Here is a 214582-nt window from a genome sequence, read left to right as displayed (position 1 = left end):
CGGGATTCCCCCACGGGAAAAGTGGGAAAGGCGAAGTACAAACCGGACGTTTCATAACGCCATGTTCAACTGTCCCTTAGCCGGGCAACCCAGTACTGCGCAATGACATTTCAAGTTGCATTCTAATTGCGCGTTGTATTTCCCAGGTCACAATTTGATGAGGCCGCCACGTAGCATAAAATGTTTTCCGAGATTAAAAAATCGTGAGGGCGCTGATCATTTGATCGTTTGGCAAAGTTCGTCATTATAAATGGCTTTGTTAATTAAAAGCACCGTAAGTGGAAAAACTGCAGCATCGAAGCTGGACACCTCTCAAATGACATGAGTTTTGAAGAAACTGTAATCATTGTACTTGTGTGTACGTCGTTACAGTCACATTCGACAGGGCCCTTTTCCAATACTCAACTCCGGCTAGGCTCCGTCTCAGACTTGAACTGTTTTTTTACTACCTGACTTTGAAGCTATAAGCGCAGTCACTAGTCTAATAGTGGAACCAAACACCAAATGAGATGCTAGAGAGCCAAAAAGTACAGTAGTCCAATTTAATTTAAACGCTTCAGGCCCACACTCGGGGATTGGTTTCGGGGACGAAACCTGAGGCAGAGACGACGTTTGTTATTGGAAAACGGCGCAGGATTCGTTGGCGCATCGGATCGGAGGAGAGGTGGTTGCCCCATGGGCTTCCGTCTCCTCTCCTGCTCGTTAACGATCAAGGACGCGGCGGGGGCTAATCCGATCTTAATTAACCCTAATCCGAACTTAACCAAACTTTGCAGGTTTTCATTTTAGACCCTAATCTACCGTCTCTCAAAATTTTGACATTAAAATTCGGCCTCCTTTTGGTAGTTCGAGCATTAGGGAGACATTGAATTGTCTCCCTAATGACCGATGTCTCCCTAAGGTCGAAAAATTTACCACAAAGTGTCTCCCAAATGACCTATTTGTGATAATAGTGATAATCCTGGCTAATGTCACTTTTCACTTACTTTCCGTCAATCCAACAAGTTGGAAGAGAGCACATTTAATAAGAGAAGTGCAGCCTCCCTCAAGCCATGCAAGAGAATGTGTCATTTTCTCCTCTGAAGTTTGATCGAGTGTGCTCTCAAAATTTCAATATTTATTGGGATTGCAATTTGGCATTGAGTTTAGCCTAACTCAAGACTGAGGTCTAGTTATATAAGCACACACACCATTTCAATAAGACCAGTCTTCCGACTTTTTTTCTTTCTTTCTATGTTTTATTGATAAAAAAACGCAAAACATACATTAGAAAGAAAAAGCACGAATTATACACAGTTAGGGAGATTGAGAAAAAAGGTGGGGGCCATGAAGAGATGTAGAAAGATGGTCATTGTACATGTCCATTTGAAATAATAGCATAGGGTTTACAGAATTAGAATCGAAATTTCCATTTTTATAATTAAGACTAAGGGTTTGATTTTTGATAGCAATCTTATATTCTATATGATATTGATTTTGTAAAAATAGTCTTAACCCACAGTCTTCTTCAGACTTTTTATTGCTTGGTTAACCTGCAGCAGATTTAAAATACTCGACATCGTCATGATTTTTGTATTACTCTGCGCTGTTCTCTTTCATTAGGGAAAACAAACTCTCCAAAATATTTTCGAATATCCTTGTAAAGTTGACAGACGGTTTTATACTAGGCTTCCATTTTCAAAATCGAATATTGGACTGTTTGACTAATTTCTCAACAAATCCCGACAATATGTTCATTACTAACGCCTCACCCAGAGACTCTGTATTTTGATTGGCCGAGAGCCAAAAGACTATAGAGGCTTTGCATGACTGCCATCATGCAGGGCAGTTCTTTTGTTCCACAGGGAAATCTCCTTTAGTGCATACCCCGTGTAACAAAAGAACTGCAGGATAGCTACCGCGCAAAGCCTCAATGTAGCGAAGTGTTGTACCAACAGCAACAGCGCACGCGCTTTACGGAGCTGGGTCCAAACATTTCTTGAAGAGATAGTCTTGAAATGTTGCTACACTGTAATAAAGTTTTCAACAAAAAATCTTAGTCCGATACCTGCTCTATGTATGTAAATCAAACTGAAATCTTTCAGGCTTAAAGCAATCATACTCTGAGGGAGAGGCGTTATAAAACAAGCTGTTTTGAGTGGTGTCGTAAAACTAACTTCCATCCCGAGGGGAAGTTTTAAAACACCACTCGAAGCAGACAATGTTAAACAGTTGTGGTGCAAGTAGGCTACGTCACCGTGGCACTAGTTCAGAGTTCGCCTTGCATGTGTATACTTGCTGCTTGCGTCTCGTATCAGGTTTGTGCACTGAAAAGAGTGGAAGTTCCTTCACAGGGAAAACACGAAGTTGACTTGAAAACATTCAAAAAGTACAATGTAAAAATTCTTCGAAACTCTTTTCCGATTTTATTTTTTACTGGTGACAAACCTTAGGCCTTGATCGGAATCATCAGTTAGCTCTTTATGTCACAAGTTTCTACTGAGTAACAAATTGAATAAATGCCTCCTCTAACATTGGAGCTCACTTTCATGATATGCATTCATATCGAAGAGCTATCCCGTCTATGGATTATTGAATCAGTAATTGCACTGTTTATTGTCCTATGATGACTGAAGTGTGTTGCCCCAACATACTAGTCCAAAACCTAACAATTGGGTACCAAAAAAAACCGCTCTTCCCCACATCTTGACGCTGAAAATCACGTCATTATTGCCGTGTCCATTTTGAACATTTTGACATGAACCCAGACTACAGAAGATGTATCCCTTGCAAAAAAAATCATTTACACCCGGTGTCATTAAAAGCAATTTTTTTTAAAAATCGAGACGTGTGAAGTGATTCGAAGATACTCTGTAGACTTTAAAGATTTCCCTCTGCTTAATCTGGGCCGTTTCTTGATTTGTATAAGCCCTAAGCTGGACCAAGAGAGGGCGTAATGTATCAGCAACGCAGGCTCCTTTGGTCGGAACTGCACTTCGCTGGCTCACAAACGATATATGAAATTTGCACGAGTTACAGTAGCGTCGCTACGAGCAAAATGAATGCTCCCGACCAAGCTGGCACTTTTCAATCGATGAGGGGTGTCTTTGCTCAAGACGGCATTGGATCAGGAGTCACTAGCTATAAGCGACTGAAGCCATTTCCCTAAGACGTGCGGGTTATTGCCGGCCGTAGCTAAGTTCGAACACAGCAACATTAGTAATTTCCTGTATACGCCTAATAGATGCCCACAAGTCTAGTACTCTCATCATGTCGTGGCTGTTGTTTGTGCTGGACTTGGTGCAGAAAACAGTTTTCCAGTTTGTCCCACAGTGCGCTGTCCTCTTCTTCCTAGAGCTTGATACACGACTGTCGACTAAACAAGCCTTGTGTGTTGCTTTCTCGCTCATGCCATTCCCTGCATGAAATGGAATGATTACAGAATGTCTATCTGAATCAAGGGTTAGCAAATAAAGCTCATCAGATTGCGAGAAGTTTGAATCATTGCATTGCTGGTAATGCTTCAGACTAATTTCCCCCTTTTTCCATGTGGCACATGCACACACAAACATCTTTCCACCACATTCGACATCTTGTGGTTTTTCTGAACTCTCACCTCTGATGTAGATCTCCATAGATCTTGTCATAAGACAGCTTTCACCATTTTGGTTTCACCTCTAGCATGGCCTTACCAGTGCAAATCTGCAAAATAAAAACTCAAACAGAAAGGTGACGCCACGCGCTCCCTGCTCTACACGACACGCGCTTGCGCAGACGCAGCGGCGTTATGCTCTGTGAGATGTTTTGACCTCGACTGTCCCTGAGCAAACCCAGGCCATCGGCGGGGTACGGGTACTCACGGTCGGAGATGAAGCACTCCAACTTGCCCAGCGTGAAGTAACCTTCCTCGCTGCCAGCTCCGCCAGCGGTGTCGCCGAAGCGCAGCTGCACCACGGGGAGAGCTTCGTCCCTGAAGTCGACCAGGTAGCCGCTGTCCTGCAGCCAAGAAGCTTGCTCTGCGTCACAGTTGCACTTCTCGCTAGCATCTATAGCAGAGAAACATTCAGAACTGTGATCAAGAACCTCCTTCTGATAATGAACCCAATATTACACACAGTTTCGACAAAATATGCATCAGTATAAACTATTTTTTTTTTAAATATTTGAATATATACATATTCATACACATATTTTAACCAGGTCGCATGTTGTTCTTCGGAGCGCATGTCTTTGCGACTTACCCTGACATGTGCCGTCCAAACCACAAGCGCAGTATCCATCCTGACCACTGGCCCCGCCCCAATAGGTCTTGGTTGCACCGCTAAAAGACACCCACCAACTGGTCCCACTCTTCAAAAGCTTCGCATCTGATGAGGAATTATTGCCAAGTGCAGTGTCACGTTAAAGCAAAAACGGAAGCTCGAAATACCTGGGTAATACTACTCGTCACCAGACGGCCTCTGAGCGCATGTGAGGAGGGTTGTTTGACGCAAGCTCTGGGTTGGAATTGCCATATGCTTACACAGTTTTTATCACTCAGCAATGGATCTTGCAAAGTTGCAAGGAATCACTAGTTGAAGACTTTAACCTGTCTGCCTTGCGGAGCTGCTGTAGCTAAAAATCGTGTATATCCATGTGCTGGGTTCATTTGATAGGCTTGTTGAGAATTCTAGAACGACTGATCGGCGTAAAAAACACATCGCAAGACACTTGGCACAGGTCGTTTTTTTACAGCAATGCAAAGATTTTTGTCTTCGAGCTCTTACTCCCAGCCTGCTCATGGCTTGATTTGGATACTTGGTTAAAATGAAGAACCTTAACTCGAAGGCAGACAGGACCTTGCGCACCTCTTACGACCGACCTCTTGTCGGTATTCAGGATCAGAGATCATTTGGTCGACGCAGGATCGACATTGAAATAATGTAGGAATCTTCCAGCATGAAGCGGCCGACTACGGACTTACCGAAGCACTCGTAGGAAATATGCTGCAAGCACGTCTGAGAGTAGTCGGTGGAAGGAAGAGTGAACTGTGCCGCGAGCTGGTCCACGTCCATGTTTTCGTAAACGATGGATTGAATGAAGGAGCCCGCCGATCCCGCGCCGGCGACGTGCGTGCGGGACTCGCTGTCGTGATTGAAGATGACGCTGGCGTGTGTCGAGTTATAGGTCACGTTACACTCAGCTAGAAAGAACCAGAGGTGTATTGGGTCGTGGTTAGCACGAGCATTTGGAGAAACTGGTCTCTTTTGGATTTGGAAAGAGCTCTTCAGTTATCGGAAAATGATACTCTCTGTTTTGTTACCTACAGAATAGAAGAAACGACCTTAGAGATTTTGAAAGGTCCAATCACACGGGCCATCTTTCTCAAAGCACAGAGTCAAGAAGATAGCTAGGTATGTAGCCAGAAGTTTTATTTTACTTCCAGTCTTCAAATCACTAACTACAAGGCTTTGCATCTGTTTCGTTGCATATTTCCGAGCATATTTTTCTGATCAGACTCACCGATGAATGCGTTTGCGGAGCCACTCGCGTCTGCATCAAGGAGGTAGTAACCGTCATCGGTGGCTCCGCCCTGCTTGGCATCATAACACGTCTTCACTTGCGTCCCAACTGTGGGGAAGAACGGAGAAAGGAAGTTTTAATTGTGGTGCCGAAGCTCGCGGATAGTGCAATGGCCATAAGTTTAATCGAAAACTCGTCAAAATAAGGCAGAGAGTTGCACCTCTTTCGTGGCACTTCAATTTGCCCAGCGTAATGATAGCCCTCTGGCTGCTGGAGGTTCTACCAACTCTGATTTGGCTGACCGGGAGTGCACTCGGGTCAGTGATGTAACCCTTGTCCTCCAGCCAAGTGGACGAAGAGGTCGCACAGTTGCAGTCCTCTGAGGTGGAGTAACAGGAGCCGGTCACACCGCAAGAGCACTTGCCCGCCGTTGTGGTACCGGACCAGTTGTTCATGTCCGTGCCGTCTTGGGCCACCCACCAAGCATTCCAGTTGTTGCTGCTCTGATAAATGTCAAAACCTGAAAAAACAAATTGACTAATTGAGATTCTTATTGATACGCCAACTTTTGACAAGGACACATTTTGGATGAATCTCAATCACTGGTCGTTTCATTTCACTTCTGACTAAAACTTCAATATTTCTCCTGGAATCATGAGTTGCTTTGTTAGAGATAATGAATACAATTCCAGAAACTAAACAGAAATAGGATTTCCATTTGCGGACCAATAACAGGAAATCCACCGGTCGCTTTGGAAAGCGTTCATCATCAGCCTTCCAAATAATTTGCGGTCATCCTCGGTGTAAGCTGTGAAAGTCCCGGGTTTATCTTGATTTTTTTTTGTTTGTTTGTTTGTTTGTTTGTTTGTTTGACCACCTTGCCTTCCTAAGTTCTTATTTACCGTTATTTACCATTGCATTGGAGTCCCAAGTACTGCGTGCAGGCCGTTGCGCTCCCGACTAGACTGGTAAGCGTGGCGACGCTGGCACCGTCCGAGTAGGCGATGTCTTTGGAGAAACCTCCGCTCTGGGAATACTCTGCGATCTCATTGTCACCTTCAAAGTTGTGCCCAACCTCCATAGTGGGGGCGTTTTTGACCGTGCTGAAATCACATCGAACTGAAAGTAAAAAAAAAAAAAACCACTGTCCTCGCTCACTTTTTTTCCCTACTTTTTCTCATACTGAGTGTTCACGTTGTTTCTTATCCTGCGTAGACCATTGCCTTTCCAATCAGGTCTATGTCCGGTTTTTACACCCCCACTTTCCTGAATACCCTGCAAGTACACCTGGCAGGTACTTCGCCAAGAGATTCTAAAAAGCGCATTTTGGTTGACTCTTCAGCCAGAAAATAGAGAGGAGAGGAAACGGGACAAAACCTTCTCACACTTAGTTGTTTTCCACAATTTGGTGGTATACTTTGTAGAAAGTCGTCTGACTTTTAGGGGGATAGCTGTCGAATATTACCTAGCACAGGTTGTAGGGACCCGCTGCTTCCATCGGGATCTAACAGGTAGTACCCATCGGTTGTGTAGCCGGCTGTTTGGGCATTTCGGCAAGATGTGGGCAGCGTAGTGGCTGTCGGAGTTACATAAACAAGACTCGCACGATTACACAAAAATATCGTCGACAGCAAATCAATTTAATAGCAGTGGTCGATACTGCTAAATCGGATCTGCAGTTCGTCCACACAGGGAACACTGACAATCGGAACAACGAAAAGAAGTTCATGAGATCAAAAGCATTAGGCTGCTGCTTGTACTTACAAGAATCCATGCACACCAGGTTGCCTAATGTGTAAGAGGCTGACTCTGAGGTACTGATTCCGCCGATCTTCAGCGTTTTCACTGGTAGTTTGCTGCAGGAAAACAAGAAGGTGCGATGCACATGGACTTCTAAAGCATACGTTTTAGACGCATTGTGATGCGTCGTCAGAAAGTTCTAAAATTAGATAGGCCTACAACAGGTGTACCTTATCTGCAAGGTGCTTTTAAAATGTGACGTTAAGTTCGTAACAAAAATAGTACAGGTGCTTGTGGAGAACCTTACCTTTTGTCGGTGATGAATCCTCCATCGTACGTACTCTCCCCTGATTTCCCATTGCTGTCAGCGTTACACTTGTCTTTGTTTGAAAGGCAATTCCCCAGCTGACCACACAGACAGCCACTTGCACCAGCCGGGTCAGCCCCGGCCCAGTACGTCATCTGCTCGTCACTGTTGGATTCCCACCAGACCAGCTGCTGGCCGTTGCTGGCCCAGATCTTTGCGCCCGTGCTGACGTAGTAGAGTGACTGGTGGCAGAAGTGTGACGCGGCAGCGACAGTGGCGATCTCGGCTGAGAGCAGACGGAATCAGTAATTCAAAATCTGTTATCACTGCATGATCTCTTGTCTTGACTACTACTCCAAGATAGCGTACAAATTATTTGGTGGATCCTTTATCTGCTTCTCGGTGCGTTGTTGATCAACAAAAGCAAGTTTTACATAGGCATACTTTCTTACACTGGTTTTCTTCAAAAGCACCCACATTGTTCCCTGCAAAAGGAGTCTGTTGGTATGATAAAATTTATCCCGGTCTGGACATCAGAAACCCACTTGGTTTTAATTTAAAAGCAAGTGGTGAGTGGACCTTTCAGAGGACTGGTGTTCAGGCCCAGATTTTCGTCTCGCTCATAACCGAAGCGGGCTACCCAGTTATCAGTTTTCCCTTGGCTTATGATCATAACTTCGTCAAGCGACACTTACCAATGTCAACGTTGTTTGAGTAAGTAAAGGAATGGACATTTGATCCAGCACTTGAGTAGGGCTGAGACAGAGTGGCAGTACTCAAGATCACTTCCTCTTGGGTGTCGTGAGATATCTGCAATGACGACAGAGTTAGTAACAGTCATAGTTATGGTTATAGTGGTAGCTCGTGATATTTGTTGTTAATGTCATAGTTATAACAGTTATTCTTATTATCGGAGGTTATCATTATAATCATTGTCACGGTCATGTATAGTTACCACGGTGTATGCGCCATCATTCTGAATCATGCTGAAGTAACAATACACGGGAAATCCGTTACCAGCTCCTCCTGCGTAGATCCAATGGTAACCATCCACCGTGTTGCCTGCTGTCTTATAATCTAAGCAACTGGTGTACGCTGTGTGACAAAAGCATTACGGAAATCAAAGTCCGTCGAAAGACAGAAACGCAGCAAAGTCCACCAAAACACTTGAACCCCAGTATCATTGCAATAGATCGATTTTTTTTCTGAGTGGGAGCGATCTTTGTTTGAATTTTACATCACAGACCGTTAGAAAGACACCAAAGGCAATATGTGGAAATAACGAAGACACAACAGGTCACTAGTTTCACCTGTTTTATCCTGAGAAGTTGATTGGAAAGTTTTTACCACGAAACAGCGGAAACGTGATGAAAAAGATTTGTTTACCGTTGCTGAAACCACAGTAGACACCATCGTACGTGACTGGATTGGATGTAACGTTAACTACGTAAAACGCTGGCGTGGTTTTACCAACGTTGTACCAGAAGTCACAGTTGTCACCGACTGTAATTAACATTAAAACAATAAAATGCATCTCTTTTGATATCTTACTGAGGTCTGAATCTTGTCTTGCTTTGCTTTGTTTACTAGTGAAAAATACCTTAAAATTTGGGAACCATGAATTAAGATCATCGGGATCGAGTCACAGTTGATCACCCGTTCAAACTTTTTATGGGTTAACCTCTGTAAATACAGATTACATAAATGGTTACCTTGGCGATATTTCATATCAACGTTTAATCTATCAACACTTTCGTCCTAGCGGATTACTATTTCGGCAGGGCGGATAACTGTCAAATATAAGTGTAATCCTACTAATCCACCCAGGCGAAATAGTAATCCGCCTGAAATAGTAATCCACCGTGGCAAAAACTAATTCGCCCGGGCGAAAGTCAAATTTGTTCAGTCATGTCTTCAATACGCTTCCGTAAGTAATATAATTATGATGAAATTCGTGTCATCCATGCGACTGAATCTTGAAATGAGACCTGCCTATTCTCTCTCCGTAAAGCTCAACACGCAGTGAGGGTTTGGAACCAGTCCAGGTCTGCGGATTGATCTTGAGGAAACGCGTGAAGAGGGCAACGGGGAGAAATTCCGTCACACCGGTATTGCCGTCTCCGCTATTACCGGTAAACACCTAGGGAGAAAGTAAAGAAATAAGAATTGGGTCATATGGGATACTATTAAATTGTCCAAATTTGACTAGAAATATGCACCCAGATTCCAGTGAAAAAACTAACGATAAATGAACAAGAATCTTGTTTTGTAAATGTGCACTAACTTCTGCCTTTAGTTTTTTTTTTTTTTTTTTGCCCAAAGCAGTCAATTATGATGTCTATATTTCATTTCGACCTCATACCTTCTGTGAACTCTCATAGTTATAGGCAGTGTAAGTCAAACCGTCCGGACTGCTCTCCAGATAGTAAGTCTCCGTAAACGAGGATGATGATGCCCCTTGAACTTGAATCTATGGGATTGCAAACATTAAGAAGGTGACACGACGGTCGATTCGAGTGGGAGTTGAAGCTTACTGTAGGAGTGCGTTCATTACTTAAGTAGGTATTTTTAGGTAAATACATTATATCTAACCAACCCAGAGGATTTTGTGAGGGTTTTCCTTGTAGGGGGAAAGCGGACACTCGATAATTTACAGAAAGTGCAGAAAATTTCATACGATCAAAATTCAAGAAAACACTGGCGATTCACAATAGTGCGCCTCCAAGAGTTTGCAACGCGTTGGCCAATCACATCCCGCAAAATCTGTCAAAACCCTTTCCAAACGCGGATTTCGCACCCTGTGATTGTTCAACGCGTTGCAAACTCTTGGAGGCGCACTATTGTGAAACGCACGTATCTGGGTGAACCTACCTTGGAGATGAAAGTGTTTCCTTTCAAATCAATGATGAGATACTGGTTCGTGTCGGCAGTGTCTGCTGTCCATCCACCTATAGCAACAAAAGGCGGGGCAAAATGTTCCGGATTTAGCATCAAAGCTTTCTTCTTTTTTGGATCGAGGGCGTGTGCGCCCGACTTTCTTTACCTTTTAAATTAATGCGAAGCTTTGTGGTCATGAGGGTTGCACATTGCAAGAGACTCACTTAAACCGTTCAGCCTCGCGTTGGTAGGATCTGAACCAGTCTCGGTGCTAGATGCAGTGATGTCACCGTCAGGTATGGTAGAATCCTCCATGCCCAGCGGAGACTCCAACACAATTCGATCACTGAAGACTGGAAGGCGACAGATAAATGACACACCGAATGTTTAGTCTTGTCATCATTGAAGAAACGGGACATATTGCTAGAGATGTAAAAACAAATATCTTACTTCATATAAAGTTCTAGTTATGCACTTCATAATTCGTCCGGTCGGTGCTAAAAAGTCATTACAGCAAAAATAAATTGTTGAAAGTCTGAGGGCCTTACTCTCAGCATGAAGACAGTTGTAAGGAAATGTTGAAACAGGCTACATTAATTTTATTTCTTAAACTCACTTTCTAGGGCCAACGTATCCAAATTTCAACCAATTATCTCTTGCCTGATTTCATTTTTAAAATGGAATTTTTCAGTAATGTTTTTGTTAGGACTGACACGACGAAGTTGTAAAGACCCAACTATGTTCTGAAGGGACAATTCAGGGATCCTTTGCTCTGTGACCACGCAGAAATTGTAATCCGAGATTCAGAAATGAAGTCTGGAAACATGGCATCCTAACCTGTCAGCTAGTGTGAATTCATTTGCTAACACTGCAACAACTTTAATAAGACTGTATTCATATGTCGGCCATCTTGAACTGAAAGTGAGCTAAAACTTTCATTCTGAGAACATGAGAAAGCAGTAATGAGATAAGTTCAACACAGATACATGCCAGTTTTGTTTAAAATAATGTAAATTACATTTAAATATTTTAAGTAACATTAAAATAGGTAAGTGAGGCATGGAGCCCAAAGTAGTCAAGCACCACCCTATTTGATAGGTCACACTGAACAAGATAGATGCAGGGAAAAATAAGAGAGTCCCTTCCTTACAAATAGGGTCAATTCTTCAACTTACTATCAACCATGTAACGGATGGTGGCGCTACCTCCGCTTGTATCGTAGTACCAACCCTCAACAAGATTGGCATCGAGGAGCGCTTGCTCATCGCTTGCAATAGCTTCAAGAGACAAGAAGAGTCATACGGCAAGGGTTAAAACTATAAGCGCCATCTATCGCCAGCTCTCGTCATCAATTGTCCAAAAAATGTCAGTGTCGTTGTCAGCATGGCTGCCGCATAAGATGGCATTGATTTGGTTTAACAGTTGCGCAAATTGCAAGATGTGAGGAGACTCTAAGAAAATTCAGCAAAAGGGAAATGATCTCAAAATTCATCTTTTTTTAAAAGAAACTTTTTTTAATGAGATGGTCCTTTCTCCCCAACCGATGTACTTGTGTATACTCACTGTGTTTACATCCATACAATTCTGCTCTCATCGCGATCTGAGCGTTCCACGTCTGTGGGAGAATCTTGATGTAACGAGCCAGAACAGGATTGCTCAAGTCGTTATGGATGACGCTGTAAGGAATGTCATTTGCGGCAAACGTCTGCAAAATACAGAAATGATGCAGTGCATCAACAAGAATATCAAAAATTTGTCACGAGGACGTTGGAAGGACGGATAGCAAAGAGTCAAAGCCCGATTAAATAATGGTGTTCGGTAATTAAGGCCTATTAATTGATTTCTTGATGGATCATCACACAAAATCAAAACAAGTTAAATAACACTATACAGTAACATTTTAATCTGAAAACTATGAAAATAGTGCCGCCTAAGCATTAGAATTCGAATGTGGGAAAGGGGCACCGTGTGTGCAGGGGCAAAATTTTGTCTCTAAATACTGAATAAGTACGACGAGTTGAAGAAAGATGCCTTCCTTACTGGCGAAGCCAGTATCAACCGGAGGTGGCATGTTGCAGATGAACCTGTTACATTTTGAGAGGAGCATAACTTTTTTCCCCTGTACTTGCATGGGTTATTATTTTTCCCTTTAAGGGTCTTTGAATTAGCCTTTAAAAGCAGAGGGCAAATAGAAATCGGGATAAAGTACATCTCCCTTAAAAAAAATAAGAAAGTATTAAAGAAAGGGGAAAGGAAGGAAAAAATAAAGGGAAGCTTGTTCAACCCCCCTCCTAATTGGCCATACCCGCTTTGAGTGGAAGCACACCCTCATCGTTTTAAAAGAGCCATGTTGGTGTGGAGTGCTTAGTTTGTTGGTAGAGATGCTTGCACTAGGCATGCATTTCAAAGACGTTTGTGAACCAGCAAAGTGCAGTTTCCCGCTACATGAGACTATGTTGTTAAGAAAATTGCGCCCTCTTGTAGGCCGGCTCTGGGCTCATATTGCACTTTTGGGGCATGTGGTGGGTCACAGTCAAACTCAAACTATCGTCTATGCAGTCAAGAAACTAAAGTTGTATACACAGTTAACACTAGCTACGCTGTGCTACTTTAATCACATTGCCGGACCAACCTTAGCAGTAAAAATGTACGTCTTTGGTTCAGGTTTGAACTCACCACTACAGAGCCACTTTCTTCATACGCAGTGTAGGTAACGTCGTCTATGCTGTATTCAACTGTATACGATGTAACATAATTAGTTTCTCCTCTCCATCCGCGAGTCTGCGTGGTAACCTGTCGGAAACGGCCAATAATCGATAGGAATGAAGCAAATAAATAATAATAAAGGTGATATCAAAGACATATAATAAATATGTCTTTGGCAGTGGCGTAACTAAGGGGGGTAGGCGTGCGTGGATACACCCCCTCGACTTCTCGGGAAAATGAGAGAAAAATATCTGCTTAATACGGTTATTGTTTTAATGATGACCGTGCCCCCTCCAGATAACGAGGTCTCCAAGATTTAGTGCTCCATATGATATAAAAATGTACCCGAGCCCCCATAATATCCGAGTGATTAGGAGTCAACGAATCGCCCTTTTAAAGTTTTGGGCATGGTCAGGGAAAATATGTTCGAGTTCTCGTCCAAAGCTTTGTTTTTCACTTTTGTTTATCAATTTATTCTACGAATCATCATGTCCAAAATGGTGGCCCTAATAACCCCCCCCCCCCAATAAAACGAATTTGCTGAATTACTTACCCGAGCGACAACACTGAGAAACCCGATGTCTATCTTAAACCATTGGTTAGTATCGCTGACACCGGCCACCCAGCCCGTTCCCGCCGTGCGAGCATCGCCGACGCGGCCGTACGCTGCTCCGTACTCTGGGTCGTTATTGTACATGCTGGACGCGCTGAGTTGATCGTCGGGGATTTCGCGGGACTGCATGCCTAGAGCATCAATGCAGTTCTCGTAGTCTGGAGACAAAAAACATGAGCGGCTAAAAACACTTTTAACTGTTCACACTCAGTCATATTAAATTAGCATCATGCATGGCGCAGTTAATTTTTAATTAATTTTTGGAATATAATGACAGGAGCATCTTTTATTTTCAAAAAATGAATGAAAATACTACATGTCCGGGGTTCAAAATCAACTCCCTCTTTTGCTTGAATAAATTCTTTTGACTAATTAAGACGGAGTGAATGTGATTTCACTCCCGATGCAGGTTTTTTAGACTCCTCATTTACGACAGATCATGTCTGATTTAAAAAAAAGAAGAGATTTTGACTTACTATTGAGAGGAACGCTGGGGGCACAGTAGTCACCGGAGCTCCATCCTGGCGTTCGGTCCACATATGGGTCCAGACTCGAACACGATTGCCTTGCTGTTGTTTCAAACATAATTATAGGCTACAAATGACATGTCGGCGGGGAAGGGGCGGAGCTTGGGCGAGAGGGTGCCCAGATAAAGATATATACCGGTGATGGGGTTTAGCGTTATAGACTGCATGTCTTTAAAAAAAAACGCTGTTGACGACATTTCTGTAGGGATGTTTTTATGAATCTAACGAGGCTCCTACATGCCCTTCAAGTGCTTGTGGATTCAGAGGAAACATTTTTAACAACTGAGGGATGAAAAGCATGAAGCACTGCAATGCATGATCGCCGAAACCCTCTCCCTCAAAACTCGTTTGGAAATACATGTAAATTGCGTTTACGGGAGGGTTTTATAACCACCAAGTTCAATTTTTGTCCTTGACGGTACATGTAAGCGTCCGATGATAGCATTTATTACCATAAGTAAAACCACCCACGTTTGAATATGTGTGATGATTACCGACTATAAAAATATATAGACTGCTGAGTGATTGTGCCTGTAACTCACCGAGTTGGATTGATTCTGCAAGCAACAGCAACGTTAGCCAACTTCGGAACTTCATGGTACCTGCAAGCGGAAACATCGACAAATGAAGGGTTTTCATTACGGTATGTAGTAAACTATACTGTATATATAATTATAGAAGAATTTGTAGAACTTAGAACAGTCAGACTTTTGTCGAAATTAGACTTTCAAAGTGTTAAGCATTATCATTGAAAAACGTGAATAATGTACCCCACAGTGAGGTTTTTTTTCCCAAGAAAAGGGTTAAACAGTGGAGACACTCGGCATCACATCCGGGAGCGGCTCCCACAGGTTTGTCTCCGGCTGACGTGCCCACAATGAATCCGTTGGCAGCGCAGCCACGCCCAGGGAATTGCTCAAATTGGACTTATCAGTGAAAACTAAAACTTCTTTTTTGCTCAGAATGTGTGAATCTTACCTCCTCGTCAAAGTGAGCTACGTGCGAATCAAGCCTTCCTCGGGAAAACAAGCATGATGTTGAAAAGAGAAAGTAAGCCCTTCACGGTTAAGGAGTAGTTCCGAACTCGGTTGCCTCTGGTGTAAGTGCTGACTGCGGTAGACGTTTGCAGCCTAAAGTTACAGCGTGGTACTTGCAGGCCTAATCGATTTGAAGTAAGCCTGGTAGTTCCCTTTGTTACAAAATTTCTTCGGCAACTTTTCTCATCCTTTATCGTCCTTTATCTCTCTGCTGCTTTGAAGCCCAGACTGATCGATACACTGAAGTCACAAAATCGATTAAATCGAAGAAAATCAACAGTGCCTGGGTTTCTAGTTCAACAAAAAATCCGATACTGTACAAAGCAACGTGTTGTTTCCAAGGAAACGGTCTTGGGCTAGCCCGCCAATGCGTTCAATGTACACATCACTTTGGAGTCGAGTTCCGCCTTATTCCCAGGGTAATAGTGACAGATTAGATGAAATGTACCAGAATGAATTCAGTCTCTTAAACCTTTTGGAAACTTAATCAGTGAAGATTATTATTTTGAAAAAGTATGCTATATTCAAGGAAGATTTTAATGATATTTTCCCCCAATTAAAACCTGAAATCAATGACCCCAGACACTTATTCCTAGAATGTATGATTCACAATGGATGGTGACAGTGACACTGAATTTTTGAGAATGCAGGAAAATGATTATTACTTTGCCTCAAAATTTGTCATTCATCACCAGCTTTGTCTGGGAGTGCCGTGGTTACACGAACCTGGGGTACCAGGTGCACACGCGGTTAGTACGTGGGACGGGCCTTAAGCCTCCTGGCGTCATCGCTGAGTGCTATTTATAGCCCTAAAAGTGACATCATTATGCCTTGTGACGATACGTCACTCTTACACTGGTACCTTGCCACCTTGTTCACACACACCTGCAAATAGGAAATTTGGATCTGTACACCAGTGAAGGAATTGGGTAGAAAATAAACACGTCGGATCGGATGGTACATTGCATATTGTTCAGAGTCACGGGACCAAACTTGATTTTGGAAAACTGCGAACTGGTTTATCATCTGTATTAGTAGTACTACTTGCATCGCTTGGTTAACTGTAGTCAGATTGACGGCTTGAAGATCTGTAAGTAGTAGAATTACTAAGTTTTTAAATAATTCTTGCCGTGCAGCGCGCATGAAACATGTGAAACACGTTTAATCATCATCCTTGTTAAGCATGTTAAGGATGTTCATGTTACGATGTTCATGTTAGGATGTTCGTGTTAGGATGTTCGTGTTCATGTTGTTATTATTGTTAATTTAATGGTTCAAGTTTACATCCAATTGCTTTATTTGATGCCACTTACCAACGTTATACTCGCCGTGAATTTGAAGCCTGTTGATGTCAAGCATCCGTATTCATGTACAAACGGTATGGAAATAATACATTTGTACAGCATTTGTAATCGTATACCTATGAACATGTATACGTAAGCCTATACTATAGCCTAGCATCTGTCATACATCATGTCAACCGACTTGCCTAAAACTAAAACGTACAGTCTTGACAATTTGTAACCCATACCTAAATGAGCATGATGACATGGATGAGTGTAAATTTAATGCCTGTTATGTTTTTCAGTCCATGCATGGTCCATGTAACCCTAAACATGTTAAGCAAATGCGTGCTCATAAATGTACCTGTATATTGTATGCATTGTAAATGAAATTTGGCGAGGCAGTTTTAGGAATTAGAAAAAAGTGTTATAGGCCTAGGCCTGTATTATTTGCATTTTTTATCTTTGTGCATGCATTTAGACTTGTCAGACATGTACTTGTGACATCATTCAGATTTTGATTCGTCTCATTTCATTAGGGGCCTATGTTTTACAAACACCTACATAAATTCCAATGTACCCAAGAGGTGTCGAAACTTCTCTGTGCCAGGCCTGCAACTTTTCCTGGATCATTTTTCACTTCACGCTCATGCTATTGAAAATTGAAACACACTGTACAAAGTCTTGCAAAGATTGGAATGTCCTCGTTTTATGTCAAAGTCCATGTTGTGTGCCTGTGTACAGGGAATGATGAGCTAGTGCCCAATTCCCCCCCCTCCCCCGACAGGTAAATATTGCTCTATGATCAGACGTTGGACTATCATGCATCAGCTTGGTATCACGATCACCATAATTTTTTTAATGTTGTGTGCGATACAACCCTAGCATTTTCAAAGGGGCAACCTGTTGATTTTTTATGTGATTGGGTGGTTGACAGGTAGTAAGGCACGGGCATTCATTAACTAGGAGGTAGAAGAGCTAGAAAAGTAAGGGCAACTTATGCATTTGTATAACACTAAAAAATTTGATGGTCCAGATGGTAAACCCAGTAAACGCAGTGTTACGCACGTATGCTTCACAACTTGAATCCTACTTGTGCTAAGATACCATTGAGAGTTGCCATTGCTTAGGTCGCTCAAGAATAAGATTTTTTGCAAAATCACTGGCTTAGCCAGTTTTTGTGATACGCAAAATGCCGAGGAAAGAATGGCTGCATTCAAAACAGGCCGAAGTCTTTCAACACTTGGCTGCTGGTTCAGCGCTTATCAGGGACATGTTCAGGTATAATGCGTATCCTACTTTTTCTTAGACCTGAATCATTTTCATGTGATATAAAAAATTGGGATGGCATTGATGCCCATAACTGTGGTACGCTGATGGCATCAATGCCCTCACGTTCGGCATTACTGCCCTTTATTTCAGCCAGTCCACCAATACCAAATGGCACTGCCCTAAAAAAAAAAGAAATTCAAGGCCTGTATTAGAACATTCAGTTTTTGAGATGTTCACAGCATCAACATTTCCCGTGTCACCGCGTGAAGTAAAATGTTCCAGAAGTTCTTTTGTGAAGTAACTTCATTACACACAAACTTGGAACCAATTTCTGTGTCTTTTTGTACAGGACTTGCCTGTGTGTTTGAGTTAAGAATTCTGTACGTTGTGAGAGTATATCCGTACATGTACATGCATGTGTTTTGATAGCCTTGTTCCTGTTTACATGTATATATTCAAGTGACATGTGATACTTTGGTGCATATGCAATCCTTGGTGCAGTTTTTCATGGGCTTTTAATCTATTCATTCTGTCTGTTGATCTTCCTTTGCTGGCAGGTTTTACGTTTTGAGGTGAAATTACAGCAACACAACCAACCAAAATGTCTCTCTACCCGTCCCTGGAAGACATGAAGGTGGATCAGATGGCCAAGGTACGTCGGTTGGTAATGTTTGTGAGTTAGTTAGGTTTGTGTTTGTGGAATGAAAGATGATATGATGTTGTCACATACATGTAGATTTCAGCATACTTTTATGTTTTGTTCTTAGCCTGTTGGGTTCCCGGAGTCAACGCTACACACTCGGGTAATTAACACTGGCTGCGCCTAATTTCACATCGCATTTTGTAGCCAGGCGCATGTGTCATGCTTGCATGTAGGCCTGTCAGAGATAAATCTAAGCTTTGGTTGACAGACCATTCTTGAGGTCGGCATGTCTGCACATCAGCCTAAGTAACTTACAGCCCTCTGACATGAAAGTTCAAGACCCCTTCATCCTGCATGCAGAAGTGTAGATAAGATCCTGAATGTCCAACCCCGAGAATGAAGTTTGGGCTTAATAGGCCACTCCATTGCACTAATCAGGTTTTGGGATTTTCTTTTCTCCTTATTGTCAGGCCCAGATCCAGCACCAACAAGTTGCCCAGCACCAGTACCCGCAGCCACCAGCAGCTGCGATAGCCCCCGCTGCCCCTGCAGCACCAGCACCAACACCAACCAGCTCTCTCTACCCATCTCTGGAGGAGTACATGGGGCTGAATCTCTCCCCCGAGGTGGTGGCAGCTCACATGCCTAATGTACAGCAGGTGAGTCCAGCAAGGGTTTCTGGTGAATCTTCCTGTCTGGCCTGTACGATTCCTGCTTCACTCATTCCTATTTTTTTTCATGAGGACAGACAAGATCAGGGTCTCTACTTAATGTGCATGGTGTATGCTTCAAAGAAAAACACCCAGAGACGTATATGTGTAGGCCTATATGATTCATATTTATATTGCCAAAAAAATCTAACTTTTACGTAGTCCGACCCTAATACTTAGTGCCACTTTCTGTATTTTTTGTCACATCTCATAGTCGCATTGGACCACTTTCTCAAGTGTTTTAGAACGACGACAAGGGAGTAGATGTAAATTTTCACTAACTGATTTTTCAGAAATATTAATATTTTGAACCATAATAGATGTCTCTGAGTATATTCCATTGAAGCACACACTATGAACCGTAATTTGCCCCAACTGTATGTATTCAAAGGTTACATGTTCTTGATGACATTGTACAAAACTTCTGTTCTTCAAACAGTTGTTTCAAAACTATAAAATTCTTTATCTGATCCACATTTTGTTCGTCCATTTTCTGGTTCGCATGTCTTGCTCCCCTAGATCTTTTTATTTCTCACGTCCCCTCCCAAGCCCACAAGAATAATGCCACTTCCTGCACCTTTTCGAAGACAGTTTGCCAACCCACTCATCAAGGTAGATTTGTGCCTCTTTCTCCCATACAGGCTATTGTTCCGAGACCAGCCGGAACCGTCGCCGTGGGAACAACCGACATGGTCGCCCCGGTCACAGGATCCCAGAATGTCGGTCTGAGGAGGGCCAATGTTACCAATGGCGTGCGGGAGGTGTTGTTGTGCAAGGACCAGAAGGGAAAGATTGGACTGCGGGTCCGAGCCATCAGCAAGGTCTGGTCGCCAGTTGTCTTTCGTTCTTCCGACTCACCTCAATAAAACACTCGGGCCAAATTGCCCGGCTGTGGCTAACAGTAATACACCTGTCTGTGGGAAGCCACAGCAGGAGCTGCTAGCCAGTAACTTCCCGTAGGCACAGTTGTAATTTTCAGCTGATTCAGACACGGCCTCGTATTCCTGGAGATTATGCCAGCATAGCCAGTGTCCACACCACAATACACCTGCCAGTGGTTAATAATTAGGGAAAGGTTACAAAAGACGTTGACCTGAATGGAACTCCAGACATGCTGATTGTGGGTGCATGACTTTTGCTGTTAAAACTGGCATGCTGTAAATCAGCTGTCTTTCAAATGCTCAACTATTGTGACCCAGCCTAACAAAATGAGTCCGAAGTGCCAGAGCCAATTTTGAGTGAAAGGCCTTGGAAAGAGTTATTAAGCCTTGAAAAGAGTCTAGCACAATGGAAATCACTAGCCACGGTGTCTGTTTTCATCAGGACACCAGACTGAGTGATACATCAAAAGAAAGAGCTTGGTTGACTCATTCACACTGGAATAAAATTAGCAGAACAATGGCCTTATGACTCATTTTGTCGAATTCAGTTACATTTTTTTACTGTGATATATGTCCATTGCTGGTAAATCTGTAACACTTTAAATGTTGCATTTCTAGGGGTGAAATTTGATTAAAAAGATGCAGAACAAGCAATGAAGTTGCAGTCAACTGTCCAAGTTAACGTCCTGAGGTACTTTTGCACACGTCACTTACATTGGTTCTCGTTGTAGGTGATCTGTTTACTGTTGTTTTGTTTCTGTTTGTGTTACAAAAGAAGTGTTGTTTATTTTATTGTTCAGGGTGTCTTTGTTTCCTTTGTCCACGATGGATCGCCAGCGGCCATGGGTGGTGTGAGGTTTGGCGACCAGGTCCTGCAGATCAATGGCGAGAATTGTGCGGGCATGACATCCGACAAGGCCATGAGTAAACTGCGGAAGGCAGCAGCCGAAAGGATTGTCCTGGCTCTCCGGGACAGGTGAGGGTGTTGAATGATAGAAAAGACTCCAATTTGAACCACTTCGCGCCGGGGGCATTTATGAATGTTGATGGTGCTGGGTTGGGATAATTATCTTTTTTTTTTCTGTTTTCAAGCATCTTTAATAATTCATATCTTCATTTACTGGACACTCACACCCACACAAAGGACTGCCTGGTTCCTACCTACTCTAATCTGACAGGCAACATCTATTGACACTGGAGTATTTCAGCCAGGCCTGCTGCCTTGTAAAAAGAGCCCAGATTGCGCGGTGTTACATAATTTTCTTTTGTTCACAAACCTTGCATAGTGGGCTGCTGACCTCTTTTAGGGACCAGATTAGCTTGTAGAGGTGGTGGAGCGTTTTTGTCCCCGGTGGTAATCCGCTCGTGCTAAAAATTAAATAGTTCCTACAATAAAATATTGCATGTTGCTTATGATTTTGACACTTTACCACAGGCCATTCGAGAGGACTATTACCCTGCAGAAGGACAGCACCAACCACGTTGGCTTTGTGTTCAAGAACGGCAAGGTCACAGCCATTGCCAAGGACACGTCGGCCGCCAGGAACGGCCTCCTGATTGACCACGCCCTGCTGGAGGTCCAGGGCCAGAACGTCATCGGCTTGAAGGTAGGCTGGTGCCCAGGTTCGCAGACACCCTGGCCTTGTTCGTGTTTGTGACGAATTGGGGGGGGGTCAGTCCATGTCCTTGAAGTTAACAGGAGATCAGATTGGGAGGTTTGCTGATGGAATGGTTTCATGGACACTCTCATACAGAAATTTACTCATCAAAACTATTTACTCTTCCCAAGCTGGTTACCGACCAATACATCATGTTCTTTGTGTGACTCGGGGGCTGGTTCCCTGCTCACATTTGCTTACCCCAGTAAATGGGCTAAGCATTGTGTCCTGCCTTAGGAGCCATGATTTCATCCCTTGGAGTCATGGTTGGCATGGCTTGGGATTCATGTGCTGGTCGTCATTGCTTATATCTCTGAAGTTTTGTGAGGTTGCCTGAGACACAGATCACAGGCTCAGGCTCTCTTCCAGGTGCTCCATAGTAAAAAAATTGGTCAGTTTACATCGGCAGGGGTCTGCGAAATTAGTATTACAAAAGATATAAATTCATTTGTTTGATTTCTCTTTTTGGCACCTTCGTTTTTTTTTTTCAGGACAAGGAAATCTTGGAGATCATGGCCCATGCAGGAAAGACAGTCACCCTGACCATCATGCCCAACTTCGTCTTTGATCACATGATGAAGAAGTAAGACATTGTAGTGCTTATCACCCTAATAACTGAGTCCATGGCCCAGACAGCAAGCTTTCGCTGGGAGTATTGCACATGTCTATGGAAACTAGCCGCAGCCACTAGCTACATTGTAGTGGCTTCCATAAGCATGCACGTTATATCTAGTGACAGCCCCAACACTAGACTCGGCCCAACTGTTGTTCTGAGACTTGTCTTGGAAGGAAGTAGTTATTGTGTCGTGATGTTGAATTGAAGGGGCCTTCACAAGGTACCTCTGGGCAGGACTTTGTTAATTTCCTCTTGAGCATTCAAGGGTCTATTTAGGTATTGTAACTACACTTCTCAAAACAGTGCATCACGTTTGTTTATTTCTCCTTTTGTCTTTCATTCCAGCATGGCCTCTTCTCTCGTAAAGGGATCAATGGACCACAGCATACCAGAAGTCTAAGCAGCTGCAGTCCATCGTGGGATTGGAATGGAGCATAAGATCCTTGGAAATCTTAGAAATACGAAATACGTTTGTCGTATCTGTATAGAACTGAATGCAAATTGACAGGAAGCCATCATATTAGGAAGTCAGTGATTATTCCAAAAATAACTTCCCACTCTAAACACTCTTAACCTCTCTGAAGGTGAATTTCTTATCTTACAAGTATGCCATTACAAGCAATTGTATGTTAATTGGTCAGTAGAAAGGAATGTATGTGTTTTATTTTTTGCTGCAGTTAAGATGATTTTTTTTTAAGCAGTCCTACAGTAAGTTACAGATTGTGTTTTAGCTTTTGGCTCCGCTAAAACGTTAAGTCCATTTCTAGAGCAAGAAACATGATCACGCTGTGCTATTGCCTTTTCTGCGAGAAAATATGCTATTTTGTAAACTGTGTAAACGTGTGGTTGGGATGAAGAGTAAAATGAGAAAGGAGGTTTTGTTTTAGGTGGGAGGGAATTTTGAAAAAAAAGGTATTTTGGAGAAGAAATGAGAATTTGAATGTACATTGAGATATGTAGATATTGAGTAAATAAAATATGCAGGGAAACTGGGCTGGGAGTTCACTGTCAAGAGTCACAACAAATTGATGTCACGTTTCTTCTGCCAGCTTTGGAAGCCTTGTAAAGGATGGAGTTTTTTTTTCAACTGATGTCACCAAATTTAAGATTTATTAACCAATGGATATTAACATTGTACGTGTACTAATAGAATGTGTGTGTCAGTGGCGCTTTAAGATTTGTATCAACTCGGAGTATTTTGATTAAGCTGGCATGCCTTAGAAAGTTGCTTGTAGTTTTGCATTGAAATAGTACAATGAAAAATTTGCCATATTTTAATATTTTATTAAGTGAAAGAGTGGTAAAGGCTTCTGCAAAACTCATTCTGCCTTGACGTTGGGCACCCTGAAGACGATAGATTTTCAAAACCGAAGTAGAAAGCTTTTGTTACAGTTGGTTAATACCTTTGTATGTGTAAAGTTTTCACCTATTTACCTCCCACAACATTTTTCCAGGATAGTATATCTTTAGAAGTGGTTGTCTTTGGTTGCATTTAATATCCAGAAATTTTTAAATTCATTTTATGGTATTGCTGTTGGATTCAGACTAGACTTGAAATAAATTAACCCTTAAAATCACTGTGGAATGTACATGTATAGGAACTTGGAAAAATGTACTTATTTTCTGATTGATCTTCCCTACAAAGAAAATGTGTCGATGGATTACATGAAAACGTTCAGGTTGTGTTATTTTTATTTGTCCTATCAAAGCAGGCGAACAACTTGTAAATATTTACAATATATAAAAATGAGAGATTGATGATCTATGACTTAAGTAATGCATTGAAAATAAAGGTACAAAAATACTACTCGAAAGATGTTGTCTCTTTGATGTTTACCAAGAAGAAACTTGCGCCCAAAATAAAATCTTCATACTTAAAATCAGGCACAAATATACGGCAAGCGCAAAAAAAATAGGTATTCAGAGTGTAACCAAATTTTTTTTTGGAGGGGAAAAAGCATTGTCTTGTAAGCCGTGTCAGTCTCGTGACAATTTGCATATTCAACTTGCTAAAAAAGGCTGGTATCCTGCGTGTAAGTGTAATTTAAATAGCGTTGAGGGAACCAAGTGAAAATACTATGCAGCCTTTGACCTCATCCATTGACGTCACATGTGTTTTGAGCTAGAAATTCACATCGCCAGCTGTGATTGTTTTTGAGCCATTTGTTGCAATTCCGCCACCAAATGAACGCCAAACTCTCCCAGTTTAGGTGACAGCAAACTGAAAAATGGAAGGCACCGAGATCCAGCCGCTTTTCGTCTACATTCCTGTCTGTGTCGTCGTCGTTTTCGTCGTTCTTGTCTTCACTTTTGGCTTCCGAAGTCCGACACAACCTCCAAGTTCGATGTTCGAAGATGAGAACGAAAGGCGAAATAGACGTGGCAAGCGCGTCAAGGTTGGTAAAATGCAAAAAATCTCGCTGTCTAAACAAGTCTAAAACGATGGAATATTCTTTGCTAGCTAAGTCAGTGTGCCCAATAACCTTCTGAACCTTACATTCCAGATGCTAAATACTAAAGCCGTCCATAAATGCTGAAAATTAAGTTTGTTTACGTCAGTGATAACGTTGAATTTAACACTAGTCTTTCGTTGGCCGCGGCATGGTACGCAGTGGTACATGTTCGTCGTTCATGTGCGATGTGTTATGTGGGCTGACACCGCGTCGTGCTGTCCGATTAGCGACTGGGCGTCTCGCATGGCGGTGCGTCGTGGCATAATTTTTCACGAACCATATGGTGGATGTCTGCAAGCAAATTATGACCTTCAGAAGGCCACTTTTACGCACGAATGATTTAGAACTAAGAAGTTGGCACATTTCAGAAGAGGCTCAAATTAAAGGACATGATGGTCGTAAAAGTGGATGTTTATTTTCATTTATAATTTATCCATAATAAAAAAAGGGCATGACTAGTTATTTTATTTTCAACATCATGACATATCATGAGATTATTTTGCATAAAGTGAACTAATTTTGAGATTCAGCTCTGTCTTATCATGGAGGAATGTGTTCTTATTCCTCCATGGTCTTATTGACATCATAAGCTACCCTTGTGTGATTTTTATCATTTGAGAAGCTAGGAAAGAGTTTCATACATGGACATCACTTCACACCCTGTGCACAAACCCTAAGCTTATGAGCCTGGTCTGAAAAATTTCTACGTATTTTCAAAGTAAAAGTTTTGATTGGACTCTTCTGGACGTGTTGTCTCTTCGGAAGGCTGACCTACATATGCCACTTCCCAAACTAAGGAAAGCAGTATTGTATTACATGCAGTCCTGGTAACTCAGTCCTAATAGGCAGCCCAGTTTAATGTAGATGAAATATATTTATGTATAGTAAGCATTCATTCTTTAGTACAGGCATCCTAATTATATGAGTCAATGGAGGACATTTATTTGAGTGATAGTTGGGTATTTTAACTTTTTGGGGGGCATCAATTATTGAAAAAATTTTTTCTCCTCTCATTTTGGATATTTTCTTTTGATGTATACTGGGACTTGTACCAGACTCAGTCCTTCCAAACTGAGGTGTATCTCAGCAATACTTTTCTCTTTTGAGGGGCAGGAATTTTAACCCCAACGGACTCTCCTTCCTTTGCACATTAAAGCCTGTTAAGCTAAGAATGTGGGTCTCAGGGTGCCGATGTCAAATATCAAAATACAGTAACCGATGAAAATTTTCAAGTTCAGAAATGAAAGTTTGTGTCTATTTGCGATGCTTTGGTGAGGTGCACATTTAGGATTTTGTTGTGTCTGCAGAAATTATCCGGGTCAGATTCCAAGCCCAGCACCAATGGCCACGCCAAACTGCTGTTGGACAGCCCTAGTGAGGACAAGCAGGTCAAAGGTCACAGGGTGGAAGAGGGGCCTGCCAAGGAAACCCCTCCCAAAGTCTCGCCCAAGAAGGACAAGCCAGTCAAGAATAAGGCCAGCGAAGGGAGCATTGAGAAGGGGGTTGAAGCTCCCAAGAAAGTGGCCGCCATCAAAGAGGATGAAGACAGTAGAGGTAAAGATGAAGGTGTGTTCATTTCTGTTTAGTGTTAATCCTTGCTGTGCTCGGCTGTGAATATATGATAAATGAAAAAGCCATTAAATATAAATTACAGCGTAAAAGTTATGATTTCACCTTTGTATAAGCTCTCACAAGCACACCACACAATGCCCATGACATTTTCACTTGAGCCCAATTAAAGTAAGTTGTCTCTTTCCTGACCAGGTGAGGCCTGGATCACAGTAACTGGCACATCGCGCAAAGAGAAGAAACAGAACAAGCAGGCCTCAGTGAAGAATGGCGAAGCACCGGCCAAGCCAGCCAGCAAGTCCCCCAGGGAGTCCCCCAGAGGAGCCAGGGATGACCAGAAGGGGTCCCAGAAGGGGCCGAGAGAGGGGGTTGGGAAGGAGGAAGGGGAACGGAAAACGGAGATATCGCAAAAGCCCAAAGGCTCTCCAAAAAAGGTAGTTAGGAACCCAGGCCTTGAATGAATCATGTTGTACTGTATAATCCAAAGGTGCATTTCAGGTAAAAATTGGTAGGTGACAAAATTTGAGTGCATGAAAATGGGGTTTGGTTATACGTGTGGTCTTTGAAAACTTCATTTACCTGTAATTCATTTTGTTTTGAACATGAGGTTGTTGAGAACCAAGTCAAGGCTTCCAGTGTCCAAACTACCCGGTCAGCCCCCATCCCAGAACCCTCCCCTGATCAAGGCAAGAAGAGAAAGAAGAAGGGGCAATCGGAGCAGCAGGAAACAGCCAATCAGACCACGGAGTCCACCAGCCTGACCAACGGGGTCGCAGCAGATGCTGACCCAACCAATCAGAAGGATGCCGGAGCCGACGAAGATGGTTTCACTCCCAGCAAGTCTCGTAGGAATCGCAAAAAGTTGAAAGTATGTTGTCAAAATGTTGCATCAAAGAAAACCATAGTGATTCAAAGATTTTCCTAAAGCATTGAGATGGATTTAAACACGAAGCTTTTTTGACAGATTTCATTGAATAAACTTTTTATTTTATCAGAAATAATCCTTGTTCTCATGTATTAGCTGAAATGCAGCCTTTTACTGTGTTAAGCCGGGTTGCCTGAAGCATTTGAGAAATTCTTGCTTCTTAGTTCTGCACAAATTAATATAAAGATTTATAATGAGAAAAAGACAAACCACCATTTTCATTTGTAAAAACAGACCACACAGGAAGACACCCCTAAACTGGTGCCGCCACCTGCTGACAACAAGCAGGAGTCTCCTCCTCCTTCGAGCCCTCAGCAGAGTCCAGCCAAGAAGTCCGGCAAGAAATCTGCTGATAAGATCTCCCCAGCCAAGGCTAAGCCAGATGCAGAGTCCTCAAAGGCCCCCACTGCGCCAACACCAGAGGGCTCCAAGAAACCAGAGGGGAAAGGGTCTTCGCCCTCCAAGAACAAGAAGACAGCAAAAACAGAGGAGACGAGTCCCATAAAACCTGGTAAGAATAACGTGAATCTCATATTCTGTGCCAAATGCTGGACAGCCGTTTTTTCTATCTCATAGTCTTGTGGCTGAATTTGCAAAAGGACTTATGAAGGGACCTATCATGGTCCACGGAAATACTGGTGACTGTAACTGAAAGAAATGTACAGTCTGGAAACATTCTCAGTAAGATTTGCCCGAGCTGGACCGTACTGCCGTTGACTGTTTTCTGCCGTTGACTGTTTTCTTGTTATAGAATGAATTGAATTATTAACTACCTTTTTTCAGCTATCTAACCGTTTGTTGTTTATTCACATTTTCTTTGTTAATGCCTTCTCTTGCTCAACTTCACCAGCTTCAATAGCCGACAGTGTGTCTTGCTATCCACGTTGGTTTAGAATATCTTAATTGAAGCAAATCAAGCTTGATGGCTATTTTTTTTTGTTCCTTTTCTCATCACCAGATGCCAAGCCGTCCAAGGAAAAGAAGTCCGGCCAGAAAGTTAACAACTCAGCCCCATCCAGTGCAGACGCCAGCCCAGCCAAGTCCAAGTCGTCCTCTGAAGGCAGCCCGGCCAAGTCTGGCAAGAAAGCCGGGGCTGGTAAACAGTCTCCGCAGACTAAGGACGAGAAACCACCCCAGGACACTCAAACCCAGTCAAGTACTTCCCCTGTGGCCAGTACCAAGAGTAAATCCAAGAAGGTAGGGCCTTAACTTGAGGTCATGGGGGGGGACCCACTGTCATTCTGCTCTCGTCCATCATTTTCTCATTTCAAGTTAAATGTCTGTTGCTTTCTTTGCTTCAGAAACCGAAAAAAGAATCTACTTCCCCGACACCGGAGCCGACTTCAAAGCAGTCAGCCTCCCCTAAAAGCGAAGTGGTTCAGTCCACTGAGCCCAAGGTTGACAGTGAAACCAGTAAGAGTAGCAGAAAGAAGAATAAAAGGAAAGAGGGGAACGAAAACAAAGGCAAGTCATCGGAGGGGATTAATGGCGGTGAGTTGACATGAATTCCCACAGGGACGTATACATATGACACCGCACGTGTTGTTCAAGGAAGGGATCATTTAACATTTGGAAGGAAAAGTATCGGGTTCTTTTCACTTTGATAGAATATGCAACTGTGCAGGTAATGTCAAAAAGTCTGCTGTGATGGGCATTTATTTCCTGTAATTTTCACATCATTGTTGACACTAGACATCACGGTCAACTACATGTAACTGAAACGTAGTTATACTGAGGTGTTTTGAATCCAGGAATGGTTTTCGTTCAGGGGTTCCCCTATGCTTTGTGTATTTTTGCTCATTTCCAAGTGAATCAGAGTTTCCACTCCATACTTTCGGTGCAGAATCTTCACATTCCTTGCCGCTCTTGAAGGCCGAAGGAGTTCCCAGTGCCAAATCCCCCGACACAAGCAGTGATAAACTGCCGTCAGGATCCCCAACGCCCAAGCCGACCCCGGTAACCCCAGTACAAGCAACAGTGCCTGAAGTCCCAGAAAACGGTGAGAAGGAAATGAATTACAAAGTCCCAATTTAAACGTCTCAGAGTTTCTTTTGTTCCTCTCTCATCAAAGTCAACATTTATGGAACACGTGGCAAAACGGGAAACCAGAGAGCTTTAAGTTGTTTCTTTTGAATCCCAACAGATAATTGGGTTGAAGCAAAACCAAAGAAGGTCCGCAAAAAGGTACGGCGGGACCTCTGATGGCTCCCTGCAAGCTGATTGGGCGTTTCTGTTAAGCTATCCAAGTCATGTGAGCTCCATCATTCCCCTGATTGGTGCTGGCTGACCACGGCAAGTGGAGGTCTAAGTTACACTGTGTTTCAGGTAACATTGTCATTTGCATCAAAGGGTCTCGTGTAAAGGTTTCACAGAATTTGATTGGATGGGACGGGTCGTAATGACTGTGATTTTTTCTGATTGGCACCCCAAAAGCAATAAATTGGCTATTGTTCTTTTGGGTGGATGTAGAAAAAAGGCTTGTTTGGTAAGCAAATATGACCAAAAATACAAAGTAATTGATTGGCTCCTTCTGATTGATGCCCTACGAGAGCTTCCTTGTGATTGGTGAGATAAATGTCAGGAGACATGCTGAAACGAATATCATCCACCTGATTGGCTGACTGGTGAGTCTGTCTCCTACTTGTGATGCAGACAACCTTTGATAGGTTGAATTGTGAAATGTTGATGGATGCAGAATGTTAGATTTGTTAGGGTTTCCTGTCATCTTCCAAAAAGGTTTCGGAAGAGAAATATAGCTCAGAGAAAGCAAACCGATATATTTGATAAGCTCATCGATGCCTTTTGTACAGTCAGTGTAAATAGCCATGGTGCTTTTTTTTTTGGACTTTGAAAATTCGATCGGGAATGAAAAAGAAACTTGTTATTTTGTGTAAAATATATTTCCGACAAACCCATGAAGACATTCCACTGTCAATCTTGTGCAGAAATCGTGACAAAAAAAAGAAGTTGTAGACTTTGCAGTAGAGATGTGTCAAACAACCTCCCACTAACCGGGGGGGGGGGGGATATTCAGGTTACTCAAAAGTTGATTTCTGAAAGACGTGCATTGACTTGAAAAGAAACGCAGATACGTGTAAGTGGGATTTTTGCAACTGGACGCTCCAAACACTTGTGCATTGGGAGATGGAATACCAGGATCCTGTCGATCAACTAAGAGAAATGAGAATCCAGTCTTTGCCAAATGTTCGTTGCTGTGAAGGGAGAAAAGGGGTGAAATAAATCTTTATTTTTGTATTTTCAGGTTTTTGGTGGGATCATTTAATAAGGGATTGGTTTGATCAATTGATGGCAAATGCCGAACCATGTACTTGTTTCCGTTTTTTTTGTTTTTTAAGAATTAAGCGCGTAGAACTGCTGATGGAGTTATAAAAAAACTGCTGTTGTATTGTTTACATTATGTATGTGATATTTTCACCATGAAATGAAAGTGAAACTTCAAAGAAAATGTAAGGCCAGAAATGACAAATCGCAAAAGTAAATTTAGTGGAAAAAAACAATTGGCCGTAATATTCCATTTTTTTTTTTATGGAGAGTTTGTGGTACTGCTTGATACTGCAGTTGTTTGTGAACAAATTCTTTGTGAAGTTTGTTGGAGTTGTGTGCAGTATTGTATATGTGAATTCTGTTGTAGCCAGTTGGCCCTGCTGGGCACGTGTAAAATTATTTTGCTGTTCTGGAGAAAAGCAGGAGGAAAAAAAATTGTCAATTTGTATTATTGACAAAAGAGCGAGCGTTGTCTTGAATACCGGAGGTGAAAAGAAATGATAGGTGCTGGCAGAAATTGTTAGACACCGTGAACATCTGCGAACAGGATCAATTGTTCTGACTGGCAAACTTCAGATTATGTTGACTGCAATAACGTCTGCCTGTATACCGCAGCTTGCCTGTATACATGTCAAAACAACATAGTATTGCTCATCTTTATCAACTTTGAAACTTTTAAGCTTCTCTTCTAAAAATGTTTTCAAAAATGTCATCATATGCTTTATTGCGACAGAATTGTTTATCTACATGTATGATGTTTTTTAATAGGCCGTGTTTAATAGTGAAAAACAGATGGAATCGTAAATTTGCTATAAATTTTGAATTTTTGCTCTTATTTTTCTTGCCTTGTTCTCTTGTAAAGACATTTTTGTCCTTTTAAAATTGGAAAAGGGTGGTAATTTGTTTTAATTAGAAATATGAAGACATTTTTTCAGCTTTATGGATTTGTAATTTTTCCTTTTTTTTTTTTCTGTGTACTGAGACTTTTTTTTTTATACAAATTCGCATTACTGTGAGAAGACTTTTGCAGTTATTTGCAGATGTCTTGTTTGAGAAGTGCACTGGCATTATTAGGGAATAACGACCCAAGTATTACTTTGAGCAAACTATACATAATGGATACTTTTTTTTTATCTGACTTAAAAATGTGAGAATTGTAAATGAGGTAACAAAAGTGGTTGACACAAGATAAAACAGTTTAGAAACCTTTAAATTAAAGACTACCACCAACTTTACAGAATTGTATATGTGTGTTTACCGGTCCTCCTTCATTGATTTCCTTTTTTCTGTTTTCTCCCAAGATCAAAGAGCAGTGCTACAGAGTCATGTAATCATGAATGGTTTGGCCTTCGTCACATGAAGATAGTTCATGTATTGTACGTACGTTCCCTTTTTTTTTTTTCAGAGAAGCAGGCACGAGCTTGAAGGTCACAGAACTGATTTGTTGTGTTTCAGGCAGTGAACACTTAACGACATCGGTTCTTATTTCTGTGAATTTGTTTTTGCTGTCATGTAGTTAGTGCCAGGCCTTTTGAGGCGAGGAATGGAAACGAAAGCTGAGGAGTCCTTTGCCTATTTTCTCTTTTAATGCGTGTACGCTTTTTAAAAGTCAAACTAATTTGATAAGTGGTCATTGTGTGAATTGAAGCCTTGGTATGTTCAGGGCATTAGCTTGTTTTTTTTTTTTTTGGTTTTTTTTTTCTCTCAAATGAGACCACAGTCTTGATGTGTTATAAAATGATTGAAAAAAAATTGTTCAGATTGGAAAAAAAAATGAATGAGCAACTCGCCCTCCACACAGCTTGTTACAATTTTCAGTTACAGATACTGTGCTCGACACTTTTGATAGCTGTGTGCTTATGTATGTAATACATGTACTTGTGGATGGAGTGTGGTTAGAATTTGGCTTCATGAAAGAAGCAATTAAAATGTAGGAACAATTCAAGAATGCTGGCAAATACCACTTAAGTAGCAAGAAATTTTTATTTTATCCACTACATTTAAGTTGACAAGCAAGGTATTTAAATAAAATGAAACAGGTTTTACTTCCATAAGCTTACCGATAATCATTGTCAATGAAATGTTGCCATAACATATATTTTTGAAAGATTTTGAGCTAATTCCACATGTATTCCATTAAACAAAAAGAAAAAAGGGACATCAGTTTAAAGCTTTATTTTTTCCTTTTGTTCACCTGAAAATTGTGCTTCTAGGTTGAGGGAAAATAAATTTATAATGATGTAATGAAAAATATGTGCTCTGGTACAAATTATTTCTGATGTGTTAGACCTACTGCTTCTGAGATCTGTCACCTGTTCTTCAACAGCATAAATTCTGTTAAAATGTCTTCATAATATGAATCTTAGAAACTGCTAGTACATGGCGTGAAATGGCACTTGTCATGCACAATTTCACATCCCGAGTAATAGGAAAAAAAGCCAAAGTCAGTCGTGGTCGCGCTAGCCTTGATTTCCTCGTAAAAAGGACAAGAGATTGACCACCGTGACCGCGATAACTCGCTAGCAGACGAACCGAGCGAGTGATAGGGTGCCCCCATCAGTGAGTGCAAAGCAAATACATGCAGCGCTTCAATTTCTGCTGAACATCCATTGTTTAGCTTGCTGGTCCTGTTCACGTTCTTTCCCACTTGGCAATCAGCCACTGGCTTCAGTTGGCCACTTGAGGCACCGCGGAGGGGTCCACCCCACGGCTGATGAAGCGCAGCCTCAGTTGCCACGCCGGTCGTAAACTCTTGATGACGCGGTCAGTGTCTGCCTTGATACCGTCGCCGGCAAACATGTACTTGATGTGGTAGCTGGCAGTGAGGAGTTAACGAACCATGATATTCATTTATACCCTGCAAATATATTTTTCACCAACGTTTTTCGTGGCTTATCAATTTTTGGCAAATCACTTACACTTGTGGTGCTTTTATTGTAAATAAAAAACCACTTTTTCAAACTTCCAAACTATCAATCCTTTTTTTTGCTAAACGACAGCAAAGTTGCAATCGACCCTCTGAGTCAGACCTCGACCATACATCGATGAACCTTTTGTGGCAATGAAGCTGATTATAATTCAGAAAGATACACCCAACTCCTGGCTTAACTCGGAAGTTTTACATCAAAAATGACAGCTTGATCTGATCAAGAGTTCAAGAGTGCATTTCTCGACTCAAAAAGGATACAGGAAGTCGCAGATGACATCCATGTGTATGATCTGGTTGCAATGCTGATCCACCACCAGTAGCATGTCATACAGATTCTTGGTAATCTGCAAACGGAATGAGACGGGGAACCAGACTAGTCCATGAAAGTCAACATTCACACCTGATTAAAATTATGGCATCATAAGTGTTAAGAATGAACACTTTGCAGTTGGAGAGAAATACCGCAAGTCTATGAGGTCACTGGTAAATGAAGCCAATATCTGGTACTCTCCATGCAACTCATGAGCAAAAACAAAATAAAAGGATATCAGATCAATGAGTTGTCATGAGTCAGTCATGAGTTGGAGGTTTGGATCTCTTGAGGAAAGAATTTCTTCCTCAATTTTATTCACCTATTTTCTACCTGTTTTTTTTTTCACCAGCAAAAAGGTTGTGTTTGAGCTTCAATTTGATTAACTGAATACATGTATTTGGTAAACGCTGACAGTGGATTCAGTTTAATGGTCTCAATAGCTAGACTAATAAAAGTCCTTTTACAAACCTCAAACAGCAGTCGTGTCCGCTCCTCGTGAAATCTCTGGAGGAAAGGGCCCACCAAGTGACAAACAAACAAATACTGCTCTTCAGTTTTCACTATTGGTTTGACCTGATCCCGAATAAACCTAATTGAAAAAAAAAGAAAACACATGAATGCATATTGCATCCACAGTATCAAACATTCATTTAAAATCTCAAAGCACCACTTTATTTTTTTTCAGACCCTGTTCATGAAAAAGGTATTGTACGGTCTCGCTGTATTTCTTGGGACATTTCTCAGAGGGATTTAAAACATTCCTGGATTTCCTCGTCTTTTATGTCAAAAATATCACAATGTCAGTTTTAACTATCGAACTCGCCGCATGTAGCCCAAAATTTACAGTCTAGAAGTTTCATCCACATTCAAGACTTACTGTTGCAATGGTGTCAGCTGCCCGATGTTGGAATGGTGCCAGACTGCGTGCGTCATGGCCAGCACGTAGGCACATATCATTTCGGTGTGCGACGAGTGGGTGCCGCGGAAGTCAAAGACGGCAAAGGCAATGTTCAGAATGCCAGCGCCCGGCGTGACACTCTTGCTGAGCAGCAGGTCGCTGCTGAGAACTTCCACGATGCGGTCTTGAATCACGTCACAATAGCAAGACTTGCCAATGGGACAGACATAAAAAAAAACATTAACTGACCTACTTCTGTTGGAGTCGTATGTTTGAAGTGTACACTTTGTTTCAAACATGTCCTTGCGTTAGCAAGCATGTTATGGTAAAGTTGACTTCAATTTCTTCACTATTTTTCTTGTAAACGGTACTTCAGGCAACGCTTGAAAAATTGCAAGACGAAATGGAAACTGATTGTGATTCATTATTGTCAAGCTTAAACCAGAATTTTGAATTCTGGAAGAAACTCACTTACAGGTAGAGAGGTCAACACCAGAGCAATGGTGTTAATCCAAGCCATGACATCATCTCTGGGGACACTAGAAGGGCTACAAACGAGGAAAAGAAAAGAAAACTGGAGTAAAAATGGTCCGAAGACAAAACCACTGATAGGTCGGGGAACCCAGCCCTATAAACTTCTCTATACGCTCTTCTTTTTATTTTGGAATTTTTCTTGAAGTGTCCATGACCAAAAAAGTTGATCCGGAAAACACAGATCTCTTGGATTACTTACAAACATGTATCTTGTTTTTCTGCTAATCAAGAACTAATCCATTAAATCAGTGTTTTATTCATGCAGTCTTGAATTTTGTATTATGCTATTTTATTGAAATAATTTTTCACCAATACAGTGAGAAGTTTGACAAAAATTAAAGGCTGGCTGAAGCAAAGTGTTTCCCCACTTCTTGAAGATGACTTCTAGCAGGGCATTCCCGACTTGCTTCCCTTGACCGGGTAACGCCATCAGTTCCACGCAGGTCACGTGAAGGGCATGGGCCGCCAGGTTGGGGAACTCGTTGAAGCGCCAGTCCATGTTCTGGAACAAGGGCTGGGTCTTGCCGGAGACAGGTGCTGGGGGAAAAGGTGAGTCAAGGAGCCCTGGAACGAGGTCATCTGGTTTGATCTAATTTGTGTAACAATTGGTCTTGTAGGCACATGGCATACTTTGACGACGGCTCTCCCTCTCCAAGGGGCATTCTGCTCTGATTGTCAGACAGTGAGTATCGGTGGCCATCAATCAAATCACCTAATGAGTTTTTATATACTAACCTCGACAGAACTCGCTGATATTTTTCTATACTTATCATATCTATTAAATGCTTACATCTGGCCTGACATAAATTGGCACGAAGCCAGGTATCGCACAACTATTATGTAAATGAAAGGATATTGTCCACCAATCGGCCAATCAGCTTGCAGTAGTAATCATGGTCGGGTTCCCATGTCACTTCTTCACCTGGTTTATTGATGTACTCCAGGTACTGAGGAGTCAAGCACCTGAGGGGGACAAGAAACAGTCTCATGAATATTCAATTATTTCTCGACTTCAAACTATCAAGGAATCAGTCATCTGTTCAAATAACTGGTATGCAATTATTCATGGAATAAATGAATATTTCATGCATGCATTGAAATATATCTTTGGCAGTAATATTCATTAGGAAAATTCAAATACAGACGTGTATTTCACAAAATTAACAATACTTGCTGTAAAGAAATACACTGCTATAAAAGAATACGACACTCTTTATGAAACTCTGGGTATTTATATCTGAACGTCAGACATAAAAAAACGACAATGCACTTTGTCATACCATCCAGCTGGCTTGACTGACTTCTGGGCCAAGATGATCGCGCCAACGAGTTTGCGCTTCAACAGAGGGCGGTCTCGCAACTTCTTCTCGTAGTAGTGGAGCGTGTTGAAAAGGTACGTGACAGGATGATCTGCAAGAAGGCAGGAACAAGACATGTATGGTAATTCGGATCCTATGTTCTAACGTTCTATGAACTAGAAGCGCCGTCGTATGTTGCTGGCCTCCCGAGCTGCTAATGTTGCTGTGGAATGACTTCACATTGCAAGCAATTTACTATTAGGAGCAGCATGGTACTTTGTGTCTTCGCTGCGCCCAGCAAGCTGCTTTCAGTCTCTTCAGTTGACATGGGTGTGGATCCTCACCATGGAATTTGTAGAGTCCTCCCAGGTGATCTAGGAGAACCTCCAAGGATTTGGAGGAGGGAGGCAGCTCGAGGAAACGATGGATGAGGATGTCAAACACCTAGAGAGGAAGAAATGTGATATAGATGTCATCCTATGGAATAGAATGATTTGAAAAGATAAATGAAATCACTGAAAACCACCATGAACTAGATTATCTGCTTCAAACAGGAGTAAATGAAGGAATCAATCGGCATAGCAACGACTGTCCACTGGTGAGAATGTATCACGAGCCCACGCAAATTAAAGCATATTTGGCACAGAACACACTGAGCATGCTCGACAAATCTTTGCAGGTTGAAAAACTTCCCACAAGCCAGTCTCTGTTTTTGCCAGTGAGGGTGCACTTCAACCCAGGACAGACACTGGAGTAAACTGCTTCACTACCTCCAACTAAAGACAGACTGGCATTACCGAATAACAAACCAGATTCGACTGGACCAAACCGGTTCTTACCGGTATAAAACGGAGGCATACATTGCTGAAGTAGACTGGCAGATTCTGGCAAGGTGAGCTCATGGTCGCACCAGTAAGTTCCAGCATGCCTTCGTAGTAATACATCTCGGGATACTTCTGTAGATCGCAAATGAGAAATTGAACGTTCAGCCTTCTTGATTCGTTTAATACGGGCGATTCACAATAGTGCGCCACCAAGAGTTTGCAACGCGTTGGCCAATCACAATGCTCGAAATCTGTTGACCCAGAAAGGGACAACAAATTTCATGCGTTGTGATTGGCCAACGTGTTGTAGACTCTTGGTGGCGCACTACTGTGCATTGCCCATATTGGTCGATCCAAGCTGTAAGCCAAAGGCTCGCCAATAAAAATCATTTGGCCCGGGCTGTAGGGTGAGTTTTGCAGTATGATCAGACTGGTGGCTTCGGGGTTCCTGACAAGGTTTCTTGACACCATACTATCACTCTCATGTTAACTGAATGGCGATAGATAGGCAGCGGATAGACGGGTACCCACCCTGTGGTAATTCATGTGCTTGGTGTGCCAGTCCGACTGCAGCCAGTGCTCCGGCGAGTTCTCCTTGATGAAGTCATTAACGCGGTTACGGAACTCGACAGGTTTGAGGAGGAGCAGCTGAATGATGAAGAAGCAAACCTGAGCCTCGCTTCCCTCGTGGTTACGAAGCGCCTGACAGAGACAAAGGAAAAACACAAGATGCTTGCCTTCATCTGTCAACTTTTAAAAAGTGGTCTTAGCAGAGCTTCCGTGTTAAATATTTAGATATAATCAGGGCTAGAAGTGAAGTGACGCAAAGAACAAAATGGTGCTTCTTACCAAGTTAAGTATGAGTCTGTCCAAGCTGACAATGTTGAGCTTCCACACCATGTCATTCAATGTCTCAACACACTGTGGATTGATCAGCAAGTCAACAGAGTATATCACAATGTCAACAAGGTATCCACCAACTGTATTTTATGATCTTAGCTGATGGGTTTTCATTAGCTGATGCGTGCACAAGTTCCAAGATGTTAACTTAAATACTTCACAAAGATGAAAGAGATTTTTGGTTCCACGAGAGGGGAAATCAAATTTTCATTGCTGACCTTGTTGACGTGTTGGCCGCCAGCTGAGGTTGAGAACTCAAACACCAGGAAATCTGCGAAGGTCCGGATGTGGCTGGAGAGCGCCCTCGGGCCAATGCGCTCGATGACCTTAACAGCGACGGGATTGATGTGGTTAGGCTCATTCTCCAGAAGCATCTTCCAGATCAAGCTGACAAGAGGTAAAATAAAAAAATAAAAGAAAATCCTCGGCGAGAACGTAACTCTGGTCACACCGAAATCTCCCATCTAGAACAACGGATATTACGAGAACTTCACTGGTCACAAATAAATTGACATTTGCTGACAAAAGACTTAGCAACAGCTCTGAAAGCCTGTTACAGAGCTGGTTTCACTCTTCTCAGCAAGTCTTTTTCCTGACGATCCTCCCAACTTTGCAAGTGATACCATATTTACTGGTCCATCTTACCACAGAAACAGATGCTGATTGCCTTGGCTAGGTCCCCGGGTCGACCCTCCGGGCTGGGTACCCTGCACCGCAAACCGATTCAGGATCTCAGCTTCGTTGGTCATGGCTATACGTCAAAAGAATGAAAGACGAAAACGAAATACACAATCGATCAAAAACAGTTCTACACTGTGGAGCATTCGGATATTATCTTCATTCCAGACTGTCCTCATCGGAAAGTTGTGAAAGTTTGTCCATCTGTGGAGATTACCTTTCCACTTGCGATGCTCTTCCTCTACAATCTTCTTGAGCAGGGAGCGGTCCTCCTGAGGGGCGGGGTTTGCCTCGAAGAACTCCTGCAGGGCGGTCGGGAAGCACTTGAGGGTGTGTGAAGCCCAGTTGTGAGGGGTGTTGGCAAACAGGGTGGCAAGAATATCCTTACACCAGGAACCGGACAACGTCTCTGATCCTTAAGATTTCGCACAAAAAAAGGATCATGATTAACAACATTGGACGGCACGGCAATTTTTTGCAGGCTGATCTGGCTCCTACATACAGAAGATGCTAGGTGTACAGTGAATGGTCTAGCGCTCACCGGTGACATGCATGGCCCTTGCTAACGTGAGCACCAGCGCTCGGTTCAGCTCCTCTGAGTCAGCAGACAATAGGTTGTTGGGCTCGTTTAGGAAGCGGGACAGTTGAGGTTGGACGTCGGCACTACCCAAGCCAGTGATGATGCGCAAGGCTGTACTCTCAATGCTGTGGGATAAGAAAAACTTGGAGATGTTTCCTATTTTCATGTTTTTCATCTCGTCAGTAGTGCATAGCTAATAAAGCTAGAGTCTACGGCAACATAGACTCTGACATGACCCAACCCCTTGAAGTATCTCTTTTCTGTGAACACTGACCTTTGACCTTTACCACAAGGAAAAATGGTCCCCTCGGACCAACTAAATACTACCCACTTCATGCGAAGCTGTTGCTGAACACCAACCTTTGACCTTAGCTATGGTTATATGCAATTCCGATTGGTTAACGCATACTTGCCAAAAGTGCCTTGCCAACACCGGGCTTCGGTACTGGATGGTGACCTTTGACCCTTACCATTGGTAAAGCTGATTCTGATTGGCCAGCGGGATCTTGCTGAGAGAGTGGAGATTACAGAGCAGCTGTACAATGTACTGGGGCTGGATGTGCTGGAGTCTGAAGCTAAACAACTCCAGGAGAGTGTGGAGCATACCCCAGGCGCTGGCCTCGCACACCGTCGGCAGGACCTTGGCTGATTTGAGAGGATGATTTGGGGGAGATAATGGCAGTTCTTATTTCTTTAAAGCTTACTTTCTGACTGTCTTTATGGGCAAAGATACCATCCAGTGTGTGCTGGAAGGTACACTTGTCAGAGGAAGTTCTGAAATGAAGTGAGTTGGGCAGGTCATCAAGTTGATATGAGGGGGCACTCCTCAGAGTGTGGTTACTGTCTTGGGCTCTTGTTGGAGTGCATCAGATCAACCGTGGAAGACTGTCGCAGATTCTGGTGGTCTATGCAATCGGCTAAAGTTATTCATTGATAATTCTCGGAGACCTTGGAATGTCTTCCTGTTGGGAAATTATCCCATTTGATATTCTAAATTTGAATTGGCCACTCAGGTCACTCGGGGCTGCACCTTTTTTTTTCCAGTATGTGGAAACTTTAAAGATTTTTTGGAAGGCCAAGTTGATGAACAGTTGCGCCGATGGTACTGTATCAGATTTGGGAGACAAGTTTTGTAGAGGGGTGTTCAGGCATGGGTTTAAGGAGGGATGTCACTTACTGATAAATCCCTTGATTCCTAGTGACTCAATCTCCATGTAGACCAGCAAACGACTGTAAGTCTCAATCAGAGCTGGCGACAGAGCAATGGACGACTGCTTGTGGTGAATGGCAGGGATGATGTTCTTGCCAACTATGTGATGTATTAAACTTTAAAGTAACCAACCAAAAGAAGAGAAGTGTTCAGGTTTATGCCGAAGAAATGTCTGTCTCATTGATCTGTGTTTATTGATCCGATGTTTTATATAGAAAACTTTACAACTCAACAACCGCACTGTCATCCTTACCTCATTTTGGCGTGGACAGTGAGCGAATCCAGCAGACTCATAGAAAGGGGAGTAGTAGGACCAGACGCCACGCAAATGTTGGGGCCAGGCATGGGGACGGTCGTCTGGCCAGAGCTGTAGATGCTGTCGACCAAGACGCCCATTGGCCAGGAGAACATGTCGGTGCTCGTGCTGTCTGTTTAGTAATGTGGACAAATAAAGCAATTTGAGAACATGCTGATAGCATTTTCTACTCGGTGAAACTTTCCGAGAGCAGTCAACAAGCTGGTCTTTTACTTCTAGTGGGATTATGGCATGGATACTTACAGGCGTTGCACAGCATAGCTATCCTGTAGTCTGTCAAAGGAAGATTGGAACAGTTGTAGCTCTGTTGCAAAAATCTACAAAGGAAAAAGCACAGCATGATAGAGAGATTTAGTGGTTAAGATGAGTGGTTAAGTAGTAGGCATGAGATCTGGATGTCCAACCAGCGCAATGAATCAATGACTTTTTTCTCACACACTATTTGTACAAGTACTGTCAAGCAGGACATATTCTTGACTGATTCACACTGACTGGCAATCAACGACGTGCTCCCATTTTATAAATCTCAGGTCCACCGGACGCAGCGAGTACTCACTCCAGGTGCAGCTTGAGTGAGGGCGGGGCAGGCCTCTGCAGAGAGACCTTGTCACTCTGTGCCTTGCGGCTCAGATGGATCCAGATGCAGGCCATGGCCAGTCGGTGGGTGCACTGGGGGTGGCTGACGTCTGGTACGGGCAGAGGCTGAGAGAAACAGAAGGGGGAAAAAAATGAGACCTTGGAAGAGAACCAGAGGTGAGATTTTACCTGAAGCAACATTTTGGGACAGGGGCCCAGGAAAGTTTTTTTAGCAATATTTGTGGGGTTGCTGGTAAACCAAATACCAGCCAATGTAATAATTTTTATATATTGCAGAATCTTTTAGCCAGTAATCTATTTTCTGTGTAAAAAGAAGCTTAAGAGCCGTGTGACATCCATGAGATGATGCTTAGATGAAAACTGAATCTGTGTGGCGCACTGGTAATCGAAGCAGGGTCACTGCTTAGCGGCATTATAACAACTATAATTAGACACTCTTGAGACTGTCAAATGTGCCAACATTCTCAATGCTATAGTTACAACAAATCTAGACCCTGAAGAACATCTCCGCACCTCTTTCTCAGGGAAGAAGATGTCAAACAGCTTCAAGATGGGGAAGAAGTCGCTGAGCGGATTCTTCTTGATGCTACCCGAGATGTACTGAAGCAAGACCCAACTCAGATGGTCTCGTCCCTTGGTAAGGCTGCGATTGCTCAGCTGTTACGAGCAGACAATTCAGGGACGAAAGTCAAATCGATGCACAAAAAGGAACAGTATCATGCTGCAATATTTGAAGTCCTATACTTACACAACGCGTGCAAGCAAGGATGCTTTCAGATGGTGAATGAGATTATTCACAAGTTAGAAAATATTATATTTTTGCAGTGGTACAGTTTGATATAACGTTACTCCGAAAACCAAATTCTGAATGCAATCACAAACTATCAGTCTGGTAAGAAAATGACTCCTGCCAAATAGACATGATACAGATTACGACAACTGTCCAAAAAAGGGATCTACCCAAAAAAGGGTTTTCTTCTTTGATGAATGTTACTTTTTTTCTGGAAGTATCTGAGACAAAAAAGGGTAAATCTCCACTTTACTGTTGCCAAATTAATGTGGATCTGGCTCTGCAAAAACTGGTTGATTTTACGTTACCTTTTTGTTGAGTGACATGACCATGTGGGGGAAGCTGGCAAAGTTGAAGAGCACAAAGAAGATGAGCTGGCTGGACAGGTGTTGCCACAGCGCGTCCGTGGGGCTGCCCAGCTCGATGGTCCCCTCCGTCTGCTCTGTGCGCTCCATGGCGACGGACACCAGGTCCACCAGCATCTCCTCCAGGACCAGACATCGCTGCTTTTGCTTGAACAGCATTACACAAGGGAAAAATGCCACGATAATTAGTGAACAGTAAACGGGAAACTGCCAACTTTTCCTCGTGTACTCAGAGAGACGGGTGGTAATTTGCAAGAGCCTCACTCACCTGAATGTTGAGTCCTAGTATGGTTCGCACCATGTCCCGCGAATAAGGCTGCTCAAGGACGTAGCGCAGCAAGTTGGTCTGTCGCTGTGTCTGCTCCTGTGGAAAGAAATAAGACAGAAAGATCTTTGATTACAACAGGTGACGAGTTGATCTCTGCCTTGTTGAAACTATATAAAGCACATAGGTGTAGGCTCTTAATGCCTTGTACCGATAGGTGTGCATCGCTGTAGAGATTTTTGGACAATCACAGGTAAGCAGACTGGCCAGCTGTCATAGCTTAACTTGAATTACACTCTGATGCAGTCGTTATCTTACTTTGTGGTGTAACTTTTGCAGGTGTTTGTTGGAAAGAGGTTTCAGGGTAGTCTGGTACCTTGTCATAGGGCAGCAATCCCTTCAAGGGAAACATGAGCGTGACGGGGTCCAGCTTCCAGGAGTTGTGAGTGGCGTTGAAGTGACCAACGACGGGAAGCAGGCTGGGCCGGCCCGTGATGGACACCATGCGGGCAGTAGGCCGGAACGTATCAATGAAGTTGGTCACTAGCTCTCCGACCGCCTGGAAAAAAAATTAAAAACAGAGAAAGGACATGCAATAACATTGTTTGCAGACTGCCACCTTGTCTTCAAAAGCTTCATCCAGTGGGAACAATCTGAAAAAACCTATCTTTGTGATGCCCGTTGATGTCTCCATACTTTGAAAGAGTCTGCAGCAACAAGTTTTCCTAAATTGGAATGTCTACACAAATGGGAATGTATTCCTGAATGGGAATGTATGCTAAGATGGGTGCAGTCCTAGTTGAGAATACAATTCTTCCCAAAAGGGAATAGGCCCTCCTCTCAATGGGACAGTTTGGGAAGAACAAAAACCCTTCCAGCCCAATAAGTGCTTTCAATATATTTGTGTGTAACAAAGTGTCGCTGTTGGGAAAGATGCAATTCTCCTAGCTATGGGAGGCCAAAAGAGAGATCCAGAGGTTATCATTTTACCCAGTGAGTGTTTGGCTTGTCGTCTGGGAACAGTTTCTTGAGTTCATTGACTGCGAAGTAGCTGGGGAGAAGACAGGTATTCCTGTCTAGGATCTTGGCCAGGACTCTGACCGCTGCATCCAGCTGCTTGCTGGCAGAGACGTTGACAGAGATCGGGATGAGCTCAATCTTCTCCAAGATGACCTTGAGAAGGTCCCGACATCCCTGTACCCAAAGAAAAAAAAAATTGTTTATTAAGAGACAAATCAGCAGACAGAAATCTTCGAATAAATACTCTATGAAGCCCCCTGATGGAAACTACAAACTTGATGGACTTCTCAGCCAAGCCAGGATTTCAACCCATGTCATGAACCAAACTGCAAGGTTTACATCACGTGTCATACCTTGTAGTCTACGTTGCCGATGATTCTGTCCACCATCTGAAACGTCTTACACCACAGCTCCGAGGACTTGTAGTCCAGACTCGGGGAGGATAAGAGAGCCTCGCAGAGAGATCTAAGGAGACAGACGAACAGGTGTGGATATGGTATGAAGATGAGATGCCAGTTACTTCCCATCTCGTTAAGTACTCAGATCTTTAGAACACAGTGTGCTTTCATATGAGCTTCACGGTTGAGGAAGGAGGTATTCTTGTCAAAAGATGTGATCTATCTTCAGCAAACACACTCTGTGTGAGGTACGAGGTTGGAGAGATGTTCAATGTTACCGGACATTCTCTCAACCAGTTAACGCACAGCACCTGTACGACTATGAGGATCGCGTATGAGGTTGACTCTAAGCTTTAGAGGTGAGGTTAAAATTTCGCACTGACCTGGCTGGGATGCCAACCTTCTCCGCTGCCATCAGCAGCATGTCACACAGAAGCTTAATCCTCTGGTAAGACTTCTGACGGTGAAGGTAGGCGACGTAAGACTCCAAGACATGCTCGTGCGATTCCTGCAACACGAGAGAATTGTAGCAAAGTATATTCCAAAAACATCTTAAAGAGGTTCTCAAATACTGAGACACTCTGTCAAAGTGAGGCTTCTAGGCTCTTCAAAAACACCAACACCGCATAACCCATGCTGCCTCCAGAGAAAGTGCTCCAAGCCAAATTTCTCAGGCGTTGCTTAGATTTTTGGCTCTTTCCAAATGGATCCACATTTAGGTAAAACAATGGCTTGCAGATGCAAGCATTTTGGAAAACAAACAAAACCTAGACTACTGGATGAGGATGTATTCATGTTGACCTTACCGAGGGCAGGGACTTCCAGAAGCGATTGAAGGAATCAATGCAGCAAAGGACTTTATTCCGGTCATCCTCCGGGGAATGCAGGATAAAACTTGAAAACAACAGTCGGAGACAAGAAGACAAGCGTTAATGAATACACAGTGTTTCGTTTGAAGTCTTTTTGTCATCAGATGTGAAATGCATTTGTGCGATAAGCTTGCAAGGAAAACAAGAATTTTTTCTTGATTGTTTTCCGATCAAAAATACTTAGAAATCAAAATCTGTCTTACCCACAGAAAGCTTCTTCAATTGATGTGGTTCTCTGAAAATGAAGAAAATAACCAGGTAAGTGTACATATCCACATGTTAATTGTGCAGCAGGTATGTTCTTCAGTTTGTCAGATCATTGAAGGTTAGAAAACTTGACAAAAATAAATTACAAATGTGGCAAACAATCGATCAAGCGATTAGCGAAACAAAACATGTACATACTTCCACTAGACACCACCAAATGATTAATTTTGCCAATTGAACATTATCTTACCAAAGCATCGTTGAGGATCTCCTGCACTTGATTCTCCAAGGTTGAGGTGGTCATTATTGTACAGGACATTGACCTGACACTCCGATCTCGGATGCAGAGGCACCACAGATAAGGGTCTCACATCACATTCAATGTACGGGCATTCACATTTATATCTAGGGGTGAAACAACGAGGCCATGAATTGGAAATAAGAAGGTCAACTTTGGACAAAATGAAATTGGGCTAGGCCCATGGGGAAACATATGGTCAATACATTTATTACAATCTTACTGCACAATTGTCAATAATTCCACCATCAGCCAACTGCCTTTTCTAATTCACCACTGTGAGAGATTGTGACATAAACAACTGACATAACTGATAAAGGGAAGTTTAAGTCAGAGATTTCTTGCAGAACTAACCAATAAATCAGAGCGATCGTGTAGATCGGCCGAATGCACCCAACAAATATTCTTAAAATGAATTTAGACTCACGAAAGTTACATCGCTCATCTTGTTCGGTGGCTATATTGGGGTTATTGCTGGCCCCCTCTTGCCAATCATAAATGCATCCATACAAATATATATTTTGGACACTGACATTTGAGTCTACTCTAGAAAGAAGGCCAACTTGTATCATCCGTCTTGTTCCTCTGATAAACGATGACATTCAGTGATAGTGATGCATAAGCACTGCATTAAATCACGATTGCATTCATGTACGGCAACCAAAAAGCACTAGGCCTACGTAAGACCTAGTCCTACCGTCATACACGCATGATTCGTCGTAACAGAACCGGTCCCGTGTCCCGCAATGACCATGACGAGACGCGTGAGTGAGTGACGCGTGAACGGGGACGAAGACAACGGCTTACTTGCCCCTCTGCACAAGATCGGGGCCACTCATCCCCGTACAGGTCAAAACTTTACCTGAATTTAGAATCAGATTCGTAACAAAGCCATTTTGTCCTGAAAATTTGTTTCCCAACCTACCTCGATCATGCCTCCATCAACACATCCACATTGTATTGTTTATCGACATGTGGAGAGCGCCCTCCTTTGACGCTCTGCGATAATGTGATAAGATGTTCACTCAGGTAGGGGCGTGGTCTAATTTGTAGGGCGTTACGCTGTTAGTATGAATATCTGATTTGAAAACTTTTTGGAGAGGGGAGGACAATAAAATATGTCTGCCCATTGAAAAGAAAAAATATCTCTACCCATTAGTAATTATCATTTCATTATAACTGAGGGCTTTGGATAAAAGCAATTGTACATATGTTTCAGAATAGACTCGGATAATTTTTACTAGTGGAACTAGAAAAAATTATAATTATATTTACCTTCAGTAGCTGGATATTTTGTCACGTGAATTCTTTTGCCCAGGTGGTAGTTAATAGCTCCATGGTTATACCATCATTTTGTTTTTGTGGTGTAAAATGAGTCGCCTTTTCACATCAACATTAAGTCAAGGGTTTGGTAGACGTCTGAAAAGTGTTGCTGGTGGGGGTGCGTCTATACCTGCTAGTGTCTCTGTGAGCGTGGCCGGCTGCAGTTTTTTTCCCTCCTGAGTCGTTGCAACGGTCGGAGGAGAGCGCTGTCATCGAGGTCGCGTGTTTGCTCACCGTATCATCATAAGTAATGATTGATCGTTTAACACATGGAAGCTCACTGCTTTTTTATCAGAGGTTTGATGTCTGAAGCTTAAACCAAAAAGAAACTTTTCGATGGTCACGACGATGATGAACAGACTATGTAGCGAGTAAATCCTTCACTGCTTATTTCTTTTTAGGCCTACTTCATTGCATTTGTGTCATAATTGGACACTGCCAGTGATAATAAATAAGAAATGCATACTTCAGGGGTTTATTTCCAACAAAAATGGATCAATAATAGATCAAGAAATGAATCAAACGAATTTAAATCAATGCCCCATTCGTGGCAGAGATGCAATAAAGATGGTGTCCGCACACGTACACATCGGGAACATCTTACATCTTGTTCTCACAGATTGATACAAAATGGTTTGTGGTGAATTTGTGGGAATATGCATGCGCCTCACTTTGATTGATTATCCAGCATTGAACTTTATTAGCCGTGCGAATGCTGCCTTCTCACCGCCCGGCATGCTCACTAGGGACAAGAGAGAGCCCATAATCCTTGAAAATACCACTTCCACTTCTGGCCTCACCACGAACTTCTGGTCTGTGTGTGTTAATTCCCAGACGGCCGCATTGTGCATTTAAACGGATTATCAAGCCATACCGTGTATGGGTTACCAGGATTACACCTAACATATTTTATTGCAGTTTCCATTCATCCACACTTAATCTCGTAAAGCGCGGTTAAAAATTGGATTTCTGATTCTCACTTTTGGCGGTAACCGAAAAACTGTCGCGGTTTTGGCTGTAGTGTCATTTTGTAGAGTGTTTGAAACACGTCCTTTACACGCATGCGGGCTTGTTAGTAAAAAAATAAGGAGACGAGTTTTGTTTGAGGTCAGGGTAATTTACAAAAAAATACTTTAGCTAAAATTAACATTACTGTCTCTTGTTCGACTCTCCATGAAACATTCAGACAAGAGTTTCATACAAACAAAGCAAACTTCTCAAAATAAAAAAACACGTAATTTCAAACTCCAAACCTGTAACAATTTTAAACTGGTAATGGATGGCATGTATTGACAGTGCAGATTCGCTCCAGGAGATTTCGAGGAAGAACATGGAGATTTGTTGATATTATTCTCCGTTTGTGTTAGCTCGAGCTGTCATTTTGGGCACTGACTAGTCATATAAATCTTACCACGGGCGGCTGGCGTTGCGATCGGCTTGGTCTCTCGACCAAGACCGCCGTGGTCATCTTTTCATATTTGCTCAGAGATGAAGCTAAAAACATATGCCGGTATATAATCGAACGAGTCACTCACAATGTCAGTTTATAATTTTTTTTTATACTGGTTCGTTTTAACCGCCGAGGATCATGCTGTTTTTCCAATTTGAACAATTAAGTTCGGATGCACTCCACGAGACGTATGGACGCACAAAATGATTCCCCCAGACACTTACCTTTGTTAAATACACAGTATCTAATTTAACGGGAACATATGGCACAGGAGTACATGCAATGTCCACAACATTCACTCGACATTATGGGCAAACAAGACAGCAGCCGGAATGCAGTGATAGAGGCTCATGTAATGTACGCCGCTCAAGACAGTGTGGCACTATTCGCTCAATACTAAACATTTAGGGAATCTTAGCGAAGTATTCTCCAAAGTACTGAATATAATTCAAGAGCTGCAATAATATCAAACAAAAACAGGGGTTTTCCCGAGCCAAAATAGGAGTTTCGAGTTGCTTGAAACATGCTTGTCGAACTCCGATCCTTTCTTTAAATTTCCCCCGGAAGCCATCGAAAAATTTCACGAATCTGGGCATGCGGGAAAAAAAGCAAAAACGCACCTGCACCAGGAATTACAACTTTATTTTAAAATTGACTAATTGAACGACGAGACTTCATCAGTCAGCGTAAAAGCAACGAAGCAGATCAAGAGATACTGCAGTACATGTGTCACATATCCTCAGATTTGACATTCACTGAAGAATTTGAACTTTAAATTAAGACAACAGTGGTAAATATTATTCCTTGAGAATACACATTGGGCGCCAACGGTTTTTATTTCACAGGCCATCAAAAACCGCCGAAAAAAATTGCCCCGAAATTTATATCGTTCGTTGCAATACGGCACTGGTCCTCGGCAAACTATGGCAGTCATCTCATTCAAGAGATCTGACAAGGAGTGACCTCTCTCCGGACAATTTGGCCGCATCTTTGGCATTCTTCCTGTTTCCGATTGTCCCTAGAGTTGGCCCATCTGTGGCTCGTAAGCGGTGTAGCCTCATGGGACTGTCTCCACGTATTCAGCTGTCAGCTGCTTATAGCTGTGAGAATCAATGTCAAGTGTCGGTAAAACGATCTTTTCGAAAAAGGTTTCTACCACCTAAATAGTTTCAAGCTGTGAAATAATTCCTTTCAGTATATATTTTTTTGTCTTCCATCAACCTCCTTCTGTCCTTGAATAGGCTGTAGATTTGAGTCATTTTGCTTGCCATGAGTCGCTTGTCATCTTTTCTTTGAGTGATTTGCATGACTGTAATTGTGTTCAAAATAACTAACATATTTTAGCTTTACTCTCTGATTTTTTAATTCTGCGCTGCGATTGAAACCTATATGCTGTTGAATTGAACCGTCACAATCTATTGAAATGCACTGAAATGAATATCATTGGACAGTATAGGCCCACATGTAAATGCATGTCTCAACGAAAGCTGTCAAATTGTCCAAAAATGGGTAGAACATTCCTGACAGTTTTGTCAGAGCAATCTGAGGGTTATTAGTGTTCTTGACATTTATAAATGATCCCAAAGCGATGTTTTCTCGTACTTTTATTATCACAAGGAGCTGAACGATCTTGTTCGACAAGCGTAGTCCATGAGACACCACGCGACTCGAGTCTGGCGAACCACGCGCGTCCATTAATTTAGGGGAATACAAACATAATACACACAATCTTCACGCATGCCTAGAACTTATCCGCGGAACGAGTTTATGATACGCGCGGACAGGGTGCCCATATGGGGAACAGATTGGCGGGGATTTGGCGTGGTCCGTGAGAAGTTGAGACAAGACCGAAGGAGACTGACGCTTCGAGTGAGCCGAGGATTTCCCCCTTTGAAGGAATTTAATCGTCTAGGGCGGGAAACGTGTATCAATGTTGTGTTCGTCACTGACTGCACTGTATATAATTATCGACTTAGGTCAGATTTACTCGGTGAGTGGACAAGACTGAGCTTGCGGAGTGTGGATCGTGATATCATTTTGACCGAAAGTGCTTTGACTATCACTTCCTGGCATCATCGTGTCAAACTTCCAAGACGGGCAAAGAAACACGGGAAATGATACCATGGGTTTTTTTTAAAACACACTCAGCGCTGGACCCTATTTGTGACGAGGATAAAGTTTCTACAGCTGCCGAATAATGAAGTGGATTTCAAGTCTAGAACTGCGTTTTCTGTCTACTTACTTTCATGGCCATTAAAATACAGGGACTGTTTGTCAGACAGGAGTATAACTGAACTTTCCAAGGACCCCGTTAACTTTAATTTGACCCTGGCTGCTCATCTCCGGTCAGCACTTTAGATAAAGAGATACCGTCATTCGATTATGATTTACAACTGCGGATGAATGCCACGAAAAACTGACTTTTGTTTGCAGGGAAAACTAACCCTGATGCGCTCAATGAGCGATATCATCGCGCGTTTGATGCCACGCCGCGAGAGCCGAGGAATGTTAATGAGAAAAATGTAAAGAGCCTGGTAGGGAGTTTTGAAGGTGCGTTGATAAAACGTGCCAGAAAGGTATACCAGCAGCGAGAAAGAAAAACAATTTGGTGAAATTTCCTGGTATGAGTGTCAGCGCTGGACAGCACTGTAGATGGACGCGGGGCTGCAATCTTCAAGGATGCTTCGGACCGTACGGACGAGTATGTTTCCGCATTCGTAAGATTGTTTTCGATGCGACAAGATCTACATTTTCTCCACGGGTGATTGTCGAATTACGTCACTGCACTGTGGATATCTTTTGTGGTCCCTGGTACACGAACATCCACCGCTGACAGCCTGTATGAATAGCTTCACGTACGACACTTCATTCAGCTTTTTAATTACTGATATTTCACCAGACGTCACATCTGACTTGCAAACTGTACGACTGTGCGATTGCGGCGCGATTAAGACGGCATAGCAGCGAACGTAAGTACCTGAGGTGGGTGTGGATTTTTTTAAAGATTGTGTTTCGAGGAATTAAAGTACTCAAACACGATTGCCCGCTGATTAAATCCCCTCTAGAGGCCGTATTTGAAATTGATTTCAATTGGTTTTATCACCGAACAGATGGACAATGATGTTAAGCACTCGAACTTGAAGCGGACTCGGCATGGCACCGCCTCTTGCAGACCATTTCATCCAGGGAAATTAATTCACATCACGGTAGGGGACCACCCGACTGACTGCTTGCAACAAGAGCATGTCGGTGAACCTCAGAGTTGGTCAAGATGAATATGAGTGTGAACAGACGGTTCCATGTAAATGTTTAACATCCTCTTCCCTCATTACACTTCTAGGCAGTGGCTGGGGATTTGGGATGATGAACTCTCAAGCTTTGCAAAACTGATGTTTGTGGCAGATGAATGTGAAATTTTTGCCATGTGACTCATTCGCAGTATTCCCGACAGACCTCTGAGCTCTTCTGGCCGATTCCTTTGAAGACTATTTCACGATGGAGGCAGATTTTGATCTTCGAAACTTGAAATTCGCGTGTGTGTTAATCATTTGCCGATATCTGGCCGTCGCATACGCCATCCGCGCGTTGCGTCTTCCCGCCAGCATCACCGCGATCGAAGGAGGACGGGCCGAGTTTAACTGCACCACAGCCAATAAAGTGACCGACGAGGAGCTTTACTGGGCTATCAAGTGGGACGACGGATCCTTACTGATGTGGTACTACCTCCCGGCTGAAGTTAACAAGACTCACGAGGACTTTCTTCGCGGTACAGCTCTCTTGCCCATCCGGGCTGCTGCATTAGGCGACCACGGCCGGTACAGCACGGTGCACCGCGAGGTGCGTTACAGCGACGGCCTAAGTCTGGATTTCTGCTTGCTGCAGGTAGACGACATACACGACGAGGACCAAGGAAGATTCCACTGCGTTTACAGGAGGGACGGATCCTTTAGGAACCTCTATGCTTCCGAGCAGAGCGGCAGAGCTGAGCTGACGGTGGTAGTGCCGCCGGATGGAGACGCACCGTCTTGCGGAGTTTCCCAGGTTGCTTCGGCAGATCCAACTCTTGGAGGTGCACTCGTAGAACTCTCCTGTATCTCCTCAATGATTGCGGTCGACCCTTTACCGACTATAACCTGGAAGACAGCGGACAAGGAGTTGTCATCCTCCACTGGTAATGCCAACTTATACCGGTATACGCTACAGGAAAAAGATAACGGGCGGGTATTTACTTGTATTGTTACTCATCCAAGCTTGACAGATGCGAGTTCTTGCTCAGTTTTGCCATTAAACGAACCGCCGAATGTTGTCATCACCCCGGAAACATTGGTGGCAGCGGTGGGATCGGACGCCGTGTTCAAATGTATAGGTAGTGGGATTCCATACATAGTGAAGTACACCTGGTTTGTCGGGGACAGCTCTTTCAGTCACCCCAACACGGACGGAGTAATCATTCCAGAGATATCGTTTGCTGGCTCGAAAGGCTGGGTTTTGAGTTTGCCGAACTTAAAAAACACCTCAAACAATACGAGAGTTACTTGCAAGGTCAGCCTCCCTTCGGGGCTGTCCAGCAATGCCTCCGCAGTGCTTCTCCTGAGAGACAGCCTGCCCCTTGGTGTCAGCCTTTCGCCTAAACGAGCGCGCGCATTCAAAGACTTAAGTATCACGTTCAGCTGTTTTGCTGAAACTAACACCAAGCATCTCACCTTTAAATGGTACGTAAATGAGTCCATTATTTTGCTAAATGAGACGGCTGACAGGCGATCTTTTAAAATACAGACTATTGGACAAACAGGTTCAATGTTAATGATTTCAAACGAGAAGGCTGCTGCATTTGTTGATGACGTGAGCATATCTTGCGAGGCTATCGTGCCAACTGGAACCACAGCACGCGATTCTGGAGTTTTAATAAGCCAGAGAAATACAAAGATACAGATTGATATTTCTCCAAAAGTAACTGAGGTGCCTGTGGGTGCAAAAGCCACGATTACTTGCATCACTCAGCCGAGTGTCCTTCCCAACTCTACTTTTCTATGGCTTGTGCGCTGCGATCCAGACCTTCCAACCGGCCAAACGAGCACCAGTGGCTTCAACAGCAAGACCTTAACCTTGGACAACCTGGATTACGAGACCCAGTGCGCCGTTACCTGCTCCGTGAGCGTTCCTTCAGGCTTGTCTGCATCCGGGACAGGTCTAGTGGTCGTCCAAACCTTGGCCACGGCAGACATCGGGGAGGTCCAGCAACCAGAGACACACTCCACGTCCTGGCGGCTCCCTGGTGCCTTAGGGGCTGGAGGGATAGGCATCTTCTTGGGCGTCTGCTTCTGTACCATGCTGTTACTCCTCTATACCTGCTCCAAGAGCTTCTTCAGGAACAACAAGGCCAGGGCTACCACCTCTCGAAGCCAGGTCAGCACCCCAATTTACGAAACCATTAACCCTCAAAACGGAAGTCGGGACCACGTTGGTCCTGATGTGCCCATGGTGCGGACGGGACCGTGCCAGCAACAGTCCAACGCCACCTACAATCGACCTCCATTGACCTTACCCAAAGTGCAAGTGGCCCTACCTGCGCACTCGCAGAGGGCCAGGGGCGGGCTCCAGCGAATTCCAAGTTCAGAGAACGAGGAGGCGGAGGGATCGGTGGCGAGTTCCATCTCCAAAGATTCCCTGGACACGGAGCTTGGGATGAACTCCAGTCCGTCTACGGCTACGTTCGTCGGGCCCTCAGACTCGGACGAACACGAATATGAGAGCTGCGAGATCACAACGTGCGTCTGATCCTGAGCAGCAGCGTTGTAACACCCTTGGCGATTTGGAAATTGGCACATCATTGCTGTGGCTGCATCCAGATCTGTTGTCTAGAGCTAGGTCTAGGTCTTCACTCCATTGGGAATGCGTGGAGACACGCAGACAGTAGACCTAGCCGTAGCTCTGGAATCCCGTTTCGGACACGGCCTGGGTTTCCAATTACGGCGATTCACAATAGAGCGCCTCCAAGAGTGTGCAACTCATTGGCCAATCACAACGCTCGAACTTTGTCGACCCTTTCTAAACGGGCATTGGGTCGACAACTTTCGCGCATTGTGATTAGCCAACGCGTTGCAAACTCTTGGTTTCGCACTATTGTGAAACGGCCATATTGGATTGCGACATTTCCAACAGCACCGTTAACCAATAGATCAGTGTAATACCAGATACTGTAAATGATTTTGACCTTTTTTTTCGATTTGTGGATTTGCGCAGAAATCACATAAGTTCGTTTTACTAAGAAGATTTTGCGATGCTTAGGCACTGAGTAAGTAAGTGCTTACCATGTGCATACAAACACTTGTCTTTTGCCTGGTTCTCATATGCTACTATATTGCTGTAAGTAGTCAATGCGTGGCTTTTCCTTGAGCAGAATGTCCCGGGCTTCCGTACAAGCGACAGATGAATTACAGGGTCTGATCACGAACATCGACGAGTCAATGACCGATGAACGTATCGAAAAAAGGTCGCTATCTCTTGTGCCCGACAAAATTACCAGTGCCTGTAGTCAATGTAAATTACAAACGTCCAACCTGTGGTAACAAGTTCAAATTGCTTTTACCCCCTTTTTAATAGTGATTCGTTACAAAATGAGCCAAAATCCGGGATTCCTGATTCGTTGGAATTGATTGCTCAGCGTTTTCGCTGTGCATATTTTCAAGTTTTTACAGGCGCGCAATAACTTCCTTTTATTCGTGCACTCCAGTAAACATTGTGAGTGATACTGTCGATTGTGTACCGTACATGTGAGTTTTTACGTCATGTTATGTTACACTGGTTATTGTGCTGTTTCAATCACGATTTAACGAATGAATTAACATATGGATTCACAGGTTTTTAAAACGCTGAATTTATAATTTGACTGTGACTTTATTTTACGCCATGATTTTAAGTGGACGAAGACCATGTCGTATGACGATATAATTATATTCCAACATTTTGAAATTGTGTAGATTAATTTGCAGGTTGTATTCAAAGTCATGAACTGTGTACTTTAGGAATATTTTTAGCATTAATGTACAATGCCCATAACCACGTGCTGTAAGATATAATTTTGTATCTTCATATTTATACAGATCTTAACTTTTTGACAGGTATTCAGTGTTTAGATTGAATAAGACATGTTGAGATAGTTCATGGGATCGTACCTATGAGCACAAGGTACTGTAGGAGGTGATCCAAACTCTATCAGTGTATATAATCCAGGGAGTGAGTATTCGGAAAAGCATGATGACGTGACCAGGCAGCAATCTCCGTTTGTTTGAATTATGATTGGGTACTTTTTCATTCGTTCGAATCAGAAGTTCCGTACAAGGATGTCTGCACTCTAAACAGTAGAACGGTGATAACTCACAACAGTCCACCCTCTCTCATGGTAGGTCCCGCCCCTCCTTTTGCTTAAAACAATCAACTCGTTTATCTATTCTAGTACGAATAATTATACTCGGGACAAGATACGCGGGCCCATAAGCTTTACAAAGTGCACTTTTTTGACTGAGAAAGTGTTTGCTTTTGAAATCGCGGAGTATTTTTCCGGCCACCTGTCTCCCACATTTCAACGATGAGTAAGCACTAGCCGGGTATTGTCGTACACGTCAAACTCTTCAGCTGCTCCGATCAAGCATATCCTTCTACCTGTCCGCTGTGTCATCTAATCTTGTAGCATTAAGGGGGGAAAAATAATGCAATCTGATATTCCGATTCTCCAATTTAGCCCATACTTGCCGGCATAAATTATATTAGCCGTGTTGGTTTTAAGTGCTGAGATCTTAACGAGATTCGATACCTTGTTTGGCTACATCGGGCCGAACGTCGTAATGTGGTTAGGCAGCTGCGGCCATTGGCTCGCCATGGTCACGTGACACTGGTACTCATAACCAAATTTAATAATTAACTTCTTTACGTGGAGACCGCTTAAAAATTTTAAGCCGTGGTGGGAGCAAAGAGAAGATCGGTATCATGATTACAAAAATTCTGATTCTCTGAAGAGGAAAATACATTTCGATGATTTGGACGGTACATGTACATTCTACGACTTCTCTTTTTAGTATATTGTATTGCATATTGTTTGTATGGCACACAATGTATAACAGAAGACTTCCTGCATTATTTCATTTCCATGGTTGTAAAGAAAAGGGTTTTCTGTCCAAAGTTGCACCATCTTACTGTGATGGAATTGTGCGCATTCATTTGCGTCATTTTGTTTTATATTTATGGACGGTAATAGTTAATTTTGCAGACACTTGTTCTCGATCAACGACGATAAAACTAGCAAAGTGTGACACAGTCTTTAGTTACTCCAGAAAACAATCAATTTAAGCTGTATCGCCAAAAAGAAAGAAAAAACTCGTAAGAGAGAGAGGAAGGGTGAAACTGAAGGATGACAGTCTGTAGAGTAGCCAGGTTACTTCAAAGAATTTCGTCTCAGTCTTCGAAAGAAAAAAATGATTTGCAAAGGGAACTGCTGCAACTGATGTGCATGTAAGAGTCGTCGGGTGTTTATATTTGTGACTGTGGAACGGCAGATGGCGTCCTCTAAAAATGTGAGTCCTTGTCGAAGATTTGAAGCTGAAATAATCATTTGGTTATGATACAAAACGATGCAGTTCTTAGAATAGTCAGAAAGATCAGGGGTCAGTCACTCGGTGAGTCACCCTGTCGTCAGAATATGAATAATTTTATTTATGTTAAATCAGCATAGTCGATAGCAATTCAGAGGTTGTTGAACGTCGAGTATAATGTAAATTTACGAAATCTTGTATTTATAAACAGATCGATCTAAGCCAATTAAAGCTATTGATGGCAAAAAATGTTCCTGTCATGAAAAGTACACCAGTTGAAAGGATAATTTTTATGCGACGATCAGGCAAACACTGCTGCTTGAATGTTTAGTTGTATGTCTACTGCAGCTAAAGTGCTTGAACTCACTCAACAATCGTCCACCTTGTCAAAACTGTCATAAAACTATTACGATAAGAGTGCACAGCACAGCTTTTAAGCAAAGTAGTGTAAATTTATATTGGAAGCTAATATTGCACAGCTGTATCTTTGACAAGTGTCTAGTCCATTTTACAGCGTCTTTTTCGATGCTTATCAAAACTAGCAAACTTTGATCAGGAGTCGGTGTCGTTGCAATAACGTAACAAACGACGTGCGGGTCGTGAGGTGCGAAGGGCCGTGCACTCTTTAAAGAAAAAAATCCAACCATTACAGAGCCTTTAATGAGAAAAAAATAAGTGTCTAGCGTATTTGCTGCACCTGACTCTGGTTATAAAAAGAGAACTTTGTGGAGTTGCAAATAGAATACAGCATTGTGGCCACTTCAACGTTACAGACTGTATCCCCTGCAAAAATAAGTGTTTGGCTGTTTAGGGATGTGATTTGACATTGATGTTCACAATGACTTGTTTATAAACCGAATGTTAGGAGAGAATGCTTATCTGTCCTCTGCCACCGCCCATTCGTAGCGCGACCGCACGAGCCGACACACCTTTACTGGCCATTCCGTCCGTCATGAAGTTCCCCACGGTCAAAGTTGACCGCACAAAGGGATGCGCGTTTCTCAAGGGCAGCATCATATCTCTCCGCAGGGGACTGATCCCCGCATTCCATGAAACCCTTTGCATACTGGGCATCGTCTCGGGGCTGGTTTGCGATCCGTACAGACGCTCCCGGTGAGTGATCCACGCGTGGACTTTCCCTGTGGCTTGTTCGTATTCGGACGGCGTGGGATCCGACGCATCCGAGGCCGGCGGGGGTGGATTGTTAGCGGTCGCTACGCGCTCAATCGGTTTGCTCAGGTCTTCCTTGGAGATGTGGTAGCCTTGGAGCCTGGCTTGTTTGGCGGATGGGACAGGGGACGTTTCGTGGGCAAGTTCTGAAGCGGGTCTAGTGTAGTTCGTCACTGCTCGGAATGACTGGTCTGCCGATCTAGACACTAGTGATACTCTGTGGGTCATGATAGTTCCTTTCCTAGCCGGTGGCAGTCTGGGAGTTGAGTTGGACCGTCGACGTCCCTCATCTGTCCTTAATCTGGCAGAGTGTATACCTGTCCCCCGCACTGCATGTCGTGAGTAGGTCACACGCTCTTCGCTTCGTCCAACCCCCTCAGTCTCTCGACGAGCGGACGGCCAGAAATTCACTTCATTTTTAACGACGAACTGGGCAGAGGACAGATTTGGTAGATAATTTCCGATGGTAAGTCGTCGCGTTAGCCCTGCTGCTGACGCTGGCTTGAGACACTCAGGGTGAGAGTTATGAGATGTGATCTGCAGTCTCATCAGTCGGTCCTCCTTGCTTAGTTTGCTGCGATACTCCGCCGTCCATGCCACGGGAGGTGCTTCATCTTTTCGTGTATGCTTCCCGATCACCTTTGAAATCTTCCCTGAGTTTGGCAACGGGTTGCCCGGGCGAGGGGAAAGTTTGCAGGAGGTTTCCAACGGCTTGTTGGTGTCGCTCGAAATCGTACCAGTGCGACCCGAGGCTCTCTCGCCGTTAAGCGTCTGTTCGTCGATAGCCCCCGAGCGTCGTTCGTGACTTTTACGGCGTCTGTTGGTGTTTCTTGTTTTCAGCCCCGAGCGTGGAGTTATCGACACCCTCGGAGGCAGAATGGGCGGCTCTTCGTCACTAGATATACCGGTCACGTCCGCAGTGTCTGTCGCTTCTGCTGTGTCATCACCAACAACATTTTGATGGGATTGGGAACTTTGGGGATCATGTCCAGAACCTGAATCCGTCTTTGGCAAATCAGCATCATCAGATGAAGCCTTCGGGGGGTCGTATTGAGTTCCCTTGTTGTTGACAGACGACATATCGATTTTCGAATTGTGTCTGATGATTTACATTTCTGGTGGTTGTCACAAATCACACATCTTTGCTTGTTTTTAGCGGTAACGCCGTTGATTTCTCTTGCGGTCAGAACCTTGTTTCTGTATAAATCGCTGTCATTTCCAGATCCTCCAGTCGACACTCCGCTTTTAATAACCCAAAGCTGTCCAAGAGCTGTAATTTCACTCTTACAAACTAATACCTCGGGAAAATCGACAAAAGACTATTCATCGAATATACCTGGCATTCTTTCAGGAACAGCAGTCGGCGAACCAGTCTTGGCTGTTTACACACCATCGGCTACCGCACCCGTTTTACCTGTGTTAAAACGAGATGAGTTTATATAAGAGTTGGCCTCAAACAAAATCATTTACATCAACGAACAAAGAGTTCAATATCAAATTCCTCCAACTACCTCCGCGCCCAGTCGATGAAACATAAACACTACACTTCGTAAACTTATTCATCGAGCGTGCAGTTGCTATGATCAACAGAATTCTCTCAGGGGGACATGTCTTTTTATTGACCAAGAGCTTGAAAACCTGATGGCTATCAGGGTAACTTTTCTCTCTTATCAGCGGCACTTGTGTTTACAAAAGCTCGGCTCTTCACGACATTGTTGGCAACAAAGGGGTTTTGAATCGAGGCTAAGCTAATTTGTGCTTCCCGTAAAAGGGTCGGTATAACTTAATGGCATAGTTATCTAGGAGCAAATACGATTTATTTCATGTTAACAAAACATGAAAGACACGATTTAGCCTACTCGATTTTATCACAGAATCAGAATTAAATCGTCGAGGTCCTTACCTGTGTCGCCCGTTCCCTCTACAGACATTATTGAAGTCGAGATCACGTGATTTTCCATTATGAGCAAAGCCGCAACTAAATTAATCAAAACCGAGCATCATCAAACTTTGTACTGGTTCGTTTTTTAAATCCAAATTCCTACATAGTCTCGACACCGTTAGCGTTTAGTGCATTTCAGATTCTGCTGTCGAGTCACCGTGGTAATGACTGCAAGTCCAGCGATCAACATAATGATCGTTTCTGCCTTTCGGTGATTCTTCCATCTCGACTTCCCAGAGTTCCGTACAGCAGTTGGCGACTCCTCAAGTGAAGTTCCAAGCGTATGATGGGAGTTGAAACAGGTTCTGTTCTGGAGCGTAATAGTTGTACTGATCCCCAAACTTCTCCGATGAGGGCAAGAAACTGCGTGACTCAGATGTGCATTTCACTAAATGTTCTTGATAGTCTGTCTATGAAGCGAGCTCAGAAGTGTCCCTCAGTTGCTGCAAAGGGAGCAATCAAATGACGACTTTATTTCTTTCAACTCGTAAGCAAATTCTCCGCCATGCTTGTTTCCAGCAGTGCGCGCTCAGCGTCCTGTACTTAGTCGGATTTGGGACTTTCAGTAGCATCCTCGCTGGGTTATTTAGCCTCGTGAATCCCGATAAGCGCTCGTTTCTGTGCCCCTCTCACGGACGATCGACCGGGTGCGACAAAAGTTGCGAGGCAATTTCCACGCTGGAGCGGGCACGGCACAATGGACAGAGTGCCTCGCCGTCAACAACCAGCTCTTGACAATTGCGGAGTTTGGGGATCAGACACAATGGCTCTTGTCATACTGCCAATTGTTGTTGGGGGTGAACCAATCGAATGTTTGCACTCAGACAGTCGAGTGCGGTCATGGCCCATTAAATTGCAGGATTGTAATTTGTTGTCGAGAAGGGGGGTCCACAAAAGTCTAGAGTCAAGTGTTTGTCCACCGGTTGGTGGTGGTAAGGTGAAACGTGCCACTTGTTCTTTTTATTCTTCGCGGGTACCAGTGACACCTTTTCGAGTCAGGTACATTTAGGGTTTCAGTATGTGAGGTGTATGTTTGGTATAAAGCAGAGTACATGTATAAGGCGGGAATGGGTGACATTGGTCAGGTCACGTGCTGTGAACAAGCGTCTCATTGAAAATGTCAATATGCACTGAGCATCTCCACAGAGGATGAGACGCCTGTTAAGTTTCAGTGACGTGGACAACTGGAAGAATGGCATTTTAAAAGTACCCTATCATGTCCGTCCTTACTTTGAATCCTACCATTCAACGAAAATAAGTCCCTCTTCAAATTTCCATCACAAAATGCACTCGTGCTTCAGCATTTCTGTCTGTATAGAAACCTCAGTTGTTAATTGATCTTATTTTGAACTTAAACTTTTGGCAATAATTGTGTAGTTTATTTAGAGTTTTTGAATCGTTACAGAATTCAACAAATTTTTCATACAGTACCGAAGGTATAAACCGTCCATGTAGGCCCTACATGTATTTTCCAGTTTGTGCTATACTCTGTAAACTTTCAGGAGACATCTAGTTTTCTATCGCTTGTATCTATTTATTATTCATGATGAAACTGACCCAATATCAATAACATGTCGTGTCCCACACTGATCATTGACACCCCCCCCCATTTAATAATGTATATGCAAAACAGTTACGTATGTGTTTTGGAAGCCTCCGATTGGTCCAAACTTCCCCAGTCGACCGCCAAAACGCACCATTAACAAATCATGAGCGAAGCGCCACTGGAGCGATCGATCGCCAACTTTGCGCCATATATCACAACGCCCCAGACTGATCAGAAATTCAGCGCGGGTCAGTTTCAAATCATTTATTCATGCTGCCGTAACTACGGCAAAAACTTGGCATAGCAACGCAATAGCTTGCCTGCTTGCAGTGATCACACAATTCAAGATTTTATGGTACGGACACAATCGTGTGAGCAAAATGGCGCCAGAAAACATCTTTTTTTACCTAAAACAACTGAACTTGTTACAGGCGGTCTAGGCCATTTTGCGTTCCATCACTCTTCCACCTATTTTGAGGTATTCTACGGTTTGCAGCACAAAGTAAGATAGTGTTCCCGGCCTCTCACTTTGCACTGATGTGAACTTAACACCTTGCGGCGACATGCAAGTGTCAACATGGAAAGTTTGCGCATGAGACATCACCAAGGTAAAGTTGAAGCACATGCCATCATTCTTATGAAACTGTACAACAACTTGTTTGATCATTGTCAAGAACATTTGAATTATCCATGAACTGTGGACACTAGGAAAGATTACATGCATAATTTCCAACGAACAAGTCATCGGTGTTATTGGCAAGAACGACTATTTTGGACGGTACTCGAATAGGTCGTTCCAACATTAAGTTACTCTCAAGGGTGCAACGATGTGAACATCTTTTTCTAGCGCTTAACATAGCTTCTTAACACATACTTAGAACTGCAACACAGATGTTGAAACGTCTCCGTCAACTTTCTTTGGATCCGGATCTGGTCAGTCCGTCAACCATGGCAGCGCTAGTAGATCTCTCCCAAAAGATTGACCACGGTATCAAGTTTGACGACATCCGAAACCGCATCGTGATCACGGAGGATCTCATGAGAGATCTGCGTATCTCCGGTGTGCCGCAGGAACGTACTCCCCGAGAGCCGTCCCCGCCGATCGACACGTCAAGAGCTCCCGCAGCTGCCAACGCCTGGCACCGGCGCTCACATGCCACCTCGGCGGCCGTCTTGTACCGACAGTCTCGGAGGCACATGTCCAGCAGAGCAACCTTCCCGCCGGGGAAACCGATCTACAGGCCCACTAAGAACAGCCGAGAGCTGCCTCTTTTCCCTGAGCTCAGCGCCAACCAGTGCCAGCTTTTTGCGAAGCACAAGTACAGAAATGAGCGAGACACCGGCCGCAGGAGACCGAGGACTGAACCAAGCTATAACACCCAGTGTTATCAGCACATCCTGGGCGACGAGGAGGTGCGGAGGTTCCAACAAGAGCAGCATGATTTGAGGAGAGAGGCAGCCGGTTCGCCGACGAAATCGACGACTGACATCAAGCTTCCAGAGATCCAAACTCCCACGCCAAGTGTTCGAGAGAAGTACATTGTCAAGTGGCTGTATGGAGACCCTAACGGAAGAAGCCCTTACATCACACCCAAGGACATGAGATTCAGACTGAGCAAAAAGAAGGGTACACCGATGGAGAATTTAATTAATAAGAAACTTAATAATACACCTGTTACACCGTTTGCGAATGAAATGAAGAGTTCACTATCTTGACGTGCTTGTACATGTATTTAACAGATCAAAAGTGATAAATGTTATTTTCTTATTTAATCAATTTTTTCAAGTTCCTGTTGAAGTTGTGGAGAATCTGAACTGAGGTGGAGGGAATCCTTTGATATCTCAATCACGTACTCTGTCTGCTGATGAGCTTTTGAAGAAATCATTATTAAATAGGACAGACCTCAATAAATTCGAAAACAATTCTTCTTTACTTGCCGCGCGATCTGTGATCACCACTTACACCAGAAGAGTAATGTTCTAAATTTGAGCAGGTTCAAGTTTCCAATTCCCACTTTCCAGTTTATGTGCACTACGCCCTCTGCTGGCGCATTATGTTTATGCTTTATGGCATTTACTGGCCTGGAAATGAACTGATTTGACTCGATTATGAGTTTTTTAGTGACCATAAACATAAACTACTTTATGCATAAGTAGAATTTTCAGACTCTGTTAGAAGTGCTAGAAGTATATAAACAAAATTGCAAGACAATCAATAATAGATGTAGTTAAGCTTGCTAAGTCAAACGAGAACCGTTGAATTTTTTACTGTAAACTAAAACTATTGGCTTAATGAACAAGTGAGAATTGATCCTTCAAAAGTTCGTTTACCCTTTCACTGTCAAAAAGAGTGGTTGTATATAAGGATGCATCTATCCTATGACAGTCATACAAAATGAATGTACGACTTCTCCGAGTCATGCTTAATTATCATTTTAATACAATTAGGGGCTAACAGTTTACAGGTTGCTTTCTTTTCTGTTTGCATACAATACGGGGGATTCACAATAGTGCGCCACCAAGAGTTTGCAACACGTTGGCCAATCATGACGCGCGAAATTTGTCGACCCTTTCTAAACGCGCATTGGGTCGACAAATTTCGCACACTGTGATTGGCCAACCCATTGCACACTCTTGGTGGCGCACTATTGTGAAACGGCCGTATTTCAGTGAGTGGTAGCAACTTTTTATGCTATGGATGACTGCATGGAAAAGCCATTAACTAAGCCCCAAGGCCTAAATTATCACTTTTGTGTTCAATGTGGGCAGATGCAGAGTCCTCCTATCATATCTCCTCTTCCTCGACACTGATCCGGAAAGCATAATATAAACTACGTTAAACGGTCAAGACAGCAGTTGGCCTCATAATAATTTATTCATAAAACCTTTTCAAGAACCTCTGCTCGCCAACATGAATAAAACATACATATCGAACGCGTGTTGCTACGGAATCTTATGCTGTTGCATTTATACAGATGAAAGTGGCTTTACACAGAATACATTTTTACATCAAGACTTTTTAAAATAATACGTAAAACTTACACAATACATTTTCATTGTTTCATTGAAAATATGAACAGTCAGAGCGGAGACTTAACCCAAACAAATGCAACTAAAAATAGACAATCTGGGGCAACTGAATGTAGAGAATAATGACCTCAGGGGTCGTCGTATGTTCAGGTCAAGTGTTCAACAGGAAGGGTTTTGTGGCGGTGGTGTTTATCCTGGGCGTCTATTTTGTGTCCCGAAGAGTGAAAACAGGACAATACGCCTAAGGAAACAAACTTCGCCGTCTGTTTTCCAAATAAGTACGTGTTCACACCAAGCTGCATGTATTGCGCAACATGCATGAACGAGGTTACCTGCCATAAAAACCTCTTCTTTTAATTTTTAGGGGAATACCCAGATTTACATTTATAAACTGCAGGGGTAGTCCCTTGACAACTTTTTTCTTTGGTAATCTCTTCACGTTGTTTGTGAAGCAGGCGGTTCTGTATTTATTCATGTCTGGGTCTATACGGTGAATCATGGAGAAATAATAAAGCTTATTGTGCGGCCCAGCAGGAGAGGATGCAGGGGGTCTGAGAACTGCATTTATTCTTTTTACAGGCAATGTTTGTCACAAGATCAGGACCTGTCGCTTAATGGTTCACAAACTTCACACAATCAGGTGTATATAATTTTCATGTGCTCCACTTTTACCGCAGCAGCCATTACTGTTGCCTGGTACATGCATGTTGATGGCGGGGGGGGTAGACGGAGTGCAGTGACAAACATATCAACCTGATGATAACTGTGGTGAGGGTTGGGGGCGTAAATCCCAGCGGAGAAGGGGGGGGGGAAGATATCCCTGCACTAAGTTGACCAGGGGATGGGTTATCGAATCATTGTCCCACTTTTTCGTAATGAGAAAGAATTAAGGGGGATTTGGGGGGATTTCTCGCACTTCCCAACAACCAAAATGTATTTATCAGTACTGAAAATGGGTGAAAGATGAAAAGAAATAATCTATAAATACGCTGAGGTAAAGTTCCTGCAGGGGCGTTAGTGTAATGCATCATGAACAGCTCCCCAAAGAAGTGTCACATTGTATCCTCCCCCCTCCCTTTTTCAAATTTCCATGGCCGGACAATTTTTTATTTACGTCATCTCTTTCTCCTCCCCGACCCCCCGTCCCATGCACAAATTTATACCACTGGTGAGGATTAAGATAATTATAATAATAAGACAAGTTATAAGGATAACGAGAAAAAGATGGTGATAGCACCAGTGATGACAATCACGATGACGAGAAACAGCCTTCAGTGACAATTATGATGGCTGTTTTACAACTTATTACAATGTCTGTAGAACTTGGCACCCCTTTCTACCTTGTCACTGCCGTTTCACTGTCTTATATCTACGCCACAATGAACATCAATAACGTCAGAATATCTTCTAACAACACTGGAAAGTGTTTGTATAAGTTGGGCATAAATAAGGATCTAAAATATATATGTAAATACTGATTCATAAATATTTAAATAATGAACATTGAGAAAACTTAAAGGATGTGAAGTATTGCAGCACAACCAATGTTTCAATTTCTTTTCATGTTTTGAGTAACATTAAGACAAATGCCAAATAAACTAGCATTAACTAAAAAGGAATGCTTCTCTTCGAGGGTATAAACTCTTTCAATTCAAGGACACTTTTCCTCAACTACGTTTCAGGAAGGAATACGAATATTTTCAAATCCTTATCATGAGGATATCTGTTCATCAACTAAACAGAAGTAGAACTGATTAAAAGTAAAGGGATTTTTTGGATTCACTTCCCTCATCTGTGTGCCAGGAAAATCACTGATATTTCCTGTTTCATTGTTGAGGTTCCAGATTTTTGTAATGGTAAGCCTTGTGTGAACATATCACCCAAAAAGTTAATTTATGCAGATCACGGATGTTTCTACCTGTGTAAAAACTACTTGGTAATATGTGCTGACGAGTGCTTTCAGTAGCTTGCAAATAGCTGGAATCCTGCTCAAAAATCAGATTAAAAACAAACGAAAAAAATCTGAAAAAATGTTACACTGAATCGACTTTTATCCATCAAACCTAGTTTGCATCACTTGAAAATGTCTCCTTTTCTCCAGTGTGTGAACTTTTGCTGAATTGAATCCACTTGCTTGAGTAAGCATGTGACCATGATCTCTTACAAACATCAAAGGCATACTTGAAAAGCAAAATAATACAAACTTTCATAAATGTTACTCTTTTGAAAGGAAATCCCTTGAGTATCTGGTGACTGTAAGTCTTCCTGAATTCTCTGATGCCACTCAGAGATAGATGGTTAAAACAATGAGCTCCTCTAACCTGAACACAACATGGATTCTGCATGCAATGATGGTAACGCTCTGAGTGCAGTTGTGTGGCAATTGGTGAAGTATGAAGCCCTAATGTGTCCAAACTTGAGGTGCCAATTTTGTGAATGTTCAGGTTGTCTACCTGGAGTTCAGATGCCATAAAATGCAAATGTTATCAAACCCTACTGTGCCATTTCAGCACTCCTAATTTTACTCACCCAAGCTTGACAACACAGACCATTACTCTTCGTGCCCTGTGTTAGGGCTTGGCCTTGTATTTTGGCAGGGCAGATGGTTGATATGATGGAGATGACTGACTCGCTGTCTCCTGGACAGACCAAGTCTTCTCTTTCGATTACAAGCAGGCAGTGGTGATGGTCTCCACTCCAAGTCGGGAACTGTCTGCTGGTCTGATGATACAAACACAGAGGCAGGTCACTGACAAAGAACATGTGGGCTTAAATAGAGGGTTTGCGCAGCGGCCATCTTGCAGGGCAGTTCTTTTGATCCGCAGGGAAACTTCCTTTGTGCTTACCCTGTGGACCAAAAGCACTGGCCTGCAAGATGGCAACCATGCAAACCCTCTACTGGAATTCTTAATGAGATAAAAAGGTGCCCATTAAAACCTCGGGAAATATTTTACCAGTTCTAATAAAATACTCTAAACTAACCCATGAAGCAACCAATTAATACATCTTTAAAAAGACAGCACACCAGACTGGAAGCCAACAACAATGTAAAGGCAAAAATGGAACCAAAAATTCTTCATTAAAAGTACAATAAAAACTAATCTACTGTGGCCTATACAAGACCCATACAAACAAAAAAGACATTAATTTTTCTGATGAACCTACCGAGTGAGCCTAGAGGTGACCTGCTACTGGCTGGCTGTTGATTTTCATAAGAAATTCCATGTCTCCACTGAAAAATCCCAGTTGACGTTTGTGGTACAAGCTGATTTCCAATTGGCACTGGACAAGGTGTAGCAAAAAATAGCACTTTGAAATACCCTCCTTGGGTGTAATGTCATTATTTGCTGAACTTAGCTTGATTGGTATTACGTCAAAGAATTACAAAACTGAAAATTTATCCAACAATTATATTCTCCGCAACATGATCTCAATTGCATAAATTTGTTATGTGCCCAGAAGCAGTAAATAACTCTTATTTCTTAACCTCACCTGCATTGCTCCTGTCTTTAGTTCCACCTGACACCTCTTCATTTAATTGCTCTTCATTTACTTCATTAAGAGTTGAGCTTGGTGTGGGAGATAATGAAGTCCCTTTAACGTCAGCCTCCCTGTGTTTCACCTCAATGGAAACTTCTATTAGAAAAAAAAAGCAAAGTAAACTGTTAATGAAAAGCAATCTTTTAGTTCCATTGTAAATCAAACTTATTATTTTGCTAGTACATGTGAAAATGTACATGCAATTCTTTCTCTCATAAGCAAAGGGAAAATCACAATAAAATTTAATGAACATTTGAGAAGTTGGAAGAAATCAAAAGATCCGTACCCTCATCATCATCAGCATACAGCTCGTGTGCTCTGTCTTCTGGGGTTTTATCCCCATCCTCTTCCAGCAAACTTGGCACCATCTGATCATTGGTGGGTTTAACATTTCCTCTTTTTGGGCCATTTTCAGGCAAAACTTCTTCGGTTATCTGCTCTGATGGACCTTCGAGTTTGATCCAATCTGCATCACTTGCCTGTTTTTTCTCAGCAGCCAAATGCTTATAGTCATCATCAATTGGACGAGTTGGCTCAGGTGGGACGGTTTCATACACAAGTGAAAAATCTATTTTCTTATCCAACTCTGCTGATGTATCAGGTTGTCCAGTGTGCATATCTTCTTCATTCTCCCGGGTGAGCTGTAACTTTTGTCCAACATCTGCGGCCATTCTCGTAGCAGGCATCTCGTAGTCTACCTCACTTGTCTCCTCTTTAATTGATATATCATTAGGTATGTGCTCTCCAGTCTTCTCGTCTTGACATGTGACGTCTTTCTGAGAGATATCAATCACTGAAGAAAGTGCCTGAATTCCTTTGCTGCTTGTATCTTCAAAACATTCATCAGGAACTGGGGTTTCTTCCCTTGCTGCTAAAGTCAGAGGAGTTGAAGGCAAAGCTTTGTCTGACTTTCGATCATAGCAACTGTTGAAGTTCTCTGATGACTTTAAAGTTGGCTGGTCCCATTCCCTGTCGGTATCACTTTTGAGGGAAATAATGCTGCAGTTTCTGCAGGACTTCTCATCAAGTTTTAGTATCTTGCAGAGTGGTTCATCTTGACGGGACTGGGCAAGATCTGGAGAGATATCATCCTTTGGAGTAGCCACACTTGAGACAACAAAAGCTACTGCAGACCAAGGAGCACTCATTTCTTGACCCTTGAAGCAGTCCAGTGCATCCTTTTGTCCCATAAGAGAGTTGCTCACAGTCTTGGATTTACTGTCTTGTGACACTTTCCTATCATCAACCCTTTTAGTAATGCACTGTCCATTTTTGGACTCTCTGCTATCTTGGAATATTGGCTTCTCACTAACTGTTCTAAAAATCCGCAACTGCTTAAGATCATCTCTTGCCTTCTCATTCGGATCTGTGATTTTATTAAACAGTGGTTTGTCTGTTTCCATAGCAACTGAAGTTTCTTCCATCTGTAGAGATTCTTCACGTGACAATCTGGACACATTGTTGAGTTGGAACAAACTTGATGACCGACAGCCTTGTTCGGAAGCTGTTGAGTTACCAATAGGATGTCCATATGATTGGCTAGCATGAGAACTCTTGGCCACTGTGTCTTCTTCAATGTCATTTCTCCATTTGACACCCTTGACAAAAGACTGATCTTCAACCCTCATTTGGGCCCTGGCTGCAACACTTGCTTGCCAAAACAAGTTACCAATAACCTCACGAACAGCTACTAGAATCTGTTCTCTTTGACATGGTCGAATAGTGTCATTGAAGAATGCGGTCCCGACATAATTCTGGAATCTGGCAGCTGCAGATGCCTCCTGAAATGATTCTTCAACTACTGCACTCACTGAGCTTAACACTGTCTGGTTTAGTGGGATTTTTTCTTTCGACCCGTTGCTGTTGTCAGTGTGCTTCTTCATCTCTGCTGCCATCTTCTTGGACACGTAAAATATGTCTAACGTTACAGGAACTTCTAAGGCCCCAACAACTTGTTGTCCTAAGTGAAAGTTTGGGCCTGCTCCCTGGCCCTGCTTGGTCAAAGCCAGGACTAAATGAGAAAAAAGTATGAAAAAAATCTGTCGAGATAAGTAGGCTTAGGCCTAAGTATTGCAAAAAGACTTCAGCTTCAGAACTTACTTTAACCATCTGTCTTTTTCTGGTAAAAAAGTGCTGAATGATGTGTCGTCTGCAAAAGTTTTGACAAAAATGACAGCAATTAAACTTGTAAACTTTTTCTCACAGGTATATTTCATTTTTTTTTTAAATTTTTGACAAAAATTTTTGGTAAATAATGAAATATATTTATTTAGAAAACATTTCTTTCTGTTCTATATTTGTTTTTATGAACATTTTGTAAACGTTTTAATTATGCATGAACAAGGCTTTTAACACGGCACTCTGGGATATCTACTGTTAGTCTATGTATTTTTACACCCCCCCCCGCACTGTCGTCTGTTTTTGGACTCGCAATTTATGCAGAATAAGTTATGGACCCAGACTCATTCCCGCTGTTGCATGGAGTATATCACTCCATTCGCGCTTTCTATCTTCTGCGCGGTCCATACCACGCATGCTGCGCTATATTCAATACATCCTGCATGCATAATGATGCATTTTCGTTTCTGGCGCCGCTGAACTAACCCGGAAATACTACATGAAAAGTGATTTTTAGTCGGTGTACAGTGCAAGTATCCCTTGTAAAAAAAAGTAATTTTTTGAAGTCCTGGTGATATTTATACTTGGTGAAGATTTCTTTGGATACTGGAGCGTCTGGAGACGTGTTTGTTGGACATAAATTGAGGTAATGTGGTTCTAAAAATCGGTTTGAAACACTGGAACGTGCGTGAAGCTGCGCTATGCATACCCCGCTAGTGTTACATTTTATTTTTAGTTAGCCGAGCGAGAGTGCACTGCGGGCTGTAGTCGACAATTTCACAATCCACACAAGGATTGGCAGGGTCCAGGCTAGCTTCAAGTTCTGAAAGAAGGTTGAATCTTCTATACTTTTTTCATAAAAGTCAAGTCCTTGTACAAATTGCTAGAAATACTGAAAAGAAGGAATGACATGAATCTGGGACCGAGAATCGGCTTATTCCCAATTTTGTTAGAAAGTAGGGCCTAGCATATATGCTCAGGGCCTAATTAGAAAATATTCCTGACTCTCCATAGGTGTTTTTTTATGTGACGTACGCAACTGCAGAAGTGGAAGTGATCATTGAGCAGTATGCAGCAGTCTTTCCTCAATGCCATGGGAAAGATTGTCGGGCATTCTGTACTGAAAGTTTGCAATGTTCTTCCATCATGCCTATTGAACATGTTGAATTTCATTGCTTGTGAAGTACATGTACATATGCACACATGTATACATGTACATACCGCGGCGGTAGGGCCTAGCTACAGGGCAGGAATTTCACAGAGGCATAGGAGCCAGTTGCCTTGATGCCCCTGATCTTTGCCTCAATGCCCACTGAAATTTCCCTAGTATGATGTTCCAATACCAGTACCCTTTGCAAATGAAAAATTGCCTTGCCCTTTCAAGAACAAAGTTCCTGCCCTGTATGATTTTTACATTTTATTGTGAGGTAAATGGTGTAATGTGATTCTGACATAGGATTCTGCAACACTTCCCAAAAGGCCATGAACCAAAAACTACAATTTACAAACAGAACAACTATAAACAAGGCCACACTCAAACTGTATACTCACCTACATGTAAATTGAAATGCCAAGCATTGGCAAAAGTTCCATATCTGACCACCATGCACTCACCTTCAGACATACTGCCTCAGTCGCCTTGAAGTTTTATTGAAAACAAGTCTGTCAGCTTGAAAAAAACTGAGGAAAAGTTGGTTAAGGTAAGTTTTCCTTGTTAGAGTTTTAAGAAGCTCAAGAATCTTGATGACCGGATAAGGAATTCTTGGAAAGAGTTCCATATACGTGTACTGACAACGTTAAGTTTCCCTTAAAATGTTATAACAGCCATCAGAAAGTGATAACATGTCCGAAAAAGTGAAATTTTGCTAAGAAAATTCTGAAGCATTTACTTAGAGAACACTTGGGTTTGTTAATACAAATCTCATAGGTTTGTGCATGGGGCCTCAAGTGTTGTCCGTATATGGAACTCTTTCAAAATTCCTTCCCAGTGGTTTAATTAGTCTCAACCACATAGTGGAGGTCTACTTGTACCGGAGTTACATGAAGTACCGGTAGGTGTTTTTAGTGATTGGAAATTACACATTCATGTTGCTTTGAAAGAGTGAAAGCATGTGATCACATTACGGAAACTTAACAAATATAATATTGCAGATGTGAGGTTCACACTGTATATAATTAACAGATTTAACATACACGTAAATGTACAATCGATAGTTATTTAATTCATAATGCAACATTCCAAAACCAGGCTGACGTACGGTACACCTGCTCTTCCCCCGCTTTTTTGTCACTTCCAAGTGATCCAAAGTCTGAATTCTGTCTCTAGCAAGCTTTGGTTATCACAAGCAACTTCCATCAACATGAATGAGGGAAGTTGTAATACTAGGTACATGTACCTGTACCTCAGGGATAAAATGTACTGTACATACAGTGTACAGGTGCATGTACTTATATGTACTTGTACTTCAGCTGGGGCCCAAATTCATGGTCCGTCCAAGCACACAGTTTTACGCTAACAGAGGCTCTGCATATTTCATAGTGACCGTAAGCAATAAGCTCAGGGAAAGGCACACTTACACACGGTTTCTTGGAAGAAAAATTTGCTCATGAGTACTGGTATCAACAAAGGAAATCTCTATGCAATTTCTGTGCTAAGCACAGCAACTGCGAAATGATTCCATGAAGTACGCTTACCATTATTAAGCAAATGTTTGTCCCATGGTTAGCAAAAAACATTTGTTCAATGGTAAGCAGCACCATGAAACTGGGCCCTGGTTTCCAGATGATGGGTAACCAGTGCTATGGTACAATAGAGCATTTCTTCTTTGGTACTTTTTGTATCATGTGCATTCAAAATGCAGAAATACATGTACATGAGTGACCCCAAATCAATATTTTGCCACGCTGCATTAATAGTGCACAGAAAAGCAATGACACAGTTATTTCTTCTGGTAAAGTCATTAATTTTGTGCAGGCAGGAAGGTCAGTTGGAGCAGTTTCCACATCACAGACTCAGACTGTCCCAGTTGTCTGTGGATGGACGTCGCTGTTGTGGAATCATATCATTGGTTTACTATGCCATCTGTAGATGGCATTCCTGACTAAACTGTCACAATTCGACTACCGGAATCTCTCATTCACCCAGGCCAGTGAAGTAAATCACAGTGAGCTTGTCCTCTCCCGATCCTGGAGTGGATCACCCAGTACTGTATCTTCACTGAATAATTGATGTTTTTGTGAGATCACATTTGGTTGAGCTTTGAAGCTTGTCATGGCGAAGGTGGCAAGTTTTAAAAGTAAAAGGACTGCTGTAGTCTTTCGTGAGTACATGTATGTGTGGGTCTGTAAAGAACCAGAGGGAACTCGACATTTCGGACAGTTATTCTCACAGTATGCTCACATTTCAAGAACAGTTTGCCCAACGGTATACCGGTACATACGTGAAGAACATGCACATAGTACATGTACATTGCTTTGTCGCCTTGCATTGGACTCAGGTCTTCATATTGTTCTTTGCATACATGCAAGAAAAAAATGTTTACTGGTAGTCAATTTTGTGTTTTGTGGTCCATGTTTAAAAAACGCTAAAGATTATGACATTAAGTGTCACTGAAACTAAGGACATTTGCAATGCCATTTTCATGTCTTGGTACATGTATCTTGTAAAACCTTGGAAAAACATGTACAGTATTTACATGTACATGTGTGCATAACTGTTGTTACAATTTTATGTAAAAACACTCTAAAATATAGTGTGCGACATTCCAGGGAATTGCCCGAACATGCTGAAAGTCCTTTTCCCTGTTTGCCTGAAAGCAGTACTTGATTCCTAGAAAGTGAACAGGTCTTATGTTACATCAGACCATTGAAAACCACTCTGTTTGTTACCTTTTAAACTTCCTGTTCAGGGCATTTTGATACAATCCTTCAGGGGTGTCCCCTCCATTATTGTTAGCAGGAAGCTCTGTCCAGTGGCCATTGACAAAGGAATTATGCTTCTGCGTTATCACTAGAGCAGGTTGAGAGAGCTCAACAATATTTGTCTGACATTTATTTTATTGTGTTCAGGTTGAAAGTCTAAAAGATACATTGTCAAATCTTCAGATTTCCCTCATCAAAACCTTGCCATGTCTTCTTTAACTCCCCCCTCCCCCTCCTGAAACATGTTAACCTCGGGCAATATTGTGCTTCATTTACAGCTTGGAGTTCTGAATGTTTTTGGAGGAGGTATTCATTTCCTTGTTCTATTCAGGGTGAGGGCTGTACGGTAACATGATTGGTGTCCAGAGCAAAGACTAGACGGGGAGCCACAATGGGTACTCAGCCCTCCAGGGCTTGCACACTTGTGTCAATATGGATCCTCTGTTGCTTTGTACAGCTAAAAGAAATTCATTACCAGATGGGTCAGTCTGTAAATTTGAGGTCCCATTTTTTTCATGCCCCTATGTATGATTTTGTTTCAAACACATTCTTTGATTTCCATAACTGATTATATTGCTACACATTTAATATGCGACTCACTTGTCTAACAGATAAAAATAGTAAACCTACAATCAATTTCAGTGATGCCGTACATCCGATTCCTTGTGAACCTAAACAGTTGAAGTGTAACAGGGAGCACAAAAAGTCACACATTGGACCCCGTATCATCATATCCGTGTCTCATGCAGTTGTTACACGCACTGGTACATGTAAAACATGAAGAGGGTCTACCAGTGCAGTTAAGACGTCTGCACTCGTACGCAGGAGGTCGTGGGTTCGAGTCCCACCCGCTTGCGTGAGTACGTTTGTGGATTTTTCACAAGCTTTCGGGGGCAATGGGCATATATGCAGTGTTAAAATACACGTCGGGCAGGGCAAAAATCCAAAACTAATTACATCTTCCCGGCGCAAATCCATCCTTGAAAAAGTGAAGAGGGTCTGTTGCAGCTTCAGCAAACCGTTCCAAAGAAAGCTTGAAAATCAAAATGTTATTGATGTTAAATATTACCAAGTTTTCTGCTGTCATTTCAGCCATACAAGTAAAATACATGTACATGTATCGGTACATATACAAGGGTAGTGTGCTATTTCTGTTCATTATATACATGTACACGTACAGTATTTGTGACTTCGATTTTCCCTGCAGCTTGCCTTTAATAGCCTGCCAAATACTGATGCAGACTTCTTTCCCATCCAGAAAAAAAAAAAAGGCTTGCCAGGATTGCCGAGTCAGAAATTCTGTTTAGCACTTCAGTACCACTCCCCAAATCATCCCTGTCACTGTGTGTTGGCATGATGGAGTAGGCACTCATAAACGCTCCACTACGTCTGTTATGGAACAAGGATTCCAATCTCCAATTATTTCCTGCGCCGAGTGCACACTTGGGTAATTTATTAATGTTACATTCCGGTGAGCCTGGTTGGCACCGGGGATATTAGAACAGCTCTCTTGTTAAATTAACAAAATAGAAGGCCATGGTTAATATAGCAAATCAGTGCACACTCTACATGTATATGGAATGCACATAAAGTGATGTGCGTAATCGTTGAACATACTCGGTATGCAAATGATTTCCTTAGCCTCAACTGCACATGTAAATAGTTTGACCAACATACATGTACATGTGCATACGAGTGCGCTGTACATATACATGTACATGTACCATACTTTACATGTACATGTGTCGCGATCATGCGCACGGTTTGGTTGGTTCCCGATCTAAACATATGTTGTTGATGCACTGTATACGGACACCAGGGCCAGTTTACAAGCCACGGCATGGCATGGGTTCCATTTTTTGCTGCTTTTTTGCTTCAACGTAAATGAAACCTGAAACAGAGCTCTTGCCGGAATTAAAGGGTGTCGCTGTGATTTAGAGTGTCAGAAATAGCGCGATTCATGGAGCAGGGTGTCCTGAGACACGCTGAAACTACGGACGTCAAAACATCCATGGCTGAACCCTTGGCGAAAACCCTGATTTCGTGGATTGACTGGCACCTAGATTTTTCCCCATTAGGAGCCAATGGCTACCAAATACTGTTTTTCTGTTTAAAGGGTTGTACATGTACTTATGAAAGAAATCTTGTTTTGGATGTCAGTTTTCATTACGTACACAAGCATGCACCTACATACATGTACATTGTACATACTGTACTGTACATAATGTTTACTGTGTACTTAACAGTTGTGTACAGTGTCATACATGTACATGTACCGGAAATTCAGAAATGTTAGTTTGAGATCTTTGTTTTGTGTTTTTGCTTTATAAGGAGGTCGATTCATGTAGGTTGATATGTTTTTATTATTACTTGTATAAATTTATCAGGTCATTTGTTTGATGGGGGCAATGTAATCAGTCTTTCGTCCTCCCCGTAAGTAGAGCCAAAGAGCATATCCTTGTAATTTTGATCTGAAGTGCTCCAAGTTTTTTCTTCGGTATTTCTTGTTTAAAATGAAAACGTCCCAAGAGTACATTAAGAAAATGTTAATGAGATCTTCCCGTTCCTCGGCCCATTTTTCTTTCCGTGTGCGTGCTGCTCTTACAGGATTTCAGTGTCCTCCGGTTCTGTTTGTTAATTCTCAATTAATGTCGTCTCTATTAGATCATATTTAATGGAAAGTCCATCCCCGGGCAATGCATCCAGTCACTGTTGGATGATCAAGTGGGGGGACACACTGGAATAAAATCATGTTTCTCCTCTTCAAATTCCCTCAAAAAGTAAATACAGTGTACACGTACCTGTCAATTATTTGACCTTTTTAAACTTGTAGTTTATTGGAAGATGAAACTTGTTTCTGTTTCCTTTCCGAGACATTTTTCATAGTTTTATGCTCTCAAAATTTCCCAAAGAGATTCAGGTCATGACATTAATGCATTCGGTGTGAAATACATGGCATGTACCACATCAGTGCAAATTATAAGTACCGGTACATGGACATCAGCAGTGAGTCATATTTAAATTAAAGGGACTTACATACAATGTACATGTATAAACTTAGCTTCCAAACAAATGGCGAGTTGAGGTACTGGTACAGTACATCTGTACCATAGCCATGAGCTCACAACTCAAAAATTATGTGTACTACCCAGCCAATTTACAGTGTAAAAATAGTACCCAGTACCCATGTACATGTAAAATTTTCCCTCTTTTGTTGAGAGTGGCGCTGCAGTTCAACATTCTCCTTTTATTTTTTTTTTATTTTATTTTATTTGTTGGGGGTTGCTTAGCCAGACATCGGGTGTTTTCATTCAACCTTTTGAGATACGGATTCTATTTGCTGCCCAATTTTGTCAGCTCTGCTCAGCCGTGCGTGTCAACCTGTCAATGCACTTGGCTTGCCTGTTTGAATGGGCTGACCCCTATACCGGAGCTGGAGTCGCTGGAAACATGGAACCGGGTGTCCAGCTACTTGTACATGTCGTTCTATTTTGTTACAGTGCATTGTCTTTGATTGTAACACAATCACTAGTTTAAACAACCGTATCGGTTACCCTCATGTGCTGAAGTGTGAGCAATAATCCTGTACTTACATGTACATGTACGTGGGCTTAACCCTAACCTTCCCCAACCACACAGAGTTAAACAGTAGTAAAGTGTTTCATTCTGTGGGGATAAGTCTGGTAGGCCCATAACAGCTGGCTTTTGCATTGGGTTTGGCATACCTCAGAAAAACTAAACCAACAGCCTCCGTGCACAAAGTCCCATGTGCCTTTGTGTGAATGGGGAAGGTTAGGTCCAGCAACCCTTGGGCAGTTAGGGTTAAAGTGAGATGGAAAAAAAACTGTTTGTAGTGGAACAAGTACCATTGTCTCCCTTTCCCATCGTTTGTGCATTTAGCTACAAATAAAGGCAAATGTATGCGCAAGTGTCAAATACCGCTAACTAGAACGTACATGTAATGGTGTGACAGTTTTACCTTTTTTTCAGAGCCGTTTGAAATCATCCTCAAAGAGTTGAATCCGATAATTGTATAAATCGCTTTATAAATTTATACTGACCAACTCTGCAGTGTTAATTACAGCGTTAATTTTTGTGTAGATGTTCTGAAAACTAGACGTACATGTACATGTACATGTATCGGCAGACAGACATGTAATACGGGTAACAAAATACATGTACAAATGAACTTTGTACGTGAACATGTGTATGTTAATATGGATATGTGAAGTACATGTACATGTAAAAAAAATTTAAATCTTATGGACGGCCGTGTGTGGCGTGTTAAAAGAAAACTCTCAGTTTAAAAACAGTGTTTTTTAGGTTCCCTGCAAAACTGGCACAGTTTGTGTTGTCACAACCCGAGCTTGTTGAGTCAAGCGTTGAGGAACTAACCACACCGTCTCGTTTGCAGCAGGATATCCTGTTGGAAAACCCTCGCCTTCATTTCGACCAATTTTTATTAGGCCCGGCTGCCCTTTGACTTCATGGGCTCATCCTGTGTAGCACTTGCACGTTTGCTTCCCCAATCACAGAAATTGCCGCCCGATTCCGGCTGGAAAACTAGCCTCCGATCATGTGATAACTTGATAACGGATTATAACTCATACATTTACATGTACATGTTGGACTTACATGCCATACATTCTGACAGCCTGAAAATGCATTGAACACAAAAAGTGAACAAAAAACTTATAAGACACAGTAGAGAGAGTAGGTCCCTATTTATTTACATATTGGATGGAAATTGAAACACCCCTTCCAAAAAAAAGCAGAAAGTGCATGCGCATGTGATTATCCCCATTATACAACAAAATTAAACATCACAGTACAAATCTGGCTGTGTTTAAAATGAGTGTTCGGTCAAGTTGATGGTCAGTGTTCATGGAGACCTTTCTATGGAAATCTCTGTGTAATTCAATTTGAAATTCCTGACATTTCCACAGACCTCTGGCTGGGCGAATCTTTTTAGTTAAAGCAGAATTGAAGATTGTTGACATTGTGAGAGCAAAATTCCCACAGCATCAACTTTAAAGGAGCAGTCTCAAATAAATTGTACCTGTAGAAACATGCCACATGCCCTGGTCGGTACATGTACAGTCCATGTACAGTATACTTATGTTTTAGGCACATTCTCCAGAATATGTACTATAGTTTGAAACCTTTATAAGGATGAGAGTAACGTGTGAATTTTTGTTTGTTTCAAGCAAGTGTAACATCATAATTTCGTTTTCAACAAAAGGCACTGGTATGTAAAATAATTTTGCATACCTTTTGTTGAAAACGAAATTATCATGAAATTTTACTAAAATTTCACCAATATTATAAGGCCTCCGCGTAAAACCTTAATTGCCGAAAGACCTTTGCATAATGTGTGGAAGCCATACGGAATGGAGCTTATATTTGTACAAGGCATTGCGCTTTAAATGAGAAATACATGTATGTCCCATCCCTAAATTGAATCAACATATGTCGCTGGCCTCTTGAAGATATGGTAGCTTGGTACATGTAAATATTTGATGGCGCATGGTGATGGACTTAAGTATGATTGGCCCTGCGTGGTGTTGAATGTTCGGCATCTTGCAGAAAAAGATGAGCATGCTATCTGAGCGACGTGTAGTAGATGTGATACTGCTTTGTGTGGCTGGATTTACATTTACATCGAGCTCGTTGATGAAAGACTTGTGGTTGTCGTTTGACCGTCTTCAAGTGCACACAAGCAGCCAATAAACATTTGCAAGAGCATTATACGATTGGACTTTGATCCCGAATGACAGTGAAGACAATTTATCGCTCCACGCACTCCAGATTCTGAAATTGAAAACTTGTGGCCTGTACCATACCTACATGTACATACATGTACCAGTACGCTGGATGGCAGAGGCTGTCATGTGCAGGCAGTTTTCATCTTGGCAGAGTTAAAATTCAATTTCTATTGATCCTCAAAGTAGCCATACTGACTTGCACCATGACAAAGATATTGGCAGGTTCATGTCAGAAAGTATAAGGCCACATCCAAATGAGATGGCTTTGGTCTGAAATTATATACTGTACATGTACATGTAGCGGTAGGTTTTAATGCATGTAATGGTTAGTAACCAAGTTAGTCCTAGCTTGGAGAGAATGCCAAATGAATTTCAAAATGGAAAGTCAAACTCTTGGAGGATTTTTTTGATCGAGGAAAGCAGAACCCAATTACTGATTACTTAACACAGAGCTCAGTGCTTCTAGAAAGTACCAAGTATGTGCTATTGGTTACAAGTACTTTGGAGGAATGGAGAGAATTCTAGCCAAATGTCTCAGAAAAATTGGGTGTGTAATTCATTTCTCCAACACGTCCAAGATCGAACCTCACCACAGTACATTGTGTTGAGAATGCATCCCGTGGATGTGGCATTTTTGGAGAGGAAAGCAACTTCTGTTAGACTTTTTAATATTTAAGTACTGTCCAATTTTACCAGTCAGTCTTTCCCACCATATTGTGCCTTGCCACCACTGTGCCATTGCCTCTCCATGTGGATGTTAATAGCACTCAGTACTAAACCGTTGGTATTTGAATGTAAAATTGCCTTTCCAGAGCAGCACATTGTCCAGTGCCAGTCTCTTTCCTCACTTCATGTTGGTGTAAGCATGTATCTTGAAACAGTCGCTGAGTACGGTACAATACATTGTACAATGTATATCACATACACCTAGTGTGTGGGGCATCACTTGTGTATTTGTCTGACGGTTTCAGTTTGCTGTGTGTGTCATGTTCCTAAAGGAAATGAAATCGTTCTCTCAACTGGCAAACCGTGCTTGTGCAGATCCGTGTGCTGCTTGTGTGGTCGTAACCTGCAACTTGTATTTTTTTGTAACTTCGGTTCTGTTTGCACTGAATGCATGTGTACATACGAGTATAGTTTTTGATATTGCAGCCTACTTCCTCATCCAAAAAGTACCAGTGCTGCAAGATAAAGGCGACGTAATGACCTGTAATTACAATGTTGTGTTGTTACCATATTTAGTCGTCACTTTTCTCGTTTGCCCTTTCAGTGGTGCCTACATGTATGTGTAAAGTGTACTGTATGAAAGTACATGTACAATGTACATGTACATGTGCACTTGTGTGTGGTGACTGTACTTTGAGAGAAATGATGTAGGTTTTTGCATTAGCCACAAACCAAGTAAAGGGTCCAGTCTGTAAGCAGTGTTTCCCCCATTGATTATAAATACTAGTATCTCATTTGACACTTGTGAATGAACGTGCAAGGTGTAGTTTGAATGGGGCTGGAATGGAAGCAGTTTTCATGCAAAGTTGTCATTCCCTGGTAAACTTGCAGTCAAATTGGATTTTACGGGAATTTATCTGTCAGCTTTGACATACATGTGTACATACAAACAGGAAAGATTGAATTTAATAGGATGATAGAATACATGTTGTACATGTACATGTATGTGTACATGTGAATGTGTACAGTGTACATGTACACAGATGCTCAGACACACATGCTCAGTAGACCCATTCCTTGCGCTGTCACTGTTACAGGTTTTGAATGCCAGTGGTTAGCAATCTGTGGTTGGCCTTCAGTACAAAATCAAAAGAATAATTCACAGTGTTTAAAAAATCCCCCCCAGCTGTGTCTGGTAAATATATCGAAGTGAAAGTACATGTATATGTAGGTACTAGAGGTAGTGGTCCCCACACCACCTGCACAAGTATTACATGCGATTCCAAGCACAGGTGCGATACAGGTGTATGAAGATTCAAGGGATGCAACATATCTGTGTCCTCGATGTCAACTTTCAGTTCCTGTTGTACAGTTTGTTTTAGTCTTGCCTTCAGCAGCAGGTTTGACACATTGTAAACTGCTGCCATTGCACTTTTTTGTTACAGATAGTGTGTTGCCATGGGCAACCTGTTGCTAAAGCTACGAGGTCCGCAGGATGACGACCCTCAGATCTTCATTGACTTTGAAAGTGAGTCCCAAAGCCATCGGCTCATTGTCGGGGCAGTACCCTTTCAAGATCGTGAAAATTGGTATTTACAGGAGTGTCCACCGAGGCGATATTTTTGTGAGATAAATGAGAAGAATCAACAGCAGAGTGTTGAATCGTGAGCGTTAAAAAAGTGACTCAGCAGTACTTGAATTTGTGCCCATGGTGGATACTCTTGTTTGTTAGTACTGTAGTTCTCTTGGTTTAGGATTCAAATCCTGCTGTTGTCTTAATTATTTTTCCACCGATTACCAACAGAGGCGGAGCCCAAGGAAGACGAAGACGAAGTATACTCCATGGTGGAGGATGTCTTAAGGGAGGCAGACGAGATACTGAAGGACCTGCAGCATTATGGAGGGGCGGGGGAATCCATTAGAACGGTAATGCACCTGCCAATTGTCATCCCTTCCCCACCTTTGTACCTTTTCACCTTGGTCCAGTGTTCAAGCCCCAGGTGTTTTTACCATGTGCATCTTGACCCTTGGCACATCACATGGAAGGGTAGTTCTAGGGGGTGGGGATTGGGTCGCTAAGAGCATTGATGAGATGGTTAGGGATGGAGGCGGTTAACTACAGAAGTTGGGTAAGACTTCATGATGCTTTCTTGCTACCACTCTACACTGTAGGATATGAGCCACTTTCCAAAGAAAGGACCCAGTTCACCTGTTACCATACATGTATATACATGTAAGAGCTCAGCAAAATTCTTGTCATTATAAAAAAAACCAAGATACAAATGTATTACTTTCCTGTAGAGACCAGCTGGCTTTAATACTGAGGGACAGTAAAGAGGGACATGCATGAAGCATTCCTTATACAGGTGTAAATGTTGTAAAGCACTCGCCACTGATTACTTGTGTTTGTTTTTTCATATTTTTTCAGGCTATTTGTAACCCCAGAAATGAAGATATGCAGCAGAAGGCCTGGGCTGACGTCTGTCCTTTGGTAGCACGGCTCAAGAGATACTTTGAGTACTCACAGAAAATTGGTAAGTCAGAACAAGAAAGACAGCCAACTAAAAACTACCAGAAATGACGACAGTCGTTAGTTATTACTGCCTGCGTTTTGGAAGCAAGAGTTTTGCCCATCAGTGATGAGATGTTGTCGTCACTGTTGACTGGGTATATGCCATACATAAACAAATGAGGGGGAAACAAAAAAGGTTTGGTTTGATGGAATTCGAACCTATTACATCTTGCTTACGAGTGCAAATACCTTCAATGTGCATCCAGAAAGGGGTAAGTTGAAACTGAAGTTAACAGGCAGTTACGGGTACTGCTGCTTGTACACGCTCACTGACCTCGCCGTGTGCGGAATTGAACGTGGACCGTGAGTTACTTAATCTGCATCAGAACAGAAAAATGAATGATTTGTCGTCATTTTTGTTTTTGCCTCAATGTAGAGAAAGCTTTGAGGCCGTTACTGCAAGCGTTATGTGCCGATGTGGACATGAAACCTGCCGAACACCTAGACAGGCACCAGGCTTTGGCCAAGCAGTTTGCCAGAATCCTCCATTTCACCCTCAAGTTTGACGACCTTAAGGTGAGTGGAGTTTGTCAACAGTCAAGTGGGAACAAATTGACAAAGAACGATCACTTAACCGGTGGCTGATTGCACCTTGCGCCCATGTGTTTAATTATTTTTTGTGTTCGTAGCCAAAAACGTTGCACAACAGGGTGTTTCAAAATAGTCTGCAGGTCGTTGAAATTCCCCTCAGAGGACAATTTGATGAATGGCTTGATGTGAATTGCAAAAGCTGCAGCCATGGTAAAGGAGCGATTTTCATCCCCTTGGAGATGCTCAGCATTCTCTAATAATGCAATGCGGTAGTCCAACGGTGGCTGTGGCCTGGAGGAACGACTGGCCAGGTTTTGTCTGCAGTTTTTGTCCAAGTGGTACCAGACTGTTGCCTTTACTTGGGCTTGCCCTTAGGGCCGGCTCTGTCTCTGGCACCAAGACCCTCACCAGTGTCTCATTCACTTCAGTGGCCCGATTGAGTCATCACACATGCGAAGGTTCTAAGAGTTGGCTTCTGTGGCCAGTTAAAAACAAAGGCGTGTTTATGGGCGGAAGCTTCAAAAACTGGTCGGGGTGAAACATGAGTAGTTTGACATTGGGCAAGTGACATTGGGCCTGCTAGTTGTGAAATCATGTAATTTATCCAAATAGGTCAAGCTTTAAAAATCTACTCATTGGAAAGTTGATCAATCAGGAGTTTCTCTTATTCATCCTGAAGCAGTTTTCCCCTTAAACTTTTTGTGTTTCAATACAGATGACCAATCCATCAATTCAGAATGACTTCAGTTATTACCGGAGGACGCTAAGTCGAATCAAGATGCAGGACTCGGTGAGCTTCCCCCAACCCCCCCCCCCAAAGTTTGTAATGTAACAAAGTGTTAGACTAGTCAAACAACCAAAACAATAACTATAACAGGTTCGGTCAAGTTTTTGGATGCCCTGCTCATTTTTTTAAAAAACAAATCACATTGCGCAGTTGGCACGTCATACTTGATGATTCCTTGCAATGTAATTGTGACCAAATTTCCCCCCCCCTCCCAAAAAATGTGGACTTCAGTTCTGCTTCTAAGAGGTAAATGAGGAGCAGATTTTTTCATGAGAAATCTTAACATTCTCATCAAGCACAATTTTCTTCATATGAAAGAGACGTGTGCCCACTGTGGTTGTTGACAAGTCCATTGGACTTAGTACTGTTTACCCGAAGATGTTGCATCTAGCCAGCATCAAATTTCAAAACCATGCTCTTTTATCTCCTTTCATCTCATCAGGACCAAGGCCAAAACCGCACCTATGCCGTCAACAACGAGATGGCAAACAGAATGTCCTTGTTTCTGGCCGAGGCTTGCCCGATGCTCAAAATCCTGAGCGACTCGACCACTAAGTTTGTCACTGAGGTAAGCTTGCTTCATCCGTCTGTTCGGGCCGTTTTATACTTAACCACGACCTAGCCGTGACCAGGTTGCTCCTGCTAGCATTCTTATATAATAAAGTCATTTTTTGCTTGGGGGGTTACCTTTTAATTCAGAGTGAAGTTGGAAGTGTAGCCACATTGTGGTCAAGCCGTAGGCATTCAAAGACACCTCAGACAGCCGTTATACGACCCATATTTGACCACAGAGCACAGCTAGAGATTGAAAGTGTTTATTTTTGCCGAAGGAAGAAAACCAGAGATTTTAGAGGGAAGAACCCATCATGGAACAGGAAGGAATTAGGGAACAGCTTTGCTCACTGATGGATTGAGCCAGGATTCGAACCTAGGCCAGAGTGGTGAGGGGCGGGTACCTTACACACTAGCCACCTGTGCCGCCCATTATACCCCACTTTCATTCTTTGTGTCAGCTGGTGTAGGTCATCACCTGTATGTTGGACAAATACTGACAAGATGTCCAGCAATATGTAGATATCAAGACATTTCCTTCCATCTCTTCCTGCAGTGCAAGCAGGTTCCTGTTGAGAACACGACTGATGTGCTGAGCACGATGGTCTCCGTATGCAAGCTCATGATAGCTAAGAGGTAAGCATGTTGTCAAATTTTGATGGACGTCAGGCTAAGATTCTTTACCACTTTGTGCCGGGGTATCTAGTTTTGAGGACACAGGCTTTATACACGAAGCTGGGGAGCCCGAAGCTGGACAAAAGAGCTGGGCCTTGTAACAAAAGACCGTACTCTGAACAAAAGACGGAGCTGCTGGGAATTGCCAACATTTTTTCAGTTGTCATTAGGGGAGGAAATCCATCACTGTTTTGAAAGATTATACCACTGTTTGTGGCATTCAGCACGAGCGGATTACCACCGGGGACAAAAGTGATCCAGGCATGAGCGATGTAATACCACTGCACGCTAGTCTGACCCCTGTTGAAAAGACGTCAGCAGCGCACTGTGCCTGTTTTGGGAACAAAAGAAAATTACGTAACATCGCACAATCTGGACCCTTTTCACAAGGCGGCAGGTCTGGCTGAAATACTTGGGCGTCAATAGATGTTGTCTGTCAGATTAGAGTAGCCACCAGAGAGCCATTCATGTGGGTGTAAGCGTCCAGTAAATGAAGTTAGAACTTTTTAAAGAAGTTTGAAAAGAGAAAAATATAAAAAGTCATCCGGCCCAGTAGAATCAACATGGATACATAGGCCCGGTGCGAAGTGGTTAAAAGCAAGTTGTTTAAATAGCCCAAACTGGTCCTCAAACTCGAGCAGGAAGGAGTGGGGGGCGTAGGATGGGGGAAGGGAGTAATTTTCCTAACGGTGGAAATCTACCCCACATCGCAATCCTCGCATATGAGAGATCTCTGGACCGGTTTTACCTGGTACCCCTGGTCAGCTGACGTGGACAGGTGAGCTGAGTTGTGGGCTGATAAGTGCAACGTTTGGCTCCCTGATGGGAGAGGCATTTGAAGGCATTCAGCCTGTCACAGCTGATTCACATACAGCATGTATACATTGTTTTGTCCCTTCATAACTTCCCTGGTCAGGACCATGATTGATACCGACACCATTTGTGTGCCCTTGACTACTCTTGTTTGCAACCCAGCCTCGAGTGAAAAACTATGCAAATTGCACTTGACCGAGTTTCAGCTCTCGTGCAAACAATCCGCACAGAGTACAAATGTGACCCACTCTGACAAAATGAGTCACAAGATGCTAGAACTATCTTTGTGACAAAAAAGGCCGTTTTTGCAAAATCTTGCACAGGGCTAGTCATTAGGAACCCTGAACATTTTTCACCCGTGTAATGCCCGTTTCCTGTGGATGTCAAACTGAGGAATATCTCACAACGGAGAACCCACCTTGCTCTTCCTAATGCAAACAGTAAAGGAGATAATTGAAACATAGCCTCAAGACTCAATTTGGTATATCCAGTCATCAAAGGCGATTGTGAAGCAGTTTATGGCAGAGAAGTACTTGGCAGTTACATGTAATTTATTTCCTTTCATTTTCACAAGGACTTTACAGAATATGGTAGTACTTATCATGCTGTTTAGATCTATCATTAAGTAAATAGGTTTATTTGCTTCCTGGTTGAGAGTTCAAAGCTGTTTTGCTTTAGGAGGCCAAAATAAGTGTCCTTTCCTTATTTTCAGTTTCCGTTGGTCACTAACGCCAAGTTTCCTCACGTTTCACTTGTTGCCCTTTGTGCGTCAATTTCCCTTCCTTGGAGGATGGGTTTTCCAGTTGTGTCCACAGTGCCCAGTCACCGGGGTTTCCCCCCTAGTCCTGTTCCGTGATACTTCCTCCAAGGAACTGGAAGCTGAAATTACCTTCTCTGTTTTCCCGCACCACTGCTTCACCAACAGAGCTCTCCAACTCTACCCAGGCTATCTCCCAGCTAATCAGAGAGCCTGTGTCTTCTGTTTTCTCTCTTTTTCCCTCTCTCCAGCGAGCACTACTGCAAATTCCAAAACGAAGACACCGCTCTCTTCTGCATGCGTATCATGGTCGGCCTCATCATTCTGTATGATCATGTCCATCCAGTAGGCGCCTTCGACAAGAAGTCAAGCATAGACGTAAGTTATTTTGGTCTTCTCTCCTTTCTTATCGGGGGAAGTGAGCGGCAGGAATTAGTGGCAGAGTTATAGTGCAACGATTGCTGTGGCTTCATGACGCACTCATATCCTGTTTATTGACGAGTTTGGCAGGGTTGCAATAGTTTACTTGTGGAGCATGGAATTCATTGGCACAGTTTTATTGCGGGGTTGAAGTAACATTTGTCTGAGTCTGACTTTCTTCCTTTTTTTTAATTTGACAGGTGAAAAGTTGCATAAAAGTGCTAAAAGACCAGAGTCCGAATGAGTTGGAGTCTTTGATGAATGCACTGAGGTAAGACACGGACAGAGTTGATGTCTTGGGTTACTTTGGTGGCTCATGCAAAGTGCACCATTGTAGATGTCAGAGATTGCAGGTGGCATTGTGGACGTGGCTTTTGGATGTGGAGGAGATGTAACATTATCAGTTGTACATGGAATGGAAAGTCAAACCACAGGTCGGGTCGCAAGTTAAGGCACACAGAGAATGAACAACAGCAGTTAATTGAAAGGGCCTTGGCATTACCACAGTTCATTTGTTATTGCCTGGCACTTAACTTGAGACTGGACAGTTAAACTTGACTTGAGACTGGACAGTAACTTGACTTGAGACTTGACAGTAACTTGACTTGAGACTGGACAGTAACTTGACTTGAGACTGGACAGTAACTTGACTTGAGACTGGACAGTAACTTGACTTGAGACTGGACGGTAACTTGACTTGAGACTGGACAGTAACTTGACTTGAGACTAGACAGTAACTTGACTTGAGACTAGACAGTAACTTGACTTGAGACTGGACAGTAACTTAACTTATCTGGATGTGCTGTTGAGCACCCACAGCTAGGAGGTATTTCAGGGCATCCAAGGGCTTGGAGCAGACAGAGCGGTGTGTGCTCCCCTGTGCCCCCATTTCTCCCATTTTAGGGTCTTATGTTCCTCTTCCTGCCCCTGATATCACCTCTTTCTGTACCCTCAGATGCATGCTCTTAGCTAAATTCATCCTTAGAGTATCATGGATTCAAAAACACTGCTTTTGGAATCAGTGTCATGTTACGTTTGTCAAGTTTACCTCCTCTGATCAACCTCCTCAAATCTCTTCCTGCAGGTACAACAGCAAACACTTCAACGACGAGACCACACCATGCTCAACTAGGGCCCTGCTCACCTGAGTTAACCTTTGACACGACCCTTCCCCCGGTCATATCTCGCACACAATCCTCCTGGCAGGACCTATCTTTCTTGGAAATCTTAATGGCAGAACAGTGGTCCGGTTGTTTTGTTAGCCAGGTTACATAGGATCGGCCAAGAGAACGATTTGTGCGTTTTGGTTCTGGGAACATTTCTGTAGGTAAGAGATGCAGACTTTTTTAATTTCGATTTATTTATAACCTTGATACCAGTCATCGCTGTAATGACTGATTACTGTTGGAAATCTTTGATCAAAATTTGTGTAATTGATTTCAGTGATTCCGTAGCTAATTAGTTTCATGTGAACCAGAATTTGGTAAGGAACTTTCCCGCCTGTGAAAAATGGTTTCCCATACTGACATGGAAAATCTCTAAGGATGTCTCAGGTGCTTGGAATTGGCGATGGGCTGCAGTGGGAACACGTCCCGTTTTGAAAACGTAAAGAAAGCTTGTCCTGCAGTGGGAACATTTGCCTGGTTAATGCAGGATTAACCTGAAGGAAATATCGCTCATTCCTACTGGAAAACAGACAGGGTTCCACGAGGTGCCTTCTGTGGTACACCGACACTCCAAGCTTAGAGACTCTCCCTAAATCCTTTGATATGTAACTTATCTAAACCAACTGTTGCCCATTAATGCATCGGTATTTTTTTACGAGCCAAGGAACAAAATAGTCTTACCTTTGTCTTGTTTTACGACTTCACTCGAGGCCGTCACATAATGGTGTACCATACATGTATGATCTTAAGAATATCAGCATATTGATTAGGTATGTAACGATCTGGCAGCATTCCAGCCTTGCTTGGGGTAAGTAGACTCTCATGAGACTGTGTTATTGTGGATTGTTTCAGTTCCTCATCCTTCACCTGTTGGAGAATGGAGGACTGAAAGGCCAACGTTTTAGGTAGAAGTGGTGCTCTTTTTTGGGGGGGGGGCCGGTTAGCCTTGTTTTTTTCTGCGATATACTTTCTGGCAGGGATCCTTTCTGAGGGAAATAGTCATTCAGGTGAAACACCTTTCATGTTTTTCAAATTATTACACGTTGCAGTCTGTCATTTAATTAAACAGTAGTTCAAACCCAAATTTTACGGGGCGCATGTGGCCAAGTGGTTAGGGTTTGTGACTTCCAATCACAGGGTTGGAGGTTCGAATCCAGCTGCTGGTAGTATGGTATGGTCTTGGCAAGCCACTTCACCCCTGCTTGCCTCTCTCCACCCAGGAGTATAAATGGGTACCAGCATTAGCTGGGAAGCAACCTGCGATGGACTGGCATCCCATCCAGGGGGAATAGAAATATTGTCAGTCGTTTCATGCCAAGGAAACCAGAGATAAACACTGGCCTTATGAGCCAAACTGGCTCGGACCAGACTTGGTTTTAAACCCAATTTACAAATATGATGTGATCGTGGCTTAGTTCAAAAGGAAAATCCCACCCAAGTTGGAATCCAATTTGGGCTGTAGCTCAGGGGAAGTCTGGGTTGGGAAAGTGTTTTCCCTTTTTCCCAAGCCCCTTAAAGTTCTTCCAGTTGTTTGTTGTACCAATTCAAATACATATAATACAGGTTCTTGAAGAGGGAGAGTTTCGGAAGTGCTCATTATGTACATGCAGAACTTGTGTTCTTTGTCAAAGGTTTCAATGTAGAAAATCACTGAATGATTCAAAAGAAAAATTGGTAATGTTGTTTGTTAAAAAGTCTTCATCTGAGATAGTAATCTCTGTTGTTGCATAGTATGTGAGAACTATTTTTCCAAAGTCCCGGAGATTCGTTTTGCTTTGTAACTTTTGTATGATCTTAATTATTGGTTAAATAGAAACTTTATTTTTTGTTATTTTTTGTACGGTAGAATTTTTTTCACACTTGAAGAAATCATGTACAAGTAGGGCGTCAGAATTTTGTATAAATCTATCCTAAAAACTTACTTTAAAAGGTATTGAATGTTTATGTGGATAACTAGAACTCTATCAGAATAGATGCAAAGTGTAGATATAAAAATATTTTTTCGAATTGAATAGTTGATACTTGATAGTAGCCTGTATACTTCCATCTATAAGATACTATAGCAATTACATGTGAACAGGTGTCTTGAGTAAGTAAGGTAAAAAAAACGGCTAGAAAAGCTAGATGAATGTCTGAATTTTTTTTTTTTTTTGAAAGGTATATTCACTCAGATTTTTTAAAAGTAAATTATTGTAGGAAGTTTTGACCTCTTGTGGGAGAGGTCAGGTTTGCTGTTCAAAAGCTTAAAATTATCAGTTTTAAGGATTTAACGTCGAAATATGCATGGATTGAAGATATGACAAGAGAACAGTCTTTTCCATATAAAATTTCACAGTTCAGAGCTTTTTTTAGCATTATGGAGTGCGAAAGATGTCCTTGAAAATAGCAAATTGTTTTTCAAGGTAATGGACAAGATTTGAATTTTTGAAAGAGGAAAGAACTTCCAAGCATACAAGGAAAGCAATTCTACCTGTAGATATATGGGTTAATTCATTTTTTTAAGAATGGTCGTAGTTATCTTATGAATCACATGTTAAATGGGCAAAATGTCATATTTGTCATGCTGTAAGAGATGAGAAGATCCTCTTCAAGTGCTGACATTTAATGGGTCAAATGGACCTTCCACATTTTACTTCAAGCATACCCTTAGAGGGTATGCTTGAGACCAGTTCTTTATAAGTCTTTATAAGTCGCAGAGTATTGAGAGGCGATATTAGACCTGCCTGGTCCCCAGGGTCCTCAGATTGTTGGCCCAAGGTCCTCAAATTGTTTGCCTGTCCTCCATTGTAACTTCTTAATCATCTTTGTGAGGCACTAAGCCAACATCAGAAAAAATGCTCCTGGCAAAGCACGGTTTCTTTTATTAAGATGAAATCTGCTTTTGCTCTGTACTTGCTTAACAAATAGAAACCTGAAACTGAAGGCAAGAAGGTCTTGATTTTTGTGGGGAGATTTTTTTCCAAGAAAGCACCTTGATTTTTACACCTCACCGAGGACTTCTGTTGTTCTTATCTGCATGCAGGGTTTACCACAGTCAAGGAAACCTTTTTCTCTTTCTCTTGTTTTTGTCAGTGGATAATTATACAAAAGTCACCCAGTTTTATGCTTTGAAGATTTGAATAATTTGTAAATATTTTGTGCAAGTTTGGGTTCAACTTTGTGTTTTGAAAGTGTGTATGAAATTCATTGCTCTTCTGAAACTTAAAAGGATTTGTTTAAAAGGCGCTTATGAGAGAGGCACTCTTCTTTGAAGGAGTTATGAAATGGATTTTCGAAAAGATACTCCATTTTGTTTCTCCATGATGAACACAGTTCCAACGTTTCCCCCCTTCCCCGACACTTTGCTTTTCTCTCTGGTTCCGTCCTTGTCGCAGAGTCGCTCATCGCATTCATGTGCGAAGCACAAGTCAGCCGGAAACCAATCGCAAGAAGTTTATGTAGTGCAAGGCATTTTGGTTTGTCAATGGCATTTGACGTGCTTTGAAAATTGTCGGTGTTGAGCAGAGTTTGGGAAACTAGCCTACAGGACGATCTCGATTGTCTTGAGTTTGCTAATGCTGTGAATGGAAGCACTGGGAGTATGCCCCTCGGGTTGTTGAAGTTCTCGAATAATCCTTTAGACTGCTTGCCGCATTAGTTGCTGTATAAAGCGCCACTAGGCTGTTTGAGTTTCGACACAATGCTACGACACTGGAACTGATAGCTTATAATCTGCACCACAAAAACAATTCCAAATCTGTGTCGATCTACCTCAGTCATTCCTCGATTGGTTTTCAAATTGTGCGATGACTTGTCTTCATTTGGTCACACTTGTAGCCCGATGTGTCCCAGTTTGGAGGGTGATTGACAAAAACACGTCATCATTTTGAAGCCTACAGCCCCTAAATTCCCCCATAATACCGAGAACTCGCCTAGCTCGGAAGATTTTTCATTCTTGGTAATATCAAAACAGATGCTTCGAGTCTTAACGAAGTTTATTTTTGAACCGTTTCATTTGTAACTTCTAGGGGCGCAGTTTTACTACATGATAGGTACATTTTTTGAAATCTTAACAATTTTCCCAAGTTTATTAAGTCTCTGAACGGTGAAATAGGTTCAGTGTAATTGAAAGTTTCTATGCATAAGTGCTTCTTGAAAGTTTCTATTCATAAGTGCTTCTTGAAACCCCAAGAGAAATTGGCCCGTCGAGGCATCGTCAGTTTATTTACAGTGTTGTGGCTCAAAAGGCCGGCACAATCAATCTACTTTGAAGATGACATCATTAAATTCTTTTCAGTACAAGTAGTTGGTTGTAGTAGCAATATCTTCCATTACAAAATTTCAAACCAAATATGTGACTAAATCTGCAAAGTGAGTCTTGAAGTCATTTTCGAATTCGTGAGATTTATTTGAAAGATGAAATCGTCGGAGCTCCACACTTAATTTGTTTCAATGAACACTCTTTGTAGCAAATATTGTAATTAATGAATTAAGGACATGTTATTGTTCACTATGCCAAGTGACTTAAGACTCATTTTGCCAGGTTGTCGTAGATATTGGGAAAATAGTATTACAAAGAAGAAATAACAGTTTCATGCGTAAACTTAAGATCGTCGTCTACCATCATCTGTCGCCAAACAGTAGTGTTGAAAGAAATCTTCCAATTTAGCTTTATTGAATAAAACGATTACAGTCTTCTATATTTTCTTGTCCTTGACTTTATTTGGCTTCCGCTCTTGACTTTCCAGCTTCAGTGAACCTTGACCACAAATTGTGAATATAAGTACAGTGTGCCTTCCTTCTGTACCTTCTGTACGTCGGAGTCGGTTAAACTTTCGGAACAAAAAGCCCCCCCCCGAACCCGCACACTCGTGTTTGACGAATAGCGCCCTCTTCCTCTCCAATACCGCGCGGTTTCCTTCAAGTTGTGAACACACGAGGCGCCCTACGCAAAGAAAGTGCTTGGCTTCGTAGAAGTCTTCCACGAATCACACTGCCACAAATCGCATTGCTGATGCTCCAAAGAGCTTTGTTGTTGGCCAATCACTGCATTGCACTTGGACCTGCACTACTCACCCATTCATTTCCATTCAGGCATTCTTAATGCGGTGACAATGTACTTGTTCGGTGTGATTCAACATAACGGGATAAAACATGAGTCATAATGCGCTAGCGTCAAGGCCGTGCTTTTATTTTGTCGTGGCTTGGGAATGATGTGGCTTGTGTTCATTTTTGTACCACAACTGGTACCATGAGTCAAGTTCGCGGAATTCATATATCATGGAAGGTAAAACGTGAATGGAATACAGTCTTCAATTTCCTTTGTATTTGAATGAGGTTTATGGCACGCTGCATGCCTAAGTCCAATCTGCCACAATTTGGTTAAGTTCGAATAGCAGGTGCGTAACTAGAACTTTGCTTGCCCGAGGAAAAATAGAATGCCGTCCTGCTTAAACAATTTTAAGCGTTCTAAGATTGCTTCCATCAGCGCTCTGATGATTCTTTTAAAGTGTCCATTCCGTTCCAAACTGCCACTGTTCGCACTCCCCCCCCTTATGCTGTTGTCTAAAAGAAGGTGGTTCGGAATAGGAAATCAACATCAAAACAATTATTTTCTCCAGTTTATTTCAATTTCTCCCAAAGGTTGGCAAATATGAAGGCCACTCTACCATACCGATTGTGATTTAGATGTGCACACCGGTAGGATTGGAAGTTGTTTTACAAAATTTATCCCAAATTGGAACCGAAAGGAAATACAAAGCTTTCCCAATTTCTTTTTTGTTGTAAAGTAATGCACTATCGATTCCCATCTCCTTGTTCAAAAGATAAGAAAATATTTGGCACATTTTAACACCACAAGCTTCTACAGGACTGTCTTCACAAAATATTACATTTTTAACACGAAGGCTATATCCACTTCGGCACGGGGCATGTGTTCAAGCTAAGAAAATACAATGCTACTCAGGTGAAAAAGGCGCGAATTCCTTGTTGCGCAAAAAGTGGAGAATTAAATTCTTTTCAGACGGTTTTTTAAAGAGCCGACAGGTGCGTTCCACCAATGGCGATCTTTCCTTTGTTTGCCATTGTTCGGCTCGCGCATACCTGCCGCGCTGTCAACAAGAAAGTTTTTGACGGTCACGTTGATCACACACCTGAATGGTAGGAGAAAATGGCCGCCGGCCGACTGGGAAACCGAGTCCGTCACTGTTGGAATTGTTGCAGCAGTGTCGGGAGAATCTCTCCTGGTTTGCCCCGAAGGATGCTGACAGATCAAATGCCACAAAAAGTACAGGTGAGTTCAACTTAAAGCTTGTACATGACAGAGCCAGCGACGGGGTCGCAAGTAAGTGTTTGAGGAACGAACTAAGAAATTATTTAATGCTGTCGGAATTGGAGATGTTGTCAGGCCTTGAAACACCGATACAAGAGGGAAAATCTCATAAGCTTCCATAATTCACCGACGGGAGCATAATGAACAGAAAATCTGTCCATTGGTATCAGTTTCTTTAGAGGTCTAGGATGAGCCTATGCTCGTTCTTTCAAGCTGACGGGCAATCCTTGAATTGCAAGACCCTGTTCCCGTATAACATTATGTATTTCTCTACTGTAAAAAGTGGTTAGAATTCCCCATTTCTGGCAACGTCCTCCACAAAAGGACTCCCCAATTTTTCAACCTTGCAATAAAAGGAGAATCCCTGAGGCCGTAGATGATAAAAAAAATGAAAATGTCGAGGTGTCCTACAAGTAATAAAGGAGACTAGAATTGCTGACGGTAATGATGTGCCAGGAAAGGAGACGTGTAAAGATGTAGGCCCGTTACTGTATAAATCAAACTAAAATCAGTCTTTTTGTTGGATCATCATGGAACGGACATGATTTATGTTTACAACAGTGCACAGAAGAATTCCCAATCGAGGCCAGACTTTGCCATACTTGACCACAAGACAACCCGATTGTTGTCCTGCACGTGTCACATTCGGTTCCACAAACACCCCCTCTGTCCCTGGAGGGTTTGACAACTGTGTGACGACCCCCCCGCCAAGAAAAAAAAAACCTTGTCGTAGTAATTATCAAAACAAAGCGAAATCAAACATTAAACTTTCACGCTCAGGTCAACGACACCTCGATTATGCTAATACACCTCTACCGAATCTTGACTGACAGCGCTACCCGTGTGTCATTTGGCTGTTTTCCCGACTACAAAAGAAAAGTAGTCCCGGTGAAGTAAGTGGGACCGGCACGCGCCGAACACCTGTATGCAAATGAGTTCGTTGAATACTGAGCTGTTTATGTTATTGTTTGCTAAATGCTATTGAAGTGTTCCGATAGGTGTCCAGAAGTGTCGTTCTAAACACAGTTATATGGTAAAGTTGGATCTCTCTTTATTTTGTCTAAATCTGTTTTCCACTTTTCCAGTTATAGTTTGTTTGAAAAGTGAAATGAAAATTCTTAATCTTTTTTTAAAAACGCTATTTCCTGTGTCAGTCCCTAAAACTGCCATTCAACTCATTTGCTTCAAAGTTAAAGAATTTACGGCGATTTTTGTTAAACTGGTTTGTTTACTTCTTTTTTCGTCGATAAATACAATTCAGAAATCCGATGACCAAAACTAAACAAGGTATTCTGCAAAAGTGAACAAAAATACTTCTTCTGCGGGATTTCTATTCAGTAGAAATGCAGGAGACAGCAAGTATACCTCTTGAACCTCTGAAATATTAGTGGGATAACTGGAAAAGTATCTTGTATGAAAACATAAATGCTGAAACCCTAAGCAGACATCGATTTCGCTACATAATCGGTGTTCACTATTTCGGTAGATCGTGTAAAAACTAGCGACTTTGTTGAAAATTCAGAGGCGAATTTTGCCAGAGCAAAGCTTATTTGTGTGGTGTTTTTTTTCGATGCCATTACCACGATTGATTTGGCTATATTGAGCTTGGCCGAATCCATGTATGTAGATTGTTGCGATGACTATTCCCTCTTTTTATCATTTATCATTTTTTTTGTCTGACATGGACGCTGGGTCTTGTCGCATCAGCGCGTTGCCATCTGCCGCCGTTCCGTTCTGGATGGAAGATGAAAACCCATGCAAGAGCGGTACGCCTTTAACGAGCTACTTGTGCGACGACTGTTGCATGTTGCCCGAATTCTGTTATTGTCCAAACTATACTCGCATCATGCATGGTAAAGGAAATTGGTTCTGTTGTTCAATTTCAGTGAAATGCGTCACAAAAAGATGCCGACTAAGAGAAACCCTTTCTGTAATTAGGGACTTTAAATATTGTTAATTACTTGCCCTGTTTTAGTTTTAGTTTAAAATGAAAACGGCATGACGACAGCAATTGTCATTACCTCAATTCCGTCAGCAAATGACTGAAATTGTGAAATGATGAATAAAAACACTAGAGTCGATATAGGCCAGGAATAACATGAACCAAGAACTTGTGGCTTCGAAACGCGTAACAAGCTTACTTGTGAAACAGCCGCTGGAATCATCTCGATGAATCATCTACAGACGTGACTGCTGTTTCCATTTCCCTGCTGCGGACTTGACGTTGAACAAAGAAATTATCAATTTCCGAGAATATCGCTCCCAATCATAGCCCTTGCAAGTCCATATTGTGCTCTTTGTTTCTAAATAACCAGCGCTAGGGGCAGTGACATTTATTTGTTCCATGTCTAATAGGAAAGGGAAATTTAAATGAATAATTCTGAAGAAAATTTATAATGTTTTTTGTGTGCGATGAATTGTGATGCGCGAGGCCTGTGCCGTACAATTTCTGATCGTAAATTAGTTGTGATTTTTCCTGAGCGATTTCAAATTTTTTCACAGAAAATTTAGTCGTTCCAAGCCATTTCTTAAGAAATATTTGGTATGTGCTTTGCTTTTTAATTTGAGAAGATATGTCTGCGTGCGGCTCAAAGACCGATGAAGTTTACTGAAGATGATTCCAACATTCTGCCGGAAACGTCGATTGTTAAGTTCCATTTTTTGTGAAGAATCTTGTAATCGCAAGAAAAGCGTGATCATTAAGATCCATTTTTGGCATGAATTCGATCGAATGCTCAGCTCATTCTAGCTTGAGAAACTCCCGCCTTAATGCACATGGCAAAAGTTCTGGAAATTCTTCACATTATTCTTGAGTCATGGGCATTAATTTTGGTAACTTACCCTCGGTCAGTGAAATAAATGGGGGGGGGCAGCTTTGTTGCCGCGGTTTAATGCAAAAACTTTCATTCAACATTTTGTTTTGAAACTATTCGCCCCCTTTTAAATAATCCAGCGTTCTACTCACTTCCCAAGAGAGCTCAAATTATCATCTTTCATCTTTCCCAGTCTCCAACCCTTTTCGACATCGCCTCGGCGTTCAAAGTGGTTTCCCCCCTAAAAAGCGACGACCGTGGCTGACGGCCAGGCTCATCGGGCGCGTGCCCCGGCATCGCGCTCAAAATCCCCACCGGGTCCCCCGACTTTACCGGCTGTAATCGGACCTATTAAAAGCAAATTTCTTTCCGTGTTGAACTACCCAAATCCTGTTTGTTCCTCCCTCTATCATTGTAGAGAGGCCGCAGTTAACGATAATACGATAGCCGTCCAAAAGGGGGGTGAAATAGGTTAACAGGATCATTTTAACCCGGATCTCTTAACGAATTTGGATGTCAGCTTATGCTCGAAAAAAAGTGCAAGCTGAGGTCAGCCCTTGGGGAATTATAGTAACTTAAAACAACCAGTAAGGCTGCTTTTTGGGCAAAGATTTTGAATAGGTGCCCTGTAATTTCTGACCTGTTAGTTTTCCTGTTCATACTACTTATCGAGTTGTTGGTTATTGTGTTATCTACAAGGTAAACCTTAATTGCTTTGAAAATTGTTGTTTTACGAAGTAACCCACTTCAGTCAGTGAAACCTAAGTGCACTTTCCGCTGTATCTACTTGTAGCCACGCCAGATCAAACATTAGCCGTCGATTATTTTTCCATTAATTACTCTCACCGTAAGGGCCAAGTGAAGCTTTTGTCTTGCCGGGATCGGTGGGAAACTGGCAAGCCAGATAAACAAGCGGTCATTTTGGCGACTATTCCGAAGGTGGGGGTATATTTGCCCAGCTGGACAGAGATTTCGAGGCCGATAGTTCATTGTTTTGGAGTCTTAATAACTATTGTTATCTATTTCGAGGCTTGTCCGGTCGAACAGAGCGTGGGAGATAGGCATCCGCCAACCATCGGTCAAAGCCTCCCCATGCCCCGGTGGCCTGAAAGTACAAATGTATTCTAAAAAGTTGAGAATTGTTTAGGGTTGTTACATAGTTTTCAAGCGCGTGGTCGAGGCATATAGTGTACCCTCCAGAACCGGCTGCCTAGCTCATGCGAGATGAATTATACCTGTTACAAATAAAACCCGGACTTATTTCAAGCAATTAATTTCTGCATAAATTCAGACAGTTTGTGGTTCCGCATCAGTGATTAATCCACCCGCGTTTCCGACCAGTCGACAGTGTTCCTGAAACGAAAATTACACGCTCGATGCCGTACCCGCAAAAGTTTACCATCACGGTTTTTGGTTGTTTGAGTGATTAATTTTAAGTTGATACCATCAAAAAAATATATGTATATCACATTTTTCACATTTCCTGTGGGAAGTGGTGGGGCATTGCATATGAAATGAGAATGAATATTGTTGAAAAACTGGGGGCGCTATTTGAAACCACCCGCATCAGTTAAAATTGACTTGCAAACTTTACTGAAGGCCAGCGAGTCCTTAGACTATTGGTGAATGCGTAATATATTACTCCAGTGGGCCCCATAGAGGCTTTACGTGGTAGCCATCTTGCAGGGCAGTTCTCTGTTCTACAGAAAAGCCTCCTTTGTGCATACCAAGTGGAAAAAAGCACTGGTTTGCTCGATGGTAGTCACGCAAACCCTCCATCCTTCCTACATGCAGCACCTGACAAGTACAAAGGCGACACAATCCTGAGTTCGAGGTTTTGGATGAATACGACTTGACGCTGCATGTTCTTTCGGACCGTGTATTGTGTCACGTATTTCGTCACATCAGTTTAATTAACTTGCTGGAGATGTAAGCATTTCAATTTAACTCGATGGGACTCCCGCAATAATCCAAGTATTCATCACTTTCGATGACAAGAAATATGAGACTAATTAATCTAGACTCACTAATCTGTAGATCCTCACAACAGTGCTATTTTTTGTATCTTTTAGATGGGGGAATGGAAGAAGAAACCAACATGAAAGGTTTTGTTTTCTTTGTTGAAGTCTAAAGTACATAACGCGTACATATAGAACGAAGTCATACCTTTAATTCATCGGGAAATTTAAAAAAGTCGCCTATCCGATTCGGGGGAGGGATGAGGAATGTGAAGAGGGCGGTCCACCCTTTCTTCTTGTCTCCGTAATAGCGCCGTTTGCTGGTTATATCCTGAAGGAAAAAATCGAAAACTACAGAATGTCGCAATGCAGGCTGCCAACTGCCATTCCACGATTATATTACCACGCAGGAATTACTCCGATGAAGATATTGTTATCACGAACACCATCGTTTATATTCACGTACAGCTTTGACAAAGCCGTGGAGGACACGTACGTTCCAATCTCTACAAGCGTAAACTACAGACTCCTGTCCGCCTCGAGCAGAAGCACCCAATCATTGGTTGAAAAGAGCCTTATTGGTCCGAAGTGTTTATTAATATTTTTGTTGGTAGCGAGGTGGCCGTAACGCTTGCATTTCATAGTCAGTCGTGAACCAGCGAGGTTCAGTTCCTACCAACGGAGCCTCCGTTGCTAAGAAAATTGCGTCCTCTCTTGATCCAGCTTGAGGCTCATTGAGTATAGAGATTGTTTCAGGTCATCTTCACTTCACTTATTTTACTCGTGTTAATTACTAAGGTGAGACAACAGTTACATTCTCCAACATGCCATTAAAAGTTATTGAATCTCTTGGCTTGGCAAGACGTTCAAAGTTTCATTGTCTGCAAGGTCAGAAAAAGGAGATATTGGTTTCTGGTTTCAGTCACTGGCTTTCATGTTGTCGCTGTCTTTCCGCAGAGACTGAGTATGTAACAAGTGCTGAAGCAGATATGCGTATCTTAATTATTTAATTTCGCCTCCACTAGCAAAATTTTAAAAAAATGCAGTAGCGATGTGTGATTAAAAATTGACAGATGTGTCACCTTGGGCTGACCCCGTTCCTTGTTCCCGAAGTGGCCTCAATCAACCGAGACGCCGCAGCCAGCGTGGTTAATTTCACAGCTAGTCAGACACTTCGTCAATCTATGGCGGGCAGATTTGAATAATTATTCCCGTTGTCTGGTCGAAGCCCCTCGCTCGACGTGCTCGTCTTGTATGATAATGTCATGTTTCCCGCGATCCCGGAGAGTGTTAAACTACTATCACCTAATTCTCTCGGCCCGGGGGCTCTTGGGCCGGGAATGACATGAATGTTTCTGGCTGTCATATCGGGTGTCATTGGGGCGGAAGCAACCGCCAGAGCAGCCCGGGAGTCCCCGCCTTCTTGTCGTGAACATTTGCGCCGCCTGCGAGAATGCTACCGCGAAGAAGCTAGCCAAGTTAACTTGCTGCAATTTTGATAATTTTTAATTTGTGGAAATCCCGTGGTATTCCATGATAAAGGAGCCCCCATTGAGTTTTAGGGCAGCTTTTATCATTTCTGTAAATGTAAATCCATCCATTCTGTGTACACACATTTCTGCACTACTATAACAATTTTTATAGCCAACACACATCCATTAATTACAAATGAAATATCAAATATGTTTATCAAGTTAAATGACAATCAGAAAAGAAATTCTGCAGTGATACTCAATAACTATTAAAATTGGGTAGGCAGAGGACTCAGTACTGTGTTTTTACAGCTTATCCTTGGGTTATATGAAAAAATGCAGCCATGAAGCAAAACGTACGCACGTACGTTAATGGGAGGCATTAGGGATTAATCGGGGATGAAATCGGACATTAGTCTTCGGATCTTTTGGTCACAGTTTATGAACAATTGAAAATTGTCCTTCAAGCGATGCCGAAGTGTAATTTGTTCGTTTGTCTTTTGTTTTTACGTCTGAGTAACGTTGATGTTGACGAATAGTTTGCAATAGCAATTTATACTACTCAAAAAGTTAAGCGCCAATTTTTTTCTTAACTTGTAATTTTTTTCCAGGCTATGAGTGGGGTGTAGTTCAAGGCTTTTATTTGTCTAGATGCATGGTGTTCTCATTGGAATAAAACATTTTTTAAAAATGTTTCAAAACATCAAATGTGCATTTTCAGCAGTAAAATACGTTTATGTCATATAAAAAGTATAAACAAAATAAAAAGTGGCCCTTAACTTCTTTGAGCATAGTGTACTTTCATTAATACAGATCGATAGAAAATCAAGAAATTCGCCAAAACAAACGTACAAATGAACTCTGGCTGGGCAATATGTTGCAAAGCATAAACATGTAATGAGATGGTAATTATATTAGTAATTTACACATTCAGATTGCCAATTACTTTGAAGAATCTTCTTCAGAGCTGCTAAGATAAAGCCAAGAAGTAGATTTGAGCTCATCAATTATTTACTTGCTCGCTATAATATTGATCCTCACCCGTAATGCGGCTAAGACGGCAAAAGCCCAACTTCTGCACGCGTCAAGATGACAAAGGATAGTTTCTGGGAACAAAGACTTTTGCCACTTATCGATTCGTTTCAGATGATGGAAAGGATTCTTAGCCATTTTGATTCAGAATTCTGCTCGGCTGCGGTTCAGGAAGACCGCTCAATATCAAAACGATTTACATAAGAATCGAGTTGGTTCCACGCGCGGGGTAAAAAAAATCCGCTAAAATCCGCAATCGGGATGTGGCTGGACGCCTTGATGGAGCAGCTTGCATTAACTATAATTAATTGCTGTCTGGGGCCCCGACTTCATTTGCATATTATCAAATATATGAGACATTATAAGCACCCCGGCCACATGATGCCGTCGATCGATACTTCTTTGGAGAAGAGTTCGTTAGGATTTACTTGCATAGCCTAATCAGATTTTATCCCGCAAGCTCTGCGTGTCTTGCTCCACTCTGTTTTGTATACCCAGCAAGAAATGAGACCGAGGGGTACCCCCCCCAACATGTCCAATCCCTATACACATTCTAGACTATTGTTACTTAACGCATCTCCCCAGGATGTCTGAAAGGAATTCCCCAGATTCCTGCGAGACAATGACCAACACAAAGCAGGGGGGGCTCTCTCCGTCTCATACCTTGCTGCATATGCAATTTTGCTGCGGATAACACTTGTATTGGTAAAGACTTTGACAGACATTAGTTACAAGGGTTTACTAAAAGGTTTGGACCATTACCAAGCTTCGTCCTGTTGAACAGTATACAGCTACCATTTGTTTGAAATTCTTAAACACGTCTATATTTTTCATAAAAGAGACGAGTTCAGTAAACTATTGAAGATTATTATTGGAATACAATAATGTGGTTTCTATGTACCGGAAATTGTCGCTTGAAGCTTACAACTGAATTTCAACCTTTTCCAGGAAAGCAACCGGACGCGTGCCTCGGAATTTGCATAGCGGGTCTCAGCAAGTGTTGACTCAACAATAAATCAACGTGTTGGCAAACGCGTTCAATTGGATAACTACATCACCACTATTCAGAGCTGTGGACGCCAGTAACATTACAAGTGCCCAAAAGGTCAGGCCTGTCTCATTTTTCTTCTTAAGCAATACAATTAATTTTTCAAACGTCATACATTTAGCATTCAAATTAATAAGCCCGTTTGCACTTTATACCAATCAAAGAAAAGTATTCCAATACGAGTAAAGTGTTCTTTTGATAGATTATACAGTGATGTCCTAGACCTTAAAGACCTTCCTACTAGAAAACGTGAAGAGTGCTGCAGAATTTACAACTGGGAAATTTTCAGCCTGAAATCAAAACAGCATGCTACAGATTCACATCTGAGGACGGTAGCTGATTACAAACTCTCAGTGATCCATGTTAAACAGCATCGTATTCCACGCACTACCAGACTCGAAGTTCCAAAACCAGATATTATGTACCGGGCGCTCCCTGTCTCAACGCGTATTCGTCACAAAAGGAGGGACGCGTGCCCCACAGACAATTCAATCGGATTAATTCGTTGATTATTTTGTTCAGTGATAATCCCTTTCTCAGGTTTTGCATAACGGGACATTGTGAGGGTTTCAAACCAAGGCTCTCTTAATCAGCAAGCTACGGAAGGTCTCATCATACGGGGCTTCGCATGTGATTACCCGCCAATATTAATATTTCTCAACACCTCCCTCGACAGGGGTATGTTTTCAACATAAAATGCTTATAAAGGTGATACATTTGCAACTGACAAGACAAAATGTATCGACCATTAATGTGAGAGGGATTCCTGAAAAACTAAATGCCTCCTTTGAAAACTTCCGTGCAGTATCCCTTGCGATAAGCCTTTAGGCTACACCTGTCGATCAAGTTATATTCCTGACACAGTCCAATTTCTGTTGTGAGCAAAACCTCTGGACATGGTACTTCATCGGTTCCACTCTCTACTCACAATTCATAACCTCCACACACCCTGCAAACAACGGGAGAACAGAGACCCCCTTATTTTTCATCCTTGAACAATAGCAAGCATGCATAATTTATTGACAGAGTGCTTTAGAAGTGCGAGTACCCACGCGCCCGGCTCGCGACCCACATTCCGAGGCCGTGTTGCCCTCACCTGTTCACCTGTGCCCCGGCACTCCTTGCACCTGCCGGTTCTCTATTGTTAATTTCACCTGGTCGGCGTCCTATCTTGTCAGTGTGCCAAATCAAACAGAACCTCTTTGAAGGACCCGTCTGCACGGCTTCTCAACGGCTGTTGCATGTGTGGTTTATTTGCCCCGGAGCATTTTGGTGTAAAATTCAGTGCGTCCATGAGAAATCAAAGTTAATAACTCAGGTGGCTTTTGCACACTTATATGTAAAATGATTTTGAGGAGCCCCCCCACACACACACACAAGCCGAGCCCACAAACTCAGTTCTGCCCCAAATCTCGAAGCAAACGCCGCAGTGTTTTCATCACTCTACTCTCGCTGCCCCCGATCCCTCATCACACGTCCTCTCCAATTTGTGAAATTACCCCTTTGGTCCCATCGTTATTTCATTCACCGAATTCGCAAACATTTCCCTGATTACATTTTATACTTGAAAGAAAATGACTTCCCTCAATGACGGCTCAAACCAGCGGCACGCATGTAGGCCTACATGTACATTTCTTTTTGCATGTAGGCCAACTGTTTTTGATCCTTTGTTGGTTGAACTTGTTTTGGTAATAAATCTAGCAAAGCTGTCATCACTGAGGCGGGTGTCTTAGCTGGGTCTGGGTGCCCTTGATAAAGAAGGAACTTGAACGGAAAATATAACCATCAGGTGCACAAAGAATAACAAACTCGACGGGGACATATTTTCAGGCGTCGTGGCCTCACCATATTTTATGTCGGGAGCCCTCTATCGTTAATCCCGATTTGTTAAAGAATCGAAGGTGAAAATATGAGATCCTTTTGTGCATTAAGAATAGAAGTTAGATTTATTAAAACGAATTGGTTTTAGAAAGCCACTCAATCAATATTGAAAATGATTCCATGTAAATAGGTTTAGCAAATGTTCCGTTTTTCTGAGCTTCAAATGCCACTCACTCATAGTTTACGTTTTAGACATTAATTATTTTTTTATTAAACACAAGAAAAGTAGCGACAGTAAGTGTGGATTCAGCCTTCAGGGCAAAATCATTTAACAATAAATTGCTTTCATTGTTGAGAAAAGAGTGCTCCAAATTTCTAAAGTTATTAAATAAAGAACGCTAATTAATGGTTCCACCTGTGATATTGGCCACATAGCTCTGTTTCTTACTAAGTGCCCAGAAGTTGAAGTTGAACGTAGTGGTTTGCAACGGTAACCATGTGTAAAAAGACATCAACATGTTACGATAATGCTTCGATTACTCGCACATTCAAAGCAAAATTGAGTCAGGAAGAAAGGCAAGAATAGAACTTCGAGCATAAGCGGGAAAACCTTCAGGATCCTTTACTGATCATCTGGCACACCATCCAAATGAACCCTTGGGACAGTCACCTAGAAATTTTCAGAGCGTCACTTCATTGAGGCGTTCCCTCATAATAGAATTTTAATAGAATGGAGAGCGACGACTGGTTGTTAGTGGAACGTCTGAGTTAAAATTCTTATAAACATCACAGAACCTGTTTGGATTTGCAAAGGTTTTCTTCCATAAAACCTCGGGCGTCAGGTCTCGATTTTAATTGTCATTAATCCATATATCGTGTCTGAAAAGAAGGAAGATTTGTTGTTTGTGGAGCGTTTGAGCTGAAATATACAAACATCAGCAGAACGTTACAGGTTTTCAAAGGTTGTCACTTAGAAAACATTATGGGTTGATTCGCTCGTTTGTTGAGTTGTCAGATTGTTCTCAAGTGGAGCAGGAGAGAATTGACAGCTTTCCACTTGTCTTGGCCTGTTCTTCCCATTCAGACATAGAGCAGTATTGTTGAGCGATAAAATCCGCTTTACGTCAAACACCAAACAATACGACAGGTGTATAAGGCCCTTCGTAATTGCCTGGAAAATGTTTCCGTTTAGTGTAAAAAAAAGATAGTTTTACTCAAAGCTACAGTGAATGGTGATTGTACATGTACATATGGGTCTAGGAGACAGACGTTTTGAATCCATGGTAGAGAGACAGAGGGTTGACTTGTTACATCCACCAGAGATTGATGCAACTTTTGCCTGCTCTTTTCGGCATCATAATTACTTCCCGCTAAATGCCCCATCAAAAGGATTGGAGACACGGATTTACACGTTTCATTCAAATGTTGGATTATTGGCGACATATTATTAAGATAGTTTACATTACAGTTGAGTTAGTAACAGTAGTAACCATGCTTAGAGTTCCATGGCTGTAAACTCATCAACAGACGCGACCACCAAAGCCGGACCGAAAAACTCATAAATGAAAGATGCTGTTTGAACAACCGGACACCCACGTCTGTGTGTTGATCAGAGTATGATGGAAATTGGTTCTTTCAGTTTCACTAGAGATAGCCTGTACGTCATTTTAAAATCATTGATTCTTTCGGGTACTTTGTGGAATGTGGAAAACGTTGGTTTTTTGTTGGTGGGAAAAAAGGGGGACATGGGCTTCCATAAAGACCGTAATTACGTACTTCATGACCTGATGCACAAGACGAGGTCCTTGGGCCCAGGGTGGGGGTATTCACTGGGGGACACCTGGGCCCCATTCAGTGACCTCGATCACCTGATGGGTCTACCCACTTATCTGGTCGGTGTCCCCTCTGTCCTTGGTCAGTTCACACCCCCACCATCAGAAAAATGATTCACTGCGTGCTTAACCGGCTCTCCTCTTTGTATCACGCCCCTTCAAATTGCACTAACCAAACTTGTCTCGGTGTCTGGGAGATCGACATTCATTTAAATCGCCTCCATGTCCCTGGAATCACCACTTGCCGCCGTTGTCAGACCAAAAGAGGACCATTAAGGTTGTCATTTGAACGGTCTTCCATCTGTTTCTGAAATTGGGTTGTGGGGCTATCAAAATCCCGTCTAATTTCACCTGACATGTCAAATTGGGGGAGTAAAATAGTTCGACATTGTCAGGCTCCTAGTCCTGATGCCTTTGGTGGCTTATGCCGCGGACCTTCTGCTTACGATTTAGTACAGTTGTTGGCAGTTTGATGGGGTACCCTCGAGAAATAACTCGATTATCACAAATTTACTATTTTGTGCAAAACACGAGTTACTCTGAAAAAGTTAAAGTAATGCTTTGCCCCACTCTTTTGTCACAGTGTGTATCACAATGTTCATCACTGTGAGCGGAGTTCAGAGTGACGGACGTAATTAGGTCATGGAATCACTGGTCATGAAATCCTTGCCTCACGCAAACCACCGTGTGAATGACCACAGGGGTAAGAATCGGACGGGGAATCTCTCATTTATCTCAATAGCACTGCCTCCATATTTTCTGTTTCAGTGGCTTGGTTGGTAACCAAACAAGTCAGAACTGATTTTAACAAGCACCACTCCTCTTTACTGACTTGACGATTAATTTGGGATTTTTTCCGCCCTGCCCGACTTGTATTTTAACATTGTATGCTATGTCCCTGAAGGCTCGTGGAAAAACCACAAGCGTACTCGGGTGGGACTCGAACCCAAGACCTCTTGCTTACTAGTGCAGACGTCTTAACCACTCGACCACCGAGCTTGCCGGCGTTGGATCACTCGGCTCGTGCGCCGATGAAGAACGCAGTCAGCTGCGAGAATCAGTGTGAATTGCAGAACACAAAAAATAAATAAACAAATAAAAAATAAAACGACACCGTCGAGCTCAGTGGTCAAGTGGTTAAGACGTCTGCACTAGTAAGCAGGAGGTCGTGGGTTCGAGTCCCACCCGAGTACGCTTGTGGTTTTTCATAAGCCCGCGGTGGCATACACTGAGCATACAGTGTTAAAAAATACACGTCGGGCTGGGCAAAATCCAAACATTATTATTTTACATCTCCCCATTTGTGACGTCTTGTCCATCACTCGTCTTACTCAGCATTGGCTTATCTATTGCCGCTTCGGTATCCCCCTATCGTAGCAACAAGCGAATGCCCGCAATGTCAAGGTGGTCTTGTTTAAGTTCTCTTATGACCATCCTTACTTGGCGTTTACGGGTTTCTTCCCTAGCACAAGACTGCCAGCAGCACACCTCAGCTCTGCCCCATTATGGCCTCATCAATGTCCATCTGTAACTGTGAAAGGTTCAGTTCATAGCTTTAGACGAGGAGTCCCCGTGTAACATCACTCGTGAGTCAAAAAGATGAACCTGTAATGGCTTTCTGTCGGTTCTTGAAAACGTCAAAGCCACTTTCCACACTGCCCATTTTATCAATAGACATGATGATGTTTCGCCCATATCCACCGACGACGCTCGGTTGAACCACCATGGATGGACCCATCCGAACAAAAATACGAGATAGATGGTGGTCTATTATAGATCTTTTTCAGCAAGAGTGGACTCCTAGCTCTTGTCTGGATTATGCATATCCACATGATTTTATACAATCTAATTCAGTTGGGAGCTTAGAAGCCATAATTGCGGTGGTATAACACTCGTCGACAGGTAATATCCGCGCGCTTCACATGCCTCTTTGACCAATAGGATGCTGAGACTTGCAAAATGCACGCGCGCGTGAGTGCGGTGGCACCGCATCTCTTCAAAAATTAGTCTACTGTAATATTTGTTTCCCTGGTCCCTCTCCGAGAGTTATGTATGAACAACGAAGTCTATGCGATAGGGTTGCTTCAACAGCTTACATAAGGCCTGACGTAGCCTTACCCTTGAATCTGTATAACATGGACATAAAATAGATAACAAATATTGCCTTAGCCGATGTTAAGTTGATGATAAAAATTCCAGGAACATGTACATATGTAGTTCATTTTGGAGGGGATAAATTTTGTCAAGATCTTGGACATGTCCTTCGACTTTATTTCCCACACGTACATCACACCACTGCGGCGGCTCGTCCTTGACAAACCCTTCAGCTAACGACAAGGTAAGCCTCAGTGTACCGCTACCTGACACCGAACATTCTATTGAGCCAATTAACCGAAATAACATGCCTTGTACTCCCTCCAGCCAACCCTACACCCTCCCCCGTCACGTTCAGGGCAGTATATCAAGTGTCTAAACATTGCCCAAGGACGGAGAATTGAAGCGGCGGCGCGGCACCTGAACTAATGTGGCTGTTTTAACAGGTGGGTGGACTAATGACGCCCTGGTGATGGAAGGGGAAAACGGTGGGCGAATTCTACAGCCTAACATAATGAAGCTTGTGCAGTCGTAGATTGGCGAGAGTGGTGTTCGACTACCTACATGAATCCTCACAAGGGGAAAAAACGGTGGGGAACAGCAATGCATCTCAATTTACAACCACAATCATTCAAAACCTTTAGCCATCCGCCGTTTCTTCCGATGCTTTCACTTCATCAACGACTTCAGCAGCATGAATGGCACACCCTTAGGTCTGGCCAAATGTATTTCCGACCTGAGGTCTTCTTCTAATTTCAGGTTTGGGGCTGTAAGAGCGAGGCTCGGAATACATTCCAGTCCGCAAACCGGTAATAGCGCCCTCTTCCCCAAGACATTTTTTTAAAAACTGCTCATGTACAGTTTTCCTGCATAGTTAAGAGCGATACATTACTTTGGTCATATTGTCAGCTTCACTTTGAATAAGTTTCCGTGCAGTGTAAGGTGTAACATGAATGACTGAGGACGCAAGTTGACAGATCAACCAAAGAGACGGTCTGTGTGTGGTACCAGTACGTGATCTAATTCCACATGTCTTCTCTCCCTGTCTTAACCTTCAGAAGGCTTCACTGTCCTTCGAGACATCGGTCATCCGGCTTATCTTGCCATCAGGATCACCCGTATTCGAAAATACAAGGATAATCCTTAGTAACAACTCTTTTCTTCATTTCCTTTCTCATCTGTTTTATTTTCCTGATCTGAACGGAAGAGGGATTCCCCAAAATGACTTTGCCACCTTTAGATGCATGGAGATTGTCAACACCTCTCATGTGACCAGGTCTAGCTGGTATTTGGAATCACTCGTCAGAACAATGTGATCATGATGTCACTGCACAAACATCCGTCATGATTTTTTGTGATCACGGTGAAGCTTATACGAGAAGACAGGAAGTCGCCATTACACGTCAGATTTTTTTTAATAAAAAATGGAAGACCCTCTTGGAAAGTTGTTTGTACCCAAGCCAGCAAAGTCCTGTTTTATACCTAAAGAAAGCATTCAGAATCTCACAAAGCATACAGTCCTGTACTTGTTTGGTCCTCAGTAATGCATGTCATTAGCCTTTGCTTTCCGGTCGTTTATCTAAGACCAGGACTGCAACTAATTCAGCATAATCATTGACCTAATCCGTCTGTGAAAAACTTCCTGTCTATGAACAATTCCGTCGGCAGGTGTCCGCAGCTCTAAGTGGTTCAGATATAACTAGAAGACAAGGTGGTCCTTCATTTTGAAGAGCGAGAGGAAGTGCAGACCGTGACACTCTACTCGGACCTTCGGATATCCAGTGTCCACACAAGATGATGCCTTGTGTGTCTGATCGCCTGGGCAAGATTTACTTGGGGTAAAAGATCTAGTCTCAAACTTTGGCTACCACTCCTTATAATCGTGGAATAACTGTGTCCAAACCGTACGTCAAATTTCGGACTTAGTCACATCATGTCCCAGTTTGTCAGGCGGCTTTATGGTCGTGTTGGTGGGGTAGGAGGCGTCTGCATGATCCAAAATGCGGGAAATTCGGCACACCTCTGCGGTATCGCAGCTAGCAACATGGGTGACCTACTAATGGCCAAGGCTTTGTATTTGATTTTCATTTCTGTCTTGAGGCGCTGGAGCATTCATTTGCCCCTGTTTTTAACCCTTCTCTGACACGGTAAAAGAGCAAGCTTCTCGATCCAAAATCTACCAACCGTCCGGCATCCCGCAGCGCGAAGAAAACTGGTCCTTCGAAAGTGATTTTTTTTGGTAGCGAAGCGTGAGTTGTGGTGATGATGGCCTTGTCGGGTGGTTCTTCAATCCTGTGAAATATTCTCCACCGATTTCGTTTCGCCTCATACATCTCCAGAGGTTAATGGAAATATCCCTTGAAAAGACTTCTTAGCGGCGATAAATTAAGAGGTCTCAACTCTTGATTATAACTGGTCACCGGGCAGAAGTCTTTACCATTCCATGATGCATGAATCCAGAAAGAGACTGCAGCCTGCATTAGCACTCCACCCAACAATCCGCTGGGACGTTGGAGGTCATGAGTTCAACGGAAAGGGTCCCGTCACTTGTCGGCCCATTTTGATCTCCGCAACGACGCAGAGGGATTTTGGGGCGCGGTTGATGGAGTGACCAGAATGTTACTACTGCTTTTGCAGGCCTGTGTGGTTTTGTTGAACCCATTAGCGGTTAAGTGATTTCGCATTTGCCTTTTGGACACTTCTATTCAACGTTATTCATCTCGTGGGGCTCATGATTTTGCTTTCATTTCTTCTGCTTGGCATATCTGGCCGTATCTACCGGCGTCAGATAACTATCTCTTTCAAGACGCTCTGTGAAACTTCCCACAGTCCCTTGCGTCGTCCTACAAGGGAGAAACGTGCTCGGTGAACTCATAGGGAAGCTGACCTTCACACAGATTGGTAGTTTTCAATTTCCTCTCTCGTAGTAATGGATAAGTTTTTGGGTTAACCTCCTGAGCACCAACGCCACACCTCCAAGTTCAAAGAACTCCACCACCAACACAGCGGAATTTGAACCATTTTCCACACTCATTTATTTTCCCAGCCGCCAAACCCTCCCGAGCATTTTGGGGGTTTGTCTTTGCGGTAACAAAGGTCAAGACTTCGGCATTCATTCAAAATCCAAACCGTGAGCAAAAACAGCAAAACCTCCATTTCGTTCCATTTATAGTCTTACAGGTCCCAAAATGGCATGCACAAATTTTCGAAGTACCTGGAAGTTCCAGACATATGGTATGCAAAGGATGCACAGGTCGTGACCTTTGGCATAAGGAGTCAACTGGCTTAGCGGGAACCGGCTTGATGGAAACGAAAGAGAAAGTTCCGGGCACAAAAAGGTTTATTGGCATTTTCTGGTGAAACCTAAAACTTAAAGGAACACTAGTGTTGTAAAAACAAAGAAAGTCGAGGATTTTTACTGGGGCTTTGATATTGGCATAAAGGGATCTCACGACTTTCCATGGTGTTATAATACGTTTACGCTTTTCTTGCTAATTTACAATCGGCATCCAACCAAGACCTATTACTTTACATCTAGCTTGAAATCCACACCATTCTCTGTGTTGGGCTCACAGATGAGTTTTAATGGGCAGTGCATGCGCGGATGCTCTGGGTCTGGACGAGAAGCTATGTTATGGAATATCATCCCAGTGTATGATGTCTGCGTCGGCGGGAGGCTGTCTAAGAATTTTGCATCTTTAAAGAGGCAGACTTATCCAAGTTACTGCAGAAAGTCTCCAGTCAATACAAGATCGCGAAAGCTTTCCAGGTGAAATTTAGAGTTGGAAGGCCGGGCTTCAAGTCAGTTAGCTGATTCGCGTTCAATCACTTTGATCGGTTCACCTCCATGATCAGTTTGAGCATGGAAGTACCTCCATGGTTTGAGCCAAATGCCAAATCGACAACTGCAACTGAACGCTCAACCAGGTATTGTATACATGTACAGTAAACTTCATGAGATCATGAAGGTTTCTATACCTCAATCATGCTGAGATATAACAGAGCCTCTTTTATGAACAGAGCTTGCATTGACCAACTAAGCACCGAGTGTATGGCCGGCCCCGCATCCTCCAGTCCAGGGAAGTGAATGCACCTGATGACGTAATGGGTTGGCGGAGATCTTTGGCCTGTCCTTTTTCTGTACATTGATGAGAGGGACGATGCACGGGGGCCATGCTCAAGCCGTGAAGAAGGGGGAAAGGGCACTGAACAAAAAGGGTGATTAGGGAATTATTTATTTTCCCTTCCTTTCCCAACGCATGCAAAGAGCTACGGGATTTAGCCTCACCCCCATAAAGGCCATAATATGCCTCCACCCCCCAAAAAATCTCAATTTGTTTGGGTCAGGAAAAAAGTTGGATTTGATTCTGTCTCTGTCTCTGTGGGCACTCGCCCTCCGCCCGTACGGTCGCGGCTCATTCCACCCAGAGACCACCAAGAGAGAACTGATGCTTAGCATGTATGTTACAAGTTCATAGCTAATGTAATCCCACAGTTTTCCTGTGCTGAAATTCCATGCACATCTTAGACCAGTAGGACACATAGATATACAGTACACATGTACTGTAATAATATGTTATTTGTCCGTTGTCGAAATGAGGTGTTCGTGTTATCATCCCCTTTTTTGAAAGTGGCCTACGTACAATCCATGGCTTATAGGTTGTCAAGTATTTTTAAATCCTAATGTCTAAAAAGACAGTGGTATTTTGTTGCTTTGCAACTCACAGCCAAAGAGAATTCACTCAGAAGGGAAAATTGGTGAAAATCTGAGAAACTCCTCAAACCCAGGGGAGGTATCGGTTTGACTTGAGCAAGAGTCAAAATGGTGATGAAAATAGCTACCATTTGGATGAACGTTATGTACTGGCAGCATGTAATTAAGTGAACGTCTCTTTTACAAATTTAATTTTGTATGTGGGTACTTTCGATTCCGAAGGGCAGATCCGATAATTATTACAAATCCCGTGTGTACAACTTGTCGTGGTCAATCAATCCCATGATTTGCCCAGACGATGGCACCAAAAAGACATCAACGAAACAAAGACGAGAGGTGCGTAGGCCTGCAGCATCGCACCGTGAACAAAGACGTCGCCTAAGGTGTCAAATTTGAGACAAATCAAGTCCAAACGACGGAGCGACGCATTGCCGGCGTGTGCCGTAGCCTTATTTGGTCATGACAGTGCCTCGGAGTGAACGTGGGGCGCGTGGTGGTTGCCCCGGTTGCCAAATCTCCGAAGCTGACCCCCGGGGTCACACTTTGTTTGAATCTAACCTCCAACGTAAGGCCCCTCCTTTAAACACGGCGTCAAAGACTGGAGGAAGTCAAAGATGTTCAGCGAATGTAGTTCCGGCTGTTTTCCTTGTACCTCGCTTGTGCAATGTTGCACAGAACAAAGACGATTGTGGTTTTCTTTGTTGGGGTGGGATGTAAGCTATGGGGTACCGCTCTCTCCCATCCCGTGGCCAAAATTGGGCAAGTCTTTGTGCCTTGATATTAATTGGGTCTCCCGTATACCAGACTAAACAACAACATCTACCTTCGGTTCAGAAGTTCACTTGTATATCGGTCAACGGATTTTAGTCGCAGTGTATAAGCTATTAATAGATAAGAATAAATAAACCATTTAGTAATATTTGCTAATATATTAATTGCTTCTCATAATGGTGTTCGATGACGGCTTTATTTACATGTCAAGATTATTTGGACGTTGTGTTAATCGTACCGTAATGAGTTTATTTCTTTTACTACAGGCGGAAATAATTCAAACTCGATTGGTACTGTATACGAACCACAGTAACCGTAAACCACAAACATCAAACCGGCCAGACCAATTCACACCTTGGCATTTCCTATCATTGTAGACGGCGGAGAGCAAAACTGAGTACATCTACATGTACGTGGACTACCAGCGAAGGATAATAAAACACGATGGTAGTAATGTTATTTCGGGGATTTTTTTACCTCGCAGATTTTGAGAAGGAAGAGCGGCGAATCGAACGAACGATTGAAGCCTCTATGTAAACCACACGTGTTAGAATTCAGGACTTCGGGACTTAGAATTCTGGAATTCGGGAGACGCAGTAAAATCTCAAATAGCCTAGCCATTCATAATTTTGGACAATGACTTCTCAGCATCTTTCTGAAGAATCTTTTCACCCATCACCACCCATTCTATGAGCCACAGTAGGTTCCAGGGCAGTTCCGAACTGTACTTGACACACAGATCCGAACCTGACATGGCATTTCAAGGTTGGTTTTGAACTCTGCCGTTTAGTTTGCAAACACAACAGAAAGCAAAAGTAGAAGGGGGGGGAGGAATTTTGGCTTCGTGTGAATGCTGGAACCGTCTTATCAGCGGATACAGCGTGGTCGTTGGTATGCACTTAGTGCGTGCGACACCCCGAACCTATGACCTCTTGAAGTATCACAATGTCAGATCCAACGTGTTGCATAAACCCTCCCGACACCCCTTGGCAACCCTCCCATGTACAGGTACTTCCTGTTGTCGTTGGGCCGATCCTCTCCTGACGTTCGTGGGTCTGTAAGTGTAAGGGTGCATGTGTACTATATGGCATAAGTAAAAGGACTTTTGGTGTGTACTTGCATCTTGCCCAATTTGAAAAGAAAAATGAATTATGACTTTCACAGAGTGAAAGTTATAAAAAGACATCAATCTATCATCTTTGCTGTATGCAATCTGTCATTCTGACAACATCAAGCGTGTCCCCTTTGGCCGATGACAAGCGAATAATATGAATGGGGCCTTGTGCTGAGCAAGGTTTGATCTGCCCAGACAAAATCTCTTACCAGATAATTTACGCCTCCCCGGAGCGACCCTGTCAATTTCACCGATAAACACTAAAAAAACGAAACGAAACTAAAAATGGGTCTGATTGTTCCGTGGTTTCCCCGCGCGTTTCCGGCTTCCTTCCAAGAACTGGACGGCCCTCGATGCGGCCCAGATAAGAGTCTGATCGCTCTTGTCGACCGGCTGCGACGAGCAGATAAGATCGAGGAAGCTTGGCTAGTAATAACGGGACATGTCGGCCCCGCTCAATGGGGCGCACTTTTTTTTTATTAATACCACCCCTATAGCGTCAGTGGATTCAATGGTAGGGCCTACCATTCCTAGAACGGTACCACAAACCCCAATAGACCTTAAATCCTACGTTAATACTCCGAAATGTATTTCAGATACAGTAATGGCCTGACAAAAAAGTCAAGTTTTTAAATAGCTTCTTGTAAGATATAGCTTGCGTGTAAACAGTAAGGTCATATAATACCTCTGTAGGATGAATGGAACGTGTAGAAAGTGCCTATAACGAATAGCCAACGACTTGTAACCAACGACTTATGCAGAAAGTTCTACCTTGCAGCTCTAACACAAAGCGCCAATTTTAGAGAGAGTCATGACGAAAGCCCTTATCATTAACATTCAACATTTAGAACTTGAGGAATGTAATGTGCTTAGCAGACAGGAAACCATTGCGGGAACGTCGAGCTTCCTTTAATGAAGTCAACTATGCAGTAATATCATTGTGCAGCGTTGCACACTAGACAGAATATCTCATGCATCCATAATGCGACTCCGCAAAGCAAACGAAATGAAGTTAAGAATAACAAGGAACACTCCTTCATCAAAGAAAATAGGCCATACCAAACATTGGACCGACCTTGGATCACCTGTCTACCACTTCCCCTTGGCAGGATACTGGACATTCTAGGAAACCACAAATGGCAGAAACAGAAACATACCAAGAGTTGGAAAGGAAACAGCAGCTTTGCTTTCATAACATGGATACATAACTGTAACCATTGGGACATGTGATTAAAACAATGCATTTCAATGCTCGCATTAATATATCTCAAAGTGTCGTATCTTCCCAGGTACAGTCCCAGTCTCTGCTGTTCTCGATGAAACTGTAATCGACAAATTATAATGAAAAAAAAGCTTGATATTATTCACAGTACATGTACATCAGACCATGGAGGTCAGTCCATGCATTCTTAGCATACGAATTCGGATAGATTGGCGTTTGTACAACGTTCGCAACGTGCTGCGGCAAAAGGACATTATAGTGGGGGGGGGTAGGAAGAGTGAATGTGTGCGGGAACGACATGCGTCATCATCACCTACCCGTCTGTAGTAGGGTTAAGATGCAATCACTGCATGGTTAAGTAGGTTACCATACAACTCCACCTGGATATCGGTGGTGGGTGGACCATGGAGCTATGTGTACTACTAGCTCCCTATAGTGGGACTAGGCAAAGCGTCTGATGAGATGTCGCAACGATCACTGGCATGGGGCTTTTTGGCTTCAAGTATGGGAAGGACCTGCTGGACAGAATCTTTGCTTTGATGTGCTATCCGTCGTGAGCAGGAGCACCCCCTCACCGGTTGAAAAGCGTCACTCACAGTTGGTTGGGAGTGTGGTTTTGGTTGGTAGCGATGCGACCGTGAGGCGTGCATTTCTCAGTCGTTCGTGAGCCAGCAGAGTTCAGTTCCGACCAAAGGAGCCTCCATTGTTGCACCCTATTTTGGTCCAGCTCAGACCTCATTGGTATGGACCGTAGGGTTGGTATCCTCGTTTCACGGCATCGCATTTTATACTGGAATTCCTTTTCGTATCCTCGCACGATCGACCTCGGAACATGGTGTCCGGCCTTGGTGGCTGTCAGTCTGCGGCCTAATCGAATCACAGACCGCGCATTCCCGCAGTTACATTGCGTCTTCTGTGCCACTTTTCGCACCTTCCGACAGCGCGGGCCTGTTTGCCTAGGCCATGCCGAGCACTGGGGCCCAGACATCGCGGCGACAGGCTCCCCTGGTGGCCGCAGTACGGTTGCTTGACCTACCGCGCTGATATCCCTCGTAGCACGAGAGGGGTAACTCCCTCCCCCTCCCTACCAGCCGGCGCAGAAAGGCAACGGTACGTCTAGACGCTGACCTTCGGTCTATCCTCACAACAGGTGGTGTATTGCCACGGTATTACCGAGCGTGAAAATTGCCCAAATTGACATGGATATCGTCCCGTGGAGTAGACGTGCAGTATATCGCTCGCAATGGCTTGTGGCTCTACGGCTTAACTTAAGCGTAATTCTGTCAGCACAAACTTCACTGGTCGTATTTGTTACTGGAAAGGATTTATTACGGAATAACGCCAAATAGGTTAAACAGCTTTGAAATTGGTTGGAAGCTGTGTTCAGTCTGTCTTTAAATGGTGTCCTGCTTGTTTGTTCACTTGTGGACCGCACTGCCGAATTGTTATGGTGTGCGCCCTTGTAAATTAAGGACTAACCCACCTAAATCAGCCAGTTTGGTGTTTCAAAAAGCAAAAGTCATTCGGGAACTGAGCACGCGCGGAAATCTCAGCACGGACGCGCTGATTGGGCAGATCTTGCACGCGCGTCCGAATGACCTCGGACGCGCTCCGTTGCTGTGGGAATATCAAACTGCCTGACTGATTCAGGAAACTATGGTTTTTCCAAACGAAGGAAATGAACACGAACGCGAATTAGCGAATCATCTAACTTTACAAACCCTACATTTCCTGTTCCCAGAGTTCATGAACCATTTTTTTTCCTTTTCTAAATCTATTAACCAGGACCCTTACATGCCCTGGGCTTAAAGGGAGTGGGTCTGCAGTATCGTGGAGTGGTATTCAGTGGAGAGAGTTGATACCCCGACGCAAAGTTCAATAGGAAATAAAAAATTTACCTCAAGCGCCCGGGGAACCTGCTTAGGACTGCGAACTGTGGTTTGTCTAGTCGGACAAACCGCGATCGAAGGGCAATTGGGCATGCAATGCTTTCGGGTAGCGCTGGCTGGCATCTCAATCTCGCCCAGCCTCCCAACGAATTGTATGCCAGTGATCCTACCATAAACACGGAGGCAAATGTGAAGGAGACAAGACAGTGATTTTTTTCTTAGCCAACCAATGTAGATCAAGGACCTCCCATATGGTTTCTTCCACTGGTGTTTATATCTGGGTCCGATCTCTATGCTTGGTCATGGTGCATTGGATGAGGTTGAAGACTGCTATAGTTTCAATTAATGCTGCTGAGTGTTGAAATCAAAGATGATAGACAGGTGTGTTTTTTTTTCAGAAAGCTGATCGAGATCGGAGATCGTGATAGCTGGTCAAATCTAGTAATTTCATTTCGATCTGAATAGATCTTCACTTACAAAACGGGCTGGGATTGCCTGCGTCGGCAGCCAAGCATGCAGTGGTGACAACCACAGAACACAATAGATAAGGGCAAGGACATGTTACTGCTCTCATTGTCCTGTTTTAGGCTGTAGGCGTTAATTGATTGACGATGCCACATCGACCTGTCCCTACAGCAAGCATGTGGCATTGTGCTCAGAACTTCGCATTAAAAAGGCCCCAAATTGTATTGACATAAAGGGCTCGGAACGACCCGTTCACCCAATCCTAAATTATCCATTCGGATCCGGAGTGGTCATTTTGGGGCATAAACTTAAAGTTGGTTCTTGCGGTTGGCAGTTTTATTGATATGCCTCTGATACTGCATACTGTTGCCCGACCCTGCGGCTGCCTACAGGCATTCTGGTTCTCTGTTGGGGATTTTAATAGAATTCCCACAAACTACAACTGAGCTGTCTTGAAACTTCTTAACTATAGCTAGACAATGAAGATGTCCTACAAAAGTGGGCAGCAGAGCGCAAGGGCTTTGTAGAATTTTTTTGGAGGGGGTCTAAATGGGGGTATGGACGGGCCCTTGGGGAAACAAACTTCAATGAAAACCAGATTTCCTGAAAATATCTCTGCCCAAATTATCGCAGCTAGTCGAGCACGACTCGGGTCAGGAATGCTTCTGAGCGTCAACGCTTCTCTGCTATTAAAGGCGAATGCTTCTCTTGTCCGGTATAAAATATTGAGAGAAAATCGAGTTTGACAGGTTGGAAACCAAACGTTTGCATGTCAGCATCCTCATTGCAAAAAACTAAACAAAACACGGCGTCAATGATACTGCATTGCGATTGTGTTAAAAAGGAAGCTGTTATTTGGGAATCTATTCGCTTTTTAAAGTGTATGATAAGCGAAAGGTAGAATAAGATCCATATTTCCAGACGTCCATAACTTGTGACGTGCACACCAAAAATGCCACTGTAAGAAAAAAAACAGCCGTTTCCTAAAATCTCGGCTTCAAACCGCCGATCCTCAGGTCAAAAACACCCCTTGAACTCTCAACTACTGACCGCCTTTGACACGGGCGAAAAAATGGGCCACACTGTCACAAAGTTGAATTACGAACGCTTGAGAAGTTGTGTGTGAGGCCTACTGGTATATGAATTCGGCGATGCGCGGAATGATTCACCTTCTCTGAACCCGTGGAAGGGTCCCGACCAGAGGGAATATGAATATGATCGTGTGAAGTATAGATGAAATAACCGGAAGACTTCCGTCTAAAGACTTTCACTTGTTGCTGTGAAACGGAAAAATTGGAATAAAGAGGGTCAATGTGGCGCAAAAAGCCGCACAATTTTATAGAGAGAGTATTTTAGTCGTAGTTTTGTAGTTGGATGTAGGAGTTATCCTTCTTCAGTTTTACTTCCTCCCGAGGAGGGGGTGAATTAACTTCCGCAATTTCCAAAATTCTGACTCCTCAATATTAGCATGATTTACATGATGCCAATTTGAATGAATATTTCTAAATTTGTCAAACAACCTATAGGCCTACCTTATACATTGTGACAGACCATGGTAAATGTGAGTTCAAGTTGCTAGACGCGACGATGCGTGATAGGTTAATACATCTCATTAGTTCTCTGATTTGTTATCTCTATCTCAGAGGGTGTACGCTGTTTTTAAGACGGCATATTCTTGGGCCTGGTTTCAAAAGTCTGCAAGCTCCCGCCCTACCCAGGGAACCTGGTTCCATTCCGACTGTATTCAGAAGTTGAGGCTGCATAATTCGGGAGATTCACAATAGTGCGCCTCCAAAAAGTTGCAGTGCGTTGGCCAATCACATCGCGCGAAATCTGTCGACCCTTTCCAAACGCGCATTGGGTCGACAGATTTCGTGCGTTGTGATTGGCCAACACGTTACAAACTCTTGGTGGCGCACTATTGTGAAACGCCCGCGTTGTGTGGGATCCAGTATTCGCTGAAATCGGCACTCATCGGATTAATTGTCATATCTGATACCATCGTACTTGAAGCTGCGGAGGTCGCGTCGGCCAATGTACGTAATCGCAAACATCCGATTGCTCAATGTACACAGTCGTGGGCAAAATTAAATATGACCTGGAGGGGGGGGGGCTCGTACCAACCCAGTTCTTTCGATTTCAATAAATGGCTTCACTAAACCATCGCTGGTGTCGGCGTGGCGACAAATGGTCACTGACTCACAAATAATGCACAGCTACCAGAAGAGCCATGAATAATTTGTATACAATTTGATACAGAAATCTTGCATTGTTTCTTGATTATACCTAGGAAACTGTTCCAACCACTGACTATCATTGTGTATCGCGCTTTTGTAACCTTGTACAAGTTTACGGTATTACGAATGGCCGGGTCGAAACAGCTTGAATGTGTGTGTAGTTAAGTGGTCCTTTAGTGGTTTGTAATCCCCATATCTCCATAGGTTTAACCGCTTTAGGCTTTATTTATTAATCAAAGTCCAAACAAGCCTTTCAGTGAGATTCTTATCGTCTGCAAACGGAAGCATACGGCACAATTATTTGGCAGATAAATACACCTTTGATCTTTGAATTTGGTGGAAAAATGAACTTTACTACTCTGTAGAGAGAGTGTACCAACACCTAATGCACTGATTATGTCAAGTAATGTTTTTCTCATAAATTCAAACTGCCAACTCCTACATACACCAAACTAAGCAAATACAAGAAGAAATATAATTTATGTTTTCTTCACTTGGAACGAAGGAGAAAATTCCCACTAAATTTGTGAATATTCTGAAGAATACGTGAGCCTGCAAATGCAGCCACAAAAAGATCGAATCACTCTTTGTCAGGAATTCTATGCAGAAACTTGACATGGCGATGATTTTGTTAAAGAAACAGCACTGACGTCACACATACCCAGAACGGCCGGCTGAATAGCTTTTGCTTCACTTGTTGAATTCTATTAACACTTCACCTTTTCATGCTTTGGTAAGAGTTTGCTTGCAAAGAGTTCTGCTGAATAAAGAGTTCGGAAGTGCCCAAAGCGAAAGGATTTACGCAACCATGCAATATCTATTTCAGGAATCCATAAAAAGTCTCGATGGAACGTGAACGTAGCCTAACCAATTTCATGGTCGGATCATACATGGGCTTAGTGAGCAAACGGGCTCGAGTTCTTGGACTCGTACAATTCCATTGACGCCGCGTTTAACTCGGTTTGCTGTGCACGATGTGCTGAACTTTTCCTCAACCCTGCCCCCATCAAATTCTGGAATCGATTTCCAGTATTCCTCGGGGGTTGATAACCGTTTGCGACCTACATGTGAACTTTTGCGTCTGTCGCCGTTCGGATGTCTGTGTACAACTTTGACGATAACGCGTTTGCAATTTTGATGTATTAAGATATTGCCAGACCATGTCTAGTCGAACAATGGACTCAGTAGACCCTCGAAAGTCGGACATGAAAAAGGCGCCAGGCAGACACCAAACAAGGCACTAAACTTTGCAGGAAAGACCGTCGGTGGTAGGAACATTAATGCAGAAAATAAGAGACCAGACTTAAACTTTATTCGCAGAAAGCGATGACAAATCGTCAAAGTTGTTTGGCATATTTAGTCTCCGTCGATGCAACTAAATGTTGAGCGACTCGCTCATAAAGGGCTTATGTGGAGCAAAAGATTGACGTCTTTAAGTATTACGAAAAGCGATCAGTTACCTCCCTTGATGGACGATCTTTGTAAACTGCAAAGGCTATTTGCATTTCTCAGTGAGGGGAATTCCCTTGTCATTCCCGAAAGCCGCTTTAGTGTTGTACTGCGAGGCACTTCCTTTCAATTGTTAACCCTCAAACTTTGAACGGTCGATCACAGAATTCTCTGAAAAAATTCCCAGTCAGGTGCCTCTTTTGCTTAAATAAAACAAGGGTATATTGGTAGACAGAGAAACGATCGGTGTGATACTAAGGCCAAAACGACAATTCTAGAAACATGCTACTGCTCGACTTGGCATACATTTTGAAATAGTTACAATTATTAAATTTTTTAACCGCAACGCAGGTATGGACGAACACCGTGCGACAACACGACATCTAAGCCAAATAGAAGCAAAAAAGACGTGCAAACTTTCCATTCGTTGACTTTTATTGCTGTATTCCCCATGTACGTACATGTATATTGTATGCTCCAAGCTTTCAGAATTAGCCAAAGATTTGTTTCACTATCCATGAGGCCACTGAGGCCACTTGGTAGAGCACTTCAGTCCAACTTGAACTAGTACACTTAGTGGAACCATCAATCACTGCAGGTTGAATACACATGATACTGGTACAAAAAGCCTTGTGTTGCGTCAACGGAAATATCTTATCCCCTATTGTAGAAATAGCGAAGTTATCACACAGACGCACAAAGGACGACCCAATTCAACTGGCAAATCGGAAGTAAAGGTTGACAATAGGCCCATCGGCTGGACTAAAGGGAATGTGGGTTGGTGGTGGCGCACAGTGTGGGGTGTTATTCTTTTCGGCGTGGGGCGGGAAAATAGTATGGAATGTATAACATTGGAACAGTGTTGATATCTAACAATGGGAACCAGGGAAAAAGTAAACCATGTATTCCATGAAACGGAAAGTAAGTGCGCCATTATTATTTTAGGTTTCAAAGGCAATTGTTCATTCTAAAGCATTGTTGGAACTCTAGCTTGCAAGATTTATTAACAGGATAAAGTTTGATGCCTACCAGTTGTGGTGTGAATAGAAATATATGGCTGTGAATGTTCCCACGTACATCGTGTGTACTTTGCTCATTTAACCTGAATGACGCCGAACTTCATAAATGTCACAACCCTCGTAGACAAAGCGTGCTACTAGGTACCATTTTGTGTTACACATTGATTTATGACTTGCTGTTTATCACGACCACAAAAGAAATATCTTTGAGACGGTATAATTTGGAAGAATGGAATCATTTCATAACGAACTAGTGGCCGCGTCCCCGGGGCTATGGTCGACTGCGGGCCGCCGGCCGCTGCTGTCGAGGTCGTGTGATAGGGGATACTTATGAGCGGCGCAGGTTGCCAAGTTCTTGGGAAATCGGGGAGAAAAGTATTGTGAAAGGGGGTTTAAAATAGCAGGTTTTTTCTCCCACCGGTTAACCTCGCAGTGGGTGCAGCTTCAAGTGCCAAGAAAACACGCCATGGTAGATTTCACCTTCTGATTGCACCTTTTGTGGTCTGGCTCCCCAACAACGAATTAGAGTCTCATGTCATGTCTGTAAGATAATGTGTGTGTTTCGTTGACATTTCTACAGGTGCTATATTGATCAACAAATCAACACGACTTGTTAGAAAGGTTTTACTGTTTATTCTAATCCCAAAACTTGTACATGACAATCAAATTATGGCACTAAAAGAGGTGGTATAATTTCTAAGCTTACAAACAGTACCGAGCGTAAGTACCCTTGTCTGTATGCCTCAAAACTTTGACAGACAACTTAACTAGAAATTTGCTGAACCATTACAGAATACAAACTGATTCTGATCCACCCAGTACAATGATTGTTTCACGGGGGAATGTATTTCCATGGAGGAATTAATATCCCTCCTTTATATCCGGGGTTGAAGGGCCCGTGAAACAAGATTTTATTCTGGCCTGTCTCGGTTTTCTTGCGATCATCGACACCAGGTCCATGGAAGCAACCTGCGATGTTGAGTTATATCTAATTTAAGTTTGCCCGTTCTGTATAAAGTTGCTTCATCGCTCACTTCCACGAAAAGATGACTTGAGCCGCTGAGGTTTTCCCACACCACCTCGTTAGCAAATCTGATGGTATTTCGCCCACGGCGTGGTTTAAACATCCCGTTGAATGCAAAACTCCAGGTCATAAGTTACCCACCAAGTAGCATGTGCACATGATTTGTGACTCATGTTCCTTGTGTCTGTTCCATGTGCATTATTGTCCAATTCTAATTTCTGGCAAGGTTGGGTGCACTTTTTAGAATTCGGTGCTTCGACCTTGCATATTAGATTCTGTGCTTTTAGCGCATTCTTTTCGGACTACGACACCCACTCGTACATGCTCAACAAAACAGATTTATGATGGAAGTTGTAGCTGCATTTTATGAAATTGGCGTCTTATGGTGTTCATGCATAAAGAAGCTGAAAAATGTCTGCCCTTTCGCCCATTCATTTTGGCTTTTCGAATAGAAGTGTTCGATCACAGAAAGAAAAGTCATTACGAGCTACAAACAATGCTCATGCTCCGACCCCTTTTTCTCGTTATGACTGATAAATATCCAGGTGACCTGATTGCTTCTTATTTTTGTTAAATTGATATTTTTATTTACATGATCTCTACAAGAGGTTAGATTTTTTTTAATGTATGTTTGCTGCTTGAAAGAGTTTTTCATGATTGTCTTTTTGTCTTTTTTTACGTATACATCTGGAAAGCACCTTTCATGTATTTAATACGCGACTGTTTATCTTTAATCCTTAAAACTATGTCAAGGATGAAGTTAATTTATCTGCAAGAAACTGTTACGTCATTAAATAACTCATACAAACAGTAAATTTCAGAAAAGACCACGATTTAACCACATTTCAGAACGCCAGAAAGGTCGGGAGTTTTTCCATCAGGGGCTTTGCGGTCGGGCGGTGTGTGGCAATACAAACGAAGGACTTCCTCTCGAATCCCACTCGTTCAAGGAGACCAGAATTGGGCCAGCGGCCCCTTGTAACGGTCATTGACTCCACTGTGCATTGCGTTCAATCTTGGCCTCGGTTGTTGGCGAGCAGAATGACCAACCACAAGCCTGCCTTTCTTGACAAGGTCAAAGATTCAGCCAATGTTCGAATGATTACAGCTTTGGCTTGTTGCTGTCTGTTGTGAACAGCTGCAAAATGTTTTCTCGAGTTGAATAAGGCGTGTCAATAGCCACCTTGAAACTTTTGATACAAGAGCCATGGATTTGTTAATGATACTTTCTTAATTAAGGCATCATGGACCCCCATTACAGAAAGCATTTTTACAAAACTTTCAAAATGTCAATATTGGAAGTTATTATATTGGCATGATTTAATCTAGAAATTGTATTTTTTTCCAATTATCGACCTATATATATGAATAAACATTCCAAAGGCCACTCATAGTAATCACATGGAGGAATTAATCAGTATCGACGAAGCGACGGTTAAGTATAAGTGGAGGATTTACGTTTGTGTTTAATATTATGCATATATCGGTTGTCATCAAACAACCAATCACAAGGTACACTGCTTGACCTTGCCCGGAAGTCGTCAGGTTTAGATTTTATTAACGAAAACGATAGAGAAGATTAAGTATTTTGGAACTGTCGACGAGCAGAACAGCCCAGACTTCATCCTTGGTGCTGATTTGTTTACTGTTCAAATGCAAAGCCGGCAGGTGCTCCAAGTCGACGGAACTTGGCATTGGCATAGTTCATGATTATCTTGCCACCGGCCGAAACGGCAATAAATCCTGTTATTACTGCATAGCTGGTCATTTGCCGTAACTTACAGAAGCGAGATGCTCTTCTTTTCTGAGTGTTTTGCGTCCTTCGTCGAAAGGTTTCTCTCTGCAGCTTATGGTTAATTATCGCGTCAGCTGTCGCCGAGTGATTTACAAAACTGCAATATGACATGGCAATGGGGCATCGTATTTGAACGATATAAATAGAACATTAAATTAGGCTATTTTCATAGACAATTATTATTGTCAAAAGATTTCTTCAAATGGCTAGTGGAGTACTGAAGGCCTAAGCAGTTATTGTATTAAGACAAACTGACCAGTTTAAATCTAAGTTTCACAATCCCTCAGAAAATAACATTGGTGTCCTTAATTAAGGGCATAAATAGATCGACAGGCAGCCCGAGCATGACATATTGAAAATGAATGGTTCTACAAGAGTGCGTTATGCAGATGCATCCATTTCTTAATATCGAAACTCGACAAAAAAAGGGGGATTCGATTTTAATTCCTTCCTCCATGGGCCGAGCAAGGAACGGCCAACATTGTGAGAGTTGCTGTGTCTTGAAATCTTGTTTTCCCACCAGTAAGGAACCGTCGAGCACGAAGCATAACAACAAGAACACCTTTTTATGGTTGTGAAAGCGGATTAAGAACCCCAAGGATTAATGGCAGAAAAACCCGAATAATTGGTGAATCGGACATCTTTTGGAGAATAATAGGGGTGTCCGTGGTACCCCGGGGCGTTTTATCAGCAAGGTTAAACCGGCTCCTAAGAGGAAAAAAGATGTTAGGACTGCTCTTCCTTTACAAGTGAAAAGGGGATGCATTAGGATTCAGTATACCTGCTAAGTGTCATTGGAGGTTTGGAGGTCATTAGAAGAAATGCTCAAGTCGTGCTGCCATTCACAGACCGCCATCACGCCCAAAGATGGCGATTTCTTTTTTTCTTTTTCTTTTCGTTGACTGTCATTGAGAGTGGAGTCTCTGTACCAGGTCATGCATGCGTTCTTATCACTAGAGGGCTTAACGGCCTTCCATTTGAAACACACTGAGACAACCACAGGTTGAGAGTTTGCATTTTGGAGATGTGAGAAACATGCGATGTTTTTTAGGTCTATTTGAAGTGTCAAAGTTGAAATAGCAATTAAAATGAAAGTGCCGCACACCATTGTGTGGAACGTTGTTCATATGGCAAGCCCGGTTGCATTTTTTTAACGGGCGGCAGTTCACGAACATTAAGTTTTTTAAGCGCTACATCCTCGTGAGTGGATTAGAAACACATCCCAAAAGTCAAGCGCCAAGTCTAGTAGCTTGGTCCAAGCCTAGGACCTTGACCAAGCCGTGTCAAGCAAGTTTTTGTCTGAGTTAGTTGAGGATTGACAGTCAGGGAGACAATAATTATTAATAGTCAAGTTCTCCCGAGGTCACTTTAGACACAGGCTTTCAATCCTTTGATAAAGATCGAAAGAAACAGTCGATAGCGCACCCTTGGTCAATATTGTGTTTCCTGACCTAGGCTTGAACTTGACCGAACACCAGATAAGTGTTTCAAAAAAATAAAAAAGATCCGAAGTTGCTGACAAGACAGAGGACTAACATGCTCTAATTTTGCTCCAATATAGTACCTTAATGCTCAAAAACTCTTAAGATTCTTCAAGTTTAAGCTTTATACCCCCTCGGTACTTCATGGGTCACACGTCTCCACGGTATTATGATCGGCAACGAAACTAAATCCTTGCTACAGGCTTTTGCCAGGCGACAAACCTATTCGTATTCACAATGGTTCGTTTGTATATGTGTCTGGCAGCATTAATCTGGTTAACAAATTCTAACATCATGTCATGTATTGACACACATCGCTTTGAGCGTTTCCCTGGACAGAATTCCACCCAAACTGGTTGGCAAGTCTCCCCGCCATACTTCTTTCTGGCCCCCAAAGAGCGACGGATGATTACGCTTGCATAAAGGATCAGTGATCTAATGCTAGGCCTTGACACTATCTTTGGAATAAATTATACATCATTTATCTCATAAATAGTTTTTGTTATAATTGAAGCAGGTTGATAAAACATGATGAGTTTGCACACATCAAAGACCTCAGATGGCCTTAAGGTCAAACTGACTTTTAAATACTAACCCTTATAAACTCTGACGGTCCATTGTTTTGCCTTTTCAAAACAAAACAAACGAGTAAACGTCAACACACCGTGGATCGTGTCTTTTCTCTAGAGGATTGCTGGTATAAAAAATAAGCTAATTTGAAGGTTGTTTGTAATTCAGGACAATGGATACGAACGCTGAGCCGTGGACAAGGAAAGTAAACATTCCATAGCCGTGAAACCATAGATGGTTAGATCTAAGGTCAGTTGGACGGATACCAAAAGCCACAAGGAAACTGACTTATACCCAGTCCCGGTCCCAAAATCATTTTTCTTATCTTTAAAGTTTTTCGAGAATCAAGAACGCTATCGGTATTTTTTACATCCCTAAAAATTTGTGTTTTCTTGGTGTGGAAGTGGATGATTTTGTATATGTATGGGATACGTTTTTTGTAAAAGAAGGTTTTCGCCAAAGTAACAAGAAAAAAACCGGAAACAGCTGACACGCAAAGATTTTAAACCAAAACGCAAGGCACATTGATAAAGAGTTCTAAAGTACAAGAGCAAGTCCATCAAATGCGCTTATAAAGTTCACGACCGCTGTTAATTAAAACACCTTTCTGCTCAAAATGCTCCGAAATATTGTTGATGTCAACAATAACATAATAGTTTTTATGAAGGAAGTGCTGTAGGCTGGAAACAAACCAACCATTGAGTGGGATTTTTTTCCAAGTTCGGGTGCTCAGCCTGCTTTAAATTTGACCACATGGGACACACTTTTCAAGACTGAATTTCAATAAACAAGAATGCTGTTTACGGAAATGAATTACACAATCTATATATCAATATCCGCGATAGTGTATGACCCCGCCAGCCGAAAACAAGACAAAAATCCTTGAGAACTATCCATGTGCCATCCAAAGGTTAAATCTTCCCTGACAATTCATTGTGAGAGACCGTGTCATATTAAAATAATTCCCCGAAGACAAATGCTAAGGTTGAAAAGTCCAAATAAAAAAAAATTGTTTCCCGCTTAATCTTATCATGTTTGGTTAATAATAAATTACTGGTGGAGAATATAGCGAACGGGTTGCAAATGTCGGCGTTTGTAAATATATGCTTATATGTTTTATATCATACCGTTGCGTTAGTGAAGGTATACTGGAAATACACATCATAAACGCGCGTAAAAATTTGACGTTACATATCTAAATAAATGTACATAAAAATTTGCCAAATTTGTCAAATTTCCATTCATATTTATTACAGCCGAGCACCGCAATTTGTGGTATATTTGCCAAGGATGTTTTCTAAGTGCTTTACTGTCAACGTCATGTAACAGATGAAATCTGTTGCCATTAATATGTACATGCATTTTCAATTTCATCATTAGATGATAAAAAGATGAAAAAGTCTCGGGGATAGAGCAGCTGACGTCCCAAAAGATAATGAAACGCTAGTGTGGATCTGTGTATGTTTCTATCTTTAGAAGTGAGAGCGTAAATGTACTAAAACTAAAAATAACCTGTGTGATATCGCTTATTTTCGATTAGGCCGTACTAGTATACCATCATAATCTATGTCAACAAGTTGGCGCGCGACGGCGTAGATGACATCAATGGTGACGACAATGATGACGTCAGGGAGGTATACACGTGTGGGAGCATTTACAACCAGCACCTTTTATTTGTAACAGATATGAACTCGCTCTTTTTTTGGGGGGGGGGGCTTTTTGGGGTGATTTCAAAAACAAAGTTATTCATATTGCGATCGATTGACTTCAAAACAAGATGACACGATAGCTGGAAATATCATTGTTTACATTCGTATGTTGGAAATTAAATATCGCCTGATAGTAAGCATGGACACAAATGTACAAGTAATGTCCGCTATCGCCTGTTTTGACACGTATCGGGAAAAAAATCTGAATTGGCATGGCTCAGATCGTTTCTACTGCTGACATTTAAAGGCATGGCCTGGCCATCACATTGCGCGAAATTCGTGTCGACTGGAGCCTAGAGGGCGTGCATATGCCATCTTGCTTGCCAGTGCTTTGGTTCCGCAGTGTATGCACAAAGGAGGTTTCGCTGGTGAACAAAAGAATTGCCTTGCAAATTGGCTACCATGCTAATCATCTATACGAGACATTCAAACGTGAGGGAATCACTACTTTGTTTCTCTTCAATTTCCATTTAATGATTTATGTGTCATAGTTACGCTGGCGCGATTTTGCCTTCCTAGCAAGCTGATTTATTGTATTGGAATTTAGCGTCCAATGAAACAAACTTTTCCCTTTTCTCCCGAAGAGCCAACACCTTCAATACCTGTGATTTTGAAGTAGCTTTTTTCGATCTACTTTTGAGGGAACTAACTTCCTTTGAGTCGTAATATGACGGTCATGGTTGGGGAAAACTGTCCTACCTTGACGAGTGGTAAACGACTCCATTCAAGTCATTTGATTCATAAACTGCGATCTGAGCCCTCTGTGACGCACGAAGCTTGCCGCTCTGCACTTTTTCCGCAGGTTACGTGCCATCACGTGTTATGTGATGGCTCAAACAGAAGCTTTTTTGTTCACTAAAGACACCTGTTTTCTGTATATTTTCGAAACTTACGTTTTCTACAGTGTTTTTTGGTGGGCTGATCTAGAGCCATTTTTTGTCACATGGGAACGCGGACACGAGCAGGCCTTGATAATGTGATTATAACTTGAGAGGCTAAGAATGTAGAAGTTATGCAACGGATCCGAAAATTCCAATCCCATGTGCTACCGTTCCCATGCTTTCTCTGTCTTACTTCCATAACATCCCCACACATAATTATAAGGGCAGATCCGGGTGGGAAAAAGGGGCCACCACCACCCCCGAAAAAAAGTAAAGGAGTAAAACTAAAAGAGACACTTTTTTAATAAATAAAGATGGAAATGCGAATCCGTCGTCTGTTTTATTTCTCTTCCTTCAAAACCGTGTGAAAAGCCCCAAAATGTAGCCTCGCCCCACATAAAGGCCATTAAGGTTAGATTTTTTGAAAAATCCAATTCTATGCCCCCCCCCCTCCACGGTTCCCCTCGAAACTTTGGTTCTGAATCCGCCCTTTCCGCTAAAGCCGCCCTCGTGTGGTTTAAAGAACCGCGCACGGACACAAGTTTGCATGTACATGTAATTTGAATTATGGTATCGCTTTTAGAAGACAATGTTTATGGAAAATCTTTCTAAGCTGTCGATCAATTGACTCTGGAGTGAGGATATCAAAAAACTAACATCACCTTGGAAGCTGTGATTCCTTCATTAGAAGGAGTTAATGCAAAGTTGTACCGAAAGTTTATCTTTTTATACTCCACAAATTCAGACCAGACTATAATTGTAAACAGTAGAGGGAGGTTTTAACAAGCCGCGATAACCAATAAAATGCCTAATGTTACTCTGCAAGCTTCCTTATCATTTGCGGTTGGATTTGGTCCTGGGGTCAATGCCGCGCCGTCAGAAACGGCAAACAATTAAAACCCTCAACAATTAAGTCTTAAACCGTCACCGAATGGTGTGAATGGTGTTCTCACGCAGGCACTTGTCGGCACCCGGTGTTTATCTCCTAAAGGAGATGTTGTGATAAAGCCAGTACCGTGTTTTTGGGGGTAGATAGCCACTCTACTCCTCTTGATCCGGCACTCTCAGGCAGACCAGACAACTCGTTGACAGATCAGTAATTAACACCATCGGTAAAACTAATAAAGAGCTGATATTTCCGAGGAGCGCTGTGGTATTTCAGTTATTTGTCCTTGGATGGTTTCCTGGTGAACAGCGTACAGAATCTTCGGTTGATTTCTAAGTCAAAAAGCATGGTGCATGGTGAGACTAGCCAATCGAGAATTCAGGAACTGATTAATTTACGCAACGACTGTAAAGATTGTTGCATCATGGAGCTGTTGGTTATAATCTGGAATAATCAGGTTGGGAAGAATGAGAACCATCGCCCCTGCCATCACGCCATGCATTGGCACAAATTTGAAACGAGAAATAGAAATCATTCCTCTCCTCCCCCCTGGCTGACAGAGGGAGCACATTAATTAAATAAACATCGCCGCTGATCTGTTTCTGTTCGGTTTAAGAGATTTGCCTTTGATATTTGGAGGTGACTTACCTACAGTTTCTTCCTGTCTCATTTGGTTTAACTTTAAGTCATATGCCCTACATCCTTGGTCAAGTCAAGGCGTTCATCATGAGCCGCACCGTTGATTTACCACAGCTTCAGTACGGTCGGCTGATAACGAACGCCTTGACCAAGGCTAGGTGTGCCCCAACACAAAATAATAATGAACAAAATGAACAGATCAAATGGGACGTGTTTGATTTCCCGAGATGGGTTTGAGTTTCGCGATGGGATACGGGAGAAGTTCATCTACCGCGACATGTATGTATTAATCATTTTCACTTCTTTCGTCGATACGACTTGAGAAGCGACGTAGACGCAAATTCAGGCCGGCGAATACCCGACAGTGGCGTAGCCACGGTGGGGCCTGGAGAGCACGTGCCCGTGCCCCCCCCCCTCATTCCCGGTACCCCCAGACCCCCCCCCAATGGATGAATAGATACTTAACAAGGCTAATAAAAACTTGCCACGGAATGCCGGTGGCCCCTTTGTGCCCCTCCACTAGTAAAATCCGAGCCTCGCCACTGTTAGTACTCTATAGCTTGCAAGTCCATGCACATGGTGTGGTGTATCAACGAGGTGCATTATTTTGAGCAAGGAGAGTGGCTTGAAGTTGAGCCCTTACACAACCCTCCGGGTGGTCCTGGCGTATCGACGCGTCGACCCATTACATGCCATTACTGGAGTAGGGGATTAAGTTAACAAACCCACTTAATCTGGTGACCTTCTGCGTTCCTATAGTCCTCGGCAGGTGGGTCCGAGGCCTGCACAGAGCAAGTTTGGAGTTAGGAAGTCAACCCTGTGCTGTATGTAATACGGCACATAAATATGCACAATTACGGTGGATTCTTGAAACTTGTTCTCGAGTTTCACCGTCTGGCAGAGAAACTTTGCAAGTGAACAAGGCAGTCTGTGTCAAGGCCTACACTTGTTTGGCGTGTGAGATTGGTGTCTGTATATCGGTTCTAATCGATTGGAGGGATTGCATCCCCCTATTTCAGTTATAGCAGAGGCTTCTTTGATCTATGGTTATACATGAAGTCAATAATTAAAAATGCTTAATAATTATAGGTTGATTGGACCAAGACTTCAATCAAGCTTTGCTCAAAACATCAGTATCTTGCCTTATATGCAAAAGCAGTTTTATTACGGGAAAAATAAAGCTGTATCTACTTTGAACTGTCACTCTCAGCCCCTGAATTAAGGAAAACTCGCATCTTTATACTACTTTCTTTGCGCCCCTTTGTTTTACTTTTCTTCAGTGTCCCTGCTTCCAAGGAAATCCACCATTATGGGTAATCTGAATCTGTTGAAACAATATTCCAAAATTCTAATCGATTTATGAAAGTTACAATACCAGAAGAAACTCCTCATGATTCTGAACAGTCTCTAACAGTCTCCGCCAAGTCACTTTACAATTAAGTACAGTTATTCCACAGAAGTGTTAAATTGTGGTGACATCATCAATTGGTTCTTGAATGGGGAAAAACACGGCGTGAGTCCTTCAAGTGAACAGAATCAACAAGCCTCCCGGCTCTTTTTCTGCCTCATTTGACGGAGTTTTTTGGTGTCCACTCGTGGAGAAATATCCGGAAATTTGACCTATTTATGAATGATATTCACAGCTGTTGTACTTTGGTCAATGACTGCGAACCCACGACGAATGAATCCCCAAAAGCGGTAGGTCCACGTCGGCGTAATGAAGTCCAATTGACTAACGCCAGAACACCCCCCCCCCCTTTTTGACACGTGGAATATTTAAAAGTGGATAAGATTAACAAAAACAGGGTTCGAAGACGGTCGGTGAAAATATGATAAGCACCTTATCTGGAAAAATTTCAACAAGTTTTTAAACCAAGAATTTTTATTTTGAGTTTTTATTCGAATATGCTATTGATGTCTTCCTATAATGCAGCCCTGTCTTTTCACCTCAAGAGCTATATATCGTCAAATTATTTTTGCTTGGTTTGTTTTTTACCGGTCATTTTAAAGTAATATTCCAAAATGTGCGACGAGATAGTAGGTGAAATCGCCTGTTCATTCATGAACGTGTGCCGCTAAAACACTTTCGCGGTGTGACTAGAACATAGAATGCTTCTATGGGTGAAAGGATCAGCGGCGTATCGAGCTTTTGGAGTCAAGGGGGCAAGTCAAAAGTGGCTTCGGCTCATTCGACATGATGTTGGGGGAGACAAAATATCAAAAGCCTCACTCGCCGTCCCGACATCTTTGCTTTTATTTCATGGTGATGTTTCCCTTAGGTTCTGATGCCAATATGTGATAAATAAATATATCGATTACTTTCTTACCTATATTCTTTGATAAAAAAAAATCTGTCGGGGGGAGAGGCAGGGTTCCCCCTCCACTGCATACGCCACTGGTTAGGAGCCGCTCCCTAAAAGCCTATCGTAAAAGTGTATTGGACGGGGGTGGGAGAGTAGGCCATTGGGGGGAAGTGACAACTCCCATGGGATGGTATACTGGGTTTGATTCATCGCTGAGATATTTTCTCTGGTGGTCCCGACTTCCCCAGGTCAAGTGTATGGGCTAATCTCGAGCAACAACGGCTATATTTGTGTTACCAAAAGAGCAACATCCATGAGCCGACTTTACACGTGAACTTGTCTCGCAAATTTCGCTTGTCTCTTGTGTGTAATGCAGAGGGGGAGAGTCGGCAGCGATGTTAGCGGAACAGCCACTGTGGAAATATGTTCTTAAAAGTATGGAGAGACTGACTTTTCCTTATTTCAATTTGTTTGCAGCTCTTTTAGAGAAACGCTCTGCTATGTCAAGATTCAGCTAAGGAACGCCCCGTGAACACGATACCCCAGCTGTGGAGCATTATACAGCGGGTAGGTACGTTTCAATGTTGTGCTTTCCTCCAACCATGTAGGAAGGAAAACGTGCTCCAACTTACGAATGACGCCTTGACGGCCTGAAACTGTAACTAGCATGTTTCGAAATTCGAGTTGAGCTAGTGGGGCGGAGATGGGTCATATCAACTAACACATATCCCCATAACATTTTGCAGGATCATGCTGTTCACACAGGTTTTGAACTTTAGACTTATACCGGATACAAGCTCTTGACCTGGCACGATGGCAATCGTTATTGCGCACGACAGGGTAATGAAGTTTCTATCAAACTCGAAGACCCCGAATTCACTGCACGGGATACCTGTACATTGTAATTTCACTACCAGAATGAGAAGTTGTGGACAGGTGATACGCTCGCGTTACATGCATGTCGTGATTTGGCAAATGCTCGCACGCGTCAAGCCGACGCAGCGCGTGTGAGTGCAGTGCATGCCAACCGTAGTTATGGCGGGCCTTCGCCACTTCTGGTATTGTCTGTACCCCCTTCTGTTTAAAGTTTACTGAGATTCTTTTTTTAACCAGGGAGAGTGGTTCACTGTAACTCGGTCTCTGTGGCAAAAATTTCAAAGTTTTTGGCCCCCAACATGTTTAGTCCTCGAAAATAATTTGGTTCTTGATTCGCCTTTAGTGTTTATAATTGTAAAAGAAATAAATAAATAGAATCAACTGCAGTGGAAGGATTACTTTTTTCTTCGAGGTGGGTGCATTCCTTCATATTTGTGGCGTTTCTTCTTCCAGATCTGTGATCGATTGTTGCGAAGATAAAAGAGCACGTAACGACAAACAGTTTAAACTATTACCTCCCCCCCAGGTACCTTGTTTGCTATAAGTCGGCCACCCCCTCCCCTCACTCCCCACGGTCAAGGAATTCCGGACCTGGTGGAACGTTTGCTCTTCGGGACAATGTGTGAATGCCGGGCGAGACAATGATTTTCCCGATAACACTAACAGGTCTTGTTTGTGGAAAGGATTTTGCTATACCTGCATACCGGCCAGTGTTGACTTTTTAGTGACCGATACTATCCAGTAGGTACAAAAACCAGTTCGGCCCCCGCAACCGTATCCCTGTATCATGTCAAGCCGCATTTCTATCCCTAAGTACACTGGACAGCAAAAGAAACTCGCCACTTCTGTCAAAGGCCACACATAAAAATTCACTCACTATGTGTGGCCTTTGACAGAAGTGGCAAGTTTCTTTTGCTGTCCAGTGTAGTTTGTCTTTAGGCCTATACGCTCTAAAACGTTAGTCCAATGCCCGCAAGACTTCCTCCATGGACTCATTTAATCATGATAACACCAGTTGCTGCACACGCGTTATGTCATAAGCGTAGGTGCTAAAATGTTATTATGCGACACAAGAACAGCCATGGGGTCTTATTGAATTTCTATTAGCACCCCAATGGGATTAGGAACAATTCAAACTGAAAGTTTTCAAGATCCATCTATTTTATTTTGGTTTTACTATTATTATTATCCTTTAGATTTTTGAGAAACCTAACCACCCCACGTCATGCATAAAGGCCGTATCCACAATTTTTGGCGGGGGGGGCAATCTAGAGATTTTTTTATGTCTCATTTTTTTGCGGACAAGCAGAGACAATAATATTACATGACATACATTATTTACAATGATAATGTTGCACTTACTTTAGTTTTTTAAAAATTATTTTCCCATTTTTTTAGGCGGGGGGGGGTTGACCGCCACTCCCTCTACCTCCTGAATATCTGCCTGATATAGTGAAATCCAAATCGTTTCCGACGCGGCGCTGTACATGTACTTGTCACGGATACAAGCGCCCATCGAACCATGCGGACCCCCGGGGCCAAATTTCTTACGGTAGGGAGACCCCATGGCAAACTTTGCTTTTTATTTATGTCTGCGTCCAAATTCAAAGTGAGTGTGAGGGGTCTCCGCAGGGAAATGCTGACGCAAAGTGGATATGGGCGGGGCTGGGGGAGAGGAGGGGAGGGGGCAACTCTTCCTCCACCCCTTTCATTTTTCACTTTCAGAGAGCGAGATCACATCTTGACAATAAATAATCTGTAATGACCATGACAGTATCGGATCCCTTCTGTTTCTAGTTTCAGAGTAAAGTAATGAGCATAACAGGTATGGTTCAGTCCCGAATATGGCCCAGACTGGTGCAATTGAAGTCTTTGACCTTGCAAAACTGCAGCGGAAACTGCAGTGTTTATTCTTAATCAAGTTAGAGTTTTATAACCACGGAGCGCACTTTGCTGTGAAGCCTACAAATTGCTATCCTCGTTAACTCTCCCTTGCACATTGAGCAGGATCCTACGTGTACGTGAACGCGTACGTAAGTGGCCTTGTAAAACAGTGTGGCGGAAACCATATTAATACTTTCTTTGAGAAGTTAAACTTTTGTGTATCACAATTGTTTTGGCAATGTGCCCGGACCAGCCAGGCGCGCGAAATTTATTGTACAGCAGTTCGGCACCCGTAAATCGGTGCGTTACAACGGAATTATCGGGGGGGGGGCCTCCCTTGGTTCTCTTTGATGCCAGAGTATCTTCTAGTTGCTCCTTCTCAATGAATTTTACAAGAAACAATTACCTTAGGGTATTCTAGTTTTAACCGTTTCTAAGAGGATTTGATTAAATTTCTTTCGTTTTCATCCAACTGACATTAGAGAAGAAAAACCTACTTTCTATGCCTCACACGGCCTAACATTATGATGAAATATATAAAAACGTTCTGTTTTATTTTACCACATAAGACAAATTTTCATTTAATATTCCCCAACGTGTTTCGGAATTTTGGCTCCCCCTTCCACATGTTAGGTTCACGGGTTTTCTGTTACACGCACGTACCAGGGATGTATTTAAAGACCACTGATAATGCGGCAAAGCAAAGATTCCTTTGTGTTGTAACTGCCCCTCTCTTTTCTTTTTTAAACAAAACCGATAGAAAGCAGACATTCCATGATAGAAACACCCCTTTGGTAAAATGAACTAGACTCTCTCATGACTTATTCTTGTGATTGGCTTTTGGTTGTGGCGCGGGCTTTTTTCAGCCCGCCCACAGGACGTGATGTGTCCACCTTAAAGTCCTACGCGCCCAGAAAATAATATTGCGCAACATTTGTGAAATAACATAGAAGAAGACTATATTGGGAAAGTTTATTTTCGTTATGTTAAAACCAATACTCTTGATCGTTTTATCCACCAACTTTTGCGTTGTTTCTGTTTTTATTAAACTTTTAGTTACACATTTCGGACAAAGTAGATCATGACATGCCGGGGTACACACTATCGTAATTGCAACCACAAACCACGAGCTTTGTCAGTATTTTTTCGTGCACATTCTTCCTTGATTGCTCGACACCAGTCATGTAATTTTTTCTGCAGCAAAATATTTCTTTCAAAATAAGAAACAATCTTGTTGAATGATCGTGTATTTACGACGAGTAATGCTCGTGGCCTCACAATGCCACCCAGTTGCCTAACTTCAATGGAGTGGCACCCCCGTATGGTCACCGGCAACGCGGACTGATATTGGCCGGTGTTTTGCAGGTGCCATTTATTAGCGGGATTTCCTTACGCTCGTAGTAAAACCGGGTTCATCGAGTTCAGCGCTAGTACCGAGTCGCTGTCACACACCAATTCTTTACAGTGGAAATCCATTTCCTGTAACAGCTTTGGACCGTTTCCGTCATCAAGGTACGTTCATGTAATAAGATTTGGTTGATGGCGTTCGTTATTCGCTTGTTTCAATGAGAATAAATCCTACATTTTTCGTGTGAACTGTTGTATTTTGGATGGCATGTGTGGAATGATAGATTTAAATACCCGTGTGTTTCATTCATGAGCTTGCAAAGGAACGCCCCATTTAAAACCCCGTGGGCCACCGGGTGACGGTCGTAGTAATTGAAATCGGCTGCTTCGTTATATTAGAGTTTACTCACACTTATCTTTTTTAGCAATGCTGCAGATATTTCCTTATGTAGGGAATTTAAAGTCTTGTCCCAGATCGCAGCAAGCATTTGTTCCGTTTTGTCGTATTCGACAATGGAGGAAGGGTTCAGCGAAACGACTTGTGATTAACTTGAACCATTGAGTCACCGGCACGGCATAGTCACAGCTTACTTAACTTCTAAAAGAGAACGATGGATCTGCTAACTATGGACATAAATTCCTGACATTTTCTAGCTATGCAGGGTTGGAGTAGTCTACGAGTATGTGAGCTGTGTGTGGTTTTGTCGTCACTGTTGAGTTTTTATCGCTAGAACTGTCCCGTAAATATGTACATGTGCATGTGTGACCTTGTGTAGGGTAGTTGCACTTCCGCGTTCGTTGAGCGCGCCATTCGATTTTGTAACAATTGTGATACTTTTGATGCGATCGAAATGGCACATGGCACATTGCGTTAGTAACCATGATTTCCGTTTAATTTTCAGGAACTGACGAGTGTTTTTCCAGTCGACCACTGTACTGGATTTATACATCAGCTGATTTCGGCAATGGCAACTATTGCAGCATTTCGATTTTGTGACCATCGCGATCACAATTACCACCGTTGCTCGTCCGAGACTTCGGAAGTCAATTCCTTGGACGACAGCGACTCGGTGGATTCCTGCCTTGTGGGCCCAGACCAGGAGGAGGAGTTCTACGCCTCCAGCCTGACCCCGCCCACCCCCAGTGAGGATATCTGGAAGAAGTTTGAGCTGTATCCAACCCCACCGCTCAGCCCTAGCCACCCTGATGGGGCCAAAGAGGCCCCGGCTCCCACCAGATCTCAGGAGGGTGAAGCTGACCTCCTCCAGGAGGTCACCAACATCCTGATGGATGACGATGACCTTCCCTGGATGACCCGTACCTGTCACTTCTCCGATCCTGTCTTCCGTGCCCCTTCCCCAGTCACCCCTCCGCTGATTCAGGATTGCATGTGGAGCAGCATCATCGCCGAGGAGAGGCGCAAATTCTTCTTGAAGACAGAGAAGAAAAGCGAGGAGAAAGCTAAGAAGGCGGCACCGTCCTCAAACTCTGGCCTGATGCTGCCGCCTCTGGTGCCTGCTTCAGAGTACGGGTCCTCAGACTGTGTCGACCCCTCCGCCGTCTTCCCCTACCCACTCAGTGAGACGAGATTGGATTTATTCAGCACAGGAACAAACACACCATCAGATTCTGGTAAGTATTGGCTCCGAGACTGATGGCATTAAAAGTCAACACCGTTCCTCCCCCCCCCTACTTTTTCCCAGGTTCCGCTTGACATGGTGTGGAAGTCTGTAAGCTTGCATTTGGTTTTGTGATTGCCTGTTCATTTTACTGGCAGATTGGTTGAATCATACTGCCACAGAACTGTGGTTGATTGAATCATCCTTTCCAGGGAACTTGGGCTTGAAGAGTGGCGTTCTTTGGGTTTTGGAACGCAATTAACCACAAATCCAATCATTCAAGTTTGTTGTCCATTCACTTGTGCTCATGTGAGACTGGAGTAAGGTCTTGGTGGGATTTTCTGTTACTCGCGTTTTTAGTTGGGATAAAGCATTGAGGAAAGAACAGTACGTGTATGTGGTTTTATCAGTGTTTGCCCGATGCCTGCTTAGCTGTTGTGAGACCAAGGGGCCCAGTGAGATGTGATGTGGCCATAGTAATTACGAAGGTTTGATACCCGTGAATACACTGTGTAACACCTGTAGAAAATGGTCCCGGGTCATGAATGACACAAGAATGTTGCATCACAGATAACCCCAGATTAAGAAGCCTGTACATCATGATGATGTAAACATGAAGTGCTGCGTTGACTGGGAGTGTTGGGAGACTTCATGACCAAAGGTTTAAAACTCTTCAAGCCATGGCTTATTATCGATGTGGTCTTAGCTCTATCTTCAATTAGAGGTGTTATGACAAACCTAAGGGATTTGTGCATGTGCTCATTCTAGGTGGCTTTTAACACCCACTTCAGCTGTTCCCTCTTTCAACCTTGGCAACAAAGAGCCGCCTCAGAAATCCTCTGAACTTGCGATTACCAGCCTCCACAGTCAATGAAGCCTTTGTGGTGTGTGGTTTTTCCACTCTGTTGGCCGGACATGGGGAACTGAACACATGTTTGCAGGTCTCAACAATAGAATGATAATCAAGGGTGCTTTGGGGAGTGTGTTTGCAATTGTCCATTTATGTTGTCACTTCTCTAGTGAAAGGAATTCTTGCTGTAAACTGTGCTTCACAGCATTCATTGACCCAGGACAACAGGGCTTGGATTTGAAACACAACCGATTTGACATTGCACCAAGTGAACACTATCAATATCATAACTTGAAAAATTGAGCAAAGTCTAAGGACAGTTGTGCTATTTTTATCATTTTCAAAAATAACAAAAAGATTCAAGTTAATGTTACATTATATATTAAACAGATGAAAATATCTCTGAACAGCTTGCACATTTTGAGCTGCATGAAATATTTGGGCCCACACTGGTTTGGAATAGTGTATTTTGTGTTATTGCTTCAGAGTTTGTTGTGATTGCGCAATAGTCATCCTGGTTTGGCCATATGGACACACATGGTCTGATGGGTTATATGGGCATACAATACTAGTGACACTGTGAGTGGTAATACGATCTTGATAGTATTCGGTGTGCTGGAGATTGCTTAATATTGCGCAATACTTCATAAATGCAGGTCGCTGTCTTCCGTGGGGGTAACGTTTTTAAGGATTTTTCCCGATTTGGGGGTTTTTCAAACAATCTGTTTTTTAAATCGTGGAATATTCTGAATCGTTTATAAAAGTTGATGTGAAATACAAGAAATGGGTATTTTAGAGGGTGTTTTTAGGCAAACACTATATGTAAACCATATACCCTATGCTGACGCGTGGCCCTCAAACCCTGTAGTGATTATTTCGAGGATATTTTTCATTTTTCCCCCAATCTCGCTCCTCCTACCCGGGGAATATTGCTCCTCCTACCCGGGGAATATTGCTCCTCCTACCCGGGGAATATTGTCTGCTAGTGCTAAATATGGGGATAAAAACTCAGACACTTGTTAGTTTGCAAATTTCAAATGTTGAGCCATTGTTATAAAGCCAAAAAAAAATCAGTTTTGAGTTTTTTGGTGGACATGGTTATTTGTTTTATTAATTTTTTTGTTTTGTGTGGGGCTCACAGTGTTTCATTCATTCTGAATGCTAGCCTTGGTTCTTCCCGTGTCTTTAAATTGGTCAAATGGATTTTGTCAAACTGTTGCGCAGATAGTTTATTTATTGCTTCTGGAAAGAACGCTCTAATTGTTCCGAGTTGCATGACAAGAAGTATGCAGTACTAGAATCATAAGATAGTTCCTTGGCTAGATCAGAAAAGTAAATATTGGGCAATTTTGGTGTCTTGCTACAGCCATCTGTATACACCTGTTCTATCATTCAGTCAACATCTGTTGCTAATCCTAAGAATACCTACTCTTGAGTAGGTAGGCACGAATTGTTCTGTTTTTAAGGTGGAAAAGGAAGGACCAAATAAATTTGCATAAATTTCATTCAAATGATCATACTTTTCAAGCGCTTTCTCATGCCTGCCTTTGTAGCAGCTGTGCCGTTATTTAGAGATTTCAAATTTATGGCTATGGTTCATTAACTATGTACATGTAAAAAAAAAAACACCCACAATATAGCATCCTCCCACTCAGTGAGTGTGGGCATTGAAATACGAGCATTCAGTTTGGTTTGCAAGTCTGGGCGTTCAATCTATCAGCAGCAGTCAGCGGCACTCGGTCAATCCTACCCACATGTCTGAGTTATTAATGAGTTATACCTGTATATACGGTAGCAGGGCCTTTGTTTTTAAAAATGTACATGTACATGTCCTTACCAGAAATGTCAAAGGATCAATTTTGTCCAACGAAACTGGTGAACGCTAGAAGTGGCATTTCAAACTACGTAGACAATTTAAAATGATACCCAGTTGAATTTCTGATAAGAGAATGGACCGTCTTTCCCCAGCACATCAATTTACTAAAGCTTTGCATTTTTTTTTTCAATTTTAGGAAAAAGATTAACTCGGTAGCTTTTGTTGAGAGCTTGAAAAAGTCATACTTGGTATTTATGTATATAATTAATGCAGTTAGGGTAGCCCTCTGCATCTTTTGTTAACTGATGCGTGTACAGGATCATGTACATAGGTCAACCGTGTACACGTTCTGGCAGGAATAAGCAGCCTTCTGTTAAAAAAAACTGCATTGAATCAAACAGTCTGGTCCTGAATTGCAGTGATTACTTTGGACACGTATTAACCCTGATCAGTGACTGAGAACAACCAAATTAAAATGAAATTGTCAAAGACTTGCTTTTGCCCTGGCGTCTACTTAATTTGACCCAAAGGGCAGAAGATAAGGCCTATCACCATCAGTTTTAGTATTTTCACCTGTAAATTTCTTCCCGTATAGATGTTTCATTTCTTAGTTCATGGTTTTATGGGAACTTCAGAGGTCGGGCCATTTACCTTGGATAAGGCATATTTCACTGTGGATAATTTGTTTTGAATGAGAGTTTCCTTGTGTAGCCAGGGTCAACTGGCCTGTCAAGATCTTGGGAAGGATGAAGGGCATCTTTCTTAAAATTGAACTGTTTCTTTTGTTTCCACAGAGGAAGAGATTGATGTTGTCACAGTTGAGAAGAAGCTCACTAATCACCGTCACCACCACCACAAGTCCCACACCACGAGGCCCTACCACAGACACCACACGGCCAAGCCTCGAGCACATCCACCCCAGCAGCAGTCGATCAACATCACCTTGCTGGGCAAGCGAGGGCGCCCATCCAACGCCACCATCCTGTCCATCCCCATCAAGAAGCTCAAGACGGAAGGCAACCTGGAGGAGGTCAAGCAGATGCTACAGAAGTCTAACCTGGTCCGCACGTCCTCGGCGGGGAACAGCCGAGTTAGCAGCCGCGGCAGCAGTCGGGGAAGCAGTCGGCCGTCCAGCCAGCCTGGCAGTCATCCTTCCTCAGACTCGGAGGACACAGAGAAGAGGGCATGCCACAATGTACTGGAGAGGAAGAGGCGTGAAGACCTGCGGACGAGCTTCCTTCATCTGCGGGACGAGGTTCCCGAGCTGAACTCGTCAGACCGTGCAGCCAAAGTCGTCATTCTGAAGAAAGCAACCGACTATGTTATCAGCCTTCAAGATACAGAGGAGAGTCTCAAGATGGAGCTTGAGAGAGAGACTAGGAGGAATCTTGACCTGAGGGAGCGACTGGAAGCTTTGTTGGCTCCCCACCCCGTGTAGACAAACCCTCCTTTCCCCTTCCTTGAACTTAGGACCAAGGACAAGTTGAGGGGCTTCTGGCAAATGCATCAAGTTTCCAGAGCTTCTTATTCTTGGGCTGTTGAAGTGAAGACGTGGCCGTTGGCATCCTTGGAATGAATGTGAACAAACTGAGGACACGCTGATAAACAGAAGTAGAGTTGGGGAGACTGATGACAAGATGAGAACTGCCTTGTTGTAACTGAGCAGCTGATTGAAAGGAAGAACTTTGAACTGTTTGAGAACAGCGATTCATAAAAATGTTTATTTTTGTAAATACGTTTTGCGATTGGTTTGTATTGGAAGAATTGGTCGGTCGTTATGATTTACAGCCCTTGTACATAATGTATCAAAGAAAAAATACAGATGTATGTCTTGATATTTTAGTTCTTCTCATATTAAATCTAATTATGTTTTGTAATTCTTTTATATATTTTTTAACATGCACATTTTACAAAAGTTAGAGCTTTGTGAGAAAATGAAAGCTGTCGTGAAAGCCCAAGAAAGTGTTTCTTTTCTTTTCGTTTCCATTGTTCACAGATTGAGGTTTGGATAATGTGAGTAAACTTTACTGCCCTGAAATTTTATCTGGACTACCGAAGGTAGTGCTGTGCTTGATTTTGAAACGAAAAGTACTCAAATGTTGTACTTTGAAATTGAGATAAGCTCAATTGTAGGTTTTTCTTTTGCCAGGGTTTTTTCACCAGCATTTCACACTTGCCAACTGACTTGTGTGTGTGCATGTTTTTTTTTGTGGTGTTTTTTTCTGTTGCTTTTCGTCCTAAATTTTCATCAAAATTTCGGGGTTATCCTTTTTTTCAAACATTACTTCAATGTGCACATTTTTTGAGCTTACATTTCCGTATTTTACTTTGTGATTTCGGGTGAAACCCTCAGCGCATTTAAATTTATCGTGGTGAGAAAATGTAGGAAGTATGAAAACATGGCAGTTTATACTTTGAATAATTTTCAGGTTGGTTTCAAAAAGAAATTCTTTCTAGTTCACTAAATAGTTTTTGGCAAGTGATCCAAGTTTTTCCTCTGCTACTGATTCACCTTCACAAGATTTTCTGGTAAGTGAATAGATGAACTACGAAATCCAACAGCTCTGTAATTCTGTTAACTTGCTCCAATAGAGCCAAAAATCTTTCGGAGAAATGAGCAAGTTGATATTTCCCTGGTTGAGATTTAAACTGTTTATATAAACTGCTTCACATCTGAATGTTAAAATACTTGTCAGAGAATAGAGCGATTCTTTGTAAGAGCATTTTGAAAGAATTACTTTCTTCGATTATCAAAAATTAGTTTATCATTCCTTGTTGCATGTGAGCAGTTGCCAAGTCGTTTTTCATTTTTTCACTGCCATTTTCCAAGTTCCTTAATATCTACCGGCCACTAAACTGTTGCCAAGTTGTCTTTTACACGTAACACAGACTTTGAAGGAAGAAAATTGTCGGAAGTGTTGGCGACAAAAGAACAGAAAATACACTTTCAAAGTGACGGCTTTTAAATACTCCAGTGGTGTGTTTTCTTTGTCTGAAAGTAATGTGCAATTGCACACAAACAGCTGCCTATGGGAGCCGGAACTGACAATGTACACTGTGTACATAGACTTTTCTTTATCCGCAAAAGCGCGCCATTTGGGTCACGTGGGTGACCTTTTGTGATATGGAATGTCATTAATATTCATGAGGGGGTGTGTGCAATGCGGTTGGCATGCCAAGTTTCAAACAGTTGACATTTGGATAGGAACGTGTGCAAAAAACTTCCGAGCCGTGAGAAAGAAAATTAGTAGCATGATGAGCACGAAAGGCGGTAAGCTGTGAGCGGATTCGTTGTGGTTTCTAGGAAGTTGAAAACCCATGCTCAGGAAAACCGTTTACGAGTCGAAAACTTTATTTTAATAATTAGGTACCTACGGAAATAAGTGATATTGTGGTCAAATGGTAACTTGTTTTATGTCGTTTTTAAGTTCCGCCAGTAACGATATCATGTTTGATGTAGCCCTGGGAAGCAAAAAAAAAATTCAGGTCGTAGGAATCGAACAGAACGGGGACGAGGGTTTTGGTAGGTTATCTGCCATTCGAGACTATTGTGCGTGGCTAAAAGAATTTATCTAAAATCATTTCTTTTCGCAATTGTCTTGATTAATATGGAAATGAAGCGTTGGTAAAGTTGTTCAATCCAGATATTGAACAAATCTTACAAAAAGCCGTGGATCTGAGCAGCAGCATTAATGAACACAATTAATTACATCTAGCCACCGCATGGTGGCGCCATTCGGTTCAACAATGTACTCTTGGACCGTTTCCCACGACCTTCGGACAAAGTGGAAGTTCAACAAGTTTTGAAAACGAAAGTAAACTATTTGATACCGATGCCGCTGGGATAAAACATACCACGAATACCTTGGGTTCCACCTGAAAAGTTCGAACTGGGAGGATGTTGAGAAAAACAAATACATGTTCAGAACCGGATTTGACTTTAAATGGTTTCTTTTGTGAGACGAAATGCGGTACATTGTGAAGGAGACTTTTTTTTGCAAACGAGGAACTCAGGAAATATACCTTGACAATCCAGGTTAAAACCACAAGGTTTGGGGGACATTACCGTGGCGACGCGTCGTCCATTTGGGTGGATATGCATAATTAGTGGAAACAGCGATTTTAAGACATCGACCAAGCCTGGAATAGCAGCTGATAGAAATGGAAATTAAATTACAAGTGTATTTATTTAAATTTAATTACAAGTGTATTTATTTAAATTAAACAATGTTGTACCAAAAACTGACAACAGACGATAACATCCTGATCCAGAAACAATAAGATGGACGTTCTTCCAAGCACGAGTGATAAGACTAATTCCCCCGCACCCCCCCCCCTTAATACCGGCCAGATCTGTTGCAGCCCGACCCACAACTGTTGCAGTATTCCAGTCGGCGTCCGCGCCTAGACGCAAAGTGTGTCAGCGCAGACGATGGTTTTCCCGGGCTGTGCGCGGAGAAGCCAGCAGGAATGCCTGTTTGCTTGGTCGCCATGGAGACTACATACCTGACTCACATCCCAGGAATTCTCTCGGCCGTGCATCACCAGGCGGGCCTTGTCTCCTTTGAGTCTTGCTCCCTTCTCTCCTGCTCAGTTTCTGTTTGCGCTCATCCAAAGGTGCTTACATTACAAAATAAGCTCTCACTGGAAAATATTGACTAAACACCGTGAAGCTTTATAAATTCGTATTTCCACGTTGCCTTATTATTCCCCATTAAAGTTTAAACAACTGCGTGTATTTACCACTTCTAATTCTCAAGATTAAATTGCGGAAACAAATATTGAGAAGCGAACATGAAAACATAAACAGAAAGCTGTGCTTTCCGTTGAACATGTACTTGCTCATGCATATCTGATTTCGCTTTCTGAAATCGAAAGAAGAAATTTGAGAAATTTACTGGCGAGGTTTTTTTTTGGGGGGGGGGGAGAAGACAGACCTATCCCACAATAAGATCTCGAGAACGTCATCCCTGATTCCTTAGGTTTACCAGGGTAGAATTCTTCCAATTCAGGGCGACAAAGATTTAAATGGGCAAACCTGTGCAGTGGTTTAGAATGGCCGCATATGGTCTCCCGTATTTAAACCCCTTTTGCCATGTAAAAATGTGCAATCATTCTTCATTTGCCCAGAGCAGTGGATGCTCAGGCTCAGTGGCCTAAGCGAAGAGGTGAGGAGAAGACTTGTCGGAAAATAAAGGGAACAAACGAACAAGCAAAAACACTGCCTGTCAGATTTAGCTAATTGGCATTGCTGTGCATGACTTTTTACGAGACCAGTTTCTGCATTGAGTGAGCGTTGGGAAGAAATCCAAGTCACTCATACGACAACGACCCGGTCTGACGGAGAACAAGAAAAGTGGACGGCTGATTGAATGACGCTTGGTGAGTCCTCACAGCAAATGGATTTGGGTCTGTTGAGGTTGTAGGCTGACAAACTCAAATCTCATCTCAGATAATGACAGGAAGAAGTGAGGTGTTGTCTGACGGTAAGGATGTCCGGATTGTAGTGTTTCCTTTTTTTTTATCAAGCACGACTTGTAATTTTTCTACGATTCATTGATGCGTACAAAACTGTTGCAAGGGATGGAAAGGACTGATGTGGTGCAGTGGATCAAATCGCTGAGTCACCACGATCTGGCATTGAGGTATTTTTGCAATAAGATTGCTGTACTATGGAACCGACAACACGATGCACTGCTATGCTACAATTCAGAGCACGCCCTTCACTCGAAGGTAAACTTGTGGAAGGCTTTTCTGGTTGAAAACCGCTCCTGAGTCACACATTCATTGACACATAAAGTTCGTAAACAGACAATCTGGGGACTTTTCATCTGTCTAGTCCCTTCCATCGGTGGTTCTTTGCTGAAAAATGCGGACTTTCTCATTATTTAGGATATTATTTCACAGACCTAGGAGCGACTTGAGTCAAGTCTAGTATCCACCCCGACCTTCGCGATGTCTCATCGCTACCTCATCAGAACAACTTCATCATCGCGTAGACGTCTTGATTCACTCTGATGCGGTTTTATCAATGAGTCATCTTGGGGAGCCGGAGAGAGGGGGAACTCGTCACAAGATGTGGGTGGAGCCAAGATTCTCGCTACGCACATACCTGGCCATCCGCGCATAGCTTGGCAGTGTGTCGACATGAGAGATGCTCCGGTCTTTTCAGAGTATATTTTCAGAGAATATTTTTTCTCTTACATCGCAGTGAGAAAGGATGATGAAGAATAACCACAAAACTAAAGATGGGACACGAATGATGCGCATGGAATGACACTACCATTATTATCATTGCCACCTCTGTTGAATAATTCATGAACAATATAAAAGAATAACTGTGTCCGATGATCAGAAGAATGTTTCAAGAAACCCTGTGCCTTTATGCTTGTACCTCCTATATTCCTTTTTATATCTTCATGAAAGATTTCAGCTTTCGGTGACTTTCGGGGAATCCGTTGGCCTTCCTTTTCTCGGGAGTTTAAATATAAATATTTCCATCTCAGAGTCTGTCGTCCGATCCTTACTCCTTCTGAACAATCATTCGGTTTGTCATTCTGTATCTCTTTTCATCTTGAGTTCTGAATGTCAGGAATGAGTTGTCTCCTTGCCTTTCCAGTGAAACCAATTATAACTTGGGCCTTAAGAGACTTTTTAAAATCTCCCTTTTTCTATCGTAAAGAACATTCATGAGGAAGAAGATAATTATGTAAATTAATCAGGAGGTAACACACATATTTTCAAGCCTGTTCTGCTATTGTGTCTGCATAAATCATGACAGAGCATGCATTATTCATAATCCTTCTACCCGGGGCCTCTGACAGCCACCTCGGTAAACAAAATGATCCAGCGCTGGCTGGCTCTGACGTCTCTGACTAAGTGCCAGACGGGCGGTGCAGCAGCGGTTCAAGCCGCCGCTACTCTCGCCACAACAAACCTCATCAGACAAAGGAGGACACGAGACGGATGAGGTTACCACGGTAACGCCCAGGGGGGGATGTTTTGTGTCTGCGGATGAGACCACCGATGCGAGAGAAGAAGGTGGTGATGAAGCCCCGGCATTGCAGATGGATGGGTTGCTACGGGGAGACGAGGAGATTGGGTTAGATTGGACAAAGAGAATGATATTGTCATCTTGATGTAACGCTGGAGGAGGTGATAGCATGACGAGTCGGGCTGTATGTGCTCTCTACACACGTCTACAAGTGACTCGGTCCCCGATGTGTGCCCAGAATGAATCAAGCTGCCAATTGTATTTGCTTGGTTACTTATTTTGCTTGAGACGCGACCGATAGCATCAGGCTTTCCCTTAACGTGGGAGGTGCGAATGACAATTTCACAACAAGCACCGCTACAGTTGATAACGGCATGTTACAGTATGTTTTGTAACAAAACATAATCTATGTGGGCTAATGATTATTGAATGATAGAAACAGGTCAGGGCTGAACATGCTGTGGAACGTACAGGCTGCCACCAGCGTTGACGGCAATGAAGTGACGTGGTGCTAGAAAAAAGCTGTAAAATTCATCAGTGATTCCGTGATCTGTTCTCTGCCTTTCGTGCATGACTGGTTATATGATGAGAGGATGCAAGTATTACCCGGTACATATTCTTGCCATTTTATTCCTCCTGCGCTGATACGTGATAAGTGGATTTTGGGAGCTTCAAAAATACGTTTTGAAACTATTTGTTCTCTCTTTTGTACACAGGGATGAATTATTTTGTTGTTGTCCAACAAAAACTGACGATTTCTTTTTGGGGGGGGGCACCGGTTTGGTTGAGAAGTACTGAATAACATTTAAAGCTGAATACATTTCTATAGAATTGACAATGTCATTTGCAATTCTTGCCATTTATCGTGATGAACATCAATTTCCATGCAACTTTTTTTTTTTTAAGGAACTCCAGTTTACACAAGTGATTACATTTCTATTTGGATTTAGGTCTTCCAGGGACACTTCGAATTCTCCACCATTCATTGTTTTTTTAATGCAGCATGTGTTCGTTTGTAACGTGCGCCAAATGAACACCTGCGTCCAATTCTAGTCATTTTGGTTTGTAGGACAGCAGGCGGAAAGGCCACCAACGAACCCTGAATCAATTAATTAATGAAATTAACACGAGGGGTAAGGTTTTATAATAGGCGTAACAATTCATGTGCCATATAGGCCTACATGTACACGCAGTGAATCCCTATGAAATGTTACAAATGCTTCCAAGAGAAACTAGGAGACAAATCGTGGCTTAATTGACTGACAAACTTGCAGCTATAAATCAGTGAAACTCATTTCATTTTAAAGGCACTGTGAGGAGTAAATTACGTGAGGTCCTGACCATAGTCTGTTACAAGAAGTTGTTGTTATGTGCAAAAGAAAGCTGTTTTAACTTAAGAAAAACAAGGCGCCTCTGTGAAGATAATTATGCTGAACGATTTAATGAAACTTTTCCTTTCGTTTTGCGCATTGGTTCGTGATGTTCAGCCCTCCCTGAGGGCGCTTCTCCTTGACAACAATGCACAGTCTCTAGCTGTTCCCAGAAAGGTTGATAGCAATGCTTGCGTACTTTTCAACATAGTTTCCCAGACTGGTTAGCGACGACGAACGCGAGTCTTAGGTGATAACATCATTAGGACTATGCACAGAATGTTTGTGGGCGGGTTGCGGTCAGCTAATAAGCTGAGAACCATTTGGGTTGTCATAGATAATGGCGACGGTTGATTAATAGGTTCCAGGAGCTGACATATTGCGAGAGTGATGAGTGTAAACGTTTATCTAAAACGACTACGCTGGAAAAATGTTTGGATAACATATTTTTGCAACAGTCTTTTGCAGCGTTGATAAGGCTGAATTATTATGTTGATGTGAGCACATTTTTTTCCTGCACCACTTAGTTTTTTTTAACAACAGTCCAAGTATTTGTGTCTTTTGCTGATGGTCGTTAGGATGGGTTGGAGTGGTTGGATCGCTTTCTCTGCTCTTTTTTTCTCAAATGCCAATGCCACAGTATTGCAGGCTAAGACATGGCAAAACAATGTGAAATGGTTTCTTACGTTATGCTATACTCTCACCAGTGTGAACTTCACGCATCCAATTGTCATTCATTCCCACTCTTTTCCTACCAATCTGATCAGTTTCCTTTTGAGGTGTTTACCCATTGAGGGAGTTACTGTTTTCACATTTCCTGATTGATCCGCGCTATTCAAAATTCCGGACCAGCGGAATATTTAGCGAACCCGTCAACAGTTAAAATTAAGGGTTTGATAGGTCGACCATCGACGGACTGGCTGCAAAGACGGAGGATGGGGCGGAACTCTGTAACCAGATAACTTGATAAGGGCAACTGATGGGACTATCGTATCCCAGTCTTGAGAATTCTGAAGGCAAATAATAATAAGTCACTTTCGAGTTGAATTTGAATAAAATCTGGTACACTGTGTTATCTGATCGCACAGGAACGTAACAATTTGAATTCCCCAGACTAAAGACACTTTTGCTGTACCTCCTGATTCTGGCCAAGCTTTTGCATAGCAACCATCACCTCTGGAATGGACTGGTTCCTTTGTGCCCTTCTTATCCATTGAGAACAGTGTATTGTTGCAAGGCGTCTCTTATAGCTAAGCAAAAGCTTGCCCCGAATCACCAGGTATAGCAACGGTGGTTTTAGTATGGAGAATTCAAGTTGTTATTTTCACGTGAATTTAAAGAACTGAGTGTACAAGATTTTGGAAACAATGGAAATGGTTGGGAGCTATTGAAAAGGTTGCGATGAGCTTTCACTAAGAAGATGCATCTGGGACGAGTTTTATGAGTAGAAAGGCTGTGCGTTTAAATTTGGCGTGATCGCACATCATCCAAAAGATTTTCAACTGAGTGAGGTTTAGTGAAAGTTTTCCGATCGCGATTACCTTGGAGTACATCGTACTCTGGCAGAAACAGGCCTAGTGGGAGGTTGCCTCATTTTGCTTTGAAGAGGATGCTTCGAGTAAACTTTTACAAAATGGTTTCTCTACTGAGCGGGCTCTTACATTACCCCAATAAACTGAACAATAACATAACAAATAATGAGTCAACCCCCGATCACCTGAAGATAAGAAGACATTGAGTATCTTTATTCAAAGTCTGTGAATGTTGGTGGCTTCTTCCATAGCGATTGTCGGGAAATCCTCCGTGATCGGACCACCTTCTGTTGATGGTTTGCACACAAGCCGGCCAGGAATGCCACCTTAATCCAAGATGAAAAGGTCTCTGACTGACGCGTCCGGTCAATCTTTGATCTGAAGATCAGGGATGCGGCAGGGCAACTGACATTGTTAGTCAACCCCCTGAGGGGTTATGCCACCGTGTATTGGAGAGGTGTGGTATGTCTTAATCCCCGGGTAACCTCTGCAGGCGACAGGGTCACACTAGTCGGAATCGATATCACTTAGTCTAGCCGGAGCTCTAATTAATCCCGGCTCAGCTGCTGGGTTTAGTTGTACTTGTAGCCCACTGTTAATTACAGAGATAATACCTGTCCGGTCCAGCGTTACCCTTTCACCCGTCAAAAACCATCCTGGGGTAATCATTAGCTCATTTGCTATCAGAGGGGTCTTTCGAATTAGGTTGGACAACTGGAGCCTTTTTGCGCACATTTTTCTCGGAGATCAATAAGATACCTAGTCAAAGCATTGGCTTCAGGGATCCCCCTGTATGTATCTGAGAACGTCTTTTCCGTGTTACCATGGAGTTTTATGCCGCCAATGGTATTAAATTTTGCAATAAATAGGCAAGCTGCACTGGTCCACTCGGTTTATCAATGAGGAGCTTGTTGAAAAGTTACAATACAACGTGGTTTAGTTACTTGCTCTCTAAATGACAAGTCGAAACTCACTCTTAATAAAAAAAAAGAGTGTTCCATTATAATATTACCTCTGCATAGGAGTGAAAACCTGTCTAAAAACAATACAGTGAATGTCCACTTTTTGAGGAGCCATAATTATAAAGACATCAAAAATGCCACACCTTTGGACTACATGTACAGAATGACCCAACTGCATCACGTGACCAAGCTATAATGTTTTTCAAAGTCTCCATGGTTACACCAAATAGCGAGACCTCTATGGTTTTACCCTCATGCATAAACAGAGCATAGCTTATCATTGGTCACAGAGAAAAAAACCGCAACCGAAAAACCGAAAAAATACAAATGTGCACGACCCTGGTCAGTTTAATCGGCTCGATATGTTCCGTGGTAAGCACAGAGGTTTGTTATAAATTACCAGCGTTATCTGCCCGCTGTTATCGATAAGTAAATCCCTTTTATTACGGCTGATTACAACCAGACCAGCCCACGCTCCCACCCCCTCCCCAAAAAAGGACACCTGAGGCGCGGAAGTTGGCATCGGCATTCTTGGCCACAGATTGGTTTTTGTCTCACTTGACCCATGAACCGATCAATAATTAAACCCTTTGAGAAAAATCCCTCCACATGTTAGAAGCAAGGAATCTCGTTGGAGATGGGCTCTTCATGGTCTCATGGAACAATCACTTACCCATCTTTCCAAAACACCCCATTTGGAATTGACTAAATGGCAAAATTTAGCTCGACAACTACAACAGGTAAGATTCGTCCAGGTAAGGTTCATTTTACTGGATGAGAAATCTATCAACACTACTGACTCCACTGCAGGCTGAAGCACCGGCTGTCCATCGACTGACCGGTAGATGACCGCATACCACATGTACCTGGTTCAGCGACCGTTTGGATGGCCGGTTAACAAAAGACAAGACCGATAATCTCCAAGTCACACAAGTGACGTGTCGCACCAGGCGTTCAATACATTATGTATATCACCTGGGTCACTTTTCCAAGTATCGGCCGATAAAGTTCTTTTGTGGGCGGTCAACTTAAAAGACTAGACTTGTGGGCCGATGGGAAGAGAATTTTTGTGGCCTGATTATTGGAGTTCTTTTCTGTAGTTTGCAGGGTAATGAATCGAGGTTTTGGATAGACGGGTAGAAGTGAATGTTAAAGGGTGGGCAAAAGGTTAGTGCAAAATCGATTTCCGAAGATTATTGGAACGATGGAGAGTGTGACATAGTTGACTCTCACAGGAATAGTTTGAGAAATGAAATCCAACACAGAGATGGTGATGATTTCTGAACGACTTTAAATTGCTTCAGAGCACATAGAACGCATTGAGACGAAGGGAAGTTTTTCGTTTTTGTTCCTATCTGGGGAAAAGCCGACTTTTGCTTATTGCCCGCTACGAAAAATTAATTGTAAGTAGAGGAAGAAGGGAATGTAACATGACGGGAAAATACCTTCATTCATTCCAACTACAACACAGCTGTGGCAATTTCTCAAATCACGGAGTTCGACAAGAGCATGACTAGAGTTTCAAACAGATGCGTCCCTGCTATCCCAATCGCCCAATTAAAAATTGCTAACAGGTGCGTAACTAGGCGTCCATGAGCAGGGCTTCTTTTGTAACAAGCGCCTACAGGGAAGGAAGAAGTTCCACTTTATTCATTGACACAAATGTTTCTTATTAGATGTCTCCCCTTCCAAGGACGGAGAGCTTTAGGCGAGAACAGTGATAAAAAAGTTTTGTTTTTTATAATCCCTACTTCTATGAAGCAGTCTTTTGTGTGGACTAGATATCTGAGTGCCCCTTGGCCGTTGTTCCTGGTCCATTTGAGCAGATTCACACGGATTAGTGATTGGTCACCTACCGCGGTGAGGCACCGGAACATTTCAAGAGTCCGATTTGTGAACTTCAGGTGGATGGGACGAGCAAATCATTCAGTGAACATGCCATTTTGATGACCGAGAAGAATTTTTTAGATGAACACGTGACGCTCTTTCAGGAAAAACACATACACACTTCAAAAAACAGTCTATGGAGTAAAAAAACGTTTCTGTGGAAAAAAAATTAGTGAATAAATCGGGCAAAGAGTCCGATTTCCTTTTTCTTTTTTTTTTCTTGTACAATTCACAAAACTGCGAAAACTGTATGTGTGTAATCACCTGTGAAAGTAAACTTCAGGGAGGGCACTGTTTACGATTTTCAGAGTGGATTTCATTATCACAAGAGGGCGCACTTCAATATTATTGTGCAATGGATGATTTTTTCTGTCACAAGAGGGCGTCCTTCAACGTAAATTTGGAAATGCGAAGAGGGCGCTCTTTGATGGGCCCGTTGATCTCCATTGAATGGGCGCTAAATGGTAGAGGGCGCACTTGCAATTATACTCTATCAAAGGAGGGCGGGCTTTGAAGAAACAAGATGGCTGCTCCCATGTCAACTGTGTTGCGTCGTTTACCGGTTGTCGTAATATTAGGGGCAACTGGAACGGGAAAGTCAAAGTTAGCCATACAGATCGGTGAACGCTTCGGTGGAGAAATTATCAGTGCTGACTCAATGCAGGTGATTTTTGCCACGTAGGCCTACATGTGTTACACAGGCCTGAAGGTTGCCCCCAGAATTATGGGGTCGGACGTCGTACCCCACAGTTCTGGGGGTAGGCTAGCTACATGTATGTGGTCATGCCATGGTCGATGTAGGCTAGGCCTATACTAGCCTCTAGCTTATGACCAATGTGAAATTAGTTGCTCATTCAGCACTCATTGTTGAACAAGTAGGCCTAACTGTTTGATACTCCAACATTGAATAAGTAACTGTTTGATATTCAGGGTGCACACCCCTTGCATTGATGGAGTGCAAAAGGGACATAACAGTGCCACCATGTACATCCATTCACATGTACCTTAATTTACATTGTAGGCCTACATTCCATTTTCACAATGATGTATTCATACACAACTTTCTCCTTATGAGGCAACCCAGGGCATGGGGTTTTTCGGGGTCAAACAAGCCCTGAAATGTAGTTAAGACTTCCTTTTTTACAGCCTTGTTTATAGAATAGAATAGAAATTCATTGCTACATATTCATAAAAAGTACAAATAATAGAAATTACTTGACTGCTCGCTAAGTAAAAACCTAACATACATATATATCTAAAATATTCACAAAAAGCACAATGTATTCTTGATTCAGTTAGGTTAAGATTAAAAAAAACACAAACTATATATATTTGAAATTTATTTAAAATTCCCATTTAGGTACCTGACTGCAGTGTTATAAAATGAGCGGTTTAATCGCTTAGTGCGTCCCTGAATTGATCTGTATTTACGCCTCATCATTTGAAAGAGCTCAGTGGCCGGATGAGACTCGTCTGCAGTAATGGAGTGAGCACGTGCCAATGTTCACTGTTTATAAATCTCCTCAGCCGAATTCATTTCAATACCAATGATCTGTGATGCTGTATTTACAACGCAAGCTATTTTCCTTCTTTCGTCAACAGTAGTGCTTCCATACCAAACAGTAATAGAGAGTGTCAGAACACTCTCAATGACGGCACGATAAAACATCTTGAGAACAGCAATGCCAACAAACTGCGAAATTTTCTCAAACGGCGGAGAAAATACAATCGCTGCTGAGCCTTTTTTACACAGTAATCAACGTGTTCAGCCCACCCCAAAGAGTTAGAGATAAAAATACCCCAAAATTTGAATGAGGGCGTCCTCCCTACTTCAGTCCCATTGATAAAAAGCGGCAGAACTTGATGATTCCCAGACCGAAAATCAATCATATCAATTATATTACTTGTATTATGTACTTGTCTTTTTATTTTAATATGGAGTGAAATGGATAATAATAATAGTAATCCTTTTGTTGGCCATTTTGAAGATGTTCAATGTAAAAGCTCCCAGCAGTCATCTTGTATAACCTGAATAAATTATGTGAGTGATATGATTAACATTAACCCTGAGGGACCATTGAAATCATGCATATGCCTCTTGGATTCAGAATGGTTAAGGCTAAAGTTAGTCACAAAGATCTGGACCCCTTCCTCTCATTAGTGAGCCATAACAAACATTCCATCCACAGTGTTGCATTGATATGTAGGCAATTAATACTGCCTGGCAGGTTCTATCTCTGTTCAGTGCAGAAATACCGATTGCCTCAAACAATAGAGATGACACAAAAAGACTGGAATGATCAGAAGGCAACATACTGCATATTTCTGTTACTGATTGTTCAATTTGCTCTATGTACTTTGTATTTGGTGCATTGATACGGTGTTGTTAATTTTACTAGGTTTACAAAGGCCTGGATATTATCACCAATAAAGTAACCCCGTGTGAACAGCAAGCATGCCCTCATCACCTTATTGATTTTCTCAGTCCATTGAGTCGGTACACCGTAGTCGATTTCCGCAACAAGGCTCTCCCAATCATAGAAGGTCTACTGATTGCGGGAAGAGTACCGGTGATCGTTGGTGGAACCAACTATTACATCGAGGCTCTGCTGTGGAGAGTGTTGTTGGATGCAGAGGTAAAATATGAAAGAATGAAAGCAAGCTTTGAAATCAGAAAGGGAAGGTGGCACAATCCCTGTCATGAATAAAAACTAGATTAGTGAGCTACATCACTGCAAGCTAGAAAGTTACAAAGAACCCACTTTCTATAACTTGCCGTCTTTTTCCCATCAACTATTTAGTGCCCCCCAATGTTGCTTTAAACCCATTCAAAGACATTTTATGAATGTCAACAATTTACATCTCTTCACTTGAATTAGAGAAGTATCCTTCCCAGATGATGGTCAGTGTTGTATCTTTTTCATAGCACTCAAAGATTGATGACTTGCTTCTAGAGACAAGAGGAGATCCACTGAACCTACACATCAAGAAGAAAGTAAAACACTCACACGCAGACCTTGCTACTAACAAGGGGCAAAATCTAAGCCCTACCCTCAGTTCCTCCAAGATTGCCAGTGACGCAGAGAAGTCTTTGAGCCTTGTTGATTCAGAGGCTTTGGTTCAAAGTGAACCCCCTGCCTCAGAAAACAGACCAGCTTTGCGCTCATCAGGACTTCCCGAGGGTAAACCTGATTTAATCCCAGACATAGGGCTTGAGAAAACTGATGGAATGCTATTAACAGAGGAGAAAAGACCAGGCAGGCTAGCTGAAAAAGTGCACTGTGATCAGCGGGACACTTCAAATTTACAGCCAGTGGACCAAACAGGCCGAGAAAGTGAGATCAGTCAGCCTAAGAAAAGTCTCTACGTGGACAATACAACTGAAGTGTCGGCCAAGGGATCCTGCAGGTTACAGCATGAAGAGGTTCTGGAACAGGAAGAGTTGATGACAATTGATGTAGAAGGAACAGCAACAGAGGATCTCTACAAGATTCTAGCTGAGGTAGACCCTCATAGGGCAGAAACATTGCATCCAAACAACAGACGCAAGATAATCAGGTTAGACTCAGGTTTATTCACTCATCAAAGTGCACTGGCTCATTTTAAATAATGTACCCAGTATTGAGCCAAAGAGGAAAGAGTTTGGCATAGAAGTGTGTCCTTTGGAGTTGTTGGTTCTGGAACATGTCTCTCCATTTTGTGTTTTTGTTTCCACTTTGTACAGTTTAAAGGCTGATCACAGTGTTTTATCCTCTGACAGGAGTCTTCAAGTGTATGAGCAGCTGGGTCAAACTCACAGCGAGATGCTCTCTGGTCAGATGGAGGAGGAGGGAGGCGGGCCCTTGGGTGGTCCTCTCCGCTTCCAAGATGTCTGCATCCTGTGGTTGCAGTGTGATCGAGATGGTACATGTCCTTGAATGGTTTCTGCATTTTCAACGTGGTGTTAGTCACGTTAAGACCTTCTGGGAACAAAATACTGACTACTAGAAGCACCAACACACACCTGATCCTTGCCAACTGTTTCTATGGTTCCAAGTTAGAAGAGGCTGTGTCCAAAACAGGCTTCCTGAGCCAAAGCTTGCAGCAGTGGACAAAGACCTAGACCTGCCTCTAGACACCAAATTCAGATTTTGCTAGAAGTACTCTTTCTTTCGTGTTAAGCCTTCCTGGATGAAGCTCACATTGGCATTTCACTTAGTTCTTCAATCTGTATCCAGCTTTGGCCCATGAGTCCTTTGTGTTATTTTATCTTCAGCACTGGATCAGAGACTGGATGTAAGAGTCGATGACATGCTGAGCAGGGGTCTTCTGGATGAACTGTCTGATTTTCATCGCGAGTACAACCGTCAAAGAGTAGAAACTCAAGCAGATAGGTAGGTTGCTGACAGTATAGTAGGAAGAGATATCTTGAGACTTGTGTCAATTTTGTATCACGCAATTAAAAAGAATAGCTGCTAAATCTTACAATTGTTGTGATTCACAAAATAATATTTCCACCATTTCAAGATATTACGCTTGATAATTCTGTGTGTACTGGCTTTCCTAGGCCTCTTTGAATGCAGTACGTTGACGTTGACGTTGACACTTCTAAGATTAAAGATCAATCACATTGCTTTTATGAAAAAAAGATTATTAAACAGGAACCAATTATTAATTCCCGTGAAATGACTAATGTGGTAGCTTCTCTTCGCATTTATAAAAAAAATTCATCTTTTGAGAGTTCAGTTCTACCACAAGAATACTCAGAGTAAAAAACATGCGTGGATGAGGGTGGTTTGATGGTGTCATAATACTGCTCTCGTTCCTTGGAGTATTTTGACCTTGTGGCTGTAATAGGGGGCTTTATAGCACAGGAACAGAGAAATAAAGGGTAAAATAAGTTGGATGTCATTCTCGGCAAATGACCACAGCCATCTGCCTGAAATTCAGCAGGACCTTACTCTGGTTCAAATTGGGATGGTTCGACTTGAACATACGATCCAGTGTTGATCAGATCCACATTGTCGATGTAAAAGCAATTCCAAGTCCATCTCACTCTTTGACTTCTGGGGGGGGGGAACTTCTGCTGAATAACAAAAATTACTCAAGTCTATTTTTCAAAGCTCCTTTTGGTTTGGTTTCCTCAAACTCTTGTCAGTGAGAGCCTATACACCCAAGGGATCTTCCAGTCCATAGGATTCAAGGAGTTCCATTCCTACCTCATCTTGCCAGAACAACAGCGGGAGACAGAGATGGCTAAGAACCTCCTTGGGGAGGGGATTGAGAAGCTGAAGATGGCGACCAGGCAGTATGCACGCAGGCAAATCAGATGGATCAAAAATAGATTTGTTAGACGTGAGTTTAATAAGCTACAGTTGGGTCATTTTCAGAAATTACCCAATTTATGAAGACTTCATTTTTTGCAATTTAATGAAAGGTTTCAGAGGTTTAGCTTTTATGTCCAAGTATCTGAAAGTCCTTCAAATTCATTCATGTGGGTCTAGATTTTTCTCCATCAATTGATTTTTTCCCAACCTTCATTCCTTTGGTAGCTCTGCTACTGGTTTTGATGAAATTTCTCTTAACAGCAAAATAGATCAACATCTTTGCATAACCTCTCTTTTTGATGTGACTTCTATTGCATTTTTCTCGGCAGGGCCTGGAAGCAATGTACCTGCGGTGTATGCCGTGGATTCCACTGACCCTGCATCATGGGATGAGAAGGTTCTCCGGCCATCCCTGGCCATAATCGAAGCCATCCAGGAGGTGAGTCGGACTGGGGCTGCACCGTTCAGAGTTGAACGCTGAGCTTGAAGGCATTACAAATTAAAATGACAAAGCTTTGCAGAGAGCACGAGAGAGCCACTGAAGAGTTTGCATTGGAGCCTTTTAAACCATGCAAATAAAGTAGATGCTTTTTGTGAGGATGTCTTCTTTGATGTTTGTCTGCAGGGCAAGGAACCTCCTGTGGCACCCCTGGAGCCTGAAGTAGGGAGGCCCTCGGATGATGCCTCTGTCAGGCACATCTGTGATATCTGCGGAGGGAGAGTGTTTGTGGGGAAGCAGCAGTGGCTTGGTGAGCAACCATTTTCAAGTCAGATTTCAGATCTGTTTTCCCCCTGAATTGTTGACTTGAGCCTTAACCAATCTGTCGAGACGCAGTCAAGGACTTGAGACTAATTGTGTCCTGTCACCACAATTAAGGTGGAAATCGGAATTTTCAAAAATTGAGATATTGGTATGTTTGAATTCAGCAGAAAGAGAGCTTTCCAATGATATGTACACGGAACATTTTGGGTAAAAGTATAATGTGACATTTTTCTGGCAGCTTTGCATCTTTATTTCTAACATTGTTTCAACATTTCTGACCGAGCACAAATATCATTGAAATTGCTAACAAAACAATGACATTTTTATATTTCTGATCCTGCAAAAAAAAATGGAATTAAATAGACGGGTTACTCTTTCCAAATATCAAAAACGCCAAAATGTGAATCTCTTCTAGAGACTGAGATTTTCTACCTCAGATTGTAGACTTAATCCGAGACTTCATACTAATTCTGACTAGTCCTGGAACTTGGAATTTGATCCCACACTCAAAGAATGATCAAAGTCTTGTAACTGTAGGCTTGCGACAAGTCTTGGTACATGAGACAAGACTTTAGACGTTGGCCAAGATTTGAAAGTCTACCAAAGGCTTAGGACCATGTTAGATGCCTGAAAAAAATTGTGATATGGGGAATGAAAGCAAAAACTTTGGAAATTGTGGCAGGTGTCTCCTGTTTTAGCAGAATGCCAGTTACTTTTTTTTCTTGGAATTAATTTGATTTCGGTTTAGCTATTTCTTCCCAATCCATCCTGAGCCCCTGTATTTAATCTGTGCCTGGAATACCTCAAGATAGTTAACCTCATGCCCCCTTGGCATGTCTTTTCCAAAATAGGGCACTTGAAGTCGAAGCGACATTACAAGAAGTCTCGGAAACTCAGACTGGCATCCCTTGGGAAATCACATGAAGAGAAGACAATATCCACAATGGAAAAAGCAAACACTCATAGACAGGAGGATAAAAAGCAAGACATCGGAGATGGATAACATTTCATCCTGAGAACACAGATTGTCAGAAATATTGTATATTATCAAACTCGAGATTTTTGATGACTTTACGGCTTACAAGTCAATATTATCAATCTAAAAAAAGTTTTTTTAAATCTTGGCCATTTAATTAAAATATATTTTTAAGAATGGAGATTCAGATACGTTTCCACAAGAGCTTTCGCAACTTCTCATAATTAACTTTGTAGTCGTAAACGACAGCTCAGTAGATGAGTCACAGTGCTATAAATACATCTAGACCTTAATAGATACAGCAGAGAGGCAGAATTTCTTACGGGTCTAGCTCCCATCATATCAATAATTGTTGCATACCACGATGATATCTTACACGGACCATGATTGTTTTTTATTTCATCAGAGGGTATTGATATTTCTGACCACGTGATATTTGACAGATATTTGACAAATTCTCCAATGGAAGTTGACTTACATTCATGATTAAAAAATTCATTACTAATATAAAAGCTTTTAATGAAAAGGAACGATATCAAAAGATTTTTGAGTTGCATCATTTTGTGAATTTTAATTTCAAGTTAGTATGATTATATCTTGTTAGTTCACAGTACATTGGCCATTTTGCAACCTGTTTCCCGATGACATTGCAATAACTGCACTTTAAGACGTCCGATCCCTGTCAAGAGATGCCAGACTGTGTTAGATTTCCTTTTCCTCTCTTTTCCATCAGACCACATAACCCAGTAATACAGCACAGCTTGCCCTCATGAAAGATAGACTGACATGCCAGCAAATTTACATTATGGCTCCTCCCAGTAGATAACTACACCCTAAATTTGTATCTGCAGCTTCAAAATGTTTTTTATAACCGGAGCTGGGTTGTCCAATGGGCACAGCAGCCACTGTGCCAAGGCCTGCAAAATAATTCGGGGGCTACGAAAAATTTGAGGGCCGAGAGAGATACCACAGCGCCTCCCCCCCTTCAATATTGGAAAAACTAGCTACATGTAGTACATTGTACATAGCTGACATAGCTTGAAATCAACATGAAATGTTAATGCCAGGCTGCAGTGCTCATCAGCGCTGTGAAATTGGTGCTTGTGGCTATGAGTGAGTACACTGTAGTAAGGCCAACGGTATATAAAATCCGGCCTGGCTGCCACCAGGTAGACTTGCTGGTAGGCTTTTCTCTGTTGTTGTCGCGTGACATCGCACAGTAAAATGTGCCCACCATCACAACAAACGAAAGTGATATCGGGATGAGGTTGGTGACCAATTGGAATATTCAGGGCCAATACATGATGACCTGTGGATGGGTTGAGCATAACTATATCATTACAACTTGCGCCAGGGTTGAACGAGTAATTTCGGTGGAAACAAGAGGACCGGACTTTTTTTTCTCTCAGACTGGTCGGACACGATTATGGGATCATTCAGCAGAAAGGTTGCCCTAATTACAGGTAAGAACACACAACATGCTAATTCAATGCGATGCTTTTTTTATCATTTGAATGAGCGTCATACACATCCCAAATTACGATATAAATAGCAACAGGTGTCCGTTTTTCTGCTTTTCGTCACGTAAGTTTTGCTCCTTCACTAATTTGCAGTGAATGGATCATTATAGGCCCAGGATTTGATCTGTTCATTTTGCAGGTGCCAGTTCGGGGATAGGGGCTGAGACGGCCGTTCAGCTGGCTTCACTGAGTTGCCAGCTTTCCCTGACCGGACGCAGCGCAGAGAAGCTGCAGAAAGTGAAACAACAGTGCGTCGAACGTGGCCTTGCAGAGGACTTGGTGAGACTTGGGTTTTAACTAAAGGATTTGGCAATTCCTGAAACATGTTTTTTTTTTTTAAAGAATATAGGCAGTTTCCATGCCATTTTAGGAGAAATTTGCTGAAAAGACATTCGTTTCCCTTCTCAACTGTGCAATTTGAGCCTTTGTTTCGAGGTAAATATCTTCGTGGGACACGTCAGGATATTTTCAAAGTCAGTTTCTCTAACCCCAAACACAGTCATTTTGCCAACAGTGTTGGGATGATTCCGAGAGGAGTCCCAACTGAGTGCTCCCTGATATACCTCTCACAGTTCAATCGTAATGTTCTTTACAGGTCCTGCTGTTGCCAGGCGACCTTACAGAAGATTCCTTCCTGGAAAAGATAGTAGAAAAATCATTGGAGCACTTTGGATCTCTCGATATTTTGGTGAGTGGTACATGTAAATTACGCCTTTTTTCTGAAAGCTGAAAATAATCATGAGGATTCTCTTGTTTGCTCCAGTTTTCCCGTCGTCCAGTTCTTTTTCTCTGGGTTTTTTTTTGGGGGGGGGTTTCACTTTTCCAAGTAGATGCCCTAGAAAGCCTGTAGCGGACAGCTCTGGCAGTCTGACAATCTTTCCTGTACATTAAACTTTTTCTGTGTTCAAAGTCTAGTTATTTTTACGACTTTACAGTTATTGTAGATTCGTAACGACGAGGTGGTAACCCTCGTACCCTCCCCCTCGTTTCGGTCAAAATAGCAGGAATCTACAGTTCCTCGTCCATTCTCTATGACAGAAACTTGAATTATCTGTTGCTTCGCTGTAATTGTTTCGTATTTTGTCAGATAAACTGTGCTGGTCAGCCGCATTTAGGAACCTTGGAAACATCCACCATGGATAAATTTGATGAGATTTTCAGTGTTAACTTGAGGGCACCGTTCATCTTAACACACCTTGCCCTTCCACACCTAATACGATCCAAAGGTTGGTATTAACATTCGTAGTTTTGTAATTACCATTTCTTTTTGACATCAACCTAATATTGTTGTTTTTGAGTGTCTCGGAATTGCAGGATTTTTAACATCGTTTAATGGTCTCCTTTCCAGGTGTTGTTGTCAATGTTTCCAGCTGTGTTAGTATCACTGCCGTAAGTAAATCGTTCTGTTAGCAAACACAAAAATTGACGCCAATAAGGAAGTTTACAATTTTATTCTCTGGTAAAGGTGATATTTATATTGCTGCAGCCTGATTAAGCTTGGAGAGAGACATTTTTGACAGAAGAGATAAAAATCAATGATCGGTTGAACTGGATCCAGGGACATCTTTTCATGGAGTCATGATAAATTTTGATACCTCGATCCCTGCTGTATTTGCTGAATGGAGGAGAACTTTTTCATGGGAGGTGGAGGAATGTTCTTTGCAGAATTGCGCGAGAAATTGCGGTTACTTTAAAGAGGAAGAGCTCAGATTGACAGTTTTTTTCTTTGTGCACTTAAACCGCAGCATCCGAGCAGCCTGGTCTATAGTATGTCAAAGGCAGGAATGGACGGCCTTACGTACACCACATCTGAAGGTATACTTGATTGAATGATCACCAAATGTTCAAAGCCTGCTGTGCTCTGTTGAAACTCCAGACCTTTTTTTTTCAACTTGATCTGTACATGTACTATATGAATAAAATGATAGCAATGACGTTTGTGCCTTCGAGAAAGCTTTTTGGCTTGTAGTATCTGGTCTGAAGTATCAATTTTCCCCATCTTTAACTTTCAGAATACGCTGAACAGGGGGTGCGCGTCAATTCTGTGAAGTAAGTGATATTTCACACGAAAACTGTTTTCCGTTTCAAAGAGGGTGAGGGGTTGCAACACAATTTTGAGGGAAATTTTGTATTTTGGTTTTTTCCTTATTTTAAAAAAAAATTTCGTGCCTTGCTTGTTTTCAGTCCTGGTGCTACTATGACGGCACTTTTCGACCGAAATGGAGCTGAAATCGACAAGGTATGTCGTGCCTGGTCTTCGTGTCGTATCTCTTCCCCCTCCCATCCCTGTGATGTAAGTGCCCCACAAATCAATATGCTCAAAATTCTAATTAACCCTGTCACATCATAAAAAAATCTTTGCGGTAATTCAAATCATTGACTAGTTCCAATTTTTCCCGAGACCCAAACATCAACAGTTAAGGTGCCATCCTGGCCTCATCCCGGCCAATGAAACGATAAATTAAGCACCAAAAAACTTGGAAACATAAAATAGGCCCCACTTAAACCTGTGCCTAATCTAAAATAGGTGATTGAGTTGAGTAAGAAGCGCCATCCACTGGGTCGGCCTGGCAAGGCTTCGGAGGTTGCCAAGGCAATTGTATTCCTTGCATCGGATTCAGCTGCCATGGTAAGCGGCTGCTGCTTGGGTGTCGACGGAGGGCGCTCTGTACGTCCCGGCGCGCCACTCGTGCCGACGGAGAACGATCCGGGCGTGAAGTTTCCGGTGTGAAATAAAAACAACATTGGATAATGATGACGACTTCAGACAGCCCTGTTGTTCACGGCAGTTCATATGTATGAGATATCATTCCTTCTAAGGTGCCCCCCCCTTGCCTTTATTTTTCTCTAACGGCTTCTTAGTTACCTCGCAAGTCACCTGGGCTCCAATATCCTTGGAGCGTACTTGTTGTTTTGTTGAAAACACGGGGAAAAGAGAAAAGCGAAAACTGACGTGCTTATTGAAATCTTTGCTGTACTTCAACACCGAGTTTTATGTGTGGTCCCCAGGAGGTATCTCCCCATTGTTGCAGATGTGCAGTGTAAGTGTTCGCAGAAGCTTGAAACTGCACGTCTCGTCATTCTGTTAATTCCTAGTGCCATAAATTCCAGTGCTAGAAACCAGTGCATTATGACATACGTGTAAATGAAACTACAGGCTGGGGAAAGTCCCTTCAGGATTTTCTAAGCGGGACGAACACAGTGATACTACTTTATGACGTCACATGCCATTACATCATCCACGGAGCAAGGACACATGCATCATATGACTGTATTTTATTACAACATCTCTAAAACAAAATCTCAAATTAACGGAAATAAATTTTGATGCTTAGAGTCGATTGAAATCGTGGTCTTCACAACAGTATTCTAAGGAAGATTCGCGATTTCTTTACGCACAACAAGTACCAAAATTCAATCGTTCTATCACGTGAAATAAGGACAGCATTGTAGCATTTCAACAGCAGCAAGTGTTTGGCAGTTATAATAATGAATAATAAAGCAGCATATGCGTTTTCAAATGAACTCCATTTTCTATCTACAAGGATAAAATATCAAATCAGTGCTCTGAAATATGTAATTGCCGAGGTTTCGTTAACTGAGTACCTTCTTCAGGGCAAGTAGATTCATTTCTGCGTTGAGAACTGAATCTGCTTGCCCTGAAGAAGGTACTCAGTCACCGACAGCTTGGCAATCACGTATTTCAGAGCACTGATTTTATGTTCTTGTCGATATTCTGATCACAGTGCTATGCAGCCCTTCCATATTCCATTTTCTATCTATCTCGATCTCAGCCATCAATTTATTGAACTCACGCCTTCGACAACCCACAGTCATTAGTGCTTCCTCATTCTTCCCTGTTCCTGTAATTAACTAATTATTGATTATCTCTGTACTGAACTGGTTGTTAAAATAAATGCAGCAAACGTTATTACTTGAAATTCTGTTTCTTAATAAAAGTGCAAATCATTTTTTATCGTCAAGCAGCAGTAAAATCCACTCATGAAACAATAACATTTCAGCAAAGGCGTAATAGTGAAAATAGGTTTAATACAAATATAATATACAGGTATAAAGCAGTCAACAAGTATAAACTTTACGAAGCAAGTCATAATCTGTTAGGATTTGAAACTCAGGAAGTCTTGTGGGATTTCACTGAAGTGACAGAGGAACTTGAAGTTATGTACCGACATTTCTCCTCAACTCTTGGGCCCTATTATTTGGTTGTGTGTTGGCTTTCCTTCAGACGATGCTTTCAAATTCGAGAATATGACCGATTTGGTTCTGAAATTGGAGACTCGTTACATCCTCTGAAAAAAATCCAGCCTTCAACCAACCGCGAGTTGTTCTTCTTTTTACCTTTGTTCAGTTTTTCAACTTGGGCGTCAAATACTGTACATGTACTGTACTTGTCAGGGGAAAAATCAGGGCGGCCTTGTCGTCTTTGACACACGGCACACGGGGCCTTGTGCGTCATCGTCCTTGGAAGCCACAGGCAAGGCGCGCTGTGGGTTCATGCGCCCCCGTCATGATGTGAACATGAAGCTTTGTTGTGACTTAGTTGTTGACTTAGATGTTTGTTGTCCATTCGTTCGAGGTACTTCTGTCCTCGCTTCAATCTTGGAAGCTCTGCCATCACTGGGGAAAGAAAGGTTACAAAGAGAGTTCTTACGTTTGAAATGCACATACTTCTTTGGTTTTTAGACGCGAGCAGAAAAGCTAGACTCCGTTGTATTGCTCACCGAAAGGATAAAACTTAAAGTACCGCACCTCAGTATAAAATAGAACAGAGAAGAATAGAAAAGTTATGGTCAGTGAACTGATGACCTCTTGATAAAAGCAAAATATTTCAACAAATCGATTTTGAGTGTTCTTTTTATCCAATAAACTAACCTGAGAAACGATAGGACCTTGCAAATAGCTGGTTTTGCTGTTGGTTGCATAGTTGTATGTATTTAAATGATAATACACCTGTCTGCATTTTAAGGGAAGTGTCAAGTTCGCCTACCTTACCTTAGCAAATCGTGTAATATTTGTACTGTTTGACGGGATGATTCTTGAACTTCTCAAATCTCATGTCACAGGTGCATGTCAAACCGTTGGCTGGGTGTATGCAAGCTACCGATAAAACAATAGATTTATCGAAATGATAATTATAAATGCCATCTCATAAGACATAATACGAATACCATAAATCAGCGGTTCATTGATCTTTTCAATCCTTTTTTCATCGTTTCTTTATATTTTCCTCATTTTCGATTTTAGAATGCCACGAAATTCGAAAGGTTAGTTTCACGCTTAGCGCACTCAGACTTTGCTTGTTATTTTTGTGACCCATTTTTCGAAGCAGAATTGACGTGAAGTACTTCAAAAGGCTCTCTGAAATTTCGACAATAAGTGATCTCCTAAAATTGTTGCGTTTGTCTAGTTTCTCACAAATTTTTCGACTTGTTGGTAAACTTACCGGTATATTGCGGTGGTCCTTTGTTTTTTCTTCCCTTTCTCCTCCCTTTTCCTTTCCCACGTCCTTTCTTCCCTCGTCGACCCTTTCTCCTGCCCGTGTCTCCCGTCTCTCCCTCGGTGTTGACTGATCTCCTCGCCAGGAGTGCCTCGGTCAAACTCCGCCTCTCAACTCGGTGCTGGAGGTCCGTGTCGGCGGTGTCCACGTCATGGGCCTCTGTCAATGTTACCATGGCAACCAGGACACAGAACGCAAAGAGCGAGAGGTAGAGAAGTGTACGTGAAGCCATGCTATCTTTTGCAGCTCCTGTCAGCGAGAGAAAAAAAAAATCGAAAATATTTCTGCTAAAGTTTTTCCTTCCTTTCCCTTTTCCCGCGCGGATATCCGGAGTTCACAGAACATGCGCATGACCAAAGAAAAATCCGAGATCAGAGAAAGCCCCCATCCATTCGTGTTTGTGCCTTCGTTGTGTCCCCCAAAAATCGTTCACAGAAACTTCTTGCGTTACATACAGCGCATTGCCACGAGTAACGTGTCACGTCAGTTGTATACAATTCATAAAATGAAATTCGTTTCACAGCGTTAGCAAGCTTAATTGTTTTTAAGAGTTGATTTACAGCCAAGCAAACTTAGAGAACTCTAATATGAATCCTCACTTCACCAAAGAAAATCTGAAATGTGACAAAAATAAAAATGCACAAAGTACAGTCGTGCAGAAAAAAAAGTAAGCAGCCTTACCGTACAGTACTAACATATGAAGTTCTTTGGGTGCATAGGTTTGCTGAAGATTGTGCTCTCAGCCGGTGCGTACCCACCAACTTTATAAGAAAAACGATTGGCCGTGACCCGCCGCGCCCAGGCCCACGCACCTTATTAGGCTACTTGACGTCGCTCTGATTGGAGAACGTGTCATGCTCGTTAGACCGAGGGACCAATCACAGCGCGTTGAAGGTTGTGACGTATTTCGAGGATGAGGCCTTGGTCGTGGGCCAAGCCCAGAGGACGCGGTCAAGCTGTGAGGGTCACTTTTACGGTCGAGCAAGTTTGGATCTAAAATGTTTGTAATGGTCGAAAAACGGAAGTGCCTGAAGGTTCCCCCGAATCTGGGAAACCAAGTTTTCAAAGGGCTTCTTGGAAATAGTTTTGAGTGCCACTCAAACACACTCGCCCTCACTGTCTCCTTTGAAAAGAAGAAAAAAACGACTTCATACATCGGTTGACAAGCAATGGTCAGCGCAACTTCGACATCACTGCCTCTTGCCAAATAGTTCGTCAGAAACTTTGACGAAACCCTTTCCGTTGGATGGCAAGTATTAAAACATTCCAAAGCTTCAGTGTAACTTTAAGTACGGTCCATGTTCTGGGGAGGAGAGAATATTTTCTAGGCAGGACTACTCGTTGCACTTGGATCATCGTTTCAACAGTTCGGTGATGGGTCCCAAAACTCTGGACCGGGCTTAAACTTTAAGTGAAAGTGTATAGCTCGAGAAGAGACCCCCTTGCCCTCATTATACCAAGTTACACTATAGCACTGTCACACCAGTTTTTTTAACAAGTCGTTTTTCAATTGAATTAATGCTAAAGGTATGATGGGAAAGGTTTCTAGGCATTTGGTGGTACACCTGTTTTATTTCTTATAGGAATGGACACTCAGGTTATATTGGCGTAGCCTGATTGCCGGACAGATGTCGTCGCTGAATAATTCCCTGTAGTGCCGTAAAGGTTTTCACCGTAATAACGCGTAAACCGCATTACCACGCAGTTGATGCTTTCCAGATGGAACTGAGGGGCAAAAACCTTTCGGACGGTTGTGAAGTTAGCTCGCTTGCATCGCAGTTTCTGTACAAACAGGGTCAAAGTTTTAAGACTGCATGCGGTCACTTAATAAAAATCCATTCTTGCAACAATTGACGTATAATAGAACACTACAGAAAAATAGATTGGATTGACGTGGGAAAGGTCGGTTATTTGGGAAGTATCTTTGTGAACTTCGGTGCAGTTGACCCCGTCTGGGGTCAAGGGGTAGGTGCATATTAATTTTTGCTGCCACAGTTTGTTAACTTTCCCCAATGATTGTTTTTGATCAACGGGGCAAACGCTCCCATTCATGGGTCCAGTTTTCAACTAAAATGGGACAAGGCCGACTGAGCTACTTGGAGGAATGTAGTTTTTACTGTTCAAAACCTAGTGGATAAAAAGCTTTGATTTTTCCACCCCGGTCTGATGAGATCGCATCAATTATTATACTTGTGCAGGGAGACTAGAATTTCGACTTGTAGTCTCAACTTGACCTCGGTGTGTTGTTGATGCCAAAGCCGGGCCAATACTTTTGAAATCACTTTGTATCGTTTAAATGATTGAAAAGGATTTGTTCGCCGAAAATTAACTCGATCTGCGATCCTGGAGATTTTGTGGACAGGGACGAAGATTATTGGCTTTAATACGCTTGCCCGACTTCGAGGATATCGTTGGTCACAGAGGGATTACTCTTGTTCCGGCCGCAACGATGGACACAGTGACCCTATCATTGATGAGGTCACCAGGCCGGTGACTGTGACAGGCCGGTATGGTCAGAGTTGGAGAGGTTATGGTCTTCCAGATAGAGAGCTGCTTTTCTTTCTTTCGTTAGTACCATTAAGACTACCTTAAAATCTTACCCATGCTGATCCCTTGTAGCGGCCCCTGTTACGGGCGATATGAGCCCCCTTTAAACGCTGTACGGCAACCGTACGTGACCGTTGAATACGCGGCCCTATGCGGGTCATCTCGACTTCGGTTTCCTTGAAGTTCAGGTACGTGCGTGGCGCCATCTGTCAAACAACACCTTTTTAGTTCAGTCTTCTTTTGGGAATTTAAGAATTCATCCGAATAGTTTGTGGAAGTGCAGTGCAAAAACAAGCTTTTATTTCCTCTCTCCTCAAACCGCAAAATGAACGAGGAACGTGGTTAATGATGAAAGCAGGTGGGATCGATGGCATGGCACCGTTGTTTCGAGTTGGGGGAACACCATTTTCAAACAATTGTTCAACTGTAGTTCAACTCAACACTGAACACTTACCTGGGTTAAATTTTAACCCAATGGAGGGTAAAAACTGCAACTGCAATAGCTTAGGTTGTTTCAACCCAATGTGGGTGATTGAAATTACTTACTGGTTTGTTTTAACCAAATAGTGGTTAATATCCATTCATTGTGTGGATGGAAAATAAAACAGAAAGTGATTCTCGTCCCAAAATTGGGTGAACACAGCCCATATTGCAGTAAGTTCCACCCCTCCTTGGGTTGCAATTTAACCCAGGCAATTTTTCAGTGAAGGGAGATGCTTGGAATGTATTTTCATAATATCGTTTGGGAGCGTTTTTATTTGTTTTTCAGCTGAACTGGTTATCTGATCTTTACCAATTTCGTCGACAGGAAATCAAGCTAAATTGGAGACGAGAACGGAAGTCTGTTAAATCCACCCAGTGAGGTGTATCACGCGGGGCCACGCCCCTCCCAGCTCTTTGCAGACGCGGTTCTAGTTCCTTTTGGGGGAGAGGCGGCCTTGGTCCCTTCCTACGTGACGTCACCTCTTAACTTTCGCTACTGCTTTTTTCATTTTTGCAACTAGCACCCCCCCAACCGTACCTGGCTCTAGCAATTTGTAGTTTCTTGTGTTACCCTGCTCACAATTCTAGCAAAGATAAACTCTATCCAGTCCACGGAACTTAAGCCCCCCCTCCCGCAAAGTGGAATAAATCTAAATGTAACTGCCATGATGCCCGGAGATAACGCTGACCACCTCTGTGAATAATCACTTCTTTGCTTGGAATTTTCATTCTTTGGAGTTACTTCGCTGGTGATGCAAATCCTAACGAACAATCCCTATTTTCATATCATATTAGGCGTACCACCTTCCTTCCGATCATCGGTCCCCAGAAAAGATGATATCATCATGGTCGAGAACCAATGCAAGGTTAAAGATAGCATCGAAGGAAAACATGCTTTCTCTGATTTTATCTGTTCAAATAAATCTGGAAGCATCCAAATCGAACGCAGTGTCATTTGTCTTCAGAGCTCAACTGTAACACGCTTAAAAGGGCTTTTTTCTGTTCATGCCAAGATGAGAATTCTGAATGTAGAATATGTCATATTTATTTGAACAGATAAAATCAGAGAAAACATGTTTTCTCTACAGGTGCTCTTGAAAAGGCTCTCGCTGGAGATAAACCGCATTTATAAAATTTATACTTTCACTTGTACACTTATAAGCACTGCCTGTGTATACAGCGTCCACTTCGGCAGGTGCACCATGGACGTGATTTATTGAAAATGTTAAAGGTTTTGCAAGTGCAGCCGGGCTCATCAATGATCGTGACGTGTTTAAGAGCGAATAACGGTCTTGCTCATTTTACGCGTTTAGCCCTCAATAATTAATCAAGTATATAAAAGGAACTTCAGGATTCCAATATCGAGGGATGTTGATGTCTTCTTTATAGACGACTAATAGATCACTATTCGTGAATATTGGTCTTCTAATAAAAACATAAAAACCTCCTTGATTAACATACAGTTTTAGCTCAGCGATCGACTTAGTGTTTTTGTCTTCCTTGAAACTTCGGCCTACCTTGACCAACACCCATCGAGAGGATTTAGAGGCTGGAATCGTCTGTTAACAAGTTTGACCATCACAAATTGAAAGTGACCGCACAGTTTGGATAAGTTCCTCCAAACGAATATTCCTTGGGGATTATCCAATTTCTTCATTTTGTTACTAGGTCAATCATCGCGTCGTTTATTGTCTTCATGCAGGGGTGCAGGCTTTTCAAAGACGGGCATTTTTCGTTTCTGATGCTCCCATAGTTCGCAGGCGCTGATGGCCAACACGTCAGTCGGTACGCCGGTTCCTAAAGGGTGTGCAAGTCTTATGAATATAAATTCCATGACGTTAAGTTGCGTCCTGACCTTTGACCCCCCCCCCATTTCAACCCACTAGCACTTTCACCGTAGAACTACAAAACAGAATCACAGGGTAAAACGGTGGGCTGCAGGCCTTCCCTAGATTCGTTTCGATCAGTTTAAGTTGAAAGTGATAATGTCGTCGATAATCAAGTTCCAGCCGAAGCGGACCGGAACTAGTCGGGTCGGGTTCCCAAGGGTCCTGCTTGTGCTCACTACCTGAACTTTGTGAGGGGAAAGAACAGTTCAAGAGTTCGGATGCGAAATAATTTTTCCGCTGTCACCTTTTGAGAAAATTCAGCTTAAAACTCATATAGGGCAAACTACTTGAAACTACTTTGAATGTTTCAATTTAACAAGGAGTTTGAATTGCTTAGGAAAGATAACTAAATTTGGTAGATTTTTCTCAAAACAGTTTAATACACTTACAATAGACTTTTAAAAATCTGCACTAACTTTTTAGGCCCTATACGGCCTCATGAAAACGCTCGGGTGTTGATGTTGCAACTGAAGCTTATGTAGAAAAAAACACCTGAAATGTGACGGAGATTAAATCTTCAGTCAAACGTTCAGATATAGATCAAGAAATGTACGAAAAGGTGGGAGGAGGTGGGTGCCATTATGCATAGAAACAAGAAGCCACAAAATAGAAATCACAAGTACATCTGGACTATACCGCTTTTCTTTTTGCTAGCGCCCTCAAGCGCTTCAAACCCACCAATCACTGGTACCCGTGCGAAAGAGGAAAATAGGTGATGTATCAGTACGCAGTATTAAATAAGGACACCAGCGGAATTTCCGGGACTGTTTCTTTGTACGGCTAGTTCAGAAAATACTCCAAAAGCCATGAAAAACTGAGAAGTTGGCCAACCTTTTCAAGAGCAAACACCTCAGAAGCTTCCTATACATATTTGAGAAGTGCGTATTGTCAAGGGGATTTACTAATATCTGTGTAAGTGTTTGAATGAAGCCTGTGAATTTACCATGCCTATTCGGGCCTGAACCGGCGTGAACATTCATGTTGAAATCACGCCTTGCTGTGTGGCCCAGCACGCATTGCAGGCATAGGCCTAATAAACATCAATGATCGTAATCGCATTCGTACAAATGAAGGCAAGAATATACATTACATGTAGCCCAGGTTGGACGACGTCTACATTGCATTGCGACTAACGTCCAGGGTATAAAAGCTCTCCTTACTATGCAAAATTTTTTTAACAGTTTTTCTCACATTTTTTTACCTGGCGAAGACGGCTCAAAATGTCATTCACAAGTGCCTTGTACTTTGTAGACCCTCCTCCCAATTCCATAAATGCTGTGTTGAAATTACTAAATACGCCCGCGAACAACGTATTTTGCAGGAAAGTCTGGGAAACTCTGTGCTTTCCATCGCGATTCGCGATCTACATACATGTACATAGACGTTCGTCTAGCACGTGTACTCACACATGCGTGAAATGCATCATAACTGAGTGCCCCTTACGCATGCGCGGAAGAGCCGTGGGCGTGATGAAGTCACAGGTAAGGCCGTGTCCGAACGGGCTTCCAAAGATACAGCTAGGTCTATTGTCTGCTCTAGACAACATGCATAACTGACAGAATGTGGGCGCGGACCGAGCTTGGAGGTCTTTTCTTGCATGCGTTAATGAATCGCGGCGGAGAGTGTGGAGTTCTGCAGAATCTCCTGCAAAATACGTTGTTCGCAGGCGTATTTAGTAATTTCAACTCGGCATTTATGGAATTCAGGATACAACTTACAAGGCTTTTGTGAACGACATTTTGAGCTGTTTTCGTCGGGTAAAAATGTGAGAAAAAAATTTCGCATGGTAGGAGGACTTTCATACCCTGGACATTAGTCGCAATGCAATGTAGACGTCGTCAAATCAGGGCTACATGACATGTACGTGTACAGATTTGAAATATAGGCTCAATTGCAGAATACCCTGCTACCGGTACATATTTTGTCAAAATATGTAAAAATTGAAAATTTTATAAAGAACGGACAACTTCAAAGCTATTGAATCATACGTGAAATGAAAGTGGAACTTGACATGACTCCCAAGAAGGGAACCCAGGTTGTTATGTGCTCGGGTCACTACACTGCGTCATGCGAATTGATGCTACATGTACATTGTGTTTGCCACGATTAAAAAGTTTCGTTTTTTTTAGCAGACCCAGTGGCATGTCTGTTGAATCATACTGAAGAATGAGCTGAAATGGTGATAGAAAGTACAGTCAACTCTCGGTAATACGAGCTCGAGTTAGACAAGACTCCGGTTTAGATGAGCATATTTGCCAGTCCCGACTTAATTGTGCACATTCGTATAAGGGAAAAAAATTTGTAATACAAGCTCGGACGTTACGAGATTTCGGTTAAGACAAGCATTTTTTGTGCACTGGCCGAGTGCAAATCTATTGTTATATGTCTATTTAGCACAAGCTTTTTTGAAGGCAACTTGTCAATCAGCCAGTCCATTCAATTTTGAAAGGCGCTAATTTATGCATGTACAGGAGAACAGTGCTGCAGTTTTCCCTCACCGAATCAAGCCGTTTGTGTTCGGTGCTGCAAGTGAGACGAACAATAAGCGTTTGCGGTTCCCGTACCCAACGTAGAAATTCTGTGTGGTGGCTCTGGTACCACCTGAACACAAGTGAGTGCTGCCAAAAGTGCTACAGTGTTTAGGACAGTGGTGAACAAAAGAAATCTTTTGTTTGATTCCTCTGCCCCCCAAAAATTCCCCAAGCCCAAAGTCCCCCTGCCAGGAAACTAATAAAAATTGTGTTCCGTAACCAAAGAGCCGGCCAAAAAACTGCCTACCCTCTGTCTGAAAATCAATACCCGCTCCGCACCGTAACATAAAATTATCACCCCTTCCGATTTTGACATTTGTATAAATTCTCAATTGAAGAAAATCATGAGTAAACCGTGGTTTTCAGTCAAAAAATGTTTAAGAAAATAACAATCACAAGTTTTGAAGAAAAAAGTGTATCCCTCGCTAATAAATTTTCACCAAACCCACATGCCTTTCCAAAGTAAAGTCCAATATTTGCCCTCTGCTGTCCACACCACCAATAGCTGGTTCCTCACATTTTTATGTGCTACAAGCACAGCTGTGGTGTTGGTTACCAACTAAAATGTTAATGTACTTACATTACGTGCGTGCATGTGGATCTCATCACGGCGTGCGGGGCCCAGGACGTGTCTCTCCGAATCGACGTGACTGGTGGAAATTCCGCTTCCTCCATTCTTACATTTTGTAATTATTCTTTATTTCAAGTCTTTATTCGTTAAACTGTATGTCACTTCCATAAACAAACTTTTAAAAATCAAATTCATGTAACAAAAGGGTACTATGTGGCTTTAAACAAAAAGTAATGCACACTTGTTGTTGTACACCTGTACCCTTTACGTACGGTCCATTGGTGATACATATGTCAAGCAGGACGGCAGCTTTCGTGTAAGTCTGGATAATACGAGCTAATTTAGTAAGTCCCAAGGCCGTCGTATTAACGAGAGTCAACTGTACACTAGGTATACACACATACATGTAGTGAAACACAATAAACCAATCATGGGCAAGTGCATGCATAAAGATCAATTTTTAAGCCGGTAACGTGTTTGTTCTAGGCGGTTCTTTTCGCACCTTGGCAGCATTCTGAGATATGTGTAAGTCAACCCCATGATTTATGCTGCTTGTTCACTGGGGTTAGGCTGTGTCTAAGTAAGCAGTTCACGGTTAACATATCGTACGCCATCTTGTCAATGGGGCAAAAGAACACAAATTGCTAGATGCGAGTGCATAATCATCATGACTTGCAAGCACAACAGTTTTCGACTGATGTACGTGCTTAGCAACAGGTGTTCTTTTGGCTATGGATACAAGATGGGGCATAACACTGTGAAACTGGCTGCCATAGTCTCTTGCATACAATGTATGCAAGAGACTATGGCAACCAGTTCCTTTAGAGTCGTGTGTTACATGTATGTCTGGCTGCCGCCAACTGATTCTTTGAGCGGTCTTTGAGTCAAGCATCTTTAAACGGCTCTCAATATTTGGGACCACTGTGTTAATGAAATTAAAATTGTAAACCTTAGTAGAACTGTTGGCATAACATGCGTCTGAGAAAAAAACCCAGAAAATTCTTCCTGGAAATCCTACAAATTTGACCAGCCTTAGTTTGATGAGTTACATGTACAGTGGCTAATGTCAGGTACAAATTTTCATGGAATGAACAATCTGCCTTACACCTAAAAATATTATGTTAACTTGAACAACATTTAGGTTGTTATCTGCATGCATTGCCTCCAGGCACTGACCTTTTTGTAGATTTCTCATGTCACCAGTTTCAGTGGTTTGCTTTGCCATCTCTCTGATACAGTTTATTTGGTTCTTTCTATCAGATTAAGAAGTCAAGAGTCAATATGAAGTTGCCTCCCACTAAACTTGTCTTGACCTGCTCCGGCAATATTGCTGATGAAGACCTTGAGGAGAGATTACTCAAGATAAAGGCTACATTGGAGGATCTCTCACAAACAAGTGAGTTCTTAAAGGACCAGGTTTGATTACTTTTTTCACACCTTTCATCTCAACTTTGGGAGGCAAAATTAATGTGCAGTTTGGCTGCACCAAAACTGGAAATTGCTGACGTGACTAGTTTTGCTGGCCAGCTCTCTGAATGTACCACAAAACATCACCATGCTATTCATCTGTGACAGTTTTGAGTTTAGGCAAAGTGGTGACGTACATGTAGAGGCTGGCCCAACAGCAGTGGTCAGATATGCCATCCAAAATGCATCGCCAGACTGTACACACTTGATGAATGTGTTGAGTTTAGGACTCAAGTATAGACAACTGCTCGCTCTGTTTACTTAAAAAATAATGAGTGTACTTACATTTATAAGTTCGACTTCGTTTTGAGAATTAAAACCATTGTGTTTGAGGATTGATTTTTAACTGATTTAGGAATTGGTCACTGTGGATACATTGCCAAATGAATTTTAAAAAATTAAGAATACATGTACAGTACAATACCAGTGCATTTGTCACATAATTTGACATCCCACCGAAAGACCATTGGTGAAAAGGCCAAAGGATTAAACACAGACTTATGGACAACAGCATATTAATGTAAGTCCATGAAAAGATTAAGGATAATATGAGTTTTCTGTGTCATTTCCTATTCTTAGAAAAAAGGTTTTAAGTTACTTATGTACGAAAGCGGTTTTCTGAGCCATAAGTTGACAATTTTAATTTGTTTTCTGCCTTACAGAAGAGCACTCTGTGAACCTGTCTAAAGTTGAGCCATGGAATAGTGTCCGTGTAACCTTCAACATCCCACAAGAAGCTGCTGCTCGCCTCCGTGAACTTGCTCAGCGAGGTGACCCTAACTTGCACAAGCTTGGCATTCTGACCATTCAGGTTGAGAATGGAGAGACAATCTCACTGCCCCCGCCCCCGCCTGAGGCACAACGAAGCCTGTTCTCGCCGCCGCCACCGACTCCATCGGGCACACCCCAGCTACCGCCTGGCCCCCCTCTTGTGCCCCCATCACCTACCCCCGTTTCCTCGCCAATCATTCCTGTGTCGACTCCCACGCCAGGAACAATGGTCCCTGGGCATGGACTTCCGGGATCGGTGACAGCCCCTAACTTTGCTGTGCCTGGAGTTTCTCTCCAGCAGCTCACCAGACCCTCCCTCCAGGGACTACAAGCCCAAGGAGCAGCCCCCCTCTTCTCTCAGCAGGGAACTGGCAACCTCTGGAATTCCATGGGCGTATCCCAACAGCGCCCCCTTCAACCTCCAGCCAGTTTCTGGAACCAGATCCCACAGTTTTTCCCACAGGTCGGTGTAACTCAAGCAAATCAGCCACCACAAGTCATGCCAAGTGGCCCCCAAATTCCTCCTGTGTCACAGCCCAAGCCTCAGCCAAAAAAGAGGCGTAAGAGAACCAAGAAGTCAAACATTCAACCCCCTGAGCTGGCTGTAGCTGCAGGCCAGCCTTTACTACCACTTCCTCCTCAATTGCCGCCACTGCCGACTTCAAATACAAACACCCAGGATAATGCAGACAACTTGAGCACAAACAAACCATCAAATCTGACTCTACCACCAAGTCTTATCGACAATCCCATAAGTCCAAACACACCACCATCCACAGCTATGTCTACAAATGTCAGTACGACTGCACCAGTAGTTGCCTCATGTGCTTCATCAGGAACACAGTTCTCCTTCACAGACGTCCCAATGTCAAGAGGACTTGTGCCAAGCCCACAGACACAACAGCAGCAGCAGTTGCAGCAACAGCTCTTGCAGAAAAAGACAGATGTTGCTCTGACAAGCCCTCTGCTGGTCAATCTTCTTCAAAGTGATATTTCCGCCAAGCAGTTCCCTTTCTCAAACTCGTCAGGGAGCAAAACTACATCTACTGGGACTGACACTCCTACAACAGCACAGCCAGGGCCTCCAAGCCAAGACACAGTTGTAGCATCTTCAGCACCCGGTATTAATACTAGTTCACCATTTATAATAGGCAATGGTATCGGGACTCTTACAGCTTCAAACTCTGCCATTCCAAATATATCTCCATTTGTAACATCGCAGGGAAATGTGCCAGGTTTCATATCAACAGCAGGCCAGATTATCCCACCAAACACTCTGTTGCCAGCTCAATCAGGACAGCTGTCACAAGAGCAGCTGCAGTTTCAACTCAGTCAGTTGTCTGCTGCGCAACTTTCACAAGTACAGGCACAGCATGCTCAGTCCTTCCCTAGCCACTTGCCACAGACCCCAGTGGTGCCAGGTCAGAATCAGGTGCCTCCCAGTAACATGCAGTCCTTTCAAATGCCTGGTGGTCATCAACTGCAAGGCCAACTTTTCCCAGGACCCATGCCTCCTACTCAACTGCCCAATGCCAGGATGTCTGTTGGACCTATTGCAACTCCAGATCCCATGTCACAGAGTCAGATGAGACTTGGCGGGCCCATGTATATGGGGCACATACCTCGTGCTCCTATGCCATCAGATCGGACCCAGGTATCACCCAGTGACTCATCAGCGAGTCAGAGTAAAGGACAGCTACTTGTACACCCTGTGGGGCAGCTTCATCCTACATCTGCTCCCTTCACTTCAACAAGCAGTACCCCAGTACCTCCCCCAGTCAATCCCCTGGATACCTGGAATGCTGCTCCTAGTCCATCATTTGTCAAAGAAAAGCAAGAATTACACGTGGATCCTCAGGCAAAGAAGGTCGAGCAGCCAGGAGTTTCAGATGCTGGCGCATCACAGCCTAAGTCGAACCTGGAAAAGAATGGAGAGGATTCCAAGAAATCCACTGTCCCTGAACCAGCTGAAGAGGATGGTCATGTGTTTGATGAAGAGGCTGCACTTCTTGGAATGACAGAAGCTGAGAGAGCCACGATGGCAGTTGCAGCTATTATTGCTAAGGAAGCTAAGATGGCAGCTGATGCTAAAAGTGGAAAAGCCCAGCAAAGCAAGGAGACACCACCCCCTAAATCTGAGCCACAACTATCTCCAATCACATCCACTCCAGCTAGCACTGTAGCATCCAGTGATGGAATTCCTGCAATTTCTCATCAACAGCCCACTTCAACTCCCAATGTCCCATCAACAAGAACTTTCCAAGAAACTCAGTTTAGTCGACCAACTTCAAGAGGTGGGCCATCAGTTCCACCTGTTGCTGAAAGGAGATCAGCAAACTCACCCATTCGCTTGTCTCCCCCTAAGATACCAGAGGGTTTGAAGCAGAGACGCACCCCTCCATCGTCAACCTCCAGACCAGTGCACACCCAGCAGCAGCCACAATATGGGCCCATTCCGGGTAGCTCTCCATCCTCTATGTCCTCAGGGATTGCAGGGTTACAGACCCTAACGTCTAGGACATTCTCTGCTGCTGGACAGCCCTCAATCCGGGACATGGCATTAAGTAGAAACACAGAGCACAACACTCTTAGTCAGTTTCTAAGCAGTGTAACCCCTCCCACTGAAATTCTTCAGATGGCACCATTGTTCCGTAGCAACAAGCAGCAGGAGGTACCTCCTAAATCAACTCAAGGATTTCTGTCAGGCCCTACAGCTGTCTCCACTGACTGGCTTTCACTGCCCTCAGTTGATACTCCGAAGCCTCTTCCTCTTCCTGCTCAAATTGGTGCACGGACTCCAATGCAGCCTGCAGAGTTCAGCGCAGCCACTGAAAGAATGCTTGGCAGCATGCTAGACACACAGAAACCAAGTATTGGTAACATTGAGCGACCTCCAAATCAACCCAGAGTGATCACAACCGAGGGTATCAACTTCATGCACAAATTGGTTGGTAGGGCTCCTCCATCGAATCCCCAGAGTCAGCCTCCACAAAAGGATGCTCCAGCAGCGAAAAGTAACTCTGATGATCAGACCATCTTCAGTGATCAAACCAAAAAGGAAGACAAATCTCAACTCAAGGCACTACTGAACGAGATTGTCATCCCAGAGAAAGGCTCTTTTGAGAAACAGATCCTGTCAGTTGACTCAAAGGCTGAAAAGCCCCAGGTTACTTTGGCCTCCACTTCAAGCGACTCACTTAGACAGTCTAGCACTTTTTCTCCAACCACATCTCATCAAATGGACTCTTGGCTTGGACTTAACAATCAAGCAGTGTCACTAGCTCAGGGTGCTTCAAGGAAGCCTGATAGTGTATCCCTAGCAGGTGGCATCACTACCTTATATATTCCTCCACCAGTGATGGGACAACAGCAGCAGTTGACTACCCAATCATTGCCAGCAGTACAGCAAGCCGCTGTAAGCTCTGTCACTGCAACAGCATCATCTTCACTGGAGGCTTCTCATCATGGAAGTGTGTCGTTGCTCTCAGGCCTAGGAGTAGAAGGTCATAAGGGCCAGTCAGACAGTGGTATGAAAAGCTTTGTCCAAACAGCTCCACCCGTGTACCCCAGTCAGCAAATTGGAACTTTGCCTCAGGCCAGAACTTTGCCTCAGGCCGGACCGGCACAAATGGCTGAGAACAGTGTACTAAGATTTCCCCAACAGGGTCTTCTAAGCCAGGCTGCAGAGAATATGGCAAGAGACACACCTACATCCCGACCCCAACATTTCCCACCACAGTCTTTTTCTCCAAGTATGTTGGCAAAGTCACCAGTACCTCACCAGCAACCGCCTTCCCTGCCAGAAACCCCAATGACTGTTTTGGAACGAGCCCCAAAGATTTTGCTATCTCCTGCAACCCTTTCAACAGCTTCAGAAGAATTGATCAAGAGCCTTGGTGCCCATGGTACCATAGCCACCCTTCCACCTGAACCAGAGGCTCCTCCAGCTTCAGAAGCTAGTGGCACAAAGCAAGACAAAGGGTCTGCAGTAGAGCAACCTGCTCAACAATCACAGGAGTTAATTACTCCAAAACCCATCGAAGAAGCAGTCCCTGACTCTGCAACATCTCAAAGCCCCTTAGCACAAGCTCCTGTAAGCAAAGTAAGCACCATCCCCCAGTTAGAGGCTGCAGTGTCCATGCACCAGTCCTGTCACCCTCCAGCTGTGAAACCTGCACCATCAATTACTGCAACACAGTTACAAGCTGAACAGCAGCAAAGTCAGCGCACTGGAGTCCCACCTCAGGTTGCTTCAACAGAAAAAGAACCAGTAGCTTTAACTCCACTGGCCATCCCCACAACTACTTTCACTACAGCACCAGGGACAAATGCATCGGCATCACCAACCATAGCATTTCAGCAAGGGAATGAAATCTCCAATCTGACACAGACCTCAAAGTTGCCTCTTACACAGTTGGTTGGACCATTAAATACCTCCCAGCGAAGTACTGAAAGCCATCCCAAGGCTGACGTTCCAGTCATACAGCCACCATCGATGATCCCCAAGCAAATGACCGTTCAGACTCTACCAGCTTTGCAGGATTCAGTCTCACCAACAGGAGAAATGGAGAATGTTTCACCATCATCACAAGTGCCAGAACAGTTTCTGCACTCTCAGGCGATGGGATTGAAATCAAATTATCAACCCTATTCAGCCAATAACACAGCAATAGAAAAAACATCAAAATCAAGTCCAGAGAAGTCAAAGCAGCTGAAACTGGATGCATCAAAACCTGATGAGTCAGAGGAAGATGTGGCAACGCAACAGCTGCACAAACTTACGTCTCAACAGCCAAAGACAACGCCTGGACCTGTGGCTAGTTTTGGCTTTCCAACAACACCTCCAGCAACTGCTGCATTACCTGTTAAACCTACAGCGTTCTCATCAGCTTCTAGCACACTGGTACAAGCCCAGTCAATCATGGTCAAAACTGCAGCAATGTCTAGAACCTCTGGTTTCCTGAAGGGGGCAGAGCAAACAGCACGTTCTGCCCGATCAAGAACACCACCCAGGGCATCGCTCACAGCTCTTCCTCCAAACACTTGCAACAATGAATCCCTTGGAAGTGCTAGTGCCTTGCTGAGCTCCATCGCCAAGTCGGCTTGGACTGTCACCACAGCAATGGCATCAGCAGCAAAGGCTAAGGTGGTGCCAACCCCAAAGGCAACTGAGAAGAATCTGACGCGATTGAGAAGATCCCCTGAAACTCTCCCTGTGGCGGGAAAAATGGCAGGTGGGGAGAGGGATAGGGGAGTTCCTGAAGGGCAAGCTCAACAGAGTCGCACACCTCCAGCTTTAGGTGCTGCTAAGCAGGTGCCAAAGATGCCAGCCACTGAATCCTCTCTAGAGGCTTCGCTGCCTTCGCTGAAGAGTCAAGAGGATAGTCCACCCACGAGAAGTGTTGTCCGACAACAGTCATCAAATCTAGCACCAATAGTCTCAATTGAACAAGCAGTGAGCACTGTTGCTTCAGTATTCAGTGCTGCTGTAGGGACACCCTTGGCCAAAGATGCACAGCAAGTGCAATGCAGTAAACCAGGCAGTGAGTCTGCACCTGCCCAACCACTGGCATATTCTCAGATATCAAGCTCGCCATCAGCTTCTGGCTTGTCATCAGCTCCTCTTGTGCATCCACTGGAAGTTACATCATCAACAGCAGTGAAGGATTCATCAGATGGCAAGATCACATCTCCTCTTATTTCTCCACAAGTACAGCAGCTAGTGTTGCAGACAACAGATTCCCACAGTGATGTTCCACATCAATCTAAGACATTTCATGGTGTGCCATCTGTAGAGGAAATGCAGAAACCAAAAACTGGGGAGGAGACTAGTTCAAGAGGTGACCAAATAGTCCCGTCACAATGTGATTCAAATATTTTTATGTCAGTAGCTCCGCAAGGCTCTGATAACAAGACACCTCCTCAACATACTACCCCAGACATGGACTCAGTCCCCACATCAACAACTGTTTCTGTTCCCATGGTTTCTATTCACACATCTGTTGGAGAAGCATTAATGTCACCCGCAGTAGAGACTATGCCCCAGAGTTCCCTGAATCTCCTCGATAAAGTGCCGGTGAAATCAACCAGTCAACATCGAGAAGCAACCATCACGTCTATGAGTCTTGGTAGCACATTCATGTGTAGCGCTCACCAAGTTCCTGTGATTTCATCTCTGTCAGGGATGGAACCTGCCCTTGCAGTCTCAATGGATACTGGCATAAGAAACACACAACCACCACTTATTGAATCTCATAAACAGACTCACACCAGAGCAGTAGAGGAACCCCCTGCCAAACTGCCAAAGGAAAGTTTAGCCCCAGGAATAAAGATACAGGAAACACAACCCAATCAGCAAGACATGGAGGTAAAATCGGAGCCATCATCACTGGCAAAAACCAGTATTGCCTTACCTAGCCAAGATAAGAGCAGTATTGGGCAAGATGCCCAGCAAGGAGCACAACCTCCCTCAGTAACTGTAGACATTTCAGGTGCAACAGAGCAACTTGGACAATCAGAAGATAAGCAGGAAGTCTTACCATCAGACACTCAGCTTCCTCCAAGAGAAGTTCCCAGTACTCCTGAAGTGACAAGAAAGATTTCTCAACCTCTGCAGTCTGAGAGAATTCCAGAGGCTGTGCTACAGTGTGTATCTCAGACCAGTCTCGTCCAAACTTCCACAGAATCTCTCACAGAGAGCCTAACCATCAAGTCGGACAGCTCTCCAGAGCCTTCACTCTTAAGCAAACCTGATCAGATCACAAACCTGGTGGAGGAGGCCATTCAGGTGGACCCAGATAAGGGCAGTCTGTTCGAGAAGACTTCATCGCCTGGTGTTACTGCTGAAGCAACAAGCTGTCACCCTGGGCAAAAGAATCTAGCGCTCACAGCAGATGAGGGTGTTGAACCCTTACCCAGCCAGCTGAAGAAAACAGAAATGTTGGGGAAACCCCACGACAAGGAGCTGAGCAAGGATGGAGCGATCCGAACCGGGAAGGTGGAAGGTGACTTAGGTGACTTAGAGCCTCGGAGGACAAGACACACTTCGGAGGAAATTCCTGGTATGTCCACAAGGAGTCTGCGGAGTGGAAGGAGGTCCCCAGCAGAGCCTGTGACCAAAGGAAAGGAGGAGTCTTCTCCAACAACCAGAGGAAGAGGGCAGAAAGAAAAGGAGATTCCTGGCGAGTCAGAAGCTGATGCTTTATCAAGAAAGAGGAGTACACGTTCCTCAGGAAGGGGTGAGACAAAAGGTCTTTAACTTCCCTTTTAAATGCCTAAACGATAAGTTCAGATAAGGACTGTCTTGTAGAGAGGAAGTATCACATTGCATTTGTTAAGAACATGGTTCATGTTTGTCATAGTTTCATTTTCTTGACCTTGAGTTACACTTTCATCTCCCTCACCTGTACTGACCAGGATCTTTTTTTATTCTAATTCTCGTTCTTTTATTTTTAGATATGTATTATGGGCCGATCCCACAATATAAAAGACGCAAGACGAACCAGAAGTAGACAAGACTCCAACTTTAGTTTTATTCCCACAGCCATGCGGTTGGTAGACTGAATTGATGTTGCAGCATTTTTGGGGTGTGACTTGTTTCTGAATTATTTATTTGTCATCTTTTAGCACTTATTCAAATCTTGCAGCTTTTGTCACTTTACAAAAGTAAAGTGCATGCAGACAGTTAAAACAGATGAAAAATTGGCTTTAATAGCTAAAGCATGAGGGCAATACGTCAGTGACAAATTTTTTCAGAATAGGAGAGAACCTCACTTGTGAAAGGGACTTCTACAACCACACCTCTGTCTATTGCTGGCATGTGCTTAGGTACTTACAACCGCTTAACGACCAGGACTTTGCTTTTGATTGAAGATTTTGAAGATCTTGCCCCTGAGCAGAAAAGACCATGCTTCGTAACGCCAAAGAGTAAGAACTGGGTACCAGCCGAATTTCAAAGTGACTCAGAACTTTTTCTTGAATGATCCCCGAGTTTCAATTGTGTTCATTTTTTTGTCATGCAGATCGACATGGTTGATCGTGAAAGTTATTTTTCAAAGTATGGTTGTACCTGTAATTACAGCAAGGTAGTCTTGCTCCTTCCCAGTATGACAGCGTTCAGAGTGGATTCGGGAAACACAATCCAAAATGGCCACCTTGTAAATAAAGCTCACTGAGATAATTCCACTCTGTATGGAAGCCACACGAGGGCGCTGTTGACTGGAATTTATTGACATTGTTCAAATGGAAATGCAAAGTGTAGATACACGTGTATATACATGTACATGTATTATGGTTCATTTGGGATTTTGAATTCCACTGAAATTTTTTCTTTTTTTCTTTTTATGGGAGTATAGGCCATTTTCCTCCATGAAATACTTATTCCTTTTAAGTCCAATAGCAATTGCGAACTCATCATGTAAATACTTACTGGTATATTTGAAATAGGAAGTTTTGTTTTAGAATAGGAATACTTGTTACATATCAAAAAGGATTGTTTTTAAAAAAGGACTGACTGTAGTGTACATTATTTACAAGAGTGAATAAAATTGAAGATAAATGTATGCACCAAAGGGTTTGGAAGTCTGTATAATTTTATTCACTGAATTATCAAAAATCATGTTCCTGATCAATAATTGATATGTCAAGAACAGTAGACTGGTACAAGATTTGCACATGTAAGGCACAAAATTGATGAATTAAATTCACTTTTAACATTTGGTAAAAGCATTGGTCTGTTTTGGGTTGGCTGCTGAGTACATCCTTTTTGTTTGAAATGTTTTTAAAAAGAAACAATATTTATGGACGAATATATGAAACAGCTGACATTGGAACTTAAGCTGATGTCAGAAAGATATCAGACTGCTGCCACACATTAAAGTCGGTTACCATCCAACAGATAGCCTCATGGTGGATCACCAAAATTGGGTTATAAATGGCATTAATGAGGAATAGGTCAATATGGTTTAACAGGAAAAACAGGCATTTTAATGCTGCAGTATTTGAAATTTTCACATGCTTTTTTCACATGCAATTGGTCATCAAATTGATCTGAAACACATGCGACATACATGTATATACAAATTCATAAAAACAGTTTTTACTGATGTGTTTCATCAGGACACTGATCCACGAAGAAGAACTGTACTGCTGCACCTCTAATTTTCCTCTCTTTTTCTAACATGAATAAAAGTGGTCCAGTGGTTAGGCCTCTGGACTGAGAGGTCCTGGGTTCAAATCCCAACCAGTTCCTTCTTCATACAATTTTTAAGATCCATACTTTTCAATCTGTAAGATAAGTATATGGTCCGAGCATATGTTACTAAGAAAATCAAGTGGTCCAGTGGTTAGGACTCTGAACTCTGGACTAAGAGGTCCTGGGTTCAAATCCCAACAGTTCCTTTTTCATAACATTTTTAAGATCCATACCTTTCAATCTGTAAGATAAGTATATGGTCAGAGCATATGTAACTAAGAAAATCAAGTGGTCCAATGGTTAGGACTCTGAACTCTGGACTGAGAGGTCCTGGGTTCAAATCCCAACTGTTCCTTTTTCATACAATTTTTAAGATCCATACCTTTCAATCTGTAAGATAAGTATATGGTCCGAGCATATGTTACGAAGAAAATCAAGTGGTCCTGTGGTTAGGACTCTGAACTCTGGACTGAGAGGTCCTGGGTTTAAATCCCAACTGTTCCTTTTTCATACAATTTTTAAGATCCATACCTTTCAATCTGTAAGATAAGTATATGGTCCGAGCATACGTTACTAAGAAAATCAAGTGGTCCAGTGGTTAGGACTCTGAACTCTGGACTGAGAGGTCCTGGGTTCAAATCCCAACCAGTTCCTTTTTCATACAATTTTTAAGATCCATACCTTTCAATCTTAAAGATAAATATATGGTCCGAGCATATGTTACTAAGAAAATCAAGTGGTCCAGTGGTTAGGACTCTGAACTCTGGACTGACAGGTCCTGAGTTCAAATCCCAGTGAAGTAGGGGCTTTTCTTTTACTCAGTCTTAAATAAAAAAAAATTAAAAGCAAAACTCTTTTTCACGCTAGCTTGTTTAGCTAGCTTGTTACCCTGCTGGGGATTGAACCTGCTTCTGGAGGGTTCTCGTCCCACCAGGGTGGTTCCACCAGGCAGCAAGCTAACCTGTTGAGCCACTTGGGTCCCCCAACTACAGATGTTCGTTTCTTATATATAAAGATTAGATTCATACTTAGAAAATTTGTCAGCATTCTCCAACAGTTGACTAGAACACGAGAAGTAGACAGGTCTGGACCACTTCAACTGAAGTAGAGAATTTCACGAGACAACTTTAATACTACTGGGTGCTTAACAGAGCAAGACCATTTCTCTTACGACTCAAACTTTGGCGATAAATATTAGAAATACAATGTCAAAGTCTGTGTACACTGTATTGAACTAAGTTCAATTTAAGTGGTATATACACATTACAAAGATCTTGCCATAAATGATGATACACCTATATTCAAAATTTCTTGCAAGGGTTATGCATACGATTGAAAGAAAACAAAATTTGCAATGTTCAGTTTTCATTCTTATCCAAGTAATATAGGACATTTTTTTCCCCCAGTCCTTTTCTCACCAAACTAATCAACCACAAAACTTGAACGGCAGTCCAGTCCAAAATGCTCTCTGAAAAATATTCCACAGCTGTCGGGTATCCTGCGTACATGCACAAAGTTAATAGTACATCATGAAAAAGTACTGAACAATTCCTGGAAAATATTTAGAGTACTTTTGAAGGATGACAATTAGAAAGGATAACAAAAAAATGAACAAATGTTCATTTCACCAAGAAAAGCAATAAATACATGCTCAGATGTACCATTATATACCAAAAAGTAACGGTCTGAATAATACTCCTATACATTGTATGTACCTCGCAAATCAAGTAATCAAATACACCATTTTACAGTAGTTCTATTTACAATTCATATACATGTACATATCTTTTATATTTACTCAGGGTTTCATTATACAGAGTTCCGTAGCAGGAAAAATGCAAGTTGTTACATGATCCAAAAAAAAAACCAATCTTGGACATAGCCACCAGTGAGCTGTGCTTCAGATCATCGGCCAATATACACATTCCAACTGTAGCATTTGTCCGTTTGCCAATGACAGATCACAATTTAAAAAAAAAATGCTCTTGATCTACAAGTACAGTCTTGAAAGATTCATCAATTTCAATTAATTATTATAAATATACATGATATTTTTCACTGAATATAAAACAAATATCTGATATATAAAATGACAGATGAAACAGTAAGATCAAAATATGTCGGCAAAAGCATAGTGGAGCATTTTAGTGTGAATAACATTATTTCTATTACTCATCTTATTTCTGGAATAACTTGGCATTTTCCAACAGGAAAACCTCTGCTACTAAAAATTGTCTTCAAGCGAAAATGGAAGGTCGGTGAGTTCTGACCTCACCCTTCATCAACAAGAAGCAGAAAAGTACTTTTTGTCATCGTCAAGTCCACAAATTACTTCCAAGACTTGAGGAGCTTCAAATATTAATTGTTTCATCCTTCAACGAGTTGTCAAGCCCCAGGTTGGACTTTTGTTTAAAGTCTAGCTCATGATCGGCCCCGGGCTGAAGTGCACCCCCAATCGGCAAAAAGAAAGACAGGTGTTTACAAGTGGGTTCTTGTACACGTTCTGTACGCAACGACCATACATGCCGGAGTAAATTAGTTACGCGTACTCAGTGTGCTCCGCGTCAAACGCGCATATATACTTGAACGGTTCACGGCGCGTCTATGTGGTAAGTGCCAAAAAAAAAAACACCCTCTTTTGTTCCGCTTGGAGCAGATTATCACTGCATCAACATGCACAAATTGATAGCAACCAATCCACCAAAAATGCACAGTATTCACTGTATTTGTCCCCAAGTTGCAAACTTTAAAGCTGTTTGTCTGTACAAAAGTGACCTATATTCACTGTACACTGGTTTGAACAAAGCTTTGTTGGTTTTTGAAAACTTGTTAATGCATTTACAGTACATAAGTTCATGTCCACCAGGACTGTACCTGGAATACATTTTTCAAGCAGCCGCTCATTTTGATATCTCCTCGAAAAACAGCACGTTTCCATCAAAGTTTATCGCTTCTCCAGTTATCTGTCTTAATTTTGGCCAATTGAGAGTGCAGTTTGTGGGAAGCTAATAATTCTGTCATTTGCTGCTAAATTCTGTTACATGTATCGCCAGCCATCAGCTGCCATCTTGCAAAACCCTAGAGTAAGTTTCCTAGACCAAGATTGGCTGGCTCGTGACATTTCTGCTTTTAGGAAAGCCATATGCTACAGTCCCATTGAGACCAGACTGCCCACAACCTGTGTTTTAAGAGCCACCTCCCCATTCTCAAAAGCAGGCAAGTTTATATATCTTACAGTAGTGGAGACTTACACAGTGATTGGCTGTACTGGAAACTCACTGTCAGTGCTGAAGCTAATCTACCAATTCCGTTCAATTACAAACCTGATCATACATCGTGGTTACACTGTGTAGTCAGTTTAAACTTTTGTTTCATTGCCAAGTAACAATTAGGAAGTCACTGTAAACTTGATCTTGACATTTTTCATCTTGTTTCAAAGCAGCCAATGTTAAAAACAGTGGCACTCGCAACATCAAAGTACCACTCTACCTAACCAGAAGCAACGCAGATTCCATTAGCCGACAAGTGCAAGTCTTAAATGTTTGGCTTGAGATCAATAAATAAAGGCACCTTTAACACAGGCCATCTGTGTGCACAGTCATGAAAACCGGAAAGACTATGACCGGCCAACCTTTAGAATCCTTCGGGGTCTTTATACTCCGGTTCCTGTGAGACAAAGTAATCGTCCAGGTAATTGTAGAGGAACTCAAAGGTGGGTCGGTCTTGGGGTACCTCCAGCCAGCATTTGCGCATTATTCTGTACAGGGAGTCCGGGCAGTGTTGGGGTTTGGTCATTCGGTAGCCGCGCTGGACCTGGTCAAGCACCTCTGCATTGGTCAGTCCTGCAATTTTTCGAACGACAACATTTATTTTTCCAACAATCAACTGTCTTAAATAGGAAATTACAGCATTAAACAAGTGTCGTAGCCGAGCTTATCTTAAGTCCTCTGAAAGTTCATCAGAAATCATCTGATCTTGAGCTACCTCAGGTACTCAAAGGAGCTCTGACAGAAACATTCTTCTGTCATTGTTTGCCCTGTTCCTCACGAATGGTCTTGTCACAAGAATTTGGAAGGGAATTGTGGTAAATTTTTAGTATGTATCAACAAAGTTGTTAGTGGATTTGCAATCACTGCCCTCAAGTAGCCCTGCCAAAGACTCCATCACGGAAAAAAAGCTGTCAAAATCTCTTTGGGAAATGTTTCCATCATCAGTCAAAATCAATTTATGAAAGAATTGATGCCACTGCCAAACACCTTGTTCAACAAAAGAAATTCGGGAGAAAAAAAAATTGTATTTCCATGGTGGCCTCCTCACCTGGATAAGGCATCATCCCCTTGGTGACGACCTCTGCGACCAGCACGGCAAACGACCACACATCTGATTTGATGCTGTAAGTGCCATAGAGGGCAGCCTCTGGGGCTGTCCACTTGACTGGAAACTTGTTTCCTTAAGAGAGGAGATCAAGATGCATAGAAAAAAAAAAACATTTCAAAAATTGAGAACAGAAGCATTTTAAAGAACACAATAACTACGGTGTATTGGAGTAATAAATGGAACCCAGGAACAAAGGCTTGGCAAATGGAAGTTGAATATTCACAGCATTTGTAAAGAGTCCTGGGCCAAATTGCTATAAGTTCCACAAGCATGGTGGCTGAAGTCAATCCATAATGCCTATCCTAGTGGTACAGCAGAAACTTCAATGGAGACTGCATTATCTTCGACGAACACAAGAGAGATATACAAATTCCATGCATGAAAGTTAAGACCGTAATATTATCTGTAATCTTCAGAGGAATGTGCGTCTTTCCCCCAACAGACATGTCACCGGTAGCTAAGACCCCAACCATAGTCCTTCTACCTTTTCTTGCTACGTAGTTCTCATCTAGTACAAGTTTGGCCAAACCAAAGTCGGCTATCTTGACCAGGTTGTTCTCTCCCACCAGGATGTTGCGGGCGGCTAGGTCCCGATGGACGTAGCCGCGATTCTCCAGGAAACTCATCCCTTGGGCAATCTGGGTTCAAAAACAAGATGACGGCAATGTACTCAGGCCAGATGTGAACCAGTAAGCAATGACATTAAGCTCAAGTGCTGGACGGACCAAGTTATTCAACAATTTAATGTCAAACTGCTTTTTTTCGAGAACTCTGCTAATCTGTTATTCAGCAATATGCAAATTACGTTTCTTCTTGAAGTGTTGAATAAGTGGATACAAAAAAGTGAACTGAACGGAGCAAGACAAATAAATCACGACCTCTAGAGACAGTTCATGACTAAACTTCAAAACTCAGTAATACAGTACCTTGGGCTTCCCGTAAATTATAAACTAAACTTTGAGGAGGGTTCTTAACATTTGTTTTTCAAAGATAAGGCTACTTCTTAACGTGTAACATGTCAGAAATATATCAAAATATTTTGGTCTTCAGCAGCAAGAGAAGCTGAATTACACCTATTGATGAGGACTTGACCAATTGAGGACATTAATTGATCCTAAATTTCAAAGGGGGTGGAGACTCGCACCTGGGCAGTCATGTCAACGAGGACACGCAAGCTGAGATATTTCCCGTCCCCTTCTCGGAGGTATGTAAGAAGCGCTCCGTTCTTCATGAGCTCTGTGACGATGTAGATGGGTTCCTGAGAGGTGAGAAGTGTGGCTATTAGGCAGTGTTGTAGTCGAGTCACAAATGTTGGATCTGAGTCCGAGTCCAGAATTTCAAGCCTCGAGTCCGAGTCCTGGACACTGCTGTTAGGGGACATTGTTTGGCCATATGTTTGCTGTTGCTTGGTCAGTCACGAGGTCAAATGTTTGAAATACTGTACTTTAACCAGTTAACGTCGGATTTTCTTACCTGAAAAAGATGCCCGGGGCGGGTTATTTTCCTGCCCTTAATTATGACTTAACCAAGCATGACAAATAATACGTTAATCACGGAAATGAAAAAAAAGTCTTAAACAAGTGTACACTTTTTTCAGTGGAAAAAATAAGGAAAATTGTGTGTGTTAAAATGTCATCCAGCGTCAAGTGGTTGAAGTCTTTAAAATGAAAGTAAAGTCTGCGGCATACATGACAATAGTCTAGACATTAAACTGCTCTTAACCTAAGGAGTATTTTTTCTGCGGAACATCTCACTTTCACAGTTGCATATTTACCTTCTCCGAGCATATGCCATAAAGGTTGACTAGTTTGGCGTGTCTCATCTCCTTCATGATGTTGGCTTCTGCTAGGAACGCCTCGGGAGACATCGTTCCTTCTTTTAGTGTCTTGACAGCAACTGGCGTTTTGCTGTTCCAAATTGCTGCAAAAAAAGAAAAGAAAAGAAATCAAGGCACTCTGCTATTATCCGTCCTTCAGGACAGCTGAACGTTTTTGGCAGTTCACTGCAAGTATTGGCTCAACATTTCCAACAGAGAGTATTCCTCACTGAGGGCATAACTTAAATCAAGAGCAAAATTCAGACTGTTAACAATCAAGGAACCAGGTCAAAATTGCTCAGGTGTCGAGTGTTTTTTTTAACTGAATGACAACTATGGGACACACTACCCACCTTTCCACACTTCGCCAAACTGGCCAGAACCCAACTTTGACACCAACACCATTGAGCTGCGGTCGATCTCCCAGATGTCTCTGCCTAACGTTTTCGTGGTGGGACTTTCCTTCGGACACGAATCGGTAAGCCGACAACACAGACCAGCGTTGTCACCTGCAGATACCGAAGAAAGGTTGACAAATTTTGAAAGGCGAAAAGTGGTGAAAATACAAGAATTTACGTATTGCACCGTGACAGTTTCCTTGTCACTTTTGCTGCATGTGCATATATGCAATTCACACATTTCACACACACATAAAGCTGGTTTGCATTTCTTCCACAACGCACTCTTCAAATTACCACTCTGAGTTTTGTCCTACAAGTAAAATGGCGTATTGCACCAAACATTGTCCATGAACGTACCTCCTCTGTAGAATTCTACCACATCTTGTAAGGTGGGGAATTTCTTGTGGGCTGAAATGTAAAATTCTCCATCGGTTGATTTATTAATGCGGTAATTTTTGACGTTGGGAAATCCGCTGCTTTCGTCTCTGACTGACAAGGCATATGTTCCTGCCAAACACAGAAAAAAAAAGTCCTAGTTACTTTAGAGAAATTGCACTTTACATGCGCAGTATGACCCAAAATTTAGTGCAGCACTCATGCAATGATGCATTGAAAGTGATCTGTGAGTCAAATAATCCCGTTGAATCCATACAGTACCAGGCTTGGTTTCGCTTTCACGGATCAGAAATGTTCCTGGCACCAGGCTAGGCACCATCAGACGATTTGCGGCATCGCTTCGCGTGCAGTCGCGGAAAAACCAGCTGGGGATATACAGAGAAAGGGAAAGGACAGAAATGTCTGTTATTTGCAAACAAAGCCGGCATAAGAAAACTCAGCCTAGGGGAGATGAAATGGTATCAGTTTCTGGTAAAGTTGAAAGCTGTTTGGAAATGCCTTAAATCAATACGTGAAAATGTAATCTGTATGACCTTGTTCATTTCATGTCACACTAAAACACATCCATGAATGTACGGTATTCATTTCCTGGAAGCATCATAAGTGGACCGGTACGTTTTGCTCATGTGAAATACATCTAGTCACTGTCATTTCAACCTGCCAGTTTTACACTGACGGCACATTCATCAAATGTTTTGCATCAAAATTAATTTCAGTGGGGAAAAAAGGCCTTGTCAATTAGTGTGGAGACTGAAGAAAATTTTTTGTGTGTGTGAACAATCTACAAGAATATGTTTCTTTATTCTTTCACGGCACTGTATTGCTCATCAACAAACAATCAAACAATTTCAGGAGTTAATTAATACATAAAAAAGCCTTTTTAAAAAAAAAGGCTATCTTGTGGGTTTAATCAAGGGGCCTTTTAACATTTTTCAAATAGCGCCATCAATCGAGCCCGGTGCTCTTTAAGTAATAACCCGGCTACTTTTGAAGTCTGACAGGAACTTTAATCTTGTCCTCAACAGTGGTGGAGTCAGTTGCCCTGCCTTTCATGAGGTCAGTTCCTTCAAGTCAAGACCAATGAGAGAGTACATCTTTAAACCTTTAAACCTCTCTGGGGATTTTATGTGTTATTTAAAGCTTCAAATATAGCAGATACATGTATGCAGTGATAGTAGAGGTACATGTGAATCTTGATTAACCCTAACCCTACATAATAGTTGTAGTAAAATGTAGTATTCAGTCCTGTCGCTTGTAAGAGGTCATGACCTTAATGTTCTCTGATGCCATAAGACAAAATACATGTAGATAAGACAATGTACCATACCGTGCTGTGGCACTATGAATGCATGGCTTCATTGTTCTCTGTACAAGTAACAATGGAAGTAACCTAGCCAGAAGTAGTAATCTGTAGCGCTAGGTCCTTCAGGCTCAGACTATTACTTAGTATTTTGTAGTACTGAGTTTTGTAAGCCACACAATATGCTTGGCGGCTAGGGTTAAAGAAAGGAACAATGAGCATGAGGGCAAAACAACAAAGCAACCCTGCCAGTAACCATGGTAACAAGAATGGCAACCATGATTACCAAAGAGAACCTTTGAACACTGCGCCTTGAATGGTGATGCATCAGTGAACACCAAATCCCCATCCAACAGTCGGTAATTAGCCAGACTCTGATTGGGGTTTTGAGCCTCCTGCATGACATTACTGGGGCAACTAAAAGCCATGGGAGGAGAGCGATGGGTCTTGTTGGCAAACGAGAGGAAATTGGCTCTCCCTAATGATGACAAATTGACAATGTTCGATGGATGCATTTGACAATGGTTGTTGACTCTTGACCTGCAGCTTCACTGGATTGTACAAAGGCGGAGTTTATCTCAGAAAAAAAAGGCATGCTTAGAACTTAATTCAAGAACTAATGAATGTGTACCCAAAACAGGGTGTGGTAGACATTTGTCTTTCTGACGAAGTAACTCCAATCTCCACGTGGGACGTAATATCACCCAAAAGTTCACTAAATTATTGGATCTTGTTTCTTTGAAAGCTGAATATAAATGTACGGCTTCAGTTCCAAAGGTATTTGCAGCTGTAATCTTCAGTCGTAGGATTTTGTAGGATTCAGACTGGCACTTTTCTTGACTCCAGCAAGCAATCTCAACCACTGCTTTTTTGACAGAGAATTTGCAAGTTTTAGATCATTTACTTTTAACAGTAAGACCTTTTTTCCTGATGAAAAACATGTACGTTTGCCACCTTACACATCATTGCCTCAAGTCCACACCAACTACAGGCAGCACTAGCTTCTACATTTTTAAAAGCTGCACCAAACATCAACTTCATCAAGATTCAACTCTTCGTATGGAAACTCAAGAATGTACCAGCACATGAACGCATGCAAGTTTTTTTTTCCTAAAAATAAATACTCTCTAACTGTAAAAAAAATAATTACGAACAGTTTGCATTGATTCCTCTATCGAAAATCTCTCTTTCCCATTGCCAAAGAAAAAAGAAAGAAAAAAAAGAACGAACTTATGAAAATATACACAGTGGAGGCAAACATCTACGTGTATCAAAGCACCAATTTCTGTAAAGTTTAGACAGCATTGTGTAGTTTCACTTTTCATACACCTGACATACATGCAGCGCTACATGTTCTTTCAGTAGGCCTGACATATTTATAAACCAAGCCATCTTTCTGCAATGCTGCTTATAAGCACATGACATACAGTAAAAGGCTTTGCAATTCAATGCACAAAGTAAACAGTGTACAAAGAGAATTCCATTTATCGACTACAAGTCCATGTCTTAACGGCAGGGGGAAATCCACAATTTCAGCATTTCTATACTGAATGCCTACATGGATTTCCAATTCAGACAGGGAACAAAGGACAGAAATTTCAGAGAGAAAAGGTCAGAAGTGTATAGCCCAGTGATGGCAAAAGATGAATGTAGGAACACTCACGCAGCAAAAAGGTGCAGGTGCATGCATGTACATGTATGCATCGTGTACGTATACATGTCATGTACCTACATGTGGGAAATTCAATATGCTCTACGCAAAAACACAGACTCTGAGTGTTTTTAGGATGCACAGAACTGAAGACAAAGCTCAAGATAACAGCATTAATTATCTAGCCACCTGTCCTGGAGGACAGGCAAAAACAAATGTGGAGAGGCGTTTTTTGCTCACTTAAAATTTACAATCCCCCTTTTTTTACATAAATATTTTTAACTGGGGCGGACAAGTCCCACATTTCCTTTCACTGCACGCAGTGGAAATACGGCCTCTGATACGTACATGTACAAGCAGAAACAGGGACGTGTCAGTGTCAAAATGATCCTTGGATACTGATGATGTCTTGGGCTGACTTGAGCACTATGAGCTTGGTACAGTACAGTATTTAACCAGCTAATGTTGGGTTATCCTCCCAGAAAAAGCTCCCCGGGGCTGGTTCATTTTTCACAAATTCTTCTACCTTGCAATTTATTTCTGGCCCAAGCAAGCACAACTTGTTAATAATTTAACCATAGAAATGAAAAAGGAATTCTCAAACGAGTGTACACGTCCTCCGTGGAACAAATCAGGAAATATGTGTGTGTTTACATGTCATCGGGGGACAAGTGGTTAAATACAAGTACGGTTAACTTTTGCTATATAGTACTCTCTTTTTACAAAATAGTGTTATGAAAATCAACTTCTCAAAATCCAGGGTGGAGGATTTTTTTTTTTCTAATTTGACAATGACTTACTCTTCTGCTTCCAAGCTCTTGACCTGGGCCACAAAGTTACTCGGAATGTAACCCTCGTTGTGTGTTACCAGGGACTTTGCCAGCCACCAGTCCCCACTGACGATAGAACAAGATGACGAATATAAGCATTAGCGGTCTTACGGGCATTAAAAGGACTTGCAAGCCCGAAACGCAAGATTGGGATTAGATCTGGAAATCTCTCTTTGACACTTGCATCGATGATAAGCATTGTAAATGGTAAAAATGTGAAGAAAAGAATTGAAAGTTCACTTTAACTGGAGGAATCAATGAGAATTACATGTACATGTAAATAAGAAACATGCTTGTTTGAAATGCTTGCTCGGGATAGCAAAATTCATCCAACTCCTCTTGAAAAGAAACCTTAATATAAGAAATAAATCTTCCGTTTTTTGAAAAACCTAGTGTGTAAATAAGACAGGCAATTCATGTTCTTCCTTCAACATGTACTGATACTCAGTTACAATGTGATTGTTACACAACTTAAAGGTCAAACCTACCAGGTACGTGTGACGTCAGACAGTTGCAAAACTATGAGCAACAATAAAACATATTACCTCCGGTACTTTTTGGATTCAAAACAGGTGTTTGTTTGCAAATACACGTATCAGTTAAAAACTCAGGGTAGTCACCTGTAATCGAGTATTTTGAGTTTCTCCCCTCGATCAAAGGACAGATCCCCCTCCGTGCGGGCCTCATATTTGTAGAGCGCCATGTAAATGTCTCTCTGGCCTGCAAGTGAAATACAATACACATCACAATGCTGGTACAAATTCACAGGAGAAACTCAGAGCTCTGTTGTTTCCAAACACATATTTTTTATTTACCTTAAAGGAAAGCTGGTATTTTTTTTTTCACATACAATGTACTGGCAGCACAGGTATATAACAGGCTCTGGCTGTATCATCCCTGGGGTTTTTCACAACGTCATATCCCACATCGTGGCAGTTAACAATTATTTTGCCAAATGCGTATGTCTTTGTTTTGATGTTTGCACTGATTTTTCAAGGGAAATTACAGGTGGTGAAGAAATTGTTGAACACTGGCAGTTGGCGATCTCTGCATTAATCTGCAGAATGCCCAGGATGCGTGCATGCCTACCCACGTGCCCATATGCGCAAGATATCATATAAAGCTGGCTGCTGTCTAACGGTGAGTGTGAAGTGGTATTATGAGAGTGCCAGTACATCGCCCTGTCATGTGATCGTTCTGGGCCAATGAAAACACAGTATTCAAGACAGAGATATGACAAGAGCGCATACATGTACAGCCCACAAAATGTGTTTCGTTGGCATAAAAACCACACTTTCAGAGAAAAAAAAGAAAGATTAAAATCCTGTATGGCAGAAATTCAAGAATGAAGCTAAAAACATTTAGTTTAACCAACCTCACAATTTTCTTTACAAGGAGAACAAAAATGACAACAACAATAAAGGGGAACCTACCATCATCTTGTGGTCGAGGAAGGACAGCAGGTGGTGCAAGCGATCGTGGGGACCGATTGTATCTGTTGGTGTTATCGGCACCATTGGCACGAGTAGGGTGTCGTGCCTGGTAGTTGACCCCCTTTTGACATTTGTCAAACACTCCTCCCATTGTTAATCTGTATGCATACGTAGATGTAGATACAAAACTCACAGGACTGAATGCAGGTAAAGCGGAAAACAAAGAGATCATTGTACAAACACAACAAAATGGAAGAGTTCCATATGGACGCCACTTGACACCATATACATGTACATGTATGTACAAATCCTATGCGACTGGTTTTACAAGTGAAACTTATGTTTTCTACATGAATACGTGTACCTCAATATTTTCCCTGCTAAATTTGATTTTTTTAGATCATTATTACTTTCAGATGGCTAATAAGTATCTGTAGGGAAAAATTAGAGCCATCCTTGTACATGTATGAAGTTCTCTCCAACAAAATGACTTTCCCTTCTTACTACATGTAGTTCACGTTAAAGAAAGATTTGTAGATGACAGGTGTGCTCTGTGGGTGTGTGCTAAAAGGCAATCACGGATGAAATGTCCAGCTTTATATCCCCTTTTCAAAACAGTTTTCAACAGCTCTGAAACTAAAAAGGGTGAATAACTGATGGTATGTTAGGATTGGCAGATCATTAGTATGAGAGGCACAATCATGCAGATTCCTCCATAAACTTCAGCACAGCGTCTGTCTACACATGTATACCAATGTGAAGTTGGAGAAGTTATGGGTAATATTCTTGCAGCATGCTCAGCATGTCTAGACATAAAAACTTCTTTCTTTGCTTTATTAGCAGTGGATATCTGACCCTAAACCGGAGCCGACTTACTTTCTCTTTATGGCCAGCACAGCAACTGAACATACACAGTACAGTGAGTACTTTGATATGTTCAGGACTAACAATGACTTTAAATTGTATAATGTACCAGTAGGCTATAATTTTTCCACCACGAAAGCTTGTGACTAATTACGTGATCACAATTACAGATAACAAACAGAAAAGTGCAAAATATCCTGCAGTTACCGGTAATTCAATTCATGGAAAGATTTCCATACATGGACATCAATTGACACCCTGTGCACATACCTATGGGACTGGCCTGAAAAATTCTAGATTGTTTTCTAAGTAAATGCTTCGATACTTTCCTTGCTAAATTTGACTTTCTGGGACGTTATCATGTACTGATGGCTTGTAAACCACTGCAAGAGGAAATCAGTGATGTCCGTACTTAGAAATCTTGCCCAATTGATGTAAATTTAAAACATATTGAAATATTGAAAGGAAGATAGCTTCTACGGTGTATGTATGCGCATGTACATGTAAGCCTACATGTAAATGTACTACTAGCAACTTGGTCATACTGGGACTTTTGGAGTGAGGAAAAAAATTGAAATTCGAAGGTGCAGCCACAAATTTTGAAAAAGCTTTAAAGGAGCAACTCCAATGGTTTTAAAAGTTTTTGAAATAAACTATGATTGTGTTTCATGTGTAATAAATTACACATTCATTACCAAATCATGTCTGTATTTCATCTCATCTGTACTTTTTGTAATTTTGCCGAATCTTTTGAACGTTGCCTTTGAGTTTTATGAAAAATTTCCACAATCCGACCATTAACGATGCTGTGGAGAAACAAAATTTGTATGATATAATACTGGAGAAAACACTGAAACTGGTATCCATGGCACAACTGGTTCCGCTACAAATGTACATGTACACGTGAACATGGAGCTTCATACATGTACGTGTGTGTGTACCGTGTACCGGGGATCGATCTGTGTGCCGGGTCTACTGTGCCGCATTTGCATTATCTCTTTTCCGTCTAGTACATGTAGGTTGTGCGCCTTTCTTCATGATTTACAATAATGCCGAAATCGTGCGTCATTGGTGGATTTAAACATTTTACAACAAGTTCGTGCTGTCGTCAGCAGCTAAGTGTGCTTTGCATGCCTAAAGCACACGCACTGTGGTATTTCCTCCCCACGGTAATACATCACAGAAATCAATATTCATTAGATGCTAATGAGTCCTGATGACACGTCCATTTTTACAATACCCGACTGGACTAGCAGGAAAAATGGGTACAAAAAACTGTGTTTTATTAACACAAAGATGTGTACTGCCAGGAAGAAACTGATGTGCCACTTTTTATTAGACTTGGCTCTTTCGAATTGGATACAATATGAGAAACATCAGCATCATTGGAGTTTGGTCTTTGATAAAATCTCAAGTCTGAATCATAATAGCTAGGTTCATGGACCCAGACGTTGGTGGCGCTATTCCTGATATGCTATTTCTTAAATCTTTGTGTGACCATCGTTTTTACCTTGATTAATAACAAAGGGGTGCTTGTACCATGAATGAAAAATTTTTGAATTCTGCGGACTTTAAGTGACTTTAAAAACTTTGAATCTGCAGTAAAACTTTTTGCCAAAAATATTTATTCGACCCACAAAATGACATGGCAACATTCACAGAAATGCCAATTTCAGACAAAGACCGAAATATCCTTACATGTACACTGTACCTTGATTTCATTTGTTCATCTTACCTGTGGTACATGTTTGATTAGATAAATTTGCATTAAAGAAGAAAACTGAAACATGTGGTTGTCACATGCATTATCATTAATTACTTTGCACATTTTCATTATCAGTTCAAATCCATCATTACAACCGCGGGGGAGGGTGCTGAGAGCCTCCCCAGGATTGGGGAAATTTTGGTTCACTCCCTTTCCCACAAATTCCAGTCATGCCAGCTCCACATTGTACGTGGATACAGATATTTGGAATTATTTGTTACATGTACATGTATTTCACTGTGTGCATGTACATGTATGCATAAACCGAGTGAACAGGTGAAGATGCCTAAAAGGTCACAAGTATTTGTGACCCAGTCTGTGAAAATGAGTCTTAAGTCGCCAGAGCCACTTTGGAGTAAAAAGTCCTTTAGAATAATTTTGCGCAGTGAAAACCGATAGGAACCCACAGCTTTTTTCACCATGGAGTATCCACTTTCATCAGGATGCCAAACTGAGTGATAAAACAAAAACTCAATTTGCTCTTTCCAATACAAATGAAAACTCCAAAGTGGCTCTGGCAACTTAAGACTCATTTTCACAGAGTGGGCCACATTTAACCTAGGCTATTCTATGCATAGGCCTCTCTATCAATATACCGGTAACCTAGACTACGTCCTGAACAGTAAGGCACTACTCTGTAGGCCTTGCTGATCCCTGGCATTTGTTGGTTCCATACGAGACGGAGAAAACCACCATTTACTTTTTTTGATCACATCTTCCCCTAAAAAGCCCATAATAATAGGTAACGTACATAAAAGTACTGGGCATGTGTGCATGTTCTCAAGGGTAACCGACATTATTACAAAAAATGAGCTTTTTCCTACCCTCGACGATCCGTGTATCATACGTGCCTCGCATTCTGTGGCCGTACGTCACGTGACAAAAATAGGCACAGCGTAACAAGTGTTTATGTTGCTTTGGATACCAGACCCAATAATTCCAACTACTCTTGTTAAAATTATTAATTAAAGAGACATCAGGGAAATCTATGATCAGGGAACCACACTAATGCAGATGTAGAATTTGTTCCCTTATCACACTTATAATAGGAACAGGGTGCTAAATGTAATGAACCCCTTTCAAATGCTGTTGCGTATGGAACCATCAAACATCAGGAATCAGTAAAGCCTACGCGTACATAGTGCCTTACTGTTCAGGAAGTAGGTCTAGGCTACATAATAGGCCTAACTTTCGTTCAAGTCGTTCTAATCGCCTATGACATGATGGAGGTGGAAACCTATCATTTGAATGCAAATTTAAAGCCTTCTTAAGATAGAAGACATCTTAAAATAAAAACATCGGCATACACGACAAAGGCATTTCTCATACACCATCATGACAATGCATGCTATATCGCGTCATCTTCATGGTCATCCGTTCATCATGTTCATGAATGATTCGTCGTGTTTGTGCCCCGTGGTTCGTAACTAACCTGTGGGGAGTTCGACCCAGTTGTTCCCACTGACAACAGCCCTGTTACATGTATCCCAGATTCGTTCCACCTCTGGAACCAAGTTTTTGCGGAAAATGAACCAAGAAATGTCAAAACAAAACCGCTCAATCTCTTTAAGAAAACTTCACTTCCACTTTCCGGCTACTGTCTCCAACTCCTCGCGCTGCAACTTCCGCGTTCCGAGTTACTTTTTTTTCACTGGTTCGCACAGCTGTTTTGTTGTCTTCGTTCGACAGCGTATAGATTCCTGGAAATACCGGGTACCAGCTAAAGATAATGCATTGCGATATAAGAAGGCGAGAGGGCGCGCTTGCACCCATCCAGATGCCGCGTTGATGGAAGACACGTTAAACTTAAGGTATGGCCATGCAGTCCACTAACTCAAGTGAGAATTTCTGGCCAGCTCATTAGCATTAAAAGTGCGTCCCGCAGTATCTTTTGAAAACGGAGCTTTTATGGTACCCCAAACGGTGAGACTGTGTAAAGCTTTGCCAGGATCGACTCCCTGGTTCTTGGCCTTCCATCGGAGAACAGGATGGCTAAAACGTGCGGTTTAAATGTGGGCCTAAGTTAAGGGTTGCCACTTGAAAAAATGGCTGCAAGCAGACTTCGGAGAAATCCCATTTCGGGGGTGGTGGTTTTGTTTAGAATAATTAAAAATGTAATTGGTTAACCCATACTAAATTGAAAAGTAATCGGAAAATCAGGGACCAGACAATAATTGAATATGTGTTCCAGAAACCTCAGGCCAGGGATGTTGGTAAGCATGTTATTTTGGCCCTGAACAATGCCGATTTTTACACTGTTTTTAATGGGGCTTGAATTGGTGGACTGCACCTTCTAAGGCATTCTTATTAATTCAATTAGCAATGACAATCCAAGCGTTGCTCTTTGAGTGAGAACTTTGAGTGCATGGTGGGGAAATATTTCTGGGCAATAAGCGGAAGGCGGCAACCTTTAACCCCATGCTAATGCGTAACGCACGACTGAGAGACGGCTACAGAGCAGAGGGTTATTTAAATTCCCTTTGTGTCGGTCAGTATTACATCTTTAGTTGATTAAGCTTTAGTTAATTAGCAGGTAATCCCAGATGATGTTTTGATTTTTTGCCTTTCTGAATAAACCAATTTGCTTTGCGCCACAGGCTTAATCATCTTTGATGTAAAGCCTAATGCACCCGCATTAAAAATAGTTGCAATCAGCTTGGTCGAAGCTTCAAATACAGACAGTCATCTTGGTGGAACTTGTATCATTTGTTGACGCGAGGGCATTGTACGTTCGTCAAACGTCTAATTTCCGTAGTCGTTGCCGAGTGTGTACCCCGCCATGTTTGTTCTGGTTCGTTGCACCATTCATCAAGGGCTGATGTCCAAACAGTCTGCGATGACAAACAATTCGTAACATATTTCGAACATTCATACTCATATGTTTTGGTGGACGGGTTGTTGACGTGGTTATTTCATTACTGTCGGGGGGGGGGATTTCATTGCTCGGATCTTTTTCTTGGGGGGGGGGGCTTTGTCTAGTGGAAGACGGTGTAGCTAATCGTGTAGGGATCTTATTTTGCTTGCACGGTAAAGGACAAAACAGAGATTATGGTTTCACTAACGGCGACAACTTTACCGGTACGAATCAAATTTCTCGGACCACTGGATCCGCTGGCCTGAAGACCGCGCCAGTGCCAAGTGTTTTGATTCTATTAAATAGCTGGCTCGGGGGCTGTCAATTATATAGAGACTGTCAGACCAAGATGAGACGATAAGTGGTTGCTAGGTAACGCTATCTTAATAAGAAGTTGGTCCGGGAAAACTTGAAAGATATCAAAAGATGGATGAGCTTTTTTTGTCTAAGGACGGTGTTAATAAGATGGAATCGCAGCCAGAATGGTACACAGTAAGGAGAATTTGGAAATAAGACAGTAAAAAATTAATATCATTTTAAAAGTAAAATTATTGTGATTGTAGCCCCCCCCCCCTCGACCGCTGCTTGACCTTGCCTCTTCAGCCGAGTTCACGCGGCCTATTCTTGACACAGGTTTCTTGTTCTCGCGTTCGAACGGCCGGAACACGACTCAAGAACACTGTTCTCAGAACAGGATCATACACCACCCCTCGTCTGGCTGTTACATTAACACCCGGAAAAATTAGTGACATTTTGATTTTTGAACAGCCGTAAAAATAGTGAGATGTCTCGCAAAGCTGCAGACAATGGGAAATGTTGCAAACTTAATATTAATAACTTTCCATAATACAGAAATAAATATTTTTAAATAGAAACGAATTAAAAGTCCAGTTACCCAAACACTAACCCTCGAAGAACGTATACATTTTGAGTTTATTCGACTCAATTTCGCTACTTTCAGTCACTTCATTCCAACAATAATCTCTACTGCGCGAACCCGTGGGGTATCAACGTCACGATCGTCCCGTACAACAAGCTCAATTATCAGTTTTGTACAAAGAAACACACAAACCTCTCATCTCGAGTATCTATTGTTTTCTGTTGGTAAGGCCATCTGCTTTTCACCAGGAAAAGTAAACAACGATTGAATAACAAGCTATTTCCGTACCTACACATCTTAGAGTTGTACTGTTTCCCGGCAGGTTTTTTCCTTTCAAAATTATAACACTTACAGATAGAGCTACAGTCATCATTCAGTTGCTGCAATGCAATGACTTTCTCTTTCAAACGATGGTGCATTTTTCTAGTAGTCATGGAAAATAACATGTTACATAACTGGCAATACCCCCCCCCGTGTTTAATAATTATTTTGTTCCAAAATATCATATCATTAAAGAGCTGCACCGACCGCAAATATGCAAGTAAATCCGACCCAATGGCCTGGAGATGTTAGAATAATTTCACTGTCTATTCCTGTTTATCTTAATTTATTCAGGTACAATTTTCGCTGCTGTTCTGTTTCTGAAAATTGGGATGAGATTTAATTGAAACTTATTGCTCAATGTGTTCATCTTTTTTTACATAAAATGAAAAGTGTTGTAACAATCTTAGTACAGCGTGCTATTCCGATATCACTATTATAAACTTTGTTAAAGTGTTAACTTAGAAACTGAATACTTGTCGCTTCTTGAGTTACTGCTGAAATTCAAGAATGAAAATTGCTAAAGTAAAGTAAGTAAAAGTAAGTAAACATACATTATAAATGTACATAAATAAACAGAGTGTGGTTTGCTCTGTCGTACCTGTTCTGAAAACGCCTGTATGTTTCTGAAGTCTCACTAACTAAAACAAAACGAAGTGGTTCATGTTTGCTCTTCAATAAATGCAAGTTTTCTTTGCTGAGAATTTGCGCACTAACCGCTACAATGGAGAATAGTTGTTAGAGTGCAGTTGTTGAACGATGCGTGTTATCCATCGCAGTCAACAGCAGCACGTTTGGAACACATGACGATAGCCTTCATAGCTCCGCGAAAACGGCGATCCATTACGCCGTATATGATAGGATTCAGCGAAGATTGCAACATGGCCACTAGCACACAGACGGTGAAATAACTTTTCGGCCACAAGCACTCACTGGCTATCACTTTGCAGAGAGCCCCTGTTATATACGGCAACCAGGCAAGGATAAATGTCCCTACCACCATCATCATCATGGCCGTCGATTTATTCTCCCGCGAGGCAACGTGGATGGCCCCGCACACCTTCTTGGGCTTCTTCGGTTGGTGGCAACGGTGGGATTGGCTCTCGATCGCGAGCCGCGTGTCGCCACTCGTGCCCGACGCTCCTGTCGCGTCTGAATCTGCCAGGGTGTGGTTACTGGCCAAGGAATTCATTGAAATTGTCTTGAGGGCGTTGACCCTCCGAGAGTGGTGCCGTGCTACTTTCAGGATGTGGTAGTAGCAGAAGAACATGATCCCAAGGGGTACGATAATGCAAACAAAGAGGCACAAGGTTGCGAAGGAGAAGTGAGTGGATCCCCAAGCGATCAGGCACAGGAGTTCGCTTGAATCGTATCTGTATTCGGACCACGGGGCCAGAGGGAGTAGAGCGATCAAGAGGCTCTGTCCCCAGACCCAGACCAGGAACACGGCCACGGTGCGCCTGGTCATGAAAGAGGCATACTTCAAGGGTCTGATGATGGCGCAGTACCGGTCTATAGCGATGACCGACAGGGTGGAGATACTGGCCACGGAGAAGAGCATGTTGATCACCCCGCTGATCTTGCAGAAGACATTTCCGAGGATCCACTCCTGCTTAATGCAGGTGATCAGCGCCACCGGCATCAGGGTGACTCCTACCAAGAAGTCCACAACGGCCAAATTCAGGATGAACGCCGAGGTGATGGTCTGCAGTACGCGGAACCTGATGATGCCGAGGATGATGAGAGTGTTTCCACACACAGTCAGGAGGGCGAAGATGCAGATAGCTACCGCCTGAATAACACTGAAAGCCAAGTCGCTGCCCCCAACTCCAGGGTCCACTGTATCATTCTGGGAATCAAACAGATCAACGTTTATCGTCATTTTGACATCAATTTCTCGCTCTACAATATTCCAGTTTGCGGAAAAATGTTACAGCAAACCTTATCGAGATATTATAATTTAATCGCTGAGACTTGTATGCTGATGTTTTAGATCCACAGGTCCGGATAGTTTTAAGAGAGCCAAGAGGGCGCATCTGATATATAGTGCTGTTGTTGTGTCCATGAATGTCTAGTTTACAAGCCAGAAATACATCCACCTGTGTTGGTGATGTAAAATCCTCGAATAATTTATCACTCCGCGGCAATGACGTCAGGACGATCCACTTTTATCGGATGTAAACACGAACAAGGAAGGAGCGCTAAGCCAGTGTCCAGGTTCAAAGAGCATGATCCTTTTAAAGGTTTCGACACATCTTTATCCAGCGATACCCGTTGTCAAGTAAACGGTGTGGTGCAATCCTTAAAAGCAAACACTGTCGAACTCCTTCCAGATTATTTCGTCAGGACAAACGTCCCGGCTAAAGAGCTACCCTTGGCCCTCGTCAACTGCACTGCAACCTTTGATATATGGAAGGGGTTTTCTAGAGAGATAAAGTGATGTTTTTCTCGACGCCGCTGAGAGAAAACAAACACACTTTAAAGTTCTGATTGCGGATTGCGTGCAAAAGGCGACTTATACTGACCGTCTAAGGCAGGGTAAAAGGCTCGCTCTGTCGGCGGGCCTGTTGAACTCACTAGAGGCTTGCTCAGTCTGCTAATGCATGCATGGGGCTCCACACTTTAGCCCAGAAAACTGAAGTATTCTGTACTGTGACTGGAGGTAGCGTAGCACTGTGAACCGCAGTGAAAATCCGGGTTAAGTGTGTTGATGTCCGGTTCCTGTAACGTATGCATGGTGTATATTTCAACCCGTTCAATGTCGATTGCCTATGCAGTATACTGTCACATTCTGTATCAAAATTACCTGTTTGCGCCTGCACAGACTTAAATTACTGTCATTTCTCATGTGGTTGGCGGGACAGCACCACAGATCTCAATCGCATTCTCAGCAACTTGAAAGGTCGTCGGAACTGAGAAGATAAGGACAAATCTCGGAAAACTGATGATGAACAGTTGTGGAAATCCAACAGCATTCACAAATATTGTCGACTAAGGGGTATACATGAACTGCCAAAAGTCATGGCACTTTGTGCTTTGATACCAGACGATGATGGCTTGTAAAAGCAATTCCCAGAACTCATCCGGTGTATGCGGGGGGGACGCATGCGTCACCCTTTGAAATACACACGAACGCAACGTACTTTCTCCCGCACTCAGCGAAAATGATCAACTTTATCATTATGAATTCTGCTTCAGTATGAATGCCCGGCCGTCACTGGCTTTGACGTGATCGCGGGGGGACGGAACCAGCACACATCATTGTAACTGACAAGACGGGCACGCTTCTCAAACATGCGCGCGAACTCTAGTACTTTGACTGCCTATCATTTCCAAGGATCTTGATGAATTCCAATAGTGCACAATACAGACAATACATCTCTCTACGGTGTTATCAGAAATCGTATTAATGGGGTTTATATCGAAACTGAAAGCCGACCAAGGCATCCAATTAAAGAGAAAACGTTAATCATTGTTATCAGTGACGTATATAAGAAAGTCAGAGCCTTGGAAGATGTTTTTTTTCTGAAAGCATGGCCTCAATGAAACGCCAGAGGGAAATCATAAATGTATGATATTTTTCCCTCTTATAAAACTGACATGCAAATTGATCTTGGAGATAATCGACTTGGGACTTTGCACTGGTCTCCTATTATTTGAATTAATGATTTTAAATTTCTTTTTCTTTCTTTCGGACGTGATGTACTAAGACCATGTGAATATTTGAGATAAATATCTTTTGCCCAAAACAAAAGGAGATGTTTTGTGTTACAAGCATTTGGGCGGGGGGGGGGGCTGACTCATGCATAATAGGAATAAGGAATTCAGTTTTTTTTTCAGGTGAGTGGTGATTTTTCCCACGCTGCCTCGGTAAGATAACTTCCGAAATTTACACAGTAAACAGGATAGGACGTGACCACTCAGGGACATGTCTGCGCTGCTTTGACTCAACAGGCTGACGACGTCGAGGGTAAGTCTGGATCCCAGCTCCGAGGATTCCTGACGACTCTGGATGAAATCAGGTATCGCCTAGCGTTAAAGCATGAGGCAACATGTCAGGGGTCATCAGGGAAGTGCCGTGTAGGTTGGAAGCCGTTTCGGTTAATTTATTTCATTTTTCAAGATGTAGATGGACGAAAATGGGTCTGCACCTAGCATGAGAATGGTGCCAGAATTGGAGTCCGCTTTGAGACGATGGTGGCAGCAGACATACTGGTCCCAGTCACTGTACTGCGCATGCTCAGAACAACCAGCGAATGCTTAGAACAGAAGCGTGTTGGGGCAATCCCAAACCACAAACATGTTTATGACGTCAAAGTTATAACCAGCTCAGGAACATGTTAAGGATTCCCCCCCCCAAAAAAAACGAATAACTAGAAATGATTACGTCATCTGACAGAGGTACCCAGTTACCAAAAGCTCAGCAATAAGCTAAATTAAGAGCACTGACTGTATGTATTTTTGTCAATGACGTAACAGAGGCAACACCAAGTCATGAAACTACTTAACCACTGACCAAAGGTGAAACAAGTTCATGGACATGGATTTGTGTGTTTGCCGCCACCAAGCGTCTGAAAGTCTCCCTTTGGTAATGGCGTGTTATTCCGATATGGCACTTTATGCATTGCAAAGGTTCTTCTCCCTATGTAGGGGGTTAGGAAACTGATGTTACAGTGAGGCGGCACCAGTCCCGTTTTTTCTAAGGGCCTAATAATATTACGATTTCTTTGTTTTCCGAATTTCTGTTGGGGCCGAAAAATTTTTATGGGGGCGCCTCCCCCGGCTACGCTGCTGTATTCATTGCAACTTTATTGTCACAACAGATTTAATAACATGAATCTCGTTGCTGAGAGCCACTATATATCCAGCAAGAAATGAGACCAAGGGGTACCCCCCCACAAAAAATTGTCTAATCGCTATACACACTCTAGACTATTGTTACCTCAAACATCCCCCTAGATGTCTGAAAAGAATTGCTCAGATTCCAGTGAGACAATGACCAACACGAAGCACTCTCATATTTTGCTTCATATGAGTCGCGGGGCTACTACTTCTAAAACTGTGGAAGAGCTATACAGCAAAAAGAACGCCCTCAAGCCGGGATGCTTTTACCAAAGTTTCCCGACGTTGAGGGCGCAAATGCTTGACGCCTACGAAAACCACATTAATTATATAGGTGAAATTTGTGTAAGTCCTTATCCTTTCCATTTATAAAGAAATATCAACTCACAAGGAGTGTTTATCTTCTGATATGAAAAAATATAGTTTTA

General features: G+C 42.5%; 16 protein-coding genes and 1 long non-coding RNA gene across 29 annotated transcripts; 10 read left to right on the top strand and 7 right to left on the bottom strand.

Annotated features, from left to right (window-relative positions):
* Nucleotides 1-2382: 2382 nt before the first annotated feature.
* Nucleotides 2383-15380, bottom strand: LOC110980850 (uncharacterized). Of its 2 annotated transcripts, XM_022237880.2 has the most exons (24): nt 15230-15380; nt 14794-14853; nt 14201-14293; nt 13665-13882; nt 13082-13198; nt 11969-12110; nt 11581-11682; nt 10630-10758; nt 10400-10476; nt 9891-9998; nt 9521-9668; nt 8915-9031; nt 8484-8623; nt 8224-8338; nt 7529-7814; nt 7246-7337; nt 6947-7057; nt 6394-6600; nt 5702-6001; nt 5482-5589; nt 4943-5161; nt 4221-4346; nt 3596-4025; nt 2383-3397 (listed from the first exon to the last, which is right to left on the bottom strand). In XM_022237880.2, exons 2-23 carry the CDS (start codon nt 14846-14848, stop codon nt 3697-3699), a joined length of 3339 nt encoding a protein of 1112 aa, XP_022093572.2. In that variant the 5' UTR covers nt 14849-14853; nt 15230-15380; the 3' UTR covers nt 2383-3397; nt 3596-3696. The 2 variants fall into 2 exon arrangements, with proteins under 2 accessions (XP_022093572.2, XP_022093564.2); XM_022237872.2 differs by lacking the exon at nt 15230-15380 and having other exon boundaries at nt 14794-14869.
* Nucleotides 15381-16220: 840 nt separating this feature from the next.
* Nucleotides 16221-24165, top strand: LOC110980072 (syntenin-1-like). Of its 2 annotated transcripts, XM_087148461.1 has the most exons (9): nt 16221-16305; nt 16337-16378; nt 18401-18495; nt 18957-19145; nt 19838-20017; nt 20878-21053; nt 21513-21684; nt 22227-22318; nt 22697-24165. In XM_087148461.1, exons 3-9 carry the CDS (start codon nt 18445-18447, stop codon nt 22749-22751), a joined length of 915 nt encoding a protein of 304 aa, XP_087004587.1. In that variant the 5' UTR covers nt 16221-16305; nt 16337-16378; nt 18401-18444; the 3' UTR covers nt 22752-24165. The 2 variants fall into 2 exon arrangements, with proteins under 2 accessions (XP_087004587.1, XP_022092086.2); XM_022236394.2 differs by having other exon boundaries at nt 16221-16378.
* Nucleotides 24166-24446: 281 nt separating this feature from the next.
* LOC110979091 (uncharacterized) lies at nt 24447-32834 on the top strand. Of its 3 annotated transcripts, none has more exons than XM_022234637.2 (9): nt 24447-24747; nt 26112-26370; nt 26569-26807; nt 26981-27241; nt 27533-27809; nt 28257-28495; nt 28600-28762; nt 29142-29297; nt 29442-32834. In XM_022234637.2, exons 1-9 carry the CDS (start codon nt 24580-24582, stop codon nt 29498-29500), a joined length of 1821 nt encoding a protein of 606 aa, XP_022090329.2. In that variant the 5' UTR covers nt 24447-24579; the 3' UTR covers nt 29501-32834. The 3 variants fall into 3 exon arrangements, with proteins under 3 accessions (XP_022090329.2, XP_022090320.2, XP_022090310.2); XM_022234628.2 differs by having other exon boundaries at nt 24448-24747; nt 26112-26358; nt 28600-28789; XM_022234618.2 differs by having other exon boundaries at nt 24448-24747; nt 28600-28789.
* Nucleotides 32548-46869, bottom strand: med23 (mediator complex subunit 23). The gene is made up of 32 exons (XM_022234606.2): nt 46798-46869; nt 45825-45979; nt 45571-45602; nt 45305-45392; nt 44882-45006; nt 44454-44565; nt 44071-44274; nt 43457-43639; nt 43084-43179; nt 42759-42962; nt 42174-42317; nt 41620-41765; nt 41307-41380; nt 41001-41175; nt 40715-40863; nt 40008-40182; nt 39499-39662; nt 39175-39372; nt 38925-39030; nt 38498-38666; nt 38229-38300; nt 37911-38081; nt 37395-37511; nt 36900-36999; nt 36538-36667; nt 36114-36220; nt 35626-35791; nt 35199-35271; nt 34703-34932; nt 34294-34414; nt 33771-33856; nt 32548-33398 (listed from the first exon to the last, which is right to left on the bottom strand). Exons 2-32 carry the CDS (start codon nt 45891-45893, stop codon nt 33251-33253), a joined length of 4134 nt encoding a protein of 1377 aa, XP_022090298.1. The 5' UTR covers nt 45894-45979; nt 46798-46869; the 3' UTR covers nt 32548-33250.
* A 3556-nt stretch (nt 46870-50425) lies between these two features.
* On the top strand, nt 50426-57171 carry LOC110978141 (uncharacterized). 3 transcript variants are annotated; one of them, XM_022232910.2, is made up of 2 exons: nt 50426-51614; nt 51986-57171. In XM_022232910.2, exon 2 carries the CDS (start codon nt 52141-52143, stop codon nt 54421-54423), a length of 2283 nt encoding a protein of 760 aa, XP_022088602.2. In that variant the 5' UTR covers nt 50426-51614; nt 51986-52140; the 3' UTR covers nt 54424-57171. The 3 variants fall into 3 exon arrangements, with proteins under 3 accessions (XP_022088602.2, XP_022088594.2, XP_022088585.2); XM_022232902.2 differs by having other exon boundaries at nt 51756-57171; XM_022232893.2 differs by having other exon boundaries at nt 50426-51627; nt 51756-57171.
* A 159-nt stretch (nt 57172-57330) lies between these two features.
* Nucleotides 57331-61018, bottom strand: LOC110980729 (uncharacterized). Its single transcript, XM_022237674.2, has 2 exons — nt 60307-61018; nt 57331-59817 (listed from the first exon to the last, which is right to left on the bottom strand). Exon 2 carries the CDS (start codon nt 59481-59483, stop codon nt 58095-58097), a length of 1389 nt encoding a protein of 462 aa, XP_022093366.2. The 5' UTR covers nt 59484-59817; nt 60307-61018; the 3' UTR covers nt 57331-58094.
* Nucleotides 61019-61320: 302 nt separating this feature from the next.
* LOC110978888 (uncharacterized) lies at nt 61321-64356 on the top strand. The gene is made up of 2 exons (XM_087148686.1): nt 61321-62499; nt 62770-64356. The coding sequence occupies exon 2, from the start codon at nt 62783-62785 to the stop codon at nt 63605-63607; it is 825 nt and encodes a 274-aa protein (XP_087004812.1). The 5' UTR covers nt 61321-62499; nt 62770-62782; the 3' UTR covers nt 63608-64356.
* Nucleotides 64357-64747: 391 nt separating this feature from the next.
* LOC110980930 (uncharacterized) lies at nt 64748-70620 on the bottom strand. The gene is made up of 4 exons (XM_022238012.2): nt 68748-70620; nt 68414-68557; nt 68087-68203; nt 64748-67642 (listed from the first exon to the last, which is right to left on the bottom strand). Exons 1-4 carry the CDS (start codon nt 70354-70356, stop codon nt 67473-67475), a joined length of 2040 nt encoding a protein of 679 aa, XP_022093704.2. The 5' UTR covers nt 70357-70620; the 3' UTR covers nt 64748-67472.
* Nucleotides 70621-71017: 397 nt separating this feature from the next.
* LOC110980339 (CYFIP-related Rac1 interactor B-like) lies at nt 71018-93883 on the top strand. The gene is made up of 11 exons (XM_022236943.2): nt 71018-71225; nt 82377-82459; nt 82736-82857; nt 83360-83465; nt 83880-84019; nt 84750-84824; nt 85264-85389; nt 85930-86009; nt 87870-87996; nt 88239-88309; nt 89123-93883. The coding sequence occupies exons 2-11, from the start codon at nt 82390-82392 to the stop codon at nt 89184-89186; spliced, it is 981 nt and encodes a 326-aa protein (XP_022092635.1). The 5' UTR covers nt 71018-71225; nt 82377-82389; the 3' UTR covers nt 89187-93883.
* Nucleotides 93884-95181: 1298 nt separating this feature from the next.
* On the top strand, nt 95182-137463 carry LOC147796091 (uncharacterized). Of its 3 annotated transcripts, none has more exons than XR_015428345.1 (3): nt 95182-95475; nt 103738-103894; nt 108074-108403. It is a non-coding gene; the product is annotated as an uncharacterized LOC147796091 (long non-coding RNA). The 3 variants fall into 3 exon arrangements; XR_015428344.1 differs by lacking the exon at nt 108074-108403 and adding an exon at nt 104040-106052; XR_015428343.1 differs by lacking the exon at nt 108074-108403 and adding an exon at nt 136230-137463 and having other exon boundaries at nt 95185-95475.
* A 2417-nt stretch (nt 137464-139880) lies between these two features.
* Nucleotides 139881-147111, top strand: LOC110980035 (myc protein-like). Of its 2 annotated transcripts, none has more exons than XM_022236328.2 (3): nt 139881-140024; nt 140762-141491; nt 144939-147111. In XM_022236328.2, exons 2-3 carry the CDS (start codon nt 140825-140827, stop codon nt 145580-145582), a joined length of 1311 nt encoding a protein of 436 aa, XP_022092020.2. In that variant the 5' UTR covers nt 139881-140024; nt 140762-140824; the 3' UTR covers nt 145583-147111. The 2 variants fall into 2 exon arrangements, with proteins under 2 accessions (XP_022092020.2, XP_022092012.2); XM_022236320.2 differs by lacking the exon at nt 139881-140024 and adding an exon at nt 140113-140539.
* Nucleotides 147112-157399: 10288 nt separating this feature from the next.
* Nucleotides 157400-164449, top strand: trit1 (tRNA isopentenyltransferase 1). The gene is made up of 9 exons (XM_022237287.2): nt 157400-157553; nt 159289-159525; nt 159816-160447; nt 160650-160792; nt 161145-161262; nt 162027-162223; nt 162525-162634; nt 162821-162944; nt 163810-164449. Exons 1-9 carry the CDS (start codon nt 157413-157415, stop codon nt 163959-163961), a joined length of 1854 nt encoding a protein of 617 aa, XP_022092979.2. The 5' UTR covers nt 157400-157412; the 3' UTR covers nt 163962-164449.
* Nucleotides 164450-165117: 668 nt separating this feature from the next.
* Nucleotides 165118-169395, top strand: LOC110980530 (uncharacterized). Its single transcript, XM_022237311.2, has 9 exons — nt 165118-165397; nt 165594-165733; nt 166050-166142; nt 166542-166680; nt 166803-166843; nt 167200-167269; nt 167467-167503; nt 167639-167693; nt 167982-169395. The coding sequence occupies exons 1-9, from the start codon at nt 165361-165363 to the stop codon at nt 168183-168185; spliced, it is 816 nt and encodes a 271-aa protein (XP_022093003.1). The 5' UTR covers nt 165118-165360; the 3' UTR covers nt 168186-169395.
* LOC110979998 (uncharacterized) lies at nt 169130-171788 on the bottom strand. Its single transcript, XM_087148845.1, has 4 exons — nt 171654-171788; nt 170919-171221; nt 170468-170572; nt 169130-170092 (listed from the first exon to the last, which is right to left on the bottom strand). Exons 1-3 carry the CDS (start codon nt 171667-171669, stop codon nt 170469-170471), a joined length of 423 nt encoding a protein of 140 aa, XP_087004971.1. The 5' UTR covers nt 171670-171788; the 3' UTR covers nt 169130-170092; nt 170468.
* Nucleotides 171789-176635: 4847 nt separating this feature from the next.
* LOC110977825 (uncharacterized) lies at nt 176636-189801 on the top strand. Of its 4 annotated transcripts, XM_087148565.1 has the most exons (5): nt 176636-176803; nt 178363-178502; nt 180254-180389; nt 181123-188481; nt 188687-189801. In XM_087148565.1, exons 3-5 carry the CDS (start codon nt 180275-180277, stop codon nt 188740-188742), a joined length of 7530 nt encoding a protein of 2509 aa, XP_087004691.1. In that variant the 5' UTR covers nt 176636-176803; nt 178363-178502; nt 180254-180274; the 3' UTR covers nt 188743-189801. The 4 variants fall into 4 exon arrangements, with proteins under 4 accessions (XP_087004691.1, XP_022087994.2, XP_022088003.2 ...); XM_022232302.2 differs by lacking the exon at nt 178363-178502 and having other exon boundaries at nt 176636-176769; XM_022232311.2 differs by lacking the exon at nt 178363-178502 and having other exon boundaries at nt 181123-188469.
* A 392-nt stretch (nt 189802-190193) lies between these two features.
* On the bottom strand, nt 190194-206903 carry LOC110977841 (tyrosine-protein kinase STK-like). Its single transcript, XM_022232324.2, has 12 exons — nt 206690-206903; nt 202629-202786; nt 201816-201915; nt 201166-201261; nt 197676-197779; nt 197376-197525; nt 196971-197126; nt 196576-196721; nt 195946-196059; nt 195286-195439; nt 194742-194873; nt 190194-194266 (listed from the first exon to the last, which is right to left on the bottom strand). The coding sequence occupies exons 2-12, from the start codon at nt 202777-202779 to the stop codon at nt 194058-194060; spliced, it is 1512 nt and encodes a 503-aa protein (XP_022088016.2). The 5' UTR covers nt 202780-202786; nt 206690-206903; the 3' UTR covers nt 190194-194057.
* Nucleotides 206904-209014: 2111 nt separating this feature from the next.
* Nucleotides 209015-212481, bottom strand: LOC147796090 (G protein-coupled receptor 161B-like). The gene has a single exon (XM_087149020.1). The coding sequence runs from the start codon at nt 211192-211194 to the stop codon at nt 210079-210081; it is 1116 nt and encodes a 371-aa protein (XP_087005146.1). The 5' UTR covers nt 211195-212481; the 3' UTR covers nt 209015-210078.
* Between the last annotated feature and the right edge of the window lie 2101 nt (nt 212482-214582).

The sequence above is a fragment of the Acanthaster planci genome, linkage group LG18, assembly GCF_054643075.1.
Source record: "Acanthaster planci isolate LZ-2023a linkage group LG18, COTS_SCS, whole genome shotgun sequence".
NCBI classification, from domain to species: Eukaryota; Metazoa; Echinodermata; class Asteroidea; order Valvatida; family Acanthasteridae; genus Acanthaster; species Acanthaster planci.
Note: the sequence above shows the minus strand (reverse complement) of the source record. Positions and strands in the feature narration are given on the sequence as shown.

Bases quoted from the DNA above. Each gene is read 5' to 3' on its own strand.
- trit1 (XM_022237287.2), top strand. From the start codon at position 157,413: ATGGCTGCTCCCATGTCAACTGTGTTGCGTCGTTTACCGGTTGTCGTA. The intron at 157,554-159,288 runs GTGATTTTTGCC...TAATTTTACTAG, and splicing joins TCAGTGCTGACTCAATGCAG to GTTTACAAAGGCCTGGATAT. The intron at 162,224-162,524 runs GTGAGTTTAATA...TTTTCTCGGCAG, and splicing joins CAAAAATAGATTTGTTAGAC to GGCCTGGAAGCAATGTACCT.
- LOC110980850 (XM_022237872.2), bottom strand. From the start codon at position 14,869: ATGTTTCCGCTTGCAGGTACCATGAAGTTCCGAAGTTGGCTAACGTTG. The intron at 9,999-10,399 runs GTAGGTTCACCC...GCAATCCCATAG, and splicing joins GAAACACTTTCATCTCCAAG to ATTCAAGTTCAAGGGGCATC. The intron at 7,815-8,223 runs GTAAGTGTCGCT...GTCTGCTCTCAG, and splicing joins CTCAAACAACGTTGACATTG to CCGAGATCGCCACTGTCGCT.
- LOC110980072 (XM_087148461.1), top strand. From the start codon at position 18,445: ATGTCTCTCTACCCGTCCCTGGAAGACATGAAGGTGGATCAGATGGCC. The intron at 18,496-18,956 runs GTACGTCGGTTG...CCTTATTGTCAG, and splicing joins AGGTGGATCAGATGGCCAAG to GCCCAGATCCAGCACCAACA. The intron at 21,054-21,512 runs GTGAGGGTGTTG...ACTTTACCACAG, and splicing joins GTCCTGGCTCTCCGGGACAG to GCCATTCGAGAGGACTATTA.
- med23 (XM_022234606.2), bottom strand. From the start codon at position 45,893: ATGTCCTGTACAATAATGACCACCTCAACCTTGGAGAATCAAGTGCAG. The intron at 43,180-43,456 runs GTACCAGACTAC...TTCTTTCCACAG, and splicing joins GATTGCTGCCCTATGACAAG to GAGCAGACACAGCGACAGAC. The intron at 33,857-34,293 runs GTTTGTAAAAGG...TTCCGTTTGCAG, and splicing joins GGACACGACTGCTGTTTGAG to ATTACCAAGAATCTGTATGA.
- LOC110980035 (XM_022236320.2), top strand. From the start codon at position 140,516: ATGCAGGGTTGGAGTAGTCTACGA. The intron at 140,540-140,761 runs GTATGTGAGCTG...TTTAATTTTCAG, and splicing joins AGGGTTGGAGTAGTCTACGA to GAACTGACGAGTGTTTTTCC. The intron at 141,492-144,938 runs GTAAGTATTGGC...TTGTTTCCACAG, and splicing joins AAACACACCATCAGATTCTG to AGGAAGAGATTGATGTTGTC.
- LOC110980930 (XM_022238012.2), bottom strand. From the start codon at position 70,356: ATGGCAGCAGAGATGAAGAAGCACACTGACAACAGCAACGGGTCGAAA. The intron at 68,558-68,747 runs GTACGGATCTTT...TTTTTCTAATAG, and splicing joins GTATGCTGATGATGATGAGG to AAGTTTCCATTGAGGTGAAA. The intron at 68,204-68,413 runs GTGAGGTTAAGA...CACCTTGTCCAG, and splicing joins TAAAGACAGGAGCAATGCAG to TGCCAATTGGAAATCAGCTT.
- LOC110977825 (XM_022232302.2), top strand. From the start codon at position 180,275: ATGAAGTTGCCTCCCACTAAACTTGTCTTGACCTGCTCCGGCAATATT. The intron at 180,390-181,122 runs GTGAGTTCTTAA...TCTGCCTTACAG, and splicing joins GGAGGATCTCTCACAAACAA to AAGAGCACTCTGTGAACCTG. The intron at 188,482-188,686 runs GTCTTTAACTTC...TTTTATTTTTAG, and splicing joins AGGAAGGGGTGAGACAAAAG to ATATGTATTATGGGCCGATC.
- LOC110978888 (XM_087148686.1), top strand. From the start codon at position 62,783: ATGTTGAAACGTCTCCGTCAACTTTCTTTGGATCCGGATCTGGTCAGT.
- LOC110978141 (XM_022232910.2), top strand. From the start codon at position 52,141: ATGGAGGCAGATTTTGATCTTCGAAACTTGAAATTCGCGTGTGTGTTA.
- LOC110979998 (XM_087148845.1), bottom strand. The intron at 170,573-170,918 runs GTAAGTTTACCA...TTTTATCGGTAG, and splicing joins AGGACCACCGCAATATACCG to CTTGCATACACCCAGCCAAC.
- LOC110979091 (XM_022234618.2), top strand. From the start codon at position 24,580: ATGGAAGGCACCGAGATCCAGCCGCTTTTCGTCTACATTCCTGTCTGT. The intron at 27,242-27,532 runs GTATGTTGTCAA...TTGTAAAAACAG, and splicing joins GGAATCGCAAAAAGTTGAAA to ACCACACAGGAAGACACCCC. The intron at 29,298-29,441 runs GTGAGAAGGAAA...GAATCCCAACAG, and splicing joins GCCTGAAGTCCCAGAAAACG to ATAATTGGGTTGAAGCAAAA.
- LOC147796090 (XM_087149020.1), bottom strand. From the start codon at position 211,194: ATGACGATAAACGTTGATCTGTTTGATTCCCAGAATGATACAGTGGAC.
- LOC110980729 (XM_022237674.2), bottom strand. From the start codon at position 59,483: ATGTCGTCTGTCAACAACAAGGGAACTCAATACGACCCCCCGAAGGCT.
- LOC110980339 (XM_022236943.2), top strand. From the start codon at position 82,390: ATGGGCAACCTGTTGCTAAAGCTACGAGGTCCGCAGGATGACGACCCT. The intron at 84,825-85,263 runs GTGAGCTTCCCC...TCATCTCATCAG, and splicing joins GAATCAAGATGCAGGACTCG to GACCAAGGCCAAAACCGCAC. The intron at 87,997-88,238 runs GTAAGTTATTTT...TTAATTTGACAG, and splicing joins ACAAGAAGTCAAGCATAGAC to GTGAAAAGTTGCATAAAAGT.
- LOC110977841 (XM_022232324.2), bottom strand. From the start codon at position 202,779: ATGGGAGGAGTGTTTGACAAATGTCAAAAGGGGGTCAACTACCAGGCA. The intron at 201,916-202,628 runs GTAGGTTCCCCT...TTTCACTTGCAG, and splicing joins TCCTCGACCACAAGATGATG to GCCAGAGAGACATTTACATG. The intron at 197,780-201,165 runs GTAAGTCATTGT...GTATATCCCCAG, and splicing joins AAGAGCTTGGAAGCAGAAGA to CTGGTTTTTCCGCGACTGCA.
- LOC110980530 (XM_022237311.2), top strand. From the start codon at position 165,361: ATGGGATCATTCAGCAGAAAGGTTGCCCTAATTACAG. The intron at 167,504-167,638 runs GTAAGTGATATT...GCTTGTTTTCAG, and splicing joins GTGCGCGTCAATTCTGTGAA to TCCTGGTGCTACTATGACGG. The intron at 167,694-167,981 runs GTATGTCGTGCC...AATCTAAAATAG, and splicing joins ATGGAGCTGAAATCGACAAG to GTGATTGAGTTGAGTAAGAA.